We start from the raw sequence: 288,358 nt of genomic DNA, 5'->3' as shown, positions 1-288,358 counted from the left end.
TGTGGCCTTCCTGGTGCTGGATGGCTACTTTCCGCAGATCAGTAACGCCAAGGAAAGGAAATACATTATCATCGGTGACTTGGTCTTCTCAGGTAAGAGGATGATTTAAATCTGATATTTTCATGGAGACATCTACGCACAATGTCTTTTATATATGTCACACCACAGTCTCCAAAGTGCATGGCAACACATCAAGAATGTTATAAGACAACCAAGGAACTCTGGTTTACCACCTTTCTGTACAGTGATGCTAATTTAAGTTATAACCCCCCCTCCACGTCAATTTTCAGCCATAAACTTGGAAGCAACGATAGCCATAGCTGCAGAGTTAAGAATTATGGTAGTTCAAGCATTACCATGTCAGTTATATCAAAGTTCAAAGTATAAACATACCAAAGATTACAACAGACGTCAATTTATTGTTGCAGCCCTTTAAAATTTTGATCAATCTATTGGATATTGCTACTTATCTCATTTTTCACAAACACATCTGTGTTCAGGGGATCTTTCGAGTTGACGTTCGTTTTCAAGAAATTAAAAACCCCATAGAATATATATGACTGACTTCACCATGTAATATTTCTACATTCACAAATTTCTATTCTAGACAATATTATAACTACACACAGCCACATACCGTATCTTTGATGAATATAGTACATGAGCACATCTAGGTGAGTTTAGTTTGATATGCTATATGGCCCTCCAAGTGACTAAAGCACAGTGACACACACACAAGTAACACTTTCTGCTTTTTTATTGTGACATTGCAGCAGCTTGGACACTCCTGTGGTTCATTTGCTTCTGTGTCCTGGCCAACCAGTGGTCTTGGACCACCAGCCCAGCTGTGCCAGCTGACGCTGCTCGCGCGGTGGTGGCATTTTCCTTCTTCTCCATCCTGACCTGGGTGAGCCTTGTGTTGCCTGCCTACCAAAATAAGGGCATTCAAACTGGTTTTCAGAAACTAGCTCGTCCAGGAAGTGTTTGGGACCTTGAAAATTGACCTTTGTCTAAAACTTGAAACTTTGTTTTCCGATTATTATTATGAAGTCTTTCCACATTCGGTTGAATTTACTGTATTTTCCACGCTATTAAGCACCCGCACAAAAAAGTTATATATTTTTCATACACCGGACTAAAAGGTGCATAATTTGAGACCACAGTAAGAGCTTCTATATATACTGGTTCATATAAAAGCAATGCATCAATACGTGCCGCTGCCCAAAATGGCAAAATATATTATGCAATACAAATCAAACTAAAGTAGTGGCAGCGAGCGTGCCGACTCATTACCACTAGACCACCAGTGGTACAGATGACATATGAGATGGCAATAGAGCTTATCACATCATCATAATATTTTTACTCACGATGCCGCAACACTGATTTGCAAAGTGCATGGATAGGTCTCCACTTCTTCACATGCGCGTCAATAACATCTCAGTTCAATTATGTATGCGTATGTAAAACAGCCTGTATAGAATTTTCTTGAAATACTTTGTTTTCTCCATTCTCTAACATATGTTGGTAAAGAAGTGGAGAAACGGTTCATCCGTTCATCAGAATGTGCCATGCAAATTTGTATTCCTGGCACTGTGAGTAGAAATAGTGATGGAGAAACCAAAGCTTTCTGAATCAGTGAATCAATATCGAGCAATGTGTCAAATGGTTTAGTGTTATGAAGCATTTGTCACTGATCAGTGTGGTGAGTCACGACAACACTTCACCAATGCTTTTTTTTTCCATTGAAGAAAATGTCTTGAAATGGCTCAGTACTTTGAGACATTTGACAACATTCAGTGTGATGACATTGAATTTATATCCAAGCAAAATGCAGTGTCATCACTAAAACGCCCCTCATGGGTGGCAAAAGGGTTCCCTAGTTTGCCTAAGTTGCAGTCACTAACGGGTACGACTCAGTGCGTTGCATTAATAAACCCCAACCAGACTCCTGTGCACTTTTGACATAAGCTGAGGATCAACTAGGGAGCTGTTATGGTTGTTGGCCATCTTGCTGTTACAGGACTTTTTCCCTCCAATCCTTTTTTTGTTATCTCTTTTTTTAGCCTAGTCTTCTTTTGTTTCTGTCTTAATTCATATTTTCTTACATTTCTTTTTTCCTTTTTTAAATTAGATAATGTGTTTCGGTAGTGCAGTGGTTAGCACATTCGCCTGATGCGCGAAAGGTCCGCGGTTTGAGACGAGGTGGAAACATTCGTTGGCCTTGAGAGGGATGGTCGCTGCCTGGCTGTACTAGCCCAAGCCACACCACAGGAAATGGTGCCCCTACGATCCTAGTGGTTAAGGGATCAAATCAACAGACATTGGATTAATTATTTTCTTTTTTTCCCCCCTTTTACTTTTTTCTTTGTTTTTTTTTTCTTTATTTTCCTTTTTCGTTCTTTTTACTGTTTTGTCTTATTCTTTCCTTTTGTCTCTACCATTTTCCGTCACTGAGTCTCCAATGTTTTTACTCGTTTTTGCTTGTATGACACAATGTAGTGGCATATAGTGGTCAAATATTCCTCTGGCTATTTTTCATTACCCTATTATTCATTATTTTCTTGTTTTTGGATAGATAATTTACCAAAGAACTGCTGTCTTTACTGTTTTCAGGTTCTTCTGACCTATTTTGCATATGAGCGTTACCAACAAGGCCTCACCGACTTTAACCAGCAGTACACAGATCCTGCTGTGGAGACGCCATACCCACCGACCCCTTACCCCAGCAGTGGTGCACCCACCGGCTACCAGCAGTCCCCTTTCTCCCAAGCCCAGGAGAGTCCTGGAGACTACCAACCGCCGAATTACTGAGAGACTGACTTCTCCAATTTGCAACTAAAGTGGTGGTGGGTGTTAACATTTGCCAAATTCCCATGATAGACATAACCCTGCCCTCTTCTCAGTTGGGCATGTGCACTATTCTGTTGAATTGTTATATTTTTAACTTTTAATTTTTTTGTGAAGCAACATGAGGAAAGGGAGGCTTGCTTTTCTCTATACCAAAACCACTGAAGTCCATTGTGTCACCTTTGGCACAGTATCTTAAAGGTTAGGGAAACATTACAATGGTGTCGCCATAAATACTACTGAATATTTTAATAACTGCTAAAAAAGATTTGATTTTTGCTCTTTAGATGATACAATTTTCTGATCTTTCGTTTCTATGTAAATGCCTTAATTAAGAGTTACGTTTTTGGAATTAAACAATTTTCCAAACCTTTATTGCACACCATCATTATTAGAAAAACCTCATAGCCCACCCACCCTTAAACAAAAAGTACATATTATCAATGTTTCCGTTGAGCAGATTCTTACTGACTCCAAAATCTTATACAGTACTTTGAGGGAATTTAAGAGGAGGGGGCGGACTAATGTTTCAGCTTGTTTTGAATCATAATTACTGACTTTGCACACTTGATCCTGCAACGACTCCCGCAAATTGACATCTCACGGAATTATTTAGCAAAATATGTCATCATGCTCTTGTAAACAGTTCATTAAAAAACATCTGTAAGAACAAAAAAAATAATAATATTGGAACAAATATTTAATTGTCCTTAGTTTGTCATACAAGGTCTTCTGCCTCATAGGGACAACATTGATACTACACCTAATGATTTCACTCAATATGCCGGGCATTCTTAGTTCAACTCCCAATAGCTATAGCACTCCCAGCCCCATTCTTGTTTCATTCATATTTGCAGTTTTTTGTGAGATTTATATTTGGATGGGTTTTGTATTCAGAACGGTCAGTGTTGCTTCAACACCACCTTGTGGCCTTTTTGAGTTTAGGACCTTTGTACAACATTCGTTATTTCCTGACCAATGTTTGCGATGTGTCTGGAATTACAAATTTGTTGTTGTTAATGTTGATTTCCTTTTTTCCCCACACTTGACAAATTTGGTCCCTAACTTCTGTATTTTGTCACATGAATGCTTACTAGTAGTCAAACATATAATTTGTAACTTTCTGCTTTCCTGTGAAAAAGCACTTCTTTTTGTCTTTTACTATTTGTTACTAGTATAGATAGATAAGCATTATTTATTTGAAACAGTCACTTTCAGATCATTAAATCAGATTGAATGATTTTCTGTGACACACTAGTGACTGGCTAAACATAGCTGTAAATGCCACACAATTATTTGTGTTGTCTTCATCCTCTTTATTTTAGACACATCAGCCACTATTTGTTACTCTGTGTCGATGTATGTATGTCAGTCACTGTTGGCAGCAATCAAAGTGTCACCATATTGGCCCTTTATGTGGCACTGCCGAAAAATAACAAGTGTTTTGAACAGTATTCTTGCCAAAATCAAATAAAAAAAATTGTGCCTAACCTTTATGGGTTCTCATTCATGTCCTCATCCTACAGGATGCAGGTGTCTCTCCTTGGGCAAATATTTAAATAGTGATTGTCTCATTTCGAGGTGAATGACCGCTCTGAATGGTGTTTGTATTTATTGTGTTATCAATAACAATAAAGTTTTGTCGTTGATAAATTCATTCAGTGTCGTGACTGATTTATCTTATTGGGGTGTTGTGTGCCAGCCGTTTTAGTATGAAGGCCTGTAGAAAATAATAATAATAATAATAATTTCCTTGTATTGTCATTCTGTGTAACAATGTACACAGAACGAAATGTCGATTGCACCTGACCCGTTGTAGCGAGCCGATGCAGCCGCAGCCAACAGAGGGCGCCGCCGACCACTTTTTAAGTCTTAGGAATGACTCGGCCGGGGCGCGAACCACCGACCTCCCAGTCTTAAAGCGGGCGCCTTACCATCTAGGCTACTGAGCTGGTAAATGATGTTATATAGCTACACAAGCATTGAAATCACCAAATAACTAACCCCTTCCCTCACCAGAAAAAAAAGTGATGTGCGGTGTTCCGTTCTCTCCACAAAACGGTTAGAATAACCATACCATAGAAACTTATTCCTTAAAGTCTGGGAGTACATCTGTTTCTTTTTAAAAAAAATTCCATTATTTTTTTTAATTTTGCTTTTGAGGCAAACTATACAGACCTTCATGTGTCCTGCACTGAAGAACACATGTAAATGCCTTAATTAAGAGTTAAGTTCTGCCACAGAACTCCAAATGGTGGGGGACTCCAATTATATTGTGGAACTTTATAACATCTCCCCATTTAATCTTTGGAGTCTGGAGCTCAGTTAGGTTTGGTTTCTTACCAAACATCGCTCCCCATGTTCGTTCAGGTTGTTCACAGCCAGGTCTAGGCGGTTTAGGTTCTCCCAAACTTCTTCCATTTGAGGGTCACAGAGGACGCTGTGCTCTCAGAAACTTTTAAGGTCCCATTTTCCAGATCATTTTCTCTGGGCTTCTTGGGTAGTTATTTGACCTTATGATTTTCATATGCTTTAGAATGCACTCTTAGCTGAAAAGTATTTCTTTAGATAGGTGTGTGGCTTTCCCGATCAAGTCCGATTGGATTATTGAAACACGGCTCAAGAATACTATCTTAAAGAAGATAACAAGAAATGTGAGTTGAATATGAATGTTGTTTCAAAGAGTGAACATTATTGGCCATGTTATATTTCAGTTTTAAACTTCTGTTTTTGAATGATTTAAAGAGGGTGAATCCATTTATTTATATTGTTTGAATTGTTAAATTTGAAGAAGAAACATGTAATTGTTTCAGACATCTGATTGTTATGGATGTGGGTCGTGAAGTTGAAAAAGGTGTTGGGTTTTTTTATGAGATCTAAGTGGCGGATTCCTTGCGGCATACCTGAAATGATAGATTTCTAAACTTGAGTAGGATGAAGAGTTTAAATAGCTTAAAAAGTTCCCTGTTTGACCTCTGGTGTTGTGTGTGCATGTTTTTGTCATGCTGTGTACTCGAGTAGAATAGAATGGAACAGAATTTTCTTAATTGTAATCCATGTGGTAAAACATTGTATGCAACAATATTAGAAATGTTACTCCAGGGTAAAGATGTAATGAAGACTTTGAAGAGAAAAAAAAGATAAAAGACTGTCAAAAAGCAAAATCTTTACAACTGCCAATTTATAATAAAGTGCAATTAAAAATAGAGCATTGTAAAAATAGTGCATTTAGAAAATAGACCATCATAACAATAGTGCAATGAAAATAAAACAATTACATCAGCAGCAACAAAATAATTCCAAGTAAGTCGCAAGGTATATTTCAGTTTTGCACGCTTGTTTAGGGTGGTGATGGCACTGGGGAAGAAACTCTGCAGTTGTTTTGACCCCTTTTGGCCAATGATTTTTTTTGGGGGCTGTAAAGATCACTCTCTTTGTTTTTTTTTCCTGTCTGATGTCTGCTTCCAGCATACCACACAATAACGCTATATGCCAGAATGCTCTTCACCGTGGCTTTGCAGGACACCAGTAGCTTCTCTTCCAGGTTGTTTCCCTTAAAATCACTCCGGGAGTGGAGTCGCTGCTGTGCCATCTTGTATTGACTAGAGTCCCAGATCTGGTTTTCTGAAGAACAGGTAAATTACATTGTCAGGGGTAATAATTGGTGAATGATGATTGGTCGTTGTTTTGGAGCTCTCTGATCGGCTAACAACCTGGAAGTTCCCTGTCAACTACCCATAGAGAGTTTGGAGACGCTCTAGCACTTCTGCGACTCTCATAACAAGATGAACAAGAAAAAAAAAAACCTTCAAATAACTGAACAGGAAAAACCAGCCATACCAGTTAAAACAATCGATTTATTTTATTATTACTTACAAAACAGAGAAATGAGTAATTGGTTTGTTCCACCTTAAACTATTTAAACACAAACACTATGTTGTACTCTACCAGAGCTGAGTAGAGTAGGCAAACTCTTCACTCAAGTAAAATTTCTGTTACTTCAGAATAATATGACTCAAGTAGAAGCAAAAAGTAATCATCAAACTAATTACTTGAGAAAAAGTACTATGGACTGGGTAACTGTAGCAATGTCTTATTCATTGTTTTTTTAAACAACCGTTTAATTAGATCATCAAATCATCAAAGGCCAACCAGTCAAAAATAAATTACATTTAATTTAAAAATAAAAAAGTACTTAGATAAACAATAAAATAATAATAGTATAAATCAAAGAGGGCAGCGCGGCGACGCAGTGGTTAGCGCATATGCGGCACAGTTCTGAGTTCATGAGATCGAACCTTCCAGTGTGGAGTTTGCATGTTCTCCCCGTGCTTGTGTGGGTTTCCTCCGGGGACTCCGGTTTCCTCCCACATTCTAAAAACATGCATGTCAGGTTAATTGGCCAGTCTAAATTGTCCCTAGGTGTGAATGAGCGAGTGAGTGAGTTGTCGGTCTCTGTCTGCCCTGCGACTGGCTGGCAACCGGTTCAGGGTATCCCCTGCCCACTACCTGAAGATAGCTGTGATGGGCTCCAGCACCCCCGCGACCCTACTGAGGATAAGTGGTGCAGATAATGGATGGATGGATGGATGGATTAATCAAATAAATAAAAGACGCACTAGAATTACATTTGAAGCCCCAGTACCTTTTTTAACAGGCTTTGCAGGCAGAACAACAAGCTAGCCCTGAGGTCGGCAACCCAAAATGCTGAAAGGACCTTTTTGGACCAAAGTTAAGAGCAAAGAAGTAATTTGTCAGGAGCCGTAAAAAAATAGAACATTATATACGCAGAATAATGACACAACACATTCTGTATGTATCTATATATACAGCCTTATTTCAAAATGACTAAGTTGAATGCAGCACATCCTGTGAAAAGTTATGCACCTCGTGACTATTGTAGGATACCTCCTCAAGTTTATTTTGTCATAAAGTTAATGAAATACAGAATGTTTAATTGTTTGATATGATTAAAGAAATTCAATTAAAGAATCCAATTTTTGATGTCATTTTTATTTTGAGGATTGGAAAAATCAACAACAAAGGTGCATATATGACCTTTATCTGGGCATCCAAAACAGTGCAATAAAACGTAGCATGCATTCATAAAAATAAATTAGCAACCTTTTGAAAAGGTAAAGTAAATAAAATCAAATTTTTACAGTCTGATTTTTATTTCTGTGCTTTTTACCTTTGGGGCACACTCAAACGCACGCACGAGCGCATGCACACACACATACGCTTGTTTGCGACCTGCACGGCTTCTTTAAAAGGGGCGGGGATAAAGCCACAAAGCTGGCTTTCACACTAGGACACGGAAGAAAATAAGAATGCGTGTACTTACTTAAGAAACGTGTTCAATTAAGCCAAATGTAGCGAAGAAAGGGTACGGTTTCTTCTTCACAAATCTACTCAAGTAAAATTTTAGTGATTTAAAAATACTTCCAGAAGTACAAAATGGCCCAAAACGTACTTAAGTAAATGTAACGTAGTAGAGGTCATTCGTTACAATCCACCTCTGTAATCTAGACATTTATTTTACATGGTTTCAATTTCTGATCATGTAATTTACTATTGTTTCAAATTGTATTTATATGTCGAAAGAACACTTCAAATCTGATGTTTTTTCCCTTTAATTATGAAAACTCATTCAAATTGCAAGCGCAGCAAAACTTCCGAGTGGACATGAACGCAGCTGAGTCTTGACGCGTGAAGGAACTGAACCTGACGTCATCGACCCTTACCCGGAAATAATGACAATGTAAGCTTTCACGCAGTGTTCAAATTCATGGTGTGTATGGTAACACGAAGCGCCATCGATTATGATTCCTAGATTCTGAGACAGGACGTTTAGTGTGTGGTAAGTTATTGGCTTTACATTTGCATTTACGTTTTTAAAATTATTTTAAGGTCCCGGAACTCGTGTTAGTATATCAGCGCGAGTAGATTAACATCTTAGCGAACAGCCTTAAGTACTGTTTTAATACAAACTTATGTTAAAACGACTACACAACTAGATGTTTAGAATCTAGTCCAATTGTCCAACTATACTGCAAATATGTCCACTTCCGGGTTGCCGAACGTGTCTAATCACAGGAACGAAAATAAATGGCTGAATTTGGTCGTACTACCAGACATCCTTCCAAATATCAATAAATGTACAAATAATTTAAGAAACATAGTTTATTATTCAGCACGCTGTAGTGGTAAATATAAACTTAATGACCGTTATTCAATTATTGATATGAATAACAAGAGGGGTGAAAGAGTTGGTGTGATGGAGGGATCAAGAGGGATTGATAGAGAGGGAGAGTTTGATTATGACAGTAACTGAATGAAAGAGTAGTTGCCTTGCATGGCTGGTGCTGCTATCGGTTAGTTAGTGTGTAAGAGGGAAAAGTGTAAAGCACGTTGTAAAGAGCTATGGGAGGTTTTCATTGACATGAAAAGCGCTATATAAATGCAGACCATTTACAAGAGGCAGAGAGAGGGGGTGAGGGAAAGAGGAAGAGGGGGGTAGACTGGGGAGGGGAAAAGGCAAAGGAGGGAGAGAGGAAGAGGGAGCAAAAACAACATCAGTACAAGATCTTGTTTTGCATAATGTATATTTGCTGAGGGTCCGGTTCATTCACAAACAGGTTATTTATTTAGATTCTTATGACGTAAAAGTCGTGCAAAGTTTGCCACTACCTACCTTTGGACTTGGCCATGATCTTGATAGTGTAGTTAAAGTTCAACACAGGCATTTGCAAAGGAACCCAATGCGGGCTGAAGGGCGGCCTGCTCGGAAGAGACGGACAGGTAAGCTGCTTTGTCCCAGCACTGATGGGTCTTTTACAGGGTCTGCAATGAGCTGCTACTTAGCCTAGATGGTAGTGTGCCGGCTTTGAGACTGGGAGGTCGCTGGTTCGCGCCTCGACCGACACATACCTAATTGGTATAATGGCGGCGCCCTCTGGCTGCGGCTGCACCGACTCGCTACAACGGGTCAGGTGTATCGACATTTCGTTCTGTGTACATTGTTACAAAGAATGACAATACAAAGGAAATTATTATTATTATTATTATTACTTAGTCCAGGGTGCTCCCCAAACCTTCACATCATCTGTAGTCAAAGGGTTTTTCACATGGACGAGGCTTCAATCTCAGCATAATGCTCACCTGAGCGGCAACACGGGACTTTGTGGCAACTTTCATTGTGCTTTTGTGTTAACCCAACGTATTGAAATAGTAGCAGATTTTTTAGGTGGGGCGAGGTAAGTTAAGAGATGTCTCAATCAAAGTGTTGATATCAAACCAGATTTTTTTAAGGCATGCTGATTCTAGTACAGGCTGCACGGCAGCGCAGTGGTTCGCGCACGTGCAGCACAGTTCTGAGGTCATGTGATCAAACCTTCCTGTGTAGAGTTTGCATGTTCTCCCCGTGCTTCTGTGGGTTTCCTCCGGGCACTCCGGTTCCCTCCCACATTCCAAAACATGCATGTCAGGTTAATTGGCCGGTCCAAATTGTCCCTCGTGGTGAATGAGTTAGTGAATTGTCTGTCTCTTTGTGACCTGTGACTGGCTGGCAACCAGTTCTGGGTGTCCTCTGCCCACTGTCCGAAGATAGCTGGGATGAGCTCCAGCACCCCCGCAACCCTACTGAGGATAAGCGGTGCAGATAATGGATGGATGGATGATTCTATTACCAAAACCCTGTTTATGTTTTACTTTATCCCTAGGAAATGAAGAAATTATATGCTGATTGAGAAGATTGTTCTTTAGCCCTGATAGCGCAATTTCTGTAATGTTAAGAGAGTTCAAATCTTGGCTCAGAAAATCGATTATGCAACCCTTATCAGGTCATAACTGTCATAAATGTGCTTCACGTGTGCCACTGTAAGACCTCCACAGCTCTAGTAGACCAAATGATACGTTTGCTTGTGGTAGTCTCCTCTCATTGCATCAGAATTTATGTATTATACCTTCTAATGTGTGAAGTTAAGATAATGCCTCTTGATAAAAGTGAGTGATGTATTTTTAGCCAAAATATGTGTTCCATATACAGTATTATTAGTTCTTATAACATTATAAAGTTACATATTTCCTCATAATGAGCACACCCATAAACATACATGTGCATATTCTAAAATAAGTGTCCACTTTATGTGTTCATTACAATATTTCTAATTTCAATATCTTATCATTATTATTGACAAGTATTAATCAATTAATTCATTTAAGTCAAGCTGTAGCGTCTCCTCACTACATTTTGGAGATATGGTTACGATTGTTGTATTTTATCATTGTGAACAAAGATAAAGGCACACATAAAAATAAAATGATATATATATATAATCATGCAATAAAAGAAAATAAAAAAAACATCTCTAAAAATAAGTATCTGTTTCTATATTAGTAGAAAAAAAGAACAGTTACCGTGCATACCAAGTTATTTGTGGGTAATGTATCAAAAGAAGAGAAGTTTTAGAAAATGCTGTGGCCGCTTGGAAGGTCTTAGCTATTAACTCTCTCACTGACCTCGAGTGAACTTTCAAAGGAAAACCAAACAGAATTTGTTCAAAAACAAACATGTGTTTATTTAATTATAAGTCTTCAAACAAGAAAATTGTCACATTTGAGTAAATGATGATGAACAAATTGTGCAAATAAGAAAAAAATATTTTAGGAAAAGTTTGCTCTGTTAGCCATTCTTAGTTAAGAAACAAACATTCCGACCATCAGATTTGTCATCCGTTTTGGGCTGGCATCAATAGTTTGAGCTCATCTACTTAATGCCATTCATCAATTATATTTCTTTTTCCTTTTTGACACAAAATTTCTTCAACAAAACACACCCTGGCCCATGTTTTACTCTCATTTGTTTATTTTAGTGTTTATATTTTTTCATGTTTTAAAATGTTTTTATGTTTTTTTTCTTCCGTATTGGATCAGGGGTCGAGGACCTTTTTGATATTTATTTTTAGAGCCACACCATATATTTTGAGATAAAATTCAACAGCACCGCCTCACCAGCTCTTCAAACAAAACTAATTCTTCAGCACATTTTATTTCATCGTGTGACAAGTGATGATTTGACAAAATAATAATGCGCCCTGCAGTTTCACTCTCGATGTCTGGCCTCTTATTTTGTGTCCCAGCGTTATCTTGTTGTTAAAAGGCATTTATCATAGTCAAAGAAATATGTACACTATTTTAACCTTAAGAAAGCTTTCTTTTTTTCAAATATCTAACGGGATGAAGTGATACTAAAAGACTGTCAAACTTGTACATCCTCAGTATTCACCGATAAAAAATGAAACTTCTGTTTTTTGTGGGGGCTGGTTCTGCAAAATCAATTGGTCCGGCGGTAGCGTGACAAAAATATTAAATTTTGTGTTTTCTTCCGCCACAATCCCTTCAATCAAGTCAATTGTTTGGGTTTTGGCTGGATTACCGTAGGGCCGATCTTATTTCTCTTAAGATGTAACTCCCTCTTGGCTTGTTTTCATCAGGTCACTCTCGGCCTCCGTCCTCTATGACTGCATCTGCAGCCTATGCTCGACTGGAGCACAATGAATCCATGAACGGCCTGCGCATTTCCGTCGGGGGTCTCCCGATGTTGGCAACAATGGCCAACGCCAGCGACCCTCGATTCCGCCTCAAGTGGCGGCCCATCGTGGCGGCGGCCGTCTCGCTGGCTGTGGTGCTGCTGCTTTTCATGCACCTGAGTGCGGGCCTGCACCCGCGCGTCTACGTGTCCGAGAGCTGGAGGGCGGGCCACAATCACCCTACTCGGGTCACTGGCAGCTACAATCAAACTTATCCGCTCAGCCCAGCCGAGCGCACTCCGCAGGGCACGCGCTACAGAATAGCCGTAATCGCCGACTTGGACACAAACTCTCGTAGCGAGAAGACGCTGACTTGGTTCAGCTACATGCGGCGCGGCTACCTCTTGGTGTCGCAGAGCGGCGACGGTGTGGCGGTTGAGTGGGACCCAGAGAGGACAGTTCTCCAGAGCCACCTTGCTGAGAAGGGACGGGGCATGGAGCTGTCTGAGCTGGTGGTGTTCAATGGGAAGCTGTACAGCGTGGACGACAGGACGGGTATCGTTTACCACATTGACGGCGACCGCCCTGTCCCCTGGGTCATCTTACCTGATGGCGATGGGAACGTGGCTAAAGGTAAGTGTTAAACATTATCTGTCAACTGTAGGGCTGCAACTAACAACCAGTCAGGGAGGTTTCAGGGAGGGAAGGAGCACCACAGGACAAATTCTTTAATCTGCACATCCTATGTGAGAAGTTTCAACAACACCAGAGACACCTCGAATGCGTTTTTGGCAAGCCGCTTTATAATGATGTTCCAGGAAACTTCAAGGCATCAGTTACTTAGGAATTGTTTCAAAGAGCCTGAATATTAATGGCCGTGAAATAAAAACGTGAAAAAAATCACATATGATGTACATTCAGTGGTCAACCGCTATGTCTGTAACAAAAGTACTCAATGATTCTCAACAGTATGATTTTTAAACGGCTTTAAACTGACGTTTGTCATTTTTATGTTTCAACAACTGACGTTTGTACTTGGGACCTTATGCATTTAATTTTGAATGCGTTTGTCAGGCAAAGACAGGCATAACGTTCAAGCTCTCGCACATCTGAAGCAGCCTTTGCCTGCGCCCAAGTGCCCTGTTTTCAGCTCTGCAGGTTGCCAATATTTGGGCTGTGGAAATGTGCAAGTGGCTGTTTTGATCTGTCCCTGCACACTTGAGGAATTTGGCAACCAATGTTATAAACATATTCAATATGCAACGCAGATTGCACTGCGCCGTTTTCCTCCAAAAAGAGCATATATTTGAGCCTGACGCCAGAAGCAAAATGACGATCGCCACAGGTATCGCACGCAGGTCGCGCCAGGTGAAGCTGATTTTAGTCGATTTTGAGCTACTTTAAGATTCCCACCCATGCTCCAAATTAATAAAGGAAACTCTGATCATAAACATCACTGAGGTTTTCTTATGTAGAGTGCATGCGCTGTAGAAAGCGTTAGGTTGCTGTTTTCTTTTGAGGAATTTGTCAGCCAAACGCCTGATTTATCAAACATGTTTGAGCCTCGATGCCATTGGTGCTGCACTGTTTACCTCCAAGTGTCTGTGTACACCTGACACTAGAAGCAAAATGCAGATCTGCAGTGGCGCCACATGCAGGTGGCTCCAGGTGTGCGCAGGGCTTCAACTGTTAATTATTTATTTATTGTAGTTGCACTTGTTTTATGTCTTGTCTTTATTTCCTTGTAGTTTATTTTTCAAAGTAAATTATCTTTTCACCTGGTAGGTTTCAAAGCCGAGTGGTTGGCGGTGAAGGATGAGCACCTGTACGTGGGTGGTCTAGGGAAGGAGTGGACAACCACGTCGGGTGAGTTTGTCAATGACAACCCGGAGTGGGTGAAAGTGGTTGGCCATCGAGGGGATGTGGAGCACCACAACTGGGTCCCGAAGTACAAGTCCTTGAAGAAGGCTGCAGGAATCCAACCTCCAGGTTTGATATTTAAGTAGTATGTAACACTCATTATTTAAAGACAAGTGTCTGGTACCTGTTTAAAGGAATCAGGGGAAATTTTATTTTTATAAAATAAAACTAACTATGTTGTACTGTCTTTTCAGTTTATTTATAGGAGGAACCTCAAGTTAAAATAATGTGATTTAAGAGTATGTGCATGGAACAATATCCCATGCAGTGCCTTGCAAAAAAAGTTCATACCCCCCTTAAACCTCATCAGATTGCAGGCATCAAACATAGAAAAATCAATTGGGACGCAATTGGAGCAAAATGTAGCGATTTAAAAAAAAAAAAAATCTATTTAAAATAAAAACGTGTGGCATGCAATATTATGTGGCCCCTTTATTTTCAAGAAGTTCAGTGAGGATCTCTGAATGATCCAATTTTTCCTTAATGACTCATAAATGACATAAATGTACATGCTCTGTCACAGTCTCAACGTTAATCAATAGAGCATACAATAATGGAGTGCAGAAAATGAGAAATGAAGAAGGAGTGAAGAAAATGTCATTGAAAGGATTTTTGGACACGAGTAACAGGCCTCAGCCAAGGATACTTTAATAATTTTAAGGACTACAGGACTATTTAGAAGTAAAGCCTCATACATCAATGAGACGTTGATTCAACCAAAGTGTTCACTACCCGGTGTTTCATCCATATTGGCTCTTAACTGATCCCTGCTGCAGTTGTGCAATATTGCAGCTATATTTAATATTGTAATGTCGCAAAGAAGTCCTAAGAATCAATTGTTAATACAGACGATGCCCTACTTCCGGACGATCATTCGTAAGTTGAATTTGTTTGTTATCTGCTTCAGTGCGATATTTTGTATGTTTAAGGCTTGTTTAAGTAACCTGTATCGTTTTGTCCTTAAAAATAAGCATTTCATAAAAAATATTTTCTATAAAGATGAACAATGGTAAGTTTGACTTAGATTTGGAAGACAGGCTTCAAGAGTTAGGCTACTTCCTCCTCCGTGGTAGAAAATGGCCAAAAAAAAGCGGTCCAACCATTTTCTCAACCGCATCAAGTTTTCTTATTTCACTTTATTTTCAATAGAAACGGCTCGCCTTTTCTTTACCCTTTACACCAACCATATTGAATGGATGCACAAGATGTTAAACAATGAAAATGTCAAAGTTCCTAGCGCGCTGGAGATACAGTATAGAATGTTTGCACACGGACTAGGAAAAGGAAGCTGATTTCTTCTTTGGGGTGGGTGCTGAGTGACTTCTCACAGAGCCACACGTCTGTAGGGGCAGAAAGAAGCACTACAGTAATGACCTGTACTCTGGGAAATGGTGCACAATACAAAACCTAATTCACAGAAATGTCCAGAGAATGTTTCGACATCCTGAAAAAAACGTTCATATCTACCGTTTTTCGTAAGTCGAACGGTCGTAAGTAGGGGAGCGTCCTGTTTATTTTATCTCAACAAATAAAGACGTCAATACACACATTTTATTTCACAAACTGCTGCTTGTTGATTTTCGTTCAAGAAAATCAATTGTTTCAAAGAAGTGGCACTTAGTCTATCACCTTCTCTTACTTAAATGTGATTTAACTACAAATACAGCGGTGGCCGCGTTACGGAAAAAAGTAATGGGCCAAAGTGAAATACAAATGGCCTATTTTGGCAACGGCTTAACCAACTCTTAGAAAAATGTGTGAAATAGAATATGTAGTGTTTTGTGATCAAATTGAATAAGGTACCAGGTAAGGCTTCATGCTGTTGTCTCACCCGTTTTCCAGCTAAGATGACCATGCAACACTCATCTGCAGGCATTTAATTGCAGGAAAAAAATTGAGGCAAGCATAAAAACCTATTTATTTGTCCCAACTCAGATTACCTTATATTAGTAGCAACTGCAGTGATGTTTTCAGTTTGTGACAAAACCTCAGTCTTACACCTTTAAAAAGAGACCAAAACTGTCAATATTCTCCTACTCTCTACTTTTTACAACTTTTTTATTCAACAGGCAAACCGTCTGCCTTTTATTATTTGTAAAATCACATTTCCCAGACATCAAAAAGCACAATTGCAGAGAAAGAAAGAAAAAAAACAAAACTACAGAACATGACAATAAGTGAACATTTTTCTATCATCACATAGCCTTAAAAGTTTGTTGAACAAAACAACAATGTAAAGAAAAAAAACAATCATACATGGTCGCCACCATGCTGGTTGCCTGGATGTACATCATGTAATAAGGAACCTTATTTAGGGGTTTGTGTGTTTCTTTTAGGGCTGCAACAACTAATCAAGAAAACCTATTAACATTCATTATTAAACGTGTTGGCAACTAATTATATTGACTATTTCTATCCTGATTTATAAGCCACTAAGTACGAGCAGGTAGTTGCCTTGCATGGCTAATGCTGCTATCGGTTAGTTAGTGTGTGTAAAAAGGAAAAGTGTGAAGCACATTGTAAAGCGCTTTGGGAGGTCTTCATTGACTTGAAAAGCGCTATATAAAATGGAGAACATTATTTGCTATGGATCTCGTTGTGACGCTGAGAGTATTAGTTTCATGTTGGTCCACGAGAAGGCGCCGAGGCCGTTTTTATAAAAAACTTGTATTTGATTTATTTTATTATTTATTTTTATTTTGATTGAACATTGCATCATACAAACACAATTGGCAACAAAGGTTTAACTTTGTATTGTTTGACTTTCATCATGAAACAAAGATAACAATGATCAGAAAATAACAAAGTGTTGCAGAAGTACAGAGAAAAAACAAGAAACTAAGTGAATTAAAATTAAGTAAAAAGCAAATTTATAATAATGACATGTATGATGCTAGAAAAGGGACAGATTCTCAAACATGTTGCTTACCATTTTCATATTGAGAATGTCTATCAAATTCAAAGATATGACCCCCCAAAAAACTGGACATTTTGAAAAGTAGTTTTACGTTTTAACTTTTATTTTATTTTTTTGCGAATAAAACATCCCACTAGTTTCGTATGATAAGTCCAAATATTATAATACCTTTGGATGAGGTGGTATTTGTTTTTTTGGATTTTTGTTGGCAAGAAATTGACAAACACTTGATTTTTGTGGTTCAATATTATAGAATATTTGATTGTTTTATGCACTATTTCTCTATCGATCCAAAACTTTGATATTTGAATCAAGAGGAGGAAATTTAAAATGTATTTAAGAAATCCGATTAATCAATAATTTGAAAAAATAATCGTCTGATTCAGCGACTTTGAAAAGTCCTAGTTTCTATGAGTGGATCAAAGACAAATATCCAATGATATGGGGCGGTAACACACCAAAGTGATGGCTGCCAACTGCCTTTAAATTTATCGAAGACCGTTTAAGGGTTAAGTTCAAAGCTTAAAGAACATCATGAAAACCAAGGAACACACCAGGCACGTCTGAAATACAGTCGCATGCAAAAGATTTTGCATTCTTCCTTCGCAGGTTACCTCATTCACGAGTCTGCAGCATGGAGCGACACATTGCAACGCTGGTTCTTTCTCCCGCGTCGTGCCAGCATGGAGCGCTACGAGGAGACGGCCGACGAGCGACGGGGGACCAACCTGGTTTTGAGTTGCTCGCCTGACTTTACCGACATCACAGCAAGCCGGGTGGGCCCGCTCGACCTCACCCATGGCTTCTCCTCCTTCAAGTTTGTGCCCAACACGGACGATCAGATTGTTTTGGCGCTCAAGTCGGAAGAAGACGGAGGGAAGGTCGCCACGTACATCACGGCGTTCACACTGGACGGTCGTATCCTCTTACCGGAGACTAAGATTGGTGACGTCAAATATGAAGGCTTGGAGTTCATCTGAAAGTGTTTAGCATTACTTCTTTCCATTTTCATTTGGCAAAACAAAAATAGAAAGTTAAAATTTAGGACCACTACAAAAGTACCAGGCTTTGGAATGTAATGTAAAGGACGTTAAATTTTTATTTCTTGAACAACTGACTGCAAGTGAAATTTTCGAAAAAGATTAATAGTATTCAAAGTATTTTTAGAAAGATGGTGCTGTTTTTCTATAAACACGCGACAGACACATCTGCTTGGCTCAAAACCATACAAATGGAAATAAGTCCAAAGGGAAAAATATTTTAATATTTTCATGGTTTGCTTTATGTGCTGCAAAGGTTTGGTCGTTTTGCACGTGTAAAACAACATTTTCTTGACTTAATGAATCAAATAATCCTGCCGTGATTATGCATATCAGTGGAACACACATACCAAACGAGTATCTATAAAACCGAGGCATGTTATATTTTGAACGCATCCGAGCTTAATGGTCACCTAATAAGTTTTGCCCACAATATGAGAATGGAAAAAAGCGATAATAAATGGATCCTTGTTGGGGATAAGGGGTCACTGCACTGTGCTTTTTGTTGTTTACAATCCTGTCACTTTTGCCTCTGTTGCTGTCGTCCTGTGACTCATCGAGGACTGCGCAGCAGCAGATTATCCACTTGTAGCAATGTGGTGGAAGATTGCACAGTCTTCCATTTTAAATGAATGTATAATGATATTGATTACTAGACAACTGTTCAGTTCTCCAGCACATACTTTACAGTCATTGAACATTATCATTCTGGAAACGCGATAACAATGTGAATGATAAACCTTTTTTGTCTTCGTGGTGCCAATGTCTGAAGTCACCAGTTCCACTTTCTTAGTAAATGAAACTTTACTGTCAGTAGTTAAGCAACCACCATTATTTATTTTTTTCCTACAGCCTAGAGATACTTAGAGGTAATCCAAATGTTAAAACATGCAAATTATGAGGAAATGATACATGAATAAAAATCTATAATTTTTATTGGTATATTTCATTTAATTTCTGAGAAGTACATTTTAAAGCGCATCTCTTGTCTCACATTTATTTGTATAGCTCTTAATAACAAAAATGTCTCAAAGGACTGCACAGGATTACAATTACACCATTGGCTGATCTTAAACCAACATGCAGGCAAGAGAAACTCGAAACCTCAGCGTGAGGAAAAAAGAAACCTTGAGAAGGAGCCTCACAAGTGGTAATCCCCTTTCCAGGATGACCAGGGTGGAATAGATTTAGCATTGAGTCACTGGACACAAAGAGTAAACATCAATAAAAGAGAACACTAGGTAACATGTTGAAATTTGTCCGGAAAGCGCATGACCGCAACGACTCCTCAAGCCTGTAAACTAGTCCAAAAAGTCATCCTGAGCTGTGACATCATCAGCGAGCCAGTCGCAATATCGGTTTACATGGTAATTAGTCAATTTCCCTTCGGGGATGAACAAAGTATCTATCTATCTATCTATCTATCTATCTATCTATCTATCTAGTCAAAGAGGTTATGAGCCATTAAATGAAGTTTTGGTAGTTTTTTATGGAAAATGCCCAGGGGTTGTCACAGGTGGATGCCCTAATGATACAACAAAGGTCGAGCAGCCAAAAAGCTGCTAACTGACCAAAAAAACACTGAGTGCCACCAGCGTGGGATAACCAGGATCAATCAACAATAGGTGGCTGCACTTTGGGAGGTTAAAATGCAAAGTGAGCAGCCAGGCTAACCAGGAACCATCAATGAAAATGATTTCGGTAGCAAACGCCAGGCTGTCTAAGAATCGACCAAAGGACACCACACAACCGCTAGACTACCCAACCAATCAACACACAGTCTTAGCCATTGAGCGCCAACCGGTAGCCCAGACGCTAACTGTGAGCTAGTTGGACTCTACCAACCGCACCGTGCAGTGAGAAGCAAACGAAAAGCTAAAATCGGGTGTTTCAAAAGTTGCTTCGCATGTCATGATTTCTGGATTTTTCTTTTTAGTTTATCTCTTTCACAGTGGACGTGCACCTACGATAAATAATTTTCGACCTCTCCATGATTTTTAAGTGGGAAATATAGCAAAATAGCAGGGCTTTGAAATACTTATTTTTTTCACTGTATATAATATATTTTGCTGTGTTCATCATAAATATAAACTAATTCTAAGGGGAGTGTTTAAAAATGATCGTTACATTTCTAAGCAAAAAGTATCACTATCAATACTACCATGTATTTACTTGGATCGGATAACACCTAATCACAAAGTAGATTTAAAAAAAACATTTCGTATTCATGGTGCAAGTGTCTGAAGTTGCCAATTCCATTTTCTTAGTAAATGAAACTGCACTGCCAGCAGTTGAGCGACCTCTTTTTTTCTTTTTTTCCTGCGTCTGAGAGCTACTTAAGGAAAGCCGTTTTTCCAGAAGTGTCTAAAAGAGAGCATAGATGCGTGCTTTACCACACAAGAGCAGGTAGTATGGATTCGTACTATACTTGTAAAATCTAGCTGTAAGGAAATCTTTTTACACAACTTTATTCAACACTGTCACATACCTTGGACTTGTTGAACTTAAATTGATCAGTGGTGAATAGATAATAGTGATTATGCTGATGTGTAGAAAAGACGTAGCTGGTTAACGGGCCGCTTTGCAAACTTTAATTGGGACGAACATGTTGAATGACTTTTGGGCTTCAAGGTTAAAATGATTTTTTTTTTGGCCTACATTGACGCATGAGTATTGCGCTCAAGTCGCAGCTGAGAAGCAAATTGATAGCTCTCGCTTTGTGTTGTATCTTTATAAGCACTTTTCATTTTGCATCAACCTTCTGATTTACTGTAGATATCTAGTCTGAAGATTGAAAATGCTCTTCCGTCAAAACTATCCCTTCCTGTGGACACTGCTTCTTCTCGCCATCAATGGAAGTGCCTTCAACTTTGGCTTTTTTGGTAAGTTGATACAAAAAAAAAAACAAAAACTGATAGTGTGCTGCTGCCATGGTGTGATATTCAGTGTTCAGAAAGTAGCAAAAAAAGATTTTTCTCAGAAGGAAAGTCAATTAAATTGGATACTGCAACTAAACTTTCTATGGACACAAAAACATTTAAAATTTCCTGAATAACCATGAGGGGCGCATGCAACATATTAAGAAATACTTTAGGTACACTTCACCTTTACAGGAGTGAGAAGTGGTTCCATTGTTACATTAATATTGTATTGTGCTGTGCAGGTATTACATTTTTATTTTGCATTTAAAGAAAAAAAAAAGCTAAAACGAAGGAGGGAAATGTTTTCGAACACCTCACCTCAATGAACGGATAAACTCGACACTCAGGTACCATTTCCCACCAGAAGGCACCTGTGTCCAAACTAAGAATAACCACAATAAACAATCCTTTGTGTACTTTAAAGACTGTACAATACTATTTGAACATTTCTCTTTGTAAATATAACAAAAATAGTAGACCATGGCAAGACTAAAGAGAAGAAAATAAAGGGATAGCTGAAGTAAAACGAGTCGATGTAGCCCAAAAAATCAAACCTCAATTTATTGGTCAATCTGTATGATTACTATTTTCATTTTAACCTTACTGAACACATGGAAAATGTTAAGTATTGCTCATTCTAAATCAATTTTTATACGAAGAGAACTGTTTGCTGTCTTGAACTGTCTTGCTTTAACGTCACAATTAACTAGTTACTTAAGTAATTCAAGTTTGACTTGAAATTCTATTGTTTGATTTCACAATGTCGTAAATTTATATGCTCTATTTTTAAATTTTTAAAATAAGTTAATTCCAGCATGGCAGCTGAGTGGTTAGCACATCAACGGCACAGTTCTGAGGTCATGGTTTCAAATCCAGCTACCAGCCTTCCGGTGTGGAATTGTGTGCGTGGGTTTCCTCAGGGCACTCTGGTTTTCTCCCACATTCCAAAAAACATGCATTTCAGGTTATATGGCCCATCCAAACTATCCAAGTGAGTAAGTGAGTTGTCTGTCTCCGTGTGTCCTGCAACTGGCTGGCAACCAGTTCAGGCTGTCCCTGCCCACTGCCCGAAGATAGCTGAGATGGGCTCCAGACCCCCGCGACCCTACTCAGGATAAGTGGTCCAGATGAAGGACAACTCAATTCAACGTGTTGCCCATTTACCTAAATCTTAACCTAAATAACACTCAGACTTGGAAAAAAAGCCACTCATTCACACTCGGGCAATGGACCAAGACTATGCAAAAAATGTTATGCACAATGTAGTTCAGAGACAAAAACAAATTTATTATGTACAACCTCTGGCAAAAAGTTATGGAATCACCAGTCTCGGGCAAGCCCTCACTCAGATATTTCATATTTCCCTGCACTTGCTCCATAAAAGTAACATTTATTGACCATTGCAATGTTTTTTCTTAATTTATTTTTGTGTTTCCAAATGCCAATATGTTGCTCTTTGGAATGATCTTACGATTGTGATCTGAGTTTTTTTCTACAGAATAAAATGTCTGCGTGAGGCCTTGCCCAATACTAAAGACAAAGACAAAATTTACAAATTACCAGAAAAGTAAAGAGGGTGCCCTAAATAACTTTGCTTTACACCCCTAAATGCAACAAGCCTAAGTATGTTTGTGCTTAACAGAGAAACCCATAGTGGCCCGCGAGGGCGCCATGAGACTCTCTGGCTCAAAGAGTCCCCTTGAGGGCCGTGTAGAAGTGTACCATGCTGGTCGTTGGGGAACCGTATGTGATGATGGCTGGGACATGGCAGCGGCTCAAGTGGTGTGTCGTCAACTCAACTTCTTGGGAGCAAAGTCAGTTGTCATTGGGAAAGACTACGGAAAAGGTACTGTACTTTCGATAGTGTACAACCAAAAATAATTCACCTTCTTGGCAATATTTATCAATTGCTCACCACAGCATCAGGTCCAGTCTGGTTGGATGATGTAAAGTGTGATGGCACTGAGAAGAGTCTGCTTGCTTGCAAGATCAAGAAATGGGGAGTCACCGACTGCACCCACAAGGAGGATGTCGGTGTTATTTGTGAACATCCATGTAGGTGTTAAACAACATTATTTTGAACAAAAACAAAAAACCCCCGAACAGAGATAATAAAGATCGATTTTCTCTCCCTGATTCCAGACACAAACAGGACCGTCCTAGATTTCACACATATGCTGGACCACAGCATCAACCTGTCTAATGATCTGGGTAGTCTTTTTGACAGCGGAATTGGTTGTGACTTCCTGATTGTGATTCAGAGTGCCACGGGGAACATCGATGATGAGACCCTGGAGAGCACTATTTGCACACACAGAGCTGTTCTCTCGCTATTCCCCCAGTTTAACACATCTGAAGGGCTGACGGTCAACGTCAGCCTTGCTTGCCAGCCTTATGTCAACGCCTTCATTCGGTAATGTCACCAATTTCAGATTTCTACATCAAATTCCACAGTCAGTTGTGCCTTATGATGCCAGTGGCCATTGTGCTGGCAGTGAACAAACGTGACTTTACACGAACAGACACTCATGTGGTTGAAATCCATTTAGTGTAGTTTATGTATTTATTTTCTTAAATGTTATATAATATTGGAATTTTGAGTTTAAATTTGCTTTTTAAAAATTTCTTATAGTCCTAGATGAAGCGATTGCGTCCGTGATCATTATATGTTAATTTAGTGTGATTGCATGCTTGGTGTGTGCGTGCATGCATTTGTTTGTTTGTGACTTATAGGTTCTGAAACGCCTGTAATGATTTTGTGAAAATATACACAGTTGTGCGTTAGGCCTCCGTAAGTGTCTTTAGCTAGGTCAAGCCACCTCCAATAAATGGGAACTAAATAGATAAACATCTGCTTTCGTGTGGTATGCTTCTTTGGGTTCTCTAATGCTCTCTGGCGGCCAAATTGGATACTGCAACTCCCGACCTCTCCCAGCAAATGTAAATGGTCTGCATTTATATAGCGCATTTCAAGTCAATGGAGACCTCCCCATAGCGCTTTACAGGAGCCGAATGCACTCCTCTTTGGCCTCGCAATGATAGGTTATATTGCTTGTCACCCAATTTTTTTCAGCTACCTCGCTTAGCATTTATAAACCTTCAAAAGGAGAAAGACTGAACAAAAACAACTCATTAAAACATTTCAATTAGACATACATATCCGCGTTGTATGACTTCAATAAAGATAACCAGTACAAGTTGAACCCTAGTGTTTAAAAAAAAATCGCAGAATTAGTCAAGCCCTCTATATTTATCTTAATATGTTTCTTAAATGGAATTATTGCAAGTTTTTCTTCCCATAACCTTAATGTGTTCTCTTTTTTTTCCAAAGATATCTGTACACACGCAAAATGGACGTAACTGTCTCCTCAGCGCAATGCCTCCACCAGATGGCATCCCAATTGAAGCTGAAGCAAGCGATGGAGGACATAGGCCGCTTGTTCCCCCAGATCCTCCCAGATGATACTTCATTCCAAACACCAGTTTTGCTTCTTCAGTATGCAACACAAAGTGGAGACGACATCCTCCAGGAGAACTGCATGCAGTATCTAGCCTGGAATTTCCATAAATTCTCTCAATCCCCAGCTTGGTCCCGCCTGCCCTTTGAAGTCCTGCGGGAGCTCCTGTCCCGTTCGGATCTAGTAGTGCCTGATGAATATTTTGTGCTTCAGGCCGTGGAGAACCTGCTAGAGGAGACAGGTAACAGGTCTACAGTAAAAGCTCAAGTAGAGCTCCTTAACCGCGTCCGCTTCCCGATGATACCTGCGGAGAAACTGTACGAGCTCGAAGTCAACTCTCCCTTTTATGAAACTCATAAGAATTTCTACCAGGAGAAGATGCTGAAAGCATTGCAGTTCAATGTGCTGCTTTTCAGCAAACTCACCAATCACACAAAATTCAGCCAACAAGATCAATACCAGCCCAGGATTTATACCGCAGAGCAGTGGAGCGTTCTGATCAATGGTACAAGACCGTTTCGTCTGAGACTTGGCGGTTCTTATGGCCAATCACATCTACCAAACAGGGGTTATTATGTCGGTATGCCCAACCAATATGAGGAAACATCCAAAATCCTCCGCACACATGTTCATGGAAGTAAGATTTTCGATAGGGACACCGTCTTGGAATGGTGGGCAAGGGTCTTCCAGACTGAAAGTGACTGTTCTGCTCACGGTCTGGTTTGTGAGTCTGTGCCCGCAGCTAGACTAGACCTGCGAAACCCGGTCTATCAGGGCGTCTTCACCTACCGTAACCAGCTTGTTGTCATGTGTCAGGATATGTACGTTTGTCAGGTCCAGCAGTTCAAAAATGACGTGGCGTACGTTGCCGGCAGTGATACAAAAGTACCTGCTTACCCATGTCCTGATAAAAAGTTTGCATACCGCTTTGTCGTGAGGCCAGAGTACATCTGAAGAACTTTGTGTGTGGACTAATATTTTTTTTCTTCTCTCATAATCCTGATCTTTTCCCCTTTCAAAATCAACCTTCAATAAACAAATGGCATTCAAGCAGTGTGTTTTTACTTTGTTAATCATGTGAGGTTTCTATAAGATTAAACACAATACTTTGTCTTTTTAGGATTAGATGATTAATAGTAACCCAGTAGATGAAACTCTTTCCCAATGTCAATAATGTTGTTGTAGCATAAGACGCTAACTGCGCTCTCTGTCCAGTTGGATATACATGTCAACCTCAACCACGTGCTCCCTTTAATGAGTGCAATTTCCCTTTCTAAGTAATGATAAACCTTAAAAACACAAGACAGCACCGGTTTACTTACATTAAGACAAACTATTGAGTAAAATCAATTTGTGTATTAATTTGTTCACCAAATATTAAACAATTCTTTCAGCAGCTTTGTTTTTCTCCACTTGCTGTCAACGCTTGACAGAGGATTACATTTGCAAATGTATTGCACCACAACAATATTAATAATCAAAGATGTCTGCTTTATGTGGCAGAGACAATCATGATTAGAACCTAAATGGGCCAGAGATCCAATCAAGAAAATGAATAAATGTATATTTTATTCCTATAAAAACTTATACGGCATACCAAATTTAAACTAGGTATGAGGTAAAAGTAAGTTGACAGGCGTGGTTGTATGACTTGCAAGAACATAAACCAAACTGTTACCAAGCATTACAGTCAATGCTTAATTTGAGTGTTAGTGTTTTAATTCCTTTTTTAGTCATGTAAATAAGCACACCTTTCTACTATAAATACCATTGGACTTTGTGAAAAAATCTGTAGCTATTAGATAGATAGATACTTTATTCATCCCCGAAGGGAAATTCACATTTCCAGCAGCATCCCTGAGCTGAGAACAATCGAAAATAACACGGGAGCTGCTGGAGTGGCTGCCATTTGTGACGGCGCCGGAAGAAACGATTCAATTTGAATCATGTACAAACAAACAATTGAATCATGTATGGTTCATACCGGCCGAATATGAACACAAAACTTTTCTGGTTATATATATATATATATATATATATATATGTATATAATTTTTTTTAATTAAATCATGTAGAGAACCTGCTCCACATAAGACGCATACAAACAAGCTCCACCACTTCAATCTGGGCAAACCAACTCTCCACCCGGAAACATGTGCCTGAGGATCAACAGACAAAATAAAAACTGTGACATATAAATATATATATATATATATATATATATATATATATGTAGTCCATAAACGTCAGCAAGCCATTTCAAAGTTAGTAGGGATCCAGTGATCCACTGTGAGAGCCATTAGCCACAAACGGAGAGAACTGGGAACACTGACAAACCTTCCCAGCATTGGGAAGGGTTGTGACCAGCTTGATGTCGTCGTGTAGAAGTATTACTCTATGCTCGCGATTGTAGTATTTTGTTAGGGCACCATAAAAATGGTAAAAGTGAGAAATATTTAGTGAATTATTCTGGAAAACTATAATTTCCAATTTAGTACAAGGATAGTACTTGCCCAAAACACATTACAGAAAGTGGTGCTTCTACAACCCAGGTGGTAGATATTCAAAATGATTTAAAAAAAAATAAAAAAATACAATGGATATAAATCCAACTCATTTCCTGTCAATGGTGGAACTTTTGTATCTGTCATTCTCTTTGATTATACAACGTTGAGAACTTTATTTGAAATTTAGCCATGAGCTCCAAGGTAAAGATTAACATTTTTATTTTAAGAAAAAGAATGTCAGGATGAATGGGTTATATATTAAAAAAAACGGATAGTGGTGTGAGAATGACCCAAGATCAAAGCGCAAAATAAGTTAAATTATTTTCTTTTAACATGCTTTCAGCATACCAAACCGAGATGCAGTATGCTCTCCATTGTATTCCTGTAGAAGGACCCTTGTAGCATCTGTTAGTTTGATCATTCTGAGCACTCAGGGAGTGGAACTGCTGCTGGACCTTCCCTTCCACAGCTTAAGTGTTGGCAGACCAGGAAAGGTCGACGGGGATGTGTTCACACTGGAGTTAATAGGAGTACACCGTCTCCATTGATAAGTGAGAGTGGATCGGTGTTTGTCCTCCATGCTACAGCTCTTTAAGAGTTTTTAAATATCCACTGGAAAGCACACTTTTCTATTTGAACAGGATTGCAGTAAACTAATCTGAGCACATTTAAGTTAAATGAGATTGCAGAATATGAGCCTTTCAGAATCAAAAGCATTTTCCTATTTATACCATCACACCTAAGGTATGAGCTTTTAATCCGTTTATCATTTACACTTAAAAACTGCCAATGTAAACACTAGACTCGAGCATGTCAGTTTGTATCGGGTATTGACGCCCCTTACCGGTTGCTTCCCGCTAACAGTTAATGTTTAGAATTGGTTATACACTCAACGACTATTGCATACTTTGCTTATTAAATTGAGCTCGTCGTGATGCCAGTGGTTACCATTTTATATTGATCGGATGCAAAGTTCAAAATAAAGGTCTGAAGAAATTATGCGTACCATTATTGGGTTTCACTTTTCCCATTTGTCTTACATATCACGTAAAATTGTTATAGCCTAGTTATTTAACTTCCAAATCCAAGCATACAAGTTATGTGTCACACCACAACTCAAAACCAATTGCTCTTTTTCACACATATTTGTAATGTTGAATCTGCATCATTTTTCCAGGATATATACACAAGTACCGGTAACTAAAATTGGTCTTGCATGTGAAAACCAGATCCCTCAATTTGGCTTTGCGATAAATAAGAGATTTTTTTTTAAATTAAAATATCAACATTAAAAGGTAGTGCCAGCAACTACCAGTAAGGGTTCATCATTATGCAAACAATTTGACTAAATCGCGGGGAGAAAAGAGATTCATGATAAAGGAGACAGTCATACGGTTTGAAAAAAGTGCTGAATGGTGGGAAAAGGGAATAAAAAACAAAAAAAACCTTTAGCATCTTTTTTTTTTTTTTTATTAATTAAGATTTTTTCCCTTTGACATCAGGTAAGTCTTTTGCCATGTACCAATCACATTTGTTGTTCGCCTTCTTGAAGCAAGCATAGTGTTTGTAGAATCTAGCCATGAGGATCTTAGTCCAATAGCATGCTGCTGGGCTCTCCACGTCACATGGGAATGATGTGCAGCCGATGATCTGCAGTATGGGATGACACCAGATTTAGTAAATGAGCTTTAAAATTTTAAACAAGGACACGCAGCGATATTTGAATGGGTGCAGTCTTGTGAGGGCGCTCAAGCCCTTCAGACAAACTTGGTTTCCAAGTACTGCATCAAGCATACAATTCATCTAAAAGACAAAGTCACAACAAAGGGTGCTACGAAAACTGATTTCCCTAAACTGAACCAAAAATGTTCCTACCTGGCAATCGCAGCCAATTTCATAGCCTTTCAACAATTTATTTTCAGAAACATTCTGGTCATCCCAAACCCGATGGTAGTCGCATGAGCTGATGTACAACAAGCCGCCGGGATGCAATTGAGCTGGAAAGGCAATAAAGAAATGAGACCAATTAAGACACACCCTCCCCCACTTTACAATACCCATGAGTAGATATTCCAAGCCTGTGGTTAAAGTAACGCCACATGCAGCAGAGCTGGATGCAGTGTAGATCGCATCATAATACCATTTTGGGCCCTTAAACATCTGAAACCAACAAAAAAAAAGTTATATTCGCAAGTGCACAGCTGGGATAAGAGTATAACTCACCTTGGTCACCCTGATAGCATACCTAATGGGGTTGAAGCCACCGTCACCATGTGTGGCCATTTTGATTATCTTGGCCGTGAGAACTAGGAAGACAAATGGCTTTTATAAATTGAAAACATGATTCAGGACTAAATCATTAGGTCTTCATACATGATCAATACTAGAACTCAGTTCAAGATGACATTGTAAAAGCAAAATTCTCTTTGGTCATTAGTTTACCTAAGCATTATGTAATTTAAAACATATTTTTCATTTGAAATAAAAACAACCTAAACTGGTAACACACATTTTTTTTTAAAATGACCAATGGAACTGTAAAAGTCATTTGAAGGAATCAATTCAAGCCACTTTAAACACTTATAGAAATAGAGGACAAGATTCTGCATTAATACAAAAAGTTGCAAAGTTTAACCTACCAACATCAGCCTTACAAAACTCTTGCTGAGGATGCTTTGGCACACAGGTGCAAGCTTGTAAGCCTTCCAGAAGCTGCCACAATCCTAACAGCATCAGATGGAGCATAAAGATCTTCATTTTTGCTTGAGGACCGAAGGTGTAGTTCAGCACAAAACACTGTGTCAGTTAAAACTGAGGAAGAGGGCAGTTTTATGACTATAAAACCCCGCCCACATCTGTGCACACACCTGTTGTCACTTGACTGTTAAAGGTATACCCGGATTTTGAAACATGCAAAATGTGAGAAAATAGTACATAGTTTTAGCATTTATCTCAATGGTATATTCCAACTGTATTCCGAGAGAAAGCATTTAGAAGGCAACCTTTCTCGTCTTTGACTAACTGAGCTGTGATGTCATCAAAGTAACATCAACATCCTTGCAAGGCAGTCACCATATTGATCTACATGTTGATTATTCAAAGAGGTTACAAGTGTTTCAAGGCACATTTTGGTAGTTTTTGTGTTTTTGCGTTGCAAGTGGATGAAAATATGGTACAACATGGACGAACAACAATGAAAAGAGATGGCAAATGAAAACCTGGCCAGGAATAAACCAATGGCCATGGCAGGCAAACTGACTGCTAACAGGGGCTAACTGGAACTTTCAAGGAAAGGTGTCCTCAGCCTCTGCGGAACACTAGAGGCTGGCCAACTAAAGATAAGCAGTGAGCAGCCAGGCAAACTAGGAATAATCAACAAAAAACGGCTACGGTGAAGAACGCAAACCCGGCCCGTAATAAACCAATGAACACGGGCCAACTAAAGACACACAGTGAGAAACCAGGCTAACCATGAACATTTAATGAAAAATGGCTCTGGTGATAAATGCAAACCCGACCGATAGTACACCAATGGACACGGCAGGCTAGCCGGCTACCAGGCTGCTAAAAGTGGCTAACAGGGAACAAACAAAACTGAAAGCCTTTGGCAGCCCCAAGGCAAATAGAACGCTAACAGGACACTATCATTCCAGCCTTGACACAGGCAGTGAAAACCACAAAGAAAAAGCCACAATGGCTTGCGTAAAAGAAGTCAAAAACAAAGAAAGTAACGCACGCTTAACGGCGCCAGGTGAGCTTACCCCGCGCATCTTTTGGCGGTCAAAGCCCGTAACGGAGACAAAAGTCACAAGGCCCTCAGCGACCGGGTGGGCAAAGTTCCAATTTCTCCAAGCAGAAATGAGCTATATGCAATAAGGGTTCCATACAATAGCCCTCTGTTTCGGAACTACCTCTCAAGCAGTGGTAGGCCATAAGAGCCTGCAAGGCCTTCTCTGCTGGCCCCCCAAAATATCGGAATAACTTAATATTAATTATATTTTGTCCATCTGTCCTTATTTAATAATTCCAAATCGTCTGTCAGCTTCCTTTTATTGCTGCTTCAAAAATAAAGCTTTCATATTTAAGCATACATTTCAGCCATTAGTTGTTACAAGGCTCAGAAATCTATCCAGAGGTTAGCAGAATGAGATTTGCAGACCCCGACTTGTGTAATCTGTCCTGGAGAAAGCAGTGTGTTTATTCAATCAGATTTCAAGTTGGCGTCTGAAAGGATGTCACCGGGCGTAGGGCAACGCGAATGGTTTCACAAACTGTGACTGGCTAAGTGGCTAGGGGGCCGTAATGAACCAAAGCAATTGCGCACCGGCTCATAAAGCCAGTTTGGTCACGGACAACACTAATTCAGTAAGGAGCTTTAAGCATGGTTGTAAAATCTACGGCATGCCACTACTCACAAGTTGTGTTAACGGGATTTGCCATTTTGATGTGTTCATTCAATGAGGTCAGAGCTCCAGAGGATAGGAGCCAAAATCGATCAACTTTGAGACTAAATATCACGAGTCTCATGGCACATGGAACAATTTACAATATACAGTATCTGCATAATTGTGGGGAGGCTAAATACACGTTCTGTGCCTAATTAAAAAAAAAATCTTGGTCTTTTTGAAACCCTTTTAACAAAAAAGCTTTTTGGCCCAATGGCCAAAGGTTATACGGGTATTTGAATTGCATTCTCATCATTTAAGCCGACAAGTAAACATGATTCAAATATTAACATAATTTGTCGAAAATGAAGTACGCCTTAAAAGGAGCTGTAGGGAATTTTGAATGTTTTGCTATTCTCTGCCGCCATCTCCTGGCTTGTCATCATTGAAGCTTCAGTCAGCTCATTTGTTGTGCGTGTGCAAGTACGTGCATTTTTTAAATGTGCTTGAATAAACTCTTCCTTTTTCATCTTTCTTGGGGTTAGGGTTGGTGTTTGGAATTTACTTGAACCAGTCTATTTCTTACCTTCACTATTTCCGTGCTGCACTGTAAACTAGAAATACCATTTCTGCGGGGACAAGCATGACGTCACTCTCCAGTCCTTCCTCAACCCCTATTCCTCAAACCTAATCTATTCCACCGTGAACAGCTCTGCTAAAAGTAGGATAAAAACAGATATGCCCCTGGAAAAGAAAGCATCAGGGCTTTTTACACTTAGTTGGGCATTGTTGAGATATACTCATTGGACAAAATATTTAACTTTCAACCTATTAGGAACACCTCAAACGATGCACCCAACCTGTAATTGAGATCAGCGTATTAAAATCTCCGACACCGTTTAGTTATGGTCACATGTGCTTAACCAACAAATAGTTTCTGGCAAGGTAAATTGTTGCAGGATTTACACACGTCTGTTTTTTTCATCTCCAGATTTTGGGCAACAATATTAGAAAGTTCAGAGGCAGCAGGCATATACTTTTCTTTCGCAGCCAGCAGATAGCGACAAAGCCCATTAGATGGCTCAAACGTCAACCTTCTGGAGTAGCGCAAATGTTTTATCTAAACAGCTCCTTTACCGTTATGTCTGATCCCCGCATCTATTCGGAAAACAGCAGACTTAGTTACTTGCAGGTCACTTCAATAATGCAAACTTGTCAACCTCAGCCAACTGCCCCCTTATTAATGATGGCAAAATGCAATTCCGCTTATTAAGCAATATTAAATAACACAAACACAATGTGGCACCTACGTGTATTTACTTATAGCAAGACAGACTATGTAGAATAAAAACAAAGATAGTGTGCAAACAAGTCAAGTCATGTTTATTTGTATTGCCCTCAATCACAAAGAGTCTCAAAGGGCTGCACAGATCAAAGACTATTGCAAACTACAGACTATTATGGCACCATTTCCTCATCCAAAACCCACATGAGGGCAACTAATACACATATTAACAACATAAAATATAGGTTATTCATATGCTATAGAGTAGAAGTGTGTTTTAAGCTTAGATTTAAACATTTCCACTGAGGTTGCAGATCGAATCTCAGGGGGAAGAGCATTCCACAGCACCGGGGCCCGAATGGAGAACGCTCTCGAACCTGCGGATCTCTTCTTGGCTCTTGGGATCACTAGTAGATCAGCATTTTCAGAATGAAGGCTCCGGACCAGAACATAGGGGGAAATTAAATCTGAAGTATAGTTTATTTTCCAAACAAACAACACAAACAACTCTTAAAATTTGAGTTCTTTCCATTCTTGTGGTAAATTCAGTGTATTAAATAAACGTGCCATTGGGCAAAAAATGTTGTGCGGTGTAAACAATTTGAAATGATAGTGACGTCAAATGCACGAGATTTTTACAACTTTGCCGGATGCTAAAAGTATGTAAGACAAAAGCCGAATTAAGGGTGGATGGTGCTGCTTCTTTACTAAATAATGATGCATTACAAAATCAGCCTAGTGACTGTTGTATTATTTAAATATGTCACTGCCCATTTTTTGTTGTAATTATGTAGTTATTTCATTTACAACTTCTTCATTTAATTCAACGTAGTCATGTAACTTCAGATGTGTTTTACTAATAATATATCCTCTTACTTCTTTGAGTGGACTACACAATGTAAATCAGGAAACATCAATTTCAGTTCATGAAGAGATGTCTAAACAAGCAAATTCCTGAGTAGATAAAACGAGCTAAAGTCCAGCCTCTGTCCGTTTTGATAAAATACAATTAATTTTCTGAAGAGTAACAAGAGCAAAACTTCCCCAAAGATGATGTGGTGGTCATCAGTAGGATATGGCTTCATTAAACTGTATGTTTGAAAATATATTACACGTTAATCAGCTTGTGGATTGCCCTTTTTCTATTTAAATCAAGGTGGAACAAGTCAGCCATCGCAGAATTGGTTGTCTTGGTTTTTCTGTAGCGGTGCTAGTTCCCGCTCTCGAGGGATTCACACTAGTGCGTTTGTTCCGTCACAGAGTAAAAAGTATGAGAGCCACTCGTTTTGTTTGTACAGACGCTCCCCAACTTACCACCATTCGACTGCCGTAAAACGGTAGACACCAACATTTTTTTGGGGATGTCGTAAAATATCCGGAGATTTTGTATTGTGTGCACCTTTTTCTGAGTACAGGACATTACTGTAGTGCTTCGTTCCGCAGCTACCAGTGTGTGGTGGCGCTGTGAGAGGTCACCCAGCATCCACCCCGGAGAGGAAATCCGACTTCTACCTTCTTGTTTGTGTGTAAACATACAAGACTACGTGTACTGTATCCCTAGCGCGCTAAGAACTTTAACATTTTTATTGTTTAATAACTCCCGCATGCATTCAATATGGTTTGTGTAAAGTGTAAAGAAGAAGTGAGCCGTTTCTTTTGAAATGAAAGTGGAATAAGAAAGATTGATGCGGTTGAGAAAATGGTCAGAACGCTTTTTTTCGGCCACGGAGGAGGAAGTCCCCTAACTCTTGAAGCTCATCTTCCAAAAGTAAGTTAAACTCAACTTTATTTATTTCAATAGAGCATATTATTTTATGAAATGTCAATATTTTTACGTCCGAAACAATACAGGTTACTTATGCAAGCCTTAAAGATACTTATATGAACCATAAACATACATTCCAGATAAATATAGCACTGAACCAACTTGCGAAAGCATTCAACTTACAAACGATCGTCCGGAATCTCGTTCGTAAGTCATCAGCTCATGTTGTCACCAACTGTTTTCCAGGGAGGTCCTACCTTTATTGTCTTTGAACAAATGGAAACTCCGCCCTGACAAATAGTACTGTGAACTTTACATATGTGGGTTTGCAGAGGGAAGTGTGCCGCCAGGCTGTACTTGCCCAAGACACACTGCAGGAAATGGTGCCCCTACGACCCTAATGGTTAAGGGATCCAACCAACCAAACAACCACATTTACATTATATTCATGCGTACGGCAACATCACGTTCAACAGAATCGCTACAGCTGTTGTGTGTTAGTTCATTTGTGCCCAGAATATATTCTGTAAATAAACCTACAAAGAAACTGCTCATCTGTTTACGCCTTTATTTTGAAATCCTGTCTTCTTTGAATCCAGATCAAATGAACACGCTGAGGTAAAAGGCATTCCTCAACATTTGTAATGATTAGAGGTATTTTGGTCCCTTTGAATGTCAGTACATCTATATATTGTGTTTGTGGAAAAAAATGTCTTCATTAAAGAAACAGTATTGATTTAAACGTTAATCAAAAACACATGTACTGTCATATAAACGCGCATTCCTTTAAGTACTTAAGATTGAGAAATTGGCATTTATTTACTACATAACATGAGCCTCACCTAGAAGGAGCTGACATTTTTGTCCTACATCTTGCTGCTACGGATAAATGGAACCTTTGCGGAATGCTGGGCAAAAAAATGAGAACAAAAATGGTGCGGTTTGGTCACTTTGAGATCCACTTGAGTTTGTATTCTTCTTAGTGCTTTTTACGACTAATTTTTGGTTGCACTACACAATACAGTGACCTCTAGTTGTCAAATAATACACACTGTCCCTTTAAGAACGTTTGTGTATTAAGCATTGTAAGGATTATTGATTTGTGTCAGTGAAAATGCAGTCTGAATAAATAATACAGTCTATAGCCTTTATTATTTAATCAGCCCACCATTCCTTTAATAATTACATCATTCATTTAGTTGTGATAAATGCCGCTTTACTTATTCATATATTTAAATGAAGTACTTACCAGCTGTATTTAGTAGAAATGGCAATGCATCCTTTTATTCAGTACTTTCCCAGCAATGTTTTTAAGTGGTGTTCTGATGAGTCTGCCACACTCTAAATTTACCACCTGCAAAATCCAGTTGGATTCAATCCAAACAAAAAGATGTCCCTCCCTTTATATTAACGGGAAAATCTCCTCTGACCAAAGTTCCATTTTTCAATTTATTTCATTTTGCTCAATCCACGCACGTTTCTTTTCAAAACGGTGGTCGGACATTTTTTGATGCTTGTTTTTGGGAGGACTTTGTTCTGTTCACAAGCCCAGACTATTCTGTTTATTCCTCGTTTTGTAATAACTCCTCCACCGAACTGCTCTCTTCAGCTCTTGTTTAAGGTGCTTACCAGCAAAGATCAGAATTTCTTCAATTAAGTTTCTCAAATATGTAAACATATTTTCTGAATATTATTACTTCAAAGTGAGAGTCTTATTTAGTATGAAATGGAAGAAGGTTGGCTATGCTGGTGGAGCAGGGTTCTCTAACATGGTGCCCCCTAAGAACAGCCGAGGTGCTTCCAGACCTGTTCTAAAAATAACTCACCAGTGCTTAGTCTTTGTGATGATAAATAATAATCTGATAAAATAATTTTGTTTTTGGTTTACTGAGTGTATAAAGCCTACCTCCAATAGTAATTAATAACTAGTTTAAACCTGGTAATGACATGGTAATAACACACAATTTTATTTTGGAACTGCATATTAAACTGGGTGCCCCTTGCACATATTATGTCTCATATAGGGTTAAAATCCTGTCTGTGGGGTGCTCTCGGTTCCTCTATCCTTTCCTGACTTAGCTGCTCATTCAATCAAAAGGGAACAATTCCCATCAGTACGTGGACTAGTTAACATTACTTAACTCATTTAATGTCATAACTTACTTTTTCAGAAGCATTGCCCCTGAGTGCCAAAACGAAATATTCCTTTTTTTTTAACTCTAAAATATAAAAAAAGCTTGGCGCAACTTATCAGTAAGCAGCAGACCTCTGGGAATAATTTCAGTATGAAAAATCACAATTAGATGCCAGAGGTGGCTTTGATCAGATCTTTGTCCACACATCGAGAAAGCCCCGACTTACCAGTGTTGCTTCCTGTATTCAGCGATTGGAGGTGTGTAGGCGGCCAATATTGCGGTTAGGCAAACACAAGCACTGTGGTTAGAAAAGCAAATATATGGATAAGTAAAGACGGTTAAAGCAGAGCTTTTTTTCTTTCAGAAAAAGATGATAAAGTTCCTTCGTCATCGTCGAGGCAAAGTGATGATTTTTTTTGTGCACGACCACAGGAACGCGACAAGCTAATTGCCCTTGTGTTTAGATATTGGAGATATTGCAAAAAAAGCACATAAGTGACATTTCTGCTTTTAAAAACAACCTTTCATAAAGAGGACGTTTTCTTGGAAACAACTATTTTCAAGAAACTTAACAATGTTCAAATTTATCTTTTACTACAAGGGCAACAATGGCAAAAGGTAGAAACGTACTGTTTTCTAACAAATGTCCTTCACCTATATAGCAACCGAACTACATTTCCTGTGGGCCTTGAAAAATGATTCGAAATTGCAAAATCTGTCTTGCGCTAGCTCTCCTCACTTGAAAAAAATGTCTGGCATTGAATCAATTCTTATTTTCATATACACCACCTTTAGTGACATGCGATTTTTAATTAATTCTAAACTTGACAATGATCAGAAAAATGTACTTAGGGTACAAATTACTCGGACGACTGTTTAAAAGTAAAAATCTAAATCTTTTTCTTTAGGCTTGAATGATTAATGAACATTACGAACATGAAGTCAGTGGCTCAATTTATGATGTATGCTCAAACAATCATTGGTGAATGTTGTTGATGAGTTTTGCACACATGAAGTGTTTTTGGTATTGATGCTTGCAGTAGCGAAGGAGTACGACGTCTGTATTTACATTTCACTGGTTTTAAGGGGAAGCAGGCAGGGAACAAAATACTTTTGAATGAACGCTGGAAAATCGAATTCCGATAATATTAACAGAGAGTAAAAGACGAGATGAGGGCACGCTGGAGCAGATGATGCGGTTTCAAATGGACCATAGGCGAGTTGTACTTTCTTCCTTTGGCCTATTTGTCTTTGTCCGTCATCATTCTTGACATTGTCCCTAGATCAATAAGCATGCAGCAAAGTAGTCAACATGACTAATGTGCTCATTTAGGACCTTTAGCAGTTATTGATTATGAACAGGCCGCTGTCCTTGAACTGCACGTGTGCTTGTTTATATGCAAAAGTCCCTTTTTTAGCTTTTTATCTACACCAGGGTGTCTCAGACTTGCCGCCAGGAGACGATAGTTTGAGGTCCCCGCCCAAATATGAAAGTTTGATATGGATGATACATACGTATCTATGGGCTTATGCTTAAGGTCTTACATCTAGGTTGCCAACTCCAATACTAGTTGGCCTAATCAACAGCTTTTTCAAAGACCAATATTACACTTTAGGGCCTTCAGGACTTTTTGTGAAGGCCTCTAGGTAGATTTCAGAGCCTAACAACAACAACTAATGGTTGCAATTTGAATGGTTAAATAAAAAGCACACACGTAGGAGCAGTGCAATCAGGGAGAAGCAATGAAAGGAAGCTGACTGCTAATTTTGAATTATTTAACTTGTATTCATGGATAAAATACATTTAACAGCACATGATTCATTCTAAGCTCAGCAGAGAAGGACATGCAGGCCCTAACTTGAGTAACAGGTTCTGATTTTTAAAACTGGGATATCATAAAATATTATTGTTTCCTAACTTCTACGTTACCTCAATTTAATAGCCAATCGATTAAGTCCTTAATGAGTGACACAAGACAGAGATGTCTAAGGAAATGAATTGGACCAAAAGTTTTGAAGTTGAAAAAAAAAACACAAAACATGACACAAAAAATGCATTGACGCATTGAGAAAGGATCACAGATGAGAAGAACTGAGCTCTCTTGGGGAAAAAACAAGGATTGTCATTAGACTTCTACAGTGGAATAACTTTTTTTGACGAGAGGAAAAAAAATCCTGGCCCACGAGGACAAGGTTTGGGAAAGGCTTTCACCATTTTATTTGGGAATATACCAAATCTTCCTGTCATGAGTTACAGTTTATAATCTCAACACATATGTGGTAAAAGGGCAGGCATAAATGAGGGGATTTTATTGTTTTTTTGTATAGTGTTTTTATACAACACTTTGAGTGGTATTATTATTGCCCCCAAAATTATTTACAGATAAATTGGATTTGATTTCGAGAGAAAAAACAGCTCAGGACAAATATAGATGACAACATTGTAAAAAAAAAAGTGTAGTATCGTACCGTAAAAGACAAGAGTAAAATGAGAAAAACAATCCTCAAAATTTGCAAATGTGTCTACCGTTTGAACACGTAATATTACAGGAATAAAACCAAACCAGCTGCAGCACCATTTGGTATGACTCTTCCACAGTGTCTGCAAAAAAGTGCATCATGTGAACAGAGTTCATTGGTGCCCTCCTCACAGCTTTCCTGGACAACTACAACCCCCACCCTACATGCAAAGCTACCAGGATTGCAGGTAACCCGACCGACCCATCTCGTAACTTCTTCAACCTGCTGCCATCAGGGAAAAGACTGTGGAGTCTCATATCTAGAACCAGCAGGCTCAAGGACAGCTTCTCCCATCAGGCTGTGAGGACTTTGAACTCTCTCCCTGTCCTTCAACCATCACCCTTCTGCCAAACCAATGCAAAACTGCTGGATTTAGACTCTGGCTATAATTTACATTTTTTTTACTCTAACCTGATATATTTTCATGTATCTGTATAAATAATTGTTCCTTTTTCTACCCTACAATTGTTGGTATTGAGTCTTATTTATTGCATGTTTGCATGCGGGGAGGAGTAAGTAATTTCATCTGTATTGTATGTTGTGCATATGGTATTTTTGACGTTGAAGTTGAAAACGGTAGTTTACATTGAAGATAATAGAATACAATTACCCGTAGTATGAAGCATTAAAAACACCTTTTGAACAAGATGGACCGATGAAAGGGAAAAAAAAAATCCTCTTGCAAATTCAGAAAACTGAACGTGTCGTGCCGTTGAACTGATCTTTACTCGTCATGATGCCCACGCTCACATTCTTATCACAACACCTCTACGATACAGTATAGGTCACCATTAGAAGACTCTGAGGCTGTGCACGTCCTGGTGGGGAGGCACTCGCAAGCGTTGGCCTTTGCAACTGAGATGCCAGCAAAGCATACAAAGCCAAGGTAATTAAAGCCATCCTTTAAGCCTTCTGCTCAATACTGTGCAGAGTGCCAAGAAGATGGCGCCAACCGTTTCAAACAAATGCGGGCCAAACGCGGCAAAAGGAGGCGTGTGAGAGGAATGTCACTGGCGAAATGAGCTCTCGATCGCGGAGGAGGCCTGCAAACGAGTTCTGGGAATGTTGTGTTGGTCGCAGGCCATTTGTCACAACATGATGGAACAATACAATACATTGGATCACTTTGAAGCAGGCCGGGAAAGAACATCAAATAGTCATTTATTTAATTCTATAACATGTGCTTAAAGTGAAGCACATGCACACACGCACACAAAGAGTAGTTGAACATAGGGATGAGCGGATTGATCCGAAATATCATAATTATTGGTACCAAGCAAGTACTTGGATCGGAACGGTACTTTTCTCCACCGATTCCCTCAAAGCGCTGGTTCTCAATGTAGATAGCGTAGCCCTTCTCTTTCTCACATAGTGCACTCTCTAAGTTTATGTCTGGTTAGTGACTCTTTTGGTTAGGCACTCTTTTTGCAACTCTCTCTGCCTGGCCTACCTGTCAAAAGAGAGTTCCAAATCTTTCTACCCATTCCTACCAAAAGCTAAAAGTGACAAACAGGAAGCGCAGCACAGTGAGGTACTTTTTTCCAACAGAAAAGAATAATGCAAGGTGTAATTTGTCTGGTAAAGTGGTGTGCTACTATAGCAACATCACAAATTTACATAAACATCCCCCCCAAAAAACATACTGTGCTGAGAGCAACGAGTTGCAACCAAAAATGTAAACGTATTTCTATTACTAAACAAAATTCTGTAAATCGGTTTTCACTATGGCAACAGCACCAAAGACACAATTGACACTTGATTTGCAGTACTGACTTATTTTCAAAATATTGTGCGACTGAAGGTAATTTAGTTAGTATTTTTATTCCGCTGCTGTATTTTTTTGTTTTGACTCTCTTGGCTCTTGTTCTGTAATAGTTGTAATAGAAGTATTTCTATGTATGTTTATACTGTTAAAGTCAAGTCATGATTATTTGTATTGCCCTTAATCACAAGGAGTCTCAAAGGGCTGCACTGACTATTGCAGACTAAAGACTATAATAAAGTACTGGACTTTATAATTATTTTTTCAAATCATTTATGTACTGTCAAATGATAACTTTAACAATTATTTTTCCATTTTATTACACAACTGTATGGATTAAGAACTATTTTAATTTGCCACTATCATGTGGACACCCTTGAAAACTGCATTTAATCAACGTTTTTAATGTAGTTATTTAATAAAGAAATGAACTATTTTTAGTGCCTTAAATCGTTGGGTAATTGTATATTGTATTCTTTTGGCTTTATTATTGTACTGTTCTCAGCTCAGGGATGCTGCTGGAAATGTGAATTTCCCTTCGGGGAGGAAAAAAGTATCTATCTATCTATCTATCTATCTATCTATCTATCTATCTATCTATCTATCTATCTATCTATCTATCTATCTATCTATCTATCTATCTATCTATCTATCTATCTATCTATCTATCTATCTATCTATCTATCTATCTATCTATCTATCTATCTATCTATCTATCTATCTATCTATCTATCTATCTATCTATCTATCTATCTATCTATCTATCTATCTATCTATCTATCTATCTATCTTTCTCGATTATGAACTTGAGTGGCGAGGGTTCAATTATTCAATGATCATGACATTTCCTGGCAAAAAAAAAAAAAAATAGATCGACAGTACCATGTATTTACTAGGATCTGATTGATACAAAACTTCCCAGTATCACCCTCCCTCAGTTGACTGAAAAAGTTCATTTATTTATTGTTTTCTATAAAGCAGCTTCCTCTTGCTAGAAATTAAATGCTAAAAACCAACGATTCTCTCAAAAGTGTGGGTGTGCATACAAGCTGAAATCAATAGTATCTAATGCCCACCCTTGTGCAGCTCCCACAGTCAATTTCAATTGAGAGTGAAAGGCCATTTTCTTGCTATTCATCGGTTTGCGGAGCAACGGCACCGCAAGAGCGACCCCTCGGGACCTAAAATTGGCCCCACCTGGGGCACCCGGGATGCACCCGCCGTGTCTGAAACGCAAACATTACATTTCCGTCTAGCAAGAGACGTTCAGGCTGGACCGGACCGTTTTATTTAATCTGCCGGTCGCCAGCTTCCTCGGAACGCAGCAGGTGCTCGCTCATTCAATCTGCAGGGTCCGACGCCGGCAAATGTGATTAGATGCGTGTTCATCCCGTGCGCTTGTGTGTGTACATACCCGCATGCTCAAAGAGAAGCTGATGTTGGAACCTACGTGCCGAATGTGATCATTGTTACTTTCTGGGAAGGTTGATAAAAATGCTCTGCATAATGAAAATGACTGCATGTAAATAAATATGTGTGATCTTATTAGGTCAAATGCCTGAATTTCCACCCTGTAAAACCACTGTACACTACCATTCATACAATAAATGTACCCTTTTGTCTTACAAATCATTTAGTTTACTTGCTAAGGTATGAAAACAAAATAAAAATGAGATTAATTTAGCATTCATGTAACTTTTCAGAGTTGTCTGCCCTTTTTGTCATGAGTTTCAGACACTGGTTATATATCGAGAATACATGGCAAAAAGCTATTTTTAGGGGTCTTATCTTATTATCTGTTGTGCATCATGTTGCAAAAAATACGGCAGTCTGTTTTTTTTTCAGGCTTGCTGAAACTCTGAATTGAACCTGAATTCGTATGCCAGCTTAAGAATGTTTTTGTCTCCACATTGCGCAGTCAAATTAGGCACCCGGTCCTGCTTGTTTTCATGTTGTGCACGTGTAAAGACGGCGCACGTTGGGTCAGAGGTGGCCTCAGATGAGAGGCAAACGCGTGACGGGATGGAGTTGTTTGGGTTCGTGCTGCAGACTGCAGCCTGCAAATGTATCCGAGTGAGACGAGGGCTGCTTGGCAGCAGACGTGTATGCAATGGCTGATGAAAGCGCTCAATGAAAAGGACTCTAATGAGCTTTAGAATGGTACTCAACCTAAATGTATATTTGTATTTTTGCATTTAAGTTTACCACAAAATATCATCTAGTCAAGTCATGTTTATTTGTATGGCCTTTAATCACAAGGCGTCTTAAAGTTCTGCACAGACCAGAGACTACTGCAAACTACAGACTATTAATACACTATTACAGTACCAGTATTATTATCTGAATAATATTTCAGTAGGGCAACAGAATATGAAACTCGAACAGCTGTACAACAGTACAGATCCATCACGTTGAGAATTTAAACCATTTTTATGTGGCATTTCCCTTTTTGGCCCCTGCAGAAGGACTGGTTACTTGTAAAAGACTGTTATATTGTCATCCTGGCCAAACTTGTTCCGGCCTAAGAGATAATAATTTATTTCTCGTAAAACTGAAGAGTCAGCGAAACCAAATCATGCAGAGTAAAAAAGATTTTGGGGCAGTTTTTACATCTGGGATAACCCATCCGACTGCCTTCTAAACAGTGTGTTGATATTCAATGTCGTTCTTCTGGGAGAGTGGAATGTCTTTCTGGGGATAAAAGAGCCGTGTGAGCAAAACGTAAGGTGCCAAGTCAAATTTATTTTGGGAGGGGATTTTCAACTCTAGAGTGACCTGCTTGACTGCTAGTGAAATATTATGATTTTGCTCTGGCCTGGGAGAGTGGTAAATTTCACTCAAAAGCAGTATTGGGCAAGTTAATTTAAAAAGTAAATAGTTACTCACAACTTCTTTCAAAAGTTACCTGAGTTAGTAACTGAATTACTCTATAGTAAAAGTAACTTACAAGGGAAAGTAATTATTTCCGTTACTTTAAAAATAAGCTTTTGTATGTCAAAGAATTTAAAACTTTCCAAGCAGTATTTGAGTTCAGTTGAATAGATAAGAACAGGCAGATGTTTTATAACCTTGTTATATTTATTGCACCTCAACAGCAACATATTTATCTTACACTTAAAGTGCAACAAATGTAAACAGTAAACAATATGGTAAAATAATAATCATCAGTAAACAATATAAAGTGAGTTTCTCATCTCATCTTATCAGCTGCACCGCTTATCCTCAGTAGGGTCGCGGGGGTGCTGGAGCCCATCCCAGCAATCATCGGGCAGTGGGCAGGGGACACCCTGAACCGGTTGCCAGCCAATCGCAGGGCACACAGGGACAGACAACTCACTCGCTCATTCACACCTAGGGACAATTTGGACCAGCCAATCCACCTGAAATGCATGTCTTTGGAATGTGGGAGGAAACCGGAGTGCCCGGAGGAAACCCACGCAAGCACGGGGAGAACATACAAACTCCGCACAGTAAGTCTGGTAGCTGGATTTGAACCCACACAGGAGGTTCCCAAGACCTTAGAACTGTGCCGCACACGCGCTAACCACTGCGCCGCCGTGCTGCCCATAAAGTGAGTTTAATAGATTAAATTTAAGTCACTACCTGGGATCACTGGTCAAGTAGACATAGCCGACTGTACTTCAAGTATTTTGTTTGCAACAAAATTAAATTGTAAAACAATATAAAGTGAGTTTTACTCTATAGATTAAATCACAATCTCTAGTCAAACAGCTGCTCAAGTATTTTTACACAACCAAAGTAAACAGTTCAACAATATAAAGTGCGCTCAACATCGCAGGAAAAAACGAATAAATTAAACTCCTACATGAGACAACTGGTCAAGTAAAAGTAGGAAACTGCACTTCAAATATTTTGTTCACTATCCAATCCCTTTCGCTCAGTCTATATCCTCCTCTCTCTCTCTCTGTGTACAAGATAGCTGACAAGACTCTCAGTGAGGAGAGAGCAGCAGTTTTGGAACATGTAGGGTAAAAATACATAGAAACCACTGACAAAGAATCCTACGCTACTTTACCAATTGTGATGTTCAGTATTGTAAATTGAACAGTGCTCCAACTCGTGGTATGACGTTAAGACAGGGGTCGGGAACCTATGGCTCGCGAGCCATATCTGGCTCTTTCTATGAATATCTATGGCTCAGAGACAAATTTGATTGCATGCAAAATTTCTCCATCCTATTCGAAACTTGAGTTGTTCGTCCTATTCAGGTACACGCAAAGCCAATCCAGAGCTAAGTGTTAGCGTTACTTCGCAGTATATATAGGGCACGTTTTTCACTACAATTTACAGTCAAGGTGTCACACAAAAAGGGGGGAAAAAAACTCGTTTTGGCTGTACAACGCTAAAGAATCCTTTATATAAAAGCTCACTATATAATCTGTGTTCAGTGTTCAGATACCTTATGATGAATCCACAGAACACACTGTAAATACGCCAAAACACCGGAAGAGAACTTAGTCTTTTGATTGGGTGAGTGGGAGGGATGGGTGGAGCCATGCAAAAAGCGCAAGCACTCCCTCCCATCTCTCGCCCTACGCCATCTGCGCCAAAAGTGAGCTGATCAGGCTCCCTATTTGCAGAATGTTGTGATGTTTTTACACAATAACAACTTGCATCTGGTTTTGAAACCAATATGTATGAAAAAAAGGGTCAAAAGGAGTTTAACCGATCTTGAGTAATTGCAAGAAAGAGACAATTTTAAAGTGGTATGTTTGTTGATTTTGGGACAGGGGCTCTGGCATTATTCTCTTTTCATAATTTTTTATCAAATCATCAAAAATAAATGTGCTGAAGACTAAGCTTTTGTCTCGGGTGCGGGTTTAGCAATTTTGTAAATTTGTCTCATAATATATGGTGTGGCTCTTTCCCAAAATAAAATTAATATTTTTTGCTTTTATGGCTCTTTGAGTCAAAAAGGTTCCCGACCCCTGCGTTAAGACGTTCTCCACTGTGTGACGTCATCGCGCGCAAAAGGCCAGCTCAAAAGCAAAAATATAAAATAAATATAAGTCCTTTATTAAACCACCTTTTCCATGTAGGTTATACTACTTTAACTTGATTATAAAGAAAACAAAATTGCTGCTGACAAGTCAGCCCAAGGGACGACGTCACTAAAGGGTCGGGCAGTTTGGCAGAGCGCCATTTGTCCAAAAGTGATGTTCCAGTACCATCCAACAGGTGACAGTAGTTGAACAGTTTCCTCCTCTGCTTTCTCCCCAAGTGACAAATGAGCCCACAGAATTCCTCCAACAGCGCAGCGGCACTTTTAATCCCACTCAGATTTACAATGACAACGGCGGCAAAGTCTCCATTGCTTTTCGTCTGCGCTCAAATTGAAGGCGTGCATGGATGTTAAATAAAGAGGAGGTAGTTTGGCCTCTTTGCAGTGAACTAGGGAGCTTTATTCATATTGGCGTGTGATTCATGCTAGCAGCCCTTGAGCGAGTAGGAAGATGTAAGGTGATCTGATAACGAGCACTACGTCAAAGCGGGAATGAAACGGAAGATACAGTGTTTATTGCCTGAGGAGCCGACCGGCGAAAAGTTGAAAATTGCAACTTAAAACAACAGCACAAAAATGATGAGACGGGACTTGGATGCGTTCTCATTTCCATAAAAGTGTTTCCTTAATCCAAAGAGTTCACTATCGCCTAACCAGGCTGGCTAAATGAGTTTACGGTTGGGGCCAATTAGACAAGTCAAGTGTGTCCACTGTGGGTCAACAGCAATAAATACACAGACAAAAAAGACGTAAACTGGATTTACGCTGCATGCTTGAAGTGACACAATCCTATTTTTGCCCCCCAAGTGGCACAATTAGAAACTGTAAAATGCTGCAGTACGAAAACACGCACTGTTTAGTGTTAACATAACACTGGATACTTTGAACTAGCAAATGCACAATATTTTTAAGTCGCTATGGCTCAATAGTAGTCTTTGATTCCAACCTGGGCCAGCGTGTATTAGAGCCTGGTCCAGCCCGAGCCTAGCCAATTAACGTTGAAGGATTTTATACATTTGACTATAAAAGATTTTATACGATTGAGTTTGATACAAGATATTCACTGACTGGGCTTCAGTTCAATGACAGGTCACGCTGTTCCAAATGCAGAATATTTTGACTAGGGAATTTTGATAACAGGACTCTGACCGAGGACGACAGGCGTTGTTTTGAGAAGAAGGCCCTGATGACGTAGAAACGCTCGGTGTTGTTTTGAGTGTTCCAGACATCGCGGCGCTCTTCTCCAAGATGGTGCAGACCAGGGGGCTTCGTTGGCGCGCCCATGGGAGGAGTCGGCACGCCATTGTGCGGGGAGAGGATGGCCAATAAGAGGAGAGAGCTAAAGGACTTGAGAAGAGGGCTTCCCAGAGACTCCAACGACACTAATTTGGCCGTTTTCGATGGAGTACACTTAGCTAAATTGTTAATGTAATTAAATCTGCCCCTGTGTGGAAATGTCAGCCTTCCTGTTCATCTTTTCCATCAAAAAACGAGCGCGCATAAATTGTTGGGCGAATGTAGGTTGTGTTTGGTTAACTAATTTGAACAATTTCATAAACGGTACATTTTGATATTGTTTCCCAACAACGTGATTTGAGAGACCGGGCTCGAAGCAAATTTTCACATTTTGTTTGTGAGGACTCTGGAGGAGAAAGGGTGATCTGCAACTGTCAATGTTTTTTCCGTGTATTAATATCAACTTCTATGTTCACATGGACTGACAACAATTGAATCATCACTTCAATACAATTTCTTGTATTTTGTGCTTCTTAAAAAGTGTGTCTGGATTGTGTCACCAGAAATGTACATTCCAAAACAATTAACATAAGCGTGGCATCCATCCATCATCTGCACCGCTTATCCTCAGTAGGGTCGCGGGGGGTGCTTGAGACCATACCAGCCATCCTCAGGCAGTGGGCAGGGGACACCCTGAACTGGTGGCCAGCTAATCGCAGGGCACACAGGGACAGACAACTCACTCGCTCATTCCACACTTAGGGACAATTTGGACCGGCCAATTAACCTCACATGAATGTTTTTGGAATGTGGGAGGAAACCCATGCAAGCACGGGAAGAACATGCAAACTCCACACGGAAGGTTCGATCTCATGACCCCAGAATAGTGCCGCACACGTGCTAACCACTGCCCCAACGTGCTGCCCTATGCGTGGCTTGCTAATACTAAAAGGAAATGGGACTCTTGACCGGCAGAGCCACTCTCGCCCTACAGACGTAAAATATTTCAATGGGCCAAGTTGGATATTTAACATCCTGTCTCCACTCTAAACGTTGGCCGTCTCGTTGCACGGTGCACACATAAATCTGCCGGAGTGACGCATGGCTAGAGCTTTCTGCCAAGGAGTGCGGCCTTAACGGCGTACGCGTCAGTGCGAAGACACGCCAGTTGCTAAAAAAGCTCGAGTAAGAATACATTGAAACAAATACAGCTAAAGATGCATGCATCTTATTTGAATGTGAGCGCAAATATATTTTTGTTTACATAAGGGATTGGGAATCTGTTTGACCCAGAAACTAATTAAAAAAGAATCTTCAGTATTTTTATTCATAGCCAAATCATTTATTTGGTAGTGGGTGCGTTGTTTGAGGCGTACTTAAAAAAATTGAAATTAAATGTTTTCTCTATTAAGAATGTGTTAACAATGATAGACGCTGTATAAGAAATTACGTTTTTAGGGGTCATAATAGACAATAACTTAAGATGGAAAACACACATCAGACACATACAAACTAAAATATCTAAAAGCATTTCAATAATTAATAAAGCCAAATTCATTTTAAACTATAATGCATTGTATTTATTATAATGTTCTCTAGTTCTGCCATACTTAACATATTGTGCACATGTCTGTGGCAATAATTACAGAAATTCACTACAGCCCCTTTTTATCCTCCAAAAACGTGCAATTAGAACCATACACAGGGTAGGATATCGAGATCATACAAATATTTTATTCCTGCAGTCCAAATTATTAAAATTAGATGATTTAGTAAATGTGTTCACTGCACAACTGCTATTTAAGGTCAACAAAAACATACTGCCAGAAAACATCCATAAATTATTCATTCGGAAAGAGGGAAATTAGAACTTTAGGGGCTGTAGTGAATTCATAATCCCAAAGGTGAGAACCACCAGGAAAAGTATGTGTGTGTCTGTGTGTGGAGTCAACCTTTGGAACGGTTTGCAAGACGAGAACAAACGGTGTCCTACTATTCACTTGTTCAGGTTTAGATACAAAGGAACATTCCTGGCGGAATACAGAGATGAGGAGGGTGGGGTATGAGTGGTGCGGGAGATTGGGAACAGTGCGTCTAGTAAACTTTGTGTTACTGTTGCTATTCTTATATCATAACTGTCATTATTGATATCAATACAATTGTTGTTATAACATTAGTGTATTTGGTGGGGAAGATGAAGGGGTAGGTAATATAAGCATTTGCTTACTACCCCTTTTCGAACATATTAAGTAATGTTATTTTGTTGTTGAGTTATTGTTTTTGTTCTTTTTTATTTTGATGTTCGAATAAAGTTTTCATTCATTCATTCATTCATTCATTCATTCATTCATTCATTCATTCATTCAATGCCCAGCTCAGTTCAAAAAGAGTTTACATAGTTTTCTTGCATCGTGCCTATCTGCTGTTAAAGAATATTTTCAGACGGTGTTCTGGCCACAGAGTGCATTATGCTGAAGGAAAGTAAGCAAGGAAGAGAGTAATCTCACGCGCGTGGTCCCGGTTTTTGTTTATTCTAAGATGAAAATGGTGAAAGTAGTAAAAGGACTGTTTCAAATACGGTCCAAATGCCAACCCAAAACCCCCAAAATATAAAAAAGGAAAAGATTAATCATACCCGTCTAAGAATTTTACATACTGACACACGCAACAAAAGGACAGAGAGGGCAGTGATGATTTAAGACGGAAAATGGCGTCTTTAAGGGAAATTATAGTTTGATTATAGTTTGTATGTGGCTTTGTATGGTTTTATCCTCAAAAGTACCTTAACAAAGCCAAAGATTCTATCCAGGTGCTTTTTGTATTCTTGCAACAATTGTATCCTCTTGGGGCCCGCTAACTATTACACAAGACCGCCTTCGCTTTAGTGCCGGGAAGTCTGGTCAAGAGCTCGCCTCCCTTTGCGACATTCCTTTCACTCCACAGTGACACATTGTACCTTTTGTGTTACAAAGTTTCACTTTTCTTATTGCTCATTTCTTATGCTCACATGCCATCTAGCAACCAGCATAATTCGCTTCACTTAAACATGTGATTTCAGTCTAAACCAATCAGATTTGTTTCATGTATTCATGTGACCTCGTTTAAGCCAATCAGATGTGTAGTTTTATGACTGTGTTTTCAATAAATGAGTCTCTAGCTCATGTGTGACTCCTTCCTGAGCCAATCTTGGAAGCAGATCTAGGGGAAATCTCAGGTGGGATGCGACTCCGATGGAAAGGCTATTAAAAACCTAATCTCTGACTCGGAGTGTGTTCTTACTTCATCCCAATACAATCTTAAATTTTAACCTTAACAGCGTCAGCAAATATAATATTTTGAAGTTATGGACACCACCTTTAAATACTAGAGAAAAACTTGCTCTTCACACCAAAATCAAATTGTTTATTTAACAAAAAAAAATCATATATTTAATAATAATACAAATGTGCAAGACAGATGAATAAATAACAATTTAAGTCTTTAGAGAGCAAAGAAAACTGGGTTCCCCCAGCAAGAAGGAATTCGGGGCCCTTACAAATGGAGCCTGGTGAAGGGTCCACATGTGGCACTACAGGACATGATGCATTAGTTGGATGCATGTTGTTGTTTTAAGTAGAGTACAAATCGATCTTCAATGATACACAATATGACTGTGTAATATTGCAAAAAATATCATAATTATATACAGAGTAATTGACTCATTTTGACCCTTTTCCTTTGTTATTCTCAAAATAAGAATAAAAAACAGAAATTTCAGTTTTTAAAATATTTTACCTACAAAGAGTGAAACAAAATACAGTAAGCTACAAACAACTCCTAATTATTATGAATACACTATGCTCCACAATATTTTATTTTCCTCTTCTCCATTTCTTTTCTTTAATCTTTCTCCTGTCAATCTATTATCATTTGTTTGTATTAGAATACTCACAGTCTCGCACACAAAATGTCCACTGGTGGGTCAGAGGCCTGAGGCTGCATAAGCACAAGGACTGCACAAAGATCATGAGGCAGTGGGCAGCCTTATTGATTTTGGTTTTTTTTATCGGCGCCTCCAAGTGGCTGCTGAATGGACACTGCCGATTCTTTTAAGTGGACGTTTCCAGACAGCCGCCGGAAACAAGAGGTCCCACGCCCGAGCCTAAATGTGTCGTTTCTCCGTGGATTTTCCCATTTGCGCTCGTGATTCGGAGCAGCTATCGCGGTTGTTCATCAGCACTGCGCTGCCTTGGAATCAATGCAGGTCCCGTGGCACGGCAATTTCTCAAAATCAATTTCCATTCATGAGAGAAACACAGTAGGCTGCAAAAGGTTTGTTGATATGATTTTCTTTGTCTTTTTTGTATTGGCTCTCTCTCAATATATATCAGGCATTATTCAAAAGTGCCACGTCTCTGGGAAACAAAAACTAGCGGAATGCACAGATATCAATGATGGTTCAATTTTGTACCCCTTTTCCTCATCAATCACATATCAGATATATACGTAAAAAGATGACCTTTATAAGATAGTAATTCCTCAGTTATCAGGGTTAATGGCGACCAGAACCCCCGCAAAACGTGGAAATACTCTAAGTAGCAACACCATTCATAAGCCCCCAAACATTAAACTCACCTGGGGATGACATCCTCACCGATTGAGCGTACACGACAGTAACAAAATAAATCAACTGAAAAAAAAATCACTTAATTGCAGTTAAATGAATTGTCTATTTCGTCGCGATACAAATTAAAATGGAATTTGAGGGCTTCTACTTTCAATGTTAGAAAGTGATACAGAGAACGGCTAACTAGCTGCATGCCTTCGGTTGAGCTAGGTATCCATAGCAAGTAAGAACAAACGATGCAAATGCAGCAGCTTCCCATAGTTGTAACCCGAGGTTGTCAGCTTCATGGGTAATGGATCTGCAATGGGTGAGATACAGGCACGTCAGGGGTGGCTTGAAACCCTAGCCGTTGCAGTAGTCCGGACCTGCAGCCTGATATATCTTTCTCTTTCGATGGCGCCTCAGTCGCTTTCCGGACCCAATAACAATCCACAGAGCACTTGCTAGTGATCACCATTTCTTTACGCTCTCCTGACTTCTTTCAGAGTCTGATTTCATTGATAATTTTCTTTTTTAGCTTTACCCAGGTTCCATCTTCCCCATCTGTTAAACTAACTGACCGCACACCTCGGCCTATCATAGCCGCCTTCACAGACTCTCACACCCGCCCATCAGACAAGCCCTCCCTAACCAGCCCCCATGCTACATTGATATCAACAACAATACAAACAATCAAATTCAAATTCTGAGAAGCAGTGAATCAGCAATGAAATGTAGGGTGAAGTAGTGGGGGTTTGTCCCTGTGTTTTGGTGTAAGTGCAAAATTGAACGCAGTCACCTATGAGCTACGCTAAAAAATATGTTTTAAAAAGCAATTTATAAACTGTAAAGGTTTCCTCTAGTATTACTCAAGCCAATCCCTTGTTTGTAGGATTGAAACAGTTCAATAGCGCAAGTTGACACGGAGGTTAATTACGTGTGCGTGCGTAAATAAACTCAGGTAGTCGGCCTCCTTGCCGTGATTGACTTCTCCTGTAGCCGTCGGGGATGAGCTTGACCCACCCTAGATGAGAAGCGCATCTATTTGCGTGTCAGCCATGTGTGCGTACGCACGGGTACGTAATTGCGGCAGGGACGCCCCAGCTCAATTTATTGAATACTTCAACTCTTTCATAATTTGAAACGGAGACGAAGCAGCCGTGACTTGTTGTCCCTGCAGTCCTGCGACAGAGTCTGATTTGTTGCCCGAAATGACGTTTTCTGGGTTCCTTATGAGGATGGTTAACTGACCGTTACTGCTCAAAACATCCTCATATTTCATATCATTACATCTACATTGTACCTTCAAATTGGTTGTTTTGTGTAAGGTTGTTCTCGTTAAATCCAGTAAAACTTAGATCTTCACCACCACTGTCATTAATTGACAAATATTCAAAGAATATAATTAACATGATTTGGATATGCCTGGCAAGCAGTTCAGGGTGTCCCCTGCCCACTGCCTGAAGATAAATGGGATGGGTTTCAGCACCCCCGTGATCCTACTGAGGATAAGCAGTGCAGTAAATGGCTGGATGGATGATTTGGATATATATTTAGGCCAGCAGAGAAGGCCTTGCAGGCCCTCTTTGCTCACCACTGATGGTAATTATACAGTACATTTTTAAAAAGTACTACTAACACGAACGTGATGTTATTTTGATATCCTTCTTATCCTGTGTTCCTTTGTGTGGCGACCAAAAATTTAGCCAGCTATTTTCATTGCACATTAAAATAGATGGCTAAATTTTCTTGCCTTCTCCGTCAATTGTATTTATTTGGATATTAAAGTACATGTCATTAAACACTTCTGAAGTAGCCTCATTGCATAGAGTTTTTTAATGCAAACAAATCAAGTTTAGTGCTTAAAAAGGGAGCTATTACTTTGTGATTACTTTCAATCAAATTCTATAAAAATTTAAGAAAATAAATAACATAAAAAATAATTATAAAAAAATATACATGTAATGTATATGCATGCTGAAAATATTTTCGAGAAAAAAAAATGCATTATCATAGTATAGTTTATGTATTTTTGCTTAGTAAACAAATCAATATGTTCAATCAATGCTTACAACTAGGAGATGCTAAATAATACAACCCCTTTCAGGTGTCTATTTAAGACCAAAAGGCAATCGCCAAATATACAAATATGCATACAATATGTGCTGTCAACTAGCTCTTATGATTGGAATAATGTACTGACTAACTCCGGCCACTAGTTGGCATTTACGACTCCATCCTTCCATCCATCCATTATCTGCACCGCTTATCTTCAGTAGGGTCGCGGGGTTGCTGGAGCCCATCCCAGCTATTTTCGGGCAGTGGGCAGGGGACACCCTTAACCAGTTGCCAGCCAGTCGCAGGGCACACAGAGACAGACTACTCATTCGCTCATTCACACCTAGGGCCGATTTGGACCGGCCAATCAACCTCACATACATATTTTTGGAATGTGGGAGGAAACCTGAGTGCACACAAGCACGGGGAGAACATGCAAACTCCACACAGGAGGTTCGATCTCATGACCTCAAAACTGTGCCGCTAACCACTGCGCCGCCGTGCTGCCCAGTTACGACTCTTTCCGAAAAAAAAAAACAAATGAGTCAAAAGTAGAAATGCTTTAGAAAAAGGAGAAGTGGAAGGAAAAAAGATCGGTAGCTTGAGAGTTAAATTTTTCAAAGAAAGTAAGATAACTGTATATTCAATATTTTAGCATTTTGGTACAACTTTCTCCCATCCCATCATACTCAAAATCAATATCTTTGATGCTTGTGGATCAGAAAACCTTCTGATGGTTTTTGGGCAAGACCTCAAGGCTTTCAGCCCTGTGCTTCTGTTCCACATTTGAGAAGCCATCTTGCTTTCACTGTCCATCACACCGGAGATGGGCTTGATAAAAGGTTGCAGTAATGTGTTTCCTCACTTCCTCCTGCAAAGTGGGACATAAAAAGCGCCTAAACAGGCTGGTGTAGGAGTGACAGGGTGACCGAGGTCGACGCCGGCGCTGAGCGTGCATATGAGCCCGAATCAAGAGTTAATGGCGGCGCCTGCTCGGCAGCCGATTACGTCGTGGATGTGGAAGGAAGGCGACAGCGGAGCCAGCGGCACATTCGTCACCGCTGCTGCTGTTTTCTTCAGCCGTGAGATAAAAAAGAAACATCAAGATGTCCGTTTGCTGCATTTGTACAAGCGGAGGAGGCAAAAGGAAACTCGCACACAGAAAAAAACCCTTTGGTTAAAGTTCAAGTAATTATTCAAAGCTGAGGTCAATCATGGACAATCCATCGCATCCACTACACAGCATTATCTCCAGACAGAAGAGCAGTTTCAGCGGCAGACTGCTGTCACTGTCTTGTACTACGGACAGACTGAAGAGATCTTTTCTTCCTCATGCGATGAGGCTCTTTAACTCCACCCGGCAGAGTAAAGGCCCACATTAAACCACACCACCTACATTGGATATTACCAAATCTTACTGCAATATGTATTCTGTGTAGCACTTTTTAGTTACTTTATATAACACGCTACAGTGGGCATTTGCACGTCACACTGGGTATTTGTACATTGTATTCTTTTGGCTTTATCATTGTACTGTTCTCAGCTCAGGGATGCTGCTGGAAATGTGAATTTCCCTTCGGGGATGAATAAAGTATCTATCTATCTATCTATCTATTTATTCGTATAGGCCTTAATCAGAAAATGTCTTAAAGGACTGCAAAGGTCACAATTACACCATCCCCTGATCTTAAACCAACATGCGGGCAAGGAAAAGTCTTAAACCTTAGCATGAGGAAAATGAAGAAACCTCGAGAAGGGGCCTCACAAGTGGTAATCCCTCTTCCAAGATGATCAGGGTGCTGTAGATTGATGCATAATTAATAGGGGGAAAAAATCATATTTAAGTAACACCTGGAGTGTAAGTCAGATATTCAGGGGGAATTTACTTCACAAAATCTAACACCAAAAACATACATGTCATCTTGACAGGCAGTTTTTTAAAAAAAAGGGCTCTACACATGACGTGCCCAAAATATATGGTACAGACGCTCCCCTTCCTATGACTATTCAACTTAAGTAAAACTGTAGATGCGGACATTTTTTCGGGATGTCAAAAAATATCTGAAAATTGCTTTTAGTGAGATTTTGTATTGTGTGCACCTTTTTCTGAATATTGGACATTACTGTGGTGCTTCTTTCTGCCCCTACTGGCGTGTGGCGCTGTGAGAGGTCACCCAGCCTCCACCCGGAAGTAAAAAAAAGTTTCCTTTTCCTAGTTCATGTGTAAACATTATATACAGTCTATATCTATACTATCTCCATCGCCAACTTTGATATTTGTATTGTTTAATATCTTGTGCATCCGTTCAATATGGTTGGTGTAAAGTGTAAAGAAGAGGCGAGCCGTTTCTTCTGAAATGAAATAGAATAAGAAAGCTGATGCTGGTGAGAATATGGTCGGAATGCTTTTTATTGGCCACTTTTTGCCACGGAGGAGGAAGTCGCCTAACTCTTGAAGGGCATCTTCCAAAAGCAAGTTAAACTCAACTTTGTGTATCTTCATAGAGCATATTATTTTATGAAATGTTTATTTCTCAGTACAAAACAATACAGGTTACTTTTACAAGCCTTAATCATACTTAAATAAACCTTAAATATACAAAATATAGCACTGAAGCAACTGACGAACAAATTCAACTTACGAATGATCGTCCGGAACATCGTTTGTAAGTCGGGCAGCGTCTGTTCTTACAAAAAATGACACTTTATTATTTCAGTTTTATGTAGATATAGAGATAGATTTCTGTTTTATTACCAGTCATGTACACTGCGATTCCAGTTTTCCCATCTTTACACTAGTAGTTGGCAACCACCGTTGTGGGCCGTTTGGCACCGGTCCGCACAAAAAGAAATAAAAAATCATTTTTTGTTTGCTTGAAATGTATTCTGCATACTGTTTAATGTACAGTATTTATTTGAGTATGCATGCTTTTCCATAGCCAAAAAGAAACTCAAAGTTTGGGTGCGGTGTTATCACTTAACATGGGCAGTGATGAGTCGAGAAATATTGCTGAACTCTTTTGCTTGGGATTGAATGCGACTTGAATTGAACCTGTATCGCAGCAGTGAGAGGACAGACTCCCAGCTACATGCCTACTATTTTTTCTCATCATCAGGCTATTTTTTACTCTCGGTGCCACGTTGCATAATGTTTTAATAAAGCATTATGGGACTCATTCATTGTCAATGGGGCCAAAATGCTATTACACAGTGTGATAACAGTTTTATTAATAAGTTCTTGACGAGGGCTGTAATTTTTAGACTGTCCATGAAGGCATCTACTTATTGCTGACAGCTACATGCTAATGACTACTATCATGGTCATTGAGTATGTTATATGAAATCTGGGGTATGGGGGACTCTCAGACTCAAGTATAAAATAAAATATACCATACATCTCACCTGAGTTTAACTACTACATGCTAATAACGACATGTTTACGGTTACATGCTAACAATTTTATGCTAACGGTTACATGCTAACATTTGCCAGATCCAGGCCCAAATCTCACAATTGCTGAGGCTTATTGCCTTAGTTATTGTTTTTATTATCAATGCTATTATTGGGCCATGCAGCAAGACTATTGAAAATAAACAGGTGTGCGGTACAGAAAAGGTAGCTGACCACAGCTTTACGCATCGAGGGTAGGGAGTGGGAAAGAACAAAGAACCAGACTTTTGAAAGTATTTCCCACATTATTAACTTGCTTTTCGCCTTTAAATAAATGGACGCGGTTGGGCTCCTTGCTACATTCAAACTGCATAATTAGGACTGAACTGACAAAAGGTTCTTCACAAAACAAAACATGACCCAAAATCCCCAAATATCTTATGTAAGAATAGCAATTTATACACCTGACCTGGATGTGTTTCTTTATATGTACAGTACTGCAAGAACCTTAGGAAGCTGAAAGCTGGCATTCCTTAGTTTGGTTGAAAAAACACTTGTAACAAATTATTTTGAAAGCTGAGAACGTCACAACAAATCAGCAGCAACTCTTAGAGTGAGACAATCTTTGGGCAGGTTGCCACACTGAGAAATGGATAAATACTTGTGCTCATGCAATGTGTCTTCTACAACAACTATGACAAGTTGTGCAGAGGGGGCAAATACTGCTAGCAAGTAATTATTAACATGTATTCAAGACCTTTTCTATACGGCTAATCCTTTGAAAATGAGTCACCAGCAACCTACACATTGGATTTAAAGTGAACATAAGCTTGTGTCATTAATGAGGAAGACACATTCGCCTCTGTCCTTAAATTAAGAGCCACATCATTAATTTTAAGACAATATATATATATATATATATATATATATATATATATATATATATATATATATATATATATATATATATATATATAGCAATCAGGGTTCAACACTAACTATTGCACTTCTTTGCACTGGAAATTCATTACAGAGGACTTTTGATATCCTGTTGAGTAAGCGGAGGAGTGCAGGAGACTTAGTAAACATTGAGTGTTAAAATTTGACATGGAATACTCACTGTAGTATGATTTGCTGACCACTGCCTTTTTAGCCCCTTTTGAGAAATGAACCAGTACACTTACATTACAATTGTTAAAATAATAATCTATCATTATTATTATCATTATTACTATTTTAAAAAGCCTTTGAATTGCTCAGTAGAAGCAGAGGGGGCAGGGTTTGTGACTGTCGGCGCTGTTAAGTTTGGCGTCTAATTTGCATTCATATGCTGAGTTTAATTCATAATGCCAATTATTTCCTGGAATTAAACAAGAACAGGGTGGGAAAATGTCGTATGTGATCGCAAACTATTTGGGTACTGATTAGGAACATGTCCGTTAAACATCAGCCAAGTGGGCAGGAAACACCTCATACTGTTTGCCAACCAATTGCAGGGCCCACACGGACAACCATCCACACACATACTCATAACCTGGGACTATTAATCTGCCATGTATGATTCAGGAGCAAGGGCATGGAACCTTTTCAACTTAAAAAAATCATGAAAGCAAAATATTTAATGTTTTATTTTTAAAGTAAGAGCCACATCATTAATTTTAAGACAAAATTAAGCAAAGCCACCAAACTTAATCTCCAGACAAAAGCTAATTCTTCAACGTGTTTCATTTCACTGTGACATTTAATGATTAAATAAAATATTGTAAAATAATAATTTAAATAATAATACTCCCAAAGCCTGTGTCCCATGTCGATATATATACTTTTCCCCCCTCCAACAGTTAGCCAAAGCGGTTATTTAGTGCCTACTAGTAGTGTTTAGATCAGGGGTCAGGAACCTTTTTGACCCAAAGAGCCATAAAAGCAAAACATGTTTTAAAAAGAAATTGAGAGAGTCACATCATATATTTTCAGACAAAATGGAAAAAACTGCCAAATACGCTCCCTTGACAAAAACTAATTCTTCAGCACATTTTATTTTACTGTGTGTCATTTGATGATTTAATCAAATTTATGAAATGATAATTATGCAAAATCCTGTGTCCCAAATCAATGTAAATATGCCATTTACAATTTGTCTTCCACCTTCAGTTAAGAGTGTTGAGGCAATTTTTTTCCATGAAATTTGTCCTCGATAACAGTTTCAAAACAATGCGCATGCAAAGTTCTTTTGGAAAAATGTCACAAATTACTGCTAACGATAAGGATATCGTCATATTCACTTTCGGTGTAGACTGCACTGAGCAAGAGACAGAGAAGCAAGTGCCTTGCGCTGTGTGCAGGGATCCGCCCACCTGTACTGCTCACCCAATAAAAGTTGTTTGCCAGCGTTTTTATTTATCAGTTTAAATGGTTTCTTATCAAACTTCTGCATTAAGTTGCTTCGGCTTTATATGGACAAAAATCGGGACAAAATCACTTGACTTTTGAACGCCAAAGAGGGATGTGCAATAGTTACATTTTATTTTGGAGCCATACGTACTCATGAAAAGAGCCATATATGGCTCCCGAGCCATAGGTTCCTTACCCCTAGTGTAGATTTAACAAGCCCAGCACAAAAATGACTTTCACCTGCTTTGTTTCAAATAACTCACTTTGGAATGGATGGAACGACGGCATCCCCTTTTGGACTGTTTCCGGATTTACCAATTCACCATGTACCATAATGAAATATCATAACATGAAGTTTTGAATGTAATTAACACATCCAAGACTATGTATTGATAGAATAATCTCACCGTACGTGATTGTGTTGATTGCAGGGGGATTCTCAAGTACAGAACGTTATGCAAATGTCTCACTTCTTTGGTTTTCTAACAAGTTTAGCAACTTCAAACACCGTCATCCAATCCTGGTGTTCTCAGATATCTAAGACAATGCCCATAGAGGCATGATCTGGTCGAGTGTCACTGGTTTGTATAAAAAGAGTAGCTGAGCGATAGCCCGTCCTCTTTTTTCCTCTGCCTGGCTGGTTCGTCTCGCACGACAGCCGCGCCAAGCGGCCATCGTGGCCTGCACTGCGGCCTTGAGTTGACCACGTAGGGCATACGTTGCTACCATCTGGAGCACGAGAACAAATCTCTCAGCAACAACAAGTAAGAGGGCGGATTCAGATTTAACATCAAGTTTGCTGGTTCTTGTGAATGAGCGTTTTTTTCTGTATCAGGGAATCTCCCCAAATCAACTCTCATTATTGCGGGAAACTTTCTTTTTGTGCGAGTTACTTCCAGACTTTCAGCGGTCGAAAACTCTCCAGCGATTTCCCTCCCCTTTTTTTCCCCTATCATTACTTCTCTGTGTTAATAAAATGTGTTCTATTTCAATTGGCCTGGTTCATTGAATTCATTTTCATGGTATTAGTAATTCATTTCAGAACTCAAATAACTTAAACTAATGAAGCCATTTATTTTTTCATCATTGTAGGAAATTCTAGCATCCTTCAGAAAAAAAACATTTTTGGTTGAGCACAAGCAACATCTAGAGGCAAAATTATTTACTGATTGCAGTAAAAAACAATTTTCAAAATTTTTAATAATTTTCAAAATTAAAGCTAGAAAAATCCCTACAGGAGCAAAACGTCATTTGACGAAAAAAAAAACAGCGATTTTGATTAATGAGCAAAAAAAAAACCCAAAAAACCAAAAAAAACAAATATTAATTAAAAGTACTCCTGGGTCCAGAAATTTGTATTTATTTTACATAACCTGAGGCTCACTTACCCCAAAAAACTAAAAACTGAGCAAAAAAGGTGAGAATTGCCATTTAGTTCATTTTCTTTTATGTGTTTTGTCGCACTTTTTCGTGGAACTACACAACACAGCAACATCTAGTGGTCCGAAATTACAGTGTCCTTTTAGAGAACCTTGAGGTTCTTTTTGATTGTCATAATTATCGTGAATAAGGAATTCTTCCATAACAAAGGAAATACTCAAAACATACTCCAAACGAGAAGCATACTGAAGTATTTACCTTCAGCTACGTGACATGGCCAAAATTCTAACCTTGAGAATCAAGTGGTCATTATTCGACCTCCATTCCGTTTTTTAGGTATTAATCTTCAACATCTTTAAACATTAGGTTTAAAATTTCTCAAATACAACATTCTGCATTTTTTCATGACCTGCACTATGGCTATACGCTTAAAGAATCATCCATGAAATGGTTAAGAATCGACAAGATGTTATTTTCAGCCAGTGGTGGTTGTTGCAGCTGTAAATCTTGACATCATGTCAAATTTGGAAGAATACACAAGTTAATATGAACTAAATGTGGAGAATGGAGTGTATGTCCTTGGAAGAAGTAATCAGAACTATAAATAACTGAAAAATAAACAGTAGTTAAATACAGCAGTATAGGCTTAGCCGTGGGCCGACGTATCTCAAAAAGCGGTATCGGGGATGCATATGTCAGGTGAACCTCATGCATTTTGCATTCATACACATCCTCTGATTTTGCTCTGGGAGATTAGAGTGTTTATGGCTGACTGCGAGAATGGCAAATCCCCAGTCAGAGCCACTGCCTGGGGTCGTTAATCCTGCCGCAAACAGACACGGCGCCATTGAAAATCTCGCAGATAACTTCATCCCCCACCATTTAGGAGTCATTTGCTCTCGACCTGGATTAGGACAGAGGCGAATATGTCCTCCCCATTAATGACACAAGCTTATGTTCACTTTAAACCCAATGTGTAGGTGGCTGGTGACTCATTTTCAAAGGATCAGCCGTACAGAAAAGGTCTCAAATACATGTTAATAATGACGTGCTAGCAGCATTTACGGTTTGTGTTTATTTGCACATGAAAAGATGCTCACTTGCTTGCTTCCCTAACCTAAACACCAGTCAGCTCTCGATATTGAGTGCTTAAAGGTCATTTTTCTCCTAACTGTGGTAAGGATTGTTGAAAATTTGTAGTTTTTGTGCTTTGGTCCTTCTCGTGTTTGTTGAATTTCGAGCAATGCAAAGTTAGCCATTTTTAGTTGAGTATTTCTCAGACTCCCATGCTATGAAATTAACTTGTTTAACCTGTTTTTATATTCCTAATATACAAGTAATCATCGCACACACACACATAGTCACGTTTCAAAGATTAGGCTATTTCTATTATTTGTAATACGTTTTCAGTCTAATTTTCATTGTAATGTAATATGACACTCATTTGTGACTCCATTTCCTGCTTATGTGTGATGTCAATAAATCACGCCTACTGACCGGATGTAGTTCAGTTCGCCCGGGCAGCCTGGCAAGATGGCGACCGGGCCGTCCTCTCTACATTCGCGGAGTAGATCAAAACTGTATAAATGTCTCATACCTGAATATCTTTGCCAGCAATGGACTTATATTAATCTATAGCTCAGACAGGCAATGAGAATATTGTTGACTGCATGTGTATGCATACGTACCAATCCTTGTTTTATATCATCAATAAAAGTTCTGTTTTCAGTTGTTTCAGTGTTGTTGTTTTTACTTGATTATAAAGAAAACAAAATTGCTGCTGTCAGGTCAGCCCAAGGTAGGACGTCACTGGAGAGTAAGGCAATCTGGCAGATCCCCGGTCTCGCATCTTAGCCATCGAAAACCCCCCAAAAAACTCTGGAGATGAACTGCTTCTCAAGAAGTTTTTATTGACAGAATTGAATCTGCACACTAGCAACTCAAACCTTATTTATTGCAATGTCCAGTCAGATAAACAATTAACATCATAAATAGATTTGTTGGTTTGGTTTCCTTAACCACTAGTGTCATAGGGGCACCACTTCCTGTGTTGTGTCTTGGGCAAGTACAGCCTGGCGGTGCCCACCCCTGTCCAGGCCCAAAAATGATTCCACCCGGTCTCGAACCAGGGTTTTAGGCAAATATGCTATCCACTGCACCTATTATACAAATCACAACTGTTGCACAGAACTCACAGAGTAATTTATTCTAGTTCTAAAATTCTATTTACCCGGTTAAAATCTCTTGTTGAAATTATTATTTTTGTTTCTCAATATATGGATTTCTTTCTTTTTTTTCATATGCGTCAGTTCCTCAATTTTTCCAAATTCTTTATACTTTTTTTTCTTGATTATATCTTTTACTCTTTTTTACTCTTTCAACTGTAATATAACACTAAAAAATGGATTTCTAACTTTTAGATATCAGAAATGGAATTCAGGAAACCTTTGTTTTAGATTTTGACAAAATCCTCACAACAACCAAAAACAAAGGATTTCTAATTTATCGGATTCTGAAACGGAACAAAGCCAACCTTTATTGACTCCCCAACTACACAATTATTTTTGGTTTTGACAAAAAACAAAAAAGGCAGCACGGCGGCGCAGTGGTTAGTGCGTGTGCGGCACAGTTCTGAGGTTGTGGGAACCTCCTGCATGGGTTCAATTCCAGCTCCCGGCCTTACTGTGCGGAGTTTGTATGTTCTCCCCGTGCTTGCGTGGGTTTCCTCCGGGCACTCCGGTTTCCTCCCACATTCCAAAGACATGCATTTCAGGTGAATTGGCCGGTCCAAATTGTCCCTAGGTGTGACTGAGCGAGTGAGTTGTCTGTCCCCGTGTGCCCTGCGATTGGCCGGCAACCAATTCAGGGTGTCCCCTGCCCACTGCCCGATGATTGCTGGGATGGGCTCCAGTACCCCCGCGACCCTACTGAGGATAAGCGGTTCAGCTGATGAGATGAGATGAGATGAAAAACAAAAACGAAGGATTTCTAGTCTCGAGTATTCCAATTTGTCAAAAGACACGCACAAACCAAACAAAGGAATTCTAACTTCCCTGATTACAAAGTGAAACAAAGTGGACCTTTATTGTCGACTCCCAAAAAAACACAATATTTTATTTTTTGACAAAACCCATGACGAAGGATTTCTAGTCTCTAGGATTCCAAAATGGAACGAGACCAACCTGTGATCTTGATTTTGTCGATCTCAGTTCATCCAGCCCATTTTTAGTCACAAATTAAGGACATGGCAGCTTGCCTCGGAGTAGTCGACAGACAGAGGTTCCATCTAGGAGGATACATGTCCACTTACCTTTTATGATATGGGCCTGATCGCCAGGGTCACCAATTGTTGAAGTGTTGTGGCAAATACACTTGCAAATGTAGAATGGATTTGCATACATGTAGAAATTTAGAAAGACTTGCTTACAGTAGTGGGAAAAGGTCGGGTAGACATCCTTGAAGATACTCTTGGCAGACATTAAGTTTCCTTGAAGATAGCGTGCAAGGGACGGGACGCTCTGTACTTGATACGTGATACAGGACCGCCTTTTGGGGTGTACTCAATCGAAGCCTAATCGTCACTACCAGCTTTAAATACATTGTCATGTTCCTAGCTCTGTGAGATCTTTATTGACGCATCAATAAAGTGACATCTCCCTCCATAACGAAGCTGGCTCCTGTCTATTTCTTTTATCCACTTATGAGAAGACTTTCTCTCGATTATCGGACCTCCAATTTCTACAACATTTGGCGCCGCAACGTGGACTGGCACTAATTAAGTAAAAAAGAAAAGGGAAAAGACTTCTCAGTGGAACGGTCTCGAATGAGCGGTTGAGGTAAGGAAGATTTTTTTTTTTTCTCTCCTTACTTCGGTTTGCTTGTCGAGATTCGTGGGAGGACAGGAGCCTGTGACGTCGGAGCTAAATTATGAAAATGCGTGCACGTGGAATTTTCCGTCTATAATCAGGCCCAAGTTCGGACGGATGAGATATGTAAACTGAGTTGAGATTTATTTTTTTTTGTTTTGTCCCGGGAGTTCGGTGCTCAAAGAATCCTGTTTGTTTTGGGACGTAGGCTGCTTGAAAAAGGAAAAAGGCTAATTTTACCTGGATAAAATGGTGCAGCGGCGTCGGTATTTGTAGATTTATAATTGTCTTGTGATCTGTATGGAAACGGTGATGAGACGTCATCATTTGCTAAAGTGACAGTTCGGGAGTAGACGATCTATGTGTGGTTAATACGGGGCATGTTTTATGTGTCTCCCTAGTCGATTGATGGTTTGGGAGGGATATGTAACCTTGCACTTAGGAAAAAGTGTGGTGCATGGAACCTCGCCATTTTCTACAATCTAAAAGGTTATACCGGCGTTAGAAAAATGAGCAGTAATCAGATGTTGTATTATTAAGATATATTCGCATAGAAACAAGCGATACACAGAATGTGTGAGAATTGCTGACATGTTTTCAGTCTGGGAGATGTCTCATTCGGGAATGTTGGTGTGTGTGCCAGCTGGCGTTAATTGTGCGTGTGTCTCTCTGTATGTGGATGTGTGTTCTGTTCGGTTCGGTTTCTCCCCCGCCCGCCTGAGTGAGTGTGCGCGGGTGATTTATACTTAACTGTTTAAGGGCTAGGAGAGCCTGTGTTTCTTTTTGTCTTTTTTGTTTTTTTGTGTTGTTTGGCGTTGGGAGAGGAGTTAAGGACGCATGGATGAATGATGGAGTGACTGCTTATTCTACATTTTACGGTCTTGTATGTGCGTTAAAGTGTCTTGCTTTTTGTGGGTTGTTCTCGCACCCAAAGCTCACCGCCACCCCACCCCCGTCTTTCCCCCGTCTTTCGCTCTGTGTGAGTTGAGCTCAACCGTGTGTATTCCCGCCCCACCCCCGTCTTTCCCCCGTCTTTCGCTCCTTTGCTGTATGGAAAAAAAAAAAAAAAAAAAGTGGAGGGATTAATTAATTCGTCAAGTGCTCCGTTTGCGTGTGGCCTTTTGATTTGTGAGATCTTGTTCCGATAAACGTGATAAGTAGAGTTTGGGTAAATTGAGGAAACAATTTGGCAAGCATTTTCAAAAGACAATGAGGAGCAGATTACTCGATCTTGAGGAAGACCGTGAAAAATTTAAGAATTTAATTGCTAAGGTGATGTCTTCATGGTCATTTAACCTAGACTGAACATCCGAGTTTGTAAACATAACCGATTTAACAGGATTCAGAAGTCAGACGCACTGTTGAAAAAGGCTGAAGATGGAAAGAAAAACAAGCAAAGAACAAACAAAGACGTTCACTCATCCGTTGTCTGCGCCGCTTGTCTACAGCAGGGTCGTGGGGACACTGGAGCACATCCAGGCTGTCCTCAAACAGTGAGCAGGTGGCAATCTGAACTGATTGCAGCCAGTTTCGAGGAGAAAGAGGTAGACAACTGGGCACCAAGGTCAGTGTGGCACTGATAAAGCTCATGCGCGCATTCCTACAGCGGATTGCGAGTGGAACGTCACGATGGACTGAGCCAGACGGCCAAGGCCGTCGACGAGGCGGTGATAACGAACAACACGAGTCTGCATTGAATCACGCTAGAATCTTGTTGATTGACGTAGTGTTTACAAATCTGAGGAATATTGATACGTTTGGATTGTGAATTATTTTATTTTTAACACAGAAATACTGCTAAAATTGTATTTTGAATCTGCTTTCCAGGAAATCGGTGATGTGTCTCCAGATGCAGGAGCATCAGGAGGATTATTAAGGAGAATAGGTAACAGGGGAATACCTTTGACTTTATATCAGATACAAGTGCACAATTTAAAAATATTATGCAAGGGGGGGTGAAATAGCTGGAGAAGTAGGGGGGAAGTCTCCGTATTTACAGGCCACGGTAGACGGAGGGAATAATAATGGAAAAGAGTAAATGGAATATTAAAATCAAAGATAAACAAGATCTTTGTGAGTACTAGGCTCGACTGAGGGGATGCGCTACAGTTAGCGCTGATGAGTTATCGCATGCAAACTCATTGGATCACGCATTTAACACCGCATGAAATGCTAACAGGCAGACCAGCACCGCATCTGGGAGGTCCCTATAAGGGGCCGCCACTTGAGCAACTACAAACTGAACTGAGAGACTGTATGAGACAATTGACGGCTGTCATCTACCGGCTGGTTAAGAGACAAGAGTCCAAGGTCGAACAACCATTTGAAAAGACGTCCCAGGGGGTCTCGTCTACATCAAGGTTACGACGAAAGAGGAACCATCCGAGGCGTGAGGGACCGTACACCGTTGTGAGGGCAACGCTGGCCGCAGTCCAGGTCGAGGGCAGCTCAACATGGTACCATCTGAACCGCGGTACCACGGCTCACGCTGCCACCGTCAACGAGACCAAGCAAGATCAACAGGGCAGTAACGTTAAGTTAGGAAAACAAGATGTGGGTGACAAAGCTGTGTGTGATAATAAATTGTCTGATATGATTGTTACTAGGAGCAGAGCTCGAGAAATCGCAGCGGCGAATGGAAATTGCGGGTCCAGAAGTGCAGCCGGGGATCCCGACAGCGACGCTGCAGTTGCAGGCCATGACACATCAAAGAGACAGCAGCCCGGTTAAGTGTGACACTACTGTATAACATGCCAAAACGGTTGAGGATTTGGGAAGTACAAGTACATTTTACCTCATGAAGGGCTCACTGGCCCTGAGGTATGGAAGCTCGAAAGTACCAAAATTAAAATATTACAGGAAAAGAGAAAAAATGTGAGATATGACGAAAATGTGTAAAATATAATTCTTAGAATATGGTTTCGTGAGAAACATGCACTCGAAATCTTTTAAAGGGACAGTGTGTATAAATTGACCCCAAGATGTCTCTGCATTGTGGAGTGCAACCGAAATAAAAGTGCTGAACAGGATAAATAAGGAGAGTCACAGTGCCCAAAGAAGCACTATTTTCTTCTAATTATTGTGTCATATCCACTGCCTCTAGGTGATGCTCATGTTATGGGAAACTCAAGTAACTCCAGTTTACAGTCACGTAGTCACACCAGCAGTCCCTGTTTTGGATGTAAATTGCTAAAAATACTTTATAAGAAAGCTAATTAAACGATTTAGGTTCACTATCAAGACATTTCTAATAAAAACTCGCAGGAAAAAACCTTAACCGAGAACGAACGTTTTATCCAGAAGCTGTAGCAAAGAAACTCAAACGTTTTGATTGGGTAAGTGTTAGGAACTGTAAACAGGACATGCGCACTTTTACTCCATTGCCCAGCGCCTGTGCTAAAAGTAAATACGTAAGTATCTTCAGTTGTAGGAATTTTTGACATTTTCACAAAATAACTTGGCTTGCATCAGGTTTTGAATCAATAATTTGAGACAAGATGACAGACAAAATGAGCCTCAGCACTCATAAGTGACGGCGGGATGGAGTCGAATTTTAAGTCACTCAACACTCAAAACGTCACACAGTGAAAATTAAAATCGCTGAATGAAAGTACCGTAAAAATACTACGACAGTAATACGGTAATAGAGAAATGCCCCTAGAGCAAGGGTGTCAAAGTCATTTGAACTCGGGGGCCACACAATAGAACAATCGTTCTGTCGGGGGCCTGACTGGTAGATTCAAGAGAAAGAAAATGAGAGAGAAATAAAAGAGAAAGAGGGAAGGAAAAGGAGAGGGGGAGAGAGCATGAGAAACAAAAAAGTCAAAAGAAAGGGGGAGGAAGAAAGAAATCCAAAGAGAAATAGAGAGGCAGAAGGAGAGAAAAGGAAGAGTGAAGGGTAGGAAGAAAGAGAAAAGAGAGAAATGGAAAAAATGAAGGTAGAGCAAAAGAAGTTAAAAAGAGAGAGAGAGAGAGACAAAAATAACAAAGAAGGAGAAAAAGAGAGACACAGAGAGTGAAGGAGACAGAGTGGGAGAAAAGGGGTGGAAAAGAGAGAGAGAAAGCGAAAGAAATACAGAACAGTGTCTTTGTTCAAGGCACCTGGGTTTCATATTTCAACCTGCAGCCTCTTTGACACCTGTGCCCTAGAGGTATACTAAACAATATCACAAAACTAACGATTCAATATAATACTTTAAAACAAAGACATAGTACACTACATCAATTAAAAATAAATAAAAAAATAAATAACTACAGAACTAAATACCAAGTTAAGTGCAAGAAGGGCATTTATGAGCTGGCTCTCTTCAATAAATTGAGAAAAAAGCAGTTTTGTCTAAAGAAAAAGACTGACTTAACCAATTACCAACAACAATGACGTAATCTCGAAGCGACGAGATCTCATTGCGAATGGCAAAAGGGTAAGAATTTTTAAGACGTGTAGTTATGCTCCTAATAAAGCAAGGGCGAGTAAAACAAAGAAGACGACTGGAAACCGTCCATAATTTCAGTGTCCATCTTTTCGTTGGTTATAAATGGACGAATTCAAAAGAGGCGTAATACATAAAAAGATTGTTTCCTTAGTTTTTTTCATATTCAATAATAGATTACTAGTGGTATGAATGATTTCGAATTATCAAAAATTGAAAGAAGTTTGAAAATGACGACATATTATCACAGGGAAGAAAATTCGAGACTAGAAATCATTAATAACGTAGCTGAAGCTATTTCAGTCACTGAATGAAATATTTCTTTTAAAAAGAAAAGAAAAAGAAAAACAAAGGGAACTAAGACAATTACGTAAAAACGAAGATTGTTGCGCGGAATAAAAGATTATGATAATAATATAAAATAAATACGAGTCAAAAAGATAATTCATGAGTGACAAGTAGGTATTGCTTTATATCGAATCAACAATAAGAGATTATGATTACAGAGGGATGAAAAGACAATTAGAAATTTTTGACATTGAGTTCGAGTTGGCAGTTTTTTTTTAGGACAATTGATTCCACACTGAATTTTTTAGAATGAGTGTTACGTTCGACAAATGATTAATAAATGTGAAACAATAGCTGACTTATGGTTTGGTTAAGTTAAAATGAAACATTGTCTATGGAAACCATCCTCTGCTACCATACAACATCTCTGTCCATCCATAGTCCGGGCAGGCCATACAACATAAGTTATTTAAATAAGGATAATTTGCTGAAAATTGGGTATGAAAAACTTGAGACAAAAGTATGAAAAAACAACACATTTGGTAGTGTTTTTGGAGTTCCCCAGGGTCTTGAAAAGTACTATATAAATCCAGACCATTTATGATGGAATGGAATATGCCTTTACGGACATAGTTACAAAAAGGGTTCACATATTGTAACTGACAATTAAATTTGGCATGACACTCCATCTTCAGAGTTAGGTAAAGGAACGGAAAAGATAAGGTTATAGTTATAATTACAATATACAAATACCCACTTTAGCATGTTATATAGAGTAACTAAATAGTGCTACACAGAATACATATTGCAGTAAGATTCGGTAGTGTCCAATGTAGGTGGTGTTGTTTAGTGTACGTATTTTTGCGAGTTGAAACCCATATCCATAGGATAGAAAGTAATCCAAGTGTTGCAAGGCACTGATAAAGTAAGCAAAAATAAATAAACAAATAAATAAATCACAAAAGTAGCGAAAATAACACGAGAGCTGCTGGAGTGGCTGCCATTCGTGACGGCGCCGGAAGTAACATTGTCAAATACATTTTTCCACAATTGGGTCAGAATTAAACCTCTAGGGTTTAATCCAGCCATTCATGTGCAGTAAACCAAAGGAGAACAAGAAATGGGATGGTAAAGTATTACGATAATGTAAATCCTACTACGGAAATTCTATGAAATTACTAGAAAACGGAATATAGAGCTTGAAAAACGGGACATAGTATATGGTACGGCTATAATTCTAAAAAGACCAACTACAGAAATTCTGCAAGAATACTGCTACAAAACTACAACGGCATTAATACTAGCGCTACTAAAAAAATCCTTCAAAAATACTACAACAGACTTCGAAAATATTACAGAATCTTATTTAATCTTATTTTGTAAATATTATAAGATACTACTGCAGAAATGGTTGAGTTAAGTGCAGAGCGGACCAGAACTCAATCGCTTAACGACCGGTTACTTCTATTCAGCAAAATTGTCCAACGCTCAGGGAATAAACAAAACAGCAACTGGCTTACAGGCAAACAGGAACTCAGACTAGGAATACTCATAAAACAGGCTTTTACTCAGAACGGGCAAGCCCTTAAGAAGGACACACGCAAATTAGACGGTCGTCACGGCGACCATGCTGGACATGACAGAAATACTACATACGTGCACAACTACAATAACACAGTTGTACCTCTACTTATAAGTTTAATTGGTTCTAGCAGTAAATATGGAATGATGAAACTATTGTAAATCGAAACACATTATCAATTTGAATCAATTGGATTGAAACGGGATTAGTCCGTTCCGAAAGCAAACGAACCTTGTTGAATCAACTGCAATTGCCCTGAAGGTATGCTGGTGTTCAGTAGGGGTTCATACATATACACAAAATAGATAAACATGAAATAAATACAATGAAATATAACATCATAACTGTAAATGAGAAAAACTGGGTGTGTCCCCAGGCTCGTGACGCCAAAAGTTTGCCCACCCTTGACTTAGAACCATTGTTTTTGGGACGATGGACTGGTGGTTAATTGCGCTTTTAATGACGGATTTCTTTTTAGGTTCTTTTTAAGAAGCAGAATGTTGGAAAAAAAAATAATTTTTGAGCTGATTGTAGGCGATGATGAAATAGGTCGATAAATTCTCTATAGAGCGTGACGTCTCGTTTGGTTTCATGTTATAGTCATCATAGTTCCATTCCACTCCATTTAGTTATTAGTATCGATACGACAACACACACACACGCACACTGCTGTCGTCTTAATAAAACTGAATCGTCTCTGCACCGCACAACACAGTGGCCACGATCACACTCTCAGTCCGCTCTTGGCGCCCATACTCAGTCATCCCTCTCCTCAGAGCGCCCTAAACCTTGCTTCCTTGATTGAGTAGAAGGACGTGTATAAATAGTGCAATTGCGATAGAAGAGAAGTTTGAATTACTGAAATTCCGAGTATTATGGGATGAGTCGGACGAAAGAGAGACATAGATTGTGAACTTAGGTTTTAACTCAGGGGGGAAGTTGAGACATTCCGTAAAAATAAGTTAAAACCTAGTTTTTTCCGAAATTGATGAAAAATTGTCTTCTGAATAAGCTCTCCATATAACTGTTTTTTGAGATTCAAATTACGAAATTTGGACGGATAGAAAAATATTACACAGAAGAAATGTTGTAATATTACAAAATTTGCAATGTTTGTCAAATTGATTAACAAAAATCAATTAAGATAACCATTCACCATTAGCAAATCGCCCACATTGAGAACATTTTGGGATGGTATTTTTCATTTTTGGCAAAATCATTCACTTTGAGCGTGAATTACCTGCTTTCTTTGCAAAATACTGTTATTTTGAACAAGTTTACTTACTGAAGAGATCATATATAGGTTATGATTTTTATAAAAGGCAAAACAAAGAGTGAATCATAACAATAAAAACGTCTTTTCTTGGGTTAAATTGACAATTTAACAATCTATCCTGGTCATCTGCCTTGAGGGGAATGGCCAACAGCAAGATAACACGTTGAAAATCAAAAGAAAATGCAAATAAAAAGTGCATACAAATTTTTTCTCGGATGTGATCAATCTACAAAAGAGAACACTCAAACACTCAAATCAGGGTAAATGATTCTGACAAGGATAATGGTTAAACTGATCCAGTGACTGTATTTAGTGTAAAAACGAAATTTGAATTTTAGAACTGACAATTTAAAAAATAAATTGTTTATCTTCTAGTTAGAATTTTGGGATAGAATGCTCAAAATGGATAGGGCATCTTATAGTGGGGATTTTGATTTTCACTTAAAATAAATATAAAGACGTGCAACCAGTCGGAGTGCCGATGGACTACCGAAAACCAAATGTGTTAACGACAGTACAGACTAAAGTGACGGATAATATGCTAAACCTTAATGTGACGATACAGGCGAGAAGGGTACCGACACACCAAAGTCCAGAAAAACCTACACCCACGGCGACAGCACTGAAGAGTGAGGTTACAACGCCGACAGCCAAAAATGAGTGCACGGCCAGTACGTAAAGTTCGGGAAATTGTGTAGGAGAGGAAAACCGTAACCCTAACTCGGTAGTTGTGTAGGCACATGGTCTCAATGTGCACTGACTTAATTAGACTAATTAACTTAAATTTTTGTGGGCCATCTGTCTTGTTTTATGTTTTATGTTTGTTCAATGTTGTAAGTGTTTGTATTCTTTCCTGTATTCTTATCTTTCTTGTCTATATGGTTGTCCAGCGTTTAATCGGCCCACGTAACTGAAAGGATTAACAGAAAAATATCGAAGGAAAGGGAAAAAGGGAACAATACAGTGCTCATTGAGGCGAGAAAAACGTTTTTTTTAAAGAGGAAGACGGTTTAAAATGTATTGTTTTGGGAAATCGTTTTGACGCTAAGGGTGTGCAACATAACGTCCGAGAGCCTATGGAGTTCCCAGAAAAATAAATGTTTTTTCAGTTGGAAGACGATGAATTTAGGGGTGAAAAGTCTAGAAAAATTAAGTTTGGTTATTTTAGGTGCTTTAGATTATGTTAATGCCAGAATAACACCAAGAAAGGATAGGCTAATAACAAAAAGAAAAAGGTTAACCTATTCCGGTTTTCGGTTCAAAATTGGAAAATTAAGGAATGTGAAGACGAAGAAAAATCCAATTGAGTGATGTCACACTGCCGGTATGTCAATTTCCCATTAAACTAGTGGGCTAAAAAGAATGTGTTAGAGGGCGTAGGAGAAGGGAAAGTTATGTAGAAAATGGATTGTTGGCAGAGCAAGTAAGGAAGTTACAAATACAGAAAGATAAAAGTTAGTAAAAGAAGGTAAAAAGGGGAAAAGAAAGTAGGCGTTGAGGAAAAGAGAAGAGGGGGACATGCAAGTGACAAAAGGAAGGAATGTAAAGGGGAAAAGGTAATTGAATGAAATATTTTTGTTGACAATTGGCCGCAGTAAAGATAACATATATTCCGGGTAGACGTGTATAGCTAGATACCATCGGACAACCGAGAGGAATTCCAGAGGAATTTAAAGTTAGGAATGAAATTAAGTCTGGATTAGAATCGATATTTATCTGGATAACTCCGAATAAGAACGCAGAATGGCTTAATTACATTTATTGATTTATTACAACCAACGACGTTTTATTAATTACATTAATTACATTAACGAGGCCTTTAGTGCAGTAGGAGAGCAAAGCAATTTTCTCTTAGCCAGTAAAGGAGGCGTGTGTCATATGATAAAGGAGGAATGCTGTACTTATATACCTTTAAACACAACCGAAGCAGGAAGCTTCACAAAAGCACTGTCAAAGATTCGTGAGTTGAGCAATGAAGTGACAGTAAATACTGAAAAGAACAGTATCTTTTTTTTTTGGTTCTCGTCTACATTTGGGTACTGGGGTGGTATGTTAGCGAAGGGGGAGATTCTTGTACTGACTGTCGTAATAATTATGTGTTTGTTGTGTTTCTGTGCCATACCTATTCTTAAAAGAGGAATTCTTAAGACTTTTGGAGAACAAATGACAGTAGTGGCTAATACTAGGGTGGCAGAAGCTCAATGAGCACAGTTAGTGATTAAATATCCAAGCCTATTCCTAAGTGAGGAAGAACAGATGACTCAACTAAATTCAACACCTTGAATTTTATCTGGCAACGTTAATAGTCAGTCTACATTATAATAAAAAATGGTGCATCTGCGGAAAGAGACACAAATGATGATCTGCACTAATAACAATATCAAGTAGCACTATTGTTAAACACGCAACACACTATATAGCACTAGGAATAACAGCAACAAATATATTGGTTTCTGATTGTGATTCTTTTGTTGGTATGTCACACTGCCGGGGAGCAAGCTGCTGTCTGGGATGGTCAGGATGCATCGTCGCTTCCGGGTTTTTGGCTGCATGGAAACTGAGCGTGATGCCTGCTGGGATGAACACTCACTCCAACATCTGACTTCACGACACCCGTTGACGACTACGACAGTGCATGGTCTTCAAAATGTTCACGGGGGTCAGGCCAAAGGCCAAGGTGTACACTGTATCACTATCCTGTCATGCACTCATCTTGAAATGTATCGACGACTGTTACCAAAATTTGTTATCACTCACTTATCAGTTCAATTATTCATTTACCTTTATCACGTACCGATCAACCGTCGACGGTCCACGTGTATAATCCAGTATGTACGGATAAAGATAAATGAAGGGGGGGTTAGTGCATGGGTCAGATGTTTGGAGTGTTGGGGGTTTTTGTAAATGAAACATGAACAATGAAAGTTAGAATGATCACAGCAGGCTGACCGCCAGAATTTTATTTTATTTTCGATTCGCGTAAACTCTGTCCGTGTATTGATATCTATGATTTGTAATACTTTGCCACTACTCTGTATTGATTTTCAATTTTAATTTCTGTTCAAAGTGGGAGTATGAACTCCCAAAAGGGGGGATAAGGTAACAGAAGAGAAAAAAAAAAAAAAAAAAAGGGGGGATATGTTGTGGCAAATACACTTGCAAATGTAGAATGGATTTGCATACATGTAGAAATTTAGAAAGACTTGCTTACAGTAGTGGGAAAAGGTCGGGTAGACATCCTTGAAGATACTCTTGGCAGACATTAAGTTTCCTTGAAGATAGCGTGCAAGGGACGGGACGCTCTGTACTTGATACGTGATACAGGACCGCCTTTTGGGGTGTACTCAATCGAAGCCTAATCGTCACTACCAGCTTTAAATACATTGTCATGTTCCTAGCTCTGTGAGATCTTTATTGACGCATCAATAAAGTGACATCTCCCTCCATAACGAAGCTGGCTCCTGTCTATTTCTTTTATCCACTTATGAGAAGACTTTCTCTCGATTATCGGACCTCCAATTTCTACAACAGAAGCACGGTAGTTTTCTGCTCCTTGAATTTTAAGCGATGATAATATAGGAAGAAACAAAGCCTGGAGATGAACTGCTTTCTGAGAAGCTTTTTTTTTTTTAATTGACCAAATATATTCTGGACACCATTGTGATGAATGGACTACATTTTTGCAATTGTGTATCGATGACACCTTGAGCAAGCTTTTTATACTTTTTTTGAAGTGTTACAAAACTGCTGATGGAGTTATGGGTTGCTTTTCATGGTTTGATGAATATCCTATCAGCCATTTTGTGTTGTCTTGTGGACGTTGGACTTGTTGACATGAGGTGCTTTATTTGGTTAGCATAACAAAGTCAAGTATGGCTAATGTTAATATGCTTCTTTATATTGTATAGTCTTCAGGATCAAAAAAGAAGTTTGGTTCTTGGAAAATATTCCTCATAAAGTATTGCTCACTAGGAATACAATTGCAACGCATTTCTCTGGAGATTTAACACATTTTAGGAGCAAAAGTGTAGCCAATTTGAGTGGTTCAAAACCTATTTGGCTTAACGTTTTCTGTGTTTGCCTTGGGTGCACTGAGGGCTGACCTGCCCAAATGTCATACAGTTTCATTTTGGAGCCCCTCCTTTATTTCCTTGAATATACTACCCTTGGGCTCTATCTTGGGTGAAACAGAGGCTTTCTTTTCACTATTATGAAGACAAGAATGAGATCTATATACCGCTGAGAAAAATGAATTTTTTTAATACCAACTCTTCCTACCTACTGTCATTTATCAACTCACTTGAGTTTGTTTTATCTGATTTGACCTGCTTTTGCTGTTTAACCGTTGATTTTTGTGGCACTTGTCAATGACTTTAAATCATTTTACAGTATATCTTGTTGTATCCAAATCCGCTCGGTCAAATACTTCTCAATTGTCGATGTGAAAGATCCATTTTGACTCAGGAGCCATTGACGGCTACGGACGTCAAACATCCAGCCCTGCTAGGCTGCCATTGATGGCTACATATGTAGATTCATTTTAGCTGGGCTTCTGTTTACAGCTGTTGGCGTCAAAGATCTATTTCAGAAAGGTTGCACTCGACGCCTAGAGATATTTTAGCGAGTCTGATAATGAATAAGTTAAAGGAGACAGACTTAAGTGAATGTTTTGAAACCTTCCACAATTTTAAAAGGCCATTTCCTCACAAAATACACTTTTAAAGTCATGTTTTTCTCCTTTCACCCATCCCTTATAAATCCAACGGATTCTTCTCCACTAAGTTCACACCTAAACCTTGCCACTGAGCACTTTTTCCCTAACTTAAAACATGAATACCAATTTACAACTTTACAAATACAACTTACCTTTATAACAAGGAGCTTAATCTAAAAATATTCCAAACGAAGATGAAAAGAAAAAAATGTACATATGTGTCTTGGTATATTTAAGAGTCCGACTGGGCGTGGCCTTTGGACGCACTGCAAGTAGAATGCAAGTGAGTCATTTTCCTCGTTGAGTTTCTTGGAAAACATTGATACATAACTGAAAATGAAAATTTATTGTAACGAAAACACACAGCAGCAGATGGATCTATGAGAACATCTTTGGCTGGGTTGGATGTACTACCCATGGGCTCAATCTTGGGTTGAAACAAAAGGGGTTATTTTCACTATTATGAAGCCAATATTGAGATCTATGTACTGCTGAGAAAAAAAAAAATATTTCTAATAAGGTTACTTAGAAATCGGTAGGGTGGCTATGAGTTAAATGGGAGAATTAACTTAAAAATCCTAAAATGAAAAAACAACATTGAAAAGTGTCTGTATTTCTATAGCCGGTGTCAAACTATGGAACAATCTATGTGAGGACCTGAAGCAAATCAAAAATATCCATAAGGTCAAAAAAAGGTACAACAATATGATACTTAGTCGTTAAAAAGAATAATGAACATGAGCAATTGCTGGGGAATTAGGTTTTGGGGATTTTTCCACTGTGCTTGCAAATTCAAAGTTCATTGATCCTCTATCCCTATATTTAGTGTTTACCTAAAGCTGGGGTGTCAAACAGGTGGCCCGCGGGACTTTTTCACTTACTCTCTATCCCTCTCTTTTACTGTCTCTCTTTTTCTCTTTCTTTGTTCCTCTTTGTCTCTTTCTCTGTGTGTGTCTTTTTAACTTATTTTGCTCTCTTTCTTTTTTCCTTTTCTCTCTCTCTCTCTCTCTCTCTCTCTCTCTCTCTTGCTTGCTTTCCCTTTCTCTCTCTTTTCTCACCTTCTCTCTCTTTCTTTTTTCTCACCTCTCTCTTTTTATCTTTCAATTTCTCTTTGGATTTTCTCTCACTATTTCTTTTTATCTCTTTTGTTTTTCACATTCTCTCTCTCTCTTTCTTTCTTTCTCCCTTTCTATCTTTTGTTGTCCCACCCTCTGTCTTTTTCTCTCCCTCTCTTTCTCTTGTTTCTTTCTCTCTCTTTTTCTTTCTCTCTAATCTCCCTCGAGAGACTGTTTGTTTTATCTGTGGCCCACGAGTTAATATGAGTTTGACACCCCTGACCTAAAGTAGAACCTTATTGTTTTAGTTGCAATGCTTCCTCTGTACAGCACTGTACTTTCAGGTAGCTTTTGATTCGACAATTTAAATTTCCATTTTTTTCTTTATCCCTTCATGTAAAATTCATCAGAGGGAGGAAATACATTAGCTAAAAGCTGTATGCTACTCATAAAATCTCATAAAATTGTAAAGAAATACTGCAACACATCTCCAAGCAGGAAATTAATGTCTGATCGGCCTGCTCAGGCACAATAACATCACGCACACAAAGAAACATTTTCTAGACATACATTTGTGCTGATATATTTCTTGCACGTTTAATATTTAAACATGTATATAATGCATTCTTAATAGTTGCAGAACTCAACGTAATTGCGTTATAGCTGGCACGCAGCACACATTAAACTCTTTTATTCATGCACCTATTGCTTTTAATCTTCTATCAACGCCTTTTGCGTAATGTCTTTCCATTAAGCCCGAGACGTGAGCACGTTACATTACACGAAGTGCATTTCAATAGTCTGTGTGTGTGTGCTGTTTTCAAGCAGGCCCGCCATAGATTAACATAAGAGAAAAGGACAGGAATGGAACCATTTAAAAAAAAAAGTAAGACTCGTAATAGGATCCACTGATGAATCTTTACCCATCGCTTCACATTTCATCTTTGTGTCCTCTGCCTGAGCTTTTGTCTCTGGGTTCCTGTGTCAACCACACCGCCAGCCTGAATCTCATCGGCCCACTTGAATGCAACACTCATATGGCACTTCGAAACACCCCCAACAAACGTGTCATGACTGATATACACAACAGACTAATGGGAATAAAAAAATGGAAACATTGCTCTGGCGATAAAGCGCATCACATGATTTATAAACGTATAGAGTGAAGTGTTTTGTTGCTGATGTGCCAGAGATGACTGATGTCACACTGCACAACACGAGGATAGTAAAAAAAAAATCTTTTGTGTCACAAACTGCGGATATAGAGCTCACCTGTAGGTATAAAATTGTATTTTACAGATATGTGGACTTTCCTGTAAAAAGGAAATAAAAACCAGCAGCTTGAACCCTTCTTGTAAGGAAAGGGAATACTTCGGATGCAGCTAATGGTAACAGTGAAGAGCTGTTATTAAGTCTAAAGTAACTTTTTGTGCCCTACTTAGAATACCATAGAATGTTTTTTTGTTTTTCAGTGGCTAAAATGCGAGACCTGGGATCTGCCAGATTGTCTCACTCTCCAGTGACATCCTACCTTTGGCTGACCTGACAGCAGCAATTTTGTTTTCTCTATAATCAAGTAAAAACAGTAACACTGAAATTAAGAATTGTTGAAAACAGAACCTTTCTTGATGATATTAAACGAGGATTGGTACGCATACATACACATACAGTCAAAAAACACCATGCTAGAGAGCTACTACAGAAAAACAATACCAGGCTTAAAAGCTATACCAGAAAACATTATGTTGAAGCAATTAAATAATCAAATAATACTAAATAAAAACAAAAATCGTGAGTACTCATGCTTTCAAAGGTACAAATCAGTGTTTTGCGTGCGCACTGGGCATTATTAGACGCTTATATGGTTAAGACAGTTTGGCAGAATACCGGACTAAAACTCTTCACTGGAATACACTATGTGCATTGCTGCTACTTTTACAAAACATTTACACTAAAAAACATAGGAATATTTCACACCATCACACAACTTATAACCTGTGTAAATATATTTATTTATCATTTATTTTTACGTCAGGTTCACACAGCACAACATGATTTTGAAATGTGTTCATCAGAACTATGAAAAATAAATAGAAAACAGCTCTTTTTGTTGTTTTCTTTACCTCTCACGCGGTAATGCAACAATCCAAGTGTGATGCTTGCATGCTCTCTTTTAAACTCGGTTTTATGTCATAAAATATTTTGAGTTTTGTGTTGTGATTTTGATAGCAGAGTGAGGATTATAGAATAAATTCAGTCTGTATTTAAATAGAAAATATTGGAATTTTAAACTTGCCACAAAATAGATTTAACTTGTCTTCTGCATCTTTTTTTGAATAAGTATTGATGTGTAATGACATATTTGGGTTAAACCTTGATGTTTATATCATATATATCACCTGTCTTCATAGGGTTTCTTTGCACTGTCACAATAAAGCACTCTAAAGCTTTTATCTGAGCTTGTGAGCAGAAGGGACTTTTCAAAAATCATCTTTCTCATCATCATTATAGACATTACCTCTTTTCAGCCCAACACTATTTAAACTGAAAAAAGAAATCCACACCAAACTAATAATGTAAGATATTTTAAGTAAGATTAAAGTGACCAATATACAGTATCTGAAACATGCTTTGCACAAACGATTACCATCAAACCTTGAGAAACTTATGGAGACATATCCAAAAACCTTTGTGGCTGTGGTCGCGGCAAAGGGAGGTTTAACAAAGTATAACCTCAAAAGGGTGCACTATTTTTCCAATGCCTAATTTCAAACTTTTTATTTGTTATCAAAATATAAAATGTTGAATAAGTTTCATTTTTTTACAAGGACAGTGTTTGAAAACACTTTGAGTGTTGTATCTATAGGTTTGAAAGTCTGAAATATGGCAATATGTCAAAATGTTGTTGGGGGGCCAGGTACTGTATATTGTCTCAAGAACAAATATTTGAAAAATGCACTGACGGAATACTTGATTTGAACTTAATATCTAGTACACGTCAAACTATGATTTTTTTTCTTTTTTACCAATTTATTTTGAAAAACTTTTATGCCTACAGCCGTTAAAAAGTCGTCCTTCAGTACTTCGTAGAGTATTTTTATCTTTACCTGTTACATGACTTGCCACATCACACATTGTTCTTCAAAGTGAGTGTGAAGGTGGCAGTCGTGACTTATTTAAAGTCTGCATGAAAATCTGACTTGCCAAATTCAACTTTTCTTTACCTCAGATTCCTACTTTAGCAGAATTCTGGATTGAGACTTTTTATATTGAAAAGTTTCGGGTAAGTATCTCGGACGATTGGCGCAAGGTAAGTGCCGCGCACAATTGTTTTACAGTCGGAAGCTGCTGCCGATCGTTGTTGAAGGATATCCCCTCCCACGGCTGCTAGGACGCTCTTGGCATACGACGCTTACAAGTGAGTATGGGTTGCTGTAAAGGTTGCTCCCGTGTCCGTAGGCAGGTTGCCCTTCTAGAGGGACGTGTCCGTGAGCTAGAGCAGTTTAAACGGAAAATGTTAGGTGCCTCGGACACCACTGCTAGCGTGGGTTGTAGCGAACCTGCTAGTCCGGTTAGCATTAGCCCTAAACGGCATGCTAATCGCGGTGAGCCAATTCAGACGCATAACAAGTTCAGCCCCCTAGCTAGTCCCACTCCACCCCGGTCTACTGGCTCCCGCACCCTAGTTATAGGTGACTCCATCACCCGTAACATAAAGCTTAGCACCCCAGCCACGGTTATGTGTATTTCTGGGGCCAGAGCACCCGACATTGAGGCTAATTTGAGGGAGCTGACGAGCAAACCTAGACACCAGGACAGGGCTAGCTACACCGATATAGTCATTCACGTCGGCTCCAATGATACTAGAATGAGACAATCTGAGATTACAAAGAAAAATATTGCTAGGACCTGTAATCTCGCCAGAAAGATGAGTCGGCATCGAGTAATTGTCTCTGGCCCCTTGCCTGCGAGAGGCAATGATGAGAGGTTTAGCAGACTAGTCTCGCTAAACCGATGGCTGGCAAGTTTTTGCAATCAGAAGGGATTTAGGTTTGTGGATAACTGGCCTGCTTTCTGGGGCCGATCTGACCTGCTGAGGAGAGACGGCCTTCACCCTAACTGGGAAGGTGCTCTCACTCTTTCTAAAAATATAGATTACTGTTTAAGCCTTCCATGACAGGATACACTAGTGCAGGCCAGGTCACAGGTGATTAGTGAACCTGTTACCATGGGTGTGGAGTCTGTAACGCTAGAGCTAACTAGCGCTATGCTAGATTCATGCAATTCACATAGTTTTTGTAGTTTAGAGTGTTCTACTGACTGCACCATACACCCTGATTTATACTATTCTATAGCATCTTCTTCTGTGCCTCTTACCTCTGTTTCTCCCTTGTTAGGTGAGGAGGGAGAAGAAATAACATTATTTTCTACCAATAGTCATCCTGCTACTCCACCTGTCAACAATATTCCTGTGGTATGGAATTCGGGCCGCATCTGCCGTCATGCAAGGCACAAGACCCGGGACCGGCAGTCGAATCCTGTGGTGGTTACCACTAAGGTGCAAAACTCGCGAAAGGTTTCAGCTCAGTCCACAGTGCTGAAGCTTGGCTTTCTTAATATTAGATCACTAGCCTCCAAAGCTTTACTTGTTAATGACCTTATTAATGAACACAATCTTAACCTTATTGGCCTTTGTGAGACCTGGTTGAAACCAAATGAGTTTGTAGTGTTAAATGAGGCTTCTCCCCCTAACTTTGTGAGTGCGCACTTGGCACGACCATGCAAAAAAGGTGGAGGTGTTGCTCTTATATCGGAAAATAGGTTGAAATTTACTTCTAATACCCCTACTAGTTTTAAAACGTTTGAAGCACTTGTTATGAGGTCCTTAATGTCAACACCAATTTATGTAGTTGTTGTGTATCGCCCACCTGGACCATACTCAAATTTTTTGGAAGAATTTTCTGATTTGTTAACAGACTTAGTTACGTATGCGGACAATGTTGTAATTATTGGTGATTTTAATGTTCACATAAACTCCCCATCAAATTCACTTGCAATTGCATTTCAGTCACTGATGGATACATTTGGTTTCAATCAAATAGTTGATGTGCCAACTCATAAAGATGGGAACACTCTAGATCTTGTCCTGACCCGTGGCGTAGTAGCCTCAAATGTTACAGTGTTACCGTATCCTAATGCCATCTCTGATCACTATTTTGTTAAATGTGAGGTGTTGTTTAATGTTTACTGTGATAAGGAAAATATAGGCTTTAGCAGTTGCAATATCCGCCCTAAAACGGTGTTAGCCTTAAAAGAATTATTACCTACGGTAACTGCAGCCTTCCCTTCGTACACTGGGTCTGTTGACTCACTTACAAACAACTTCAATTCTGCTTTGGTAAATGTTCTTGATTCTGTGGCGCCCCTAAAGTATAAATTCCGACCCAAGAAGAATACACCTTGGTTTACTGAAGAAACTAGGTTACTCAAACAAAGTTGCAGAAAAATTGAACGAAAATGGCGCACTACTAAGCTGGAGGTTTTTCAACTGGCCTGGTGTGACAGTTTGCTGAAATATAAAGTAGCTCTTGCCTCAGCTAAAGCTTCGTATTTCTCTAAGATTATTGTTGAACATAAGAATAATCCAAAATTTTTATTTGACACAGTGGCGAAACTTACCAGACAACAACTTAACCCAAATGGTTGCACTCATTCTGTTAATGACATTATGGAATTTTTTAATAAAAAGATTCAACTAATCAGGAATGAAATTTTAAAAGAACGCTCTGTTTCCTCCTCCTATATCAAAGATGTGGAGGTGCTAGGTATGGACTGTGTCAGCGGTTGTTTAGAAACATTCTCCAGTTTCAATGAATTGTCCCTTGATAATCTAACACAGATGGTCAGTAGGGCCAAGCAAACTACGTGCCTGCTTGATCCGTTTCCAGCTTCACTGGTGAAGGATCTGTTTGAGATCTTAGGACCATCAGTTTTAAATATTATTAATATATCGCTATCCTCGGGTATTGTTCCTATAGCCTTCAAGTCTGCCGTCATTAAACCCACGCTTAAGCGACCTAACCTTGACCCAGAAAGCCTAGGTAATTATAGGCCAGTGTCAAATCTGCCATTTCTTGCGAAATTACTTGAAAAGGTCGTTGCACAGCAGCTAAATGACTTCATGTCAGAAAATAACCTTTTTGAAACTGTGCAGTCAGCATTTAGAGCAAATCATTCTACAGAGACAGCCCTTGCAAAAGTAACCAATGATCTCCTTTTAACAATAGATTCTGGTGCCTCATCAATGTTACTGCTGCTGGATCTCAGCGCTGCTTTTGATACGGTCGACCACAACATATTATTGATTCGTCTAGAACGCATTGGTATCTCAGGAACTGTACTCTCGTGGTTTAGGTCCTACCTGTCAGACAGGATGCAATGTGTTAACTATGGCAATATGACCTCTAAACAATCTAATGTCCCTTGTGGTGTTCCTCAAGGCTCTGTACTTGGCCCCCTTCTTTTTAGTATTTATATGATCCCGCTTGGTGACATTATCCGCAAGTATAATATTAGTTTCCATTGCTATGCAGATGACACTCAACTGTATGTGCCACTGGAAAAAACTGGACATTTAAGTTTTAGAAATCTGGAGGATTGCCTTACTGAGATTCAAAGATGGATGTCAAATAATTTTTTACGCCTTAACCCAGAAAAAACTGAAATGTTGATTATTGGTCCAGCTCACTGTCGTCATTTGTTTTCAAACATTACCCTGAACCTAGACAAATGTAATATCACCCATAGTGACTCGGTCAAAAATCTAGGTGTTATATTTGATCCTAATCTGTCGTTTCAGTTACATGTGAAAAATATTACTAGAATAGCTTTCTACCACCTCCGTAATATTGCGAAGATTCGTTCAATGCTGTCCCAATCAGATGCAGAGATCTTAATTCATGCGTTTATTACTTCTCGGCTTGATTACTGTAATGTATTGCTTTCTGGTCTCCCGATGTCTAGCATTAAAAGTTTGCAGCTGGTTCAGAATGCGGCAGCTAGACTTTTGACTAAGACTAAAAAGTTTGAGCATATTACACCTGTATTGGCCAACTTGCACTGGCTCCCAGTCCACTTAAGATGTGACTTTAAGGTTCTCTTATTAACATATAAATGTTTGCATGGGCTTGCACCCTCTTATCTCTCCGATTTGATTTCCCCCTATGTTCCTTCACGGAGTCTGCGCTCGGAAAATGCTGGTCTACTTGTGACTCCGAGAGCCAAGAAGTCTGCGGGCTCGAGAGCGTTCTCCATCCGGGCCCCGGTGTTGTGGAACGCCCTGCCTCTGGAGATAAGATCTGCAACCTCAACGGAAGTTTTTAAATTGAGGCTTAAGACACACTTCTATTCCAAAGCATATGATTGATGCCCACCTCGTATTCTGTTTTGTCCTGTCTTTTTCTGAGGCCTGCCTGGCTGATACGAAGGAGAAGGATGATTTGGGATGGGTCAGCGGACCGGGGTCTGACCTGCAGCATGTCAACCCCTGCATTTACCAGCTGGCGTCGTCGTTGATGTCATGCTCTTTCCGGACATTTTCAACATCTTACCTAGTGTTTACTATTCTGTGTACAGTAATGCTAATTGTAATTCACCCTGTTCAATCCTGGAAGGGGGATTACCACATGTGAGGTCCTTTCTCAAGGTTTCTCTTTTCTCCTCACACTGAGGTTTTTGAGTTTTTCCTTGCCCGCATGCTGGTTTGCTAGTTTAAGATCAGGTAATTGTGTAATTTTGTAACTGTATTCCTGTGCAGTCCTTTGAGACATTTTTGTGATTAAGGGCTATATAAATAAATTTGACTTGACTTGACTTGACCTCTATCTGTGGGGGGAAAAAACAAAATCGAGCAATAAAATATCCATGTTTAATCTCCGTTTGTAAATTTAACAGTCGGACGGTGACGTAGATGACAAGCAAGCAGAGTCTGCGCCTGGATTTCTCGGCAGCTGCCGCTAGGATCGAACCCGTGTTTGCACTGAGGCATTTTGGGAAAGTTTGCCGTCAAAGATTTCATGTTTATGTTAGCACGATGGATTAACGCCTTTAGGAAAGTTTGCAACATTAAGAGGACAACAGTTGGTCCGGACATTGTTGAGCATTCCCAGCCTGCTAAATGGGCTCATAACACTTTCTATTATCTAGTTTTTGTCAAATGAAAAAACAAATATCTTCAAGAAGATGTGGCTGTATGGCATTGTTTTTCTTCAATGTTATTGGTATCCAATTTGAAGTTGTTAAACATTTTTTTTAAAGATTTCTTATAAGGGTGATCAAGTCAAGTCAAGTCAAGTCATGTTTATTTGTATAGCCCTTAATCACAAGGAGTCTCAAAGGGCTGCACAGACCACAGATTGCAAGCTGGACGGAAATACTTCAATACCCAATTATAAATTGTGTCTTATAAATCAAAACAAGAGAGCTCGTATCGATCCTTAACATTGATATATTTTGGCCTCTTAATCCTTGATGACATAAGAAAATACAATGCCTTGAAAAGGTATTGGGCCTCCAAGAACTTTTCAACATATTGCCATATTTCAGGTTTTAAACTCATAGATAAGAAACTGAAAATAGTTTCTAAGAATCAACAAAATGTGAGACACAATAGTAAAAATAAATTAAATTTGTTTAACATTTTATAATGCTCAAATAAAAAATGGGCCCTTTTTGAGTTAATGCTTTGTACAACCTACTTTTGCTGTGATCACAGACACAAAACTTTTTTGGTACGTCTCAATAAGTTTTGCACATCTTTAAACAGAAATATTTGCCCATCCATATTTGAAAAGTAAAACTCTGCCACATTTCCAGGTCTCTTGCAAACTCCAACAGATTTTCTGCCAGAATCGCCTTCTTCCCATCAACTCTAACAATTTTCCCATTCCCGGCTGAAGAAAAGCAACCCTAAATCATGATGCTGCCACCACTATGTTTGACAGTGTGGATAGTGTTTTCAGTGTGATGTGCAGTGTTACTCTCACACCAAACATAACGCTTGGCATTCGGACGTTATAATCTTTCTTACAAACCCACATTTAACTAAAATGTCCAAAGCAAGGAAAGCAGATGAAATGTCTTTTATCAAAACAGTTGTTAAAGAAGTATTTGAAAGAATGGACTACAAAATAAAGGAAAATACTGGGAAAATGGAGACAATGCTGAACAAACCGATAGAAACAAAAATGTGCTGGAGGATATGCAGAAAAAAATGATAATCAAGCAAGACTTCACGAGATGTAAGAACAACACGGTGAAAATAGAGAACGAAGTTGAGAAATCCAAAAAGGTAATCGAGCCGTATGGACGGATCATCAAAGAAAATCAACAAAGAGAGAAGATGAAAATTCTACAAAATGAGACAGGTGATTTTGAACAATGTTTTTGTCTTAAAGATTTAATCAATACAGGACTCAAGGTTCAGCCGCGCGCAAGAAATAACAACCTGGACGAAACCATGAAGACAATGACTCAACTGGTGATTTCTCAACTCACAAATTTCAACATAACAGTAAATGAAGACTTCGTTGACATCTGCTATCAACTTCTACCGATAGGAAAAAGACTGTTTTGCAATGGTTTTCCAACTTCTAGTAGAAGAGTGCCATTTTGAAGCAAGCACCTAAATTAAAGGGCCAAAAAGTCTACATTAACGAAAATCTCACAAAATGAACACTGAAATTGCCCAAAAGGCACGTCAAATGAAAAGGAGAAACTGACTGATAAATAGCACCTGGACAGCAAAGTGTAGAGATTTTGTCAAAACAAAAGAAACTTTACCAGATCAAATTAAAACACGGCTGTTCAAGAGGGTTGAATACCAGGACAAACTCGCTAACAAATGAACACAAATTGTTCGAATATCTCTTTTATTTTAATTCAAAAGCTTTTTTTTAATAATATATGCATTTTCGAGGATGTGACTCATCATATTAATCATTCAAAGTTTGAATACAGATTTTTGGAGTATTCCCCTTTCTTCATAAATGATTAAACAACATTACACCTGATTAAGAGGACAAGAAAGGAAAAAAGAGCTGAGCTGTAAAATAGCAATGTAAGTGGGGGCTGGGCACTGGCGCTCACCTGGTCTCATCGGGACTTTGCACCTCACTCTTTGTGCACGTCCAATCCCACTTAATATTTTCATGAGAAAATGCCAATTTGTTTCCGGTTTTACACATTATATTGTTGTTAGAGAGTAAGAAGGAGAAGGATGTAGAAAGAAAAAAAACACTGTATATACTGTGATTCAAAAACAAGATGTAATATTTTCATTATATGATTTATTGAAGAAGCGTCAAAAGTTATTTTGGGGATGGGTCTCTCATAAGCCTTGGCAAAGCCTGGCTTAAACCTGTTATGCCTTTTTTCTTTTCATGTGATTTGTTCATTGAATATGATCTGATATAGGCACTATAAGGAACGGAGGGCTAGTCTTTGACATCTCATTTTCTCATCTCATCTCATTAGCTACACCGCGTATCCTTATTAGGGTCGTGGGGAGGCTGGAGCCCATCCCAGCCATGTCCGGGCAGTGGGCTGGGGACACCCTGAACTGGTTGCCAGCCAATCGCAGGGCACACGTGGACAGACAACTCACTCGCTCAGTCACACCTAGGGACAATTTGGACTGGCCAATTCACCTGAAATGTATGTCTTTGGAATGTGGGAGGAAACCAGAGTGCCCGGAGGAAACCCACGCAAGCACGGGGAGAACATACAAACTCTGCACAGTAAGGCCGGTAGCTGGATTTGAACCCACGCAGGAGGTTCCCACGACCTCAGAACTGTGCCGCACACGCACTAACCACTGCGCCGCCGTGCTGCCCTGATTAAACTATATTATAAATAAATACACCTGTAAATGAAAATAAGATTTGATTTATTTATATTTGACTCGAGCTGGTACAGTGGAGTAGTGGGTGGATGCAAAGGGAGGAAGAGACAACGGATTGAAATGAAAACTGCTTTAAAAACTACCGCTTGCGAGGATCATCATACCCTTAGAAGACTTTGTTTCAATCTCCTCTTTATTATTAAACTATTCTCAATCGGCTATTGGTTACTTTCATATTCCTCAGCAAGGGTAACGATGAGTGTGCTTTCTTCACATTTCTTTATTATTTCAAGCTTTGTTTCATCGTTGACATCTTCTAGTTTTTCCCTTTAATACCATTGGAAGTCTTGGCACCCATAGCTGAACAAATCAACATTTTCTGATGAGATTCTGAACTGAAAGATGTAAGAGAAAGGAAACATTGTGGGAGGGAGTTCAGCCAATAGCACGAGCGAATCACATCAATATTGTGATGCAAACCAAGAAGTTACTAACATTTGTTATGTGGTCGACCAATAGCTTGGAGACGTGTGAGGCATGCAACCGTACAATCATATTCATTAATGCTGCAGACTTTGAATTTTGAGGAAAATGCCCTAACAAGGGGTTAAATGCACATCATATTCCACATCACAAATTGACAATATTGTAAGATCGGCTTGTTATAAACCAGGGGTCTACTTTACTTACATGTATTTGGTGACATTATTGATGAGGGCAATATTTCCACCAGTATCCATTTAGCAATTGATGCCAGAGCTCAAGAATCGCACAGCTCTTCTGGACAGCTTTACAACAATTTTAAGCTTTTCAAATGGTATTTAAAAAGACTTTTACATTGGCAGGCCGTCAGTTGGCCTAAAAATACTGAATATCTTATCCATGAATGCAAGTATCATTAATTTTTTTCACTCTGCAGTAAACTTTTTACTCATTCAAACTTTAAACTTTTTTGTACTAAGCATTTTTAATGTCAAGCAAAATCTTCAAAAAACACAAAACATAATGGTATTTAAAAATATTGACTTTTCAGTGCAACATCAATTATGAAATACAGGAAAAATCTGTTATGTAAAGCACATTATCTTTGAAAAACACAGGAAACATACAATACAATATTTTGGGATGTACAAAAAAAAGATAGTCAAGTCAAGCCATGTTCATTAGTATAGCCATTGATCACAAAGAGTCTTAAAGGGCTGCACAGACCACACATTATTGCAAACCACACTATTATTACCATTCCCTGATCTAAAACTTACCCGAGGGCAAGGAAAATGAAGAAACCTTGAGACGGGACCGCAGATGAGGTAATCCCCCTTCCAGGTTGACCAGGCTGCAATGGATGTTGCAATGATAAATAATACACCACTATTGTCAACATAAAATATAGGTTATTCATATGCTATGGAATAGAAGTGTGTTTTAAGCTTAGTTTAAAACAATTTCCACTGAGGTTGCAGATCAAATCTCAGGGAGATGAGCATTCCACGGCACCGGGGCCTGAATGGAGAACGCTCTTGAACCTTTGGATCTCCTTTTGGCTCTTGGGATCACTAATAGACGAGCATTTTCAGAGGCTCCAATCCGGAACATAGGGGGAAATTAAATCTGTAAGATATGAGGGAGCAAGTCCTTCATGATTCTGTATACTACCAACAGAACCTTAAGTAAAGTACAAAACAATTTTAATTTCATTATACTTGACAAATTTAAAGCCAACAATATAGAATACCAGAAAAAAAGGAATATTGACCAATCACGAGAGAAAAAACATGTCTCGAAAAAAAAAAAACGGATCATGATTAGCGGGGAATCCGACTTCTGTCGTACACTTTCAGGAGCTAGGTCATACAGCTGGTTTGTTTGCCATCACAATCATGAAAGGCCTTTGTGTGGAATGCACGGCCCACCACTGTGCTTTTGTCAAGGCTGCTCATCTGTATTCCAGTATGATCAAATTTAGTAGTTTACAAAATTCCTTCGCCTTGACTTGTTAAGTTAGTTTGAGTAGCATGCCTTGTATTCCTCATATTTACTCCCGTTTTCCATCTGTCGCATAGAACCCGAGTGCTATCTTTGGGCTGATGATGTTTGACTGATGCAACACACAGCAAACTGTGACAAGCTTGCTTCCTAATGGGTAACAATTACCACAGCGGTAGAGAAGTTTTTCTGGAAGCCTTGTCATGGGAGATGACGCCTTTTCCTTGAGTTGTTCTGCCCTAAATTTCTTTGAATGCTAAACCTACAATGCAATCCTCCTTTTATGAACGACATTCTTTTACCCCCCCAATACATTTGTGCCCGTGGGCATTCGAGATCCCCCTGGAATCGTTTCTCCTTATGCGAGGCGTTTAAGGACACCCGCCAAGGGAGAGACAAGCTGGGAGGGACAATGACACCTACTCCCCTTTTGGGCTCGCTGATGTTCCCAGGTGTACCTCTAGTGACAATTCACTCCGTGGTCATTCATCAAACTGGATCAGCAGCAAGATGAATGTGCACTTGAAGCAGAGCTCCTATGGATCGTCTCCACTCGTAGAGATCATTAGCACAGCTTCTCTGTGACAGCATGCTTTTTGCTTTTTTGCATGCTAAACGAATAGTCACATTACGGGATTATGGCAGACCCTTGTGTCTACTTTGCGGACATAGTAAATTCTAAACGAAGGACACACTAAACAAATAAGCTAGGTGGCTTCACAGGTAAAGGGCAAAGTCACAGAAGTGCTGACAAAAAGCAAAATGTGTCCTTTAATGTGCAGCTTGACTGCCTGAGCACTTCCAATGCTGGTCATATTGCCACACCAAAAGCTTTGATATAGATTTTTTTTTTCCTTTTGCTTTTTTTGTGCCCTCAACTAAAAACGTCAATCGTTCAACATTGAATCACATAAAAAAAGTCAAAATCCCATTGTGCCCCCATGGGCTACCTACACAACAGGCTTGTAACAATGCAAAGAATTTTTTTTTTTTTAAATGATTTGCCTTTTGCTAGATCCTTTTTTTTAACAAAAAGGAAGAAGTTAAAAATATCTTAAGACAAGAAAAATAGCGCATCGTAGTTTATATTAATATATATATATATATATATATATATATATATATATATATATATATATATATATATATATATATTTAGAGAAAGAGAAAGAGGAGAAAGAAAGAGATAGATAGATAGATAGATAGATAGATAGATAGATAGACAGACAGACAGACAGACAGACAGACAGACAGACAGACAGACAGATAGATAGATAGATAGATAGATAGATAGATAGTGTCAGGTTCTGCACGGTTGCCATGACGCCCAGCTGGCACCGATCCTTGACACCGGCTGACTCGCATTTTGTGATTACTCCTGTGGGTACTTAAACGTCCTCTTTTGAACTGCGCTTTGCCAGATCGTTGTTGAAAACTTGTTTATGCATTGTTATACTTGTTGTGCTTGTTGGACTTTCTTGCACTTAGGTGTAATATTCTGAGAGATTCCAGCAAGTTCTGTTTGACACATAGGAGACAATTCAGACCGGCCAAGTAACCTGGCATGCATGTTTTTGGAATGAAAGGAAAGCGGAGTGCCCGGGGGAAACACACGCAAGAACAGGGAGAACATGCAGGTGGATTTAAACCTATGACCACAGAATTGTGTCACGGACGCGCCTAGCACTCAGCTGCCGTGCCACCAAAACATTACATTTTTTTATAAGCCTTGGTTGTATGTTTTTCTCCTCCAATTGTAACAATGTGTTGTTCTGGTGATAATCTAGATAAAATGAAATCCAATTTTGACAGGGAACATTTAACGCTATCGAGTGTTATAAAATGACAAGACCTTAGAGTAACGTGCTACTTAAGTTACCAATTGTGGTTCTTGACTTTATATCGCTGACCTTTCAATGAACACCGTTCTCATCTTAAGAGTTTCCAGTCTTTATGGATGAGAGGATGCATTTTGAATGCTGGCCATGTTCTTAAAAGATAAAAAGAGTTCAACATCTGAGGGCAGTGGGCTTTGCGAAAGGGGAAGTAGAACAGAAAGGCATCATGCGTGATTAAAGCTTGAATACATGAAAAAAATCAACAAAACCATTATCACACAAGAATGAACAAGATATAATTTATTGTGTAAGAGTCCACAAGGAGATGAGATGCAACTCCCCTTTTCCATCCGGAATCCAAATGGAAAAATGAGAGTCATGTTGGGGATAAATGCACCCGAGGGAGAACATCAGAGTGTTTTTGTAGTTCCACACTACCAGCCTGGACTGCAAGCGGCAATAAACACCAACCCCCTTGTTTCTTTCTGACATGTGACACAGAAATGTGTGAACGTAAATCCCAGAGCCACAGAGCAAAACATGAGTATGGCGAGTGAAATTCACCCTTCTGGCTAAATCAGGTACCGAAGCGCAGACAACTGCGTCTGCCACCCTTGCTATACTGATGGTATTTTTATCTTTCATTGGACCATTGTTAGAATTTACCATGGCATTTGCTCTGCTGCTCTTCCAACCACCTGTGTCAAATCTGGTGTTAAATTGTGGAGGACAAATCGTCAAACTTAATTTTGATTTAGGCTAATCCCACTTTTTGCCAATATGGAACTCTTGTTTAGCAGAAAATTTACACTTGTTAACAGAACACTGAAGTAGGTAATGTGTATTTTTCTGTTCAATACGTCAAAACTACTACTTCTTCCTACCATGGCATTTGCTCTGCTGCTCTTCCAACCACCTGTATCAAATCTGGTGTTAAATTGTGGAGGACAAATCGTCAAACTTAATTTTGATTTAGGCTAATCCCACTTTTTGCCAATATGGAACTGTTGTTTAGCAGAAAATTTACACTTGTTAACAGAACACTGAAGTAGGTAATGTGTATTTTTCTGTTCAATACGTCAAAACTACTACTTCTTCCAAAGTCTATGTCTGCGTCGGATGACTGACTTTTGTTTTGGGAAATATAGCATAACTGAAAGTCCAAAATTTGGCAAACAATAATACTTAGTTAGCCCTCAGATGTTTCTGACGGTAAACCTATTTGATATTGTATTTTCTTCATAATCTTAAAGGTGCTGTCAAAAATATGCTATCAATCTCTGGTGCCATCATGATTGCAGTTAATTCATCAAGTTTGTGCATTTTTTAGATGCATTTGAATAGACTCTTCCTTTTTAATTTGTTTGGGGGTTTGGGTTTGCGTTTGGACTGCGTTTGAAACAGGCCTTTAGTCTGGACTAACAAAAAACTGCGATGCCAAGCACGAGATCACTCACCTACCTCCTCCCCTCTGTGTTGCACATCCTCGAACAGCATTGCTAATAGTAAGACAAAAGCAACTAGGCGCGGTGGGGAAAAGCTACAGCCATTATATATATTTTTCCACTACGCCTAGCTGATTTATCTTACTTTTATCATCGGTGTTCTGGCTACGAGGCACATAACGCTGAAGGGAAGGAGGCAAGGTGGTTGGGAGGGACAGAGCGATATCACACGCGCAACTTGTTTTGTAGAATGAAAATCGTGAAAGTAAGAAAATGACTGTTTCAAATACAGTCCAAATGCCAACTCAAACCCCCAAAAAGACGAAAAAAAAAGGAAAAGCTTATTCAAGCACATTTAAGAAATTCACATACTTGAACACGCAACAAAAACAGCTGCCATAATGATCTAAGCCAGAAGATGGCATCAGCAAGTGGAACATTTTCATCTGACATACACCACCTTTGATACGGAAAATATTCTCATTCCAACGTTTTGAGGAGAGCTAAAACGACTCACCCCACTTTTCACTATATTCTCAAAGATGGGAAAATGCAAATCATGCCAGCATCTTTTTTAAAGAACTACCCAAATAACTAAAAATGACCATACCTCACACCATTTGTAAATGCCCAATTGTGGGAAAGATTGTAATGGCAGATCGCACCCCTAGGTAAGAAGTGAAAAGAAGTAATTCCTTCTTTTGTCCTGGCTGGTCAAGCTCCTCTAAACTTCTCATGCTTCAGCTAATATGTTTGAAAAATGCTTGCCTCTCAAAACTCCCAAAATGTGCCGCTATTGCAGTTGTGACAGGCACGAGGGCCAAAACGCTCTCAAGCTGCCAGGCCTAAGAAACAAATCAGCACCAGCAAACTGCATGGCTTGAAAGCTCAGCTAGGTTTGGTCCAGATTGCAGCCAGGACTTTACAGACACTGAATCACACTGCGCGGCAAGGCAGCTGACTTAAATTTCAAGCTGTAATCCAAAGTGCCTTGAGGAGTTGTTCATCACCTTTGCTGAACTGTGTTTTTCCAACTTAACCTTCCATCAGACTTCTTGCTGGATGTCAACCAAACGATACTTCAAGGAGAGCCAGTCGTGAGTCGCACGTTTGCAGACCAGATGGTATTAATTTTGTGCAAAAGTGGGTTTTTGGCATTAGTTTATCAGTTTCTGATTTTCTTGGTTATAATTTTGTTTGGTAGACACTGAAAGAAAGCAAAGAGAACATCAATGAATTTTAAACTTGCAAGAACAGGAGAGACTGAACCAAAATCCTCTAAGTAGGAAAGTCAAGTCAAGTCAAGTCATTTTTATTTGTATAGCCCTAAATCACGAAGAGTCTCAAAGGGCTTCACAGATTGTTACACTATATTACACAAACTATTTTCAACCGACAAGAGGAGTAGGTTATTCGTATGCAATGGAGTAGAAGTGAGTTTTAAGTTTAGATTTAAACATTTCCACTGAGGTTGCAGATCGAATCTCAGGGGGAAGAGCATTCCACAGCACCGGTGCCCGGATGGAGAACGCTCTCGAACCAGCAGAAGACTTCTTTGCTCTCGGGATCATCAGAAGACCAGCACTCTCAGATCGTAGGCTTCGGACCGGGACATAGTGGCAGATCAGATCTGAAAGATAAGAGGGAGCAAGTCCATGTATGATTTTGTACAATACTAAGAGAACTTTGAAGTCACATCTTTGGCTAACTGGGAGCCAATGCAGGTTAGCCATAATCGGTGTTATGTGATCGTACTTTTTTGTCCTAGTTAAAAGCCTCGCTGCGGCATTTTGTACTAGCTGAAGAGACTTGATTCTGGACTTCGGGAGACCGGAGAGTAGTGCATTGCAGTAATCGAGACGGGAGGTAACAAATGCATGAATTATTGTTTCCGCATCAGACTGAGACAGTATTGAACAGATTTTAGCAATGTTGCGAAGATGGAAGAAGGCAGTTCTAGTAATTTGCTTTACATGCATCTCAAAGGATAGATCAGGGTCAAATATGACACCTAAATTTTTAACTGAGTCACTCTGTGTGATGTGACATTTGTCAATGTTCACAGCAGTTTTTGCGAATAAGTCCCGGCATTTAGAAGGACCAATGACTAACATTTCGGTCTTTTCAGAGTTAAGACGCAAGAAATTGAGTGACATCCACTCTTTTATCTCAGTGAGACAGGCCTCCAAATTTCCACAGTTTAGTGTGGAAGATTCCTCCAACGGAAGATATAGTTGAGTGTCGTCTGCGTAGCAGTGGAAGCTGATATTGTACTTGCGAATAATATCACCTAATGGAAGCATGTAAATGTTGAAAAGTAGGGGGCCGAGCACTGAACCCTGCGGAACACCGCAGGTAACATTAAAGGGCTCAGATGTCGTTTCACCATATTTAACACAGTGCGTCCTATCTGAGAGGTAAGATTTGAACCACGAGAGGACGGCTGTATCTTCTTATTCATTCGCCTAAGTTACAAAAGCAGATATGAGTGTGGGAATAAAAAAACAGCAACATTATGTAAACGGTGCATAAAAGTCAAAATGGTTTGGTTCACAATAACGTAACACAACAGTGATAATAATAGTCAAAAAAGTGAACAACCCTTTCATCCTATGCAATCTCTTTGCGGGTCTACTATATCAATAACAGAAACAAGCACTATAAAATTATCCCTTGGTAAAAATCGTGAGTGCCAAACCATTACACTGCTATTCAACTAAATTAGCTTTTGCGCGGTTGTGGCAAACCAACTCCTAGGCTGTGAAGTGCAGCCAGTCACAATGAGGGGATGGGCACTTGTATTGCCATGGAAAAACAACACAAACCCTAATGCTTGGGAACTGACTTTTATTTATTTATTAATTTGTTGTTATTATTTTGAGCAAGGCCTGCCAGCAGCTACTTCACCCCCAAAATCTAGCAGATGGAACACGCCATTTTTATGTGCTGGAGAGAAAAACATACATATGTATGAGTCCTGGAAGGAAGCAGCCTTTTTCCGGTAGTACTATTAGGAAGTTCTCTGTTGGCTGCACACGCCCGATGGTCTGTATGGCATTCTATTCTCGATTTTAAAAGGTTTCGCTGTAAACACATGAAAACATTGCAAATCATTCACTGTAAAAGTGGAAGTGATCTAGTTAGCCCGCGCCCAAAAAATACTTGAAGAAAAAATGGAAATTAAATGTTGAACTTGTTTTCGTCTTCCAATGAGTTCACATAAAAGCTTTTATCTGAGTTGCACTGCGTTTGTTCATAAAATTAGAAGTTCACACTTCATGTCTCTTGCATAACATGTCCTGTACCCAAATCTCCAATGCAAAGTTCCTCCTTGCGTACATTCTGAATACTATTTTCTTGAACCAGGAATTGCAAATTGGGGCAGACGAAAGGTAGCCTTCACCCTTGCGGCGCATCACATCACTGCATGACAGCGGTCCTGTCAATCATGACTTTGTGAGCAGGCGAGAGATACGCCAATCAGGGCCAGGAGAACATTCTTTACTTTCTGTGGCTGCAAACAATTGCAACATATTTCATTATGTTGCTGTTCTACGTTGACTGATATGTATGCTGAAGGTTAAAAAAACAAGAATGAAAAAAACAAAGAAAACAATACGTGATGTATATACACCATAGAAAGTAGTCCTCTTCAAGAAAGTATTGTGACATTTTAGACCCAAATCCTTTTTTGATCAGCATACCGAAGATTTTTATTGAATATCGGGAAATTCTGAAAAAAAAAGATAATGAACAACAAATGTTCATTAATCAGCGTCAAAAGTGATGTGGACACATTAAATTCTGAAAATATTGCGAGTTGAGAGGCCTGTCCTTAACCAAAGACAATAAGAAGCCCATCTTTAGATTGTCAAATAGAATATTCTTTTCATTATGAATACAGTATTACCTCGGTTGTCGCGGTTGATGGGGGCAGAACATCCCACGGAACGTGAACATCCGCAAAGTAGCTACACACCTTCATTAAGCTCCTGAGGGTCATACTTACCTCGAGATGACGTCCTTACTGACTGAGAGTATACAACTGTAAAAATATAACATCTATAGTTCAACAAATACAAACACAGATTTTGACAAGATACAAAAGTACAATGAAGTGTGTGAAGGGTGTAAGAAAGCAATTTAGAGAACGGCTGGGTATCAGCATGGTAGCATCAGGTATCATTGGGTTGAGCCTGGTGTCTGAAATGATTAAGTACAACCGCTCCTAATGTAGCAGTTTCTCAAAGTTTTTAGCTCCAGGTCATCCGTTTTATGGGTAATGGATCTGGCATTGGTGAGCTGTAGCTGTAGCCTTGCTTCATAGTTTGTTTTGGGTGGACACATTGACCTGTGCGCCCGCCCACCACGATTATTTGTCCGTCAGCATACATCAGTCCATCGGCTTTCCTCCGTGATAGCATTTGCTGTGTGCTGTCTGATGTGGAACACAATGCACGATACGGTGATATGAATGTCAATATAGACAATTAATTTCAATTTCAAGTATTGGGAAGAATCGAAATTGCGAAAAGTAAATCACGATACAGCGAGGGATTACTATAGTTATAATGAATGAGGGGACGGTCAATTCGGGTGCTTTGTCACTCTCCTGTTGTCCTCTCCTATGTCTGGCAGGCAAGATGTAGCACGACAGCCAGTGGCCTGGCGGTGGAAGGGGCTAAAAGTGTGCTTGTCAGTCACCTATACGGGACGCGGATAGGATGCTGGACAAGCGAGGTTGGGTTGTGCTCCGTAGCGAAGCAGCGCTTTGAGAAAATTGGTGGATGAGCGAAGTATCCATCCGTAGACAGTAGTAGCAATACAATCCAAGTACTTGCTTAGGATTGATTATACAGTGTCAAAAACTTAATCAAACTGCCAACCCCTACAATCCATAACAATTCAGCTGTGAGGCTCATGGCTAAACCTCTAAGATGTCAAGTCTTTCTTGCATTTGTTAAGAGAGGTTTAAATATTCCTAAGCCAAGTTTGACAATTAAGCAATTTCAATAACGTACTCATCGTAGCACTTTTATGGACTGTTCGAAGTCTTTTGGTGGGTAAAATCTGCAGAAAAAAAAGCATTTGATAGCCATTCATACTTCGTCAAATGTCTGATGTGCTATGCCGCCGATTTGTTAATGTCTCGCAGACGGTGTGCATGCAATTTATCGTCGAGCCGGTGGGGGCGGAAGCTGAGGGGGGCCTCTGCGTTTTTGCTCTTCTTCTGGCTTTTGCTCCCTCCTTCCCGCTGCAATGTTCGCCCAGATATGCAGCCTCGGGCCAGCGTGCCTTTCATTATTTCTTTTGAAACTTTCATCTGAAGTCTCTGAAGGATTAGCCCCCTTGATTCCTGACACAGTCGATGAAAAACAAGCCTCATATAGGCTCACAGCCGGAAAAGCCAAGATGAATACCCCCACCCCCGACCCACACCTCCACCCGCCCCCCTAGCCTCTCAGTGTGAACACACACAATAGCTTACACAAGTGGGCGCATCACAAGCTCTATATCCCCCATCCTTTTTGGTTTATTCAGATTGGTCTTGTTGGTGATATCAAGCAACGCTGCGACTATAAACAAGGATTGATTCGGGTTGAGGAGGCAATCTTACTCCTTGTTCCTATGGAAACATACTACAAAAAAGTACATGATTAAATGTGATTCAATTCAAAAGCTGTACAGAATTTGTTTTACTTAAGAGAATGGTGCGCACTTTTCAGTAGATTTGCCACACACTGGGAAAGTAGTGTATTGGCCAATTTCCATGCGCGAAAAGAGAATTGTTTGATTTCCTTGATACATAAACCAACAGCTCAATGCGGACGTTACTCAAACGAGTTGCCTGAAAGATCACAAGTGAAATTAGATCATAAGTTACAAACAACTGCTGCCTTGAGCTATGTCTTCAACAAATCTGAGGCTGGGCTGAAGTCAAAAGATATTTTATCCGAGCATTTGCTTGCTCTTGGGCAGGGGTCTTAAACTCAATTGAGTTGGGGGCTGCTGAAGCTAGATCTGGGTGAGGTTGGGTCAAATGGGATTTTCTACAAAATGCAGCGCTCATAAAAAGATTCCACTGTTCTTTAAGGGACAGTGATTCATATTTGTCCAGAGACTAAAAGTGAGAAGAAAAATCACCTTTTTTCTTCCAATATTCACCCAATCAATGAAATACAAAACGAAGGGCATGGATTTTTTGGGGGAAATTAAGAGAAATAGGGCAAAAAGTAGGGACAAAGAAAGCAAAAAAGAAAGAAAAATGGTGAAAAGGAAAGAAAAAGAAAAGAAAAGAGAGGAGCCCTTTGAGACTCTTTGTGATTAAGGGCTAAACAAATAAACATGAATAGAAGTTAGGGGAAAAAAAGACTACATTTGTTTCATTTTCCAGTTTTATTTTTAATCTTTCTTTTATTTTTAATCTATTTTTTCATTTTCTTTTTACTATTCTTTTCAAAAGTAATAAGGTGTGTTTTCACCACTTTGAGTCTTCGTTTTTTGTCTTCTTCCGTTGTGCCCCTAGCACACTTTTCGGTGGAACAACAGAATACAACTAGTGGGAAAGTATACACGATTTAACTTTTATATAAGGCGGGGACCACAAATTGCCATCCCGAGGGCTGCAATTGGCTCCTGGGCTGCTTGTGTGGGACCCCTGCAAGCTTGTGACTTCACCAACACCCGGCTGAACCGTTTGGATGGACTTGGATAGAAATGTATGCCATGAGGCTGATCTTTCCACAGCTCTGCCCAGGAGAATTTGCAGTCCACTGCATGCTCCCATCTTGTCCAGGCTCCCTGCTGCCAAATTCCAACCATCCTGCTATCCCACTCCTCCTATACTGCAACATATTATTATTAAAAATCTTTTGCTGGCTGCACATGTTAACATTGGTCCAGCAAGAGATGAGTTAGCTGTAAGAAACTGATCCACGTGTGTACACAGATAATAAAGATGTTCCCAGTTGCTTCAATATGATAAGCGCCAGACGTAGGTCAAGTTTATCCGTTCTGTCTCACAGATAAAGTTTTCTGCTGCGTTTTCCAACTATATTCTTCTCTTATCTCTCAGTTATAACATAAGGTGTGTGCGCGAGTGCGTGATTGTTTGTGTGTGTAGCTGTGGCAGCAACTCTGGTTGCAACATTGTAATACAACTTGCCCGATGTACCAGGATGGTGACTTCTCACACTGGGATCCATTTTCCCTCCGGAAAGTTTGTCTTATCTACGAAAAAAATGACTGCGTGTTAGCTAATTTTGTTGAGAGTAACGCATATCTGTAACGCAATTACTTTTCTCGGTAATGAGTGCTGCAAGGTTTGGCTATTTAAATGTCCTTAGAAAATACAACTGAATAGCTATGGGACCATCTTAAGCGCAGATTGCAAAAAAACCCTATATTTCTCCCGACTGAGATTCTGAAAATCTTCCTGACGCATATACTTGTATCCAAACCGTGTTTACAACTATAAAATAATTTCTGAAATCAGGGGGTCATATTTAGCGTCACCAGTAGTGAATAGTAGGCAGCCTGTGGGGAGGGGGCGTGCCTAACAAAGGAGCAATAGAAATAATGGGGTGAATGTAAGCACAGCATTTACAGTAAAAGAGTGCCGAACTATGGTCTTTTTATTTTGCAATACACCATGCCTAGACAAAAAAGGGAAATGTCTTGGGCAATACCCAGAAATCCAGAAGGAAATATTTGAGTTGTATGAAGGCAAAATGGATAGGGTGTGTCTCAACTGATATGGTGTCTCAAGATTGCACAAGCCAAATAATAGGAAGGTTTAATCGCTTCCAAAGGTTCATGTTTACGTTTATTTCTATTCATTTTATTATGCGGCTATTTGTTGTGGAATGCTCTTCCCCCGTGCTTTCTGCAACCTCAGTGGAACTGTTTGAATCTAGGCTTAAAATCCACTTCTATTCTATAGCATATAAATAACTTACATTTTACGTTGACAATATCTGTCTTTTATTTGTTATTGCAACATCCGCTGCAGCCTGGCCATCCTGGAAGGGGGATTACCTCATGTGCGGTCCCTTCTCGAGGTTTTGTTTTTTGAGTTTTTCCTTGCACTCATATAGGTCTGTAGTTTGCCATGATCCGTGGTCCGTGCAGCCCTTTGAGACTCCTTGTGATTAAGGGCTGTACAAATAAACATGACTTGACTTAACTTGACTTTTTAAGCAGTTTTCGAGGGCTGGCTTTAATGTTAGTACATATGGTAATTTGTAACTTGATAGTTACTTTTAGAGTAACGCCCTACTTTTGGGTGTCAGTAATCTGTGAGGTAACACAATTACTTTTTAAATGAAGTAACTAATAACCTTTAACTAAGCTAACACATCATCTATATGTTGACCAAAAAAATAGTAGCAAATACAAAATTACTACCTTTACATTATCAAGTGACAAGTGGAACATGAAGCTGAGTGATAATACGGCACAGAGTTTTACGTAATTGATTTTGTCAGTACAATACATATAGGAATTAAAATAAAAAATAATCTTTAAAGCACACCGAACCAAGTTCAGGCTTTGCAAGTTTTGGATAACCATGAGTAAATGTTTTTTTTTTAATTATTATTAATTTTAATAGCAAATACGATTTTTCACACTTAGACTAAATCCTATTTCCCGTGTTTTTTGTGCATTTTTTTGATCAATGCGTCTTTAGGAGAAAATGAATACTGTCCTATTCCTCCATATAGAGTATGCGGAAGTGATAGAGTAAGGGTCACAAGCCGAGTTGCCCTAACATCTTCCTAGCCACGCCCTTTCCTCATTACTGACTCACTGGAAGCCATCGTGGCAGGGAATGAACAAACTACATGTGTTCATGATGAGTTTTGTTTTAGAATGTAAATTATAACAGCTACAAAACAATGAAAGCACAAAAGGAGAAGAGATTGTAGCAGCAAATACAAGGAAGTATAAACAAAAGTAAAGTGCAGAAAATGCCTGGCAGCATACTTGTCTTTCAAAAATTAAACACTACATTTTGTTGTTATAACCCTCACTCGCTCATTAACACTTAGGGCCAATTAACCTGACATGCATGTTTTTGGAATGTGGGAGGAAACCGGAGTGCCCGTAGGAAATCCACGCAAGAACATGCAAACTCCACACAGGAAGGTTTGATCTCACGACCTCAGAACTGTGCCGCTCATGCGCTAACCACTGCGCCGCCCTGCTGCCAATATTACAGTGTTGAGTTTAGTTTAATAAAAAAATGGAAGAATAGTTCTTTTTACATGCACCAAAAAAGATGAATGAGAGGGAACAAAAACAAGATCAGGAGGGTATGTAAAAGGGAAAATAATTGGATTGGACCTTATTCTCTTAATTCACATTGTGCTGTTCACCACCTGGAGGCAGTGTGACATATTGTACTGAAAGGGTATTTCTCTTGACTTTTTAGCACGGCAGGCACTGTTGTTGTTCAAAAAAGAAATAATATTATTAACAAATGTAACTGTTGAGCGTTGTTGTGCTGCATCATTGGGGGAAAAAATATATCTCGTAAACTTGACTAAAAAATACTGGCCTAACAAATTAAAGTGAACAAAACGTCATTCTGCAGCTACCTGAAGGTCACCCAGAGAGATTTTTATTTTTATTTTTTTATTATCAATTCCTGCCACGTTTTGAATGAAAAGCGAGCCGGGCCCCCTGCTCCATCAATTCTTGAGACGTTCAGCCGTCCTGCTCGGCCTTATCTTGCAGCCACAAGAGCAAAGAAAATGTGTCATTGGACGGAAAAATGGGATGAAAGCGTCTGAATGTAGCCATCCCAAGAACCCGCAGCGGAATACATCATCTATTTAGGAGTTAATTGCATAATAATTCTGCCGCTTTGCTTGATTCAGGTCCAGTTATATGGCTAATTGTTCCTAGTGAAAAAGGTAAAAGCAAAGACTTTGATTAAAGAACACTTTGAACTTGAAGTGCTTTGTCTTGTGCAGCAGAAGGTGTGCGCTGGGAGCGGAATCAACCCCCTTTTGGGATGCATTAATTAATAAGCATCGTCAGTTTTATTTTTAACAACAAGAAACAAGACAATCATCTCAGCGTATCCCCCGTTGATCACAGAACGGGAGGTGAGATTTGATGTTTTGGCAGCAATTTTTGAGTTTTGAGTTTCCATCACATTGGCCCGGTGTTACATCACCTTAAAAAGGTGCTTTGGAACGACTCAGCGTCAGAATGAAATGGAATCAAATCCAGCCACACGCAATCTTGCCATGTCCAATCCTCAAAACGATCATCAAACTTTTGTTGTCATTCTCAGATACAAGTTTTTTGGATTGGTCCACTGAATTTCTCTGAGATTTCATTTTTAGAAGGAAATACAGTAAAATTCAGACGACAAAGTGCACCTGATTATAAGCCGTACCCAGTACAATATTGAAGGAAAAAACATTTTGTACATGCATAAGCTGCACCTGGCTATAAGCTGCATGTGCCCACATTGAAACTCAGGATATTAAAAAAAAAATGACGGTACACAAAAAGAGTTTTAATAATAGATGGTAACTTTGTCCCCTTAGCCTTTGACGACCCTCCGGTAGTCCACTGGACTTTAGACAAATATGTGTTTTTACGATGTCACCAGTCACTGAAATATGTCAAACCACATATCATTGGAAAGCTTAAACTGGAATTCCAGACTCATCAAAGAAATATTACGATCTGTCTGAAATAAGATACTGGAAAACTATAAAGCCAAGGTAACTCATCATATTGTCCCTTGGCCGTCTTCCACTTTGAATGTCCGCGAAAAAGGCTTTCTTACACCAAATACGATAGTATCCAACCGAGTAAAATATTGATGTAGTTGATATAATAACATACACACTTTTCATATTTCTTGTGCTGCATCTGAGGAAATTAAGAAGTAAGCCTTTCCAAGACTTCATATCAGGAAACGAGCATCGGAAGGCTGTTTTAAACTTTGAGATACGAGTTGCAAATCTGTATGCATAAAAGACCCTGACCTATCCAACCACCTTCATGCTGACGTCATTTGACAATGGCAACCTCTGGGTTAAAGGCAAAATATTGTTAGCATCTTTTGAAGAGATATGTAACAACTGTTTACTAGTGTGGAGCTTATATGACCAATATTTTTTATTACAAGTATTCTTTTATCTTACCCCACAAAAATGTTCCACTCCCACCAAAAACTTCACAGCAGAAGTTTCAGTCATGTAAGTTGATATTTAGAGGTAGCTCAAACACTGTATAAATTTGGATTAGCGCCTATTAAGCCTGTTACACACACAAAATAATGATGGCTTAGGTACATCTCATCTCCTCATCTCATTAGCTGCACCGCTTATCCTCAGTAGGGTCGCGGGGGTGCTGGAGCCCATCCCAGCAATCATCGGGCAGTGGGCAGGGGACACCCTGAACTGGTTGCCAGCCAATCGCAGGGCACACAGGGACAGACAACTCATTCGCTCATTCACACCTAGGGACAATTTGGACCAGCCAATTCACCTGAAATGCATGTTTTTGGAACGTGGGAGGAAACCGGAGTGCCCGGAGGAAACCCACGCAAGCACGGGGAGAACATACAAACTCCGCACAGGAAGTCTGGAGCTGGATTTGAACCCACGACAGGTTCCCATGACATGAACTGTGCCGCACAAGCGCTAACCACTGCGCCGCCGTGCTGCCCGGCTTAGGTACATAATAAAGACAATTAAAAAAAACTCAGTCCTTTATTAGAGTCTCTTTACGGCTGTCAGGAAACGTTTTGCCGTGTTTTTCAGCAATTTGTAGCAGATGCTGCAAATCAGTTTCATTTTTAGTGATATGACCACAGTATTCCTGAATCAATTACAAATGTAACTATTCCATCAGACATCTTGGTGCAATCTAAAGCAGCAGCTAATTTTGGAGTTAGGTTTTTCATGCCTCTTTTACTATTTGAGATACCATCACCTGATATGTCATTACTCGTTCTTGGTTTATCATCTTCCGAACTACTACTGCTACATGATAATTGAACTGACTCATTCGCAATTCTTTGCTCAGCTTCAGATTCTAGGCGTCGTTTCAAGGTCTTTCCTTGATTTTTTTCAAGTCTTTTTTCTTTCTCTGCTAATTTTTTGGCAACACCTGTCATTGATCCCTTTCTTCCCTTTGCTCTTTGAGCCAACAAAAACTCTTTTGTCTTCTGGAATATTCATAATGTTGAGCATTAGCATGAGCAATGTCAAATAAGTCATCAAGTTCTTTTTTTAATTCACTTTCCTGGGCTTTTTGTGTTAATGTTTGTCGTCCTTTGTTCTTTTTTAGAAAAGGCCATGCTTGAAAATGTTTTTCAAGTTTAGTCTGACAATTTTCTGGATCTCGAATTGGAATTCTTGCTCCATTCCAAAATTATTGGGGTTTTGGGGTTTTTAAGGGTTATTGATCTATCTTCGTTATTCATTATCCATTATCCGTTATCGGTCAGTTCATAATACGCTACAAAGCCTAGGAGCCGGGACACTTACTCTCAGCCAAAAGGCCAAGCTAAGGTCCTAGCCCTAAAGCCTTGCTGCGATCATTGCGAATGCACCGTCCTTCATTAAAGTCCAGAGTCCAAAAATCATTATATTTCTTTCACTGTCACTGCGGAAGACGCTCAAATGGGCGTGTGCAATTCCAAGTGTTAATAAAGAAAGAAACCAGAAGCAATGCAAACTGATGGTAGCTTGCTTCCAGTGAGTTCAGACACAAAAGTACCAAGCAGATACACTTCTTTCTTTGATCTAGTTGAAACAATGTACTGGATATTTACCTGATGCTGATCTTTGAATGCCAATCACTTCTTGGAGGACAAAGAAGGTCTGCTGGCCTTGTCTTCAAAAGTAGGTCAAGGGAAATTATACAAGTTGAATTAGACTGATTTGAGCAATGACTTGTGGGTAATAATAGTTTGAGATATAAACTTAAACATATGTGGCTTATCCCAGGATCTCTAGAACTCCCATTTAAGAAAAATGATAGCAAACGACAAACTTCTCAGCTATTGAGCTACCTCTAAAATGCATTTTATTTAGACCAAACTGCACAGCAATTGGTCTTTTGTGTAATGGAACACAATTAGGTGGTAAGACAGTGACTTTCTGCAACTTTGAAAATAAGCTCCACCCTACTGTTTACACAATATCATGTGATTGGAAAGCGTATTTTAATTTCAACATCAAGCAATTTATCTTTTTTTTCTTTAATAACGGATACATTTAATGCTTTGTGGTTGGCAAATGTAGAAAAGTGGGATCATTCCGAACACCCACCTCCCTTCATGTAGCATACGGACGTGAGCATGAGTTTGTGGATTCACATTAAATCTGTCTCTATTAGAGGGGTCATGGAACTTTTAGACGTGAAGAGTCATGAAAGGAATTGTTTTTGTGAACCAAACCATATATTTAGTTTCGTTGGTTGGTTGGATCCCTTAACTACTAGGTGGGGGCACCATATCTGTGGTGTGTCTTTAGCCAGTTGGCACCCGTCCCTCTCGTGGCCAACATGTGTTTCCACCTAACAAAATAAAAAAATAAAAAAACACCAAACCTGGTTTTAAGACAAAAGCTTATTCTTCAGCGCATTCTAGTTCACCTTGTGAAATATGTTGATTTAAAAAGAATATATATATATATATATATATATATATATATATATATATATATATATATATATATATATATATATATATATATATATATATATGTATATTAGATAATAACATAAAGAATGCCTGAGCCTTATGAAAACAAATATCCCACCTAAAATTGGTTTACTTCCCACCCTCAGTTAGTTACGATCTTTGAGGTTCGTAAATAATGATTCCCAAACAGATTGCAAGCAGTGTTGGTTTGTGAGAATGTTATAGAATACTGCAACAAAAAGTATGTACTTACTTCCAGCATTGTAATATGGTTGTAGTTGTAGCTTTGGGAATCAAGTGGTCATTACTTGTTCTCCATTCAGTTTTATAGATGCAAATGTTAAACATTGTTGAAATCTACAAAGATTTGTCTTGAACGACAGGTGCATCGCTGATCATTCGTCGTTTTTTTATAACTTGTGCAAGCTATGCTTGAAATAAAAACTCTCCAGGAAATAGCTGGGGCAAAATGTGACACTGGCATGTGTATTCTGATATATCTCATTCACTAAGGGATACAGTAAAAAATCCTAATATAATTTCTTCTTACCAGCGTTAATAGTAGAAAAGCGCTACAGCGCTCTTGCTAATAGTGATAGAAAACCGGTTGAAATGCGTTCGATAGTGAATTGTATCCTCCTCATCTTTGAGGAGCACTTTCTGTTAATTCCATATGCCCTTATTAAAGATGTAAACTAGACTCGCATGTTTTCACTTGGGTGAGGGTTAGGGTTTCTATTAAAAAAACACTGTTTGGAGTAACACATTACAAAGAGACGCATTCCTGTAACGCAGTTACTTTTTTTGTTAACGATTACACTAATGTACTTTTGATCAAACAACATGGAAATAAAAAGTTCAATTTTAAAATGTCGATTCCATTTATCAAGGCATGATCTGAAACCTTTGTGCGTGATAAATATGCAAAAAACACAGAATTCAGGAATGTGTAAATTCTTTTTCACAGCACTGCAAGTCTAAGTCTTGGCATTTTTTTTAAACCTTTCCTGGGGCCATTGGGCTAACTAATGTAATCATGTAACTTGATGGCAACAGACATCTCTCTAATACTTTGTGTCATCCAGCTGGTCATACCGCATCACATAAACGGCCACGGCGTGTTTTCTGATTAAATTTATGGCCGCAATAAAATGTGACCGACTGGACTGTCGGCCATCTGGATGCGCTGCATTAATGCAGCGATTGGAGCGAGTGATGGACGCGTCTGGAGCGCGTCCTGTGCAGATGTTCGCCCGGCGTCAGAAAACCAAGGGCGTCCGCGGAGGCATGGAACAACCTCAGTACTCCTCCGTCCGTCCGTCCAGCTCTCGACTGAGTAAATCATATGGCAGAAAGTACGCCTGTCAGGCATGATGACAGCACTCATAAACAACGGTGACCGCTTGCCACAGTGACTTACGTCTTTATCTGCAAACGGACGGTGTCTCTGTAATTGTGGTAGAGCTGCAGGCCAAATCTGATTGCAACAACTTTACATCATGCTGCCGAAATGTGGCACGAGCTGTTATCGTCATAAGCACACACTGGCCCAAGTATAACTGGATACTTTTTCTCTAAAGTCTATTATATGAATACACGTAGAAGAAGCCATCACGCACGTAATGCAGTAAAGAGCAGAGTGACGAATATTAGGCAAGACAGATGCAATTTGATGTAATAATTACCGCTTCAGGGTTACGGTCTTGCATGTTTTACACACACAATCAATGCAACCGTGTGCAGATAAGCGGTATTATTTCAGATTATTGTTACCTGTTCAAAAGGTGACACTGTATAAATGAAACGTCTTTCACATTGGCACTTATGTTGAACACTGGTTAAACTGGACAATGACAGTACAGTAGAATAATCTTGATTTGACTTGATTGGTCCAACATCAGAGCTTTTTGAACAATGTTCTATTTTATAAATTAGATTACATTATTTAAACAAAGACAAAACTCAATATATGGTGTTTGGGGATCCCATGACCTTTAAGTTGAGTTTAACTGTCAGAAACCAGGGTGAGACTTTTGAGAGTCACCTCTGGTTTGACAAACATATTAACAATGTTGTCAGGACAAGCTTCTTTTAGTTGTGTCTTCAAGCAAAATGTAAGTTGTTTATAAGCAGTCCTGACCTAGATAAGGCCTGGCCTTGATAACCTCAAGGTTAAATTGTTGCAAAGCACTTTAAGGTTGGCATCTCCTGGTCGTCTATCAGTCGCCTTGTGCAGAATATCCCTGCGCATTTTTTAACCATCACCAGCAGACGTACTCATATTTCTCCTATTCCTCAATCCCTTCATTAGCTTCCCGTCCATTTTAGGATTCATTTTACATTTTTATCGTTTATTTTCAGAGCTCTTAAAGGTTTTGCCCCATCTTATTTATCTGAGCATCTGGTTGAGTCCTGAAGTCCAAGGACCAACTAGTGCTAGACGTGACCAGGTCCAAATATGAAAGCTGGGGTGACCGAGCCTTTTCATTTTCTGCCCCCAGGCCCTGGAAACTCCTTTTTTCAGGATAGCCCTCTAATAATCAGTTTATATTCTATTTTATTCTATCTCTTTTGATACTGTTGTATTTATCGTTTTTATTGTCTTTTATTGCTTTTATGTATTTATATTTTTGTTTCTTTTTTACTTGTTGTTTCTATGTTATTACTGTAAAGCACTCTGGTACACCAAACGGATTGTTGTTAAGGGCTGTATAAATAGAGTACATTAACATTTACATTGGTTACTCAATGTATTTTATGATGTTTGTTTGTATGTTTGCAATCAGGTATTACGCCATAGCCTTTTTCCTACGGAAAAGCCTGAAGTCATCATGAATAGAGCACACGCAGCAGCAGACAAAAATCGGTGTCTCACGCCCCTTCATGTGAATTCTGATTTTCCTATGCTTCTCAGCGCTGCTCTCTGATAGAGTGTCATGATCGTAGTCTGTATAATGTGTTCATTAAGAAATATTGTTTAACGTGATTTGAAAAAAAGCGATCGTCGTGTGTATATAACGATTTTATTAAAATATATTCCAATGAACGTCACCAACACTGGAGGCGAACCAATGTAGCTAAACACTATAATATTTACGACCACGCGTAGTTATGAACTAGTAGGCCTTATAGAGCGTTCTATAGTGGCCTTATTAAAATGTTTGTTTATAGTGTGCTATAATAGCCTTATTGTAATCAGAGAACCTTTGTGAATGAAACTCTGGTCTTATTGTATTTCCCCATTGAATAAATGTTTGAATTGAATCTAAAATATAGATCTCTATCTACTGTTTGCAAAGTAAGAGGCACTTCAAACATATTGGAGAGGAAAACCACATTCATTAGTTATGCTAGTTGAGTTGCAATTCAAATTCATTTTCTGTAAAAGGTTTCAGAGCGCTATCAAAATTGTATTTGAATTCATAACAAATAGTTTTTGTCTTTTTGCAAAAATGTATCACGCGAGTTTTTAAGCTTTTACAGCAAATGAATTTCAGCTCCAAAAGTTGGTTATTGGCCTCCTCTTAAAACTAATAATCGGGTCGATCCTTTGCACATATGCATGCAGTCAGGCAGAAAAAAGTGGAAAAGTCAAGGCTCTGTTTCTCTACGTTGCATCCTAACAAAGTCAAATAATCAACATCTGTGTGTCATGTTCAGGCCAGGAATTATTTCACCACTTTGCCAATTATCAACAATTATAAATATTATATTAGTTATAATCATCCAAATCTGAAAACTTTTTTTTGAAAACCTTTAACGCGAACTCAACGTTCCCAGGACCCACCTTTAGTGACCTTGGCCTCATCACCATTTAAAAACAGAAGCACGAGCAGCTTTCCTTCTCTCTCTTCAACAGCGCTCTTTGCTCACTACACCAGTGGCCGTCCACATGCACACCTGCCCCAGAGGTCCCCCCCAAAAAGGGGGGTATCGGCCCTGAAAAAGTCATATCGGTAGAACCTTTGTACATATGCATGTAGTCATGCAGAAAAAGGTGGAAAAGTCAAGCAGCTGTTTCTCTACATTGCATCCTAACAAAGTGAAATGAAACTATAATTTGTTTGGAGTGTGTGTTTGTCGACATGTAGGTAAAATCAGGCTTACTCAGTGTTATTTTTGTCCGTTTCATGCTAACAACCAACCCTCCCTCCCCATCCAATACTCACATTGGCCTGGACACATTTATTGTGCGGACTAATGGTTGCAGCCTGATCAGCTCCACCATGGATGGGCATCCACGTCGGATTACAATGTTGGTATCCGAAAGGTCAAAAGGAAATGGGGCAAAACCCAAAGGAGTCGGCATGAAGGAGCTTCGGCAACTGCATTTAATACTCATCCATCACTTTTATCATCTAATTAGCGGCCCACGTGGCAGGCCGGTCAACACTGCGGGAAAACGGCATTATTGATCGATGGAAAGGAAGGTATCTATCACTGCACCTCACTGTTGATGTGTGGCTCGCTCCACGAAGAAGAACCGTGATTGAGGCAAAGTATCAAAGAGGAAATTGCGAGAAGATGTTCCAAAAATTGCTTCAAAAATGGATGTTTCTTGTCAGGGTGAGAAGATAGATCACAATATCGATAATATTGATACTGAATGACTACCTGGACCGATTCTGTTGTCATGGGATTGATGCTTTCCTATTTTGAAAAAAAATAAATAAATAACAAAAACAAAAAAAAAAAACAATGACAATGCTGTTATTGTGTCGTGAGCTTATACGTACGATTGTGTTTACATTTTATTTGCACTACTTTATTTCGAAAATATTTTGCAATTGAAGGAATTGTAGTTGTCTTGTTGACATTTTTATGCAGTATTAGTATTTTCTTTTCTTTTTTGCATTGCCTCTTTTTTGGTTTGACTTTCCTGACCTTTGTTTTGGAACAATAGTTGCAGTAGAAGTATTTTAAATATTATACTATTAAGAGTTTTTACATTGTTTATACTATTTGCACTTTTCAATTTATTTTGAAAATACTGCGCAATGGAAGGTGTTTTAGTGTACTTGTTCACATTTTTATACGTTATTTGTTTATTCGTACATTTCTGTTTTTTTGGTTTTCGCTCTTGACTTATATTTTGGAACAGTTGTATTGAAAAGCTTTAAGGTAATTTGTTATACTGTTTGAGATTCCATCATGGTTATTTAATGAAAAAACGTTTTTTTTTTGGTGCCTAAGTTCTTTATGCGGCCTTTATTTTAATTATATATTAACTAACGGGGGATCAGATAAATTATTTATTGATCATGAATCTTTAGCCAAAAGAATCGTATTGGTTTGATATTGATCGATACTACCTTGACTTATATTGGATCGATACCAAAATTCCGAGTATCGCCCTAGTTCCTAGAAAGATGGCAGTCTTGGAACAAGCTGCTTTGTTCTTTTTACCAATCAAACTTCTATGATATTATAATACTTACTGACCAGAGGAGTCATAATGCCTCCCTAACAAAGATGATAGTCCGTGAGATGAGATGCATCTCTTCAGCACAATTTCTTGACACCCTTTAAAATATTCAAATCAGCTCAGAATTGGTGTAAGAGAAAGTGGAATAAAACATGTGACTAATGGATTCGTTTTTCTTTCGAGGGGAGCAGGTTTTAGTGTTGTTCTTGTTTAAGTATCTATTCAACGCTAAAGAAGTCAACCAGAAAACCAAACCCCTGCGCTGTGTTGCTATCAGATCCAAGCACTTATTATTATGGATTTTATCTGTTAAATGAAAAAAAATTCCATCACATCACGTACTTTGTTAATACATAACAAGCCATCGATAACATTGTACTTCATAAATACTGTACTTTTGATTCCTTTTTTCTTGTCTCAGTTCACGAGCTATGTATCTGCAGGAATCTACAGGAAGTGACTGGACTCTCCAGCAGTGTAATAAAAATTTGAACCCCCCCTGACGAATTATTTGTACTCCAAAAATTAATAGTCTGTCATGTTCAAACCAGGAATTGTTTCACTGCATGTTTAAAATGAAGTTTTGCCCATTATCAACAATTATAAATAGTATAATAGTTATAATCATCCCAATTGGAGAACTTTATTTTAAAAAGCCTTAACAGGTACTCACAGGATCCACCTCCATTGTCCACGACCTCATCACCATTTAAAAACAGAAGCACGAACAGTTTTTTCTTTCCCTCTCTTCACCAGCGTTATTTGCTCTCTACACCAGCGACCGTCCACATACGCCCCTGCCCCAGAGGCTCCCCCAAAACCAGGGTTTAGGGTGCACAAGCCTCGATCAGGCCGGCCGACCGGGGTCCAGTCAAACCATGATCTCAAGGCTGCGGGAGCCTGGTTGCTGTCTGGATGAGTACAGCCGCCGTAAAGTTCACCGCTCAAAAAAAAAACGGACCTGGTTTTCTTCATCCTCCTGGGAGGCCACGTTGGGCCTCTAACACGCCCTTCCCCCTCATATTCCGCCTTTATTAAATCAACAACCTGTTTTTGATGCAGGAGCAAATCATTTTTCATTCCTGAAACACTATGAAAATAATTCCCGATCATTTTAGTGAGTGCTCTGCTTGCTTGGGGTTGTCCATCGATACGATGATGACCATCTTCTTTTAATTGTGAGTCTGCTGATGTTTGAAGAGTCCGATCCTGGATCCACAGATGCGGTTACAGACAGAGCATGTGAAGGGGGTGCTGGGGGGAGCAGGGGTGGCCTGGCGAGCATGTCTCTTTGCACGCTTTGCTGCACGGTGTTGCATGCGCTGTTCCTCCATGTAATCCACTCCATGTGAGCAGTGGGAGCGCCAGAAGTCTCGGCAGGAAGCAAGTTCCTCCAGTGAGGAGGGGTTTATCCGACATCTCTTCAGGATGTTCTTCATTTGGTCTTTGAACCGCTTCTTCTGCCCACCAGCACTGCGTTGGCCTAGATGTAACTGACCATAGAGGATACGGCGTGGCAGTCTGTGGCTGGGCATTCGAACAACATGCCCCAGCCACCTAAGTTGGCGTTGGGCCATAATGGATTCCATGCTGCAGCTGCCTGCCCTCTCCAACACCTCTGTGTGCGGCACTCTGTCCCTCCATGTGATGCCAAGGATCTTCTGAAGACATCTTACATGGAAGGTCTCGAGGCTCTTCAGATGGCGGCTGTAGATAGTCCATGCCTCACATCCATACAGTAATGTCGTGATACATACAGCTCTGTAGACCAGCATTTTGGTGTGGAGTCTAAGGTTGTTGTTTTGAAAGACCCTTATCCTTAGTCGACCGAAAGATGCTGATGCTTGCTTGAGGCGGCTCTGGATCTCATCATCCAATGAGCAGGTGTCAGACACTATGCTCCCCAGATATTTGAAGGTGGGCACCATGAGCAGGTGTTGCCCTGCTGCTGTGAGGGTTATTGGGTTTGGTAAGAGGTCAGCACTGGACTGACAGAGTACCTCTGTATTCTGGGTGTTGATCGTCAGTCCCATTCTGGTGTATGCAGTTACAGCTGCCGAGAGAATGTTTTGCAGAGCCTCCGGTGTATGGGCAACCAGGGCACAGTCATCAGCATACTGTAGCTCAATGATGGTCTCTGAAGTCAGTTTGGTAGTTGCCTGTAGCCTCCTGATGTTAAACAGGTTACCATCAGCCCTGAAGTTGATGGTAACTCCAGCCTGCTCCTCCATCCTTCTACGTAGCAGTGTTGTAACACAGACGAGGAAGATGTTGAAGAGAACTGGAGCCAGCACACAGCCTTGCCTCACTCCAGTTTCGACGCCAAAGGGCTCTGAGCTGTGTCTTCCAACTACCACTCTGGCCGTCATCCCTGAATGGAACTGTGCAAGAATGGTGAGAAACTTGGGTGGACACCCAAATCTCTTCAGGACTTGCCACAGTAGGTCCCTGTTCACTGTGTCAAATGCCTTTGAAAGATCGACAAAGGCGATGAACAAGTCCTTGTGCTGCTCCCGGCATTTCTCTTGGAGCTGACGTGTCACAAAGATCATGTCGACTGTTCCCCTGTCCTTTCGAAAACCACACTGTGACTCTGGGATGACGCGTTCCGATATTTTGGAGATGAGTCTGCGGAGCATGACCTTGGCAAGGACCTTTCCAGCAGTGGCCAACAAAGAGATACCCCTACTGTTGGAGCAGATGGATTTATCTCCTTTATTCTTAAAGATGGTCACAATGTTCGCATCTTTCCACAGTTGCGGGACACACTCTCGTCTCCACACCTCTGAAATATATTGAAACAGTGTCCGTGTATAGAGGTAGCCTCCTACCTTGAGAAGTTCAGCTGGGATGTTGTCAGGTCCAGGGGATTTATTGTTTTTCAGGGTTTTGACTGCATGCAGGATTTCATTGAAAGTTGGCGGGAGGTCGAGGTCTGGCAATGTAGGATGTTCAGGGAGCTCTGAAAGGACAGTTGGGTCCACTGGGGTGGGCTGGTTGAGCAGGGTGTTGAAATGCTCAGCCCACCGCTCCACTATCATAGCCTGATCCTTGATTAGAGATGTTCCATCAGCAGATCTAACAGGTGCCAGTGAGCAGTGTCTGGGGCCATAGATGGTTTTTACTGCATCATAGAAACTGTGCATATCGCTTCTATCAGCGTGAGACTGGATTTCATTGGCTTTTGAGATCCACCACTCATTTTGCAGTTTTCTGAGAGTTCTCTGGGCCTCGGAACGAAGGGCTTGCCATAGCTTTTTATGGAATTGAGATTGTGGGTTGTTCAGGGTGGCTCTGTGTGCCTTGTGCATTCTGTCCAGGAGGGTTGAGATCTCTCCGGCATTCTGGTCAAACCAGTCCTGGTGTTTTTTAGTTTTAAAACCAACGGTTTGGGCTGCAGTGTCAAAGAGGGTGGTAGATATATAGGTCCACTTCTCATCCATCCCAGCCTCTGACATGACCAGCTGCTCAATGTTTGCCAGCCTCTCAGCTAGAGAGCAACGGAAGTTGTCAAGGGTGTCGCTACTGGAGAGTTTGGCACAGTTGAGTGTCTTCCTCTTTGAACCACCATGACGTGCTAGGGGCCGGACATGCATTCTGACCTTTGTCAGAATCATGCGGTGGTCGGTCCAACAGTCTGCCCCACGCATAGCTCTTGTAATGAGCACGTCCTTCAGGTCAGCCCTCCTCACGATCGCGTAGTCAATCAGATGCCAGTGTTTGGACCTGGGATGCATCCAGGATGCCTTATATTTATTCTTTTGTTGGAAGATGGTGTTTGTGATGGTAAGGTTATGTTCCGCGCCATTGGAATTAACTTTTCCAATGCCATGGGCACCAATCACACCATCCCAGTTTTGCAAGTTCTTTCCGACTCTTGCATTGAAATCACCAAGCAGCATGATTTTGTCATTCCTCGGGATGTGACTGAGGATGTCATCGAGTGCCTGGTAGAAGCGATCCTTCTCTTCATCATTCGATGGCAGTGTTGGTGCATAGGCACTAACTAATGTGACATGTCTGCATTTTGCAAGTGGGATGCGAAGAGTCATTAGTCTTTCACTGACACCCACTGGTGACTCTGTGAGCTTCAGCAGTAGAGTGTTCTTAATTGCAAAACCAACTCCGTGAAGATGGTGTCCGCCCATGGGGTATCCCTTCCAAAAGAATGTATAACCCTCCCCCTCTTCATTGAGTGAGCCTTCCTCAAGGAGTCTGGTCTCGCTGAGCGCTGCCACATCCACATTATATCGCTTCAGCTCGTTGGCAATGAGTGCTGTTCTGCGCTGTGGTCTGTCCAGACTGGTATCCAGGAGTGTCCTTATGTTCCATGCTGCAATTCTAAATGCTATTGTTTTTCGACCGCATAGTGGAATGTCCCGACAGGCGCGGTTTCCTGTCCGGGTACTGTGCCGAGTGGGCAATCTTTAGGCCACCTTTTCTAGGCCTTTCCCCAGTTGGGGTGAGCAGTGCGGCCACTAAATAGTGCTGCTCAGACGCACAGGGGTCTGCCGGAAACAGCTGCCACTCAATCCCAGCTGCTAACGACCCTTGCCCTGTGCCGCTGACGTGCAGAGGTCCAGCTAAGAGCTTCCAGCTCATTCAAACCTGCTCCCGTCACTGGTTACTCCATCGCCGCCAGACTTTTGTGGTCGGGGACTCAGGTAAAAGAAGATACCTGCGCAATGATGGTTTTTAAAGTGGCGTAAGGGGTGCGCTTTCCCCAACGCCACTATCTTGATTGTAGAGAAGATGGATCCAGTGGCAAGGGAGACCCTAGACGACCGGCATCTTCCCACAACTGCAGGCGGCTGCCGGAATCCAGGTCTGTGGGAAACCGCCTCAAAGCGTGCCGCCACCAGCTTTTGGGATCACTCTTAGTCTGGACTCTACCCTTCGACCTGTTCGGCTTGGGTAACCCTGCCAGGAGTACGAGACTCCCGCCGACATAGCTCTAGGGGTCATTGAGACGCACAAAGTGCCCCACCACGATAAGGTGGTGATCCGTCGGGGCACTTAGTGAGTGCAGCACGGCGGCACAGTGGTTAGCGCGAGTGCGGCACAGTTCTGAGGTCGTGGGAACCTCCTGCGTGGGTTCAAATCCAGCTCCTGGCCTTACTGTGCGGAGTTTGTATGTTCTCCCCGTGCTTGCGTGGGTTTCCTCCGGGAACTCCGGTTTCCTCCCACATTCCAAAGACATGCATATCAGGTGAATTGGCCGGTCCAAATTGTCCCTAGGTGTGACTGACCGAGTGAGTTGTCTGTCCCCGTGTGCCATGCGATTGGCTGGCAACCAGTTCAGGGTGTCCACTGCCCACTGCCCGATGATTGCTGGGTTGGGCTCCAGCACCCCGCAACCCTACTGAGGATAAGCGGTGCAGCTAAGAGATGAGATGAGATGAGATTTTAGTGAGTGGATGATCTTGAAACTCGGTTTATTGATAAGTACTTTCATTAGAGCTACTGAATTTCTTCCCCCACAACCTTTGATAATACTGCGGGTGGGTGTTTCAACAATGTGCTTCATTCTTTCGTTTGATTACATTTACTTTGTTATGAAAATAAAACATAGTTTGTTAAAATCAAACCACGAGCCTTATTTATTTGAGCGTCGATATTATTTTCCTTATGGACTGTTCAATCATCATCCATAGAAAGTGCAACAGAGATTAAATAAAGCTAAAATTAAAATATTGCTTCTTTGATGATAAATGCTGGACTCAATATAATGCTATTTTCATTTCATTAAGGTGGGGAACCGCGAACAGAAGGATAAGATCAGGAGGTGGCACACTGGTTAACATGCCTGCCTCATAGTTTAGAGGTGCTGGCTTAAATTCCAGCAGCCGGCCTTCCTGTGGGGGGTTTGCATGTTCTACCGTACCTGAGTGGGTTATCTTCTGGAACTCTAGTTTGCTCCCACATTCCAAAAGCATATATGACAGGTTGATTAGTGGCTTCATATTGTCCCTAAGAATAAATGTGTGAATGAATTGGTGTCTGTCTTTTTGTACCCTGCCATTTGCTGAAAACCATTCCAGGTGTCCCATTCCCATAGCCTGATGTTGGCTGGGATGGGCTCTAGTCCCCCTCGTAACCCTAATGAGGATAAGCGGTTTGGAAAATAAATGATAATATACAAAAGTCAATTCCATTGAAGTTGGGAAAAAGTTTAAAATGTCAGTAAAATTAGAATAGAATGACTTGCAAACCTTTTCTAACCCATATTTAAATGAATACACCACAAAGACAAGATTATCCATGTTCAAACTCATAAACTTTATTTCCATAAGCAAATAATGATAAACTTAGAATTTTATAATTGCAACAAGTGCCAAAGTAGTTGGGAAAGGGGCTTCTTCACCATTGTGTTACATCACCTTTCCTTTTAATAACACTCAATAAACGTTTAGGAAGTGAGGAGACTAGTTGTTGAATCGTTGATAGTGGAATCCTTTCCCATTCTTGCTTTATGTACAGCTTCAGCTGTTCAACAGTCCGGGGTCTCCTTTGTCTTATTCTGCGCTTTATAATGCGCCACACATTTTCAATGGGAGACAGGTCAGGACTGCAGGCAGGCCAGTCAAGCACCCGCACCCTCTTACTACGAAGCCACGCTGTCGTGAGACGTGCAGTGTGTGGCTTGGCATTATCCTGCTGGAAGAAGCAAGGGCGCCCATGGTAAAGATTCTGTTTGGATGGCAACATACTTTGTTCCAAAACCTGAATGTACTTTTCTGCATTAATGGTGCCTTCACAGATGTGCAGGTTACCCATTCCTTGGCCACTCATGCACCCCCATACCATCACAGATGCTGGCTTTTGCACTTTGCGTGCATAACAGTCTGGGTGGTTCTGTTCTTCTTTGGACCGGAGGACACGACGTCCACAATTTCCAAACACAATTTGGAAAACTGACTCATCAGACCACAGAACACTTTTCCACTTTGTATCAGTCCATTTTAGATGGGCTCGGGCCCAGAGAACCCTGCGGCGTTTCTGGATGTTGTTGATGAATGGCTTACGCTTTGCAACATAAAGTTTTAACCCACACTTACGGATATAGCGTCGAACTGTATTGACTGACAGTGGTTTTCCAAAGTGTTCCTGAGCCCATGTGGTGATGTCCTTTACACATTGATGTCGGTTCTTAATGCAGTACCGCTTGAGGGCTCGGAGGTCACGGGCATTCAATAATGGTTTACGGCCATGCCGTTTACGCACAGTGATTTCTCCAGATTCCCTGAACCTTTTCACAATATTATGGACTGTAGATGATGATATCCCTAAATTCCTTGCAATTGTACTTTGAGGAATGTTGTTTTTAAACTGTTCAACAATTTGCTCACGCAGTTGTTCACAAAGAGGTGAACCTCGCCCCATCCTTGCATGTGAATGACTTAGCTTGTTCGGGTCTCCCTTTTTTATACCCAGTAACAACTCTCACCTGTTGCTAATTCATCTGTTCACCTGCAAATAGTTGGTTGATTTCCATTCATCCACTTTCTGAGTAGTTATTGACACCTGTCCCAACTATTTTGGCACGTGTTGCTGTCATCAAATTACAGAGTTGATGATTTTCTCCCAAAACAATAAAGTTTATGAGTGAAGACAATAAATATGTTGTCTTTGCTGTGCATTCATTTAAATATGGGTTGAAAAGAATTTGCAATTTACTTGGATCAATTTTTATTTGCAATTAACACACTTTCCCAACTTCATTGGAATTGAGTTTTGTATATTTCTAAGGGACTTTGTCTTTATTGCGGCGGCAAGGGGCATCGGATCTCAACGTGTCCGTTAAAAGGGGGGGGCTCGTCGGACAACGGAGGCGTCCGATTGAGTTCTGCCCGTATCCCGTCCTCCGAAACCTCTCGACCTTCCCTCGAGGTGCATCTCTTGATTGCTGGTTCCCCACAGAGACTTTCCGCGCTAGTGGATTCCGGGGCCGAAGCTAACATTTTGGACCTCTCCCTCGCCCACAAACTCATGATCCCATTGAATTCCCTCGCCACTCCTATCACCGCCCGTGTACTAGATGGCCGTCTTCTGGGCACAGTTACCCATGTTACCGAACCAATGGAGATGAGACTTTCTGGCAATCATAGAGAGCAAATTCGGTTCCACCTGCTCCCATCCCCCGGCCAGCCACTCGTTTTGGGCCATCCATGGCTGGTACGGCACAACCCTCACTTTGATTGGCGTTCGGGGACCGTCATGGAATGGGGCGTCGAGTGCCATCAAACCTGTCTACGTTCTGCATATCACCCCGACCGAACAACCGTGGCTTCCAAGTCTCCTCCTGGCGTGTCCAAGGTCCCTGCCTGCTATCACCACCTACGGGAAGTTTTTAGCAAAGCCAAGGCCACTTCCCTTCCTCCACGTCGCCCCTATGACTGTGCTATCGACCTTCTGCCTGGCTCTACTCTCCCGCGGGGTCGTCTCTATTCCCTTTCTGCACCCGAAAGACAGTCCATGGAGGAATACATCTCGGAGGCCTTGGCAGCCGGAATAATTCGGCTATTCTCTTCCCCGGCTGGAGCTGGTTTTTTCTTTGTTGGCAAGAAAGATGGTTCTTTACGACCGTGCATTGACTACAGGGGCCTTAATGACATAACAGTTAAGAATCGCTACCCTTTACCACTGCTCGCCTCCGCCTTTGAACTGCTGCAAGGGGCCACGGTGTTCACTAAACTGGACCTCAGAAATGCTTATCATCTGGTCCGTATCCGGGAGGGAGATGAATGGAAAACGGCCTTTAACACTCCCACGGGGCACTACGAATATTTGGTCATGCCTTTTGGTCTAACGAACGCCCCGGCCGTCTTCCAGTCCCTTATCAACGACGTGCTGCGTGATGTGCTCAACAAGTTTGTGTTTGTCTACTTGGATGATATTCTGTTTTTCTCTAGATCCCTGGAGGAACACACGCAGCACGTCCAACTTGTCCTTCGACGACTCCTGGAAAACTCCCTCTTCGTTAAGGCTGAGAAGTGAGTTCCACACCCAAACTGTGTCATTCCTGGGGTATATCATCAAGGAGGGGAGATTACAGATAAATCCTGCAAAGGTGTCGGCAGTCACCTCCTGGCCTGTCCCCACGGATTGCAAGAAGCTCCAACAGTTCTTGGGTTTCGCCAATTTTTACCGACGATTTATTCGGAACTATAGCACGGTAGCGGGTCCCCTGACGGCTCTCACTAGTCCCAAAGAAACATTCAGATGGTCTCCTGCGGCCGAGAAAGCATTCACCACCCTCAAGGCTCGATTTTCGACGGCTCCCATCCTCCAAGTACCTGACCCGGGGCGTCAGCTAGTTGTTGAAGTGGATGCCTCGGACATAGGAGTTGGGGCTGTTCTCTCTAAAGGTCGACCGAGGACCAAAAGATGCACCCCTGTGCATTCTTTTCACGTCGCTTATCCCCTGCTGAACGCAATTATGACGTGGGGGATCGTGAGCTGCTAGCAATTAAAATGGCCCTTGATGAATGGCGCCACTGGCTGTAAGGGGTGCCAGTTCCGTTCCTAGTTTGGACTGACCACAAGAATCTTGAATACATCCGTTCTGCTAAACGTTTGAACCCGAGACAATCCCGCTGGTCACTCTTCTTCACCCGTTTCAACTTCACCCTTTCCTACCGCCCCGGGTCCCGCAATGTCAAGCCAGATGCCCTCTCTCGCCAGTTTCAAAGGAGGACAATCATTCCCAGGGTCCGACAGCCATCCTTCCTGAGTCCCGGTTACTGGCCACTCTCACCTGGGACATCGAGGCCCGCGTCAAAGAGGCCCTCCAAGACCAAGCAGGCCCCAGTACTTGTCCAGAGGGGCGGCTATTCGTCCCGGAAGCCCTACGGTCAGAGGTCCTTCAATGGGGGCACGACTCTCGCCTCTCCTGTCACCGGGGTGCTACCCGCACCAGCAACTTCCTGGCCCGACGTTTCTGGTGGCCCTCATTGGCAAAGGATGTTCAGGAGTACGTCGGGCCTTGCCAAACCTGTGCCCGGCAGAAGGCTTCGAACCGACCCCCTGCCGGATTGCTTCAGCCATTACCACTCCCTAGCCGTCCTTGGTCCCACATCTCCCTGGACTTCGTTACTGGGCTGCCTGCCTCGGAAGGGATGACAACCATTTTGACGATTGTGGATCGGTTCAGCAAAATAGTCCACTTCGTGGCCTTGCCCAAACTTCCGTCCGCCAAAGAGATGGCGCAGGTGGTCCAGCTGCATGTCTTCCGCCTCCATGGAATCCCAAAAGACATTGTTTCAGACCGAGGTCCCCAATTTGCCTCGGTCAGTCTCTCGTCCGGGTTCCATCCGCAATCAAATGGACAGTCTGAATGCAATCAAATGGACAGTCCGAACGCCTCAATCAAGAACTGGAGACAATCCCGCTGCCTGGTTTCCCGTGAGCCTCTTTCCTGGGCGCAACAGCTGGTATGGGTGGAATATGCCCACAACTCCCTTGTCTGCTCCTCCACTGGCATGTCTCCCTTCCAGTGCGTCTATGGCTTTTGATGATAAATGCTGGACTCAATATAATGCTATTTTCATTTCATTAAGGTGGGGAACCGCGAACAGAAGGATAAGTAAATAAATGAATGAAACTGCTGTTATTCATCAGCCCTAAAATCGGGATTTGCATTATTTGTTGTCAATATTTTAAATGACGTTCCCAAATACATGACTTGCGTCACTTTTATCTCAAGGCACTTCCATATCTATATACTATTGGTAAGTGAGCTATTTCCATACCTCTTGTTTGTCGGTGAGCATTACATTCGGGTTTTTTAATTTCTCATTAATGGCACCAACCTGCCTGACCTTATTAGCCACCATTCTCTCAGACGGAAGGCTGATAGGCCATAACTGCTTCTGTCAGCTTTAAAAAGGGCTGCATGCTTCAATTACAACACGGTAGAAAAAAGGAGCGCTGGATTCTCCAAAATGCTCATATAACTGTGCCGCAGTGTCTGCACAAGACAGAGTTAAAACAACAAGGATTATTTTCCACAAGAAGCCCAAATATTGGGGTGGCAGCTCTGCTTCTCACCCGCAAATGCATTGCCAAGGTGCCAGCAGCCTGATGTATTTGGCCATGACAGCGCGAAAATCGCACCGGACCACCCTAGAGTCTTTTTGACAAGAATTGTCTCGCAGTCTTTGGGGGTTTCTATCTGAAAAGGCGACGTCCACATAGCCCCAACCTCATCACTGCGTTGCCTCTGCCAAGTCTTGGCAGGTGTTGTGTGGGATGGCGGGCAGTGTTTAACCTCCGTGGCTCCACCGACGACAGCAAAGCTTTGTCTCCAAGTAACACGCTAGCGGCGTTTGGCCTCTTTACTTGGAAAAAGTAAGAAATCAAAACAAGTTTTTAACTTTGTAGTGACATTTACAATGAGCAAAAATAGGAAAGGTAAAAGAGTGCCCCACATAGTTGTACAAAAAGTCTTCAAATATGTTCCTACACTCAGACAGTCTGTATGACCATCCGTTCCTTTTTCTGCACCGGTTATCCTCACTAGGGTCACGAGGGGTGCTGAAGCCCATCCCAGCCACCTTTAGTCAGTGGGCAGGGTACACCCTTATCTGGTTACCAGGCAGTTCCAGGGCACACAGAGACAGACATACACACACTCATACATATCCTGGGACAATTTGGACCAAACCCACGTAGGCACAGGGAGAACATGCAAACTGCAGGAAGAGGCTGGTTTAGGCTTGAATTGAGCCCTGGACCTCTGCACCGTGGGACTGCATGCTAACCACCCAGCTGCCATGCCGCCTCAGTCTGAACGTGTTTTTTTATTATTTTATTGTTAAATAAAAACAACCTTACATATTAAAATTTTCTCCCTACACATACTGTATTAGACTGCTTTATTTTCCTCGTTTTCATAAAAAAGGCAAACGGGACTAGAAGGTGCCTGGAACTAAAACAAAAGTAAATTATTTGTGCATTGATCTATCGGAATATATCACTGATAACTAATGGATAACATTGATTCCAACAGTAATCCAAAGTTGCGGCGAGAAGCGTGGCGGATACAACACTGGACACAGATGACACACGAAAAGGAATTAGGTTTGAGTTATTATCACACTATCATGGTACTAAATAGTTGATGTTATTATTCGGTTGGCCCGTGAGAATATTGTAAAACTTTAAACTGGTCCACGGTACAGAGAAGGTTGGAGACCACTGAAATACACTATGGTACAGCCCACTTTTCCGGAAGGAACGAGGTTCTGAAATGAATGAAGAGAAAGGCATAGTAAGCAGTAATTCAGTCGTTCTGAACTCAATGTAGAAAAATGCATTGTGGGAAGTAGTTGGGTTACCCTGTAAGACATAGGTAAACACATGGCCGCATGTATTTAAAATGTCTGTCACTTACAATGCTTGGTTTGAGCTGAGACAAAGTGAAACGAAATTTTATCTAGATTTTTGATCATTATTGTTTTCTCATTGCTCTAAAATGCTACCTGGTCGGGTAACTAAAAACAGTGTGATAATGAGATAAAACCTAAAGCCTTTTATTATGTCGTCTCCCGCCCGGGTGGTCTAATAGATGAGATCTGGTGCTCTCCCTCCCGCGGTTAAGGCTCCGTTCCCATTGAATACACTGTTTTGCAATTGTGGACCATTGATGTCATTCACGACCTGTTGGATAGGATTTGGTTCTTTCCGGTTTGATCCCTGTGACACTTTTTTTAAGCAATTTTAATCAGCGATAACATTTATTGACTACCCAATAATTCCACAAACATAGGAAGGCATTTCCAATTTTGTCTGCGTTTTGTCTTTAAACTCTTCAAAATTACTTAATTTATTATGAATTCGTATTTGACTTTGACAATTTGAGTCCATTTATATTTAAAGGTATGACTTGCTTATTTCCTTTTAGTTTCTGTCATACAAATATTATATCGATTTATTTTAGAATCGTTTTACCGCTGGAATCAATCTTTTGATCTGATCTGTTTTTCCATATTGTTCAAGAAATTTTAATGCATTTAAAAATTAAACTTAGAGTTAAGTTATTCTTTTTTTACTTTGGTTGTCCGAATATAAGTTCTATAATACATATTTTAGAATGGCTTATTTTTGATTGGGTTTCAAATGAGAATTAGATTCCATTGTGAATTTACATCTATTATCTAAAAGCGCCTGTCATTTTTGTTGTTGATGTTATTAAAACGAACAAATATGAAATTGGAGGCAAACTTGGCAAGAAACGTATTTACATTTTGTGATTTTTTAAATGAAATGCAAAATTTGCAAACAATCTCATTTCCCTTTTTCACTTAAAACAGTCCACGTGCATTAGGAGTCAATAGGGACACAATTCAGATCTACCAGATTGAGATGCACCTTAAAAGCCGAATATATAAAAACAACACAATTCAATTTAAAAAAGATAACAAAAAAACACCATGCACTATTACATTAATGTTATTCCTTTACTTACAATAAAAATGGTCATAGGTCTAGAAATTGCGTTTATCAAAAACTTCAGACGCCTTTTGAGGAAGTTCATATGTTTTACTGGATTCCACAATGACAATTTCGCAAAGTTACCTTCTCGTAGTGTTTTTGTTAGCCGTTTAATAGCCACTTGAAGTTCCACAGCATGATGTGACATGTGATTGTTGGTCTATGCTTTGAGTCAAGTATACTCCACATATTACCTTCCCAAGCTTTGTTCGCCCTCTTTTCATAATCATTTCCTCTGTTAGCGCTCTTCGTAGCCACTTGGCTGCAGCCAATGGCTCGTCGCTAGCCACTATTGTTACCTGCCCGGTGTAAATAAATCGTGTTCTGGATTTCTGTGTCACTTGCCATCAGAGTTGGGAGAGTTACTTTAAAATGTAAACCAAAGCAGTTTCTAGTTACCTGTTACAAAATGTTATCAGTTACATAATCCGAATACAGCGGTACCTCTACTTGCGAATTTAATTTGTTCTGTGAATAGCTTCGGATTCAAATGCTCTAATCCGTTCCAAGCCCCGCAAAAGAACAGCAGGATATTTTTTAATAAATCATAAAAGAGCATCAGATTATGAAACAAATATATGTTGAATTAGATTACCACAAAATAAACATAAAATAAGAGGCATATCATGTTAAAAAACACTTAGAATAAAGGAAATAATAAAAATATTTATTTACCTTTTTCCTTTTTGAAAAACTGATCCAAAGATTTCTGCTTTTGCTGGCTTTTGACAATCTGTCGGAAATGCACGATGCAGATGTAGCAACAGCCTGACATTTCCTCACTTTTTCCAGGTGATTTGTTTCAAAAAATTTCGAGACTTCATGGATTTTTTCTAAAACGTTTTCGTTTTGGGCTGATTGAATAATCGCTGCGTTATCCTCCCTGTCATCTTGCCAGGACCCCTGCTCCTCTTCATCTCTGAACTCTGAAACGTGATGGTGACACAAAGAGCATGCCGGGATACACACAGCTAGTTTGTTTACGTTAGGGAAAATCTGGGATAATAGCAGTGCATATTGTACTGAATTTTTTAACTCATATCCTGAAACGCCTTTATGACTGGAGGCAATATTTTCCCATCCAGGTACTTCGTAACCTGAAACTTTTGTATGTAGAGACATTCATTAGTAAAGGCACCACTGTATAACCCTCAATGCGCCAGCAACACAATGCTGATCACAACATTTAAAAAATGTGGGCTTGTTTAATTGTACATTGAAACTACAACTAAATACAATAATGGTGGTGCCGTCTCCAGCACAGGTTAGAAGAACGCGTGATTTCTCCCTAATGATATTATGATATTCTCTCTACCGTAGGTACTTACATCCAAACCACATTTACATGTTCTTTTTCACAGATCAACCTGGGGTCAGCTCCCATACACACACGTGCGACCTTGTACAGTAAATGATGTGACAATAGTTCTACCCAATTGATGTGTTGCAGCACCTGTCATTGGGAGTCTATAGGTGACCGAACCCCCCAATTCCAAAGAAGGAAAAACGGAAATTAAGTGGTCAGTTTATATGCGCATACTTGATTTTGTGTCACCAGTAGAGAATGGTAGGCAGCGCAGGGCAGGGAGACACCGCTTATACAGTTGGAACAAAATCAATTGGACAAAAGTGAGCACATAATTTGGAATAATATGGAAAAAGAGTGAAAAATTCTCATCTTTCTATTCATAAAATTGTTTTTGCAATACACCATCCGAGGATGAAAAAAAGAAAATGTCTTAGACATTTACCAGAACTAAAGAAGGAAAACGAGTGGTTTAAAAAGATGGATATGGAGTGTCTCGGCTGTGTTAGTTTGCAAGCTCTCAAGATTGCTCAAGACAAGAGATATACGAAGGGTTAACTGCTTCCACAGGGTAGCGTACACGTTTTCTTCTATTTATTTTGTTAAGTGGCTGTTTTAAAGCGTTTTAGGGGTCGGCTTCAAAGTGATTGTATATGGTAATTTGTAACTACTTACTTCCGGAGTAACGCACTACTTTTTGGTGTCAGTAATCTGGGGGTAACTGTAATCAATTATTGTTTTTCACTAACGCTGGTGACGACTGCCCTCAGTTTAAATGCATTCCAGCGCTTCGAAGGGACACCAGCAGGGTGCAGACACGAGCTTTTGCGCAAAAGGGTGTCAATGAGCACCCCAAAAAAGAAATACAGGAACAAAAATTGAGTCTTGACTTTTATTGGAAGGAACTGCAGGCTCGGAGCTTGATAAAATTGACGTCATGGGAACAGCGTCGTGCGACTCAGGGTGTAATCCCCCTCCCTTGTCTAAAAATGAAGGCGTGTGTGAACACGCGTGCGAGTGAGGAGCGGCGAGTGAGCTCACGCCGCATATTGCGCGCCTGTCCACAAATGACTTGGCGGAGGGAAAGAGTGGATGTGTTTGGCACCGCCTTCTCTGACTTTTTCCATTTAGTGATGTTTCCCCTCCCAAGTGGAAAATATCCTCTTTTTGTCGCTGTCGGGGGAAGGATTACAATGACAACATTATTGGGTGGCTCAACTATTCGCTTGCGGATGAAAGGGATACGCACTTGACCAGCATCACTTCTTCGCTCTTTCCTTTCTTCCGTTTTTGTAGGCGCGTGCGTCCGCGCTCTCTTTTGGAAGGACGCCATCCCCAACGGAACCTCGCAAGTTGGTGCCGATAAATTCTGACATTGTCTATCAAGCATCAAGTTATTGATCCTCCAATGAAAGAAGAAAAAGAGAAGGAGAACTTGGAATTTTAACGAACCCAACCTTCTAACTCCCTCCCCTGTCCTTATAAATATGCAATTCGGCGTGTTTGGCTCGGCTCGGTCCAGCTTCACGTCTCTCTTTCTTTTTCAAACAGCAGGAACTGCAGGAGGGACTGATTCTTGCTGATTTCCTCTTTTTTTATTCCATGCAAGACCCACAGAGGAATCATGTCTGGCCACTTCCCTGAGAGGACCCCCGCTGTCAGAGATGGCATTCTGGTCCGGCACTGTCGCCTCTAAAGTGCCCCGGAAGATCTTGTTCATGTTCACCCTCTCCCTGTCCGTCACCTACTTGTTCTACAGCTTGATGAGCTGCTATAACTCGCTGCAGTTCCCATTACAGGACAACCTTGCCTACCAGGCTCGCTTGGCCAGCACAGAGGAGACAGCACTGGTTAGGGAGCAACTTTACTCTAACCCGCCGGCCTTCCACCAGGCTGAGTTCGGCCACAAAAGCTCTTTGGTCTCCATCGTGGATCGGCAGGAGGGTGAAGATCATGCTTGGAGCGGGACCCAGCGGCCGTCCTCCACCGAACCTGCCCGTCCCCGGGCGGCCACGGAAGGCGAGCTACAGGTCAACTGCACCTCGGATTACGGCGAGAAGAAGCTCCCCCAAGCCATCATCATCGGGGTGAAGAAAGGGGGCACCCGAGCCTTGCTGGAGGCGCTCAGGGTACATCCGGACGTCCGGGCTGTGGGGAACGAGCCACACTTCTTTGACAGGAACTATGAGAAGGGTCTGGACTGGTATAGGTGAGTAAACTTGAGAAGGTATCCCAAAATGATTCCCTTGGTGTTGCGAGGGTACTCAAGAATGCAGTCGAAGTGCTGAATTTGCACCATGAAGGGAATGATATCTTGTTACAATGGCGATGCTGTGATTTGTAAAACACACGGGGAAATAAATTCATCTGCTCTGCCTGGATAAAAGCTTAAAGTCCCATAATGGGCTTTAGCAGTAAACGAGTGTACTCCACATTTTCTGGTGAACAGGGTGGCATCTGATCAAAGACGTCACTACTTTAAAACCATTCACTTTCAGCACAAAGTTACTGGAGTGATCATCCTTGCGATTGATTATTTTAGAGGTAAAATTTCCAATCTTATTTCTACTTAGTTATACCATATTTTTGAAATTTCAACCCTGGACAAAGTTACTTCATATCACTTCTGCCTACTGGGGTGGTACTTTAAAAGGTTCTGATATCACATTTGACTTTGACAATTTGAGACTATTCAAGCGTGAGAAAAGTTGCAAATAGTCTTTTTTGATAGTTCACAAAATGGTGCATAAGTAAAGTTAATCATTTTAGGCTGCTATGTCATTTATATACGCTGGTGCTGCTTTGACACTTCCCAATTATACTTTAGGCAGAATTTTTGACCCATGAAAAAGATAGAATGAGCCAATAAAAAACTCCAGTAATTAGCCCTGAGGGATACGTGAGTGTGGTCTGTAAAATATGTGATACACCCGCAATATACCTCAACAATTTTTGGACACTCAATAATTAGTCCTCTGTGGCACATCCAGTAAGTGTCCAAAGATAGCCATCATGGAATCCCTGAAAATGGAACCTTGCAAAAAACGATTTTTTTTTTGCTTCTTATTTTCAACAAGGAGTCGGTTGGTTTGTTGCATTCACTGTAGCTCTTGTGTAGCAGCTGACTTTGAAACAGCGATGCATTGCCATACTCAGTACAATGAACTTGAACTCCTCAACACCCAACTAGTTTTACTCTCGCACACGCATCAACTGACGTATGGCTGCATTTTGTGTTTACATAATATTTAGAAAAGGTTTGGTTAAAACCATAAATCAAGAATCTCCATCATGAGGTCATATAATTATAAAAGATGCTGCACTTTGAGAGGAACCTTTTTCATACCAGGCCAAATACCATTGAAAGCTCTTTTCTTTTTCAAAGTTATGTGAGCTGATTTTTGCTGAAAATATGTGCAGATTCGTTTCAGCTCTTTCAATGCAATAAGCTATTGAAAGCATATACTTTTTATTTTTGTTGACCGGTTTTCTTCATGTATGGATGGGTTTGCGAGACTCAAAATGTGTAATTAAGTGGCCTGTGATTGGAATAGGGCTTTTATATGGGAAAATATAAACCAGGAATGTACGGGCAGCAACTAATCCCACCAATATAATTAAATGAATGAATGACTCTATGAATGGATAAATGAAATAATAAAAAATGAGCTTCACAATTATTATTGTATCCCCCCAAGTAAGTTTATACCAGGAGTCACCAACCTTTTCAAAGCTAAAAGCTACTTGGTGCTACTGATGCACATTTCTAAAACAATAACTTTTGTTATAACTACGTTAATACCAGATTGTATTTATTAAAAGTTAAGCTAAACACTAAAACGTCATGTCGGTTAGATTTCAAATTTTACTGAAAAATCACAAAGACCCATCACCAATGAGCTATTCAGAACCTGTCCACAGGCTACTTACGTGTTTTCCAATCATACACCACAGAAATCCTAAAACAATTGGCAGTCATAAATGTCTATATTGTTTAATTTTGAGATAGTTTATTTTTTTAAATAAAAATATACCTAAATTTATTATTCATAAATTCTCTCTCTCTCTCTCTCTCTCTCTCTCTCTCTCTCTCTCTCTCTCTCTCTCTCTCTCTCTCTCTCTCTCTCTCTCTCTCTCTCTCTCTATTTATCTTTCTATCTATCTATCCATCTATCTATACAGTATATCTATCCATCCATACATCTAGCTAGCTAGCTACATGATTGTATATACATTTTGTTTATTTGATTCAAGAATAATTTTATTTTTCCCCCAAAATTTTGTTAAATAATTAAAATGAATAGGTATCTGCTATAAAATGAAAATTGTGTTATCATTTCAAAAACTGTCGTAGACTATGAAATCTCGTGCTTAAAATTGGCAACATTTATTTCCAATGGCATCATGTTTTTTTTTTTCAGTGAGGCATTTAAACAACAATGGTGCAGCAGGTGTAGACATGTACACAACAATGGCACAGCAGGTGTAGAAAAACAGTGGAACTATACTCACATGCATATATAGATCTCATCATTCTGCCAACGCTTGTTTGACTAAAACTTATTGAAAAGCCATGACCAGCGCTGATGATGTGTATGGTCGAGATCTATTCTGTTGGCCACTTTAAAGTTTTTGTGGCAAGTTATTGTGAGGAGAAATACACGACAATACATACATTACATAAACATCAGAACGGCTGCATGGGGACTTAGGTCTCTCGTAAACCTCTTCTTTTGTTATTTCAAAGCAGCTTATCCAACCCCTTTTTTTATGGATATTGAAAGCCGTACATGAGAGACAGAAGTGCCACCCTAAACTTGTAGAGTTTGACATATTTCAAATGGAATACCTCAATAACGAGCGCTTTGATAAAATCCCCTGCATAACGGTGAGGTTATTAAACCTTGTGAGCTTTTGACTCCCTATACAGTATTTTCCAAAGTTGAGCCAACTCTTTTCTGACTCGAGTGTGTTTATGTGTGTCTGAGCATGTTTACGCTGCCTTTCATCAGCCTGTCTTCAGTCGTAGCTGCTGACATCCCCCCTTAGTGCTGCTTTATCAGCTAGAAAAGAGGCTTGTACGTTCTATGTATACTTTACTATTGAAGAAGTGGGGTGGAGGCAGTTGTAGCAAGTCAGTTTTGGGAAGGGGTCGGGATCACGGCTCGCTCGTATTCCAATCACGCCTAATGATGATGTCGGTACATGGGAAGTCAACATTTTTCTTTTTGCAAATGCAGTCAAGGAGCTGAAGAAGGATGCCTGCTCTCATTTAAGCAAAAATAAAACCTCTTCCAGATGGCAGACAAGATATCCTCTTTTTTAGTTCCTATTAAGAGTGCATTAAGAACCAAATATTGTCCGAAACACCCCAACTTTCTTAATTTCCATCAAGCCCTCTGATGTCTTTTGTCCATGTTCAACTTTTACTTGTTTGAAGTGGGGATGGCAAACCTCCTGACAATATTCAGATTTACTAGGTTAAGAAAAAAGTTCTCACAATATAACAATACAGTAATCACATAGTGGATCTTGAACACCAATCAACTGCAAAATACAAAAAGAAGACAATCAATCATATTTACTAAGTGTCTCAGAACTCAAACTGCAGGCTCACGCCAATTCAACAAAGTGAGTGCTACACTGGAGGAGAAATATAATACAGACCAAAAGGAACGAGAAGTGTTTTTGAATATTACACAGTGTATGAGTTGGCCGTCTGTAAAATCTGGGCAACGGATACATCACTATGACACGCTTGCCTCATTTCTCTCTACTGTCAGTGTTTGAAATGGCAACACAATTCTTCTATTGGCACATTATGTATATGTTTATATAGTTTGAATACAAATTTAATCCTTCAAAATAATCCTTATTTTAACTAGATGTACCTGTAATTTGATTACGTCTTTTTTTTCTGTAACTAACGGAATACAGTTACATTTTTCTTGTTTCCTAATTACGCAACACCGTTACATGTATTCTATTCCTCCCCAACCCTCAATATGATAACCTAAACTTGTCCAACAGTGGGTACGTTTTAACCAGAGCAATGGTATGAATTCGAGGGTCATATCCAGCCCACCACCTTTTTATCACTTTTCACCGAACAAGTACTAACAAATATATTGGGTATTGTGCATTGTACCTTATAAAGCTTTTTTGTTTCTGTGTACTAGAAAAACAACAAAAAAACAACAACTTATTTACTTTGATGTGCTTCATAAAATATTGGTAATAATCGAAATCAAAGTGGAATTTTTATCCTATATTTTTTCAGTAACTTTTAACAAAAGTGGTTGATGGCACATCACTTATAAAGTGCTTTTTACTTAGTGTGCATACTTCGGCCGCATAAAACTTCCCTATTCGTTTTAAATGTATTTTACACACTCAATCTCAAAAGCATAAAAAACTACCCCATTTCAAATGGAACAGAATTGTCTTTATTGTCATTGATATCAATGTGGTAAACCATTGTATGCGACAAAATTAGACATATCATTCAAAAAATAAAACTAGATTGTTTGAATAAATAAGGAAAAATATTTACAACGTATGGGCTTAGAGATTGGCCCAAGTTAAAATGAAAAAACACCTAAAGAATAGGGCATTGTCACACAAGTGCAATGAATAGTAGTGCAATAACATTAGTAGTCACAAATATGACCAAATAAGTCGTAAAATATATATTTTCACTGGTTTGCACGCTTATATATATAAAAAAAATACAATTGACAGATTTTCTTAATGCTGTTATAGAAAAATAATGAGAAGGTTAGATTTCTGAGCATCTTTACTTTAGATATGTTGTGGATTTATTTGACATTGCTGGTTACCCTTAGCTGCAAGATGGCGAAAAATCATGTCAGCTCCCTCTAGGTGAGCCTCATGTTATGTAAAACAAATGCAAATTTCTTGAACTACCAATTAACAATTGCACGTTGATATGATTCGAATATATTGTATGAACTTCTGCTTATTATTCGATAATGTTTTTTTAATAATGTACGTTTTTTTTTAGGAGATGTCTAATAATACACCATGTCCCCTTTAATATCTATACAATATCACAGAGTCCCGGGTAAGAATGTTTAAGTCTTTCCATCAATAGTAGTTGTACAATTGTGGCGATTTCGGTAAAATATGGATTTTTAATAATCTTGTAGTCACTTTGAGCGTTTCAACGGATTCCCTCTCCAAACAGAAGAACTCAAGCTTTCGAACGAGTTACCATTGCAGATAATTCATGCATCCGGCGTTACGGCTTGTTTGTGAATAATGCATTTTCACGCGCATCTCCACGCCTGCAGACACCCTGGCTAATGTGCACTTAACGGACGCGGAATTACGATGGGTTACAGATGTTTCCAACCATTCGACATTGGGGCTCTCCAAATGAACCTCTCGTAAATTTAGGATGCCAACACCTGCTCCGCATTTGGACACTCGCAAAACTGCGCTGAGTAGGACGCAGAAATATCATGAGAGTGCTTATCACGCACTTTGCGTTTCTGGGTTAAGCTGCCGTTACGAGTTGCACATGAGTTCAGCGATGACAAGTCTTTAACCCTCAATTACTTTTCTGCCCAGGAAAGAGTTACACCCTATATGACATTTAAAAAAATAAAATACGTAAATATTTGCATTAGGGCAGAATACATTTTCTCCAAAAACCTGAAATTAACAAAAATGACTGAAATATTGAATAAGTCGTTTTACATCAACTTTGGCCTTTGCCTAATTGGCAATTTTATAGTGCTTTGATTAACTGCATGTACATTTTTCTGTTTTGACAAAATGTGCCTGTTGATTCTGATTAATTATTGTGTTTAAGAAAAGAATAGTCAATAGTCAACATTTGCAAAAAGATTAGACATGGCAGTCCAGGATAAACACGTAAGCGAGACTTAAAAGAGGAAAGAAAAGAGAAGGATAAAATGACAAAACTATTTACTAGGTCTCAGTTGTAAGTATAATCTTCTTTCGTAATAATAGTGTCAGGACCAGAACACAGGGTAGACCCAAACGCGTAACGTTTCACAACAAGCTGCGGAAGCGTAGAAGTCAGGGACAAGAAAACAAACGCCAGCGATTCGGCGATTGCTGGGCAGGAGAAGCAGGAAGCCCACGAGATCGGAGCGTGGTCGGAATGTAGAAATTAGTTTAGTAGCCGGGACGGGCGATCGGAGCGCGGTCGATGGACAGAACGGGTTGAGTAGCGGGAGGTGATCGGGAAGGGTTAGGGTTATAGGGTTCGGGTTAGGTATACAGGTGAGGACGGGACAGACAGGATCGATAGCAAGCAGGATACCGGACAGGATACGGGGCTTAGATCGGAGATCGATAGAGGGTACAGGGCACGGAACACGCGGTAGCCAGAGTCAAAATGCTTGCCTTGCAAGAGCGGAGATTCGTTCACCACCGACGAGGAGTGAATGAGAGTACTGAGCTTGAATAGGAGGTGAACCAATCAGGCAACGGGCAGCAGCTGGCGCCAAGTAAGCGGGCACAGGTGAGGGCAATGGGTAATCATGACAAATAGTGCAATGAAAATAGTGCATTGTAACAATAGCGCTGTAAAAAATAGTGCAATATCATATAGCAGCAATAACATTTCCAAAAAAAGATATGATATGAATACCCATTTTCCTACAAAACAAAGGACAAGGTACATATTTTTCACAGTTTTGCATGCTTGTTTAGGGTGGTGATGGTCCTGGGGAAGACATTGCGACATTGCCTCCTACTCAATGTTTTATGGGAACTGTTATGCCTACGAGAGGGAAACAGGTCAAAGAGGTTGTGGCCAGAGTGAGAGGAGCCCTTTAAGACTCTTTGTGATTAAGGCCTATACAAATAAAAATAACTTGACTTGGCTTTATGATCTTGTTGCTACGGTATCGCAAGCTAGCAATGTCCTTTAGATTGGGCAAAGATACGCAATTATTTTCCGTGCTGTGTGGATGACTCTTTAAGTTAACTCAAAAATAAGAGTTCTAAACTTAAAAGCTGTTTTTTTCTTTATCTAAGACTAATGAAATGCAATTCGAATGTATTTGTGTTTATTTTTTATGATGTTCTTTTCTATTTATTTTATAGTTATAACACGTTTTAATTCCGAATTAACACAAGAGTAAAAGTTTGGACGTTGACAGCATTAAAAGCAGTTTAATTAACATAACTTCCCCTTCTGAGAGAACTACAATCTGTGTGGTAAAATGGTGGTAGATTCTTATTATTATTTTCTAGCTTCACATGAGGCCTGGGCTCGGTGGTTTGGGAACCCTCAATCGGGCCCATCTTGGCAGTCGTTACATTTTTGTGTGTGTGTGTTATTATTGGAGCACACATGGACACGTCCTCCTGCGTGTTTTGGGATTAATTAGCAATGTAGCTCTATCTTTACTATGCACAGAGGACTTCCAGTCAACTAGCACTTGGAACCTTCTAAGAGCAGAGCAACCGTCGTGAGAATTTCAACTCATCTGCTCTCCTGAGCATGACTCAACCTTACTTCACCTATCTGTGTACCAGAATTAATACATAAAAAAAGACATTACACTGTCAAATTAGCATGCCCCGCACACTTTATGTAGCAGAGTTCCATTTTGCATGCAAGTGATGCGACAGCCCTTTTTTCCATTTGCAGCAGATCTCCCCGGATCACCTTCAACAGTCCTCCGAGCTAAGAAGAAAGGAAGAAGAAGCTTGTCTCACCCCTACGTGATCTCCTTTCTATAAATGGTGCCGTTTCCCCATGAGGGATTATCCCCATTGGGTCGAATACCATTCAAAAATCATGTGACCACATCCCATGGCGGGTGCGGAAGTCGAGAGTTAGGCAATGGAAATGTGATGTGTCAAAGCGCATACTCGTCTTTTCAATCGCCGAGGAGATGCGATAACTGAAAGTCATTAAAGAATCTGACATTCTCAAACATTCGCACAGTGAAGGAAAATTGCAGTTAAACGTTTCACTGAAATATTTCAAAACGCGTCATCAGTCAAAACTGTCAGATAACAGCTCTGTCCTTGCAACCGTACATCTGAAACAATATTTATGTGGCAAATAAATCAGGCAACGGTATAACAGAACAAAAGTGCCAGTGAGGTTTGCAAGTTCTAATATCTCTGTGTTATTAAAATGACATTTTAACCCCCCCGTGCAATAAAAGCCAAGGGGCCGTGCCTATAAATCTCTTTTACCCCAACTGCCTCCTTTGGGGCTGCGTGTCGGCGATGAAAAATTACTCATTGAAAGCTTCCCTCTCTGTGGCTAATAGTTCCAAACACAATGTTTTCATTGCCAAAGCCTTTAAATGATACAAATTTCAATACATACATATAACATACGTTTTTCATTGCTCTTTGCAGATGTGTTGGCGGGTTGTTTTGCATCTTCTCCCTATTATTGTAAGCTTTCACTCGCGTCTTATAACAAGCCAGCTAACTTCATTAGACTCTCAAATATCCCATTGCTGGGTTTGCAACGCAATGACCATTTCATTTTGTGGCATCTTTTGCCTAATTCAACTGAGATTAAACCCTAGAATTCAAGCCAATCTCCAAGCATTACGATGTAAGTATTTTGTTTATCCTGACATTGTTTTATCTGTCTTTTTTCTCTTTTGATCTTTTTTATGTGTTTATCCTGGCATCCTCTGCCTGAGCTAGTTCCAACCAGTGTTAACTATGTTGTTATTAGTGACAATTAAGAATGTTGTATTCTAAGAAGGAACAGGCAAGTTTTGGATTTGAAAAAAAGTAGTATTTTAAAATTAATGGACTCATCTGTTTTATTTTTAATAAATGCACAGTATTTAATTCCTTAAACATGTTTTTCAGGTTAAAATCAATTTGATTGACTTTGGTAATAATTTCGAATGAAAAATAAATTTACAATATTGAAATGAAATGAAATGATCTGCATTTATATAGCGCTTTTCAAGTCAATGACTTCCCAAAGCGCTTTACATTGTGCTTCACATTTCCCAATAGCGGCCGTGATCTGTGCAGCCATGTAAGGCGCTAACCTGCTTATTGGGGGTAATTGGGGGTTCAATGTCTTACCCAAGGACACTTCGACATGTAACACGGACAAGCCGGGATTCGAACTGGGATCCCTTAATCCTAAAACGATCGCTCTACCTCCTGAGCTACTGCAGTTTTGCATACTTTTTTCTGATTTCAAACCTTTTTCCTCTTATTTCTATCATTACATTGTTATTTATGTTTTAGGAGGATCAAATTTGGTTTTTAAGTGCCACCATATTGTTATATTTTAGCATTCGTTTAAAAGCAGTACGGCATTGGTTACACTTTTTGTTGCGTCCAACAAAGCAGATGTTGTACATGAGCACTCTTTCTATAATTACTGAAAGCACGTAAGCAAGTGAAGCGTTTTTCTAAGATGCCACTGATGAATCTGATCAACTGAGACCATGCCCCCCTTGTTATATATTGCCAAGGTCTCATACTTGAAAAAAAAACAGTTTTGTAAAATACGGCACGTGAGGGTAAAAAAAAAGCATTAATCAAAAAACTTGCAAAGTTAATAAAAATTATATTTAACATAAAAAAAGCTTTACAAAACAAAAAAAACAAAAAAAGTTTTGTAGTGGCCCCTCTACAAATTAGATTAAGATGCTATCTACAATTTCTTGTATCTCAAAAAAAGTTGCCCCATAGGAAATAACTGAAAATTAATTAATGCGTTGTTGGACTCCCAAAATCTTTCAAGTTAACCTTAAATAGCCATAAATCCCATCTTCCTGATCACTAAAAACATTAAAATAGTAATCAAACAACAAGAACAGTAATAAGATAAACAAAATAATTCTAACCAATTAAAATGTGAGTGTATAGGTTGGTGTAAGCGTGTTGCGGATGGAGATTAATTGACAGAGGGAGGTGCAGGAGGAGTGTGGGAGCACAATGGATTGTTGATAATGCGCAAGAATTTACTGTACATTTGGCCTCAATCACTCGCCAGCCCTCTAGTGGTAGCTCCTGGAAATGCTCGTCACTTGTACGTCTAGAGGTCAAATATGACACAGTGTCCTTTTAAAGCAATAGTGGCTATTCACTTTTTCAATGTCAAATAAATCCACAACCTATTTAAAGTAAACTCTTGGCGCCAATATGCTCATGAATCTTGACTCATTAGTATTTTTCCCAAAATCTGATTTTGCCAGCATAAAAAAACAACTGTGAATGGCATTTCCCCTAGTATGTCATATTTTTTGCTCAAAAGACATCCTGTATCCTAAAATTCTTGTAACTAGAGTAGCTTGTGTATAGAAGGGCCACTGTATTTTGAATTCATTACTTTAAGCATAAAAAAAGGAATATAAAAAGAGGAGCAAACGCATTTTCAGTTTCAATTTAATTTTTTAAAGTTGGCAACTTTTGACCCCAAATTATCTCCTTGCTATGTCTAAAGTGTGAAGTGCATTGATTGTGGTATCTTAAAAAAGTTAAAGGTGAAATATTTTCTCTTTCAAGTATGTGTTAACAATGACCAACTGAGTTCAAACAGTCGTTTTTTCCCCCCACTGCACAAATCTCCTTTTATCTTACTTTTAGCAAAGCTGTTTGGTCTGGAATGCATTGGGTAGGGGGAATTGTGTATGGGTGGGAGGGTGGCGTAAAAGGACTTCATGCTAGTCCCTGCTTTTCTTGGTTTCTATTTGTTAGTGTAACTTGAAAATTGTGAAAAAAAAGCTTGTTTCAAGTACAGCCCATGGCATGAAAATATACAAAAAGAAACGTTTATACAAGGATGTCAATGAAATGCACGTACCAGCACGCGCATCATGAGGAGCTTGACAGCAATGACGACACAAGTGCAGAGATTGCGGCCACGGGTAAAACATTTCCAAATTCCGAACAGCTCCTCTTCACTTTCCCAAAAGTGTGATTAAATTTCACCTCATGCCTCGGAGCTTCTTGAGTATTTTGCCTTTGTGGTAAGCAACGTCATTTCTTATTTCATACTTAGCGGTATCGGACTTTTCCCCTAAAAAATCTCAAACCATAAAAGGCAGTTCAAGGAACAAGCTGTGCCATTGTCAGATGTGTGCCACAAAACTTTTTCTACGCAGCGCAGCGGAGCTCATTCAAGCGTGAAGGAAAAAAACGATTCCGTCTTTGCGGGAATCGGGAGATATTGCTGTCCGTTCATGGTGGCGCTGTCAGCCACAGTGGAACGATCTGTAACTGAGCACAAACTGTGGTCCTGAGGCCAGCGCTCGAGTGACAAGGAGGAGATGGAACAGGGAGTGTATCCCAGCAGCAGCGGATCGAAATCCAGTGTTTATCCAGGGCTTAGCTCTGCTTTTCTGGACTCCGAGCAGCTCCCCTCGCTCAGGGACCTGCTGACCCGTCGTCAGAGGTCCCCTGAGTGGTCGCTTTCTGCCAGTCCCAACCGTGCACTCCCGGTTCCTTAAAGACAAGGAGAAAATCTGAGGCTGCCTGATAACAAGGCGGCACTGGCTCCTGTCATGGAATTCAATTTTTAATTGGCAGCGTACCGCCAGACATAACTAAATTATGATTTCATGCTCATCCTTCCGCTACTTGATTGTATTCTCAAATATAAAGGAACTCAAATTTTTACGTTTGGGATATTTAATCTCTAAAGACGCTCCCTTACTTACAACCATTCAACTTATGTAAAATGGTAGATACGAACATTTTTTTCAGGATGTCAAAAAATACCCGAACATTGCTGTAAGTTAGATTTTGTATTGTGTGCACCTTTTTCCGAGTACAAGGCATTACTGTGGTGCTTCTTTCCGCCGCTACTGGCGTGTGGCGCTGTGAGAGCTCACCAAGCATCCACCCTGAAGAATAAATCTAGCTTACTCTTCCTGTCGCAATCCCACTTCGTGTGTAAACATACTGTACCGTATCTCCAGCAAGCTTAGAAATTTTACATTTTTATTGTTTAATATCTTGAGCATCCATTCAATATGGTTGGTGTAAAGTGTAAAGAAAAGGCGAGCCTTTTCTATTGTAATAACAGTGGAATAAGAAAGCTTGATGCGGTTGAGAAAATGGTTGGATCTCTTCTTTTCCTGTTGTGTAGTTCCGGGCTGATGTTTCACTTTTCTTACAATCATTGAGAGCCCATGAGGTGATATTTTGCGTGGGTCTCCACTCCGATTGAGATTGACCCTCATGTTTAGCTTCTTCCATTTTCTAATGACTGGTCCAACCATGCACCTTTTTTCACCAAACTGCTTGGCAATTGCTCCGTCACCCTTTCGAGCTTTGTGGAGGTGTAAAATTTTGTCTCTGGTGCCCTTGACAGCTCTTTGGTCTTCGCCATGTTACAAGTTAAAGTCTTACTGATTGTATGGGATGGACACGTGTCTTTAAGCAGCTAAAGACCTTAAACAGGTGCATCTGATTCAGGATGATACATGGAGTGCAGGCTGACTTCTAATTGGTTGACTAACAGGTCTTTCAGGGTCAGAATTTTAGATGATACACAGGTGTTCAAATGCTTTTTTTTCAGTTGTATCACACAAATAAATTGTAAAAATATTATGCATTGTGATTTCTGGATTATTCTTTTTGGTTTATCTCTCCCACAGTGGACATGTACTTATGATGAACATTTTAGACCCCTCCATGATTTCTCAGAGGGAGAAATAGCAAAATAGCAGGGTGTTCAAAGACTTATTTTCTTCACTATTCTTCAATAGAGCATCCTATTTATCTTATTACTGGGGTCCACAGCAGCGGATAGGAAAAAGATGGGACAGAGAGTAATCAAAACAGCCCAAAAAATCTTTGGTTGCTCTCTGCCCAGTCTAGACAATATTGCCGGCTTGCAATACTGTAGCAGACCCATTAACATAGGCAATTCCCACCCAGGTCACCACCTCTCTGACCTGTTGCCCTCTGTAGGCGTTACAGGTTTCTAATGCACTATTTGTATTCATCGTATGATAATTTTTATTATAATCATAACTTGGGCCAGTTTTTCTAGTTTTACCTGGAGTGCCATGTTTAATCTAGTTGCATGCAATGTTTAATCTTTATATCAATGACAACAAAGATAATTCTATCTCTAATTCACATGATTTCATTGTGAGGCAGGTGAGTGGTTAGCTCGTCCGCGGCACAGTTCTGAGGTCATGGGTTGAAAGCCAGCACTAGCCTTCCTATGCAGAGTTTACATGTTCTCTCCATGCTCGCGTGGGTTTCCTCCGGACACTCCGGTTTCCTCCCATATTCCAAACACATGCATGCGAGAGTAATTGGCTGATCCAAATATTCCCTAGGTGTGAGTAAGTGAGTGAATTGTCTGTCTGTGTGTGCCCTGCGACTTTCTGGCAATCAGTTCAGGATGTCCCTGTAACGGCCTGAAAATAGCTGGGATAGGCTCTAGCACCCTGCGACCCTACGAAGGATAAGCGGTGCAGATAATGGATGGATGAATGATTTTATTGTGTGATAGTGTATACGAATTCTCTGAACTCTTAAATTAATTCAGTGTTTTACTAACAGTGAAATCATGACCTTTTTTTCCTATTCCTGTTGGAAAGCACAGTAGCAGAAAACCTTTCCACACACACATGCACAGCAGAATTTGCATAATAACATCATTGGCATATTTGCTTTGTTTGTTGGCTGGCATAATTATAATGATATAAGCAAAGCTAATTTCGGAGAGTAGCAAAAATTGGGATTTCTAGGCAGGAGAAAAAATAACATTTACCTTTAGGAACAGGTGATTCCACCCTGGCGTTCCCTCTTACTTAAGTAAAAGCACATGGAACCCTATGTTTTGGGGGTTTTACTTTCTGGACTTGAAGAGTGGACTCTATTTAGCTTGATTTGCTTATCACAAAGCAATCCTATGGACCAAGAGCAGTTTGGTCAATCAAATATTACAGTAGTCCCTTGTACTAATGGAGCAAATGTTGCTTTGCACACTTCAAGTAATGCGGAGGATGTGAGTTTATCAGGTTGAAGTGAATGCTTCTAAGAAAAAGATCGGTCGAGTTTTGCTGCATTTCATCTTGGAAATGAAGAGTGCGCTATTCTCACTCGTTAGGCAAACACGGGTGCTTAGCAACCATGCTCCTGCAAAAATTACCGACATGTAGGAAATGCCGGGCCAGATTTTTGTTTTTGAAGGTCATTTAATTGCCGTCTGGAAACGGCTTCATCTCTTTACTGTAAGTGCTTTGGTTGGCAGGCAATGTGGTTCTGCTTTTTCGGACCACCTGTTGACGCTGATGGAGTATATTAACACAAGCTTTACTTTCAAAGCGTGATCATGCACGGATACAGTAAAATAATTTTGGAATGTTATGGGTTGAAACTCAAATTTAGACGTAGTGATTTGACACACACACTTTAAAGCAACACCATGATAATAACAGAAATTTTCACGCATGCCTATTGGATGTTTCATTGTTTTTAATTTTCTAACTTGACAGTGTCTGTTGAGTTTATATTTTAGTAAACATTCAAATAAGGAGAGAAGACATCAATGGATTTTGAACTTGCAAGGAGAACAGGAGAAAACCAAACCCTCAGGTTTAAAATTCCAACATGTTCTAAAAGCCCTCTCCTGAGGCCTTTTTATTATACATCGTCTATGTTCCAAAAGCAGATCGTCTTTAAAGGGTTTGAAAATCAACGAACAGCAACACGGTTAGCTGATAGCGACCACAATGTAGACAGTTTATATTAGTCAAAACAACGAAAGACAGCGAGGCGTATAACAAACTGGCCTCCTATACAATCTCCTTTGCAAGAGTCCAATGTTAAGACAGAAAAAAATGAATCACTGTCTCAGTTTTGAAATACTCAGAAATAAAGCTAAACAGCAGTACGTTTTTATTTGGAATACTCTTACATCTTTGTCGAGAAAAACCTTAGTATGTTTTTTGTGTAACTTTTTCTTTTAAAACTTTTGAAGGCTGCTTTTTCTTTTAAAATAGAAATAAACATGAAGTGGCACAATAGAGAGGTTTGATTTCTGAGGTTTGCTTTCCATATCTTAAGCTTCAGTTTGAATCATACAAAATTAAACAGATTATTTACCTTAATGTTAATCATTTTGAAAGTGTTTGATATTGCTGATAACAGGCCCATTCTTAACAATAATTAAATCAAGTGTGTGCCAGTATTTACAGCCCACATTTTTCATTCCAATGTATGGTTTTAGTCTATTTGTGCTGCAGGAAGTAGTGATAGAACAATCTGGTCCTTTCTCGCATGCCGATGGGGATTAAAAATGAAAATTGTCACGCCAATTTCTCCTCTTGGTCGTGTTCCCAATTGATCCCTCCCCGCCAGTCACACTAGAATCCTTTCAAGTTAAGCGCTATTTTATTTTATCCTAAACCTCTTTTAGTGAAGAGCTGTGGGTTACGCTTTTCCTTTCAGGCTACTTTATGTTTACGTCCATCAAAAGGGATACAAGGTGCATCTCTGGAAATGAAACTGACATGGCCTCATGTGTCAAACCGTATAGCGTCCATAGGGAAAATAATATATATCTGTATATGGCGTCATTTTGATACAAGGGAGGCAGAAAACACGGTGCGCTTTACACTCGGGCAAGCTTGTGCAAATTCGTCTACCTCGAGATAAATGTGTGTGTCAATCACACTTGTCAAGATTCCAATTTTCTCCCCACATCTCCACATGCAACGCAGGGGCTGCGGGGGATGCTGTTTTATGACGCAAACTCATGCATTTGTTCGCCTGGATTGAAAAAATCCTCCCAAAAAATGACAGGAGCGGGGCAAGAGCCAAGATGTTGGGAATATGCTTTCTCCGTCTGTCCGAAAGCTGACTGTTTGAGAAATAGGCCCAGGGAGCAGGTGCTGTTACAACATGTCCCATGTTCGTATGGCTTTGTCCATCATGAAAATAATGATTGAGAAAATAATCATGACTCAATTCTGAACATTGATAAGTTTAAAATTATGTTGACATTATATATTAATACTTCCTTGCTCTCTAAATTAATTGAATGCTTAAAACTAGCACAGCAGAGCAGGGGTTAGCGCGTGTGTGGCACAGTTCTGAGGCCATGGGATCAAAACCTTACTGAGTGGAGTTTGCATGTTCTCCCCGTGCTTGCGGGGGTTTCCTCTGGGCTACTTCAGTTTCCTCCCACATTCCAAAAATGTGCATGTCAGGTTGATTGGCCGGTGTGTGCCCTGCAATTGGCTGGCAAAAAGTTCAGGGTGTCCCCTGCCCACTGCCCTGACACAGATGACCAAATGCAAAGAATTGACTGCAAGCCTAGAGCCATACTGATCAAATGTTAAACGTTTTTTTTTTTTTTTTTCAAAATGGAGATTTAGTCTAGTGAATCTTATCTACTGAAAAGGAAACATATATTCCAATACGATCAGATAAATACAGCAATATTTTCTCATGGCTCGCTCCTGTCTGTAATTTACAACGGGGACGAAAAACTAATTTCTGTAATCAAAAAATCCTCATAAATGAAACAAGCTGGAATTATTAAGGCACCATTAGTAGATTATTGTTTCTATATTAGCAAAGTTGGGATAGATTTTCCGGAAAAATACAATATCATAAAAGCAAATTTCTATCACTCACTCAACTGAAATATTTCTTGTTACAAATATAATTGGATTGAAAAACAATTAAAAAGAGCGCAAACAACTAATAACACCCCCAACAATTACAATAAAAAATCAAGATAATCCATGCGGTTGTAGAAAATCCTCTTGGGCCTGGCCCCCAACCCGGCCTGAATCTTGTTTTGGCATTTGCAGAGAAGTCCGGGAAGGCCAGGCTTTTCTCTCTCTGTTTTGCATGCTCTTACTTTTACTCAAGTAATTATTTGGATGACTATTTTTCACTTTTACTTGACTGCTATGATTCTGAAGTAACTGTACTTTTACTTGACTAACACACTTTGGCGCTGGACCTCAGTGTCATGCATACTTGGTTGCTCAAGTGTGCACTTCAGCGCTTGATGTCAGCGCTGGACGTCAACGCTGCACTTCGGTGCTGCACTTGCGCTATACTTCAGGGCCAAGCTCAAAGTAAACCCAAAGCTGCACCTCGGCGCTGCATTTCAGCGCCACACAAACTTTAGCCAAAGAAGACACTTCGGCGCCAAAGCACACACTTTGGGACCAAAGTACGCACGGCGTCGGAATGCAGCTTTGGGTTTAGTTCAGGGCTGGTCCCTCAAATCAAGTTAATCAGCCGGGTTCCGGTTTGTTCAGGCTTTTGTCCGGGTCAGGTGGAGCTGGACTTTTTTTAGGCCCGAGTTTACCTCTAACGAGCTCCAAGGCAGTGATTCAAAACTAGGAGGGTTGGCTTATGCAGGAACAACAAATTAACAGGAAACCAATGGGGCAAATATGAGAACAGAATTTAGAGAAATGTGAAGTGGTCATTTATTTTATAAATTGTTTTGCAATACACCTTGCCCGGAGATAGTAATAAATCGTTTTGAACAGTACACAGAAATAAAGAAGATATTTAAGTGGTTGCGGGCTCTTAAGATCGCTCAAGCCAAAATATGATGGTTTCACTACTTCCACAGGTTAGTGTACACATTTTTCAATGTATTTTATTATGTGGCTATTTTTAAGCAGTTGTACAGGGGTCACTTCAATAGAGTATGCACGCTACTCTGTAAATCGATACTGTGGTTACCTTCTGAGCAGCTTGCTGCTTTTTTGTGTACGTAATCTGGGGTGCAACTAAATTACTTTTTAAAATCTAGTAACTAGTAACTGTAACTAATTACTGATTGACAGTAACACAACCAACACTGGTTAACATATCACAATTATTTTGCCCCTTGCAATTTGTGAAGGAGCATTCTAAACTGTTCACTCAGAAGTGCTTTTTCTGCACTAGCAGTCTACCAGTATTTTTTTAAATATTTAAAAAAATCAATAACATTTTAATAATTAGTCATTAAATAACACGGAGCGCATATTGTTATTTTTACCAATGGAGTGCTACATCGGCCGCGGTCCATAGACAGCTTTAATTATCGAGGTGCTCAGAGACTATCGTGTGCAGGAAGAAAAAACATTTCTCTCATTGTTCATCGCAACGTCATTCAATCGCAGGTCTGAGGACGCACAATGGCAAGAACCAATCCCGTTGGCTGCCAAGTCTGTTACCGCTCATCGGTCTTTCAAGTTCCTGGTGGCTTTATGTTGTTTACTTATTCATGCTCCACTCGCTCCCCCAACATCACTGCGGGGTGTTCCGTTCCACTGGTTTTAGCGCAGCGTGAGGCCATGTACCGCATTGCCATCAACTCTTTGAACGTTCCTAACTTTGAGCCGCCTGCTGTGTATGAGGCGCTTTCACTCGCTGTGATATAGATTGAAGGGTTGCAAGACGTTTTACAGAGTTGCGATCTTTTAAATAACAAATCAGCGAACACATATCTGGGCTAAGGAATTGTCGGATGATGCAAATCTACTAGGGATTCTGATGATTAATTGGAAAGTTGCGGCTTCCGCCAGCTGGTTGTGCACTGAGACAAGTCCTCCCTTTTGGGCATTTTTATATACGCACAAATCAATAATTCACCACCCGCCCACGTACAATTAAATCAATATTGAATTGTGCTTCTGAAGAGGGGAGACCTGGTAGCACTTTCAGTACAAATAGCGGTTGAGGATACAAGGAATCGTCGCCCCTCTTGCTGTCAAGTGATTGCATGCGCTCCTCTTTTAGGATGACATCATTGCGAATTGCTTTCCCACTACTATGGTCTCTGATACAAACTGGACAAAACTCTCACGTACCACATACACAGCGGCTAAAATCAGAGGTAAATAATGAGGCCATCATCAGACTGGCAAATACAATAGTCCAGGATATCACTCACCCACTACACCAATACTTCATCCCACTACCGTCAGGGCACTGTCATGTATGTTTGTCATTCTGCTGTTTTCCTTTTTTTTTTCTCTTCTTTTGTAATGTAATTAAATGTCTGTTTTGGAAGTGAATTTGAAGTAGTTGAAATTAATTAAAATTGCTGTAGTCTGTGTTTGTACAAGCGGCCTGATGATCTTGAGCCATTGACGCCCAAATTCGCTTTTTCTAAGCAGCAATCTAGTGTATAAATTTATAATCAATGAAATGTTGCCATTGAGCATAATTTGGTTTGGTAATTTGAAAAACGGCGACATGGCGGCTGGTTGGTTAGCGCGCAACCTCACAATGCAGAAGACCAGGGTTTAATTCCAGGTGCCGTTTTCATGTTGCATGTTCTACCCGTGCCTGGGTGGGTTTCCTCGAGCGAGTGTGTTGTCTGTCTCTGTGTCCCCTGCGACTGGCTGGTGACCCCTTAAGGGTGCCCCCTGTCCACTGGCCAAAGCTGGTCGGGATGGGCTACAGCACCCATGCAAACCTAGTGAGGATAAGCGGTACAGAAAATGGATGACTGGAATTCGAAGCTCGGGCATAACCCGTGGCACAAATACAGATTGCGACCAACAATCAAAGTCTAAGCTTTTTTTTTGTTGTTGTTGTTTGAATTTTCCTAAAGGGGCCAATAAATTGATAACATCTAAATTGCTGTAGTGAGTGTTGGTACAAGTGGCCCGATGTCCCCCTAATTTGCTTTTTCTAACCAGCAATCCAGTATTAAACTTTTATCTCTGAAATGTTGCTATTAGGCATCATTTCGTTTCGTAATTTAAAGTACAACCCGCCGCAAAAATCAGATTGCAACCAACAATCGAACTCAAAGCTCTTTTAATTGTGTTTTTGCTTTTTAAAGGTTGGTGGATTGGTTTGTTGGTATGTTAGTTTGTTGGTATGTTGGTTTGTTGGTATGTTGGTTTGTTGGTATGTTGGTTTGTTGGTATGTTGGTTTGTTGGTATGTTGGTTTGTTGGTCGGTTTGTTGGTCGGTTTGTTGGTCGGTTTGTTGGTCGGTTGAATCCCTTAACCACTCTGTTCGTACAAGCACCATTTCCTGTGGTGTGTCTTGGGCAAGTACAGCCTGTTGGCGCCCATCCCTCTCTAGGAAAGCTAAAAAAAAAACCACAAACAAGTATATATGTAGCCTCACGCAATCTTGACAACTTTTTTTTCGAGTCAGACCCAATTCATTAGCAATATACATAAGTTTTACATACATTCATCTTTTGCCATAGGAAGCATCGTCCGTACGTAATCACATTTCATGTTCATCTGGTCAATGTTGTGCATACATGTGGAACAGCTGTTTTTTAGACTTGTCGATCGATGGTTAATCCAAGCAAATGGATGACAGATTTTAAAAACAAAGTAGTACGACAGATTAAAAGAAAACTGGTGGTTTTGTTTATAACACGCATTAAATAGGCATCTAATATGTGAGCACAAGTGTACGAACATGTTTTAAGGAGTAATTCCCCTTCCAGGACGACTAGGCTTCAATGGATGTTGCAATAACAATTAATAGACAGATATCAGTAAATATAGGTCATTCATTAGCTATAGAATAGAAGTTTGATTCAAGCCTAGATTTCAACAGTTCCACTGAGGTTGCAGATCTAATCTCAGGCGGAAGAGCATTCCACAACACCGGGACCCGAATGGAGAATGGTAAAATATATAAAAAGGAATACATCTGTAAGAAATCTCCTTTTTCTGTTTTCCGGTTTACAACTTTTTCAAATCAATAAACCTGTAGACCAACATCGCACCGTCTTTCGAGTTTTGATGAGCCGAAGGTGTTTTGACTATCGCTAAAGTATCCAGTACATAGACAGAGGGGAGCACATACATAGATGCATAAAAGTAAATATAAATGCAAACATATTGGGAAACGTAAAACAAAAAAATGGAAAAATAAATCAGGACCTGAATCAGAAAAAAAGAGAGCACCTCTCATAAATATGCAATATGTATAATGTATGTTCAGTATGTATTTTTCTCCTTGTTTTCTTTTCTCTTTTTCTTTGGTTGCAATTGCTTGATATTAATTTGCGTTTATGCCTTTACTCTTGTATGTATTGATCATTATGAAATAGGTTTAGAAATTATTATTTTTTTGTATTATAACTATTCATATAACTATGTATCTTTTTATGTAATGTGGTTTTGTTTTCGTTTTTTAAAATAAATCATTTATTTTTGTCCATATTAATTTAACTTTTCAATTATTCGGTTTGTGGGCAGATTGGTGATGAGTGTTTAGAGAATTATTTTTTTAAATTCTATTTAAATACAGGGCAGTTCAGGGTACACACATGAATACACAAATTCTGATGAATATATATTTTTTATCTTAAATTGCGTTAAGGTAATTAGAAACTGGGTTTCAAAAGGCACAAAACGATTCAGAATGCAATCTGCAAAAAATTAATATTTGTAAGGAAAAAAACAACTGTGCATTTATTCCCAATGTATAGTTTCACAGCACCAGAAGGAGCCAAGGGAGCCAAACGGCAAAGCTTTGAATATACCGGTCGATCCACATTCGGCCCATCGCCAAAGGTCACAAGAATAACATTCCTCCACAGGATGTCTGGGCTCTCCCTTAGAGATGGTGAGACACACAGTCACCAGGGAGGTGCTCAGTCGAGCTGCCGCTGAGGTGTCTGGAGAACCCGATTGGGAAGTGTCCTTGAGTGGCTCCCTAGCGTAATATTACCAGCATATGCCATTGTGTAGAGGCCATGAGGATGGCACAGGCGACAGATCACATGGGAATTCCTTGGCTCTTCCCCAGAAGAGTTGAAGGAAACCTCTGCCCCTTAAAGGAATTCACAAATTATAAACCATACAGAATATGAGAAAGAAGTACATGTCATTTGCACAATATCTATCTATCTATATCATATATGTGTGTGTGCGCATCTGTCATTGGTATATTCGAACTATTTTGAAGACAGTAGGTCTCGTCTTTTACTTTCTGAGGTCTGGCGTTATTTGAAGCACACCAACACCGTAGAAAGACAGTGAGCCTGTTAGTTTTTGTGTTAACTAGTAAAAAAGGTTTTGATTGTTTCAGTCAAGCTTAAGTAATTTTTGTGGAAAATGGCTAAGCATTATGTCACAGGTGGGTGCAGCAATAGTACAACAAGTGGCAAAAAGCCAAAATGGAGTGAACTGACAAAAATAACACACAGACAGATAACATGAGCTAAACCAGCTAGGGACACAGCAGGCTAGCCGGCTGCTACCGAGGACGAACCGGGACCGATCGGCTGAAAAAAAACACAAAGCTGGCTGAACGGAAACATGCAGTGAGCAGCCAGGATAACAGCGAGCCACGGGAAGAACTAACATGAACCCAGCCGGGAGAAAAAACAATGAGCACGGCAGGCTGGCCAGCTAGCTGACTGCTAATGGGTCTAACCTGGACCAAACAAAACTCGAAGCGTTTGGGAGGCCGCACGCTAATGGGGTGCTTTCTAAACAATATAATATTAATTTCAAGATGAGCGGTAAAATCATGACAGGAAAACCACAAAGACATAACTAAAATGAGTCAATGTCAAACCACACGACTGCAGGAAAACTTTCCCTTTGATGACCAACTTGGACAAAACACGGTAAGCAAATTTCCAAATACTCTGAGCAGATATGAGCTACATGTTACACTACACTACACTACATGTTCTGTGCCTATTTGGAAAAAAAGGGTCTTTTATGATGTAAAATTGAAGCTCATAGAAGCGCATGGTATTATTATTTTACAATCTGTAAAATTGTCCCTTGAATTTACATTAATGGTGGTCCGTAGCTGAGGGTGTTTTTTTATTTTTTTAAACTGTTTTAAGGATTGGTAGATACCGATGGCAGACTTTTTTTTTTAAGGAATTTATCCTTCCAAAAGTAGCCATCACTAGTATCAGCTACTTGTCGTGGCCATTTAAAGGTTAGGGTAGGTCATTGGTATCCTTAAAAAGTTGATAGTTAAATATTTTCTCTTTAAAGTTTATTAAGTGTGTTAAAACATGCAATACTTAACAAAAAACTAAGAATTTTGACCTAAACATTTTTTTCTGATCCAACCCACCTGAGAACAAAAACTGAGTTTGACATCCCTGGTTTAATGTAAACATTCTGATTCATGAACAATATACAACCCCCCAACCTTAAAAATAAATAATCCCCTCAACCCTTACTCACTCTCTAACCCCAAGTATCAATCGACTTTTCTACCGTGGCCACATTTCTCTTTAAGCACCTGAAGAGCATGGCAGGCCACTCTGCGAAATGAGGCGGCCGTCCTAATTGATTGGCGTAATGAGCGAGAACATGCTGCTTTTGCTTCTGGACTCAAGGTCACTTTATTTGGCGTTCCAAATGCCGCATTCTTGTAAAAGGACCTACTTAGCATGAAAGCGCGGTACGGCCGAGGTGAGGAGGTGGTAGCCGTAACTAATGGGTTTATTTAATTCAATTTATTGCCTCCGTACGAGACGTGTCGCCTAGAAGATTGAGCTTTCTTCATGTGGAGAAAGGGAGAGATTAAGGCTCTGCTGCCTTCTCTTGCGAACGGCCACGCTGTTCCCTCTTGTCATGCCGGATTTGGCCGGCCGAATAGCGGCGTGTGTAAATCCGCAGAACTAAATGAATAAAGGTTCGTGTCAAAATGGGAATGGCGAGCCAGTTTGGTACAGGGCTTCTCCGTGGCACGGGAGTCGTGCTCAACCCGGCTGGGAATTCATCATAAATGAAGGCTTTGTCAACACGTCTAATTAGAGGAAGTCTTTGGGATTCAGCGTGGCAGGCAAGTCATCGCAGTAAACAGCAGGCTAGCTGCTTTAGCATCAAGCGCTTACGTTTCTAGCACAAAGTAGTGGATCCTATCATTGAAAAAGGAAGCTTTTTTTCTTTTTTTCTTTTATGTGGACAAATCCAAAGTGGCAGCTGGCTTTTTACATGACATGTGCATCATATCCTTTCAGATAGCCTTATGTAGTTGAAGTTAAAGGTAATCCCAATTTTTTAAACATGCAAAATGGGATAACATATTATAGTACATGGGTTAAGCATAACATATATATTTCATCTGTATATTCCAAATGTTTACCGAGATAATGCATTTCAAAGATAACATGTCTTTGTCATTCTGAGTTGTGAGGTCATCGGAGAAACACCAGCACCCTAGCATGCCAGGCGCCATATTGTTTTACGTGTTAATTAGTTGAAGAGGTAACAAGTGTTTAAAGTCAAGTTTTGGAAGTTTTTATGAAAAGTACCCAGGCAAAAAAGGGCTAACTGGCAAAAAAACAAAACACGAAGAGCAGCCAAACTGGGGGTAACTGAGACTGATCCAAATGGTGGCTGCAGCTTCGACGGAAAAACACGAGGCTGGCCGACCGAAAACACGCATTGAGCAACCAGGCTAACCGGGAACCAACAATGAAAAGCAGCACCGACCATGGCAACGTGAAGCAGGCCAGGAATATCAAAAAAAAAAAAAGCAATGCAAAACCGGTGCTATTGCCAGAGTAGTTGATCCAAAAACACACGGTGCGCAGCCAGGCTAATTGGTAACCAACAGCTGCAACAGCTACGGTGATAAACGCAAAGCCAGCCAGGAATACATTAAGGGACACGTCAAAACTGGTGCTTTTGCCAGGCTAGGCAGCCAACCTGCGCCAACCGTGAGCAAACAAAACAGGAAAGCCCTCGGCAGCCTAGACGCAAATGTGGAGCTTGACGGACGCAATTATATCAACCGCAACCCATACGTAGAAAAACACATCGAAAAGCCACAATCGCTCAGATAAAAAAAGGCAAAGACAGAACGAAATGAACGGTATGCAATTGCTCTGTACACCACCCCTCACACAGATTTAACTACGCTAAACTCCAAGAACTTTCTTTATTGTCATTGATAGCACCGGGGGGAACATTGATTAGAAGAAGAAGAAGGATGCCTCTCGTCTCAATAAACTGGCTAGGAAAGCGAGCTCTGTTGTGGGCAAAGAGCTGGACAGCCTAACAACAGTAGCTGAGAGACGAGCACTGAAAAAGCTGAGGTCAATCATGGACAATCCATCGCATCCACTACACGGCATTATCTCCAGACAGAAGAGCAGTTTCAGCGACAGACTGCTGTCACTGTCTTGTACTACGGACAGACTGAAGAGATCTTTTCTTCCTCATGCCATGAGGCTCTTTAACTCCACCCGGCAGAGTAAAGGCCCACATTAAACCACACCACCTACATTGGATATTACCGAATCTTACTGCAATATGTATTCTGTGTAGCACTATTTAGTTACTCTATATAACACGCTACAGTGGGCATTTGCACGTCACACTGGGTATTTGTATATTGTATTCTTTTGGCTTTATTATTGTACTGTTCTCAGCTCAGGGATGCTGCTGGAAATGTGAATTTCCCTTAGGGGATGAATAAAGTATCTATCTATCTATCTATCTATCTATCTATCTATCTACAACGAGATTAGACATGGCACTCCAGGATAAACACTTGATAAAGACTTGAACTAGAAAATGTCAGATAAAAAAGAATGCCAGGATACATAGGCTAACATATTTACAAGGTAGTACTCTGAGTTGTATTTTGTCACAACATTGTAATAAAAAACATTGCTTTAACATTTGTAGCAACAACGTTTTAAAACAAGTCGATAAATTTGATATGAATACCCATTTTTCAATACATTTTGAGCGCTTTTTTAGGGTGGTAATGTCTCTGAACCTGTTAGCCCTTGTTGGATATCTACCTCAAATATAACTTTAACTTCTACGTTAATTGAAAACCTAAAACATGTATTAAAATAATTGAAAAACAACAACATTCTAGACTCTAGAATTTGGATATGCGGCATCACATCCGAACTGCCATTTGGGTTCAATTATGTCCTGCAAAACCTTTTTGGGCATTGTTTCCTTCTTAATTTCTCATGAGAACACATTGAATTTGTGCTCGTCTACAACATTGCGCTTGGGCTAAAAACAACATTGTGTCCAATTACCATTCCTCATATTTGTGATACAATCTGCTGTGCACAATCAAAGTACTCCCAGTTGCCGTGTTGCGAAGGCCCCCGCTTGCTCGCTCGCTCAGGGTTTGTTTTGCTGCTCGTCTCGTTTTTACCGGAATCAACTCCGGCAGGCCGCATGCACATTGAACTCTGCAAAGGCTTTCGGGCTTGAAAATTAATGTGGCGTGATAATTAGTTCGGCGGCAGAGGGGGAAGAAATTTCACACCTTGAGTTTGATCATATGTTTTGCAATTTGTCCTTGTTTAATGTGCACACGTTGGCTCGTATTAGCTGCCGTGTGTCGGGTTTCACGTCTCAGCAGATGGATTTGTGGGAGAAAAAAAGACACAATGGCAGATGTCTACGTTAACAGGCTAGTGATTGAGAGGACATTCTGACTGCTGGTGTCTTGACGTTTGCCTTTGGAAGGAAGAAAGGAAAAGGGGGGTATAACAAGAAGGAAAAAAAGAAAGGCATACCATGAAAACTGCAGTTAGAGGGACATTGCATATTGCAAAGCTCCTCCTACTGGTACAAAAAACTATTTACTTGAATAAAAAGTAAAATCATGTGAACTAGTATCTGAACAGGCATTTCGTTTAAATACTCGTAGGTTAAGAAAATTGATTTATCTTACATAACATGAGCCTACATCGAGGGACCTGACCTGATTGTCCGTGATCTTCTTGCTCCCGGTACCAAAAACAAATCGTAAAATGGTGAGCAAACAAATTGGAAGAAACATTTTTGAAAAAATTTTGTTTTTTGAGTCTCTGTTGCATTTGATTTCGGTTGCACTACACCATACAGTGACTTCTAGTGGTCAAATATTAATGTCTCTTTAACAGTCTTACCAGGAAACATGTAGTCGGTCTTCTTAACTGAAATCAACATATGAGTTTAAGGTTGCACGATCAACTGGTACTTATTTCATACCGGTCTAAATGCTTTTTTGAGGATACTATACTGTTGTTAAAATGCAGACTATTTGAATAGGCAAAAAACCTGAACAATCTTTCAATGTTAATTTTTATAAAAAGATCATAGGTTGTGAAGTTTGTATTTCTTTTACATATTGGAATCCCTACTTAAGGTCGGCGCCATATGAGTCTAGGAACTTTGGCACTGCTTTTCATTCGCAATAGACAATACAGTGCCAATTAGTGGTCAAATAATGCACACTAGGGCTTTTAAAAGTAGAAAAACAAGTTGACAACCCCCATCTGAGGTCAAAGTGGAGAGATGAGAAACGGGGCGGGGAGTGGTGGAGTTCCTGTCTATTTTTTTGTGTGGGTGGGGGGGTTGTATTTGTTAGTATATGGCACATAATTCATCATTTGCTCATCATTTGTTCTACATGTGCTTGAAATGTAATGTATTTTGAATTAAGCACTAGAAAATAACAAAATTACAAGATCAAGCTGTTAGCTGACAAGGTAACAATGGCTACAAACAAGTGATTATAGAAACAGTTGAAAAATAATCATTTAGAGAAAAAAAATACAGTTTCCCCAGATAGTTGATTGTCATAAACACTACCCCTAAAAATCACTTATCCAAGCACTGCAGTTACACACGCATTATTACATTACCTGCACGCACCAACGCCGCCGAGCAAAATGACAAATAAAATCAAGTCATAGATATTTGTATATACTTGACTCACAAAAAGCCTCAAAGGCATGAACAGACAACCCTTAAATCAAACTAGAATAATCAAACTGAAAGCACAGGAAAATGAAGGGAATAAGGCATGAAGATGAAAAGAAAGTAAGAAAAATAAAATAAATCGAGTGATTTCATAACAGGAATGTCAAGTACCACATTTGTGTGGGAGGGGATATCCTTTAAATGCTGTTTCTTGATTTCAACTGCCCTTGTATCAGTATCAATCCTGCTCGTTGCCCAAACATATCCATACTTGTCAAAAAATTGCCAATTTATTAGATCAATGCACATTTGGTTGGATAATTAAGTATTTTTCTTTGAATTATTATGATACAAATAACTTGCTCTGTTTTAATTTATACTAAGAGGACATTAATTACCCAGTAATGCTTTAAACATATCCATTGTTTACTTTTCTATATTCCAACAAACCTTTTACTCTTTTGAAGTAGGCATGGCAAACTTGTCCCAGGTATTCATATTTCCTAGGCTAAGAAAATTATTCTTACAACATAACAATACAGTGATCAAATACTGGATTTTGAGCAGCAATTAACTGCAAATACAAAAATAATATGTACAGCGACCTTGGATGTCCTGAAAGGTGCTTCAAAATACAATGTATTATGATTATTATTATTATTATGTCATGAACACATCACTAGTGAGAAGCTTCACTGTCTAGTGTCCAATACGCACACATCAGAAGCTTCACATAACTGCAGGTTCACACCAATTTAACAAAATGAGTGCAACATAGAAAGACAAAAAGAAAAGTGCTTTTACCTGCTCACTCTGACAAACATGCAGTTGTGGATAAGGTGCCGGTGTGTACAATCTGTGCAACAGATATGGCTCGCCTAATCTTTCTCTATCTTCCTCATGTCATCGACTAAATTATGACACAATTCGTCTATCGGCCCATTATTTATATGAAATCAAGTTGTTATCCTTCAAAGTAATCCATATTTTAACTAAATGTACCTGTTGTTTGATAACGTCTTTTTTCCTGTAACACTAACGGAATACAATTACGATTTTTTTGTATCCTTAACGCCGTTGCATGTTTTCCGCCACTATTCAACCCTTCCAATGTCCCTGCTTTATTTTCATTGAACATAGGTCTCAAGTCCATCCACATGCATGCACTTGCATCATGAACACGCAGAATGATGACACAAGTCAGAGGTTTTGATTTTTCCTTGCCCGCATGTCGGTTTAAGATCAGGAGATGGTGTAATTGTAACCTGTGAGTCATTTTGTGATTAAGGGCATAACAAATAAATGTGACTTGACTTGAGTAGGTGGCAGCCGCGGGTACATCAGTTCCAAATAGCGTAAAGCTCCTTAAACATTTGTCATACTCTATATTCCTAAAGATTTGTACACCTTTTCTTTTATCTTCAAGTGTGCGAAAAAAAAAATAAAAAAGCATGGTGATCATCTGTCTACCCTTAACGACGTTCCATGCAAGCACACCTCCCACTCGCCTGCTTTCCCACCTCCTTGCAGGTGAGCTGATTGTGGCAAGAAACTAAGAGCTTCCTGATTACATAGTCAAAGTGTCAAAGCAGCAGGATCCTGCAGTCCAGGCAGGAGAATCCCACAGCACTCAACACCTTTGGCCAAATAGCATGACTTTAATTGCCTACTCATTATTGCGTTTCCTTTAAAAAGATTGCTCTCTAAAGCAGCTGTCAGAAGTCACCAAATAATAAAACGTATCATTCTCTAACAAAAGGAGTAGTGTGAAAGATTCTTATTCTTTTAATGAGGTTGTGGCTTGCAAATACATTTTGACAAGAGCCTGTGTGTCCAAGTGCTAACCCACTGATCTGACTAAATGACATATTGTGTTTTTTTATACCTGCTTTGTACTCTCTTTAAAGCCACAGAACAAAATATCAAAGATTTTTTTCAGCGTCAAATTCACGCGGAGAAAATGTAGGCGGTCAGAAAACCTGTTGTTTTAGGCAATTAACACAGCAGTGAAAAAGGTAAGAAAAGAAAGAACCTTTACATACAAGTTAGGAAGGTGGCATTTCCTTTAGTGCAAAGATGACAAGGATTCTAAATTGAAATCCCCTCTGTGAAGCGCCAGGCTCATGGTCTGATGGACTCATAGTTCTACTTTAAGACCACGCTGACCATGGAACACAAAATACCGTAAATTCCGGACTATAAGCCGCTATTTTTTTCCCAAACGTTCAACCCTGCGGCTTATTCAGTGATGCGGCCAATTTATGCGGCGCTCGAGTTCAAGGCACATGACGCAGCTTGCAAGCTAAACGCAATCGAACAGTCCGATAAAGAAGGAAACAGAACTACTGCATGCAAACTTTACCTTACGAGCGTGTTGCTAGCGTGTCTTTGAATAAGGGAGTGTGGGACAACGTTTATATGACAAAGTTTCTTTCCCATACTAAAGGAGGGCAACTTTGATGACGACAATTATAGGGAGGAAGATAAGAACGTTTTACCGTGATTTTTACATGTACGGTAAGTTTATTTTAACAGACACTCTAACCGTATTGCGAGCATCTTGTTAGTAGCGTTTTGCTACCCTTCACAGGCACTGTTTGGGATGAAAGTTATAATATTATTATTAAAGTTTTGAAAACTCTCTCGGTGTATCGTCTTTCTTTGTAAATATGTGTAACCATCTATAATATGTATTTGCAACTGTATATTTTTGTCATGTATTTATTTTGGACACTTATTCTGATAAGTCTTGCACTGACCAATTAAAAAGAAGGGGCGTAACAGACGCGGGGGATGACAGGAAGTGGGGACCGGTAAAGGTGAGTGTTTGTGGACACGGCAGACAAAGGTGGATGTATATTTTTCCCACCCTTACCTTTGGAAATATACACTTTTTTTTCCTTGCATTACTGTTAACGGGACCCGGACTGTGCAGGTCTGCATTAAATCTTAACTACCGGTATCATTTTCCGTCCATTTTGCCGGCTGTGGTTTTTAAACTGTGTACTTTATGTTCAGTTGACCGATAACGGATAATGGATAATGAATAACGAAGATAGAATAATAACCCTTAAAAACCCCCTCAGTTAAAATCGCGGGACTCAAAGTAGGGTTAGGGTTAAATGATCTGCATTTATATAGCGCTTTTCAAGTCAATGACTTCCCAAAGCGCTTTACATTGTGCTTCACATTTCCCAATAGCGGCCGTGATCTGTTCAGCCATGTAAGGCGTTAACCTGCTTATTGGGGGTAATTGGGGGTTCAATGTCTTACCCAAGAACACTTCGACATGTAACACGGACAAGCCGGGATTCGAACTGGGATCCCTTAATCCTAAAACAATCGCTCTACCTCCTGAGCTACTGCCGCCCTGTTAATTGTGTGATTATGTTACATGTTTATGAGCGAAAACACGAAATAAAGTTGCAAGAAATTGACATGGCCTCGATAACTCATTAGATATTTCTGTCAAAAATGTGTTCATTTTATAGATGACAGATTTTCAAAAAATATTTATTCCTTGTGAAACTTATATTCACAGTGAGGCTTTTGAAAAAATGTTGATTTTGAAATGTTGTGCTTTTAGATAATGATGATGAAGATGTTTTGATAACAACTCAGTTTTTTATCGCTTAGGTAATTAGCAACTACTATACTTCTCTGCTCTCTGCTTTGTTGTGTAAGGGGCCGGTCACACAGACATTTGCGGCTGAATCACGGCTAAAATTTTGCGGTTTTTTTTTTGCCCGTGGTTGCCCGGGATGGAAAATGCGCAAAATTTGACAACCCGCCCTTCGTCTGTGGTATGGCCGGAAAAAAGACGCCGGCGACTGTTCCGCTTCCTCATCGCGTCATTTCTGCGTCATTTTCTTCATGTGGACCACGGGTATAAAAGCTCCCGAGCCGGTGTTGTGCCCAAATCCGACTCCTACGCAACACACCCCAACAATTTCTGGCCGTGATTCAGCCGCAAATGTCTGTGTGACCGGCCCCTAACATCAACACCGGAAGGAACAGATGGTAGCCATGCAAGTTAGTGTGCCAGCTAGTTTACTGTCACAGTACTATATAGTCGTATGCTTTTAACTAATTGTTGACACAGTATCTTATGTCAAGGTTCCCCGACCTTTACCACTGACCAGGTTTAATGTCTGACGATATGTTCACTGCCTGCCTCAAGGAGAGCATTAAACATGTTTGAACTTTCTTTTAAAAATAATTAAAACAATAATCGTAACAACAATTATACCATTCATAATAATACAGCATAAATGATAAGAATAATAATTGTACTAAATAGCGTAAATCCACTGTCTCATCATGTGGAGCCCAATGTGGACAAAATCCAAGTGCCTGTGGAATAGGGAGAACATGCAAACTCCACCCAGGGAGGCAGGTAGGTGGAATTGAACCTCTGAACTGTGAGGCAGACGTGCTAATAGCAACACACTCTGGTCGCTACAAAAAAACGGAAAAAACTCCGGTCGGTTTTCATGCCAAGTATTTAAAACATACAAATACAAATTAACCGAATGTATCAACCCTGGCAAAATGTGGTTTGGTGTTATGTGGCGTCTGTGTTGGGTTCTTGAAATACGGATCAATGCATCTTTAAATTCTGTTGCCAAAAGTTTTTGCATGGTGAGAAGTTTTTTTGTAAAGTGACGTAATGGGCGAGAGTTGACCATTCTCCATATGGTTTTGTTCCTTCGATATTAAAGTAATCCCTAATTTTTTTGCGGGGGTTGCGATTCAAAAATGTATCGCGATAGTCTGAATCTGATAAGTCAAAACCTTTATGTATCTATTTAATACTCTGTTTTACGTTGAAAGGGTTAAGATTGTGCAGTGGACCCAAATGCTGGGAAATGCAAGGTGCTCAAAAACAGATGGAATTTAATAACAAAATTCTCAACAAAGTAACAAACAAACAAATGGTAAAAAAAAACAGTAGTAAACTGACATAAACAAAAATCGAACCCTGCAAACCAGAATGAAAGTGAAAAACAGTGATGGCGGTATTGACGGTGGAAAATGAGGTGTAAAATAAAACGGGATAGACTGATTGACTTGTGTGCCCACCCACGGCTGTTTGAATGACAGCGCACACCAGCCTATGACAGTAACGCACACAGTCACACCAACCCAACACACAAAGCTCTCCCTAACCTGTCCCCCCGATAGCTGTTTGCTCAAACACAATGTATGATACGTGGTTATCAATGAAAATAAACACAGACAATTTAATTCAAAATCTGCGAAGCAGTGAATCTAGAGATAACCAACGTGCAAAGTAGCCATTTGTGTCTGTAACCGGATACTCCATTTAAAACCACTTAATACAATTATTATATTTTCTCATTGGTAGAACACCCAAACCCACCAAAGACAATGCAACAACACTTTTTAATCCTATTATTAAATAATGATACGAGACATGAACCATTAATGGTGGCATTTAAAATATACCATATGAAAAGAATTTCATATTTAAAATATCTGAGTCGTTTTATTCATTTGTAACAAGCATAACCGTTGCCGGGCCAATAGAAAATTGTATTCAACAGCTTGGGGTTGTCGGTGGTCAGGAGCTTCCGTACCCAACTTTTACGCTACAGGGTGTTAGGGACCCCACAGAACACAGGAAGGCAATTTCTTAACGATTTTGTTGGTATTTTTGTCGGTTTCTTGACATGGAACCTAGCTAAGACACTCGGGAAAGCTGATGGAACAACTGTGTCAATTTTCACAGAAATCGGTTCAACTGTTTCAGAGCCTATAAGACACATACAAACACACACATACACACACACACACACACACACACACACACACACACACACACACACACACACACACACACACACACACACACACTCAGTCAAAACTGGATTTTTAAAGTAGTGTAGAAGATGAGATAGATTTAGATTAGATTTAGATAGATATCCATTGTTTTTCATAAACTTATTTTTTTTTTCTTTGTTTTAGCTTCACACAGTTTCAAAAAAATAAGGGAATTGTATTGTCCTGAGCTTGCTGGTGAGGCCTTTTTATGATGTATGAATCAGCAGTGTTGGAGATGAGAAACACTTAAAGTATGGTGCACAGCTGCCCCGGAGGACCCCAGTTGGAGACCACAGGCTTATACATTGCAACAAATAGTAAAATTGTTGGGAATTTTGAAACAATGTTCCCCGCATGTGCTCAATCAGTTGAGAAATACCTTCGAAAACATTTTTAAACACATTTTATGTTTCATATTGTTAGTAATGGTGGTGGGAGGAAGGAATGCACCATTTTGGAGTGATAGATCTTTAATAATGTATGTTTTTGTAGGCAGCCATGTGTGCATTTTATATATGGCCTAGTTGAAATTCAGCAACGGATAACATGAACCATTCTCAGTTCAGAGATTAGCCTTTTTTTTTTCTTTGCACTCGGCCGCTTAGGTTTCCTGCAGATAAACATCAGATTTCATCCGATTTGATTGTCCTCATCCGATGATACGGACGGCGTCAGATGCCAGGACTCGGCTCGCTGTTGTCAGCTCGCGTTTTGCTCAATTTGGCGACGTGTCAACTTTGCCCAGCCGGCACCTTTCATTCAACACGAGCATAAACATGCCACTGATGTCCTAGTACACGTGTGTGTCTTTGCGCTTTTCTACTGAACGATGTATTATCGCGCTTGCTGGCCTGTAACCGTGAATTTTTTTTTGCTGCATGGTTTGAATCACGATGACGGCGACATGTCCTTTTTGTTTGGCTGAGATTAAAATACTGGAGCGCCGACAAGTAAGAGATGAGCAGATGCGTCCCAAAATTGGAATGTGACTGACTAATAACAAGCCAAAATGCATTCAAGTGGACTGATTTAAATGCGCGTTTAAGCCCCTGCTTGTGAATCCTTACTTTTTCCTCTGTGTTAAATGGAGAGCATGTTTAATTCAGCTGCGAGGACATAGAGCTCCTGGCAAGGTTCGCTGGCGGGAGGCTATGTGGTACAGAACACAAATTGCCCAGGACCGGATAAATATATAAACAAAATGCAAAGAAACAAAGAAAAACACACAAGCCGGTGCCGTCATATACATTGTTTATGTCCCATTAATATCCCACAACATCTGCGCCTCTGCTCTCCGCATCATGAAAACAGAGAGCCCATACTGCTTTGGGCTATGCTCGTGCCTGGCGCTGGGTATGCTTGAATGCAACACGCAGGAAAATAACTACTCCCCAAGAGGAAGCGCATTAAAAAAATTACCTTGGACTCTAGTGATTGAAGATTTTCTTTTTATGATAATCATTGTGAATCACTGTGAGGCGGCAGTAGCTCAGGAGGTAGAGCGCTCGTCTTGGGATCAAGGGATCCCAGTTCGAATCCCGGCTCGCCCGTGTTACATGTTGAAGTGTCCTTGGGTAAGACACTGAACCCCTAATACCCGCAATGAGCAGGTTAGCGCCAAAGATGGCTGCAAGGCCGCTATTGAGAAATGTGGAGCACATTGTAAAGCGCTTTGGGAAGTCATTGACTTGAAAAGCGCTATATAAATGCAGATCATTTCATTTCATTTCAATAGTGATTTTGCATTATTAGTTAAATGAAAACAATGATAATCAAGCACATTTCAAGAGCTTTCCTTACATTTCCATATGAAAAAAGAAAGACCGATATGAATAGTTATCATAATAACAATGCATTAGGTTAAAAGACGAAACAAAACAAAAAAAGCTCTGAGGTGTAAGAAGCGAACTATTCCCAATCTACAATTTACTTGGTTTAAAGAATGTTACTACATTTGTTTAGGCAATTTTGGAGCGGGGTGGGGGGTGGGGGGGGGCATATTTGCACTTGTTTTCACTGTAAAAGTTGTATTCATGTCAATAATAAATGTAAACAAAAAAAATAAATGAAAACACCCGGGTATTATATTTTTTAAATTGTTAAGCGTGGAGGTTGTGTACAGAGGGAAACTTGACACACTGCACTTTACAGTCGACTGAAGTGGAAGTTGTAATAGTAATTCAATGACCATTAAAGACGAGCATGACTGCACCATTTTCTATATGGACAGTCACGATGAACACACCCTGAAAAAAATGAATCTTTTTCTATTTTCTCTCCCTCTTCATGCTATTAAAAATGAATAGTGTGCCAACACGGGCCTCGATCCGCAAGGCAGCCCATGAACTCGGGATACGCTCGCTCGCAGATGTTAGGATGCATGAATTATACAAAGGCGCCGACTATTCCAATATTCACAATGCCCGATCGTCTCCATTGCACGGGCAGTGCAGGTGCTGTGACACGCTTCGTATTTAATAGGGCTGCATCTACGACTTTTTTAATAGTCTATTAGTAAACTACTATTGAAACGATTAGTCAAATAGTCGGATAATTTGTCTTTTTTTTATTTCGCTTGTGGGTGGATTTATTATGTGACAAATGCTAATAAACACAATTGCTACAGTGAAAAATACATTTTTTATTGAATCATCTCTGGATTTATTAAATCTAATAAAAATGCATCTAAAACCAATTAGGCACTGTCCTTAGGCAGTAAAGGCTTTAATCCATAAATGAATTTCATTTTCTTGGTGAAAAGCAAATCAAAAATAAAGATCAAGTACATAGTTTTTATATTTGTGAACCAAGTTGAGGCATAGCAGGCAGCAGTAGAAAAGTATTTACTGTAAACCAAATATGATGTCCATTTTGTACATTCAGTTCAAACAAAAGTATTTAACAAAAATACTTAACGATTTTCAATAGTTTAAAATCAAACTGTTTAATAAATTCCCATTTGTCTTCGGACAGCTTGCATTTAATTTCAAATACCTTTGTCAGGCACACTCTGTCATGACACTCAAGCTCTTTAAGCTAAATATACGCACATAAAATGTATAATGCATGTCATCAAAAAACGTTTCAACCTAAATGTTACTTGAAATTTATCAAGGCAATTAATACTCAACTTCAACTGTCCGGTGTGCGTGACCTAACTACCGTTATGATAAAAAAAGGTTCGCTTTGCAAACTGCTCCAAAACTTTGGGAGTTTTGGTACGCGTAGGTGATGATGGGGCGTCGTCTGTATGTTTATGTTACCGCTCCAGAATGGGCGCTATTGGCTATTGCAAATGCACGACAATGAGCAGAGATTATATAGATGAAGGGATGCCAAAACATGTGTGCTGACAAAAGTCAACAATTTATTTTATTGTCAATTACAGACGCTGGCATACTTACGAACAGACGATCGTAAGTTAAATGAGTTCGTAAGTTGCTTCAGCGCTATATTTTGTGTGTTTAAAGTGTATACACGTATGTTTAAGGCTTGTACAAGGCTTGTATTGTTTTGTAATAACACTATTTCATCAAATAATATGCTCTATAAAGATAAAGTGAAGTTAAACTTACTTTTGGAAATGCGCTTACAGAGGTCCTCTTTCGTGGTAAAAAGTGGCCAAAAAAAAAAGCAATCCAAACATTTTCTCAATAGCACCAAGCTTCCTTATTCCACTATTATTTTAAATGAAACGGCTTGCCTTTTCTTTAAACTTTACACCAACCATATTGAATTAGATGCACAAGATATTGAACAATAAAAATGTCAAAGTTCTTAGCGTGCTGGAGTTACAGTATAGAATGTTTACACACAAACTAGGCAGAGGGAGCAGATTTCTTCTTCGGGATGAATGCTATGTGACCTCTCACAGTGCCACACGCCGATAGCGGCGCAAGGAAGCATGAGAGTAATGTCCTGTACTCGGAAAAAGGTGCACACAATACACAGTCTAATTCAATATTTTTCGACATCCTGGAAAAAAAATTCGGATCTACCATTTTTCCTCAGTCGAATAGTTGTAAGTAGGGGAGCGTCTGTAATTGTATGAATGTTATCAGGTCCAGGAAGAGACTGGGGTGGCTTTGGGAGCGAAAGCAATAGGAAAGCTGCAGGTCAGGTCTGCTGCAAAGGCCAGAATACGGAAAAACTCTATAAGACTAACCCTACTGAACTTGTAGCTTACCAACACAAGATCCATTACCCATAAAGCAGATTAACTGGAGCCACAACCCCATGGGAAACTGCTACATTCATATTTCTTGTATTTTAATAGGAACTGAGACCTTTCTCAACCAATGCTATCCAATGCTAGCGTGAAGCTACCCGACCGCTCTATACATAGCTTTTTATACTGAAACAAGCAGCCCTTAGATTTTACTAACGTGAAATGACAATAAAGACAATTCATTCAATTGCAATTCGGTGTTTGTTACTGATATCTAATACATAAAATAATATTTCTACTCTGAGGGTTTTGACTATCACCATACTTTTTAGAAATATAGCCCTGGCAAAAAAACAAGGAATTACTGTATAGACATTAGTCTACAATGTCGACTAACCGTTGCATTCCTCATATTTATTCGTCTCACTGAGAAAAAATGAAACTGTCCAATTACGCAATTTTCACTTCAATCTCAGTAATCTCATCTGAACTACGAAAGCAGTTTACTCAGATGCAAGAGACCTCGCGGGGCGACCCGCTCGACCGAGTGCGCGTGCCGGAGGCATTGTTTAGTCATCAAACCAGGCCCTGTTCCAAGCTGGGCGGAATTAATTGGCGGCGGCAAAGTGTAGGCAAACGCAAGTTCTCCTCGCCGCGTCCAAGCGCCATCCAGCACGGCTGCCTTTCAAGTCTCATCCCCCTCTCTTCCCATGCCAAGGCTTAGCTGCTCAGTGCAACGGTTAACCTCGCCGCCCCCTGCTTCTACGGGAATATCCTGACTCAAATTTAAAGCGATGAGGTGGTAATTGAAAGATTGTGACTGACGCGCCGATAATTGGGGTCCACCGCAAGTTCTCCTCTTCTGTCTGGGATCTGGGGCCACAGGCTTACTCAGCAAGTGTGCTCCTATCTCCTGAGGCTGGAATGACGCTGATAGGGCTGCAACAATAAGTCGACATTGTTGACAAAAATCAACGATTGAAGTAGTCGAGAATGAATTTCTTTGTCGATTACCGAAGTCTGGGAACATTTTGGCCTGGATAAGGCCAATACAATTACTACCTGCAAAGTTCGCAAAGCAGAACTTGTTAGGGTCTGGTTTTCCTCCCTCCACCAGTGGGCGCCAACACGGTTCGGAACTCGGCGCAGGTGTATCCAATCACTACATACCTGTACCTTATTATGCTGATCCTTTATAAGGATGCTTTTCTTTGGACATTTGGTTAGTTTAGCTCCCACTTGTTAGTTTGTTACTTTGTTGCTTGCATTTTCATTTCCAGTTTTGATAGATAGATAGATAGATAGATAGATAGATAGATAGATAGACAGACAGACGGACGGACGGACGGACGGACGGACGGACGGACGGACAGACAGACAGACAGACAGACAGACAGACAGACAGACAGAGAGACAGATAGATAGATAGATAGATAGATAGATAGATAGATAGATAGATAGATAGATAGATAGATAGATAGATAGATAGATAGATAGATAGATAGATAGATAGATAGATAGATAGATAGATAGACAGACAGACAGATAGATAGATAGATAGATAGATAGATAGATAGATAGATAGATAGATAGATAGATAGATAGATAGATAGATAGATAGATAGATAGATAGATAGATAGATAGATAGATAGATAGATAGATAGATAGATAGATAGATAGATAGATAGATAGATAGATAGATAGATAGATAGATAGATAGATAGATAGATAGATACTTTATTCATCCCCGCAGGGAAATTCACAATTTTTGTTTAAATTTGTTTAAAAGTTTTGGTCTTTGTTTCAGGTTTCAGACTTTCTCGGGTTTGACTTTGTTTAGACATGTCATTTGATTTGTTCCCCTGAAAATACTTATTACATTTTCAATAGTACTTGAATTCTGCCACGAAAATGTACCAACCCTGTCGAATCAACATAATTCTAAATTTAGGGGAAAAATAATAAAAATTTGATGACTAATCCGTTTAATAGTCGGTGACAAGTCGACTATTAAAATACTAGTTTGTTGCAGGCCTACTCGCAGATGAATTGCCATATCCTACTTTGTTGCAAGCTTCCCTCCGACAAAGCGATTGGCGGCACTGTTCTCTGAGAATCAGGCTCAGCGATGGGTGATGACTAAGTGTGGTCACTTGGCAGCAGTCATGTTTACCCATGAGCAACTTCACACTGTGACACGTGGTGCGTTGACTAATAAATCACTGAGGGCCTGATATGCGTCGATGGCAATGCGGTGTCACTTAGATACTTGATTAGCGTGTCTGTCACTTCACCTTACGCTTAACATAACTCCAGCTACGAGAGTGAATGTACGCTGCCCACAATCACAACGCTGATGAGCGATCCCTCAAACTGACAGTCTGCCATAACATGTCAACAAATATCTGTCTCCATTGCAGTTTTTTTTTCTTGGATTTTTATTGTTTTTAATTTGTTGTACACTGCTCTTGCTTCACTATAGGAACTGTGAGGAAAATTCATGTAGTGCTCTCACTTGGAGCACAACAGTACAGAAATATTGTTTTCTATTCTGTGAGAGATACTATACAAAGATGCAACTTCCAACTGTTATGCGTGTTCTCTGCTCCAGGAGTCTCAGCAGAGTTCCTCACACACTTTAGGATAGTGTACCACCAACAATATGCAGGCGGCATGACAAGACACGTTCAGTTAAACTTGTTCAAGATTTAAAGTTAAAGGGCCAGTTTTTCACAAAAAATACAATCAACATGGGATTTTGCTTTGATTGCCTGTTTTGTGCTTTGATACACTCTTAAGAACCTTCACTGTGAGTTTTTTTTCTCAGCCATAATACCAATATAAAGCTTAATTAGATAAATTCATCAAATGAGCTGTTAAGTTGATAGTTTAGTCGACATTCAAAATCAGGAAAGGAGACGTAATTGGATTTTGAACTTACATTGAGAACAGGAGAGAGGACCCAAACCTCGGATAGGAAATTCCAACCTGTTCTAAAAGCCATCCCCTGAATCTTTCTTTTTGTTAAAAGTAGATCTGCCCTAAACTGTTTGTTTATAAAAGAACAGCAATATGATTCAGATTCAGATTCAGATTTACTTTATTGTCATTCGTATACACGTGTATACAGAACGAAATGTCGACACATCTGACCCGCACAGTTTCTTTGAACGTCAGCCGGGATAGATAAGATTAACCATGTCTTCATCAGAATGATTGGCAGATAGTGACAATGGTGTTAACAGGGCATACTAGTCAAAACCACAAACAGTGAGGTATTATAATCAAGATAACCAACTGTCATCCTTTGCAATCTCCTTGTCAGTTGAGCAATGTTAAAAACAACAGAACTATGCATTAGCTCATTTGAAAAACTATAATTTGAAAGAACCACATTGACGTCAAACATTTGTCGGAGAAAAAAAAAAATCAGACTCCAGAGCCTTTTATTTCTAAAAGTTCAAACTGCGTATCTGGTCTTTCAAAGCGCCATGACTTGGGCCCAAAGTGCGACTGATTGCTGTGTTTGGAAGAGGCGTAGTTTCGTCTTACTTCAGTGTGGGAATTGTCTGCATCAAAATAACATATTTCATCAAAAAAGACATAACCATTGCATCATAGACAATATTTGATAATGTATTGCCCATTGTTCAGTTTGAAGAAACCTTAAATCAGAGGTTATGTTTCTTTTAATGATTGCACTCAGGGTAGAGTAGTAATGTTAACTTGTTCTTATGTAAGTAGTCTTAGTTTTACAGAAGCCTCCATGAAACAATGAATGGTGCTGAATAAAAATGCTTATTTGACAGAGTTATTGTTTCCTTGGGTTCTACAGTTTAACGGTATGAAAACCACAGAAGTTTATAACGCTACAATTATAGCCTTTTCATGCTGTTCCCCATTTTAACCTTTCTTAAAATTGTAGTGTATTTCCCAAAATGTAAATCCCTCTGAAGTATAAATCACACAAGACGTAAAATGCATAATTAGATTGAAAACATTTACATAAATTGTACTGGAGTATAAATTTAATGGGGAGTAGTGTGACTTTAAAAGCGGCGTGGCATAGCGATACCATTGGAACATTGTGATTAGATGTTAAACACTCGAGAGAGACAACCACCTCATTGATTCCCTCAATATGCTTTTACCTTTGCAAAAGTTTATGTGTTTTGCAAGTGCATGGGTAGGAAAAAGTAATGACTCAACATTACAGGCAGCAAAGCCGCACATTTTGTTCTTTGAGATCCAATCTAGCGATGCTAATTTTGTAGAGCACAACAGATATCCTCAATTCTCATCGTTTGTAACCATTTAGCATGTAAATGTATGTAAATTTAATTTAAGGGATTTCGGCTCTGGGACTTTGCGATATTCCATTACAGACAAATGAGTGAATACCATGACTACAGCAGTGATTTTTCTTTGTCGTTGAACAAACGTGCAATTAAACAACTGTAAGCTTGCATATTTTACACTATTTTAAAAAATGCGTTACGATTCACTGATTAATCTGAGCTGATTACAACTGACACTGAAGAAATGTGGAATTTCTAAGTAGCATAGGCGTATGTGTCTGTGGGCTCGATAACTCCTCTCAAAATGTTATGTAAGCAGAGTGCCTGTGCTCAGATATGGGAATTAGTGTCCTGCCTTGGCGTATGTTAACTTGCGCTTGCCTCAGTTCCACCCATCTGTCAAAGTTTTCTGAAAAATATTGCGAGAGATGCACGTTTGTGTGCGATAGCGGCTAAGAAAGGTAGATTGGAAATGTTTAACATGGCAGCACGGCGACGCAGTGGTTAGCGCATGTGCGGCACAGTTCATGTCGTGGGAACCTTCTGCGTGGGTTCAAATCCAGCTCCAGACTTCCTGTGCGGAGTTTGTATGTTCTCCCCGTGCTTGCGTGGGTTTCCTCCGGGCACTCCGGTTTCCTCCCACATTCCAAAAACATGCATTTCAGGTGAATTGGCCGGTCCAAATTGTCCCTAGGTGTGAATGAGCGAGTGAGTTGTCTGTCCCTGTGTGCCCTGCAATTGGCTGGCAACCAGTTCAGGGTGTCCCCTGCCCACTGCCCGATGAATGCTGGGATGGCATCCAGCACCCCCGCAACCCTACTGAGGATAAGCGGTGTAGCTAATGAGAGATGAGACCACGGATAAATGAAAAGTTTGACAGAGGTTAAACTTGTTAGTTTAAACAAATACCAAACAAATTAAGAAGTGGGAACAGACAAACAACAAAATCGGTATTACTAACACAATTTGCGTTCTCATACGCTGCTTGAAATTTCCCCCAAAAACATGTTGCCAATGGATGCATCAGTCAAACCCAGTACTGTTTTAAATCAGAATTCGAATTGTCTCGACTGTCATGACCAACGTAGAGCAGGGGTGGGCAATCCAGCCCTGGAGGGCCACATGTACTACCGTTTTTGGAGGAAGATAATTTATATCAAATTATCAGCTTGTTAGCAAGCAGGAGCTTGTTAACAATCTTTGTGATTGGAATCACTTGAGTTGAAGAAAAGCAACCTCCAAAAACATGCAGGACATGAGGCCCTCGAGGACCGGGTTGCCTCCCTTTGACATAGAGGGTAGATTGTTTATTACGAGATAACACATGGGACTCCAGGATAATTGTGTAACAAATATAAGAGGAAAATTAAAATAAAGAAAGGCAGCACGGCGGCGCAGTGGTTAGCGCTTGTGCGGCACAGTTCATGTCATGGGAACCTGTCGTGGGTTCAAATCCACCTCCAGACTTTCTGTGCGGAGTTTGTATGTTCTCCCCGTGCTTGCGTGGGTTTCCTCCGGGCACTCCGGTTTCCTCCCACATTCCAAAAACATGCATTTCAGGTGAATTGGCCGGTCCAAATTGTCCCTAGGTGTGAATGAGCGAATGAGTTGTCTGTCCCCGTGTGCCCTGCGACTGGCTGGCAACCAGTTCAGGGTGTCCCCTGCCCACTACCCGAAGATGGCTGGGATGGGCTCCAGCCCCCCCGCGACCCTACTGGGGATAAGCGGTACGGCTAATGAGATGAGATGAGATGAGAAAATAAAGAACTGCAACATAAATGAGCTAAATTATATATTTTTTTAACATTAGTGCAATGATCAATAGAGTTTTTTCCAGCAACAAAATAGGTCGATAAAGAAGATACCAAAGTTTTGATACATAGGCAAGATACAATTTTTTCAGTCTTGTGGGCTTGTTCAGGGTGGAAAACCTTCTCTGAACCATTTAGTCCTTGTTTTAAGGGACCTATAACGCATAAGTGGCCAGCAGGTTACCTATGGGACAGTCTGCTGAAGGACATTAGGTCTGCAGGGACCCTTGCTATTATAGAGGAGGTCAAAACTCAGTTTTTAATATGGCTTTTAATTAATCATTCATATTTAGTTTTGATCTGTTTAACTCCTAATATTTTACCGTACAATAATGTACTTTTTTATTTTATACTTTTGTGTTTTGATCTGCAATTGTTTTTCGTTTTTATTTCTCTTTTTTATTTTTTAGTGTTTCATCATTTGGGGGTACCACACTTGTTGGGTTTGGTTCAATGGCTGAAAATCCTGAGGCGGTCTGTAGCCATCCCTGTCAGGTCCCTTTCCTCACATGGTCGTCCGTGCCTTGCCGTAATAATATTTGGTCTCTTTCACGATATGTTTTTTTTTAATGTATTGTAACCATACTTTTTGTCTGTGTATGATGTGTTTTGGGTTGTTGGGGGTGAGGTTAGTGTGTATGTAACTGTCTTGTTGAATGCTGGATGCTTTTATACACACTTTGAGTGGCTATGTTTTGCCTTAAAAGTGCTCTCCAAATACATTTGATTTGACTTGATACGCCTGAAAGAGATTAAGCCAACAGCAAACTTTACACGCAGAGGTGTAGAGGGTAAACTGTAGAGGGCTCAGGAAACATCCTTGTGGGGAGCCGATGCTCAGTGTTACGGTGCAAGAGACAATGAAGCCGAGTTTCACAGAGGAAAATATGTCTTAACTATCAAAGGGTAGCTTGGTACAAACTGTGCATTCTAGCAAAGTAAAGACTTGGTAGTGGTCACTGGGGGAGATTCTGACAATAAAAAAACATAAGTAAAAAATATATAATGCATGTCTTTACTCCCGGGTCGTATGCAACTCCTTACCCCTTCCTCTCTGCTCTCTGAGAAGTTATTTTATTCTTTGCTATTGAAGCTAACCTCTGCACACAGACAGTTAGGATGCCTCTTTTTCTCCAAAAAGAAAACAGCCCTGGTAGTTGAAACTTTTAACTTTTTTAAATAACAGCAGATGGGACAGGTGTTTTTTTATTCATTTACGTAAAGTAACTGTTATATGCCACAGTTTTTCCTTGCTACTTGGGGTGAACTTATTGCAAATTCATGGTATCACAGATTCTTATATGTGTCTGTTTTATTGTACATTCAACTGTTTCATTCAACTGCCACTAAACTGGGGGCCTTGGCAGATGAAGGTCCATTCAAATATTTACAACATAATAAAATACAAAACACACAATAATATGCACACTCGTATTCATAGAGTTCACAAAAAACGGAATTCCTTCCTGTTAACCATGCAATGTGAAACTTGTTTTTTATTAAGAAGCGCCTATATCATTTGAGTCAAAAGCTTGAGAACAGTAAATGCTACATACATATGTAGTACATTTAGCAATCGTATATTTTTTTACACAACTCAACAATCTCCTTCCCTGAATATGCATTCTGAAGCAAATGTCTTGATTTTCTTGAATCCAGGAAAATGGTAGCGTTGTAATGATATAAGCGAGTGCAATCTCAGCATTTTTGTTTTGCTTAACTATCATTGCTTGTGTTCACATTGAGAGGGGTACTAAAAACCAAGGTTTTGTAACAAGGTTCAGATCATCTAAAACACAACAAAAATAATGTTGGTTTTTAGGCTGCAAACTCAGAAAAGTGGGTCTTAATTTTTCAAAATATTGGCACCAAGGAAACTTGTTATGTTCCCATTTTTCATTGATGCTCATTAACTAATAAAGAAAATAATTTTTTGCCAGATTAGAGCTGGATGTTACTTCACACGAAACTGTTATGACGTTCTTTGACTTGCGGGCCACAAATCAATCTCCTTTATTTAAATTGTGCACCTGAAAAACGTCTAAATTTTGGTCTGGCTTTTATATTGAATAGCTCGATCAGCTCGAGATCCAGATACCCCATTCTTATATTATTTACTTTATTGCCCCTAAAAAAAAATGAAAAAAACAACACATCTTAAAGGCCACTTTGCTGCCGTTTCTGGAAATCTTGACAGAATTTAATTGTCTTTACTGTTGTTGATATCAATACTGGGAAATATTGTATGCAATGAGACGAGACATGGCACTCCAGGACAAAGACCGATAAAATACTGTCAGGACAAATAAGCAAAAATATTCAAAACCTAGTGCTCAGAGACTGGTCTAAGTTATAATAATAGCGCAATGAAAAAGAATACTGCAATGGAAATAAGTGCAATAACACTTAGCAGCAACAAAAATACTGCTGAAATGGCAGCAGTTCTGTCAACTCAACCAAATATTTCTCTCCTAAGTACATAATTTATTTGAGCTGAGAGTTGTAATAGTGGAGTATTGACAAGTTTTGAAGTTAAAAAGTGACTGCAGTAGAGTCACTCTAAATTCTCTTTTGTAAACATGATTAGTTAACTCGCACCAGACATGTCTTTTATTTTCATTTTTTTCCCTCTAAATTCTATCTACAGTGCAACCTTTGCTGGAGGGCGAGTGCCCTACATGGTATTGAACCAAGTAAATCTTTGCCTCAATCTCTTGGGGCGTCTGATTCAGATACATAATGGACACACAAAGAAATATTATTAGAAAGAAAAGCGCTCTTGGGTAGGCTATAGAGCCTTTTTGTTGTAAGCTGCCCGTCTGCATTATAATGGCTTGGTGGGTAGGTATGGATACATAGTCTGTACACCAAAAGAACATAATATTTGCTTGTAATTACCAAGCTGTTGAAAAGCCTTTGCTTATCAGATTAAGATTGGTGTATGGTTACTCGCTGATGTTATTACATTCTTTTTTTATAGTTTATGTGCAGAATTTGCAATTGATATACTCTTTAAAATAGTATATGTTTGCGTGTACTTTAGCTCTGTCATTTTAAAATCAATTTACCTATATAATGCTGGATGGAAAATGAAACAGTAGCTCCTTTATTAAGTGTAGATTGAACATAATGTTTCGTGTACAGTCTCGAATTGGCACATATTTCACAAAGTATTGATGTACAAGCATTAAAAAGATTCTATGAGCTATCAAAATTCAATAGTGGTACAAACCTGAACTGTTTTTGATAGTTGTATTTACATTCCAAATACCACATAAAATACTGTACATGTCATCACTGCATGGAAATTCTACTTGGGTATTAATCCCTGTCATCATTATCAGTTGGTCATATTTGACCTTAACTAAATAATTATGTATTGCATTTACATGAAACTGGTTGCCAGCCAGTCGCAGGGCACACAGAGACAGACAACACACTTTCCCATCCACACCTCGGGACAATTTGGACCAGCCAATTAACCAGAGATGCAGGCACAAGGAGAACTGTGCCACGGACGTGCTAACCACTCACCCGCCGTGCCGCCTCCATTCAATTAATCTTATCTAAATCTAATCAATTCCAAACTACTTTATAAACTCAAATGCATGTGTTTATGTGTGTTTGTATTTGACTCATTGACTCTGAAACGGCCGAACTGATTTTCTTGAATATTTGCACAGTTGGGGCGGCAGTAGCTTAGGAGGTAGAGCGCCCGTCTTGGGATCAAGGGATCCCAGTTCGAATCCCGGCTTGTCCGTGTTACATGTCAAAGTGTCCTTGGGTAAGACACTGAACCCCTAATACCCCAATAAGCAGGTTAGCGTCTTACATGGCTGCAATACAAGGCCGCTATTGGGAAATGTGAAGCACACTGTAAAGTGCTTTGGGAAGTCATTGACTTAAAAAGTGCCATATAAATGCAGATCATTTCATTGTACTTTAGGTCTCTGCGAGTGTTGTTAGTTAGGTTTCATGCCAAGGCACCGCCAATAAATACCAACAGAGTAAAACATCTGCTTTTGTGAATAAGCTGCTCTGGAGCGGCTCTCTAGCGGTTTTTCAACAGACCACGGCCCCAACGCTGAGTGCGCCAACGACAGATTATTCTGCTTTTATACTATAGTCAAGTAATGAAGGTGCTTATTACAATTCTAATGAAGCTCTTGAGTCAGGGTCAACCTAGTCAACCTTTTGGAGGATAATGCTAACAATGATCAAATGGAACATTTAAGAAATCTGTGCTCCTTCATTTTGGCCTAATTGCTAGGGGGAGCTGATCAAATAGCCCATAGACCAACCAGCTCTAAACATGGACAACACAGTATGCGTGGGCAAGCTTGTTTCCAAAGAAAGAAAAAAAAGCACATGTCCTACGTACTTGGGCGTGTTTACGTTCCATGCAGTGATGGCATCAATGGCGCTCATGTGTTTGACGTGGCACCACAGTTATTTTGGGACAGACACAGTCTTGGGGCACCATACTCTACAGGGAGCTTTTTCTATATGCGTTGGCACATGGCACTTGCTAGTGGTGCTGGTATACCACATTGCCAAGAGGAGTAGGATGTGAGAGCAGGATGTGTGGAGGTGGACAATGCTTGCTCAACTTAAAGGGCCCGTGCTGTAACTTGAAGAAGATCGCATTGAACTAAACAGATGTACAAGGTGAGGAACCAGTGTTCACCCCAACTACCACATTGAAGACTACAATATGGTGCAGCTTTTTCTCCATTTTCATGGCAGCACCAAGAAAAATGGCAGGCTTCTCTTTTTCACAACTCATGCACTTTAAATACAAAACACCATGTTGTCTGGGGACATTTCTGATGCCTTTGCGAGAAACTGGTCCATGTTTTTGCCAAAATTATTCATGTAATTCGGAAAGAAGCAGAACATGAGGTTTGAGAGTACTTTGTTCATTATTTACTACTTACTCATGATATTTCACCCACACATTTTATACAACTGAATTTAACAGCAATGGAAGTTATCTATCAAAAACACTACACTTCTATCTCTGTATTATCGCCGTGAATGTCAGGTCACTGAATTTTCCTTTATTCCTCCAGAAACAATACCAAGCAAATGAATTTTGAGCGGATTCCACGCAAACTACCAATGACAACAACACACAAAGACACAACAGTGTTACAATCTGGCACTATTCTCCACAGTATGGTTGCCCTGGTGCATGTGTCTAGAAATATGACGTACTGCAGTAGCATATATATGGTTGTCTTTTTAATCGCAATCTTTAACGTGATTAAAAAACATGTCACGTAAACAATTCGAAGCGGAACTGAAAATGTTGCATCTGAAAAAGGCGTCAGGTGTCCAAGGGCATGGTGCTGTAGGCGTTTTGCAAAATTCTTCGCGTGGTTGGCGCCAGGCGTGCGCTGGGTTTAAAATGTAAAAAATAATAAGGCTGTTTAAGCCTATGGCTTATAATCCGGCGCGGTTTATTCAAAGAAAAAAATTAGCTTTGTTCTTAAATTTGAGTATTCTGCTTAATTTAGGTGTGCTCTGTAGTTTGGAATTGTGGTTCTTTATTTTCCTTACCATGCTTTTTCTCAAAGTACTATACGATACAAAGCAACAGGTACCTTTGGACTTCCATTGCCTTCATTTTCATTAAAAAATCCTCAAGTCCGTCCACAGGATATTTATTTTCAGAGTAATAGATGAACCATCCATAGTTAACTCTTAAACACTGTTAATTTCTTTGTAGGTGATTAAACTTGCTAAATCAGTGGGGTATCAAATAATTACCTATCCTGAGTTTAGTTGAGGCTATAAATTGTGTCTTTTATCAGGGGGAAAAGAGGGAGTGAGTGCACAAAACATGATGGCTGGTTGCACAAATGCATGGCCTAACGGCACACATGTCTGTTCCATGTCTCGCCTTGCATAATTCAAAAGCACGCTGTCCTAATTGCTTAGTCAATACCAGCCGCACTTCATAGGCTACAGCAATGACCCTGCGGTGAGCACCAAAGAAGCGCTGACCCTTGATGTTTTGGGAGCTTGAAAAGCGCCGGCCACGTTCTTTCGTTTCAATGCACTCACTTACGTCGAAGCACCATTATGTGATATCACGGAGTGGGGCCTGTAACCAGGGCAGAAATGAGGATATGGGCGGTGGTGGTAAGGAAAAGATAAACAAAACGTCCAGCCTTGGGCAGAGAACTGCTGCTACGTGCTAATCTGACCGCCTCCTGCTAGCGAGCCGTGTACTCACAGCATGAGCGGATGGACTGTGGGCTGAGCTGCCCTCCATCATTGTCACGTGACACTCTAATGAGTGCCGCTGGGCACTGGGTCAATGGCTGAGATGATTTTCCTGCTGATAGGTGAACACTGGGCGAAAAGCGTGGTTGACTAAAAAAAGATGCTGCCGGCTATTCCATACTCCCTTTCCTGGCAATTAAAAAAAAAGTACTGTATGTCGAGCATTTATTATTCGTTAAGGTCAATTTTGGATTTACCTTTACAAGAAGAGAAGATGGCGATCCTTGCTTTGCACAGAATAAAACTAGGATATTCTTTAGAACAGGGGTCTCAAACTAATTTTGACCAAAGGCCACATCAGTATAATTGCTGTCTTTACAAGGGCCTTAGGTAACATACATGTATCTCAATGCAATTGAACGGTATGTACAATTCAGGTAACTACTGCTTCATTTAAATTAACCAACCTTCGACTTTTATCATTATTATTATCAATTATCATAAATGCACAACATACAGCATAAATGAAATTGCTTCCTCTTCCCTGTGTGCAAACTGGCAATTAAAAGGAAACGATATACAAACAACAAAAAGTAAAAAAAAAAAAATAAGTATGCTTATAAAATATAAAAATATACACGGTTTGGAATGAAAAAATGCAAAGTATAAGCTGGAATATAAAGAGTGCAGTTTTGCATTGAGATGGCCGGATTCAGAGGGATGGGGAGGGGTAGTTCAAAGTCCTGACAGCCTGATGGGAGAAGCTGTCCTTGAGCCTCCTGGTTCTGGTTCTGAGACTCACAGTTTTCTTTCCCTGAAGGCAGTAGGTTTAAGAAGCTGTGAGTTGGGTGGGTGGGGTCACATGCAATCTTGCTGCCCTTTCAGGTGAGGCAGGGGTGTTAGATGTCCAGGTGTGTGGACATGACCTTTTCCACTGTCCTCAAGATGCGCAGCAAAGTCTTTCGATAAGACTATGGAGGAAATACAACTCGGTCATTCAGCTGGTCAAGTCACATTTATGTGTATAGCCCTTAGTCACAAGATGTCCCAAAGGACTGCACAGGTTACAATTACACTGTCCCCTAAACTTAAACCAACATGTGGACAAGGAAAAGCTCAAAGCCTCTGTAGAATGAGAGCATGATGGAGGGCAAGGCACAGTTATACATATTGTGTTTGCATTGAAAAAAATGTCACTATACATATATTAGGTAATACTATACTATATATCAAACTAGCAAAATCTTGGACATTTTTGGAGTCATTTATTTCTCAATTTTACTCACTGGTGGACTGATTGGAAAGGTCAGCCAGTTTGACCCACGCCCTCATTTAAATATCATTTTGCTGTGACAAAATACGACAACAAAATACGACGGTGACAATATATGACAACGGCAAATTACAATGACAAAACACAACAACAACAAAATACAATGGAGCAAATTAAATATGTACAAGATACAATGTGTTGGTATTTATATGCTAAGCTATATATAGCATAAACCAAAATGCACTTCACTGGGCGACCCAATGGTATGGAGTTATTTCTTAAAAGTAGGGATGACTCTATCTATCTTTTTCCAATCCAATATAGATATTGTGTCAGTGTGGATCTTTAAAGAAAGTCATTCTTTTTATCAATCAAAAAGTTAGATATTAAATCTGGAAGTAATGTTTCTAATGGGTATGCATGTATTATATACCTTTTACTTGATTATTGTTTTATCTTCAACACAAAGATACTGCTGGAAGTGTGAATTTCCCTACGGGTATGAATAAAGTATCTATCTCTCTATCTCTCTATCACTCCTGTAAACTTAAGCTTGACCAAAATGCTATTTTAATTACTGTGTCATGCCCAACTGCTGCATGCAAACAAATGTTTGGCCATTTCTTTTCTTTTTGCAGAAGGTGTGTGGTAGTAAAGAGTACAAAATTGCCCATCAAGTGAAAAATAAATGTCAACATGACAGAATGAATAGCCGTAAAGAATAACAATCAAGAGTTTAAGAATATGTCCCGTTTTAAGGTTCATAAATTGAATCTTTTTTTTTCTTAAAGAAAACATACTATGTAAATGCAGCCTTTGATAATAAATCCTAATTGAAAAAAAATAATTCTTTGTTTGTAAAAAGTCCTCTCTGGAATTTAAAACTTGGTTACCCTCTGTCGCTATCTCCTGGCTTAAAGTCATATTCGCAGCCTTGATTAGCTCATTAATCAAGTACCTACATTTCCTAAAGGCGCCCAAATAAACTCCTTTTTCATCTGTTTTATGGTTTGTGTTGACTTTTTCCACCGAATGTTTTGTGTATCCTGGAACAGCCTTGTTTTTCTTCTTTTTTTTTTTTATAAAGGTCCTTTGAACTCAGTTGGCCATTGTTAACATATACTCAAAAAAAAAAAAATTACTTTTAACTTTTATAGGGACACCTCTAACGACGCACAACAACTTTATTATATCAAGACTTTGTAAAGCCACTACATCGCTAGCCTCCATTTTTCTGATGATATTGCTGGAGTGGCAGGAGACGAACAGGAACTTGGAGATCTGGTCAATCACCTGGACAAGGCATCAAACCACTATGGTATGGAAATCATCACAGAAAAAACAAAATCAGTGACCAACAATCCCTAAAGTATAACCACAAACATCACCATCAACCAAAGAGATTTAGAGCCTGACACCAAATGTAAATAGCTTGGAGCTCTCATATCAGAAGAGGGGTTAAAATCAGAAATCATGTCCATGATAGCTCAAACCAAAGCTGCACTTGCCAGACTTGAACACAGACGGAGGTACAAGAACATAGCAGTGAAATCAAAGATCAGACTAATGCAAGCGCTGGTAACTTCCATAGTCCTCTGTGCTAGACAGACATGGACTCTCACAGAAAAACTGAAACAAGAAAATCCTGTCCATGGAGTAGCGATGCTACAGGAAACTTCTAGGCATCAGCTACTTAGCCCATTAAACAATGCGTAACACTATCAGAGAGAACAGAACTGTTGTCACCTGTGCACAGATGAAAACTTTAGTTGTACGGTCACGTCACAAGATCATCAGATGATTCTCCAGGGGACAGTACAAGGGGCTGAAGGAGATGAAGACCGAAAAAGAACTGGGTCGACATCATTAAAGAATGGACTGGTGCCAATTTTGCCACGACTCAAGACCAGACCAGGGACCGTCAAAGGAGGAGAAGGCTGTCCAGAGTTGCGACCTCACCAGTGCCACTACGACCCATGGGCTTAAGGGATCTGTGAACCGTGAACGTGATATTGACAGTAAAAACATGTTGACTCATGCATGATCACATGGCCTTATCTGCCAAAATGAGCTACATCTTCAGTTCAATAGACCCATGAAATTATATCAATAAGGAATACACTATATATATATATATATATATATATATATATATATATATATATATATATATATATATATATATATATATATATATATATATATATATATATATATATATATATATATATATATATATATATATATATATATATATATATATATATATATATTAGTTTGAAAACATTTAAAAAAACAAATCTACAATTTTGAACATGCAAAGTGTACACTGAATAGTGACTCTATTTTTGTGTCTATTGCTAATGACTGAATGAGTGATTCGAGAGAAAAGTGGCCCCACAGCGATGTCAACCCGCCACTCACACAGGTAAGTGAGAACGGCCCCCAAACTCATTTGCATGTCATTATGCAGCCGTAGGCACGTGTAAAAGAAAGCAAAGCTGTAATTGTGTAACTTTTATGCATGTAATTATGCCCTAATTCCCCTTTTCTTCGGTCTGGTGTGTGGCAGGATTAATTACACACTAGTGATTGTATGCAACCGATTGGCACATTGAGATCCACAGTGTTTTAGAGTGCTCGCTAAATAACGAGCACAGAAGAAGCAGCGTGTGATTATGCTAAAGTTCGTCGAGCTCCAAGTGTTCTCATCATTGCACTTACATATTATCTCACTGCCTTTTAAGTGCAGCCCCACCGATCTTTAATCTCCCTCAAACGAGGTCCAAAAACCTGTGAGGCACGGCTCGTCCGAGCCAAGGTGTTTGCTATTTGTAAAGACGAGAAGCTTAATGCCTTCATTGTGCCCGCGACACCGGATATCGGCAGCTCTCAGCAAGACTGGCGGCGGCTGTAATCAATCAGGTCGTCCAATGTCAGAGGCAGACAGGCGAGGAGCTTGCGTACCAAGCGAAAAAAGACCCAAGAAAACCAGCTTCTTCCGGAGCTGGATTGAAACTGTAAACTGTATCACTGGACACAATCATTTTGCATTGAAAGAACACCTGTCAATCCAGCTTCCTGAACGTGCCTACTCACCACAGTAATAATGGGCACCAAAGCCCATTACAGCTGTATTTGGGCAATGGTCATAGGGAACACACAGTGTAGGGCGCATTGCTGAAAAAAGGGATTGGTTACAGTAGCTAGTTACTTCATTTAAAAAGTAATTGTCTTACCCCCAAAACAACTGACACCCAAAAGTAGTGTGTTACTCTGTAGGTAACTACAAAGTTTCATGTTACCGTATACAGCAGTGGTTGGAAACCCATAGCTCGCGGGCCGTACATAGCACTTTTCATGAGTAAGAATGGCTCAGAGACAAAATTGATTCAACGCCATACTTCGCCCAGGTCGCTTCAAATATGCATGACCGAAGTCTATTGTAGTGCTGGCGAAGCTGGACCAACACAAGAGGGATGGCTATACCGTCTATAGTACACATAGAGCACATTTTTAACTACATTTTATAGTCATGGTGTCACACCAAGAAACCTTGTTTGGACTGTACTGTACATCGGTAAAGAACCGTTGTCAAGTCAAGTCACATTTATTTGTATAGCCCTTAATCACAAGATGTCTCAAAGGATGACATATGATTACAATTACACCACCGCCTGTACCAACATGTGGGCAAGGAAAAACTCAAAACCTCAGCATGAGGATAAAAGAAAGCTTGAAGGGGTCCCAGAAGTGGTAATTCCCCTTCCAGGATGACCAGGGTGCAATAGATTTAGTATTGGGTCATAGTACACAAATATCGTGAACAATAGGTAACATGTTGAAGTTTGTCCAGAAAGTGCATGACAGCAACGACGAAGATGCCCATCTCTCCCGGCTGGTCGATGCAGGCCTTTATGTGGAAGCTCATTAAACAATCAATGTTTATTATTTAGGTGGCTCAAAAATATATTTGTGTGGCCTTTAGTTTATCAACGTTACCTTTTAATCGTACCTTTTCATCGTATTGTTTAACTTGTAGTAGACTTCCATCCATCCTGTCATGATTACTGATGTGAGGCACCTGTGCCCGCTCGTTTGGCGCCAACTGCCTCGGACTCTGGCTCCCTGTCACTATTTAAACCCACGTCTATCCGTCACCTGTTGTCAGTCCATCTGCGAACCTCAGTGTACTTTCGGCAAGATTTATTCGACCCTTTTTGCTCCGTCTGTTTCCCGGCATTGACCCGTTTTTTGGTCCTGACCATGTCTACTCTCCTCCCCTGGCTTTCGACTTGTTTCTGATCCCGACCAAGTTTTTGCTCTCCTGTCCCGGCTACTAACCCATTTTTTTTCCGTTCCCGACACCGCTATTGCTCGCCACAGAAGTCCCACTTCCGCGTTCAGCGCTACCAGCTTCCCGCGTCCAGCGACCACCGGATCGTGGGTGCAACCCTTTCCTTTCTTCCGATAAAACTGAGAGAAACGTAACGCAAGTGGGTCCTGTCTCCGTTCTGGTTCTGACAGATCCATTATCTGCACCACTTATCCTCAGCAGGTCGCGGGGGTGCGGGAGCCCATCCCAGCCATCCTCAGGCAGTGGGCAGGGGTCACCCTGAACTGGTTGCCAGCCAGTCGCAGGGCACACTGAGACAGACAATTTGCGCGCCCATTCACACCTCGGGACATTGGGACCGGTCAATTAACCTGACATGCAGGCTTTTGGAATGTGGGAGGAGACCGGAGTTCCCAGAGGAAACACGGGGAGAACATGCAAACTCCACACAGAACGTTTGATCTTTCTGCCGCGCACGCGCTAACCACTGCGCCGCCGTGCTGCCCTGTAGTAAACTTGTAGTTGCATTCTATGAAAGGTGCTATATAAATGATGTTAACTTGAATAATTCTATTTTTGCATAAGTACGCTAACTAAACAAAGTTTAGTTTATGGTATTTCAAAAAGGAATCCAATTCCTACCCTGAAATTTCAATTATCATATGCTCTGTGTTGATTGTTTTTGAGACCAGTCAGTGCCAATAGGATGCTGGTAAATGATGCAGCAGTTACACAAAAACAGTTTTTTTTTTTTTTTTGTGTGTTTATGTGTGCATGTGCAAGCCTACGCAGGAGAATTTTGCAAATGTCTCTGAAAGATTTAAGAGGCTGCTGCCGTTGGGAAGCTCTCACACATCTTAGGGTCACAGGCCAATGTGGGTTATGGAAGCCTCTGTGGATGTGCTTAAAGAGGCGGAAAAAAATGAGAAAGTGAGGAATAACTACTGGGGGCAACAGTGTAAAGGCCACATTGGTTGATGTTAATCAATGAGGAAGGACCTGATTAACTCTGGCAAGATGGCGAACAAGTATTGTTTGTTGTCCAAGTGAAAATAATATCTCTTGAAATAAATCGATAATCTTAAACTGAACTGCATGTGCTTATTGCGACGGGAAAGTGTCGCAAAACGCTTTGTGTGTTCAGAAGTTTATCCTTGAGAAACTTCAATTAATTTAACATTTTTGTAAAGGACGAGTAATAGGTATAGGCGATACTGGAAATTTTATCATAAACCAGATCTAATTTAATACATGGTAGTACTGATTGATACGTGTCTGAAAATGATACTTTTTGCTTGGAAATGACATGATCATTGCACTCATATTATAGGCACTTGCATTTTAATTTGTTTATCAAATAATGACAAACTTTAACAGTATAGACTTACTAATATAAATATTTATATCATGTTGGTTTAAGATCAGGTAATTGTGTCATTGTAATCCTGTGCAGTCCTTTGAGACATTTTTGTGATTAAGGGCTATATAAATAAATTTGACTTGACTTGACTATTACAACTGATTCACAACAAAAGCCAAGAGAGTCGAATACAATTGCTTAGTATTTTTAAACATCAGAAGGTGCTAATAGTATAAATGATCTATGTTTTCTATCTATCTATATAACAAAGCCATATCCCCCTGGTGGGAGGTGGCTAGTGTCAAGAAAACACTCACATTCATCATCATTCATTCGCCTCCACTCTTCCCAACCTGAGGGGCCAGTCACACAGCCGTTTGCGGCTGAATCACGGCTAAAATTTTGCGTTTTTTTTTCTTTCCCGTGGTTGCCCGCGATGGAAAATGCGCAAAATTGGCCAACCCGCTGTTCATCGGTGGTATGCCCGCAAAACAGACGCCGGGGACTGTTCCGCTTCCTCATCGCGTCATTTCTGCATCATTTTCTCGTGTGGACCACAGGTATAAAAGCTCCCGAGCCGGTGTTGTGCCCAAATCCGACTCCTACGCAACACCCCCACCTGCTCGCGTGAACGCGCATTCTGCTGCGATCGCTTTTGACTTTTTCATCCGCGTTAACAAACGCATTTTGTAGAATACGATCGGACTTTATTGTTTGAATAAACGCGTTATATAGACTAGGATCTCCCAATTGTTATAATTAGCTCGCTTTATTGTTTTAATAAGCGTTTTATATAGAATACGATCGCTTTTGTTGGAAGCGCAGCAGAATGCGCGTTCACGCAAGGGGGGGAGGATTTACCGTTCGATTACGTTCACAACAAAAACAAAGACGGAATGGTTTAAGTTGTATTACATTCCCAACAAATGCAAGACGAAGTGGTTTTGGTTATATGTTCGCCATTACATTCCCTACAAGTGAGATAAAACGAGGTAAAAGTGGTTGTAGTAGCGAGGGGATGCAAATCTCGGCAGGGATGCATTTCTCGGATAACACCGGGCTGTAGAAATCATAACTGCTCAAGACACAGTCCCGTGAAGATCAAGATTTCAAGCTATGGCATCATTTTTATTTTATTATCTTGAAAAGAAATGTCAAGAAATAAAAATGGATTAAGACGAGGTCACTACGCTGACGGGGATCCATGTTCACCCCCTTGACGTCTCGAGCACAACTGACGTGTGCTCGGCAAATCGCGCTGTATATACGCGGAGAAAGGCGTTTGACTGTCACACGCGTAACACGCTAATTTCACGTAATAACACCGCGATACAGGCGCAGAACATGCTATTACCATGCTCCACCCACGATTACCCGCTGAAATTTCCCGTCCTACCCATGTGTAACCACGCCCTGGCCGCGGCCAGAGCACGTCGTTCCGCGTTATTTCCGCGTCATTACCTCGTGTTGACCACGTGTGCGGCACGCGGTTTAACACGTGCTCAAACTTTTGAGCAGCTCAAAAGTTTTGCGCGCGGCCAACCACGTGTGAATTTCCGACCGCGAGTAAAGCACTGCTGTATCTCGTCTATATGGCGGTCTCAAAACGTCCAACAGCGCCCAACAGAAATTTCTGGCCGTGGTTCAGCCTTGATACGCTCGTGAAAGGCTGTGTACCCGCGCTCTGAAGAATTGAGTAGCGCAAAACTTTTTTGCGCTGCCACCCGTGCGCGAATTTCCGACCGCGTGTTAAGCACTGCTGTATCTCGTCTGCATTGCGATCCCAAAGCGTCCAATAGCGTCCGCCTCACAGGCAGAAATTTCTGGCCGTGATTCAGCCGCAAATGTCTGTGTGACCGGCCCCTGACACTGATGGTGGTGGTTCAAGCTGTGCATACAATAGTTATTCAAGGTTTCATGCTACGGTGCTGCAAATGCATCGACAATCTTTTCGTTTCTGCTGACACAGCATCAGGAGCATGTGTCAGTATCTTGCTCAAGGACACATCGTCATTGTGACAAGGTCCAAAATCAAATGCTGAAACCCTGGTTTGGAAGACGACCAGTCGGGCGCCTATATCATGCTGCTCCTTGCAAGAATGTTGTTAGAAACGTAATGCTTCATGACCCAATCCACCCCATTTTTAACAACAATATAAAGGAAAGGAATATGAAAGCACCTAAAAAGAATCAACATCCTCATCCATGACATGCTGTTATACAGCAAGTTAACATACAGACAAACAGAACTCAGAGTACAGTATTGTGACAAAAGTATTATAGCGTTACATTAAAAAGAACATGTTGGTACTGTGTTTGATCGTTATTCTTATAAAACAAAGATTGTGTTCTGTGTTGTGAACAGCCATTTTGTTTGGCAAGTGCTCAAAGGAATAAAGAAAGGTTATTTTGCAAATAAGCACATTTTCTTTTTCCTTCTCCTTCTTCCTGAGTGAATATTAATGACCATTGCACACGATTGGACTTTAACACTGACTTATGCTACTGTTAAGTTTTTATGGTACCATGGCTACACTTTTAATGTCTACATTGGCTTATTTATGGGTCTTGGGTTTTATTGTTACCTATTCTGGTCATTTCTATTTTGTTTTTTTTAATGAATGAATGGATACTCCAAACAGTTTTGTTGGTCTGACAATGATAAATATTCTCAATCTGAAAAAAAAATCATGTAATAAAGGAATGCAACATTTCCACATTTAAACCTTATTTCGTGACATTCTCCAAATATATGTACTACAATTTTACACAGCAGGTTTAAAACTTATGAAATACATTTGGAGTCTAAGTTGCAGAATTTCTGTTACCTCTAAATAAACTGTGCTTCCAACTGCATTAGTTAAAAAAAGCACGCTCTTGTTGGAAGATGAGCTCATTTTACACATTTCAATTATTCCTTAACTAAGATAAAGATGTATCTTTCCAAAATAACTCTTTTCTGAGCAGGAACTGTAGCACCGCTTAGTGTCTATTCATACACGCCCCTTTTGTGCCTTTCAGATAAATATAGCAGATGACTTTATTGGGCCTATAAGAAAGCATGGCATCATTGTAAAATGGATAAAGAGATGAAAAATATCATTTTTTTGTGAAAAAGGTAATGCGGGGCTTATGACAAAATATCATTAGCTTCTGAATATTTATGTGGAACGATGTAGCTGCGTGGGTGTCATTTAAAACACTGAAAACTATTTAATATGCATTATGCTTAGAAGCAAGCAGCCAAATTGTTCTTTCCCTCTGAATAATATTGACTGCGTTATGCTGCCGCTGTCCCATAAATGATGCATGCGAGTAACGCTGCGGGGTCTTTCCAGTAGTGGCCCTTTGCAATGGAAGGCGGTTGGGGGCTTTCAGAAAGTCGCCGCTGTTGACATATTTGCAGCGAGTGATCCGCAACAACTGCCTGGTAAAGGTGTGACACGAGTTTGTTGTGTCCTCACAAGAGCCGATATCTCACCAAGCATGGCCAAATTATCTTCACTCTTTAAGTAGCTCTTTCCTAGAAATGTCAGAAAGCACTCCTTGAATGATCTTAACAACAAACAATGAAATAACGGCAAAGTCGAGTGCAGTTCTTCGGAGGTCATCGGATGTAGGAAGAGTACTTGTGCTCTTTCAATGACTTATAGAAAAAAGGAATTGTAATCCAGTAAACACACAGTTAAGTGACTGACATACAGTTATACAGCCAGATCGTTTAACAAACTACGTAGAACAGGGTATGCACGGAAAATGCTTGAATTTAAATGTTGTGTTTTAAAGTATTGAAAAGTGGTTAGTTTTTAGGCGAAGCACATGTAAATGCTTGACATTGTTGTATTGTTGCTCAACAATTCTGCTTTAAAATGACACTGACCTCTGATGGCTTCGCTTTGCGACTACATTTCTCATTATTAATGGCAGCCAGCATTAGTTTGTATGTTATTGTCCTATTAAACGTCATCAATTATGGACATTTATTATAGGCAATGCAAAAAATTAGGGAAGCGTTTCCCAGTAGTACATTTTATTGGAAAGAATTTCCAATATCAATTATATTCAATTAAAATGGAGCTACTACATTACTGTCATTTTTACCCTACACCTACAGTATATGGGGAGAGCTTTGCCCTAAAATAATTCACACAAGTATTGCTGGGACCTTAGCACATCTGTGCCACAGTTTTAGGGTCATGTGTTCAAATCCAGCTACCAGAATTCATGTGCGGAGTTTGCATGCTCTCCCCGTGCTTGTGTGGGTTTCCTCCGGGCACTCTGGTCTGTGACTTTCATTTAAGTAAAATAACAATGAGATGGGTTTCCTCAATGTTCTCTGTTTGATTATTTGTAGTCAGCAAATTCAGCTACGATGGGTGTTTTGCAAGTAGTGTTTACCTTTGGCGGCATCTGGTGGAATTCTTTAGAAACTGCCAGTCATTGTTTGACGTGATGCAGCTTATTTTCTCATGTGCGTCTCTCAGCATTGTCTCGTCGGGCACATCAAATGATGTGATTGGCCACGAGCCATAATTTCTACACATTTGATCGAAAGAATCAACTGTGGGTCGCTGTAGCAAACCAAAGACAATGTTTCATCAAATATTCCATCCATATTTCAGTTAGAACTTTACATGGCAGTGAATGACTTACGATGCACTCAAACATAAAATGTTGAGCGTTCCCAATCGTGTTGCTTTCGACGCGAGTTCAAACTTTTTGTAAAAAAAATGTTTCGGCATGTTTGCAAACACTTGCCAGTGCATTTAATTAAACATTAATGAAGATGCTGTTGTTGCTTATACATTACAGCACATACACACGTAAGATACATGTGAGCGTAGTATGGGACAGGGAGGGGGCATTGGCTTAGGGGACATGGCACATTTTTTAACTCACAAGGTAAGCATCAATGTGAATGTAATGTATTTAAATGGATCGTGTTTATTGCTTTGTGTATCAACGCTCTGAAACAATATATGCAGTGAGATTAGACATTGCACTCCAGGGTAAACATATGTAACTTAGAAAAGTACATTGAAAGGCTGGAAGGGTAAATCGGCAAACATATTTACAAAGTAGTGCTTAGAGACTGGCCCAAGTTATAACAATAGTGCAATGCGTCATTTTGCTAAAAGAATAGTGCATCAAGACAGCAGTGCAACAAAACATAGTGCAAATACACTTAGCCACAACAACAAAAAAAAAACCATCATAAGTCGCAAGCATTTTCTTTTGTTTTGGGGTTTGTTTGGGTGGTGATGGTGATGGCCTGGGGAAGAAACTGTATGACAAAAAAGTTATTTAAACTTAATCTCTCCTCATTCAGTTTTTAAGTCAGTTCCAAATACGTATACAAAACTTATTTTGTCTAATATCTTAGTCTACAGATAGCATCTAGATCGAAGATCTCTAACGTGGTGCCAGTTAATATCAAGGTTGCCCGCTGAGAAATATCTCACCAGTGCTGGAAAGTTTGGATTTGCTGGTAAAATATTTTCGGGTTTTATTTTTATTTATTTATTTATTTTTTTTTTGGTAGTAACCTTATTTCAATAATTAAATGGTAATAATATAGTAACAACATAGTAAAAACATGTTATTTTAGAAATGCATTTTAAACCGGGTGTATTTTGCGCTAAATACAGACTTCAGTCGCACCCAGTAAATCTTTTAAAGGAAAAAACAATTTGTACATAGATAAGCCCTACATGACTATAAGCCGCATGTGCTCACATTGAAACATAAGAGATTTGCAACGAAAGATGGTACACTGAAAGGGTTTTGATAGCGGTACCTTAAGCCCTTAACATTCTGACGTTTTGCCGATGGGCTGCCGGAATTTTGATAAACAAATATGTGTTTGTAAGATATCACCAGCCACTAAAATATGTCATGCAACATAGTATTGGAAAGCTTAAACTCTTACCCAAAAACGATAGCAGCGTAACTCACTGGTATGTCCTCTGGCCATCTTTACATGAAGGATAAATAGGAATCCACATTAAACATGCTTCATTGGACGTTGCTTCTTGTAATCCGTTCGTTTTGCCACACTACTTCTGTTTACAAATAGGCTCGTAAAATTATTCCCAATATGGTAGTCAGCGCTCCCCCTTCGATTTACAATTTTTCCATGATGAGGGTCATTTTATGTTACTTTTATTCATGCGCAAAACCCAAAGTTACATTAAACTTGCGTCTTCCTTGACACATGCAAGTGTATTCCACCTGTCTCGATCTTTACCTTTAAAACGTATACATTGAGATGAAAATCAATGAATACGAAAGTGGAACAATCATCATGCACGCCACACCCTCGCTACATGGGGATATTAATTTAACAGGCTGTAATTGAAAACCTCAGTAATTTTGGGTCGTTAATGTCTTCAAGAGGAGGAAGATAAAATGAGGCTTCAGGTAGCAGCTTGCGGTGGCAGTTATCGCAAACCAGCTGCATTGCAAACAAGTTAAAGCAACAGCGGGAAGTCTGGGTCCAGAAATACTAATTACCTGCTGTTTTCTGACTTCTGCTCAGTCCACCATTCTCAAGACAATCAATAATTACGCACAAAAGGGCTTTGGGAATGAAATCGGCCTGATCCTCTTTTGCGTTGGGAGCGGGAGGGAGTTCATTAGCCATTCAGCCGGTGCGCTGTGTAATTTCCAATGTTGGAGACAACTATCTCCTTTTTACCTTTTGCCTTTTGTTTTTAATCTCCATACCAATATATCATTTAGATCAGCTCTCACCTCTGCCCAGGTGCTGCTATCAGTTTGTTGGTTAGGGAAGTTTTTCAGCAATTATCACTAAATATTTGTCAGTGCCCGTAATTTATTTTGTTATCGCAGGCAATTGCTCAATCTTATCTTTGAAAAAAAGCATGTCATTGTTCAGTTTCTTGCATTTCTTCCAGTGATCAACCAAGTAACTAACATCCATCCAAATCCATCAACTATTTACTGCTCAAATATTTGTCTTGTTGGTAAATACATTTTAAAACTGTGTTGGTTTCGGTATTGCTATTTTTTAGATCAAATTGGTACATCATATCATTTCGTACAACAACAAAAAAACAGTGTTTTACATCCAGTGTGCCTTGAGGCATTCTTTATTGTGCCACAGGAAATTGCAGAATGTTATCTTGGCACAGGAGTACGCCATTCTTCAGTATCATTGCTTTCTTCTATTGATCAGCCTGGCAACTGTAACATCCATCCAAATATTAAAATTATTTCTCTTTTTATAAAGGAGTACAGTGGTACATCTACTTATGAATTTGATTGGTTCTGGGAGTAGCTTTGTAACCTGAAACTGAAGTAGAGACAGCTTTTGAATATAAATGCGCTAATTCCTTTCCAAGGCCAGCGAAAGTATGTTTTTTTTTTTAATATACCATAAAAGCGCATCAGAACATGAAAACAATTCATGTTCAAATTAGATAAAACGAGAGGATCATAATGTAAACAAAAAATCAAGGAAATAATCAAAATATTAATTTACCTTTTTAACTGGACTTTTTACAGGTCTAAGCAATGTTTTTTGCCTTACATTTTTTTGAAAAACGGATCCACCGATGTCTGCTTTTGCCGGCTTTTTACGATCCTTCGGAAATGCGTGAGGCAAACGTCATCATAATGAGCGATATCCCGACTTGTCAAAAAAATCATCTGGGTGATTTCTTTCCAGGGTATGCGATACTTTATGAAATTTTGTCAAAATGTCTTTTATACAGGCTGTTAAAATGTTGGCTTCGTCCTCCTTGTCGACAAAAACACTTCCCTTTTTAGTACCTTGCTATTATGTCTTGCTTTATTTCAACGGCCAGACAGTCTTTTCTTCTTCTCTCCTTCTCCACTTTTCTGCCTGTCTTTTGTGGGGTTCTTATGAATCCTAGGTCTTCATAGTGGTACCATACAGTAGACTCTATACAAAGCCTGAAGAGGACACGAAGAGCATGCAGGGATTCACGCTTCCACATCATGTTGCCAGGTAGAACACTGGGAACGGTGAATGGCAGCGCGTACTGTACTGTGTTTTTACTTTATGTCTTGTAAGGCCTTTGTAATCAGAGGCAAATATTTTCCTGTTCAAGTACTTGGTAACCTTAAACTTTCATAAGTAGAACATTCGTAAGTAGAAATGCCACTGTATTTAATATCGTATTTTGTTTGATGAAGCTGTTTAAGAATGCACTGCCAAAATAGTAAAAAGAACTTAAGTAAGAATCTTTTCAGATTAATAGTTGATTTCTTTTTTTTGAAAAGTAATTTAGAAATAAAAAATAAAAAGTGACATCATAGTAAAACATTTTTTCTTCCATCAGCAGATATTTTTGCTCTTTAAGTTTTTTTCTATACAATCAAGATTAAAAATAGAGTAAAATAAAATAATTTCTGCAAAATTATTAACCAATTAAAGAATCTGTATTACCTCCTGAGCCACAATAGTGATACAATATCTGATGGATTTAATACTGTGAATTTAGGCAACATGATAATATCAGAGAAAAAAACGAACATCAAACCTGTAATGGGAATTAATCCTTAAACATTAACGACGGACGGTGTGCCTTATTTTTTTTCTTTTTAATAAATAACGTGTGCCTTGACCCCAAAAAGTCGGAAAACGCACGCAGGGCAAGGAAAGAGCCATTAGTGTGTTCTTGTAGATCTTTTTCCTTAATTTTCTGGGCTTTTTCTCAGATTTTCCCTTAATGTCCCGCTTAAAATAAACAATGAATTAATCCAAGCACAACATCTGAGCATACGCTGGCGGTGTGCAATTTGGTGCTGATTAAAACTAGAATTGCTTGGTGCTAATAGAGGTTTGCTTTAATGGGGACTTGGAAACGTTTTATGACAGGAAGTAAATGCACAGGACGCGGACAGAAGTGAGTTCATATAGGATGGAATATCAGCAATGTTAAAAGTGCTTCACGGAATTTGGAACTTTTCTGCTCGCTGACTTCATCTTCAGGCTTGTGTCTCCATCGCAGTCTCTGTTAAGTTCCTTATGGTCCATGTACAAGTAAGATCATTTCTTCGAATTTCTTGAAAATAAAACACTCCTTTTTTCGTCTTGTAGGGGGTTTGGGTCGGTGTTTTGACTGTACTTGGAACAGGGCATTTCTTACTTTCACCATTGTCATGCTACACAAGCATAAAACTGTGGAGACAAGCAGAAAGTCACACTTCAACAAACCGCCCCCTTTTTCTTCATACGTAATGGGTTTCACGGCCCGAACATCTTTGCTAAAAATAGAATAAATGCCGATAGGCACCTTGGAAAATAAAACATCGGGGGTTTTGAACTCATTTGGGCATTGCGGACAGATGCTAAACTCATTATTTGTTTATTTAAAAAACAAAATGTAACTATTATAAAGGCTTTGGCACTGCTTATCAGTCAGGAATGTTTAATCAGATCTTTGTCCACACATCAAGGTAGCCCAACTTCCTTGTTTTACCTCCTGTATCCAGCATCCATACTTCAGTGGTATAGTCACATCACATGATGTACAGACCTGCCCAAGATACATTTTCAAGGCACAGTATAAGGCAGTGTTTTTCAACCTTTTTGGAGCCAGGGCATGTTTTTTACATTGGAAAAATTTTGCGGCACACCACTAACCAAAAATGTTCTAAAAAGACACTGAATAGCATGTTTAATTAAAATACAATTTATAATACCCCCAGTTTTTTACAGCACAGACACTTGACAACGACATAATATTTGCAGAAAATGATTCATGAATGTTTTATAAAATTTTAAATTTTAAAAAGAGACATTGGATAATTTCTCACGGCACACTAGTGTGTCGCGGCACAGTGGTTGAAAATCACTGTGCTCAGGGGGTAGTAAGAAGACCAAAAAAGAACTATGCCGACAACATTAAGGAATGGACTTGTGCCAATTTTACCAGTGCAGTTCTTTTAGGGAAGAAGTTTTTTTTTCTAGCTTGAATTGATCGGTATTGCCTAGCAGTGTTGCCGGTTGAACAAATGGAAACCGTGGTGAGTGATGTCTTTGTGATGTATTTTGCTCTGTTCAGGCATCTGGTATTCTAAATGTAAGGAAAGATCTTTTGTGCAGTATTTCTCACCCTCTGCAGCCTCTTCCTGTCTGGTACTGTGCAGCTTGAGTGCCACTCTGGCACAGTATGAGTCAGCAGGCTCTCTGAGGTGAAGCAGTCTACGGTCACTAGCAGGCTTGTGCTCCACTGTTCACTTTTGAGCACTCTCAGGACATATAGGTGATACTGGGCCTTCTTAACCAAGGCCGTCGTGTTAGTCGTCCAGGATAAGTCCACAAAAGTATGGACACCCAGGAATGTGAATGACTGCACACATTCCACACATTCACTTTTGATGTACAGGAGTGGCAGGGTAGTGCTGCTTCACCAGTTGAGTTTATTTGTCTTGGAGGTGTTCACTGCTAAGTTGTTAATGGCACACCACCTGTCCAGGTTTAGGACCTCATCACTAAGCCTTCTCATTCTCCCCTGTTATCCTCCCCACTACCGTTGTGTCGTCAGCAAATTTGGCGATGATGTTCTCTGGGTGGGTGGGACTGCAGTCGTACATCTAGAGTGAGTACAATAAATAGCTCAGCACAAAGCCTTGCGGCAAGCCAGTGCTGAGGGTGTGGGCAGATGAAAGGTGGCGGGCTAGTTTCACCTTCTGGGGCTAGTTGATTATGCATCCTTTCACAAAAAGCCGTTTTTCTCAGAAGTTTTCTTGGAAATGAGTAATCTAACGAAACTTGGAAATGGTCAACTGCTGTTTAGTAAACAATGAAATACAAGAGTTGAAGCGTTTTTTTTGTCGTATGCCATTATAACTAAAAAACTATATTTTCAGTTGGCCTTCTAAAATGAGTCAATAGCAAAAATTGACTCACAACGGCACTTTCCATTTAAGGGAAACATCTGGCATTGAATGAGTCAATAGAGATAATAATCTACTTTTAACTTTTAAAGGACACCTCAAATGACGCAGCCCATCTTCGAACTCTTGCAATCACAACGAGTCAGCTGTCAGAAAAGTGTAGTTTTAGTTAGAGAAGGGAAATATTTAAAGCATGTAGAAATGCATTCCCCACTACAATTGAGAAAAAATGAAGCAGTCAAAGTGATGTTAACCCTTTTGAAATAAAAATACCCTGGAAAGCCAAAGAATGGTAAATAGTATAAAAGTACAAGTATTTATAGTTCAGCCTATGTATGTCATTGGCCTCACCTCACTGCGCTTTCCTGTTCCTCACGTGTTGAGTGCATTTAGCATATCACTTCAACGTTTTGCGCTCGCGAAGCTTTTAGAAGTTCATGTTCTGCAGGACGGCCTGCTCGAAACGTCAACGCTCGACGCTACTCTGGGCAGGCGCAGATGACACAAAAGGGACAGGGCAAGTGGCGGGAGATAAATAAACCAAAAGCCATTGGCTTAAAAAATTAACCAGCTAGCAGCGTTTTTTTCCCGCTGAATGACCAAACGACGTAAATGGCTTGAAAAAGCTTTTAATAGAAAAGGTGGAGGCACGGAGACGGTTATTTGCTGTCGATATTTCACATCGCACGGCACAGGACAAGGAGTGCGACCAAAGTTTGACCAAATAAGTTAATATTTTAATATCAAATAATAAAATGGCATACCACTGGATTTCATCACCATGACAACTGAAGAAAACCTCAGCTATCTCACATAGTGAGAGTCAAAGATACGTGCTGAAGCCGTGCCTGAACATGTGTGATGAGATGGGAAAGGGCTGTAAACTCATGGAAACCTCGTAACTGCTTTCGCGAACAACACAAATCCCACTGCATTGGATTTTCAACAACTAAATAAAAGATGCACTGTTTATCAGAAGCTAATAGTTTTGGCGAAAGCTAATCAAAACATCAAACAAAACAAGGGCAACTATGCTTGCCTTCTAACATTGACAAGAATACCTGGAACAAGGGGGGACAAAGATGGACATGTCCATACAAAATCAAATCTGACGATGTCCAAACCACAAACAGACTGAAACTGGAAATGGAAAATGCAAGGAGCAAAGTAAAAACCAACAAGTGGGCACTCAAAAACAAATTGTCCAAACTGGAAACCAGAAACAAAAAAAAACCTAAACAAAAAAAAAACTGGCATAACAGTGGAAATGCAGGTGACCAAGTGACACACAAAAGAACACAAGTGGGTGTAAAAGAATGAACCAAATGTCTGAACCAGAAACAAAAACTAAATCAGAGGTAGCAATGACAGTGGAAATGAAAATGAGTAGACGATGTGTGCTGTCCAAGGAATGAAAGAAAATAAGGGACAGGTTTTTTGTTGATTTGCACATATCTTTGCCCAGTTCCAAACCCGGTTGGTGCCCTTTGGTGGAAGGAGATGTATATGAGAATAGTTGTGAAATATTCTAAAACCTAATAGTCCTGAGGTGAGTTAACCCAAAAAACATTGTTTGAATTGTAAGTAAGACTTGAAGGTTGCCGCACAAACAATTTGATCATCCTGTTTATTCCCGAAAACATGGCACGCATCAGTGAAAGGCAGCATGAACGTATTTGCACCGACAAGCACTTTTTTCCATTCCTCGACAACAACATATCAAAGGCAACTTTTGGTTGCCGCTCCCGTTCAAGCTTCAAGTACAACATGTAAAGCAAAGTGGAACATAAACAGCTATTTTTTTCAAGCCCGCGAGGATGCTGTGTTGTAAAACGCTAACTACGTCGCCTCGGCTGTATAATTGATTCATTTAGATTTAATCTGAGAGGGGACAAAAGAGAAGCTCCAATCCCACTGTATTAATTACCCCCACAAAACCTCTTTAAATGTTCTCAAGTTTCGAAAGGCCCACCTAACGGCACGCTGTGTTAAATGCAGCTAACGTTTCCGCCACGCGGCACGTCGCAACATTCATATATCAGCGGGGAAGGTCTTTTTCTCCACTTTAGAAGCCCCTGAAGGGACACATCCGACAAGTGGTTCTCTATAGCCGTGCTATAAATCTCGGCGTTGGCTTGGAAAACGTTCATTATTTTTGGGACCAGATGAAATGGTCCTTTTAGTGCGTTGAAGCAAAAGTGAGTGAGCTATTAGAATCCTATTCATTAAGCTTGGAGTTCTTTGACTAAATAGTTTTTCCTTTGTTTTCAATGTGCATGGTGAAGATGATAACGATAGGAATCCCAGTTCAAGCATACATGTACAATGGATTCGTTTAAAACTAGGACTGCAAATTGGCAGACAATTCTTTGTTGTTGTATCATTACTATTATTATATTAATAGGTGTAATCTTTGTCATGTTTAGCATTGCTAATAATTCCAAGAAACATGATGTTCGCCTGACGGGACTCAAAGGGTTGTTTTACTCTAAGGAGCTTGTCAAAGTTTAATAACTGATATTCGGTCCATATGAATTTTAACTATGGATTTTAAAACTGGGAAAATCCAATATGCAGATAACGAATTTTCAACTCCATGTATCACAGTAAACTGCAAAACAGTTGCTTGCATGGCATTGGCAGCTCTGCAATTCATTATTGGCAATCTGTCTGCCAATGCATTTCATTGGGCCCAATTTGTATATATACATGAGTTGATTTCAAGGGTTTTGTTTGAGCTAAGTGATTAACGCCACAACAATTATTTTTGTGTTGTAATCATGGACCCCTGAGATGCATCCTAAACACATTTACAAGTACACAAATGCACGTTCATACACAGGTACACACATACAATCAAACATACATTCACGCATACATATATACTGTAAGCATTGAGGTCACCAAATGTTGGCGTAGGCAAGCCATGTCCCATTGGGTGTTCAATTTCTTGGATTCAGACCAAATATTTGGAGGAAGAAAACAAGCTGAAGAGAGCAGTTAAGTGGAGGACTTTTAATACAAAGAAACAAAATATGAAAGGAACAGGATATTCTGGGCTTCGTGCATCGGGACAAAGTCCTCCCTAGAAAAACATAAAAAAATGTCTGACCACTGTTTTTATAGGGAAAGGACATGTATTAAGATTTTCCAGTAAGTAAGGGAGTTATATTTTTCACTAGAGAGCAATGTTAAGACTGGATCTAACTCGATTTTGCAGGCCGCATGATGAGATTGTGGCAGATTATCAGAACACTACTAAGAAAAAATTCTGGGAAAATACAATGCCTTGCTCTGTGTGCAGGGATCCGCCCACATGTACTGCTCACCCAATCAAAGTCGTTTGCCAGCGTTTTTATTTATCAGTTTAAATGGTTTCTTATCGAACTTCTGCATTAAGTTGCTTCGGCTTTATATGGACCAAAATTGGGATGAAATCACTTGATGTAGGGGCCGGTCACACAGACATTTGCGGCTGCATCACGGCCAGAAATTTCTGCCTGTGAGGCGGACGCTATTGGACGCTTTGAGATCGCAATGCAGACGAGATACAGCTGTGCTTAACACGCGGTCGGAAATTCGCGCGCGGGTGGCAGCGCGAAAAAGTTTGGCGCTGCTCAATTCTTCAGAGCGCGGGTACACAGCCTTACACGAGCGTATCAAGGCTGAACCACGGCCAGAGATTTCTGGCCGTGAAGCGGATGCTGTTGGGCGCTGTTGGACGTTTTGAGACCGCCATATAGACGAGATACAGCAGTGCTTTACTCACGGTCGGAAATTCACACGTGGTTGGCCGCGCGCAAAACTTTTGAGCTGCTCAAAAGTTTGAGCACGTGTTAAACCGCGTGCCGCACACGTGGTCAACACGAGGTAATGACGCGGAAATGACGCGGAACGACGTACTCTGGCCGCGGCCAGGGCGTGGTTACACATGGGTAGGACGGGACATTTCAGCAGGTAATCGTGGGTGGAGCATGGTAATAGCATGTTCTGCGCCTGTATCGCGGTGTTATTACGTGAAATTAGCGTGTTACGCGTGTGACAGTCAAACGCCTTTCTCCGCGTATATACAGCGCGATTTGCCGAGCACACAGTTGTGCTCGAGACGTCAAGGGGGTGAACATGGATCCCCGTCAGCGCAGTGACCTCGTCTTAATCCATTTTTATTTCTTGACATTTCTTTTCAAGATAATAAAATAAAAATGATGCAATAGCTTGAAATCTTGATCTTCACAGGACTGTGTCTTGAGCGGTTATGATTTCTACAGCCCGGTGTTATCCGAGAAATGCATTCCTGTCGAGATTTGCATCCCCTCGCTACTACAACCACTTTTACCTCGTTTTATCTCACTTTTAGGGAATGTAATGGCGAACATATAACCAAAACCACTTCGTCTTGCATTTGTTGGAAATGTAATACAACTTAAACCATTCCGTCTTTGTTTTTGTTGTGAACGTAATCGAACGGTAAATCCTCCCCCCCTCACGTGAACGCGCATTCTGCTGCGCTTCCAACGAAAGCGATCGTATTCTATATAAAACGCTTATTAAAACTATAAAGCGAGCTAACTATAACAATTGGGAGATCCTAGTCTATATAAAGCGTTTATTTATACAATAAAGTGCGATCGTATTCTACAAAATGCGTTTGTTAACGCGGATGAAAAAGTCACCAACGTCAATGCACGCTTACAACAAAAGCGATCGCAGCAGAATGCGCATTCACGCGAGGGGGTGGGTGGGAGGTTGTGTTGCGTAGGAGTCGGATTTGGGCACAAGACCGGCTCGGGAGCTTTTATACCCGTGGTCCACACGAGAAAATGACGCAGAAATGACGCGATGAGGAAGCGGAACAGTCGCCGGCGTCTGTTTTGCGGGCATACCACCGATGAACAGCGGGTTGGCCAATTTTGCGCATTTTCCATCGCGGGCAACCACGGGCAAAAAAAAAACGCAAAATTTTAGCGGTGATTCAGCCGCAAACGGCTGTGTGACTGGCCCCCAGGGGTCAGCAATAAATGATTGGTGAAAAATTAATGCCATTAATTGCGAAAAATTAATGGAATGGTTGCTTAAATTCATAAATCCATTTATTGCAAAATTTAAATAATTAGCAATTATTGCGAGTTTGCGACCCATTAATTGCGAAAATATTCGGGTTTTTTGTTAGTCGATTGCGTCAACAAACGTGCAAATTTTCTAGCCGCGCGAGCATTTCGTATGCGGTCAAGGGCACATACACGCACAATCGGGACAGTGCATGCATACGCGTAAGCTACCGTGTTTTCCCCATTATAAGGCCCAGCTTTTTATGAGAAATGAAATTCAACCTTCCTGCAAATAAGAGGCTCATATTACCTATGAAAACCGTAGATATCAACGTTATTTAACAACGGCAATGCTTTTCTAAGAAATTTTTAGCGAAAATTTATTACTTTTGCACATATTTTTATTTCAAAACCTCAATTTTTGGCGATGATTTTGAAGTAAGGCCGGCCTTATATTCGGGGAAACACGGTAGCTGTACGTACATAGTGTGGTTGCAAAGCAGCTTTTTATTGGTCGGGACAAAATCGGGCTTGTTGATTAGCTCACGTTTTGCCTCAAGCACGTACGTCGTGGATGCACATACGCACATGTTGTACACATTTTTGTTCATAAATGAATGTGTAATAAATAGCAAAACCTCTTATTACTAAGGTGTCTTACTGCGCATGATAATGTTGGCGTGAATGTTCTATCATTCACTGTTCATCTAACCTCAGTTAGTGTTCCGACAATTCGCATATTAACTTAGGAGGAATCGACAAATTATAATTATAAAACAAGCCCCAACATGACGGTAGCTGATGTGATCACCAATAACTCAGAAGATATTTTTTGTACTAAAAGTAAAGATTAAAGGGACCAGTTTGTTCGACCATATTGACACGGCTAGTATACCATTAAATTACCAATTAATGGCTAGAAATCCAATAAATACCCATTAATTGGCCTTGCCGCAAAAAAACTAATTTTAATTTTTTCGCACTTAAATATTATTTTTTTTTCCAAAAATCAATTAATGATGACCCCTGCCGGCCCCTTAGGAAAGCCACAGAGAGATGTGCAATAGTTACATTTTATTTCGGAGCCATACGTACTCATGAAAAGAGCCATACATGGCTCCCGAGCCATAGGTTCCCTACCCCTGATCTAATTAGTGACCACAAATTAAGAGACACATTTTAATCATCTAACAATACATACATAAATACATACATACATACATTTGGGCTGGCTGTATTGGAAAAATTGGACATATATCTGTTACCACATTCAGCGCAACAGATGAGGTGAAGTTGGTCTGGCCCACCACCACTCTTCTGTAGCTAGCAGTAAAATTAAAACAGATCAGCGTGAATGATATGAGTCATATTCGTAAAGTTGCAAGTTAGAGACAATAAAAGGCAGGAAAAGAAAAACAAACACGTTAAAAGAAGGACTGATATCATTTGTTTTACTCATCTTGCAATTTTTGCCTGTCATCTGTGTGTCCTCGCGTGCATATTGTGTTTGTAGAATCTGGCAGTAGACTGCCTCTGTCACTTATATAAGCTTGTAGTAATGGGAATCCTTTCTCTTTTTTGAGAAGCAGCTTTTTTGGTTAGGCTAAACTAAAGAGTCGGTTCTTTCGGCTCCCAAAAGCATCCTTGGATTGTTTTTGTTGTTTTTATCCATATATTACAAATTATTGTGTAACATTCTGCAAAAAAATACTTTTGGAGATAAATAAAGCTAAAAAATAATGAAAATGCAACAATGAAAGAATAAACAACATAAGGAAAACATAAAATTGAAGGCAAAATGAGAGAAAAAAGGAAACAATATTAATGGAAGATAAAATAAGTATTAAGCAGGACATAATTAGAAAAAGAGGAAAAATGCAAGAAAAGAATATTGGGAATTTTGATTTTAAACTACTCATAATTTACATAGGTAAATATGTTTTCATCTATATCAGGATCTTTATATAACTTCCCTTAGAATTAAATTGTAACAGTGTTTTCTGTTAACTTATCTACATATACATGAACTTCTTCCTAATACAAATGCAGAATAAGGGCCCGGTCACACAGACATTTGCGGCTGAATGACGGCTAAAATTTTGGGATTTTTTTTCGCCCGTGTTTACCCGCAATGGAAAATGCGCAAAAATGGCCAACCCGCTTTTGACCTGTGGTGTGGCCGGAAAAAAGACGCCGGCGACTGTTCCCCTTCCTCTCATCGCGTCATTTGCGGGTCATTTCCGTGTTTAGACCAACAACAACCAACCAAACCGCCCTACACCCTCACGTGACTTTTCCTTCCATGTTAACAAACGCATTTTGTAAAATAAGATCGCAATTTTTGGTTTAAATAAACGCGTTATATAGACTAGGATCTCCCAATTATTATAATTAGCTCGCTTTATAGTTTTAATAAGTGTTTTATATAGAATACGTTCGCATTCGTTGGGAGCGCAGGAGAATGCGCGTTCACGCGAGGGGGGTGGGGATCTACCGTCAATTTACGTTCACAATAATAACAATGACGGAACGGTTTAATCTGTACTACATTTCCAACAAATGAATAATGAGGAGGTTTTGATTGTATATTCGTCATTGCATTCCTTACTTCATTGAGAGATAGGATGATGTAAACATGGTTGAAGTAGCGGGGGAACGCTAATTTTGGATCCGGGCTGTTGAAGAACATGATGGTACAAATCACAGTCTCGTGAGGAATAAGTTTACAAGCTATAGCACCATTCTTATTTTACTACCGAGTCAAGATATGTCAAGATATTAAAATGGATAAAGACCAAGTTGTAATGATGATGGAGAGAGGGTGGGGCTGAATGATTTAGTGAGGATTTACTCATTATTCAATATCGATCAGAATCAAAATGTGTATTAAGGCATAATAGCTGGAATTCTTAATCTCAGCCAAAAGGGGTTTTGGGGTTTTTAAGGATTATTGATCTATCTTCGTTATTCATTATCCATTATCCGTTATCGGTCAGTTCATAATACGCTACAAAGCCTAGGAGCCGGGACACTTACTTTCAGCCAAAAGGCCAAGCTAAGGTCCTAGTCCTAAAGCCATGCTGCGATCATTGCGAATGCACCGTTCCCGGAGGTACTGCAATACCGGGCCGATGCGTGGAGTGGACAGAGCAAGCTCATATTCCATCTCCGAAATGCAAAAATCAAAGATGGTGACTTCATAGAAAGTACACAAAAGGGCCAAGCTAAGGACCTAGCACATCAAAGTCACCAAAAGGCTAAGCTGCGAGCAACATGCAGACACATCTGAATTCTCATACGCCTGGATGCCACTCCGCGCTCAGGCAAAGTTAAGGTCCTAACTTCACAGCCTTACTGCGACCACAACAGATGCACCAAATAATTTATTCGAAATGGAGAGAAACTACGCTGACGGGGATGTTCACCCCTTTGACGTCACGAGCACGCTCGGCATTTGCGCTGTTTATACGCAGAGAAAGGCGTTTGACTGTCACACGCGTAACACGCTAATTTCACGTAATAACACCGCGATACAGGCACAGAACATGCTATTACCATGCTCCACCCACGATTACCCGCTGAAATTCCCCGTCCTACCCAAGTGTAACTGCGCCCTGGCCGCGACCATAGCACGTCATTTCTGCGTCATTAACTCGTGTTGACCACGTGTGCGGCACGCGTTTTAAACACGTGCTCAAACTTTTGAGCTGCTCAAAAGTTTTGAACGCGCCCAACCACGTGAAAATTTGCGACCGCGAGTAAAGCACAGCTCTATCTCGTGTATATTGCGGGCTCAAAACGTCAAACAACGTCCTAGCGGCATCTGCTTCAAGACTGGACATTTCTGGTCGTGTTCGAGCCTCTCTACGCTCGATTAAGGAATTGTACCCGCGCTCTGAAGAATTATCCAGGGCAGAATTTAATCACGTTGCTACCCGCGCGCGAATTCCCGAACTCGAGTCAAGCACAGCTCCATAACGATTCAACGGCGAGCTCAATACGTCCAATTGCGTCCGCCTCTAGGGCAGAAATTTCTGGCCGTCATTCAGCCGCAAATGTCTGTGTGACCGGGCCCTAAGACCTCACTGCTATTCCTATTCTTTCAAATTCCTCCTCCATAGCTAAGTAAGCCGGCTATGGGTACAAAAACTCTCGGGCTGAAAAAGGGGGACCACTCCGGTACGTACGTATGTACATACGTAAAGACAAACATACATACATTTAGCATAGCTCGGGGCTAAGAAAAAGTCAATACATATACTGTTGTGTATGTAGTAGGATTGTAATAGATCGTAAGACAGACACGGACCATACGACTCATACACTGTTTACTCCACTCTTAATCAAGATCAAGCACAAGTTCAAGGCTGCACATTATTATACAGCGACACCGCAGGAAGGGGAGTGTATTACACTACACCACAAATACATCAATTAAAACTAAAGGAAAGTTGTCCGTTTTAATATAAACAGGCAATTTGGGGTAAAACGGATTGCTTGTGTTTGGAAATGATGTCCAAATGAGCCTCAATCACTGACTCAAATTCTACATAGCTAAATAATATGACACTACTTTGACATTTTGGGGCGTCCAAAGTTCACTCAGTTTACTGCCAAAGGAAATTTTATGAACAGTTTTAAGCAATAACTTGCACATAACTTGAACATAATGTGCATCCAATTCTAGTTTTAGAACGCCGCAAAAGAAGGAAGAAGCTAGTCGACAGCAATATATTTCTTATTTTTCGCAACAGAAACAATCTTTTTTTTTACCTACTTTCATTGCACACTCACTCAGCTCTAAAATGTGTTTTGCTGTAAACTCTAACTTCATCTCACAGTTTTCATAGCGAAAAGGATCATTTGCAGTGTGCCGGAGGAAGTCAGCTAACTCTTGTAAAGCTTTTCTCTGTTCAAGTTGCTTACTATGCCACGCTCTTTCCTGCTCTCTCTAGAGATCCATTTTGTTTCTTTCTTGTGAAATTCACAGTTTAGTGGAGAGGGTGTTTGAGAGAGGGCGCCGTTAGGATTATTGTTTACTGGACTAGAAATAAAATCCTCCATCACATTACCACTGTCAGAAAAGGAAAGTGAAAGCTTTTGTTATTGTCGTTTTTCATGTTATTTTTTTGAAAGCATGACAACGTCCTGGCCACTGATCTTTGCCTCATGTCGCGTTCAAGGTCTGCCAGATAACCTTTGGGCATCTTTGACCGTGTCAGCTTGATATTGACTGAAAGTCAAAGAGCATCTGAAGAACAAAAGCAGTGTTGAAGTGCTCAGCAAGTCTCAAGTGACATGATCTCAAGTGATGACTTACTGCAAATGGACAAATGCGAAAACCAGACGGGCACTAAGATGACACGGGCACAAGGGAAATAGGTTCTTCATTCTTTAGTGTCACTTTGCTCGGTTTTCTCTGAAAACATACAGAAAATGCAATTGGGGATTGGTCGTAAACTCGACTAGAGAAGTTCTGGCTCTCAAGAACTGGACAGAACCCAATAATTTAACATCATCTGTGTTCTTTGGTCGACGGATGCCACAAGCGTGGTATTTAGACACTTAAACTTTTAGGAATTTTACATCGGATCATATCAAATCTAGTTTCAAGAGGTTCTAGGACAATACCTAGTTGCTTAAGATGTAAAACGTTTAATACTTTTCATTACAAAAATACAAGCAAAAAAAACAGCAGTGACTTCTGATGAATCACTGCAGGAGACCCAATATATACGTCAACACCTAAGACTTGAAAGTGACAAGGTGTAATATTTCACCACAAAGGTATTTATAAATAGAAGAACTTGAAAAAGTTACACTACAGGAGACCAAAAGATACAAATTTGAGACATTCAAAGCTCACCTTCAAATTGTCTTTTTTTTTGCATGAGCAAATATTTATTTTGGCAATGTGAATCTCCAAGAATCACAACAAAAGACCAAGTGAGCTGGGTTTGCAGGACTCCTCTAAGAGCCTTTAGCTGGAGTTGATCAATGCGAAAATTGCCGCAGTCAAGTGGCGAACTTAAGGGCTGGGGCGGGCATACTCGGTGCTCGATGTCTTGTATGTCTTACATGTTTTGCAGGTTTGTTTCCATTCTCCGAAAAATCGTAGGCCCCAGCTAAGTGATGAATATGGCCACCTGGTGAACGTGGAAAAAGGCTATAAAAGCTTCAGCAAGCTAAGTAGTAGAAGACAAACAGGATATACCTAAATCCCAGGACTATGCAGCAATTACGAGGAAAGGTTAAACCAATTCTAAAAACACCACCAATACAAGTTTACTGCCTAAAATTGTCATAGTGAGAGAGAAAGAGAGAGAGGGGAGGGGAGAGCAGGAGAGAGATGGACAGAGAGAGTCACAGAGAGGTGGGGAGAGAGAGACAGAGAGAGAGAGAGAGAGAGAGAGAGACGATACCTCCCCTATTTTCCCCAAATGACCATCAAAGAGCCGCTGGCCTGGACCGATACTGTTTGGGTTGCAGTTTCTCAGGTAATTAAAATGGACAGGCAGCCTGCTCCCTTATGTCAGAAGGATTGTGTTGTTATCAGTTCCACGTTGTGCAAAACGTGTGTGTGAGTGTCTGCGGATGCCGTCTTAGCCGTTCATATCTCCCTCCTCAGGCTTCGGGGCAGAAGTTGCCATCTGAGACGAGGTTGGCATGTCAGGCTGGCGACTCCATCATTAGAAGGTCACAGACAAGCCAGCCTTCGACAGTAACGATCTTGTCGACTAATAGCGACAAGAACAAAAGATTTGGTTTTGCAGATGCAAATGTTTCATTAGGCGCAGCAGCACTGCCACGCCACTCGATGCAGGCCTTATCTTAATGAAGCTGTTTGCTAATGAAGAAGTGTTTGATCACATGCACAGACTTCAGCAAATATTGTGACCGAACCCTAACATGAATTGCAAAATCTAGCCAAAAATCTTGTCTTTTTTCTATTGTCTTAAACTTTACTTATGTGGAATTTGGCTCTCACAATTTGCAATTTTCTTTCCAACGTACAGTGGTACCTCTATGTCTGAGCTTAATTTGTTTCAGGATCGTGCTTGTAGCTCAAAATGCTCATGTAACACGAAATAATTGAAATCTAAATGGCCCTTCTCAACCTCCCAAAATGATCAAAGTGAAACTAAATAGCTATAAAACACAACTTCCTGATCACTAAAAACATGTTTAAATAGTAATTAAACATTAAACAATACAGAAACAAGAAATCCAATGTGAGATTCATTTGATTTGAAGGTGGGGGGACGGTAGGGCGTGCAAGCGTGCTAGCGCATGACTTTTGATAATATGTAAGCACTTATTGTACACTTAAAATTAAACTCTAAATTAAAGTGAACTTAAAAATGTGTTTTCCAGCACTGTAGGTGGACTAGCAACACTATTGCTTAGGACCCGGTCACACAGCCGTTTGCGTCTGCATCGCGGCTGAATCACGACCAGAAATTTCTGCCCGTGAAGCAGACGCTTTTGACCGCGTTGAGATCGCGATACAGACGAGATACAGCCGTGCTTTACACGCGGCAAGAAATTCTCTCGCGGTTGGCCGCGCGAAAAAGTTTTGCGCTGCTCAAAACTTTAGACCACGGGTAACCGCGGGCGGCACACGTGGTACACACGCGGATATGACGCGGTACAGACGTGGAACGACGTGCTACGGCCGCGGCCAGGGCGCGGTTACACGCGGGTGGAGCACGGTCATAGCCCGTTTGTTCTGTGTCTGTATCGCGGCTGAATCACGTGAATTAGCGTGTGTAACGCGTGTGACGGTCAAACGCCTTTCTCCGCGTATATTCAGCGTGATTTGCCGAGCACACGTCAGTTGTGCTCGAGACGTCAAGGGGTGAACATGGATCCCCGTCACCATAGTGACCTCGTCTTAATCCATTTTTATTTCTTGACATTTCTTTTCATTTCATAACAAGATAATAAAATAAAAATAAAAAACTATTACAATAATAACATATTGGCTTCTTCTTTGGTGCCATAGCTTTAAATCTTGATCTTCACGGGACTGTGTTTTGAGCGGTTATGATTTCTACAGCCCGGCTCGGCAGCTTTTATACCTGTGGTCCACAAGCGGAAAGGACGTGGAACTGATCACCCGTGTTTTGCGAGCATACCACGGATGAACAGCGAGTTGGCCAATTTTGCGCATTTTCCACCGCGGGCAACAGCGTCTGCTTCACGGGCAGAAATTTCTGGCCGTGATTCAGCCGCGATACTGACGCAAATGGCTCTGTGACCGGGCCCTTACAAGAGTTTTTTGGGGGGGAAAAAAAGATATGCAGAAAGATTTGTCTCTGCGTCCCCTTAAAAAATGTACAGACATCCGTAAGGCAATTGTCTTTAAATTGAGGTGTTGGACACTTTTTCTGTTTTTATCGTCACAACGAAAGCAGCAACTTCTTCCCACTTCGCCGGCACCCCTCAACACTCCTTTGTAGATGTCAGCTTCACTAGTTTGTCCTCCTCTTTACTGTATTTTCACAACAGGAATATAAACTCCCTTGAAAGTTATTGCTGTGAGGAGCTTCGTAAATTCTTCCGCGGCTTTGTGATCAGCGCTCGCTGCTTTGTGTACTCCTCCTCACTCACAAACACCGTACTCGTGTTTTTCAATTGTTTCTTGCTGTGTTTCAATCACCATCATTCTCCTTTTTTTCTCAGACACCTTACAAAAGATACAAAAAGGAGATGCTATAAATTGTGATGAAAGAGATGTGATCAAAATGAACCTCATGTAGAACACAGGTACTCTTAAGGTATAGTTAAGTGCAAACTGAATCGAGCTGGTGGCTGTGAGCAGTCACTAGCCGTAGCCTCTGGGACTGTTCATCAACTCGATTTTTCTTCATAAATCGAGGTATAATTTTGTTAAAGAAACTCTCCTGTATCGACATTCTTGTGTGGAGCGATGCTCGTATAAATATGTACTGTACCACTATATGCAAAAGTATTTCAGTGAATGAAAGGTTAATGACTAGTTGACCTGTTCATTGTTATAGGGCATTATTGATAGTGGTTTCACACGCTTGAGCCAATAATTTAAAAATAACCCGCAGAAAGATTTTGTCTCACTGCTATTTACAGCTCAAGACGTCAAAGATACTGTACATTGAACCTGTGTGAACAGAGCTCCTCGCTGACACACTTAGACGTGTCGTCCACACTTACAGCTATTCGCCAGTGATTGGACATGATTGCAAAAAAAATGCATACGTAGAGGTTTGTTTCTAAGTAAATACCCAAGGACAACTCTATACATAACCAAAGCAAAGTACATCTATTAATGTTCAGATTTGTAATTGTGATTACCTCTGGAAAGTTCTAAAGAAAATAACTCTTAGGGGCGGAGAAGCACAGTTTCATAATTTGGCAAACGGGTTTATTCTTGCTTTGGTCAAGTATATTTGGGGTATTTCTCAAACTAACTAATTGCAGCAACCACCACTTTCATTGTTTTTGGTTTCTCTTGTTCCCTTTTCTGCACATTCCACTCCTAAACACAACTGTAATCTGTGATGATCCAAACTACCAAGTGCTGTGGCACAGTATTAAATTGATTCTCGGGATATTGTGAGCTCACAACCGCTCCAAGAGTCCAAATCAAGGCTAGGAACGTTTCCTAAACATTGTATAATGAAAAGTGAAGAATTTCACACATGGTTTAGTGTCATTAAAGAATATAGGCAAAAAACAAACAAAAAGTTTAATTTCTGAAAGTTGAGTAGAAGTATTTTTTCAGCAATTAAATGCTTTCATGAAAATATTCATTGCTCTGTTATGGAGGTACTTCACATTTTTAGTCTTTTCAGAAAAAAAAACAAAAAACATTGAAAACCCACACTTTACTTTGTATATTTGCAAAATAAATCACGCTCTGCGTCAAATTGTATTATGTTGCGGCCCTTACTCTATGCACTGCATTTGTTCAAAACAAAACCTTGCATAAAATCTGATGCAAATACTATGTATCTTAAATCAACCTTTATTATTGCAAATGTTTGAGTTTTTCTAATTGAAACATAAAGAGAAAAGTTAAGAAAAGAGTACACAAATTCATCTTTCCTTTGGTTTACCGACAAAAAAGTCCATGCGGTAGTTGCACTAGATCCTCAAGTCATTCAGGAGTGGGAGAAAGCCATTAAAGAGAAAGCCACATAAAAAACTTCCATACAGCTTGTTCTGTGTTTTTCGGTGGGAGGTGTTATGAGCGATTTGTCAAGATTGTTCTTTAAATGCAGCGGATCTGGATTCCGGAGGCAAGTGGGAGTTAATTTAGGATACACCGGGCTGGTCACTCTCAATTGCTAAAAATCAGAGGGCACCCTGAAATGCAATTATGTGAATCACACACGTGGTAAAACCGAAAGCTACCTGCCAAAGATGAGATTCAAATTCTGACGTTATAAACCTTGATGCGTCATTGAGTTCTCTGATTATGTTCTCCTCCTACTCTACTCATACTTAGACGACAACTGTCTCATGTCAGTGAACGTGATTGTGGCAGGATTCAAGCACCTCTCAGTCATAAGAGTCACTTGTCGATATGATGAGCTGACAGCGGATACGCTAACAACCGATTTCAAATGTAAGTCTCACTTAAGAATTGTAAAAAAAAGTCAAATGAGGCATCAATGAAAAAGAGTTAAACAAATAGACAGAGAGACAGATTGCTACTTTAGCCATCATGAGTTTTGAGCAAGGGCAGGCCGTCCGTCTCACACCGATGCCTTCATTGATGTCCTACTTAATCCAGCTTGAACATCAATCCATCCAAATATCATTATTTTTAGGATCACGGTTCGAGAAATATTTCACAGAAACTCCATCATCTTAATTAGGTACAACACGGGATAGTTTTCAGATCATTTAAATATCAATAAACCTGAGTCAGCAATTAAAAAGTATCACTATACATAATGATGCAAACATTTAAAGATATCATTAAAAAACATTCTTAAAGTTTCACCTCCTATATATTTTGTTCTCTTTCACTCCATCTTATTCCCATTATATTAATTAGATTTTTAATGTCATAATGAATGGAAAGATGCATGTGAAATCCAGCTTGATGACTGGATCACTGATTATATTACCAAAGGCTCTGACTGAAGACTCAGGGTGAACGTAACATGAGTATAGTTTTTCTCAGATTTACCTATTGAACTTATCTGTTACGACACTTCTATCCCCCAGTTTCTTATTTTGTTTACTTAATCAGTTGTCTTAATTTTCTGGATTTTGTGTATACAGTGGAACCTCGGTTCTTGACCATAATCCGTTCCAGAACCCTGTTCGAGAACCGATTTGTTCAATCACCGAAATCAATTTTTCCTATTATAAATAATGTAAATCGTTTTAATCCGTTCCACGCACTGAATGTTTACCATGAATGTTTAACGTAAACATGAAGCTAACCCAGGCTAATCGTACGTTCGCGTTATCGTAATCTTCCGTACGAAAGATTACGCTAACCATGAACGTGTAAAAATAAAATAATCAGGTCGTTTACAAGTCATTTATCACCCGGGTCTCTACAAGTGGCTAGCGCTTCATTAGAAAGGGGGCGCCGTTCCAACACCCTGAATTTTGGGCTCAGTTCCAACACCCTGAATGTTAACCTGAATGTTTACCTAAACATGAAGCTAACCCAGGTTAATTGTATGTTCCCGTTATCGTAATCTTCCGTACGAAAGATTACGCTAACATGAACGTGTAAAAATGAAAAAAGGATAAAGAAAATAATTATGAATAGGATTTCTTACCTTGGGCAGCACGGCGGCGCAGTGGTTAGCGCTTGTGCGGCACAGTTCATGTCATGGGAACCTGTCGTGGGTTCAAATCCAGCTCCAGACTTTCTGTGCGGCGTTTGTATGTTCTCCCCGTGCTTGCGTGGGTTTCCTCCGGGCACTCCGGTTTCCTCCCACATTCCAAAAACATGCATTTCAGGTGAATTGGCCGGTCCAAATTGTCCCTAGGTGTGAATGAGCGAATGAGTCGTCTGTCCCCGTGTGCCCAGCGATTGGCTGGCAACCAGTTTAGGGTGTCCCCTGCCCACTGCCCGAAGATGGCTGGGATGGGCTCCAGCCCCCCCGCGACCCTAATGAGGATAAGCGGTACGGCTAATGAGATGAGATGAGGATTTCTTACCTTTGTGGTGGTCAGCAGAAGGCACAGGCTGGATCAGACACCCGCACACCTATTTCATATTTGGCTATTATGTCTTTCTTAAAGGCAATAGCTGTACGAACAACTTTTCTTTTTTCACCTGTCCTGCTTGCACCGACCTTCTTCGGAGGCATAGTTAGGGGCTAAAACACTCCGTTCACCGATATAAAAACCGAAAGCAAAAAGAGGCAAGCGCACATGATAACAGTTGGTCACGAGGGGTGGGGGCGATCTACACCCGTACGCCGCTCAGCATCGCACCTTAGTGTACACACTCACGCATTACTGGCGTTCGAACTCCGAATTTTTGACCGAACAGCGAAGCAAGAATTTCTCGAAATTTTTGGTCGAACTCCGATTTGTTCGAACTGAGAGGCGTTCGAAAACCGAGGTTCCACTGTACTTATCTGAGTGTGTTGTTCAGGAGGAATATGTCATATGTTCAAATAGTTTTTTATAGAGACCATCATGTGTACTATCTCCCTTAATCTTCTGTACCATCAGTAAAGAAAAAATGTGATTAAAATATTCCAAAAAAATAATGAACATTACACAATATGGATACTAATTAAGAACATGTATTTCGTACACTTTGGTAAAATAAGTTTAAAGTAAAACTGATTTTTTTTGTTAGAATAATGATTATGAAGTCTGGTAATATTAGGGCAGCAGAGAGGGCCTTGCTTCCCTTGATGGGCTGCCACTGCCTTTGAGTAACAGTTCATTTTTCTGTCATACAAATACCGTAATACATACAAAAAAGATTATGCATTTCCGTCAATATGATATGGGCCACCGAAATTATACCAGGGGGTAAAAAATTCCAAAGGGACAATCAAATAGCCAGCAGGCCAGATGTATCGAAACCTCACCAGCAATAAAACATCTTCTAGGAATGCATTAAGATTGTTGTCTTCAATTACTCATAGCAGCACAAAAATATAAAACAATTTACCACTACATTTAACGTTTTATAAATGTTTATTAAATTGGAAGCCCCTTGCTTTAAGTAGCACGTAAGAAATACACAGAAGATTGGTGCACTTTAATTAATAGCCAAGAAGTACACCACACACACTTCAGGGGTGTCAAACTACTTTTAGCTCAGGGGCCATATGGAAGAAAAAATCACTCTCACGTGGGCCTGACGAGTAACTTGGTGTCATAAAAACTGTGTCTTAGCTAGGGATCTTCGGAAAGCTAATGATTTTATAATGATTATGATTCAAGAGTTTAAGATTTGAACATAAAACAATTACAGATGCTCCCTTATTTACGAACGGAATATGTTCCGGACGATCATTGAATTTGTTTGCTTCAGTGCTCTATTTTGTATATAATGTATGTTTAAGGTTTATATAAGTATGTTTTGGGCTTGTATAAGTAATTTGTATTGTTTTGTACTGTAAAATAAACAATTAATAAAATGATATATTCTTTCAAGATATAAAAGTGAAGTTTAACTTACTTTTGGAAGATGGGCTTCAAGAGTTAGGCTACTGGTCAAAAGTGGCCGAAAAAAACAATCAAACCATTTTCTCAACCGCATCAAGCTTCCTTATTCCACTTTCATTTCAATTGAAATGGCTCGCCTCTTCACACTTTACACCACTCATATTGAATGGATGCACAATATATTAAACAATAAAAATGTAAAAGTTCTGGAGATACAGTACAGTATGTTTACTCACTAACTGGGACTGTGACAGGAAGCGGAAGCCGGATTTCTTCTTCGGTGTGAATGCTGGGCCACCACATGCAGGTAGCGGCGGAAAGAAGCACTACAGCAATGTCCTGTTCTCGGAAAAAGGTGCACAAAACAAAATCAAACTTACAGCAATGTCCGGATATTTTACAAAATCCCCCCAAAAATGTGCGTACGTACAGTTGTTTGTAAGTCTAATGGTCGTAAGTAGGGGAGTTTCAGTATTGAGTTTTTTTTTTCCCCAAACTTTTTTTGCTTCACTAAGATTTCATCTCTTGTAGTGTTTATTATATGTGCAATTGTAAAAAAAAGCAAATCAGCAATTTATTTCCACTCAAGCAAACTGGAAAGTGACTAGGATAACACACAAATACTAAGTGAAAATTATGATTTCAGTACCTGAATCCTTAAAATATGTTTACTACTTGTATTGGTTTTATTATTATTATTTTTATTATTATTTTATTTTTTTTTCAAATCAATGTTTTTTTTTTACTCAAGGAAATTTTTACTTGGGGGCACTAAATAGTGTACATTGTCCGATGAAGCAACCATTAATTGCACCACCTATTAATACACATGTATTCTTGTATTAATTGGCATGCCTGCTTTATGCCTGACAAAAAAAAAATCTATACTTTGGAACTTCACGGTTGGATTTCATGTCCATTATAAAATGGAGCAAAAGCTTGTTTAAACTTTTGCAACGACATTTAGGAGCTAAAATAAATAATTTAAATTTATACTTTTGAATCCAGGTGCTGACCTTTTACGATTGAAAGCATAGTCGAGTAGAAAATGTATGGGTTAAGAGAATCCACGCAACACAGTTAGGTACAATCCTATTACTTTAAGAAGGAAGTATAGGACTCTTCATCTAATAAAATTATAATAATAATAAAATATAATAATTTCATAATAATATTTTTTACAATAATCTGTGGTCTGTGCAGCTCTATGAGACTCTGTAATTAAGGGCTATACAAATGAACATGACTTGACTTCTATTAAATTAAATAACATTGGGATCTTATGAAGAAGGTTTTGATGTGTTTCCTCAAAATTTTCCAGGTTAATGAATGGTAGTCAGTATAAATAGCCGAAGTGGGTGGTTTTATTTGGTAGAGGGGGGCCTCATCCACCCCGCGAACCATATTTTTGAAACCACTAGTATATAATATATATCTTGCACTATCGGCACTATGGTAAATAACACAATACAGCTTTATTTATATTTGTACACTGAAGGACACTGAAGGAAACTGTGGGAGTCAGATCCATCGACATTTCGTTCTGTATACACGTGTACTAGAATGACAATAAAGTAGATCTGAATCTGAATCTGAATCTGAATAAGATTGTTGACTCGATAAACATGGCACCAATGTAACTTCTCCAACCCCGAAAGTAAAAATTGGCGTGTCTTATTTTTTTCTTGAAGCTCTATTTTGTAATATTTGGCCACTAGATGGCACTGTAATGTCTAATGCGAGCAAAAAACAATGCCAAGAGCACAGTGTACTACCCTCTAAATTGGGATTCCACTATGTAAATCAAACACAAATCTTCAGACCTAGGATTTTTTTAAAAATCAAAATTCACATTGGTATGATAGTTAATGTATTTTTGCTGAGGATTCAAATCAATGTTATTTTTTTTACTAAATGAAGGTTTCACTTTTTTAGGCACAAACTATTATACATTGTCCCTTTAAGCAACCAGAAATTGCACCGCTTATTAATAGACTTGTTTTAGTTGGCATGCCTGATTTATGCCTGACAAAAAAACATTAAAGGGACAGTTTGTATTTTTAGGTGCTTCCGAGTGTTAAAAAAAACCCCATCATTTATTAAAAATAAACAATATTTATTTTTAAAAATAAACAAAAATACATGAACTATCATCTAAACATGCATTTTTTTCCATTAATAGAATTTAGCCTCACCTAGCTGACATACTTTTAAGCTATTTAGCTGCTAGGGGTACCCAAACACTAAAAGAATTGAGAAAAGCTGGGAAAAAAAAGGAAAAGAAAAAAAATGGCTCTTTGGTCACTTTGAGTCCCTTTGGTTCATTTTTTTTCTTGTGCTTTTTAACAGGGTTTACCCTTGCACTACACAGTTCAGCAACATGTAATGGAAAAATGATGCACACTTTCCCTTTAAGAAAATAGTTTGTTCGGTCCTTTAGTGATGTCCATATCCAACAAATCCATGTATTGAATAACAATGTAGAAAGAGAACTTGAGGGTTTCACCACAAGCATAAAAATTTAACTGCAGCAGCCCAACCTGTTCTCATGCGATTTTTCTGTCATTATGAAAGAGGCCCAAAGCGTTTTAATGAGTTATTTTTACTGGCCATCAATGTTTCATGCTCTGCCTTTTAACCAGAGTGGAATTGACTGATTTGTTTAAACCGAAGCATGACATTAACTCTTCACAATGAAATGACCCACTTGGGAAAGTTTGGTGAGGAATAGGAATGAGAAGATGTACGAGAGTAAAATAATTGTATCTACAGCCTCGGACAACCTTTCAGTTCTTCACAAGTCTGGGAAGACGCGCTGTACTTCTTTTAACATCTTGCTTTTACTTTAAATGACAGACTTCTTCTCTGCCTGATGTTTAAAGCTTTTAAACATTGATAGAGATTGTGGTGGGTCTTAGGAATCCATCCGGAAGGGGATTTTTTAACCTCAGGTGCTCTTTTTTCCCCGGCACATGTCCCTTAGTAGGGGGGATGTGCGCTGAGAGTCTGCACTTCTTCATAAATTGCTTTTAGACAGACGGAGAGCGGCAGACCCACTTTCTGCAAAGTCTGATGACATTTGTTTAATGACTTTCTTTCGCACAACTTCCAGACGTGGTTATGACCACAAGCTTCTATCTTTACTTATTGTCACTGAGAACCTAACCTGTATGAGTATTTTCTTGGTCCAAGGATTCTCAGGGTTGAAGAGGCACCATTTTCTGTGGTGTTTCTTGGGCTAATACCGCCTAGTTGTGTCCATCTCTTCCCAGACCATATGTATGGAGTAAGGGTTTGCTACCCCATATGAAACAGACGGTACTAGTTTTCATGGTTACCAGTAGCAGAGGAAGCTTTGTGATCTGACTCAAACTATTTATTTTAGCTCCTAAATGTCGTTGCAAAAGTTTAAACAAGCTTTTGCTCCATTCTATAATAGACATGAAATCCAACCGTGAAGTTCCAAAGTATAGATTTTTTTTTGTCTCGCATAAAGCAGGCATGCCAATTAATTAAAGAATAAATGTGTGTTAATAGGTGGTGCAATTTATGGTTGTTTCATCGGAAAATGTACACTATTTAGTGCCTCCAAGTGAAAATTTCCTTGAGTAAAAAAAACAACAACATTGATTTGAAAAAATAATAATAAGAATAATAATAAAACCAATGGGCAGCATGGCGGCGCAGTTTAGCGCGTGTGCGGCACAGTTCTGAGGTCATGGGAACCTCCTGCGTGGGTTCAAATACAGCTCCCGGCCTTACTGTGCAGAGTTTGTATGTTCTCCCCGTGCTTGCGTGGGTTTCCTCCGGGCACTCCGGTTTCCTCTCACATTCCAAAGACATGCATTTCAGGTGAATCTGCCGGTCCAAATTGTCCTTAGGTGTGACTGAGCGAGTGAGTTGTCTGTCCCCGTGTGCCCTGCGATTGGCTGGCAACCAGTTCAGGGTGTCCCCTGCCCACTGCGCAGCGAATGAGATGAGATGAGATGAGATAAAACCAATACAAGCAGTTAACATATTTTAAGGATTCAGGTACTGAAGTCATAATTTTCACTTAGTATTTGTGTGTTATCCTAGTCACGTACAGTATGGCGGCACATCCCTCTCCAGGCATTTTTTTTTTTTTGGGTAGGGGTTTGCCCCACCACATGAAACAGATAGTACTTGTTTCTATGAAGAGCATTAACAGGAGAAGCTTTTTGTTCTGGCTCAAATATAGCACTTTCATTATCAGGTCTCCATTGCTTTTCTGTGTAAAATGTATTTTTTATTAGGCAAATGAAAAACTTTGTTGCACATCTTTCCTTCAAATAAGAGATTTGAGAGTTTACCTGACTATCTGTCGGCTACGATCGCGCCTATTTGAAGCCCAACACACAGCAGCACGTGTGTGGTGTTAAAACAACCATATGGCAAAGCATGATAAATATCATAAATGCCAAATTTGCAGCACAAGCCATGAGGAAATCCTTACAGTGAAGCTTTCATAATTGACTGACACTTCATTTCAGTGGCATGCTGCTAAACTTCATTTAGTTCATTTGTCCAGACCTACAAATACCTGGGTGTGCAGCTGGACAACAAACTGGACTGGACTGCCAACACAGAAGCTCTATGTAGGAAAGGGCAAAGCCGACTTTACTTCCTTAGAAGGCTGGCCTCCTTCAAAATCTGCAAAAAGCTCCTGTAAATATTCTATGAGACAGTAGTGCCAAGCGCCCTCTTCTATGCAACAGCGTGTTGGGGAGGCAGCGTCAAGAAGAAGGATGCCTCTCGTCTCAATAAACTGGCTAGGAAAGCGAGCTCTGTTGTGGGCAAAGAGCTGGACAGCCTGACAACAGTAGCTGAGAAACGGACACTGGAAAAGCTGCGGTCAATAATGGACAATCCATCGCATCCACTGCAGAGCATTATCTCCTGACAGAAGAGCAGTTTCAGTGACAGACTGCTGTCACTGTCTTGTACTACGGACAGACTGAAGAGATCTTTTCTTCCTCATGCTATGAGGCTCTTTAACTCAACCCGGCAGAGTAAAAGCCCACAGTAAACCACACCACCTACATTGCATATTACCGAATCTTATTGCAATATTTATTCTGTGTAGCACTATTTAGTTATTCTATATAACACGCTATCTATCTATCTATCTATCTATCTATCTATCTATCTATCTATCTATCTATCTATCTATCTATCTATCTATCTATCTATCTATCTATCTATCTATCTATCTATCTATCTATCTATCTATCTATCTATCTATCTACCTACCTACCTACCTACCTACCTACCTACCTACCTACCTACCTACCTACCTACCTACCTACCTACCTACCTACCTACCTACCTACCTACCTACCTACCTACCTACCTACCTACCTACCTACCTACCTACCTACCTACCTATCTATCTATCTATCTATCTATCTATCTATCTATCTATCTATCTATCTATCTATCTATCTATCTATCTATCTATCTATCTATCTATCTATCTATCTATCTATCTATCTATCTATCTATCTATCTATCTATCTATCTATCTATCTATCTATCTATCTAGTGCAGTTGGGCGTCACTCTATGTCAATCAAAGATACGGCCTGCTGGCCTGATCCAGCCCGTTGGAGGATTTGATCCAGTCTGCCATAAATGTTTGAGTGTGTGTGAAAAATAAGTGAGTTTCTAGTTCATTTATATCAAAGGTTATGGTTCTCTGAATAAACACAGTCCAAATGGTATCTCCGGTCGCTAGAGGGCAATGTCGAGTTTGTATAGCGTGTTGGTTAGGGATAAAACCGCTGTAACCCTACCATTCAAATAGCAGTTAATACATCCAATGCCAAACATGAAAAACTATTTTTCCCCATTATTTTTGAATCAATGAGTTATGTTAAGTATAGAACCCCTGTAATCCGTGATTACAGACGCTCCTCTTATACGACGCGTCGACTTATGCAAAACGGTAGTTACGATAATTGTTTTGAGGATGTCAAAAAATCCCTGGACATTGCTATGAGGAAGATTTTTCTTTTTTTTATGTGCACCTTTTTCCGAGTACAGGACAGTACTGTATTGCTTCTTTCCGCCGCTACCAGCGTGTGGCGCTGTGAGACGTCACCCAGCATCCACCCCGAAAAAGAAATCCACTTCCCCTTCCTAGGTTGTTTGTAGACATACTGTACTGTATCTCCAGCGCACTAAGAACTTTGACATTTTTATTGTTTAATTTCTAGTGCATCCATTCAATATGGTTGGTATCAAGTATAAAGAAGTGAGCTGTTTCTTTTAAATGAAAGTGCCGCTTTCCACCATGGAGGAGGATGTCGCCTAACCCCAAAGCTCATCTCCCAAAAGTAAGTTAAACTTAACTTTATTTATCTTTATAGGGCATATTATTTTATGAAATGTTTCTTTCTTTTGGCACAAAACAATACAGGTTATTTATGACGACCGTCCGGAATCCCGTTCGTAAGTAGGGCAGCATCTGCATATCTATTTCATATCTTAATAATTTAGGCTGAATGCTAAATCATTATACCTAAAAACAAAGCTAAATATGTGGGGTTGACATTCCTTTATTGAGCCAAACTGAGTTTGAAACACCTGCCTTGCGGGCTAAGTCAGGCATTGTAAGCAGTTAGCCAGTCGTCCTGCTTGCCAATGTAGGGTACATTCGAGTGCATACATGATTGACAGAATACCCCCTCATCAACACCGAACATAACACCCAACATTCTCTTTCCTTGAGTTGACTGAATCCCGCCTCTATGATTCAATATTAATGAAGTGCGAACCAGATTATACTGCAACTCTTTTATAAAATCTCAAATAGGGAACATTTTATTTTTAGCCGAGCTATCCATCAAACTGTCTGTTGGCAAACGTCGACTAGCTGCAGTCAAGCTTTGGTTTACAGGCTGTAATTCCTCCCAAATTTGTAGAGTTTTAAAGGATTAGCCAGTGAGTGCACAAGCTTTACCGGCGCTCTGAAAATGGGCAGATTTTATAATGATTGATATTTTATAATCTGCGGGTGCTCTTTACAGTAATGAGCATTAATCTTTGCTGGTTATCTATCATCAGGGGATTAGAGAGTGACACTGAAGTGAAAGTCAAGTGATTCTGCTTTTTTAAGAATTTCATATTACAAATCCCTCCCTTAAAAAAGGAAATATAGAAAAAATACTTTGGATGTAGAATGACAAAATGGACAGAAGATTATGGAACATTTGAAATAGCAGTCCGGGTAGCCAGCAAGGATATGAATTGAGGTTACTGTAATCAGAGGCACTTAGAAAAGTGATAGGTACAGTATGTTCTGACAAGTTTTTAAGGTGAGATTGAATATGCCTGGAAAATTGTCACCAGTGCTTCATGACAGGTAGAAAAATATGTGCACGGTTCATTTTTTCCTTCCAATGGAGTTATTTATGTTGTACAACACAAACATAAAAAGCAAATGTTTGCACTGTACTCTCTCAGAAAAAGAAAGAGCGCCAGTACAGAAACAGTAAACATTGTTTAACATTCAGCAAGCAAGACTTTTTCACTTTCTTCACATGAAAATAAATACAAATCTTAAAAATAATTTTACCTTGTGATCAACCTAATTCCCCATTTATCTGAGCATCCACACACAAAAATGAGCATAACTTGAAAGCACAGTGAGCAAAATCAGTCCAGTGTTTGCATTTTACATCATTAACACATTTGTCTGAACCTGGCAAAATCAAGTGACATTATGCCTGGTTTTCCGGCAACGTTCATTTAGGCTAGGAGACGGTGTGAAAAAAACAATCAAGAGCAGTAGAGCTTCTCAATCTGTATGTGGAAAAAAATGATACCAAAACTAAAAAGAAACATGACATTTTAATAATTTAAAATAAAAATTAAAGAAATTGACGTATGTACTGTTGGGCAGGCTATATATAACCCACAAGCGTTTGTCATCTTATAATATCTTTAACAGCTCCTACTTTATGAAATGTCTGTTTGTTACATCATGCTCATTTTAAACAGTTATTTAGTCGGTCGCATGGCAGAGTTCTTTTTTGAAAAAGTACCGCGTGGCTGTATCGTACAATTTAATCTGATCAAATCATTGACTTAAAAAATATTAGCAAATTCATTTTATTGGGACATGAATTTTCTAGTCAACCTACAGCCAAAGGAAAATGCAATGTATTGGATATAATGTAAGCAATGTAAACTGCCATTCTAAACTAGACAGACTTGTGTGCAGGGTTAGAAAGGTTACTTTTACTTTTTCTGATACAGTTACCTGTTATAAAATTCAATCAGTAACGTAATTCCAATAATATAATATTGAAGTAATGTAACTGGAATACTTATGATTATTTTGGGATACCAAATATGCTAATAAAAGACGAAAAACAATACATTGTCCAGTCACTGAAATTGCCCCTAATCCTCGAGGAACATTGTCAATGGCAATTAGATTGAATACAGTAGACACCACCAATGATACAAATAGAAAAAAAATGACTTATTACATATTGTGTCCATCTCTGTGTGCCCTGTGACTGGCTGGCAACCAGTTAAGATAGTTGGGATGGGTTCCAGTACCCCCGCAACCCTATTGAAGATAAGCGGTGCAGATAATGGATGGATGGATAGTTTGGGCATATAGACCATGGGCCAAACCAGGAAGTAGGTAGCCAAAAATTGTGCAGGACAGATGTTCTTCAAACTCAATTGTGGTTTCTCCCACTGTCTACTTCTCTTGCTCTCTCTGCTCTGGGTAGATTTTCTTCTGCATGTTAATTTTTGAAATGACGCAGAGTGTGATTATGAACTTCATAGGAGTTAAAATTTGACAAATCCCATGACACTGCATGCCTCTGGATGGGAGCTGCATTCCATTAGTGAATCTTAGCCGACACGCACAATTCACTAACTTGTCTGAATACGCATCCTTTCTTCAAGGATGTTAAGTGCATGACCTTCCGTCCTCTACCTCTAATTGGCTGGTACATGCTGCCTTCACTGATTAGATTGGTTAACTTTGGGCATGAGGACTGATGAGCCAATCAATGGCAGGTCAAGGCGAGGAGAGAATTGCACTTCTTGTTGCTCTTGTTTATTTTTCTAAATCTACATTTCAAGGTCTGCTCCCAGATTTAGTGTCTTTTGTTATTTATTTCCCCGTTTTTAAGGTTGAGGCTTGTATAGTGGGCACCTCTGACAACTGCAGCTCTATTTGTATTGACCGGTGTACGCTGTAAAGGTTTAAAACATACCCAGTTTGTTCCAAAACTACATCAAACAAATGGCAAGTCGTCCCACTTGAAAGAATTGTTGAACCACTTGAGAACAAATCATTTTTTATTGTTGTTTTTGGTCTTAGTGTTGTGTATGCTATTGACAAATTTGACTTGAAATAATCATACAAAATAAGGCAAAACTATTAAATATAATATATGATATTAAAATGCTCGCCAGATGCTGGACAAAAAAGATTGGAGTTCAATTTAGATTTCGTAACAGCAAAATGTTATACCCCCTATTCCGTTTTAATCTACAATTGACTGATTTGTATACCCCACTTCTTTTTAATCTACAAATGACTGATTTGTCTATCTACTTGTGGCACTGCAAAACCTTCTGCATGATTAAAAATGTACACGTGAAACCATTCCAATGGTGTGCATGACTCTCATGGATGTCTATGTCTATGTTGAATATGGTTAGCCTTACACGGATTGTAATGCTGTGGGGAATGTTGAGATTATTGTAGAACCTTAAGAACAGCAACATTGCACAATATTCTCTTGTATCTCAGAAATTTCATTACAGACCGGCTGATGGATGATAAACACATATGCTGGAATCAGTGCATATTGAAAACAAAAAGGAACATGCTTAAATATGTGCGTCATGTATTATTGTCGGGCAGCACTGCGCAGTGGTTAGCGCTTGTGCGGCACAGTTCATGTCATGGGAACCTGTCGTGGGTTCAAATCCAGCTCCAGACTTCCTGTGCGGAGTTTGTATGTTCTCCCCGAGCTTGCGTGGGTTTCCTCCGAGCATACCGGTTTTCTCCCACGTTCCAAAAACATGCATTTCAGGTGAATTTGCCGGTCCAAATTGTCCCTAGGTGTGAATGAGCGAATGAGTTGTCTGTCCCTGTGTGCCCTGCGATGGGCTGGCAACCAGTTCAGGGTGTCCCCTGCCCACTGCCCGGAGATGGCTGGGATGGGCTCCAGCCCCCCCGCGACCCTAATGAGGATAAGCGCTACGGCTAATGAGATGAGATGGGAGATGAGATATATATATATATATATATATATATATATATATATATATATATATATATATATATATATATATATATATATATATATATATATATATATATATATATATATATATATATATATATATATATATATATATATATATACATATTATCGTATGTAATAAATATGTGACCTATGAATGAATTCAACAAAACACGATTAGTTAACACAAGGGCTCTTGCATGATGGTATTTGATCAAAAAACATTTGGTTACCTTTTGTAAACTCATCATTTGTTGCCTTGTTGTTTTCTGTATTTCATGACATCTGTCTAAATTTAAAAAAAAAGCCCATTGATTGCGTTTAACGAATAAATTGCTGTCAGTTAAATCATTTTCATAGAAAATTTCCTGCCAGTTTTGTGACTCATCAGCAATCCATTAGAACGCTAGCCGAGAGCAACACCTCGTAACGAGTGGCTGAAAAATTTATAGTGTTAGTGTTTAAGCAAGAGTCCGCAATTAAGGCTCACAGCAAGACAGGCGACACAAATTAGCCAAGGCCTGCAAAGTGCCACGATGCGCGCTAGCTCTCCTTCCGATCAATAGCTCGCTCTCATATGGGTTTTATTGATCAGAGCTGCTCGCTAACAGCATCGGGATCACAACATCGCAATTATGTTTTTTCTTGTAAAATAGGGAAGACTTTTCTGTTGAATAAAAAATGTTTTGCCTCAGAATTTACACCGAAATAGCGTAAGAAAACTCAATTCCTTTGGTTTGCATTTAGGGAAAAGAAACGGGTTCCTCACAGATTTAGAAGTACCAAGATGAACCCCACACAAGTACTAGGAGATTGTGTTAATCCACACAAGATTAGAACCCAGAACTGAAAAGTTGCAGGCGTGCTAAACACTGGGTCACCTGAGACTAACTGGATTTCTAATATTTCCTCCAGGAAAATTTGTTTCGCAACTAATACACTTTTCCCTTGAAACCTTTAATGTGTAATCACTTTCATTTACTCATGTAATAACTAATTTGCATACTGTGCCATTTAAAGAATTAGCCCTTAAGTGGACACTCAAGCGGAGCTTCAAACATTGAAATATCAAATAAATTATGTAGAATACTGGAATTGCATATAAAATCTGGCTAATTTCGAGCATTACCCAATGTTCTAATCAAAGTTTGCAGTCAGATTGAGGCATAAATTACTTTAAATAGTGTTCAGATTTTTTTCTGGGGGGGTGGATTATAATCATTATTATTATTGATGCTAAAGATTTATCTAAGGTGGATGAACGCCAAAGAGAGTCATATTTCTAAGGCTTGCCCTATAAGCAAACTACATATAACATGTCTGTTGTTAATTTAACTTGATCAAATGTATGGTAATGATTAGTTTACAAACCTGATTTGGACTGGCGTGGTACCTGAGGCGTCCCAGAAGAAGGTCACACACGACACTTCTTGAAATAGCTCGCACAATTAATGTGTTTTTCTCCCCCTTTTGATCACTAAAACAACCTTGGTAGCTTGAAACTTATACACAGTTACTGCTCATTTGAGTTGTTACATGTTAGCCGATTCTTCGGGGACTGTGACCGGCACAGCAACGTTAGTATAGATAAGAGTGTGTCACATATGCAGGGTACCCGGATAGAAAACCTCTGTATTGACATTTACGAAGTAAACACCATCCCGTTGCTCTAAACCTTGCAGGAAAACTCAGGGACTCTAGGCGTAACAGCCAGCCTCCTGAAAAATTAAGGAGGGAAACTCAAAGTAAGTTTAAAGGCCTGCCCACTCTTGATGCCATTAGCGTGGCAAATTTGAGGATCGATGCAATTGACTGTATAGAAAGTCTACAGTGCTGCCCCCCACAAACTAGGCGCTGGTTTTAGCTATTCTACAAGTTTCCAAGACGGTGACTATCACATTCCCAAAAACCATACTTAGGAAAATAGGGCCAGAATGCAGCACATATTTTTTCTATTCGTATCATTGGCGGTGTCCACTGTATTCAACCTAATTGCCATTGACAATGTTCCCCGAGGATTAGGGGCAATTCCAGTGACTGGACAATGAATCAGGTGATACCAAAAGGGAACTGTGGTGTGTTTGATAGATAACTATACGCTTAAGGCGGCAGCATGCAATGCTAATGGCTCTCGTGGTAGTTGCCTATTTTGCACATGACAACTTAAGGCCAGTCTCTAAGCATTGTGTTGTAAATATGCCTTTCTGTTTATTCTCACAGTGTTTTATTTCATTGTTCTCTCATCACTACGTTGTAATCAATGACAATAAAGACAATTCAATTCAACATCTCCTGCTGTTAAATTTAAATGTATAAATTGATGAATTTGCTCGATTGGGGGTCAAAAAAGTAGAAATATCTTGAGTACTTTGTAAATATTAAATGAAGTAAGAGTGTCATTTCCTGACTCAACTCGAGGATGCATATTTTGGGGGTAACCGTAGAGGCAAGATGGCTCACAATCAGTTGTTCCTAGGTGCAATTCATGTTGTGTAAAATAAATATATTTTTTAATAATAATAATAATAATAATGCATGTTTAGGGCAGCACGGCAGCGCAGTGGTTAGCGCATGTGCGGCACAGTTCATGTCTTGGGAACCTCCTGCGTGGGTTCATATCCAGCTCCAGACTTCCTGCGCGGAGTTTGTATGATCTCCCCGTGCTTGCGTGGGTTTCCTCCGGGCACTCGGGCTTTCTCCCACATTCCAAAAACATGCATTTCATGTGAATTGGTCGGTCCAAATTGTCCCTAGGTGTAAATAAGCGAGTGAGTTGTGTGCCCTGCGATTGGCTGGCAACCAGTTCAGGGTGTCCCCTGCCCACTGCCTAATGATTGCTGGGATGGGCTCCAGCACCCCCGCGACCCTACTGAGGATAAGCGGTGTAGCTAATGAGATGAGATAATGCATGTTTATATGATAGTTCATGTATTTTTTTTATTACATTAATAAATATATTCAACCACTAGGAGACTCTAAATAATACACAATGCACCTTCAAAAAATATGCAAAATCAAGGAAAATAATAAAGACTGTTCAAGTCAACTAATGGACTTTTCTGAATAACCCCAAATATATGCTATATGACACTTTGACAGTTGAGTCGGCTTCCTTGTCTCCTCTGTACCATAACAGCATTTGTCTTCCATTTTGTCCCCTATACGAACTCTGCTTCTGTAAAAAATTCATGACGACAAAAAACATATGTACGTTTGAATACCGCCATTGTTTTTCTCAACCTTAATAAACAGATGGCCTCTGTATGATTCTTTCTCACTGTTGCCATGGTTACTGCACAGCACAGGTGCAAACCTATTTTCTACTCGGTCTTAGCAGTTATGAAGGATTGCTTTTTGTTTGTTATATTTCATGTCCATATACTGAGCATCTTGCATATTTGCTTTTCTTAATCTGAGTCAGTTTATAGGGTCAAGAGGAACCAATCAACCTAAAGGTGCGACACAACATGCAGTGGGGATTAAATTTGGAAAGCAAAATAGCACACTAAGGGTCTGGCTGAACTAGGAATTTTAGTGTCGATCCAATCGAAGTTAATACACGGTCGTATCAATTGATTCTGATCCAATAACGATACTTTTTGGAAATGTCATCATCATTGAATATTTGAATCCACCCTTGAGTTGGTTACCATTTACCATAAACACAGCACAGAGAGGTTAGGCTCTAAAAATAGATAGATAAATAGATAGATACTTTATTCATCCCCGTAGGGAAATTCACATTTCCAGCCGTCTCCTTTGTTGTTTATTAACAGATTAACAGGATGCCCTCTGGGTGCTTGTTATAGTGTAGCCACAGCAGAGTAGATGACGTCACAGACACTTGACCAAAAGTTCGACGTCCCTGCAGCAGATGGAAATCTTTGTGCCCGGGGATACACCACCTCGTGTTAGCTAGTCAAGTCAAGTCAAGTCATTTTTATTTGTATAGCCCTAAATCACGAAGAGTCTCAAAGGGCTTCACAGATTATTACACTATATTACACCGACTATTTTTCAGACGACGAGAAGAGTAGGTTATTCATATGCTATGGAGTAGAAGTGAGTTTTAAGCTTGGATTTAAACATTTCCACTAAGATTGCAGATCGGATCTCAGGGGGAAGAGCATTCCACAGCACCGGTGCCCGGATGGAGAACACTCTCGAACCAGCAGAACACTTCTCTGCTCTTGGGATCACCAGAAGACCGGCAGTCTCAGATTGTAGGCTTCGGACCGGGACATAGGGACAAATCAGATCTGAAAGATAAGAGGGAGCAAGTCCATGTATGATTTTGTATAATACTAAGAGAACCTTGAAATCACATCTAAGGCTAACTGGGAGCCAATGCAGGTTAGCCAAAATCGGTGTTATGTGATCATACTTTTTTGTCCTAGTTAAAAGCCTCGCTGCGGCATTTTGTACAAGTTGAAGAGACTTGATTCTAGACTTCGGGATACCAGAGAGTTGTGCATTACAGTAATCGAGACAGGAGGTAACAAACGCATGAATTATAATTTCCACATCCGACTGAGACAGTATTGAACGGATTTTAGCAATGTTACGAAGATGGAAGAAAGCGGTTCTAGTAATTTTCTTTACATGCATTTCAAAGGATAGATCAGGGTCAAATATGACACCTAATTTTTTAACTGTGGTGCACTGTGCCAAAAAGCAGTACTAAGATCCAGCAGCAGCAAAAGTGATGAAGCGCCATAATCCATTGCCAGTAGGAGATCATTTGTTACCTTGATCAGAGCTGTCTCAGTAGAGTGGTTAGCCCTGAATCCTGATTGCATAGTTTCAAAAAGGTTATTCTCGGATATGAAATCATTCAGCTGCTGTGCCACTACTTTTTCGAGTACTTTAGAAAAGAAAGGTAGGCTGACACAGGTCTATAATTACTTAAGATTTCTGGATCAAGGTTGGGTCGTTTCAGTGTGGGTTTAATAACGGCGGACTTAAAAGCTGCTGGAATTACACCTGAGGAGAGTGATATGTTTATAATATTTAGAACTGAAGGTCCAAGGACTCCAAAAAGACTTTTAATATGTGAACCTGGGAGCGGGTCGAACTGGCAAGTTGTCGGTTTGGCCGCATTTACCACCTGTTTGAGATCATCAAGTGACAGTTCACTAAAACCGGACAATTTCCCTGGACAGCCACCCTGTCGTGCCTCTGTAGATTTCAGCCCTTTAATATGTGTGGTATTAATAATATCTTTAGCCATTTCTTCCTGTATGCATTGAATCTTCTTAGTAAAGAAGACCATTAAGTCATGAGCAGAGTGCGTCGAACTATCTACGATAGTCTGTTGCCCTGTAAGCGATGCTACAGTGTCAAAAAAGACTTTGGGATTGTTCTTTTGAGACGCAATCACCTTCGAAAGGTAGGCCGATTTTGCAGAGGCAAGGGCCGCTTTATACTTTAACAAGCTGTCACACCAGGTTTGATGGAAAACATCGAGCTTGGTAGCGCGCCATTTTCTTTCCAATTTCCTGCATTCTTGTTTAAGGGTTCTAGTTTCATCAGTAAACCAAGGCGTGCGTCTTTTAGGACGTGATTTTAGCTTTATGGGCGCTATTGAACCTAGGACACTAGTCAGGATAGTATTGAACTCATTCATGAGTGAGTCAAACGAGCCATTGTATGAAGGAAAGGACGCAACTGCTCCAGGAAGGAGTTCAAAGAGCTCAGAAACTGTGCCAGTGCTTATATTGCGTCCGCTAAATCCTTCAGCTTTTTTAACACTACATTTAGCTAGCACCTCAAATGTAACTAAATAATAATCCAAGATAACGGTAGTACATGGTAACACCATAATGTTTGAGGTTAAAACTCCTCGAGTCAGAACCAATTCTAGCGTGTTTCCATCTTTATGGGTTGGCAAATCAACCAGTTGATTAAAACCAAATGCATCAATTAGAGACCGAAACGCAATAGTAAGTGAACTGAGTGGGGAGTTCATATGAATGTTAAAGTCCCCCATAATTATAATTTTGTCTGCATAGGTTTCTAGTTCAGACAAAAGTTCAGAAAATTCGTCCAAGAAAGCTGTGTATGGCCCAGGTGCGCGATAGATAGTTATTACATAAATTAACAAAAGAGAGGACCGCATCACAAGAGCCTCAAACGTCTTGTAATTATTAGAGGTACTCGGATTAAATTTGAGCGTTTTTTTTAGAAATGAGCGCGACACCGCCCCCCTTTTTTACCGTGCGTGCTATATGGCTACTCTCGTAGTCAGGGGGTGAAGCATAATTTAGCGCTAAATACTCATCCGAGCGTAACCAAGTTTCACAAAGACCCATACAGTTAAGTTTATAATCACTAATAATGTTATCAACAAGTAAAGCTTTAGGAGCAAGTGATCTAATATTTAAAAGACCAAATTTTAGCTTTGCTGAATCATTTGACTTAGCTGAAGTCTTTGTAGTCTTTGTAGAGATCGTCAAAAGATGTCGCCTTTGGGGCCGTTTGTGAGCGTTGAGTGTAAAGCGTTGGTTGTCCGGCGAGAAATGAAGGGTGGAATTAGTCACATCCTCGCGTCCTTCTTGCTCCTTTGACTTCGCACCCTTCACACATGTACCTGCACGGCAACCACGCTTCTGTTTTGTGTCTTTACGGCGCCGTTGTCGTCGTTTATTAGGAGGAATAGTTGTCAACAAGGATGCCGGATCTCTTTGAAGTTCGCTCGGTATATCATAGGCGGTGTAAAAAGTGCCCGAAAAGTCGAAATTTAGACGCCCACCCAACTGAATAAGTTCGTCCCTAAACGCATTTTTGTGCGTTAAAACCCATAACAATAGGATAGAAAGTAATCCAAAGTGTAGTTGTCAAACGGGACGAAGAACATGGAAGATAGAAGCAGACATTAAAACAATAAATCCCAAAAAATGCGAATTAACACGGAGCTGCCGGAAAGGCTGTATAACATTTTACTAGATAACTACAAATCAAACTTTACCTGTATAAAAAAATATTTTTTTTCTATTACAACTGATTCAGAAAAGCCAAAAAGGTCAGATAAAAAAGCAGCAATAAAACAAAAACATGAATATAACAATGTCATCATGTCAACTATAATTTGTATTCCAAAATATTCTGAAAAAAGTCAGAAAGAGTAGTGTTAACAATCTATCTATCTAACCTGGTCATATCCCTCGAGAGGGGTGACCAACAGCAAGACAAAACATACAAAAACAAAGAAAAGAAAAAAGAAAAAAGTAGCAAAAAACACAAAATTTTTTGGACCATGGCCAACCCAAATGCCCAAACACCCAAAAAAATTAAGCATCTCGGCACCCAAGTTGGTCATGCTTTCGTCCCTCCAGATGAAAAGGGACACAATAAAGCGGCCATGTCACTAAGGGTCAGGGTGACACAACACACTCTTCTGTTCAACAGCAGGGCCCAACAGCTTTCACTGGTTTACCCCTGCTGCATCATACAAGTGCCCTGCCCATCCCTTAGAACACGTCTAAACATCCCACTATGCTTTTACAACACTTCTCCACTCATTCTATCACCAACAAGTGCTATAGCCTTCACTATATTTAAACCTCTTTCCACCAGTGCACTCATAACACCATCCATCCACGTCAATTGCGGCCTTCCTTTTGGTCTCCTTCCATTAACTTCCGCCCTGTTGATCCTCTTCAACATTCGCTACTCATCCATCCTCTCCATGTGTCCAAACCAACCGAGTACTCTCTTATCCACTTGCTCAGTTCCACGACTACTCCAGTTCTGACTCTCACAATTTCATTTCTCAATCCATCCAATCTTGTCACTCCTAACATACTCTTCAAACACCTCATCTCAAAAACATTTAAGTTCCTTCTCAAATCTGCATTCAGGCCCCAAGGCTCTGCACCATACAACAGTCGACACACTCTCATACAGTCCCCTCTTAAGGGCCCGGTCACACAGCCTTTTGCGTTTGTATCGTGGGTAAAATTTTGCGTTTTTTTTTGCCCGTGGTTGCCCGCGGTAGAAAATGCGCAAAATTGGCCAACCCACTGTTCATCCGTGGTATACCCGCAAAACAGACGCCCGCGACTGTTCCGCTTCTTCATCGCGTCAGTTCCACGTCCTTTCCGCGTGTGGACCACGGGTATAAAAGCTGCCGAGCCTGGCTGTGGAAATCATAACCGCTCAAGATACAGTCCCGTGAAGATAAAGATTTCAAGCTATGGCACCGAAAAAGAAGCCAATATGTTATTATTTTTTTATGTTTTTCATTTTTATTTTATTATCTTGTTATGAAATGAAAAGAATTGTCAAGAAATAAAAATGGATTAAGACAAGGTCACTACGGTGACGCGTTCACCCCTTGACGTCTCGAGCACAACTGACGTGTACTCGGCAAATCGTGCTGTATATACGCGTAGAAAGGCGTTTGACCATCACACGCGTTACACACGCTAATTCACGCGATAACACCGCGATACAGGCGCAGAACAAACGTGCTATGACGGTGCTCCACCCACGATTACCCGCTAAAATTTCGCGTCCTACCCGTGTGTAACCACGCCCTGGCCGCAGTCGTAGCACGTCGTTCTGCGTCTGTACCCTCAAGTGTACCACGTGTGCCACCCGCGGTTACCCGTGGTCTCAAGTTTTGAGCAGCGCAAAACTTTTTCACGCGGCCAACGCGTGTGAATTTCTTGCCGCGTGTAAAGCACGGCTGTATCTCGTCTGTATCGGGATCTCAATGCGGCCAACAGCGTCTGCTTCACGGGCAGAAATTTCTGGCCGTGATTCAGCCTCGATACGCCCGAGAAAGGCTGTGTGACCGGGCCCTAACATCCATGCTCATACTCTTGTTGATCATCACTCTTCTCAGCGACCCAAAACCTTACTTCCCTGATTCACTCTGTGCAATACCTCACACTCCATTCCACCAACTGCAGCCACATCAAAACCCAAGTACCTAAAGCTTTCAACTTCTTCCGGCATCTGTCCATGCAACCTTATTTCTAACGCCATGCCCACTCTATCACGTGAAATCACTACAATAGTGTAAACAATACAATCTAATAACCTTTACCAGTACAGACGCTGCTTGACTTTCAAACCAGTTTGGTTCCAGACAACTGTTTGTAAGTTGAATTTGTTTGTTAGCTGGTTCAGTGCTATATTTTGAGTATGAGTAACCTGTATTGTTTTGTACTAAGAAATAAACATTTAATACAATAATATGCTCTATAAAGATAAATAAGTGAGGTTTTATTTACTTTTATTTACTTTTGGGACTCCTCCATGGTGTAAAGTAGCCCAAAAAAATCGTTCAGAACATTTCCTCAAACGTATAAAGCTTTCTTATTCCACTTTCGTTTCAAAAGAACTGGCTCACTCTTTTTTATGCTTTACATCAAGCGAGTCAAACATACGGCCCGCGAGCCGGAACCAGCCCCAAGGAGGTTTGATCAGGCCAGCTAGAATTTTTAACAGTGGAAAAATCCACAAACGACATGGAATTCATATTTTTAATAAGATGCACTTCACGGATTGTCCAGTAGGAGACATAGTCGTGCTGATTCGATCAATAATAATAATAATAATAATAATTTCCTTCTATTGTCATTCTGTGTAACACAGAACGAAATGTTGATTGCACCTGACCCGTTTTAGCGAGCCGATGCAGCCGCAGCCAACAGAGGGCGCCGCCGACCACTTTTTAAGTCTTAGGAATGACGAACCCGGACCTCCCAGTCTCAAAGCGGGCGCCTTACCATCTAGGCTACTGTGCCATGTGATGTAGATTTGAAGGTCTGGACAAATTTTATCAGTATCTACCACCAGGGTACCCTAAATTAACAGCCCTAGCTGCTAAAATTGTGTGCATGTTTGGAATAACATTCTTTTATGAACAAATCTTCTCAGTAATGAATATCAATAAATCAAAAATGTGTTCAAAGCTCACTAACAAGCACTTAAATGCCATTCTAAAGTGTCAACTTGTCAGGACATGATACCTGGTATTGATGCATTTGTACAGGCGTAAAATATGCAAACAAAAACAAGTCCAGACTCGACTAACACCTTTAAAATGCTACCTTAGAATGAAGAATACAGCTCTATGAATACGAATCCTTACTATGGTGATTTAAAAAATGGGCAATTTAATGTTAGTCAGTAGCTTCACTACATAAAAGTATGGTGGAATTCTACTGTTCATGCAACTCCATACATTTTCAGTATCTATTGTATGTACAGTGGGACCTCGCTACTTTGCGGTTCCACGTTCGCGGGTCCAGAGGTTTGCGGGTCTGAAAAATAATAATAATAAAATAAAATAATAAATAATAAAAATAGTATACATATATTTTTTTAAGCATTTTTGAAGGGGCGTCGCTACTTCGCGGATTTTCACTTTTTGCGGGTGGTTTTGGTTCCCATTAACCGCGATAACCGAGGGATTACTGTACTGTATTATGTATTGTATGTACGTTTCAAGAATGAAGTTTACACATTTACAGGAGATGTGAATACTTTCTTTTTTACACATTTAACATCACTCTTCTTAGTATGTAAGCTGTAGTGAGAGATTGAATATAGATTTTCTAGGCACATGTACAAATGGTTTAAAAATTACTTTCTTTATGAAACAAATTTCATATGAAAGTGCATTACTATATTTTTCGACACCAATTTATTGTTAGTGTTGTGCCTTTGCAGAATCATCTGGATCAGTTGCAATGCATAAATGTGAATGATGAAAGCAAATTGCATATTTGTCCATGAAATGTTTAGTAAAAGGAATGTTATTTAAATTTCCTTTTCATTTCATTTTCCTAATATTCTTGTGCTTCTTTACACCAATACAAATGTAAGACACGCTATTTTGGTTATTTATAGCATGTATGGTATATTTTTAATAGTTCGGCCTACTTGACATCTACTGAGGCCACATGTGGCCCGCGATGTTAAATGAGTTTGACACCCCTGCTTTACACAAACCATTTCGAATGGATGTACGAGGTATTAAAAAATAAAAACGTCAAATTTCTTGGCGCGCTATCAATACAGTTCATGTTGTTATGATTACACACAAACCAGGAAGTAAAGGCCGGGTTTCTTCTTCGGTGTGGATGCTGGGTGACCTCTCACAGCGCCACGCGGCGGAAAGAAGCACTACAGTGCTGTACTTGAAATAAGGTGCACACGATACAAAATCTAACTTACAGCAATGTCCGGATATTTTTCCACATCCTGAAAAAAAATGATCGTATCTGCCGGAATCCATAAGTCGAATGTTCGTAAGTCGGGAAGTGTCTGTATAAAAAATAAAACAACTGTTACAGGGCAAAGGTCAAGAAAAAAATCAGCATTTTAAGGAACAAGCCCTTTAGGCTCCGTTGTCACGGTGACAACTGATTTACAGTTGTTTATTTACATTTTTGGTTGCAGCTTGTTGCTCTCTGGAAGGTAAAGCTTTTTCATGCGTTTATGTAAATTTGCCACAGATGCAGACCACTTTACCACACATATGACCCCTAGCATTGTTAACTCCACCCGGCGGAGTAAAGGCCCACACTAAACCACACCCCCTACATTGCATATTACCGTACTTTTATTGAAGTGTGTATTTTATGTAGCACTATTTTAATACTCTATACAACACGCTACAGTGGGTATTAGCACGTCACATTGGGTATTTGTATATTGCATTCCTTTTGCTTTATTATTGTATTGTTCTCAGCTCAGGGATGCTGCTGGAAATGTGAATTTCCCTTCGGGGATGAATAAAGTATCTATCTATCTATCTATCTATCTATCTATCTATCTATCTATCTATCTATCTATCTATCTATCTATCTATCTATCTATCTATCTATCTATCTATCTATCTATCTATCTATCTATCTATCTATCTATCTATCTATCTATCTATCTATCTATCTATCTATCCATCCATCCATCCATCCATCCATCCATCCATCCATCCATCCATCCATCCATCTATCTATCTATCTATCTATCTATCTATCTATCTATCTATCTATCTATCTATCTATCTATCTATCTATCTATCTATCTATCTATCTATCTATCTATCTTTTCTCTTTCTGGAAAAAAACTTTTATTCTGTCATATTTAGCTTCTGATAAGGGTGCTAGCATAGGGTAGGTTGTAGCAGCAGGCCAGGTAAAGAGAGGTGTCTAAAGGGTGCTTGTCAGTCACGCGAACTGGCACTCATTCATATAGAAGCGGCCCCTTTAGGAAATTGGTAAAGGGGTGTAGTATCGATCCCAAAACAATGGTAATATTCCCTCCAGGTACTTGCTCACTATGAATTATATTGATATTTGGGTTCATCCACCTACCCCTATTGCACTCTAAATATCATTCAATGGTGTGCACAATGACGTTGAGTTTGAACTTGGAATTAACACCCAAGCAAATAAATCTGTGGCTGTTAAGCTTATGAACAACTCCGACATTTGACCCCAGTGGTTAGATTATAAGGCAGGCAGGGGAGCGGAGTGGAGAGGAAAAATAATTCTGTCAAAACAATTCCTCGCTACACTGGATAAATTATGAAGTTAATAAAAATCTCACCTGGCGGGGCGGCAGCCATTACTTAGCTTAAGTACAAGATGTAGGTTCTTATCTGGAGCTTAGGACGAGCATCCGTCGAAAGCCTCACTGTCTTTAATTGCTCAATCAACTTAGCGGTAGATATTCCATCCCTTTACTGTCAACACGTTTAGGGGAAAATCAATATTTACATCTATTAAATTCACAGCTGTGGCACAGAGGCGTATTCACGTATTGGGGGAACACGGCGGAAAAGCATTAAAGCAGAATAAATTAGATACTCGAATCAATCAGGTTGTCGGTTTTTTGGCCTCCTGTACCGGCCTCTTCCTTATATTTTGCCTGTGATCATATCCTCTCAAAGGACTGCATTGTTTTGCTTCAGTTAGCTCTGTCTCACTCGTGATGTAAACCATCCATTATTTGCTCAGATACACTTTATGTACACAGTTTCAGAGACAACACATCAATATTTGATCGCACTGTTTGTTTAAAAAGTCATCCTGACTAATGGTGCGCAACTTTTTTTGCGCTTAGCTACAATGTACCTGCTAACTCAGTTTTACCTCTCCTTACCTGTCAACCGCTGGTAAGGTTTTGCCTCCCACAATGCTATTATTTTGTCACTGTATTTATTATTTTAATACATGTTACAAGCTGACACCTTATGTAATACAACAACCCCAACTCAAGTCCTTCAGGGCACCTACTCAGTAGTTTTAAAATGGCTCTCTCCTCCTACACACCTGATTCAATAGATCAAGATTATTGTCAGACTTCTTTTGAGCTTGTGCCAAGCCAATTCAATGAATTGGATCTGTGAAAGGAGGACTACATTCAAAACATGCTGGATGAGTGCTCTCAAGAATCAGAGTTGGTCAACCCTGCCAAATTGAAACATGCATCCTAATAAATTTACAAATCAATCTGTGGATAGCCAATCGCCAGCATGGCCCAGGGGTCTCAAACATGGTCATTGCTGGTACTTAATTATTAAATTAAATTATGAATAGTCAAGTCATATTTATTTGTACAACCTTTAAACACAAAAAGTATCAAAAAAATATATATGTACCATTACAACTTCCCTTGAACAACCATCAAATAAAGATAATTTACCGGGCTCAAATTAATTTGTCGGGCTTGGGCTAATTCGGGCTTCAATACCTAAGTTGGGTTGTGCTGGATTTTTTTAGGCCTGATCTTACCTGTAGTTTTGAGGGATAAAGGCTTTTTTTTTTTTTTTTAAATGTCCCTACCTATTTGTATCGAATTGTTCACCCTATTCACTAGAGATAGCTAAAAATTAGCTCTCGGCATATAAAAAGGGAGCCCTGCCTTTAATTACTGTTTTTTTAGGGTTCAGAAAGTAATATACTACTCTGACATTTACATTGTAAATAAGTTATTCCAGATCCTATAAAAGTCATCGAAGACCAAACACAGGCCACAGTGATTAAAATAGGACTTTAACGTGTGTAACCTGAATTTTAACAATGCATGTTATAACAAATTTGCATTAACTAATACCTTTTTAGTTAACAAAAGAGAAGCAGATCAGGAAATGATTGTTATCGACCAATCTACACAACCTCTTCCCATATCACAATTATGTTATTTATCAAATACTGTCATGATGTACTTATATCCACAGAGATATAGACATTTTGGCTTTTTGTGTCAGTCATATTTTATAAAACTATTCAATGCCCATTCAATACGCATTCATGTTGTCTTTCTCTCAAACTGGGGTAAACTTCATGACTTTTATTATCTGAAAAGCCAGTTCATATTAGTGCTTCACTCTGTAGATGTCTCACCAGTGTTCTCACCAACACAATTGCTGTTTAATTTTCAACCTGCCAATTAATCATGTGCCTCTATTATAGTGTTTCAAATGACACATGTCAACACATTGACATAACTGCAGGAGTTAAATTATTGCCATTACTCCTCAATTTGAACAGGAGATCACTCAAAAACGTCACGCTTTGGCTTTTCTGCTTCATAGAAAAAAGGCCACTAGCTTTATTGCAAGAAAAGCGAGGTGATAAGTTGCCATGTTGGAGAGGTCATTCGATCAAACTTAACAAGGGTGTGAACATCACTTGAGTGTGCCTCAGGTAAAAAAGGTCAAATACTTTTGTCTGCAAGACAAGTTTCCGTGTCTCCACTCGTTTTATAAGACAGCAAGCTAATCACCCTGCTGTGAAAATGCCCTATGTCAGTCGGTGGCAGAGCACTGTATCTCTAATTGGCTGTAATGAAGTTTCAGGCGCTGATCTGCATTGTACTGTAGTTGACATTTAGCTGCTTTGACTGACAATATATATATATATATGGGAACTTCTTCGCCTTCCTCCTCATCACGTTCGGCACGGCCCGCATCGTGAATACTGAGTTTTCTTTTGCAGCATTTCACAAGGCCATGTGGTAGGAAAAACAGCCAGACAAAGGCTTCAGCCCGTAAGGGTAATTGCCCCGCCGTTGCCATTGTGCAACCTTTTCAACTTGCTATGCCTGAGCAAAATGACAGCCGTTTAGACAAGGTTCCTTTTAATGTTAAAGAACAATAAGTGGTTGCAGGGAGAAAGCAACTCTCTGATAACCTTGCACGAAACAAAGTGTGTTCCTTTTGAGGCCCTCACAACTTGAAAATGGAAGAATGACAACACGCTTATACATGCTAATACTGTGCGTCAGAAACACGTGCTTTCATCTAACGCTCTTGCTTTGTAGCATTTCTTGACAGATTTAAAAATACTCAAAGATTTGTCATTGTTATGCAGAGCAAGATGGCTATTTTCGACCAGCTCTTTCATGTGACTGAATGCTATTCCCTATAGAAAATCTGAGAGTTAGCTAATGACGATTTTCAGCCGGCTCTTTGTTTTAATGAAGAGGAGACAAGTCGATTTGGTAAAACACTGCCGCGTCCAGCAACTCCGATACAGGAGGTATATTGTTTACGCCGCACATTTGCTTATCTTTATGAACACCCACTCTCCGTATGCTCGCTGGAATGACAATCCAACGTTATTAGGCACTTCAGTTGGGGAATGTCAGAAGCCCTGATGAGTTAAGCTCCAAAGCTCTTCAACTGTTTTAGTCACTTTTTGTGCTTACAATCAACCGTATAGACACAGCAAGGTCATTGCCTGAGTCCTACTTTCCTCTATTCAAAAGCCCTTGACTCATTACCTCCACCGAGAAGATTATATTTTCATAGTGATTGCCTTGACCTTCTTCTAACTTCCCTTGAATTCCTTTTGATTTTTATTCAATAGATTAGCATTTGAAAACGTGCAGGTAGGAGAAAAAGTTTACCTCAATTTGTTGCAATGTTTTTTTTTTTCTGTAATGCCTTAATATGTCAGGTCTCATTCTCAACTACTGAAAAAGTCATTATTTAGCGCTGTATTTTGAGATACTCTACATGTATACAACTATTTATACAACAAGTTACATTTTCCTCTGGTTTTATTTCTAGAATCATCTCTTAACTGATTATAATCCTTCAACAACTCGAATCAAATCGTGCACATGCAGGAATGAAAAGCACACACAAAAAATATTGCACTCCTTTAAATTCCTCAAGGCCATAGTCCTTTCAAACGGACATATGCGCTTGTTTCCTATTTTCTTTGGTTCAGTGCACTTGTGTATAAATGTGTTCGCCACATAACAATAAAACAGGTTGATTTTGAGTGTATGTAGCAAAAATATACACGTACCAGTGAAACCATTTGGAGTCACTCCAAAATGGCTCGTAATTTTCCGAAAGGTTCCTGAAAATACAGTGCACCCTACAAAGACCTTCATCCAACAGACTTATTTTAATGAACCAAATGGAATAAAATAGTGAGGTAGTTAAATTGGGTGGCGCAGTGGTTAGCGCTTGTGCGGCACAGTTCATGTCATGGGAACCTGTCGTGGGTTCAAATCCAGCTCCAGACTTTCTGTGCGGAGTTTGTATGTTCTCCCCGTGCTTGTGTGGGTTTCCTCCGGGCACTCCGGTTTCCTTCATTGCATTTCAGGTGAATTGGCCGGTCCAAATTGTCCCTAGGTGTGAATGAGCGAATGAGTTGTCTGTCCCCGTGTGCCCTGCGATTGGCTGGCAACCAATTCAGGCTGTCCCCTGCCCTCTGCCCAAAGATGGCTGGGATGGGCTCCAGCCCCCCCGCGACCCTAATAAGGATAAGCGGTACGGCTAATGAGATGAGATGAGGTGGTTAAATTTCTCGAATTTGCATTTCGAAGACTGAAGCACACGTTCGGTGAACAGAAGCAAGATCAATATTTTAATGTTTTGGGGGAGGCGTGACGCAAATGGCAGAGGGTACAAAAATGACCACACAAAAAGACAGTGGAGGAACTACAGGATTTGTATTTTAAATTTTTTTGTCCCATAGCCCATGTTGATGTCATGTAACCATCTCTGTTGAAATAAAAGACATCCTCCGTAACAAAAACAAACCAAAAAATCATCGCGAGAAAGGACCTTGACATTAACGTCACTATTCAATACTGTATACAATGTGTACAATTTTGTAAAATGGTCAGAGTTCAGATAACATCACCATTACATTTTGCAAGTCTTTTTATACAAACAGTAATATTCGGTAACAAGACTGCCCTGTGTGAGTTAGAACACCTTGGATTTGAAAATTATCAGCAAGAAATCGATCAAAAACCTGTTCTAATTCTAATGTTAAGCCATTCGTTGTGCTTTAGATGATCACAGTGCTTTTCTTTTGAATCGGAAACAGTTTGCTTGTTAAATTAGTGACGTCGTCCTATAAATCAGTTCACATGCTCATATTGGAGCCTCTGATCTGAGTGCCTACAGAGATAAAAGTGACGACCTTTTGTGTGCATTTTTTTATCGCTGACATTTTTTTACCACTAAAAATGAAACGCAGCCTGATGATAGTTCGATGTTTACAAATTCCTAGTCCGGTCTCTGCGGTGATGACAAAGCTAAAGGACTTTGACACATTTAATGAAAACTGTAAAACACAACAGATTCAAGTGTCAGCACAGCTGTTAATTATTTGGCACACCAAGGCAGTGGGGTTATGGTGTTGTTGAGGAGGGGAGGCATTACAAGAAAAAAACACAAAGAAACTTGTGCTCAGCAAATTTAGCGTGCCACCATTTTAATTGAAACAAAATAGTGGCAACTAGTTCAGTAGTTTTTGCTTGCCAACCATCATGGACTGCTGTCTCGCTTTTAATCACATTTAGAGGTCAGGGAAATTACTTCAGCGATGTCGTCGTTCGCTGGCTGTCGGGCCGTCCACAACGAGCCAACTTGTTTATTGTCGCACGGCGATGAGAGCATAAACTTTAATGTTTTGATGGAACACAAGACATAAACTTGGGAAAATTGATCACTGGCGCCAGCTGGAAGGTTTAAATGAAATTTTATAACCCGGATTCCGTAAAAATAAGTGGATAAGACTGGCAAAAGGAAACAGATTAAGCCTAAAACCTAATTTTGTTTCCGTCAGAAAATACGCTTAAAAAGGCACAAAATACTCTACTTTAGTTCTATTTCATTATTTTAGTATTACAAATTGAATGGTTTCTAGTACTTTGGGCTGACCACCATGTGAGCTGTTCTCTTGCGGTGTGTTTGAATAGGTGGATTGATTGGTTCCATAGGCAATAAAAGGCTCCTTTTTTTCTGTAAAGGTTGCTTTGATTCGTTTTTGTTATTCACTAGAAATGGGCTGTATGCAGTCAATTGCAGTCCTCTATATAAAGACATTTTGGTAGTCTATTTGGTAAGAGGCACATAATCTATGAATTGAAATAAACAATTGTTTGGTTAATCATATTTTGTCAATGGAACTGGATCAGATTATTTTATTCATGAGAACAAAACAACATCTAAAGGTGCTCACCAAAATTTGAAAGTATTCTACTCACTGAGGACATCTTATGGCTCAAGTCATCATTGCAGCATCTGTCAAGGTCTCTGTGTGGTGCGTGCAAATACGGGCATTTCTTAGACGCACTCAAATAAATTCTTTATTTTTGTCATCATTTTTGGGGTTAGGTTGGCATTTGTACTGTTTTTCAACAGGCTTTTTCTTACTTTCGCCATTTTAATGCAATACTAACAAAGAACTAATGGATAGCATGACTAATGTGTTGTGTGTCCCAAACAGTTTTGATAAAAGTAAGATTAAAGCAGATAAGCGCAGTGGGAAAAAAAATATGATTGAGGCTCTTTGAACCAGTTGTGTATTTTTAACACATACCTAATAGAGAAAATATAATAGCTTTAACTCTTTAAGGACAAATTACCAACACTCTCAAGTCTTGTCATGACTTCATCAGGTTTTTAATTGGAAATAATCTTCACATATATAATTTAGATTCAACTGTTCATTCACAAGTGTTTGACTGCTGCCATGGAAAAAGCTGCTGGCCCACTGCTCAAAAATGGGTCCACTGTGTAGCTCAAAGTCTCACCAAAATGGCAAACAGATTGATTTTATAGCCCTCCGTCTGGGAAAAAGAACAAAACTTTAAGCCGCACAGCAGAGCTGCCCCTAAAAATATTTGTCGTATATTTGTGCTTAACACATTCAATGCCATAACGTGTACATTCTTGATCAGAAGCATAGTCTTTGACGTAAAAATCGTACTGTTTTTTTTTTTTTTTTTTTTTTTTTAAAGCATTAGGGTTTTGACATTGCTTATCAGTAAGTATCAATCCACTGGGAATAGTTTCATTATGATAAATAACCGATATATAGCAGGAGATTTCTGTTCACACAGTTTTGATTTTTGTATCCAGCGATTGAGAGTGTGTAGGCGGCCCCTTTTGGCATGTATGCGCAGTGAACAAGCAAGTTGAGAGTAGTGAAGATAAGAACAGGCAGTTAAATCTCCAACAAAGCCTTTTCTTTTAAAAAAAGATGACGAAATACCTTCGTCATTGTCGGTGCAGAGATTGAAAGCGTTTTGTGCACGTCTGTAAGAACACAATCGCCATGACAACCAAAATCATGTGACCATGTCATCGGAAAAATCGGGCACAGAAAGGTTCATACATCGTCCATTCATCAGATCAGTGCTCTTGCAATAAAATGTTATTCCATAAGCAAAGTGTTTTTGTGTTTATAAAACCCATTCTTTAGATATTTGGTGTATCATAAATGAAAAAAATAAAATAAAATAATAAACACTGAAGTGAAAGTTCTTCTTGAATTACATCATTTCACAGAAAGTTGGTGTTCTCAGGAGTTGTTTTGGAAACACCTATTTTCAAAAATTTAGCAATGTTCACTGTTGTTTACTACATAATGGTAAAGGCGAGAAACATACTTTTTTGCGCGCGACGCTTCGTCTACTTTAGCGGCTTGATCTTTTAGCAACTGAGAGTTCCTCATAAGCCTCAAGTCACAGCATGCAGTGCGGACAAACCCATTTGGGCTCAATGAAGCCAAAAGATGTGTACAAGACATTTTCATATCGAAAGTTGAGGTTACAGGGTCTGTCAAATGTGATAGTCTGAAATACATTAGAAAAGAGGTTGAGTGTTTTTCCAAGATGAAACAGATACATCCAACTAGAGGGGGAGTGATGTGTCAGCGGGGTGGGAGGTACTCACGCCGCTGTTTGTCAAGTGTAAATTGCTGCAAGCGACCATAATGATGTATCCTGACAGCTATTCAAAACTGCCTCAAAACTGTTCTCAGACAACAGCAGATTTCTTCTAAGAGTCTCAACATCGGAAGACAAGATAGTGTGCATGATGTTGTGCAGTTTTGTCAAGATTGTGCAAAATGACAACGACACAACCTTGTTCTCTCATGCCGCAAGAAGCGTAGGTGGAGAATCGCAGTATTAAAGTTGCATAAACTCGATGCACAAATCCATCAGAAAAAACAAATGAAAGAAAAAGCATTGGAAAAATTAGCCGGAGTTCCTAGAAAAAAACAAAAACAAATTGACACACATTTAAATTAACAATTCAGGAAATTGAATTTTAAACTGAACACTCCCTTCTGATTTCACAGTTGCAAAAAGCGTGTAGGATAGTCAACTCATTTTGGCCAATGGTATAATGTGATAAGCCAAGGCTTTTTTCTTCTTCTAAAAAAGCAATTGTCAAAACAATGTTGGCGATATTCAACTATGAAACAGGTTTACAAGAGGTTATGACAATCAGAATACTTAAATAAATATTTAAAATCACTTTTTACCTCAGAAACAATATTATTCATATTAAACTGAAGCCCTACTGAAAGTGTTTTTTGTGCCTAAAATAAACACATTTTCTGCAGGTTTTATTAATCAGATACATAAGCGATACAGACGTGTTCACAACCAAAAGTTACTGTTAGCCAAATTTACCGTCAGTTATAAGCTAAGAGCATTTATTAAACAATACAGAAATGTATGACAACATGGCGGTATAGCAAACATAATCTATTTCTATGTATGTATGTAGGTACTGTCAGGTCAGGTAGAAGTAGTCATAACAGATTTCCCAATATTTTCCAGACTATACAGTGGGACCTCGCTACTTCGCGGTTCGACGTTTTTTTTTTTTTTTTGAAGGGGCGTCGCGACTTCGCAGATTTTCACTTTTAGCGGGTGGTTTTGGTCCCCATTAACCGGGTCTAAAAAAATAAATAAATAAATATATATATATATATATATATATATATATATATATATATATATATATATATATATATATATATACATATATATATATGGATATATATATATATATATTATAATTATCTTGTTAACATTGTACATACTTAACAAAGTATTTGTATTTTTGATACATTACTTCTGTGTTTGGTTTGACTCTCTTGACTTTTGTTCTGAAACAGTTGTTGTGGTAGAAGTTCTATATAGTATTATTTACGCGATTTGCACTTTGCTTTAAGGTTTAAAGTATTGTAAAAAAGTAAGCATTATGGTTGTCATGTTGATGTTGGTTTATTTGTATTTTGTTTGTTGACTTGTGTTCTTGACTTTTGTTCAGAAACAGTTGTAATAGAAATAAGTATATTCTATTTTTTAAAGATTTAATTATAGTTTTATTCATAAAAACAGAAGATATTCATTGCCTATGGCTAAAATATTTGTGCTGTTCTTATTTTAATTATGAAGTAATTCAAGGAGGGAAGGGTTGAAGAACTTGATTGTGGCATTTCTGAGCAAAAATTATTGGATCGATATTCATCGATACTACCCTGTATATACAGGGAGTGCAGAATTATTAGGCAAATGAGTATTTTGACCACATCATCCTCTTTATGCATGTTGTCTTACTCCAAGCTGTATAGGCTCGAAAGCCTACTACCAATTAAGCATATCAGGTGATGTGCATCTCTGCAATGAGAAGGGGTGTGGTCTAATGACATCAACACCCTATATCAGGTGTGCATAATTATTAGGCAACTTCCTTTCCTTTGGCAAAATGGGTCAGAAGAGGGACTTGACAGGCTCTGAAAAGTCAAAAATAGTGAGATATCTTGCAGAGGGATGCAGCACTCTTAAAATTGCCAAGCTTCTGAAGCGTGATCATCGAACAATCAAGCGTTACATTCAAAATAGTCAACAGGGTCGCAAGAAGCGTGTAGAAAAACCAAGGCGCAAAATAACTGCCCGTGAACTGAGAAAAGTCAAGCGTACAGCTGCCAAGATGCCACTTGCCACCAGTTTTGCCATATTTCAGAGCTGCAACATCACTGGAGTGCCCAAAAGCACAAGGTGTGCAATACTCAGAGACATGGCCAAGGTAAGAAAGGCTGAAAAACGACCACCACTGAACAAGACACACAAGCTGAAACGTCAAGACTGGGCCAAGAAAAATCTCAAGACGGATTTTTCTAAGGTTTTATGGACTGATGAAATGAGAGTGAGTCTTGATGGGCCAGATGGATGGGCCCGTGGCTGGATCGGTAAAGGGCAGAGAGCTCCAGTCCGCCTCAGACGCCAGCAAGGTGGAGGTGGGGTACTGGTATGGGCTGGTATCATCAAAGATGAGCTTGTGGGGCCTTTTCGGGTTGAGGATGGACTCAAGCTCAACTCCCAGTCCTACTGCCAGTTTCTGGAAGACACCTTTTTCAAGCAGTGGTACAGGAAGAAGTCCGCATCCTTCAAGAAAAACATGATTTTCATGCAGGACAACGCTCCATCACACGCATCCAAGTACTCCACAGCGTGGCTGGCAAGAAAGGGTCTAAAAGAAGAAAAACTAATGACATGGCCTCCTTGTTCACCTGATCTGAACCCCATAGAGAACCTGTGGTCCCTCATCAAATGTGAGATTTACAAAGAGGGAAAACAGTACACCTCTCTGAACAGTGTCTGGGAGGCTGTGGTTGCTGCTGCACGCAATGTTGATCGTGAACAGATCAAAGCACTGACAGAATCCATGGATGGCAGGCTTTTGAGTGTCCTTGCAAAGAAAGGTGGCTATATTGGTCACTGATTTGTTTTTGTTTTGTTTTTGAATGTCAGAAATGTATATTTGTGAATGTTGAGCTGTTATATTGGTTTCCCTGATGAAAATAAATAATTGAAATGGGTATACATTTGTTTTTGTTGAGTTGCCTAATAATTTTGCACAGTAATAGTCACCTGCACACACAGATATCCTCCTAAAATAGCTAAAACTAAAAAAGCCCCACTCCAACTTCCAAAATATTCAGCTTTGATATTAATGAGACTTTTGGGTTCATTAACAACATGGTTGTTGTTCAATAATAAAATTAATCCTCAAAAATACAACTTGCCTAATAATTCTGCACTCCCTGTACTTGGATTGGATCAAACCACAGTCTCACCCAAACCTATTATGTCAGTGAAGTCCCAGGAAGTTCACCTTGGAAGAAATATGACTTGACCAGACTTCAGGGATTTCAACAGATTTATTTTAATTCAAGAAGATAGACATCAATGGCAAAAGAGAACTACATCTTATTACACAAACACTCTAAACACTTTATTGTGTAGTTAGGTACCTAATAACACTACCTTATGACTACGATAAACAAAGGAACAAACAAGTATGAGGCAATTTTGCATTGCTGTCATTTTTAAAAGGTCAAACTTTAAAAATCGTTTTGCTTTGAGCGTGTTTGATTTAATAATCCAGGGAAAGTACGGAAAGATTTTGCATGGTTGCAATGTTCTTAATCCCTGCATTTCGAGCGGCTGTTATAAGGCAATTAACGCATTAACGCTGAAAAAGAAAATCAAATGCAGCCTTTGAAAATGTCAATTTAGCAGGACGCTCCATGAGGATGCATTTGCATGCGATGTCAGTAAGGCCATAACGTCTCCACATTAGTCTTTTAAAGCTATATATATTTCGTTTCCTGTCGTCGTTGCTTCCCCACCTGCAATTTCCAACCGTGCCAACAACAAAACGTGAACAATTTTCTTTTTAGCGCAGGGCCGCCAAGTCAGTCAAACCTGTCAAGCCGTTCTATCCCAGAGCACTTAAGCTACATGAATAATTGCAGGCTTTATTGCCGTGTTTTGACAAAACACCCTCAAGATTGGCCACACTTCTCACCTACTAAATTTTTAGCACTCATAAACATAAAGCTGTAGTTGTCTTACTGGAGCTACGAAAATATCTGGATTTGATCAAGTAATACGTTCCCAACAAAGTTCATCAACTGGCCCATTAATATCTTGAGGGGCGCTTGATTTGTGTTGTCTATCCATCCATAATCTGCATCGCTTATCCTCAGTAGGGTCGCGGGGGTACTGGAGTCTATCCCAGCTATTTTCGGGCAGGTGGCAGGTAAAAACCCTAAACTAATTGCCGGCCGGTCGCTACTCACTCGCTAATTCACACCTAGGGAAAATTTGGACCGGCCAATTCAACCTGACATGCATGTTTTTGTAATGCGGGGGGAAACCAGAGTGCAAACTCCGCACAGGAAGGCTGGTAGCTCGATTTGAACCCAAGGCCTCAGACCTGTGCCGCAGACATGCTGACCCAATGTGCCGCCCCTGATTTTTGTTTTTTTCCATTAAATTAATTAGTAAGGTGAAGAGGGGCTGAGTTTTAAACTCACCTGCTTCTTAAAATGACAACAATAGATAGGTTCAGTGTCATTTTCAGCTGACTATATACAAATTACCATAAATTCCTGACTAAAAAACACACCTGATTGAAAGCCAAATGCTTAAAATTAAGAACAAAACTTAATGTTGTCTTTGTACAGGCTGCACCAGATTTTAAACCACGAGCTTAAACAGACATAAAAATGAACTAAATCACATGATCTTAAGTCAAGTTTTCATATTGTAAAATGGGGAAAAATGTGATTTCGCAGACCTGGATCTTAACATACTATCCGCTTGCCCAGCTTGCCTCGAGACAAGCAGCACGAATCTGACTGGGCCACTTACAATCTGCAAAATGTTATGCGTAAATTCCAATAGGAGACAAGCAGATCGCTGTCTGTTTAAACACATGAAATGAAATGAAATGAAATGATCTGCATTTATATAGCGCTTTTCAAGTCAATGACTTCCCAAAGCGCTTTACATTGTGCTTCACATTTCCCAATTGCGGCCGTGATCTGTGCAGCCATGTAAGGCGCTAACCTGCTTATTGGGGGTATTGGGGGTTCAGTGTCTTACCCAAGGACACTTCGGCATGTAACACAGACAAGCCGGGATTCGAACTGGGATCCCTTAATCCTAAAACGATCGCTCTACCTCCTGAGCTACTGCCGCCCCAATCTGCATGGCTAGATGAGAGTTACAGTGGCCACGTGTTGACTTGATGAAAAGAATAATGGTGTTTTGAGAGTAATCATCTGAACCCATGAGATTGAGGATTAATTGAAGGGATTTTTTTTCCCTCACAAGCGTTTAACTGCAAAGTCCGTATATGAAGAGCGTCAATTAAAAGGTCACTTGAGAAAATTCCACCAACACACAATTTGTGTTTCGATTTCTTCAAGATTGGAGAGATGGGAATGGCCACCAATTTGGTTTGATTTGGTTCACTTCAGGCTATGAAGCATAAACATTGTTGTAATATGAAGGATGACTGTGGCTTGTGATATTAATTACAACAACATCTGCTCCATTAAACATTAGCAGCAACAAAAGGAATGAGTACGCTGGGAAATCTAGAAAACAAAACACTGCTTTTTCTTCCATATTTTTCCTCCCGAGATGTTGGAAAAAAACAGTTTTGTCTTTGTTTTGTAACATCGAAAATATATACTGTATGTGTGGGTGTGTAATATGTGTGAAAGTGACAAGTTCCTGTTTATTGTGAAAGTGCAGTACAATGATATGGAGATTTGATATTTTAGTTTAATTGTTAACATATTTTCATTCAGCAAAATGGTAGTGTTATAAGGTTAATGAGGGCTATTTAAAAAAAACAGACAGGAGGACGAAGGTATGAAAAAGAGGCTATGATTTCTACAGTAAATATTTATCATATGGGCAAAATGGATATCATTAAAAAACATATCTAACAGGTTTAAAAAGAAACCAAGATAATCATTTTAACATTGGTCGGCCATAAGGCTTGCACCAAAATCTCAATTATCTTGTTCTACTAAATTATAATCCTTTTAACCAAACAGTGAACTTTTAACTCATTTAAACCTTGAACTTTTTTCTACTAAGCGAATTTAATCTTAGGCAATTGAGAATCTCTGAAAAAAAAAGATTACTAAATAAAAATCATGGCTTATAAGTGCAACAACAAATTATAAAAAACAGGTCAAGTATAGCCCTAAATCAAAAGGAGTCTCAAAGGGCTGCACGGACCACAGATTATTGCAAACTGCAGACTATTATCACACCATCCCCTGATCTAAAACCTACATGACGGCAAGGAAAATCTCAAACAGCTCAACATGAGGAAAATGAAGAAACTTTGAGAAGGGTTATCCCCCTTCCAGGATGGCCAGGCTGTTGTGTTGCAATAACAGATGATAGACAGGTATTGTCAACATGAAATATCGGCCGTTCATAAGCTATAGAACATACTGTGTTTTTTAAGCCTAGATTTAAACAGTTCCACTGGGGTTGCAGATCAAACCTCTGGGGGAAGAGCATTCCACAGCACCGGGGCCCAAATGGAGTGCGCTCTCGAACCTGCGGATCTCTTCTTGGCTCTTGGGATCACTCGTACACCAGCATTTTCGGAGTGAAGGCTCCGGACCGGAACATAGTGGGAAATTAAATCCAAAACAAGAATCTGAGCAAGAAAAAAACACATAATTCCTGAAAAACACAGGAAACATGAATTTGAAATAGTTACTGGTGTACAAGAAAAAGATAAAAAACAAAACAATGTTAAACTTTTTTTATACTCGAAAAAACACAATGCATATTGTCCAATCACAAGATTAAAAAAGCATCTCGAAGGTGGGAAGCACACTCGTGCCGTTCACTTAATATGAAATGAAATGATCTGCATTCATATAACGCTTTTCAAGTCAATGACTTCCCAAAGCGCTTTACAATGTGCTCCACATTTCCCAATAGCGGCCTTGCAGCCATGTAAGGCGCTAACCTGCTTATTGGGGGTATTAGGAGTTCAGTGTTTTACCCAAGGACACTTCGACATGTGACACGGACGAGCCGGGATTCGAACTGGGATCGAATCCAAGACGAGCGCTCTACCTCCTGAGCTACTGCCGCCCCCAGTTCCTTAATGGGCGACACATGACTCGAGGTCATCACTGAAGGCCTAGGTGTGAAATGCACAGCACGTCACTGCATTTTAGTACATATTACATTCTTGCTGTGGCTTATAGAGGTACACAGTGAGACAACAAAATAAATAAAGCTCAGCTTTTACCTTTTATTTTGTGTTGATACAAAATACAGTAAAAATGTGTTTTAAACAAATGCTTACAATAAATATTGGTTTGACTCCAATAAGCATAAGTTAAGGGAACAATTTAGTTTTGCCGCTCAACTGTTAAGCACCTCTGTAGAGCCGCATTTAAATGATCATAAAAAAAGTTTGAGCCATTAGAAAAAGCTTTATTGCAGAATTCATACTTGAAATCTGAGAGAAGAAATGGTGAATGATGTGTGAATGATTCACCCAAGCCTCGCCTTTTGTCTCAGCAATAAGCCCCCCACAAGTCGCTATCAGCAGAATATATCGCCCGTGCGTGCAAGAGCCATTAGGAGATTAATTCATTGTACAAAAGTACACACCCGGGTGTCAAATTCTATTTGCAAGAACTGACTGAAGTAAGTGCTCCTTTCGAGCGGGAGGGGGGCAGGGTCGGCTTCGGCTGCAGGTCCGTTTCAGGGACACCCAGACAAAGGATGATAGAAACCTGCTCTTGGAGATAGAATACACGTCTTTGAAAAGATGTATGGTGCACGGCAGATATTACACATTTGGTTAATTAGAAAGACCGCTTTTTTCCCATCTCTCTCTTTGTGCTGGCATCAGGCAGGGGAGAAATGACAGAGAAACGCAATGCAGTTACTAAACCAGAATCAGGTTTCAAAAATAGATAACAAAAGCCTCCTCGAGTAATTTATACACAATTGTCTGTCCTTAAGGATTATTTGTTTACTGCATGCGTCCTTTCGGATGTATTATATTGACTGCCCACATGCGACTATTGCATGGTTCTCATTAACTGGATAATAAGCAAAAATACAAAAACTATCATATGAACGAGCATTTTTTTTACTCTTTGTTTAGGATTTTTTTTTATTTACTTTACACCTCGAGGGAGAAAACGTGATTGTCTACCATCTTGCTGCTACTGGTACTGACCCCCAAAAAAGCCTTGCAAAGGGCTGGGCAATAAATGAAAAGATAAATGGTGCGGTTTGGTCAATCTCCAACCCAGTTTCTGGAGGGAGGGGACCATTCCCCGCTCCAGTATTTCACAGTACATGCTTGGGTTTGTGTTTTCCTCAATGAAATGCAACTCCCCCCCTCCACTTGCATTCATGCAGCCCCAAACCATGACATTCCCAACTCCACGCTTGACTTGAGCCACGACTCTCATAGTTGCCGCCACACATGCTTCACACAATCTGAGACAAATACATTCATCTTTGTCTCATCAGAGCAAAACATATTTTCCTGTAGGCCATGGCCTTTGTTGAGACTTATTTTCTTTGTCTTAAAGCAATGTTGCTTTAGTGATGTTCTATTAAACATTATGATAAAATATCTGCAGAAATGTTAGGAGTGTACTGACTTTTGTGACACACTGTACATGCCGCGTGATTGATCTTTCTCCTGGAAATATAGTGATCGTCACATGTTCAGCTGTATATTTCTGCCAAAACTATCATGGTTTGCGCAAAAATCTAGCATCATTCCAAAAGACATGGTAGGATGTTTTTGGAAAAAAATAATCATACAAATCAGTCAATAGTTTCCATGACTCTGCATTGGCTAATATTGGGTGATATGCAGGCCACAGTTTGTCTCACCTAAGTATAATCCAGTTAGCATTTGTTCTTCAGCAAAGATGGGAGAACAGGATTTGCTGTCTTTGAAGAGAAAAGCCTGGAAGAAACCCTTCCTAAGTCCTCAACGGGTGGGAGGCATTTAGTTGGTTATAGCCCGTCATTATCCTGGTGCAGACTGCTGAAGGCTTTCAGCGCTTTTACAAGCGAGCAAATGAAAACACTCTCGTTGCAGGTAATCTTTAACAAGGAACACAGTGAAGCACGGTGTCCTCAAAATCTGAATCAGAGTTTATTTTTCTGAAAGTGAGGAAGGATAATGGGAGGAAACCACACATTGTCTACAATTTATTAGTAATGCAAATTTCAAATTTGGTGGGTGAATGCTTTGCAGTAAGAGTGGGCCGATAAATCCAAAAACACAAATTATTGATTCAAAGCCAGTAATTAGATCGGTTTGATACTCTTCTTCTGTGATCGATTGTTCACACCTCCACCAATTTCCTCAAAACACCACTGCTTTATGTAGATAGTGAAGTCCTTCTCTTTCCCACCCAGCCCCTTCTCGACTACTCTCTAAACTTATTCCTGAGTAGTGACTGACAAGCACACTTTTAGCACCTCTTCCTACCTGACCTGCTTCTGTGTTTTGCAAGGCAGAAGAGTGCCAAATCTAAGCGCACACCCTTATTAGGAGCTAAAAATGACAAAGGAATAGCGCACCACAGTGTGAGAAGAAAAGCACTATGCCATGTGTCATTTGTGGTGTAAAGTGGTCTGGTACTGTGGAAAATTGACTTAAACGCATGAAAAAAATCAACCGTACCCACCCAAAAAATGGTACTGGCCTTAGTAGCTTTTGCGTTTTTTCCATAGGTAAAGTTAAAATAAATTGTATTGAACCAAATGTTATTTGATGATTATAAAAAAAGGTAAATTATATAAGGCTCTTGTAAACTCATGGATGTTTGGATGTGTTCTAAGGGAATGGGCAGGTCACCTGTATGATGCAGCAGGGGTAAACCAGTGAAAGCTGTCGGGCCCTGCTGTTGAACAGAGAGTGTGTTGTGTCACCCTGACCCGAGTGACATGGCCGCTTTCTTGTGTCCCTGTTCATCATTTGGAGGGATGAAAGCATGACCAACTTGGGTGCCAATGTGCTTAACTGGTCTGGGTGTTTGGGCATTTGGGTTGGCCATGGTCATTTTTTTGTGTTTTATGCTACTGTTTCCCTTTTTTTTTATTTTCTTTGATTTTGTGTGTGTTTGTCTTGCTGTCGGTCACCCCTCTCAAGGGATATGACCAGGGTAGGTAGATAGATAGATAGTATAGATAGATAGATAGATAGATAGATAGATAGATAGATAGATAGATAGATAGATAGATAGATAGATAGATAGATAGATAGATAGATAGATAGATAGATAGATAGATAGATAGATAGATAGATAGATAGAAGATAGATAGATAGATAGATAGATAGATAGATAGATAGATAGATAGATAGATAGATAGATAGATAGATAGATAGATAGATAGATAGATAGATAGATAGATAGATAGATAGATAGATAGATAGATAGATAGATAGATAGATAGATAGATAGATAGAAAGTAAACTCAATAAAAACATTTCAAACAAACTATATGTGATTATATCAATTCGGCTCCAGTGTTCACTCGTAGAAGGCCATGCACATGCGTGGGTAGCAGGTAATTTGACCCTGCTCAACTCAAATGGAGAAACTGGACTTATCGCAGAAACTCAGTAAATAAAGTCATATTTCAGTTGTTTGGGGTAAGGAAAGCTGATGTTAATAGAGCGCACTGAGAGTGAGGATACAGAGAACAAGCTGCAACCAAAACTGTACCGTAAATATGTTACTGTTCTTGAACAAAAAACTGTAAATCCGTTATCACTATGGCAACAGAGCCAAAAGGGATTCCTTGTTACATTGCTGATTTTTAGTCATATAACTCTCTTGACTTTTGCTTTGTAACAGTTGTAGTACAAGTATTTTATTTGTTATTGTGTGAAAGGCTTTTACCTTGTATTGTTTTCACTATTTGCACTTCCTGACTTTCTTTTTAAATTATTGTGCAATTGAAGGTAAAGTTGACAGGTATGGTTATGTTTGTAGTTTCATGGCACTGCTACTTATTTATGACTTTTTGGCGTTTGTTTTGAGACAGATGTAATAGAAATATATATATGTATTGTTTATACTGTTAGTTTGAATTATAGTTATTTGACAAAAACAGTTAGCACCTAAAATCTTTATGCAGGGATATTGTAAATATAAACAAATTAACAGTTCAACAACAGTTCAATTATTCTATGATTGATTAATTGACATTTTTATTTTTTTCACTGATCATCAATACAATGTTACAATGAATTAAATGATTTGCCACAAAAAATTCAAACAAAGGGCTAACGGGACAGAGTTTATTCAATCAAATCATGTAATTACATTTCTATAAAAAGGCGTTATAGGTACCATAAGTCACATCTGATCAATCATCACTCTGCCATTGGCACCCTGGATTACATAAATGTTTCTGTGTATTAGCAAAACATTATCCTGCATTTGTGATGAATGTTTATGGCAGATTCAAACGTTGCGTCAAACTACCTTGGGCGGGAGGATTAGGAGTATGTGTGTGCTCAAAGCTCTCTCTCCTGATCCATTCAAGGATTACATTTCGTATCTCCTCCCATCTCGACTATTGAAAAGCGAATAGATGCTTGGTTTTGCGTCAGCCGTTTCACAGCTGAGGTGTCGCCCATCTTTTTTTCCTCGGCGCGCAGGAGCACTCCCGCTGGGAAGAAAGGACAAGGCGGAGCTGTCCAAAACAGGCCGAGGCCTCCGACGTTTCGTGTCGGCTGTCGTGTCACGCTCACGAGCAAGAATTTTTTTGATCCGTCAAGAGCGGGAAGGCACTCGCCACGCTTTGATCCGGAGAACATAAAATATACATGGCGGGAACCCAAAAAGCTCAGATGCCATTAGATGTCACTCTCTAAGAGAGAGCCACTCTGGTTTTATGGAGTGCTTGTTTGCTTGCTAATATGTTTGCTTTCATGACTACTCTGCAAACCCACTCAGGGATTTTTTTTGTATTTTTTGTGTCCCCCGTTACCCCACTGCAGCCCTTTCTGACTTTAATCCCGTCATTCCTTTTTGAAGGTGCAAAGATTCTGGCGGGGGCGCTACCCGATGAGATTAAGGTGTTAGATTAAATTTTACTGTGATTAAATAACCAAGCGTTTTATAGCTGTTGCAAATTAATTTCCCCTGAGTCATGTCAGCCAGGCGAGCTGAGTTGCTGCCGAGTTGACTGCTCACTGCTCATATTTGCTATCATTGCAGTCGCCGACTTAAACGGTTTACTAACGCCTGACCTCTGTGTGAAAGTGCACAAAAAAAAACTGAAATGTGCGTGAGGCCACTGATGCTGAGCCTCACATCAGCTGACAACCCTTTATAGTAATCCCTTAGTTTTCACGGTTAATGGAGACCAGAACCCCCCGCTAAAAGAATAGAATAGAGAATATAATAGAACACCTTTATTGTCATTACACAACGTGTTAATGAAATTCAAAGCTCTTTTGGTTGTTTACAGCTCAAATACAGATTACACGATATGACAAATGGGTGCAGTTCAGTTCAGTGCAAATCTTTGTTTCGTATTGTGATAGCTTTGGGGAAGAAGTTGCCTCTGAGTCTATTTAATTTGGCTCAAATGAGTCAGTATCACCTCCCAGAGGGTAGCAGGCTGAATAAATGGGAGCCAGGGTGAGTTATGTCCTTTGCGATGCCTTTTTCTCTGTTCAGGCATCTGGAATTGTAAATGTCATGTAATGAAGGCAGTTGGTTGCCAATGATCTTTTGTGCAGTATCTGTCACCCTCTGCAGCCTCTCCCTGTCTGCTACTGTGCAGCTCGAGTGCCACGCTGACTAAGCGGAGGCTAGCAGACTCTCTATGATGGAGCGGTAGAAGGTCTCCAGGAGGCTTGTGCTCAGCTGTTCCCTTTTGAGCACTCTCAGGAACTAAATGACAACTATAAGAAAACATATTTTCGCACAATTTGGAAACCGTTTTTTTATGAATAAACTCCAGGTACAATAGGAGGAGAAGGCAAAACTCAGTAAAGTCTCTCATCTAGCTAAACATAAAAAACCTTACCATTATCATTGTGACCTAAAAGCGGTATGCTCAAAAATAAAAACAGGCAGACATTGCAAACAAATATTCGCACAAAAGCCATTTATTAGATACATTTAATCATTCATGTATTTGTTATGTTTTTTTAGAAAAAACATCATTTTGATGACATTTAGGCTACTCACTACCAGTTAGATGAAGCTAAAAAAAACAAGATACTTTGCCAAATGTTAAGTAATATGGACTAAATTGATAGCAACAAGCATAAATGTTTAAATTATCTTACCTGATATGAAGTGTGCACTGAAAAGCAGAGCATTTTTTAATGAGTGCATCGGTCCAATCTTTTCGCTTCTATGCATGTATACACAACTCTTATGTTTCCTTGATCAGGAGTGTCCACAGAAATCATGTAAAATGTCAATTTACATGATCCCAAACTTCAAAATCTTGTATTGTTTGCGTGCATGTGCCACCGCAAGAGTAATATTTCTTAAATGCTTGCAGTTCACAAAGCTGGTGAATTATGCTTGTGTTCCCCACCCCCTGCATCTCTACCCGCTGAACATATAATTTGAACAATGCACTGGCAGGCAAAGCATAATTTGGATTAGCAAAAGCCCAACTGATAGGTCAGCTTAGCCCATAATGGAACAGCTTAGGTCATGGCTACGTGATTAGAACGTTCTTAGCAGCCTGTTTCTTTGTATCCAGATTGTGGTCACCCCGAAAATGGTCCGTTTCCTAATCCCTCCTGCACACTTTACTTCAATGTGCATTCAGCCAGGTAAAATGATAGTTTTCTATTAGGTACTTCTGCAATTGTTATGTTGCAAGCTAAAACAATTTTTTCATGAGTCTTATTTACACAAATCCCAAATTGACACTTTATTGGCTGTTTGAATTGGTTAACAAGATAAACAAGATAAATATTTTATATACACAATACCCGTTTGTCTATATAGTCCATAAATCCAAATATGGGGATTTTTTGTCTGAATCTACTGAACTGTTCTTAACAAGAACATCTCAGGTAACGTGAAAACCAGTACTACACTCCATTTTATGAAACTACTATTAATCAAGAATCCGTGTAAGTAGAAAAAAATATATGACTAATTGATTCTTCAAAACTTTATGCATAACTTAAAATGGATCCCTTGATACTTACCATAAATTAAGGATGACAGAGTAAACCTAATTGAAATCTGCACGTGAAAATTGAAGAATGAACCTCTATTTTGTCTTTCTACAAGCCTCACAGGATTTTAAGCCACAGGCTTAAATGTGGGGTTTTATTGTTTGAGGTCTCCTTAAAGCCAATGTGTAATATTTAAGCACTAGATGGCTCTTTCTTTTCTGGTACGAGTGAGGGCCAGTGCCGCTAAGCACAGCGTGGTGGTAGGATGCCAACATGGTGGCAACCTAAATGGGCATATCACTGTGTAAAAGAAATACAATTTTCTCGTTCCATAATTTTTCTGTAAAATTCAACTTTGGTAGTATCTCATCTCATCTCATCTCATTAGCTACACCGCTTATCCTCAGTAGGGTCGCGGGGGTGCTGGAGCCCATCCCAGCAAACATCGGGCAGTGGGCAGGGGACACCCTGAACTGGTTGCCAGCCAATCGCAGACATTGGTAGTATAGTTCATGTAATTTTGCCTTGTTTAGGGAGCCCTTATTCTTTCTCCCCACTGCCCCTTTATGCTTTTATGTTAAATTTTGGAGAGAAATTCAGAGTTATGTTTTCAGCTGCGGCGTTATCCTCTACCCGTCTAAATTGTCTAGGTCACGTGTTCTCAGATAACGTGACCATTCAAGATGGCGATTACAAAGGTAAGCACATTTTTACTACTGTGCACAAAGAAAAACGAGAACGACGGCTGAGTCACAAAGACATGACTGCTTTTTGGTTTTATGGAAGTTGCTGTAGTTATTGACCAAATTGCATTCAATGCCATTGTTCCTTGTGTATTAAAGGAAACTCCAGCAGTCTGACTTTGATGCCGATGAAGTGTAGCATTTTTGATAGATTCCACTGCTGTCTCCCTCCCCATTTTATGATCTTTTGTGCTAATCCTCTTAAACTTTCACAGACAGTACCCCAGCAACAAAAAAATATATATTTTTGTGAACAATTCTTTAAAATGGTCAAACAAGATTATGTTCATTAAATTCATCCAAAACATGGATACTCTAATGCAGATTTGGCACACAGGTGTCCTTTGGCACAGACCATGCAAATATTATTTTCAGAAATATTTAATTTATGAGGTTCATTTTTTTATCTTCAACATGTAACCATTCAAATGAATTTAAATATGGATATGTAGTTAATCCAGCATTTGTATTTTTGTCCGTTCATCCATCCATCCATCCAATCGTCCATCAGTCCGTCCGTCCGTCCGTCCGAGTATCCCTAATGATGGGAAATTATGTTAGACAACATGCACATATAAATGACTCTAATGTGTTTGTTGTATTTGTGTTGTTGTTCAATTTATCAGCAGCAAAACTAAATATTTTTTTTATTAAAGAACCTTCTAGACCAGACCTGGGCTCTCCGGTCCTGGAGGGCCGTATGTTCTGCATGATTTTTGAGGTTTCTCTGATCCAATACAGGTGATTCCAATCACCAGTATCGTTAACGAGCACTTGCTAGCTTGCTAACGAGGTTATAATTTGTATCACCTAAGTTAAAGAAGAGCAAACTTCAAAATCTGGCAGGACGTATGGCCCTCCAGGACCGGAGTGCCCAGGTCTGTTCTAGACGATACAATTGAAGTGAAGAAATACTGTGCAGCTGCTACGTTTCTTACGTCGTTACAGTAACTAATATTTCACATGGAAAACTAACACGTCAAATACATTAATAATACAGTATTACTTCCTGTGCTTACAATTCCACTTAAATTAACTAAATTGTTTATCCTTTCTTTAATTATAGACACTTAAAATTGTTATACTCTAGCCCGATAGTGATGTTTAGGATTGTGCATCCATTTATGATTGAAACGAACAACCTCATGTTCAGTTATAAGCCAATGATTATGGGTTTAATGGTTATAACACGATTACGTCCTCTTGTGTGTTCATGAAACAAAAAAGGAAACTTAACGATGCTGCGGCTTACAGCGCTGCATAACACGAGAGCTGGTCGATTTGATGGTCAATATACAACATATATAATTTAGTGGCTCTTGTGCATAATGTCTTCAGCAGCATCCAATATGAACGTAGCAAGCAGTTTATCAGGGTTGGCTGGAGGCAGCCTATACCTTCATGCATGCAGATTACTAGAAATGACTTCGGCTGAAAAACCTAGTCCCTAAAGATTTGTGATTTCTTGATCTGTAATCATGTTCTGAACAACCTTTTAGACTCAGTTTAGTAGTCCACTGAACAACAGTTTGATAAACAATGCTTGTTTAGCGTTCTTACTATCACCAATCTATTGTTAGCTTCTCAAATATTGCAACCCTATAAAGCAATGCGGTTCCATATTTGAAATGTTCCTCAGTAGTAGCTCTTAATATGTCTAGACAAATACATCTTTATTGATAGGCCACACATGCATGGAAGACTTTTTCTCTTTTTCTACATGTGTCTTTTGCCAGTGTTATTTCTTCAAATCTCGTGCAGTGAGGTTCGTGTCTATTATATATATATATATATATATATATATATATATATATATATATATATATATATATATATATATATATATATATATATATATATATATATACAGTATATATATACAGTATATATATATAGCGCGTGTGCGGCACAGTTCTAAGGTGTTGGGAACCTCCTGTGTGGGTTCAAATCCAGCGACCGGACTTCCTGTGCAGAGTTTGTATGTTCTCCCCGTGCTTACGTGTGTTTCCTCCGGGCACTCCGGTTTCCTCCCACATTCCAAAGACATGCATTTCAGTTGGATTGGCCGGTCCAAATTGTCCCTAGGTGTGAATGAGCGAGCGAGTTGTCTGTCCCTGTGTGCCCTGCGATTGTCTGGCAAACAGTTCAGGGTGTCCCCTGCCCACTGCCCCATGTTTGCTGGGTTGGGCTCCAGCACCCCCGCGACCCTACTGAGGATAAGCGGTGCAGCTAATGAGATGAGATGATGTGTGTGTATATATATATATATATATATATATATATATATATATATATATATATATATATATATATATATATATATATATATATATATATATATATATATATATATATATATATATATATATATATATATATGTATGTATATATATATATATATATGTATGTATATATATATATATATATATATATATATATATATATATATATATATATATATATATATATATATATATATATATATATATATATATATATATATATATATATATATATATATATATATATATACGTATAGTGTAGAATTGATTTGTCTTACCTTAACTCGTATAAATCAAATCTTTGCACAGTTCCTTTCAATGAACATAACAATAGAAAGGTAATTCTCCATTTAGAAAACAAAGTCCATGCAATGAGAAAAAAAACATACTGGATTACTCGACTTGCTGTTAGTTTTTCTGATACTATCTCTAATTCTATTATTTGGGACTGAGGTGTGCGCTGATCGGATTCCCTGGTTTCACTATTACCCTCTGCCACTCCAAAACTTTTTCAAATAAATAATTTAGGCTTGAAAAGAACCGAATGAGGCAAAATATATCCAATTGCCGACTGATATCAACTTAATCGTATTTCTTAAATGGATGAGGACATTAGAAGAAGGCCAACATGCCTGAGATTACAGTAGGATTTGTTACCTTAATGATGATGAAGGTTGGTAATCTAATAAAAAGTTCATTTTCATTCTGTATGTATGTACTGTACATACTATAGTGAGGAATTATTGGGGGTTTACTGAACAGCTAGTCAATTAATCACCAAAATCAGGGTAGTCCCCTTCTTAACGCTAAGCCTTGACCACACTTCCCAGACTATCAGTGTACGGCATCTATTATTTGAGCTCACTCTATCTATGCGCTGTGCAGGAGCTTGGGATTTTATTTTGAAATTGGCCTGTGCCACATTGCTATGGTGTGTATAACGTGTAATCAATTGTTTCTGGTGTTGGCTTCACTTTCATCCGTAACCACCACCACAAACAGCCACCGACCCACCCTCCATGCCACAAAACAACATTCAGCACTGTGACTTCCTCACCTGAAAGAGGATGTCTCACTCAAGTCCTGTTTGATGTGGATGCAGTGCAATCCTTTTAGAATCCACACTATAAGCATTTGCAAAGACAATATCAATACAAAATTGACTTGTTTCAGAGTTTGGATTTCAAAAGTATTTTCCTCTAGACATTGTCTTCCGGGAAATAATCCCTCTATGACTGATTTGTATTGGCAAAAAACAAGACTATTGATAACCATTCAATCCGATAAGCTCACAAACAACTAAAAAAGTAAAAAAAAAAGGCTGGGGGTAGTTTACGTTATGTCATGCTCAATTCATGTCAATTTATACAACTTCAACTTAGGTCTTCAGTTATGTTTTTTTTCTCGCCAGCATTGATCATTTGGACCATTCATAACACGCCAGAAATAATTGTTTTCATCTCATGATTGCTGTTATATGTGTTTTTACTAGACATTGACATACAAATTGAGTCTGTGATATAAATGAGTGATGTTATGAAAACTACATTAAGTTCCATTCACTTATGATGACTATTAATTCATTTAATGTTTGAGAGCTGCTGCCAGACACATTTTCCCATTTACTTTTGAAGGCCCACAGACAATTATGTTCTGCAGCTATGGGGCCGGTCACACAGCCGTTTGCGGCTGAATCACGGCTAAAATTTTGCGTTTTTTTTTTGCCCGTGGTTGCCCGCGATGGAAAATGCGTAAAATTGGCCAACCCGCTGTTCATCGGTGGTATGCCCGCAAAACAGACGCCGGCGACTGTTCCGCTTCCTCATCGCGTCATTTCCGCGTCATTTTCTCGTGTGGACCACGGGTATAAAAGCTCCCGAGCCGGTGTTGTGCCCAAATCCGACTCCTATCCATGTGTAACCACGCCTTGGCCGCGGCCAGGGCACGTCGTTCCGCATCATTTCTGCGTCATTACCTCGTGTGCCGCCCGCGGTTAACACGTGCTCAAAGTTTTGAGCAGCTCAAAACTTTTTCGCGCGGCCAACCGCGTGTGTATTTCCGACCGCGAGTAAAGCACTGCTGTATCTCGTCTATAGGGCGGTCTCAAAGCGTCCAACAGCGCCCAACAGCGTCTGCCAGAAATTTCTGGCCGTGGTTCAGCCTCGATACGCCCGTAAAAGGCTGTGTACCCGCGCTCTAAAGAATTGAGCAGCGCAAAACTTATTCGCGCTGCTACCCGCGCGCGAATTTCCGACCGCGTGTCAAGCACTGCTGTATCTCGTCTGTATGGCGATCTCAAAGCGTCCAATAGCGTCCGCCTCACAGGCAGAAATTCCTGGCCGTGATTCAGCCGCAAACGGCTGTGCGACAGGCCCCTTAATAGGTAAAGCTTGAACCCCCATCTTCCAGCTTTACAATAGTTCAGTAAACAACAGTTGAACATTGCTAAATTTATTTTTGTGAGAGCATTTCAGGCAAAACTTTTACTTGAGTGCCCTCTTTTTGCATTTGTGATACTTCCAATATCCAAACAATGCTTTTAATAAACAACACCTGGGCATTTTACTTGCAAAAATACATTTTATTGTAAGAACACTAAACTGATGCATGAATTATGCATGAAAGATGCATGGACTTTGGATAGACTTTTCAGCGAACAATGTTTTCAGTGAATTGATCACCAAAACTCGGTCACCATGTCAATTGCGTTCCCTCGAGCGACCACGTTTCACCGAACGTGCATTTAACGTCAACCCTCTTGGGCTAGATAATACAGATGGAACTTTGTCATCTTGCTGAAGAGTTAATTGGCGGTATCTGTCCATGTCTTGCGACTCTCACCATACTACTTTACTACTCGCTATATTGGACCGCCTACACACACTAAATCACCAGAAATAGGAAGTGGCTTCCCCGATTTGTGGACAAAGATGAGATCAAAGCCACTTTTGGCATTTAATTATGATGTGTCATACTGAAACAATTCCCAGAGGCTTAATAATTATGGATGAGCAGTGCCAAACCCTAATAGTTTTTGAAAACAAAACAAAAAAAAACAATATTTACGTGTTGGTAATAACGGACAATGCTATTGTAAACGTATTAATATGACATGGCATTGAATGATTTAACTAGAAGTCATTCTGTTGTTTATGCAAATGACAATTCAAACAGTTGATTGGCTGATTAGATGGTAAAAGTTAGATGAGAGGATGACTGATTGCATTTTTTACTCAAATAGCCTACATCCAACAAGCTCATCCAGCCCTGGTCATCATTAGCATTAAGATCAGCAATCCAATTATTGCACACGTTTTATATATTACAAAATTGCAAATTAGTCCACACAGGGATTTACATCACACTAGCGGGTCTTATTGGTAGCCTCAAGTTACCACTTTAAGTTCCACGACGGACGTTCTGGTTAAACTAATAAAGGCTAAAGCACATGTATTGTGCTTCGACATGTGTGAAAAAATAAAATTTTATTTGATTACAGAGATAGAAAAGCAAAATATAAATGCAGCTATCTAGATGATGACACTAGAAAATATAGCATTCCTGTGTATTATTGTTAATATGATATGTAAATATGTAAATAAAATGGAATAAAGACCTGAGGATATGCATCAGACTTTTTTCCTGGAACACAATTCACAAGGCTACAAAAAAACAGATGGGCGACTCATGCTGTGTTCTACAAACCCCTACAATACAAAAATTTTGCTAAGCATATATGATAGCGTAAAAAAATAGTAAAATAAAGAAATAATTATATTTTCAAGTAAGATGTAATCATTATTATGATTTTAAGAAATACTGTGGGTAAAATAAAACAAATTACTCAAGATATTATCAGTTAAGTGCAAAACATGTATTTCATAAAATATTTTCCCCTGTAGTTCATCTATACGAAAGAAACAATGCATTTAATATTAACAGTATTTAAATTAACCTTAAAAAAATAATTGAAAGACACTTACAACAATGAAGCATATTTTTCACATAACAGTGACAATATTCAAAATAAAATAAGTAAAAAAAAATGTGCACCATATCAAATCATTATGATCATAAATAATGTTTTACTTACTGTGTTTGAAATGAAATATGTTGAAACCTGTTTTTCAATTTGTATCATTTCTCTTTTAGTAACATGTTAAAATATAATAAGGCACTGTCAAGGAGGGCGTCGGCGTGTTTGACCGCTGAACTTTTTTCTTTTTTAACTTTCAAAATAATCAAGTGCCATTGCACTTCCACTACACTAGGGGGCAGTGGCTCATTAATTTTCTGTGATCTGTTTACATTTACCCTCCACACGGTGAATATTGCAGAGAGTAAGCGTTGAATATGAAGTGTCGACACAAAGTGGAGCGGACCCTCAAATGTATTTATGAAAAAACAGTTAAAAAGATGAGGAAACAGCCTTCCTGTGGGGGGCGTAAGAGGATTTCTTCTTCCAAAGGGGAGGGTTGGGTTTCGTGATGGAGAATAATTGGGAAGTAGCACTAGCAAGAATTTTAGAAAGACGAAGCAAAGTTGACGTTGGGGCATGCTTGGGTTCTGAATACAGTAATAGAATTTGAGGAAAAAACCTAAAACGTGTTTTGTGTTATTCAGAGTGGGATCTGCAATATTCATTGTGTGTGCTTGCTATATTTTGGATGTACTTCCGAGCATCTATCAAACGACCTTGTACTGCTGGTATTTTACAATTTTGGGAAACTTCCGGATTATCCCCTATATGACATTGACCATTAAACGGCTTCACAACAACCTAAATGGAACACATTGTCTTGTCAATTGGATTTAAAGGTGCAGCAAAACTTTGCCTAATAATGTAAGGATTAATGAGTACAACATAAAATATGTTTTTCTATCTTTGTGTAAACGTACACGCTGGTCTAAAATATGTGTGGTTTGTAGCCCAAGTATTAACTTTTAGTTGACATCCCGTATAAAGAAAAAACGTTTATTTGAGGTTGGTATAATCTTACTGTGTAGCATCAAAGAAAAATGAAGTAATGTCTCACTTAGAGCCACATTGTGTAATATTCGACCACTGGATGGCACTGTTTTGTCAAATGCGAACAAAAGCAACTGCCACAGATCACAACATCAGCAGCAAGACGCCAAACAGACATCGAAATTCCACTCTGTAAAATAAAATCAAATTCATCAGCCTACGATTTTTAATAAATGTTAACATCCGTGAGACAGTTCAGGTATTTTTCTCTACTATTCAGATCAATGTTTTTTTTGTTTTGTTTTTTAATGAATACAAGTTTTTTGTACTACTCGGAGTAGTACACGCTACTTAACTTACACAAAATATTACAAAATTTGAAATCCGTCCCTGTTTAATTGAGAATACTTTGGGCCAGTTAAATTTTAAATGAATATTTTTTCCACTTCACGTCAAAACAATCAATAAGCGACAGTTACTTTCTGTTACCGAAATTGAAACCCCTTCTGTACATCTTGGTAGTAGGATGAAGTACTGCAAAATGAACTTTGAAAATATGATGAAAAATTTCAAGTAATATTCTCTTTATAAGGGCTGTATTTTTGACGATAGGGCTAAGGGGAAGGCCAGACAGAAACACGTTCCATTGGATGAGAATGCATAATGCGTAATAAATACATGAAATATGAATACAACTAAAATGATTATTTTCGGGACACTCAATCTCTAGAATGGATGTTGGTATTTTGTATAGTGCAATGTGGCGACAGCAGAGATGGCACTATCCTTTTGAGAATTTTATCGGCGAGAACTTTGTTTTCTTATTGTCTGCGTGGACTGATGTTAAAAATAGTTTTTTAAAGACTGTTCAGGATTATTTATGAAATGTAGAGCTTTCTCTGCTAACAACTTTGTCGCTATTCTACCACACATTTCAGGATGGTTCATGTTTTAAAAGCCTCAGATTTTGCTGCTACATTCTGGCAGAAATGCAGTGGTACTTATACCACAAACGTATCTACATACAAAGGTTTGAGGTTTTGAAATATCTCAATGGGAAAATATTGCCTCTAGTTATAAAGGCAATTCAGGATACAAAGTCAAAGATACAGTACAGTATGCTCTTCTCTTAGCCGCTCCCAGAGTTACCCAAACGTAAACAAACAAACTGGCTTCATGTATCCCAGCATGCTCTTCGTGCCACCGTCACAGTTCAGAGTTCAAAGACGAGGAGGCGTTCCAGGAAGATGGTGGGGAGGAGGAAGCAGCCATCTATCAATTATCCCAAATTAGAGACATTTTAGGGAAATTCCATGAAGTCTCGGAAACTTATGTAAAGGAATCACAAAGAAAAAAACGTTGACGAGTCAGGCTATAGTTTATTGTAATGACGCCTGCCCCGCGCATTTCCCAAAGATTGTCAAAAGCCAGCAAAAGTAGACGTCATTTGATCAGATTTTTAAGACACGCAAGGCAGAAAGGTAAACTAATATTTTTATTTTTTTCCTTTATTTCTTTTTTATATACATTATGTACCTCTTGTTTTATGTTTATGTGCGGTAATCAAATTTTAACATGTATTTGTTTCATGTTCTGATTTTTTTTTATGATTCATTCAAAAATGATCATACTGTACTTTAGCGGTGCTGGAACGGATAAGCACATTTACACTCAAAAGACATCTCTACTTACAAAGTTCTGAGGATACTAAGCTACTTCCAGAACGAATTAAATTACCACTGTACCTGGTTGTGGTTTTGATTAGGGCCATATGTCAAATCCTGTCCTCAAATGATCTTGACTTTAACAGTGAAAATTGGTAAATAAGAAGAATATAAGAACTCGATAGATAGATAGATAGATAGATAGATAGATAGATAGATAGATAGATAGATAGATAGATAGATAGATAGATAGATAGATAGATAGATAGATAGATAGATAGATAGATAGATAGATAGATAGATAGATAGATAGATAGATAGATAGATAGATAGATAGATAGATAGATAGATAGATAGATAGATAGATAGATAGATAGATAGATAGATAGATAGATAGATAGATAGATAGATAGATAGATAGATAGATAGATAGATAGATAGATAGATAGATAGATAGATACTTTATTCATTGATGTCGGTTTGCTCACAATGAACATTTGATTTTTTTTTTTTATCAAGAGCCAAAATAATCACCTGCACGGGGATTCAAGTATTTCATGATTCAAGTCTAAAGAACGTAATTAATGTTTTGCGATGGGTTTCCTCAATTATTACAACATAATTCAATGAGGCTAAATCTTTGTCATTAATAAGAGGTTATTCATTTTCTCTTTGATCAGTTTATCAAGAGAAGGCTCAATCCCCTCTAACAGTTTGAGAGTACATTTGAGGTCCCATGGATGAAGAACAAGTGCCAAATACAACATGTGGCTGCACAGTGAAAAAGCTTTAAGCAAGGAAGTGCTCGGTAGGCATCCAGGTGGAAAGTTCACATTTAGGTTTGGAAACAAACACAGACAAAAGCCATCTGGAACCGACCGCTCGTATCATTATGGCAACGATCCTTGTGAACGGCAGCTTCATTTTCAAGCCAAAACACTGCGCCTTATACCGCGACAACAACATTTCATCCTACTCAAAACACACCCGGCAGAGGCCTTTACTCTGGCCTGTGGGCTTGTGTTCATGTGTGTGCCAAACAACACTGCATTGACTTGTTGGGAAATGACTCATTTAGAGTGTTTTCCTACCCTTCTCTGTCTCGGTGGACACTGAGAAGCAATATCTTGGCAGTGGTGGTTATCGCAAACAAATTTCCTTCAATGTGCAGACATGTCTTATTCATTGCAAGCTGACCACAGCATCTATCAGGTCCTGACCAATTGCTGTTGATGAATAGCCGCTCATAACGCCGGCCAGGTTAAACTTGACCAATCATTTTGCTTTCCGTTGCTGGTTTGCACCTCGCTGCTGAGAAAATGCTGTCATCGCTTAAGATCCATGGCCCAAACCTCTATCGCAGATAAGTCAATAAGAGAGAAAACTGCAATAGAGAGAAATAACAAAAGCCATCATTCACTCTTAAAAACAAGCTTTTGTTTTGAAACGAATAATTGGCCCCACATTTGTCTGCTCTCATAAACGCATACATCGCTCAGGTTTCATCCTCGTAGACGCAGCAGCAGTAACTTATGACTGAGACTTCATTGGGGATAATTGATTGTATTTGACGTCGAGGACGCCTGGCGTATCGGTGCAGATCAATCCGAACCGGTATGACAAGCAGGAGCGAAGGCAAGTGGAGGTGTCTATATCATCTTACCTAATTGTTGGAGACAGCTGAGCTTCTCAGGAGGAAAAACTTTTACTGCTACAAACAACTCAGACAGATTACCAGGTTCTATGGATGTAAATTGGCTCTCACCTCATTGAGCCTGAAAATTATTCCCTGGATTCTGCAGACCCACAAATTGTGCCGGGATGTCAGAGTGTACAGCATCAATACTCTGAGCTCACTCATAAGTCTATCTGAATCAACCGTTAACATGCTTACAGCATTAAAGCTTTAAAGTTTCAAATGGAGTTAAAGATTTGTCTTGGACAGCATTGGATCATAAAAAAAGGTTTAACTCATTCAATGCCAGCCATTACTCTCAAATAGGAAGAGCCAGTGCCAGCCAATTTTTGCCCTTTTGACTAATTTTTGAGGGGCCTACAGAAAAAAAATTGTTCTGTTCCTGCATAGGCATGTGACATATCAAGGAAGCTTCAACCCTATTTTTTATTGGAAATAAAGTATGTCTCTTACTCTAACCATTGTTTTGTAAACAACAGTTGAACATTGCTAAGTTTCTTGAAAATACTTTCCAAGAAAACTGAGAAAAAGGGTTTTTATGAAACGAGGCATTTTACGCAGAACCTTCAATTCTGTGCTTTACTTTTGCATTTGCGATACCTCCAATTTCTAAAAAAAAAAAAAGCTTTCCATTGACATAAGGGCACTTCGCTAGCAAAATAACATTTTATTGCAAGAACACTGCACTTATAAATGAGCTATGCATGAACTTTGGAAAAACTTTTCAGCACCCAATTTTTAGGGTAAAGGGATCACATGATTTCAATCACCATGGCAATTGCGTTCCCTTGAGCATGCAAGAAACGTCAGCCCTCACTGACCAGACGTTGATGAGGGAACTTTTTCATCTTTTTTGGAAAGGAAAAAGCTCTCTTAAAACCAAATGGCTTCATTACACTTTCTGCATAGGGCCGCCTACACACACTCATTCGCCGGAAAAAGGATGTCGCCACTTCCTCGATGTGTGGACCTGGATCTGATCAAAGTCACTCCTGCTATCTAATGATGATTTATAGAATCACTCCCAGAGGCTGGATACTTACTGATAAGCAGTACCAAACCCTTTAATATTGTTTTTTTTTAAATAAAACAATAAAAACTTTTTTTTTTATGTTTTGGCACTCATGGGCGATGCTTTTGAAAACATATTCATACTTGAATGAGTTAAGTTGCTCAGTTTGTGAGAACTTTACCAAAGAGATTAGGTGCAAGAGTTCCCTAACCCTAACCTTAGCCCTAACCTTTTAGTTTGTTTCATCCCGTTCTGATCTTTATAAAGCGCACTCTCCAAATGAATTCCTTGTATTCAGCAAACTAGTCTTGATCCATTCCATCAAAAGACTTTTGTTATTGCCGACACATTTTTATATTCGGGGAACTTTGTCGTAAACAGCAGATGTTAAAATCAGGGCCGTTGAGCACGACGACTTTAGTCACCTACCCACCTGAATGACTGGCGTCGTCAAGCTCAGCCGCTGATGCGAGAAAACAAATAGAAAACAAGGAGGTGAGAGTTTGCCATTATTTACCGCGGGTTCCACTCGACAACCGTACGCCCATTTGCCACGCACGGAAGAATTTGCTTGTTTATCGGCTTTCTGATTTCCTCCAAAGCTGACATTTCAGGCGTACATGATCCATGACTGATGACGGTGGTGATTGCGGTGCACCATCAAAACAGTGAGAGGGAAGTGTTTGGGCTTGTGTTGTCCTATAATTAAATGTCTCATGTTTAGTGTAGCGTCGGATGAGGACAATAGGGTTTTATGCTTCCAAAAAGGTAACCTTGAATGATTGGACATGCTTTGTGAGAAGCACGGCACATTACCAATGATGTCGTGTCTATAGAGTAGGAAATTGGTGGTTCCAAGGTGATTCCATTTAAGCTTCTTTTTATGGCCATGATGCAGCATCGAACTAAACTTTGGAAACAGCTAAAGACGAAGAAGCCATTGATATGTTGGAAGAAGGGAAACAAATCTTTGGCCATTTATTACTCCTGGAAAGTGAGGGCACGTAATGTGAGTGAATATTCTCTCTGGTCACTTTGCAATCTGCAGATGTTTAATTTTCCTAACACGCGCCGGGGAGTATGCGCAGTACCATACTGTTGGGAGACAAACACAACCCTGAGGGAAATTACCCATCAGGAAGGCAATACTGTTACTTGAGATGCAATTACCAGGCCACACACAGGATTTTCAGCCTGGAAACCAATGACCGTGTGTGCGTAAGTGTGTGTATGTGCGCGAGCGAGTGGTCGATATGTGCATAACCGCATCTTATGTTTTGCTGGCTAAATTGGATTCTTCAGCAGAGAAGACTTCATTTGGAATATGTCCACGATGCAAATGATTGATGCAACTGAATCGTTCCAAGTGTCGGTCTGTCACAAGGTGGGGGCAGATGCTTTGATATCACGAGCGAGTGTAAAAAAGAAGAGTAGACAAAGCTGCTCCTTCAAACGATATTATGGCGACAATTCCTCATTTTTGTGACAGTAACAGACATAATTGCACTTTACTCTGCTCGTTTACGCGCTCATTTAGCAAGCAAACACGACTTGTGAGGCGTCCTTTTGAATTGTGATTTGCAGAAAAGCCTGCGCGTTTATGTTTGTGATCAGTTAAATAAGAGTCATCGAGGATTTAATGGACCAATTTAGCAGCAGGGATCACAGAGTCCACAAAAGGAGAGAGGAGTGCGGATTAGAAAGAGCATCGGTGTAAACATTTGATAAGCATTATGCCAGAAGCTAATGCTACGGTATGTTATTAGTGATACCAAAATAGACACTGCAGCAGCATTACTGCAGCGGTATTTGCCACCAGGGGTGAGATGAACATTAGCCGCCGTGGCAAATGGCTTTTCTTGGGACCTATTCCTCAAGTGTGGGACGTTCCCATTGTACGACAAATAATCACCTTGAATCTCCTAATGAATCACGTCCGTCTTCAATGAGCAACGAAAAGATCTGCCCGCACCCATTGCAAAAACAGGGGCAGGGGGATAGTGACTAAAGCTGCTTACACAGAGTGTGAGCACAGCATGCATAATAAATGTATGACAAAACAATACCCCAGGCGCCCTGGTATTAATGATATGCAGTCAAGTCATTATTAAAGTTCCAAAACAGCTCCTGGAGTAACACAGATGGAGTCAATTAGGCAATGAGCACGCTCACTCTGCTGCCGTTTCATCTTCTTGTCTTTTATCTCATGCACATTACTCAATGGGTGTAATTATTTGAGCTTCTATGATATGGTGCTCATCAGAGCACAATATTCCCTGTTAATGGATGAAATTACTTTGTTTGTCTTTTTTGTTTTTAGCTAGGCTTTGGGTGCAGGCGCAGAAAAGGCTGATTGATTATGTTCCTTATTTTATAAAAAAAAAAGATACTTGGCCAAATTCATTTTTTGACAAGTTAATCACAAGTCAAAAACAAAAGAGTCTTGGAAAAACTGAGCAATCTTGCATTTTCTTTTGAAGTATCCATTATAGGACATTTTTGGTCGAATGTCTTTAAAGGGACAGTGTGTATTATTCGACCACTAGATTTTGCTGTATTGTGTAGTGCAACTGAAAACGAGTGTATAAAGCACAAAGAAAAATATAAATTCTGGGGACTAAACTGCACCATTTTTTTCTTATTTTTTTCTTTTAATGAGACTACCCATAGGAGCAAGATGGCGGACAATTATTTCAGTTCCCTCAAGGAGGGGATCATAATATGTAAAATAAACACTCATTTCTTGACCTACCAAACTTTTTTAAATCGCACATTTAAATGTTAGAGTATTTTTGCTTAGCTTATCTACATAAATTTAAATGAATTACATTATTTACTACAAGGAGGCACTAAATGGTAAACACTGCCTTTAAAGATGAGCAACGTGAAATAAAAAAACTGAGCAATCTTGGTGTGAAGCTGCTATTTTTATTTATTCTGGTAATATTTTTAATGTTCTTCCAAAATAAAGTTCATATTCATTGTTACTGAGAAACTACAAAGCTAGTATTCATTAGTAATCGGAAAAAAAGTCTTAAGAAGCTCAATAAACTGGCTATTTTATTAAGATAAACTGCAAAGATTATGGATGGATGGATAAAGTTTTCCGAGATAACAGGATGAGGTCCGTAAATGCAGAATGTACTGAAAGTTAAATTTACCAAAGAAAATGGTTTTAGGGATAAAGTATTGTGGCAAATTGCAGAAAACATAAATTGTTTCCTGACTGCAAATTAATATATTCCATTTCCTTCCTACTTCCTAGAGCTCTGATGCCTTCAACGCTGGAGGGGCAGATAACCATGGAGAAGACCCCGAGCTACTTTGTGACCAACCAAGCCCCCAAGCGTATCCACACCATGGCCAAGGACATCAAACTGATTATTGTGGTGCGTAATCCCGTCACCAGAGCCATTTCGGACTACACGCAGACTCTGTCTAAAAAGCCTGAAATCCCAACTTTTGAGGTTCTGGCCTACAAAAATCGAACCCTGGGGCTAATAGATGCCTCATGGAGTGCTTTGCGCATAGGAATATATGCGCTCCACCTGGAAACCTGGATGCAGTACTTCCCTCTTTCCCAAATGCACTTTGTGAGCGGTGAAAGGCTCATTGTGGACCCTGCAGGTGAGATGGCCAAAGTTCAGGACTTCTTAGGCCTCAAAAGGATTGTCACAGACAAACACTTTTACTTCAACAAGACAAAAGGCTTCCCTTGTCTTAAGAAGCCAGAAGACAGCAGCACTCCACGCTGCCTGGGCAAGTCCAAAGGGAGAACTCACCCAAAAATCGAACCAGACGTGATTCGGCGATTGCACAAATTCTACAAACCCTTTAATATGATGTTCTATCAAATGACCGGCCAAAACTTTGAATGGGAGCAAATGGAAGAGAGTATATCTCGAGGCTCTCTGGTCTAAACGGACCAGACACCACAAGCCTTCAATCAACTCAAAATAAAACAAAAATACTGTTAGGGGTACGCTTGGAGGCAAACATGGCACTTTCCGGTTTCTCTCCCACCCCAAAAACAACAACGACATGTTGGTTCTGATGAAAGATGAATACTGTACATACCAAAACATAAACTATATTTATATTTGTGAACAAGAAATCATGTTTTTTGTTTATTTTTAAAGGATAATGTGGATTGTTCTTTATGCCGACTCACTGAGGTGTGTGAAGTTATGCTGCCTGAACATGATGGTGACACACTGGCTAACCCTCTAAAAGGTTTATCGTTATAATAAAATGATTACTGCCGACCTCTAATGTGCGAAGGCAACTAAATGTGACCGTATAGTTATTTTCAACGACTCCCAGCACTGACCTTATCATACAAATGTGAGGGCTGACAGTTCTCGCAGCCGTTTGATATTTAGTTTTGTCTTTCTGCCAGTAGTAGCTGAAGGCATTCGTCAAATAGAAATTTAAGTGTTCTGTAATCAGCCCGGATTATTTTTGATGTACATAAATTGGCAATACAAGCACTTTCTACAATTCTACAGTCTGTATGCTGGCTGATGATGACAAATACAATGCTTGCTAATGAATTTAAAAGAGTGATTACCTCTCACTTTTATTTCTTAGCTCCCAAAACCAGCCGTATTCCTGAAAGACAAAGGATCAATCCTTCCTTTTGCATGTCGCTTAAACGGAAAAAGTTATCTGTAATACGACAAGGACCAACTCTTCGGGACATGCAAGGACCCGTTTGTTTATCAACGCGATAATGCGATCACTATTCTTAAAGTGTCGCGCTCATTAGCGGCACCCATATTGAATAAGAGCACTGACGTATCAAGAGCATTAGCCGATAATTGGAGTCTCACTGCGTGGTTGACATTAGCATACTGATGACCGTGCGTAGCCAAGATCTGTTGCTGCCGCCATGTCGCAAGCTAAACGGCTAATTGCTAATTTTTTTCCGTGGTTGCTGCGAGATGCTAGAGCGTTACAAGAACACAGGCGGTTTAATTGCAACATTGCGCGGCAAGTTACTGCGACTGTGCAATAATATTCCCCGTAGAATGTAATATGCAACGGGATGCAAATTTTTGGTCCTAGAATAACGGTCTCACAAAGGCAGTTTTGCCGCTTTAATTCAAGTTGTCCCCAAAAATGGTGTTCATTATAATGAAATGTTAAAACAGTTTTCGCCTAATGTGTTTTTTCACTCATTTCAGATGTCATTTGCAAATAGGTTTTGAGGGTGTAAATTAGGGCTGCAACTAACGTTTCTTTTAATCGATCGTTCAATATGCCATATCTTTTAAAAATAGATTTCAATTTCTTCCTCTATTTGAATATTTGGACAGATAGAAAAATAGTGCAACAACAACAAAATCAAAAATGCACAGATTGGCCGCATCGTTGCATAAGCCGCAGGGTCGAAAGCTTTGAAAATTGTCCGATAAAAAAATTGGGATTCTGATTTAAATCACTTCGTTCATCAGATTACGGTCTCGAAGTGCTCTCTGATGGACCTGTCAAGTCAAGTCAAGTCAAGTCAAGTCATTTTTATTTGTATAGCCCTTAATCACAAAGAGTCTCAAAGGGCTTCACAGGTTATTACACATGAGCAGTGTAATAACCAGCAGCAAGCTTAGATTTAAACATTTCCACTGAGGTTGCAGATCTGATCCCAGGGGGAAGAGCATTCCACAACACCGGTGCCCGGATGGAGAACGCTCTCGAACCAGCGGAACACTTCTTGGCTCTTGGGATCACCAGAAGACCGGCGCTCTCAGAACGAAGGCCTCGGGCCGGATCATAGGGGGAAATCAGATCTGAAAGATATGAGGGGGAAAGTCCATGTATGATTTTGTATAATAATAAGAGAACCTTGAAATCAAATATTAGGCTAACAGGGAGCCAATGCAGGTTAGCCAAAATTGGGGTGATGTGATCAGACATTTTTGTCCTAGTTAAAAGCTTCGCTGCGGCATTTTGTACCAGCTGAAGAGTCTTGAGTCTGGTCATCGGAAGACCGGAGAGTAGTGCATTACAGTAATCGAGACGGGAGGTAACAAACGCGTGAATTATAATCTTCGCATCCGACTGAGACAGTATAGGATGAATTTTAGCAATGTTACGAAGATGGAAGAAAGCGGTTCTAGTAATTTTCTTCACATGTGTTTGAAAGTACAGATCGGGTCAAATGTGACACCTAAATTTTTAATTGAGTCACTCTGTGTGATGTGACATTTGTCAATGTTCACAGCAGTTTTAGAGAATAAGTCGCCACATTTAGATGGACCAATAACTAACATTTCGCTCTTTTCAGAGTTAAGACGCAAGAAATTGAGTGACATCCACTCTTTTATTTTAGTGAGGCAGGCCTCCAAATTTGCACAGTAGTGTGGCAGATTCCTCCATCGGGAGATATAGTTGAGTGTCATCTGCGTAGCAATGGAAACTGATATTATACTTGCGTATAATATCACCTAATGGAAGCATGTAAATGCTGAAGAGAAGGGGGCCAAGCACTAAACCCTGCGAAACACCACAGGTAACACTAAAGGGCTCAGATGTCATTTCACCATATTTAACACAGTGCGTCCTATCTGAGAGGTAGGATCTGAACCATAAGAGGACGTTTCCTGAGAGACCAATCCATTTTTCCACCCGTTCTAGTAAGATATTATGGTCCACTGTGTCAAAAGCAGCACTAAGGTCCAGCAGCAGCAAAAGTGATGAAGCGCCAGAGTCCATTGCCTGTAGGAGATCATTGGTTACCTTAATCAGAGCTGTCTCAGTAGAGTGGTTAGCCCTGAATCCTGATTGCATTGATTCGAAAAGATTGTTCTCGGATATAAAATCATTCAGCTGCTGTGCCCCTACTTTTTCAAGTACTTTAGAAAGAAACGGTAGGTTTGACACAGGTCTATAATTACATAAGCTTTCTGGATCAAGGTTGGGTCGTTTCAGTGTGGGTTTAATAACGGCGGACTTAAAAGCCGCTGGAACTACACCTGAGGAGAGTGATATGTTTATAATATTTAGAACTGAAGGTGCAAGGACGCCAAAAATACCTTTAATAAGTGAACCTGGAAGCGGGTCGAATTGGCAAGTCGTCAGTTTGGCCTTATTCACCATCTGTTTAAGATTATCGAGTGACAGTTCACTAAAACGGGACAAATTCCCTGGACAGCCACCATGTCGTGCATCTATAGATTTCAGCGCTTTAGTATGTGTTGTATTAATACTGTCTTTAGCAATTTATTTCTGTATGCCTTGAATCTTCTTAGTAAAGAAGACCATTAAGTCATGGGCTGAATGGGTGAAACTATCTGCGATAGTCTGTTGCCTTCTAAGCGATGCTACAGTGTCGAAAAGGACTTTGGGATTGTTCTTTTGTGACGCAATCACCTTCGAAAGGTAGGCTGATTTTGCAGAGGCAAGGGCCGCTTTATACTTCAACAGACTGTCACACCAGGTTTGGTGGAAATCCTCAAGCTTGGTAGCGACCCATTTTCTTTCAGATTTCCTGCATTCTTGTTTAGGGGATCTAGTTTCATCATTAAACCAAGGTGTGCGTCTTTTAGGTTGTGATTTAAGCCGTATGGGCGCTACTGAATCCAGGACACTAGCCAGGGTAGCATTAAACTCATTCATGAGTGAGTCGATAGAGCCTTTGTATGAAGCAAAGAACGCAACTGCTCCTGGAAGAAAATCGGAGAGCTCAGAAAATGTGACAGTGCTTATATTGCATCCACTAAACCCTTCAGCGTTTTTAGTAATACATTTAGCTAGCACCTCGAATGTAACTAAATAATGAGCCGAGATAACTGTAGTACACGGTAACACCGTCATGTTTGAGATTGAAACTCCTCGAGTCAAATCTAGCGTGTTTCCATCTTTATGAGTTGGCAAATCAACGAGTTGGTTAAAACCAATTGTATCAATTAAAGACCGAAACACAACAGTGAGTGAATTGAGTGGGGAGTTCATATGAATGTTGAAGTCCCCCATAATTATAATTTTGTCTGCATAGGTTACTAGTTCAGACAAAGGTTCAGCAAATTCGTCCAAGAAAGCTGTGTATGGCCCTGGTGCGCGATAATAAGTTACTACATAAATTGACAATAGAGAGGACCGCATAACAAGAGCCTCGAACGCCTTGTAATTATTCGAGGTACGAGGAGTAATTTTGAGCATTTTTTCAGAAATGAGCGCGACACCGCCACCCTTCTTCAAAGGGCAGAGACCGATACATTTAAGTTTATAATCGCGAATAATATTATCAACAAGTAAAGCTTTAGGAGCAAGCGATCTAAAATTTAAAAGACCAAATTTTAGCTTTGCTAAATCATTTAACTTAGCTGTAGTCTTTGTCGAGATCGTCACAAGATCTCGCCGTTTGGGTGCGTTCGGGATATCATGGGTGGTATAAAAGGTGCCCGAAGAGTCGAAATGTAGACGCCCACCCAATAGAATAAGTTCCTCCCGACTATAAGTCTTATTGGCCACGCATGTGTCCAGAAAAGAAAGCAAAAAAGATAGGAGAACGATAGTAAATAGCAGGTTAGCCGGATAGGAACTAGCCGCCACAACGTAAACACGCGCCGCCATGTTGGAACTTTTATTTGTATATACTTTAATCACAAAATGTTTCAAAGGACTGCACAGGCAATTACACAATCCCCTGATCTGAAACCAACATATGGCAAGGAAAAACTCAAAACCTCAACCTGAGGAAAATAAACTTTGAGAAGGGGCCACACAAGTGGTAATCCACCTTATATTGTAACAATACAAAAAAGGTGAACATCAATAAAAAAACAGGTAATATTTAAAAGCACATGACAGCAACAACACAGCTTCCCATCTCAGCCGGCTGGTAAATGCAGATGATGACATGCTTCAGGTCCAGGCGCTGGTCAGCTAGCTCATCCCAATTTATTTTTCTCCCTCATTTCGCTACCAACCAGGCAACCGGAAAGGACAGGAAATGAAAAGTATGAGGTCTGCATCTATTGTAAGGTATAGAACCGAACTTTCACTGAGGTTGCAGGTCTTATTTCCGATGGCAGAGCATTCCACAGCAGCACGGCCCGGATGGAGCCTAAACTAAAGTGCTACTAATAGTTTGTCGCCGGATCAAGAGGATATTTTTTTGTATTAAATCAACGTGTTGAGTGCTAGTGAAATCGCATAAAACAACTAATCGCTGCTGAAATATTTTGCCAACACTCTTAATAATCGATTTAATTTGATTTTAGCGATTCATTGTTGCAGCCCGAGGTTATCGCGTATAAAAAGCCAAATATATCTAGGTCCATTTGCTTTCAAAATTGGAAACACAGCGAACTTTGGTTATAAATATGTCCTTTGCCACCCGCAGTTAAAGTTTTGTCTTCCAGAAAAACATCTCTTGCAAGGCTGCTTGAAGCCAAATGACAGTTTCACAGGAAAATGCATGAACATTTAAAGTTGACAATTCTTTCCTGAAATCAGTTAAACATAATTTAAAATCAATGCAGTTTTGAATATTTAATACTTCTGAATTAGTTCAAGGATGTAGGCATATTTAAAGTATTTCAATAAATGGAAGACGCTTAAAACAGAAATACAAACTTCATCTCATCTCATTAGCCGTACCGCTTATCCTCATTAGGGTCGCGGGGGGGCTGGAGCCCATCCCAGCCATCTTCGGGCAGTGGGCAGGGGACACCCTGAACTGGTTGCCAACCAGTCGCAGGGCACACGGGGACAGACAACTCATTCGCTCATTCACACCTAGGGACAATTTGGACCGGCCAATTCACCTGAAATGCATGTTTTTGGAATGTGGGAGGAAACCGGAGTGCCCGGAGGAAACCCACGCGAAATACAAACTTACCACTTTTAAATTGTGATATTTCCCTCTACTTACGACAAAGATACTGAAATTCCAAAACTATTGCATTTCCTTTCTTTCAGAAAATCAACAAAAGTATTGCCTTACGAGGTTTCATACTTTTATAGTGGTCCCCGATTTCCACCGTGATTTTTGGACAGGCTAACCTTATACATTAAAAAGCTGACCTAGCAGAGGAGTTGTATCTTCTTTTTTTTACAAGCAAAGATTTGCTTTAAAAACTAATACAACAGTACAAAAGTGTAACAAATCTGTCCATCTTATTATGATGAACCATTTTTATTTGTACATTGACATAGCGAATCGCTATTTAAAACTAAAACTCAAGCGTGTGATTAAACAAATATCGTAACTCATATTATCAATTGTTACGATTATCACCTTTACCCAAATTCACTGTTTTAATACAGGAATGGATGATATACACGCATTACTTCCATATTTATGACCAGTAACTTCCAGTTGCCAATTCAAAGCATTATGATCCCATACAAATGTTGAAATATTCTCACACTGGATAAAAAACGGCATATTCTATTAATTGAATGCATTGTTTTATTAATTGCTCATTGTGCAAAAGGTTGCAAGGCAATTAATAGCTCTGAATTTAATTAGCGTTCATAACTTGTATTATTATTATTATTATTATTATTATTATTATTATGTTATTTGGACACTTTATTGAATATGAATAATGTTGAACTGAGCTGCGCACAGGGTAGTGACGATCATAACGTTTCATATGACGTAATATATTTTTTTCTTCAGCATTGATGCAAAATCTACTTCCCCCATGTTCTGTACTGCTACAGAGTTTGCAATATATTGGATACCTTACAAACAGCCAAACAACCTTCCAACATGACAAATGAAAAAAAAAGCATCAAACTTCTGTAAAACTGCAATATGCCCGGCGACCCACCATCTTTGTGGATGTGCGCAAGGTGGAAAAACCCCACCGAAGAGCCGCGCTAACGTTTGTTAACTAACATCTGCTGCCAGGGTCTCCTCTGCCGTTAGAGATTAATGGCTTGGTAAATATGGTGCTGCTGCCGTAACACGGACAATGTCAGGGAGTATTTGTTGTCAATGGAGAATAAAACAAAGAAAGAAACATTTTTTTTTAAAGCAACCATCATAAAGGACCAGGCTGTTACCAAACTGTCAATATAACTCGTTTCTGGTATTCATAAGTCATTCTTCGAGAGAAGCTCTAACCAGTGAACATAATTGAGAATAAACTAGATCAAAGTGCGGGAACGTATTCCTTGTAAGCCATATATAGCTCTTTTCATGAGTACGTATAGCTCGGAGAGAAAATTGATTCCATGCAACTACTCTCTTCATGTTTCAAAGCCAGCAGACACTGTATTACAAAAGGGTACTCCACATTTTAACTGCAATTTACAGTCAAGGTGTCACACCAAAAAACTCGTTTTGGCCCTACATTTTAAGGAATCCTTTATATATAAGCTTATCAAATAATCCGTGTTCAATGGTGAGACACCTTATGATGAAAATCTACAGAACAAACTGTAAACACGCCAATACACCAGAAGAGCACCCAGAGCATTTTGATTGGGTGAGTGGTAGGGATGGCCAGAGCAATGCAAAGAGCGCAAGCAATCCCTCGATATTCTATTTCTGTGCTGTATGCGTAGAAGTTAATACATCCGGATCCTTGTTTGCAGAATGATATGACGTTTTTACAAAAAAACTGCTTGCACCTTGTTTTGAAAGCATTATTTAAAAAAAAAAAAAGGTAAAAATGAGCCTTAACAATCTCAAATAATTGCAAATGGAAAAAAAGTTTAAAACAGTATATTTTGTTGAGATTTGGGGCACAGGCTCTGGCATTATTCTTATTTCATAAAATTTAAGAAATTATTAAATGTCTTTCAGTGAAATAAAGCGTGCTGAAGAATAAGATTTTGTCTGGAAAGCGGGATTAGCGGTTTTCTCGAGTTTTGTCTAAAAATATATGGTTTGGCCCATATTAAAATCAACATATTTTGCTTTTATGGCTCTTTGAGTCAAAATGATCCCCAACCTCTGAACTACAACCAAATGGTATGACTCCATCGAGGCTCATTAATGCTCATTTAGTTGTGATCCAAATTATACAATATGTCAAACATTTTATTCCATAGTTTTGTCTAAAATTGGACTTCAAGTCACTTGACGTTTTTTTCAGGTGTCAAAGTCAATTATGTTCTGCGCCCTCACATGACAACATGTCAAAATTTTAAAGGCTTAAAGCTTCAACTTCAAGGTAAGCCTAAAAGTTAAGAATCAAACCTCCTCTATCAAAATAAGTGTTAAACCAATTTTAACCTCTTAAGACCTGGCGGACATATGCATGTCAATGCACTTAACCGCATGTCTCAAGAGGTTAAAGGTGGTGTGCGTCCTGTAGGGTGTACTTAAGGTAAAAGTTAAATATTTTTTCTAGTAAGTATGTGTTAACAATGCCCAACTGTGTTCAAAGAGCCCTTGTGCTTTTTTTCCACCGCACCTATCTGTTTTTATCTTAAATTTAGCAAAACCGATTCAGGCGGAACACATTAGGTAGGAGGAAAGGGGGACATGAGTGGGGAAGAAAAGTGACTTCATGCTCGACCTAGCAGTTTTTGTTTTCTATTTGTTATCGTAGCATGAAAATGGTAAAGGAAAAAAAAGCCTTTTTCAAGTACAGTCCAAACGCCAATCCAAGCCCAAAGGGTGATGAAAAAAAAAACAGTTTATTCGAGCGTGACAAAAAACCCCGCACATTTTTGCAGGCATAACATTACTGATAAAATAACTTCAATCCGGGATTACATTCTGGATTTCTTGTGAAGTTCTATTTTCTTCATTATCCTACTCTCAACATACTTTTGGGGGGTTTGATTTATTATTATCATTATTATTTTGTAATATTTATTACTTTTCATAAGTTGCTCTGGGTTGTCTTAACTTTCATCACTGGTCCAAATCGATACGTTTGAGAAGTCAATAAATAAGTGGTCCACAGATCACTTCTTGCCATAGCGATGATACATTGGCCAGTTAATCCCGCCTGTTGGGCAGCCAAGGATGGCCGATTGGCGGCTGCTCTCTGCGGAGCACTCCGTCACCGTGGGAAGCAAGGTTGGCACAGCCGCCTCCTTTTAACGCAGCGCCATTGATTCTGTCAAGGTGAGTCCCACGCTGCCGTTTGTGACACTTACCTTGAGCACTTTGCTGCTGGAACAAACCTCCCAAAAATCAGCAACTAACTTTTACTCGGCGGCTTGTCGTCTAAAGGCTGATTTCTCAGAATTGCTGTGTTTTGTGTGAATAAAGGCTCATCTAAATGGTGTGATATCCTCAAAACACTTTTCCTAGATTAACATGTTCACAAAAAAGAATGAGCAAAACATGTTGACAGAGGCTTAAGTTAGAAATAAAACATATTGATACAGTAGACCAATGCCAAGGATTACTCATGCCATTCTTCACGATATACAGTAATTCCTCATTATTCACATCTAGTGATTGTCAAAACCTGTAAAGTAGAATAATTTATTGACACATGAAGAGGATGAATGAGGAGCGAATGTTGAAGATCTACAAAGCCGCAGTAAATGGAAGGAGACCAAGAGGAAGGCCGGCATTGACGTGGATGGATGGTGTTATGAGTGCACTGGAGGAAAGAGGTCTTAATGTAGTGGACGCTAGAGCACTTGTTTGTGGTAGGAATGAGTGGAGAGGGGTTGTAAAAGGATAGTGGGATGTTCAGATGGGTACTAAGGGATAAGGGAAAGCACCCGTATGATGTGGCAGGGGTAAACCAGTGAAAGCTGTCAGGCCCTGCAGTTGAACAGAAAAGTATGTTGTGTCACCTGGATCAGAGTGACATGCCCGCTTTCTTGTGTCCCGTTTCATCTGGGGACGAAAGTATGACCAACTTGGGTGCAATGTGCTCAATTTGTTTGGGTGTTTGGCCATTTGGGTTCGCCGTGTTAAATATTTTTTGTTTTTTTGCTACTTTTTTCTTTTTCCTTTTTTTGTTTTTGTGTATGTGTTTATCTTGCTGTCGGTCACCCCTCTCGAGGGATATGACCCAGGGTAGATAGATAGATAAACAGATAGATTACTCAAAAACAAACCCTTCAATGCTCAAATATTTGTTTAAACTAAGAAATTACAGTAGTTAATAATGCTTTTTTTTTCTTTACGAATAACGTCTCGTCCGTCAAATTATAATTTTGAAAATAATCATGCCGTTTTATTGCAAAACTGTACTTTACATGATACTTTGCTGCTATATATTTTTCCATTATCAAACATTTTTGAAAAAGTACCTAGGAGCTAAAGCCCCACATGTGGTTTCAAAGCAAGTTCAGCAGGTTGAAAAGTCTAACTTAGTTCTCTCTACTTTAGAGGGTTTTGTTGACGTGAAGGCTTTGGATAAACATTAAAATAAAAAAGATTTGGGGTCTATTTGTCGGTTCATCAAGCTGTTTTATGTATGGTGGTTTATGTACATCTCAGACCGCAAGGTCATTGACACGTAGGCAGACAAGCAGAAAAGGGGGGGCAATGCTTTAGCCCATTTGGATGCAGACCACAATATACTAGAAAGATTCAATGAAGTAGCCAAACCGAGATAAGTAAACCATGATAAAGCAAGGGATTACTGTGTTTGCTTTCTTCTTGTAAAT

The 288,358-nt window shown here is 39.7% G+C and overlaps 5 protein-coding genes and 1 pseudogene across 9 annotated transcripts in view; 4 read left to right on the top strand and 2 right to left on the bottom strand.

Annotated features, from left to right (window-relative positions):
* The window catches only part of syngr2a (synaptogyrin 2a), a 9,336-nt gene extending 4,829 nt beyond the window's left edge, over positions 1-4,507 (top strand). Inside the window, exons 2-4 of the mRNA XM_088329598.1 lie at positions 1-92; positions 774-907; positions 2,617-4,507. The exon at positions 1-92 is cut by the window's left edge and continues 146 nt beyond it. Of these exons, the coding sequence (XP_088185724.1) occupies positions 1-92; positions 774-907; positions 2,617-2,814 (424 nt within the window). The 3' untranslated portion in view covers positions 2,815-4,507. The remainder of the gene's footprint in view (positions 93-773; positions 908-2,616) is intronic.
* Positions 4,508-8,155: 3,648 nt separating this feature from the next.
* On the top strand, positions 8,156-19,193 carry cant1a (calcium activated nucleotidase 1a). 5 transcript variants are annotated; one of them, XM_088329597.1, is made up of 5 exons: positions 8,156-8,236; positions 8,518-8,611; positions 12,345-13,013; positions 14,166-14,369; positions 17,827-19,193. In XM_088329597.1, the coding sequence occupies exons 3-5, from the start codon at positions 12,368-12,370 to the stop codon at positions 18,195-18,197; spliced, it is 1,221 nt and encodes a 406-aa protein (XP_088185723.1). In that variant the 5' UTR covers positions 8,156-8,236; positions 8,518-8,611; positions 12,345-12,367; the 3' UTR covers positions 18,198-19,193. The 5 variants fall into 5 exon arrangements, with proteins under 5 accessions (XP_088185723.1, XP_088185721.1, XP_088185722.1 ...); XM_088329595.1 differs by having other exon boundaries at positions 8,518-8,710; XM_088329596.1 differs by having other exon boundaries at positions 8,164-8,611.
* A 1,414-nt stretch (positions 19,194-20,607) lies between these two features.
* LOC148373822 (galectin-3-binding protein A-like) lies at positions 20,608-25,686 on the top strand. Its single transcript, XM_088329591.1, has 6 exons — positions 20,608-20,663; positions 21,033-21,139; positions 22,821-23,024; positions 23,099-23,233; positions 23,321-23,591; positions 24,510-25,686. Exons 2-6 carry the CDS (start codon positions 21,055-21,057, stop codon positions 25,588-25,590), a joined length of 1,776 nt encoding a protein of 591 aa, XP_088185717.1. The 5' UTR covers positions 20,608-20,663; positions 21,033-21,054; the 3' UTR covers positions 25,591-25,686.
* Positions 25,687-28,610: 2,924 nt separating this feature from the next.
* LOC148373821 (metalloproteinase inhibitor 2-like) lies at positions 28,611-29,952 on the bottom strand. The gene is made up of 5 exons (XM_088353826.1): positions 29,783-29,952; positions 29,367-29,449; positions 29,201-29,303; positions 29,019-29,140; positions 28,611-28,793 (listed from the first exon to the last, which is right to left on the bottom strand). The coding sequence occupies exons 1-5, from the start codon at positions 29,898-29,900 to the stop codon at positions 28,620-28,622; spliced, it is 600 nt and encodes a 199-aa protein (XP_088209952.1). The 5' UTR covers positions 29,901-29,952; the 3' UTR covers positions 28,611-28,619.
* Positions 29,953-129,327: 99,375 nt separating this feature from the next.
* On the top strand, positions 129,328-279,351 carry hs3st4 (heparan sulfate (glucosamine) 3-O-sulfotransferase 4). The gene is made up of 2 exons (XM_088329586.1): positions 129,328-130,550; positions 277,077-279,351. The coding sequence occupies exons 1-2, from the start codon at positions 130,006-130,008 to the stop codon at positions 277,729-277,731; spliced, it is 1,200 nt and encodes a 399-aa protein (XP_088185712.1). The 5' UTR covers positions 129,328-130,005; the 3' UTR covers positions 277,732-279,351.
* On the bottom strand, positions 206,304-206,441 carry LOC148373820 (U2 spliceosomal RNA; annotated as a pseudogene).
* Positions 279,352-288,358: the final 9,007 nt, after the last annotated feature.

The sequence above is a fragment of the Urocampus carinirostris genome, chromosome 1 (assembly GCF_059441175.1).
Source record: "Urocampus carinirostris isolate Australia breed hairy pipefish chromosome 1, RoL_Ucar_1.0, whole genome shotgun sequence".
Taxonomy (NCBI): Eukaryota; Metazoa; Chordata; class Actinopteri; order Syngnathiformes; family Syngnathidae; genus Urocampus; species Urocampus carinirostris.
This window is presented reverse-complemented; position numbering and strand designations above follow the sequence as displayed.

What these genes read in the sequence shown, in the direction of transcription:
- cant1a (XM_088329592.1), top strand. Translation starts at nt 9,612, where the DNA reads ATGCGGGCTGAAGGGCGGCCTGCTCGGAAGAGACGGACAG. An exon ending in TGCTCGGAAGAGACGGACAG is followed by an intron (nt 9,652 to 12,344) that starts GTAAGCTGCTTT and finishes TGTTTTCATCAG; the next exon opens with GTCACTCTCGGCCTCCGTCC. An exon ending in TGCAGGAATCCAACCTCCAG is followed by an intron (nt 14,370 to 17,826) that starts GTTTGATATTTA and finishes CTTCCTTCGCAG; the next exon opens with GTTACCTCATTCACGAGTCT.
- LOC148373822 (XM_088329591.1), top strand. Translation starts at nt 21,055, where the DNA reads ATGCTCTTCCGTCAAAACTATCCCTTCCTGTGGACACTGCTTCTTCTC. An exon ending in TGTTATTTGTGAACATCCAT is followed by an intron (nt 23,234 to 23,320) that starts GTAGGTGTTAAA and finishes CCCTGATTCCAG; the next exon opens with ACACAAACAGGACCGTCCTA. An exon ending in TATGTCAACGCCTTCATTCG is followed by an intron (nt 23,592 to 24,509) that starts GTAATGTCACCA and finishes TTTTTTCCAAAG; the next exon opens with ATATCTGTACACACGCAAAA.
- LOC148373821 (XM_088353826.1), bottom strand. Translation starts at nt 29,900, where the DNA reads ATGAAGATCTTTATGCTCCATCTGATGCTGTTAGGATTGTGGCAGCTT. An exon ending in GTTTTGTAAGGCTGATGTTG is followed by an intron (nt 29,450 to 29,782) that starts GTAGGTTAAACT and finishes TTGTCTTCCTAG; the next exon opens with TTCTCACGGCCAAGATAATC. An exon ending in ATGCTATCAGGGTGACCAAG is followed by an intron (nt 29,304 to 29,366) that starts GTGAGTTATACT and finishes TGTTGGTTTCAG; the next exon opens with ATGTTTAAGGGCCCAAAATG.
- hs3st4 (XM_088329586.1), top strand. Translation starts at nt 130,006, where the DNA reads ATGGCATTCTGGTCCGGCACTGTCGCCTCTAAAGTGCCCCGGAAGATC. An exon ending in AAGGGTCTGGACTGGTATAG is followed by an intron (nt 130,551 to 277,076) that starts GTGAGTAAACTT and finishes CCTACTTCCTAG; the next exon opens with AGCTCTGATGCCTTCAACGC.